The following is a 288,358-nucleotide window of genomic DNA, read 5'->3' as shown; positions in this document are numbered from 1 at the left end:
TGTTCTGAGGTATTACTTGAACAATCTTGAAAGTTATGAAATGCCGGCAGGAGAGGCATCTTTTTATTCCATAAAGCCACATAAAATAGATGATTCATGATTTTTAGAACTAATGTATCATCAGCAAGTAACATAAGCAATATATAAACTATAAGAAAGAGATAATAACACCAATGACAAAAGAACAAAAAGCTACTGTGTTTAGCATGGAAGCATTATCTTGCTATTACTGAATCCTGGTTGCAACCCTTGGAGGTCGACAGGAGCATCTCAGAGCAGCTGCTGCAGAGAGAGTTTATAATGTGGGTTTACGTTCCGTCCGCCACTTACTCATTGCGTAGTTTCACAAATCACTTAACCTCACTGCACCTTGGTTCCCTTAACCTAAAACAATGAGGATTATGTTAATACTAGCACTTACCTTATAAAATTGTTGTAAAGATTAAGTGAAGTGCTATGGATAAAACGCTGGGAAAGCTGAGCTGGACTTGCCCGATTTCAAAGTTCTGAACCGCCTCCTTCTGCACTTCCATTCACTCACGTCACAAGTTCATGCTGAGCACTTCGGGAAGGAGCAGGCGCTGTGCACAGCGCTGCAGGTGCGGTGGTGATCAAGATAGCCAACTATGCCTGCTCTCTTAACATTTACAATGCAGAAAACTGCTTGGCTTTAGGATCATTAAAATAAAAATGAAAACTAACCAGGAGCAGGTATTTAGCCTAGTGATGAGGAAGCAGTTTCCTTTGGGAGCAGTGGGGCTTGGGTCCCCGGCTCCAGGGGCAGGGGCTGCCTCCCACTTCCCAGGAAGGCACACCCTGTGAGGCATCAGTGACCACACAAGTCATTGGGTTTCTAGAACCTGGCTGGGAGACCTGGACTAAGTTCCTTGCTCCTTGCTCCTGGATCCAACCTCAACCCAAGTCTGGCTATCCTGGACATTTGGAGAGCAAATCAGTGGATAGGAGCTCTGTTTCTCTCTGCTTCTCAAATAAATGTTTGGAAAAAATTGTTTTTAATGGTGTTAAATGCCAAAAGCCAAAATCAATATGGGTTTATTGAAGTCATATCATGATGTACTGGAAGTAAGCATGAAGTTACCATAGCAATTTTAGAAAACAAAATGGATAATGGTATTAAAAGTCAGAAAAATATTCACATAACTTGTTCCAGTAATGTTAAAGATCCAAAAAACAACATTACATTGTACTGCCACTTATTATAGAAAAAGGGAAACAAATCCAAAATTGTATCAACAGGAAAATTTTAAATAAGTTGTGAATTAACTACTTGAAGTAATATTTTGCAACAACAAAGAAATTCAAACAGTAATTATGGCATCAGAACAATGTTCTATCAAAGATGTTCATGACCTAATTCCTGAAATACATGACAATGTTAGATTACATGGCCTGGGAAAATTAAGGGTGCTAACAAGTAGAATTTCAGATAGGAACGTCTTGGCCTAGCAGTTAAGATACCACATCAGGGCACGTGGGCTGGCCTTGGCTCTGGCTGCTCACTGCAGCTCCCTGCTTACAGAGATTCTGGGAGGCCGCAGCTCTGACCCAAGTGATGGGGCTCCTAACACCTTTGTGGGAGATCCGAGTTAAGCTCCTTGCTCCCAGTCTCAGTCCTTTCTTTCTGCCTTTGTCTCACATATAGAGAATTTTAAAACTAAAATTAAAAAAAAAAAAAAAACTAGGGAGATTTGCCTAGAATATATTAGCAGATCCAACATGGTCACAAGAGTTAAGTGGAAGAAGGTGGTAGAGGAGTCAGCCTGGTAGAGGAGTGAGAAAGCCAGGGCTGACTGTGGCCTTCATGGACCGTGAAGGAAGGACTGTAACCAAGGAGAGCAGCCAGTCTGGAGGTCTCAGAACAGCCCCGGAATGGATTCTCCCTGAAAGCTGCGGAACAGAAGGTAGCCTGGTCAACCTCTTGACGTTCGCTCAGCAAGATCCATCTGGGACTTCTGAAAGAACTTGAGTGTGTGAGAAGAAACTTATATCAAGTCTAAAAATCTTCAGTCACTTGTTAAGGCAGCTGCAGGTACCTAATCAGTAATCTTGGTAGGAAGAGGCCGGAGGTTTGCTCCAGGCTCCTAGGCTGTCTTCCAGCCGAGGCATGGTGGGCACGCTCACCCTCCCTGCGGGCAGATGTACATGGGGAAGCCATGAGGTGGGAAGAGGGGTTCAAGAGCCGGAGTTCTAGTCTCTTCTCTCTCTCTCTCCTTAAGATTTGTTTATTTCACTGAAAGTCAGACTTACATAGAGAAAGGAAGAGACCAAGAGAAGCCCTCCTTCTAAGTGCGATCAAAAGTGGAGCAGCTAAGAGCCAAACATGCACCCAGATGTGATGCCAGTGTTGCAAGCACTAGCCTACCCTGCTATGCCACAATGTTGCTCCATGAGTTCCAGTTTTGCTTTCTGTTAAACCCTCCATTTTTCTTCTTCAAGTGATAGTAGTTTCACAGATAATGTAGTTTTTCAAATTCTGTTAGACTTCAGACAACCAGACTAGCACCAACTTGAAAGTTCTTCCTCCAAGAGGAAGTGTGGGATTTCTAGCTCTAGTGAGAGGCAGGCTTTCTCCCCTCTGCTCTTTCCCAAGACTGCCTTTAGTTAGGTTTGTCTCTTTCCCACCACTCCTTCCTGAAAGCTAATAGCACCTCTCAGATCCTGACCTTTCCCTACTGATGTGACAAACGTGACACTCTGAAGGAACAACAAACCTCAGCTGAAAGCACAGCTCTGGTTCCAAGACCAACAATTGCCAACCTCCCAGCCCTGCATGACGGAGTCCTCAGTGCTCTCCGGCTTATGCTAAGCTATTCAATGTCATTGCTAAGATCTGTTGTCTCCCATATTCCTTAGTCTTCGCCAAATTCTGTGAGAGCTAAGATGCAGGTAATAATAAGAGCCAAGTCAAATTGGTTTGAAACATAAGTAGAAGAATGAAACTACTCAATAAAAGGTCAACAAATCTAATCCAACAGTGTCTTAAGAGATTATACACCACAACTAACTGGAATTTAACCCAGGAATGCAAGGATGGTTCAAAATACAAAAATGGGGGCTGGCGTTGTGGTTTGATGGAATAAGCCACCAGCTGCAACACCAGCATGGGTGCTGATTCAAATACTAGCTGCTTCATTTCCAATCCAGCTCCCTATTAATGCACCCGGGAAGGCAGCAGAAAATAAAAATTGACTTTATTTATTTGAAAGCTAGAGCGATAGAGTGAGTGTGCAAGAAATGGAGAACATGCATCCCCTTGTTCATTCCCCAAATGGGCACAAGAGCTGAGTCTGAGCCAGGAGCCTGAAACTCCATCCAGAGCTCTTGCGAGGTGGCAGCTGTCCTAGTCTCATGGCCATTTTCTGTTGCTTCCTAGGCATAAGAGAGCTACATCAGAAGTAGAGTAGCAAGACTCCACCAGTACTTCCACAAGGGACACCCCTGACTTCAGCCTGACCCAGCCCTGGCTATTGCAGGCAATTGGGAAGTGAATTAGTGGATGGAAGATCTCTGTATACATCACAAGTAAAAAGAAATAAATAAACAAAACATTTAAGAATTATAAAAATCATAAGCCACAATGAAAACAATGATACACTTGACTATGTTAAAATTTAAGGCTCCTGTACAACTACAGTTAACATTTTTAAACAAAAAAAATAAAAACAAAACAAAAGTTTAAAACAGAAATGGTAAGTTTATTATAGATAGCTGACAAAGTACCAGTACATACAATTTATTGGAGGGAAAAATTTACAAATGAGTAAGAAAGAGACAAATAACACAACAAAAAAAGCAGACAAAAGACATGAATAAAAATTTACCTATCATATGACCCAGCAATACCATTTCTAGGAATATGCCCAAAAGACTTATTACACAACAAAGCAACATACACCCCAATGTTCACTGCAGCACAATCAACACTCACAAGAACATGGAAGCAACCTAAATACCGATTAACAGAGGACTGGATAAAGAAACTGTGGTTCATCTACACTATGGAATACTACTCGGCTATTTAAAAAAATGAAATACAATACTTTGTGGCCAAATGGGCCAAGCTAGAGACCATTATGCCAAGGGAAATGAGCCAATCCCAAAAGGTCAGATATCATATGTTTGCTCTAATATAAGATAATATGATGTCAAATCTAGGGATATTATATGTGAATCTTACTCTATGTCACTTCATACTTGCCTGTACCTTCTATAATAAGATCTTGTGATATAATTCATTAATCAACCATCCATAAGAGGCTGATTGTTTATAATCACCTAAGATGGTCAATATTCCTTTTATCACTGTTTACCCATAAATAATGAAGATCTAATCCTCATTGTAACTACATTAGGGTTCTGGGATACAAGAATGAACTCACAACGAAATGACAGTCTCCTACATGGTTGGGAGACACTCCAGCGGCAGTATGGTGGACTTGGGAAAATTCACGGAAGAGACACATTGTGAATCTGGAGGGGAGAACAGAGGGGAGGAGAGGGGACTTGGGGCAGGGAAAAGGGAAAGTCCAGAATCAACTAAATTGTATCCAAAAATTTTTTTTAATTTTGAAAAAAAAGAGTTCATAAGTAAGAAAATACTTATGAACAATAAGTGTAAGAAAATATGCTTGGTGGATCCAGCCTTGAGGTCCTATATAGGCATCAGTTTATATTCCACCTGCTCCACTTCCCTTCCAGCTCTTTCTTGTGGCCTGGGAAAGCAGAGAGGACAGCCCAAAGCCTTGGGATCCTGCACCCAAGTGGGAGATTCGGAGGAGGCTTCTGGCTCTTGGCTTTTAATTGGCTTAGCTCTGGACCTTATGGCCACTTGGGGAGTGAACCAGCAGATGCGAGATCTTTCTGTCTCCTTCTCTCTGTAAATCTGTCTTTCCAGTAAAAATAAATAAATCTTTAAAAAGAAGGAGAAGAGAAGGAAGAGAAAAGATGCTTGGCTCCTGGTAACCAGAAATACTTGTATTCATGGCATGGCAGCAATCTTAGTTTGACAACAGCAGGTGTTGGCGAGGGTGTGGAGCCTTTACAATATAGTTATACTCTTGGCCCAACTTCATTAGGAAAGCTTGACAAGAGTCATGGAACTGAGGGTGGGTATGGCCCACCACAGACAGCAGGGGTTTGTGTGTGTCTGTCTGTCTGTCTGTGTGTGTGTGTGTGTGCTTTTTAAAATTTTTTATTTTTTATAATGATTACATGACTGATCAGGGTGGGAAGAATCGAGGTTTAGGGAAAACTGGGTGAACTCATTGCTTCCAAATTTGCTATTTCTTCTTGTTGTTTTTGGAGGAAGGGGAAAGACATAGGGGGAAGCCACACACGACTTTCCCAGTGTCCCAGTATCCAGGGTTGTGGAACCGCCACCTCATATCAACCCAGGGCCTCCATGTGCACATATTCCGAGGGTTCTGCCCAAGTAGTTTGGGTAGTTCTGAAATGCTGTCGGTTTCACTGATCCAAGGGTGATGCCACCCTCCCAATGTCCATTGGTTGACTAGTAAGCCTCAAGTCTCCATTCACCAAGATTTTCTGCTGTGATCATTTCACTGGGGTAGTTGTCCAGTTTGTCCTGTTCTCCTTCTTCTGCTACGGTACCAAATGAGCTGCCATATTCTCCTTTGACAGCTGGGCCTGTGTCCACTGCTCCACCTTTTTCACTAAATGGGACATGTTCTTGTAGGTGAGCCCAAGGACCCAGGCCAGGCGTCCCAAGCCTCACCAGATCCCCCACCACTGGGTCTCACCTGGCACCACTTCACAGGCTGTCCTCAAGATCCGAACTAGTCGACCTGAGTCCATGCGGATTCCCCACCCCTGAGGCTCGTGAACCCTGCACTCCCCCACACAAGTGGGCCCAAGGACCCGAGCCAGATAACCCGAGCCCCAGGGAAACCCCTACCCATGGGACTCACAAACCCGACACCCACCCAGAAGGTAGGCCCCAGGACCTGGGCCAGGCAACCCAAGCCACACTGGATCCCCAACCCCTGGGACTCATGAACTCAGTCCCCAACCATGTAGGTGGGCCCCAGGTCCCAAGCCAAGCTACCCAAGCCCTATCAGATCCCCTGAGACTCATGAACCTGGCCCCTGCTTGGCCCTAGGCTTGCATGATTCGCCTCACTTCAGCATCCACAATCTTACTGTTACTGTGTAGGCTGGCCTAGTCTGGTCTGCCCCCTATGACAGCTCCTGCTGGTGGGTGCTACAGTCCATCCCAGCCCAGCCTGATTGCTGGTCCGGCCCTGTGAACTGGCTGATGTTGCAGCCTTATCTGGCTCATCCTGCCCCCTATCTTGGTTCTTAGCTCTGCAAATGGGTGTTATGAACTGGCCCAGGCTCAGACAGCAGTTCTTAGTTCGGACACAAATGGAGAAGAATGCTGGTGAAAAGTGGCGTTCTGTGCTTCTACTTTAAAACTGAACGGTAGTGAGAGCAGAAAAGGGACCTCTTTTTCCTACTGTTTATAAAGGGAGGGATGAACTCTGATTGGCTTTGTTTGAGTCATGTGGCTTCGCTAGATGTAGCGCTGGAGGCATTGGGCAAATATATGTCTGCCCCTTGGACCAGAGAGAGAGAGAGAGCATGGAGTGGTCTTTGACAGATCTGAGCACATGGAATCAGGGAGGCGCCATGCCCGAGGGAAAGGCATGATCAGGGCAAACTAGAACCAAGGACATCCTTTGTAGGAGTAAGTTGAATATAGCACACGGCGCCTCCCCTATTACTGATATTGTTCAAGCATTTCTCTGGAAGATTTTTTTTTCTTAGATTGTTGTGGAGGAAGAACTTTTTTCACTCTCTTATGCTCAATGAATGGAGGCCTGTGAATTCAGCTAACATAAGACTAAGGACCGGGAGAAAGTCATCCAGTTTTTATTAATGCTTTCAAGTACTGGCAGTCACAGAAAAGAAGTGACCCTCAAAGCAGCAGTTAAACTCAGGGGATTATGTACTCCTTATTTCTTTTAAGAAATAATTTTTAATTAAAAAAAATTTTTTTTGAGAAACAGAGAGAGCTCTCATCCACTGGTTGTCTCTTCAAATACAACAACTGGATGGGGTCAGGGCCAAAGCTAGGATTGGGAACTTAATCCAGATCTCCTCTTCTGGATAGCAGAAGCCCAGTGACTTGAGCACCACCTTCAGGATCTGCATCAGCCAGAAGCCAGAAACAAGAATCAGTTGCAGAGATCAAATCCAGGTGCTCTAATGTAGGGCACAGGTAACTTAATTTTTTTTTAAAGATGTACTTATTATTTTCATTTCATTTCATTTCATTTACTTATTATTTTCAAAGAGAAGGAAAGATCTCCATCCATTAATTTACTCCCCAAGTGGCCACAACAGCTGGAGATGAGTCGATCCGAAGCCAGGAGCTAGGAGCTTCTTCTGGGTCTCCCACGTAGATGCAGGGTCCCAAAGCTGTCAGCTGCCATCTATTGCTTTCCCAAGCCACAGGTAGGGAGTTGGATGGGAAGTATAGCAGCTGGGACACAAATCAGCATTCATATAGGATCCTGGCATAAGCAAGGATTTAGCTACTGGCCATCATGCCAGTCTCGGGGCACAGGAATCTTAACTGTAAGGCTAAAATGCCTTCCCCTCCAAAGCCTTTTAATACAAGAAAGGGTGTTTGGGTTCCCACAGAAGAGAAATCAGATCGAAGTAACTGTGACAAACGGAGGAGTAAGTGGAAGCCAGCATTATTTGTGTAAGATCTGCTTATGCAAATTCATCTTGGCGTTGATCTCCTATCTCCAGGGATCAGCTGAGCTTTTCCTTTCCTGATGCAGGTGGAACGCATTTTTTGAAAGGGTAGTGTATGCCCCACTTTCAAGTTCAGGAGAGCAGGGCAGTCCACACCTGTTATCCGTGGAGTCTCAGTTGCATTTAGCCAAAATCGTGAAGTGCTGTCACCTGGCTTCCTGTCCTGTGACCAGGAAGAATGAGCAGCTGGACAACAGGGGAGGAGCACGAAGGAAACTTTATGAAGTAGAAGGAGAAAGCTGAAGTTAAAGGGAAAGCTCCCGGCAGCACCAAGAGGAATATTCCATATTCCAGAAGGAATACCCCATGAGAGGACGTTGTCCGGGGTGCTACAGCCTCTGGGCTATGAGGAAGTTTGTCCAGGGCTTTTGCAAACATGTTAGTCAGCTACCGATGACCTTCTCAGGGCCCGGGAGTTGGTGTCTGCAACTGGACCGGTCCTGCTGGAGCAGCGTCCTGTTTGCTTTGCAATTTCTCTATCTTGTTTTGAGTGGTGAGGCATTTTATTCTAGGTGTGTCTCTCTACATGTCAGGCTTGAATCACTTGGGCCGTTTGTCCCTAACGATCTCATCTCCAAGCCCTCTTTTTTTTTTTTTTTAATCAATCATGAAAGGCATTTGTGTCTGTTTTGTTGATTTTATACTCAATCCCAGTCATTGCTTCATCAGCAGCCCTCTCCTGGAATTGAATTTCTTCTACCCAAATTTATGAGATTTTTGTTCAAGAGGCTAAACTTTGAATAACCTTGTCTCCAAACTCCAGAGAACAGAAGCTGCTGCTAAAGATGAGAATGAGACTCTGAGAAGAAGGGGACATCTCCATGGTGACTGTCCCTGAACTGTGCCACCTAGCAAAGAAAGAGCTGTTTGCTCCCTAGAACCTTGGGAAATGAGTGCCGCGAGGATGGAGAGTTGATGCTGTTCACTGAGGTATTTCCAACTCCAGGAACAAAGAATCAAGTGGAAAGATATGTGTAAAAACACAATAAAAGAAGCGGCGTTGAACTTAACCATGGACAGATGGGATTCCAGACAGGATCAGAAATTGCTAAGGGACAGTAAGTTCAAGACAGGTGTGTGAACAATGTTAAAACATCTGGAGGTGGGTCTGGTGTATCCTAGTGGCTGAATTTCATATGTCGGCCACTCCATTTACCATCCAGCTACTTGCTTGTGGCCAGGAAAAGCAATGGTTGATGACCCAAAGCCTTGGGGCCCTGCACCCGTGTGAGAGACCTGGAAGAAGCTCCTGGCTCCTGGCTTTGGATCATCTCAGCTCTGGCCATTGCGGCCATTTGGGGAGTGAACCAGCAGATGGGAGATCTTTCTGTATCTCCTCTCTCTGTAAATCTGTCTTTCCAATAAAAATAAATATTTTAAAAAATCTGGGACCCAGTGTGGTGGCCTAACAGCTAAAGTCTTCACCTTGAATGCGCAGGGATTCCAGATGAGCGCCGGTTGTAATCCCAACAGATCCGCTTTCCATCCAGCTCACTGCTTGTGGCCTGGGAAAGCATTCCAGGACGGCCCAAAGCCTTGGGATCCTGCATCCACGTGGGAAACCTGGAGGAAGTTCCTGGCTCCTGGCTTCAGATTGGCACAGCACCAGCCGTTGCAAGTCACTTGGCGAGTGAGTCATCAGATAGAGGATCTTCCTCTCTGTATCCCCTCCTCTCTGTATATATCTGACTTTGCAATAAAAATAAATAAATCTTTAAAACAATATCTGGAGGTATTAGTTGTGGCTGCTCACAATTATCCCACTAAGCAAACATGAACTGAGAGAAAAACCCCATTTAAAATCTGGGGCAGACATGTGGTCCAGCGGTCAGGATACTGGTCAAGACATCTGTGTCCCCAGTGGAAGTACTTGGGCTCAGTGTCCCGCTTTGGCTCCTGACTCCAGCTTCCTATTTTTGCAGACCCTGGGAGGCAGTGGTAAAGGATGTTGTATATAACTGGGTCCCTGCCACTTACATAAATGATTTAGCTTGAATTCTTGGCTCCAAATTTCAGCTTTGGTCAGCCCTTGCCCTTGTAAACGTTTGGGATGTGAGCCAGAAGATAGGGAGTTCTCTCCCTTTCTCTTTTTGCTTTGCAAGGAGCAAATTTAGGAAAACACTTTCTAAAACAATTAAAAATCTCTGGGTGGTATGAATTTGTAGAGTACTTCAGGAAGTCAGTAAGGATGATTACAGCACCTGTTCTAAAATATTCCTGTGTTACCCTTCCTGAGGTCTAACAAATAGATCTTGGGCCCGGCGGCGTGGTCTAGCGGCTAAAGTCTTCGCCTTGAACGCCCCGGGATCCCAAATGGACGCCGGTTCTAATCCCGGCAGCTCCACTTCCCATCCAGCTCCCTGCTTGTGGCCTGGGAAAGCAGTCGAGGATGGCTCAATGCTTTGGGACACTGCACCCGCGTGGGAGACCTGGAAGAGGTTCCTGGTTCCCAGCATCGGATTGGTGCGCACCGGCCGTTGCGGCTCACTTGGGGAGTGAATCATTGGATGGAAGATCTTCCTCTCTGTCTCTCCTCCTCTCTGTATATCCGGCTTTCCAATAATAATAAATCTTTAAAAAACAAACAAACAAATAGTTCTTATGCTTCCCCTTTCAGATACATGGTAGCATGACAATTGTTCACTCCATTTCCATTGGCATTAAGTGTGATCATGTGACTTTTTAAAATATATTCATTTATTTTGATTGGAAAAGCAGATTTACAGAGAGAAGGGGAGACAGAGAGAAAGATCTTTCATCTGCTGGTTTACTCCCCAAATGGCTGCAATGGTCAGAGTGGAGCTGAACCAAAGCCAGGAGCTTCTTCCAGATTTCCCATATGGGTATACAGGGTCCCAAGGCTTTGGGCCATCCTCTGCTATTTTTCCAGGCCACAGGCAAGGAGCTGGTTGGGAAGCGGAACATGCAGGACGTGAACCAGTGCCCACATGGGATGTCAGAGTTTTCAGGCAGAGGATGAGCTAGTTGAGCTATCACAGCTGCCTCATTACTTTGTGTCTCAAAAAGTAAAAGGATAGGGCCCGGTGGCGGTGGCCTAGCAGCTAAAGTCCTCGCCTTGAACGCCCCAGGATCCCATATGGACGCCGGTTCTAATCCCGGCAGCTCCACTTCCCATCCAGCTCCCTGCTTGTGGCCTGGGAAAGTAGTCAAGGATGGCCCAATGCACTGGGACCCTGCACCCATCTGGGAGACCTGGAGGAAGTTGCGGCTCACTTAGGGAGTGAATCATCGGACAGAAGATCTTCCTGTCTGTCTCTCCTCCTCTCTGTATATCTGACTTTGTAATAAAAAAATAAATAAATCTTTAAAAAAAAAAGTAAAAGGATACAACAGAAATTTTACTCAATGAGCAGATCTCCACAGGGACATCACGTGGTACATGTAACAGTGGAGAAACCTTTGCATTACATACCACCTTGCATTTTCTTTATTTTATTTTTAATACTCTTTACATAGATGAGAGCTACACACCCATGTGACCCTCTGGTTAAGGTGGGAAGCATTAGGTACCACGGAAAGGGAGTGGGACAAATACTTCTGTTTGTTCCTCTGTGACCACAGGAAGGTCTATCTTTGCTGTCAAACTCCAATAGCAAGCATCCAGGAATGGGGGACAGTCCTTTGACGACATTCAAGAGATCCCCAAGGTGGGAAAGAGTATTCCGAGGGTGTTACTTGAGTGGTTTCGATGGTTCTAAGATGTTATGAGTTTCTATGCTCCAAGGTTGAGAAAATCTTTCCAAGAACTACTGGTTGACCATGTCCACCTTAGTGCATCCACAGATCCGGGAATATACTGCAAACCTTGGCCAGGAGAATTGCCCAACTAGTTCTGCTTTCCATCCTCTGAAAAGGAAGTTGTCATACAAACCAATGGGTACTGAGGCTCAGCCCAGCCAGCCCACGAAAGACCCGGTCCTCACACAAACCACCAAGTGCTATGGCCTAGTCAGGGTTATCCCAGTTATCCCCATCAAGCCAGCGCCCAGTCCCAGTTTTTGTGTGACAGCTCAGTGGCATTCCTATAGTTTAATGGTCATCACACTGGCCTGACACCATGCATTTTTACACTCCACTGTTTGACTTAATCCTCACAAAAGCCCTTAGGAGATAGGCATTATTTCAATGTTTCATATAAGGAAATCAAAGTTTATTCACAGCCCACACACCTTTGTAGCTATGTCCTCTAAAACCCTGACCGCGTTCCCGTGGCTACTGAGCACCCAAAACATGATGACGAGTCCAGACTTAGATGTACTGTAAGCATAAATGACGTGCAAGATGGAAAAATCATGCAGGCCAAGTGCTGCACAGTGGTTAGACCTCTGGTTGGGATATCTGCTTCTCATATTGGAGCGCCTGGGATTGTGTCTCAGTTCCACTTCCCATTCAACTTCCTGCTGGCACACACCCTGGGTGACAGCAAAGTGTTGGCACAAATACTTGGTCCCTGACAGGTATTGTGAGGCCCAGTTAGAGTTCCAGGCTCTTGACTTCAGCCTTGTCTGTCCATGATGCTGTGGGCTGTTGTCAGGAAGCAAACCAGTGGGTGAAAGATCTCTCTCTCTCTCTGTCTCTCTGTCTCTCTCTCTCTCTCCTTCTTCCTCTCTCTTTCATATCAAAGAAAATGAAAAAAGATTGTGAAATGTCTCACTTATTTATATTAATTACATGATGTGATCATAGTTTAGCTACAATGGGTTGTATAAAATATACCATTGCCTTCAGTGTTCTTTGGGACTTGATTCCAAGTCCCTCCATAACACCAAAACTCCATGGCATTTGCGTGGAACCTGTGCGTATCCTTTTCATACTTCAAACCAACTCTAAATTCCTTCCAATACATAATAAAACAGAAATGCAGTATAAATCACCCTTCTACTATACTGTTTAGGAAAGAGTAACAAGAAAAGAATCTGTACCTCTTACAATAGAGTTGGAAGATTTTCTCTAAATATTGCTTTAAAAAAGGTTTTCATTTATTTGAAACATTTCTTTGAAAAGTAAAGACAGAGAAAGATCTTCCATCAACTCAATTACTTCTCCAAATGTTTGTAACAGTTGGGGGTGTGTCAGGCCAAAGCTATGAGCTGGGAACTCAGTCTTGGTGTCCCACAAAGGCATCCCAGGCCCAGACAGGTAAGGCTCACCTGCTGTTTGCAGGGTTTGCCTTAGCAGAAGCTGGGATCAACACAGGGTTAGGAACTGAAATCCAGGCATTCTTAGAAGTGATTTGGGGCCCAGCGCCATGGTCTAGCGGCTAAAGTCCTTGCCTTGAACACGTCAGTATTCCAGATGAGCGCCGGTTCTAATCCCCACAGCCCTGCTTCCCATCGGCTCCCTGCCTGTGGCCTGGGAAAGCAGTCAATGTTGGCCCAAAGCCTTGGGACCCTGCACCTGCGTGGGAGACCCGGAGGAAGTTCCTGGTTCTGGCTTCAGATCGGCGCTGCACCAGCCGTTGCATTCACTTAGGGAGTGAATCATTGGACAGAAGATCTTCCTCTCTGTCTCTCTTCCTCTCTGTGTATCTGATTTTGCAATAAAAACGAATAAATCTTTTTTTAAAAAAAGTGATTTGGGCAGCCCAAGTGGTGTTCTAATTGCTACGCCTGCTGTCCGTCCCCTTCCTTGGATGTTTTCCAGCAGCTGTTGGTTGAATCCTCAGGTGTGGAACCCATGGACACAGAGAACCATCTATTTTCTTTCATTTTGAACTTTTTTTTTCACTAAAAAGTGTAAGTGTACACAGGTAGCTTGCATTTGTAATGTATGCTCTGTTTCTGTAGGAAAGCCCGGCTTTACAAGGTATGAACTTACTCAGTGAAGACTAACTCTTCTAGTTCAATGTCCGTTCTGGCCTGAATTCCTTCCCCCATGGAGCTAGCGCGTGTGGCGAAGGGGGTTTGAGTGTTTGCTCATCTGAACTTTACTATTCATGGATTCATACAATACATATTTCTTGGACAGTTCTTGTATGCAGCCTCTGTCAGAGGGTGTGTGATTTGGCGCGATCCAGAACTCACAGCCGTGCTGAGGACAAAAACCTTCTGCTTAGAAAGTTGGCAAATGGCCAAGTTGGAAGGCAAATGAGATGTGAGGAGGAATGCTGTGCATGAACGTGAAATATTAGCTGGCTTGAGATGGTTTTAAAAAAAGAGGAAAAAAAGAAAAATCCCGTTTGCAGATTCTGCTGCTCAGCTCTGGAATGCGACCTGTTGCATGATCTTCGCTGAATGATCACAATCCTGTAAACTCAGCAAGTCTCTGGGTTCAGCCTTTCCCAGTCCTCTGCTTGTTAATAGTCACCCGAGAAGCAATTACTTACCACGAGAGAAAAACACACTGAAGAGTTTTGCTTCTAGTGGTTCCCCTTCAATGTGCAGAAATACAGTTTTACACCTCATCACGAGGTGTCGGTGTGTGACGGACCACATCGACAACAGTTGTTGGTCCTGTGAGGCTGTGCTGTGTGTTGTTGCTGACGCTTAGTTTGTGTGAGTACACTCTTCAGCATTCGCATGGTGACAAAATCCCCTAATGACTCAGTGGTGGGAATGTATCCTTAGCACCTCATGACTGTGACTGTGGCACCATGGATGCCAAATCTCACAAGTGAAAATAATCGTGTGATGCTAAAATTTCATTCCTTAATGATTGCTTACTAGAGAGAAATGAATCTAAACTATAGGCTGGCGAACTATGATCATTCTTTCAGTGCTCGTGTCAAACCCTTGGATTTTCACATCCTTACTCAATTAAGTCTTGTGTATAACAAGCTACTGCCTTTTTCTGCTTTATAAAATTTTTTCATTTATGAGTTTAATAATTTGGGAAGGGGAGAATGTGAGAGCACGCTCATCCTCTGGCTCACTCCCCACATGTCTGCAACGGCTGAAGTTGGGTTGGCCAAAGCTGGGCGCTCAGAGCTCAGTCCAGATCTTCCATGAGTGTTTGTCTCCCAGGATGTGCCCTAGCAGGAAGCTGAAGTTGGGTGTGGAGCTGGGATTGAACAGTGGCACTCCAACATGGATGCAGGCATCCAGTCGCCAGACTAAATGAATGATTCTTTGTATGCTTGTAAATAAATCCTCTCTGGGTCATCAACTTCATATCACTCATCTGAAGTCATTGTCAATATTGGGCACAACTTGTCTCACTCCAGAGTTTCAGGAGGTGGGATCTGAGAACTCACTTGTTACCAGGGCTTTGCTGCATACGTTAAAATTAGAGATGGGTTGCAGCTAAGCCTAGGACATAGACTTGGTCGCTTATATCATCCCTGACAAAAACAACAGGCAGGAGGGGAAAAGCCTGGGAAGTATTTGGAAAGGCCTCCAACAGTCAAGGGGAGTGCAGAGGATTATTTATGACACTTTGGTGCCAAGAAATCTGGAACTTCAGAAGCAATGGGCTAATGCATCTTACATTAGTGATTTGGCATGCAGAAAATTCCTCCACCCATAGCACCAGAGACACAAGAAATCTTGGCAGCCCTTAAATATAATGAAGTTGAGACATTTAGGCTATTCAGGCTCCTGATTTCCTACTTTGTTACTTAAAAGTAAGCAAAATCAGAAGCAGTGCTCTGTCACAACAGGTTAAGCCACTACATGCAATACCACCATCCCATATTGGAATGCTGGTTCAAGTCCTGGATGTTCTGCTTTCCATTCAGCTTCCCCTAGTACTGGGGACTCAGCCACCTGTGTGGGAGACCCGGATGGAGCTCCTGAGTCCTGGCTTCAGCCTGCAGCACACCTGGCTGTTGCAGCCATTTAGGGAGTAAACCAGTGGATGGAAGAGCCCTCTCAATCTCTCTCTCTCTCTCTCTCTCTGAGTGTGTGCATGTATGTGTTTCCCTAGCATTCTACATCTCAAATAAATAAGCAAATAAATCCGTTTTTTAAATTCTTTTTTAAAGACTTTATTATTATTAGAAAGCTGGATATACACAGAGGAGGAGAGACAGAGAGGAAGATCTTCCGTCCGATGATTCACTCCCCAAGTGAGCCGCAACGGGCCGGTGCGCGCCGATCCGATGCCGGGAACCAGGAACCTCTTCCGGGTCTCCCACGCGGGTGCAGGGTCCCAATGCATTGGGCCGTCCTCGACTGCCTTCCCAGGCCACAAGCAGGGAGCTGGATGGGAAGTGGAGCTGCCGGGATTAGAACCGGCGCCCATATGGGATCCCGGGGCTTTCAAGGCGAGGACTTTAGCCACTAGGCCACACCGCCGGGCCCAAATAAATCCTTTTTAAAGGCGAACAAACTGTTGTCCCTTGGCATCCATGCAGAATTGTCTTCAGTCCTCCACAGATAGCAAAATTCACTCAAAAATGCTCAGATCCTGTATCCAAGATAGTGTGTTATTCCCGTATGACCTATACACCTCTCTCCTCATACTTTCAATCACCTGTAGGCTACTCCTAAGACAATGTAAAACCTATGCAAGTAATTGTTTAGAGGAAAAAATAACAAGAGGTACAGCTCAATACAGATAGAAGTTTTAAAATCGGATTAACCATGCTTAAACTCGAAGAACTGATTGGGTTCTTTTCCTTCTTTTTCCTTTTTCCAGATTGATGAGTGGACTTGTGAAAAAAGTGCAGTGAATTCCTGTACACCTTGCCCACTTGTTCCCGGTGACACCGTCTTACATAACCAAAGCACGGTAGCAAGCCCAGGAACTTGAAATGTGTGCAGTATCCTTAAGTGTGCTACAGATGACGTGGCCAGCCAATATGATGCTTTAAGTGTTGTGTCCTGTTCCCAAATGTCATAAGCTGAAACCAACCTCCAATGCATTAAGAGGTGGTGCCTTCAGGAGTTGATCAGGTCATGAGAGGCACCCCCACAGGTGGGACTAGGGCCCTTCATCTCATGGAAGAAGTAAGGGGCCAGGCCCTCACCTGACACTGGATCTGTTGGTTCTAGATCTTGAACTCTCATCCCATGGCAGAAAGCAGAAGGGCAGGGGAGTATGAAAGAGGGGACCGAAGGCCTCCCTGTTTTCAAGAACTCACTTCCACTCTAATGCCATGAGGAAAAGCTCTTAAATGTCACACAGAGCATCCCTGTGTGACACAAGGGTTTAGACTTTCAATACATAAACTTGGGGACATAATCGGATCGTAGCACACACAGTGATTATGCTGGCTCTTGATTTTTCACTTTACATATCATCCCAACTTCCCACCTCAGAAAGTGACACTTTCATTTCATTCACTGTCTTCTCCCCTAACCTCATCTCGCACATCCTTCTAAGGGGATCGTCATTTTGGTTTAATCAGCATCCTTATGACGACACTAGTCATTACTGTATAGGGAATTTGATGACGATACTTTCCCTCCACTGTTTAACCTCGCATTCTTTCTTGGAGTTAAGACTTCTCAAGTCTTACCATTTGCTTAACTGTCTACACATCTGGTTTATAACTAACGTATTTCCACATGCTTGTGTGGCTTACATCTCCTTCAAATGCACCTGATTGTACATGGCTTTGATCCTTGTGGGATCATCTGTTCCTGAATATTTTCTGGGCTTGTAACAGAGTGTCTTCCTGGCTTGCCTCCATCCTGTTCTTTTTAGTTTATTATTTTTTTTTATGATACCAGCAAATGTAGTGTAGTCAGATATACAAAGAGGAGGAAAGACAGAGAGGAAGATGTTACATCCACTGATTCGCTCTCCAAGTGTATCACAACCATCTGTGTTGCTATAACAAAATACCTAGGACTGGGTGTACTACACAGAAACGAGGTTTACGTAGCCCAGAGTTTTGGAAACTGAAAGTGCATGATCAGGACATTGCAATTGTTCGGGTTCTGGCTGCATCACGACATGGTGTTGGCATCATGTGAGAAGGTATGGAGAACAGAGCGTGCAGGGGGTTCTAGGCTCACTTCAAACAGTCCATTCTTGTAGGAATGAGGACAGTCTCAGTGAGGTCTGACCACCCGCAGGAGCTAGCCACAATGGATCCACAAGTGAGAGTGAAACCTCATGATCTAATTACTCAGTACCAGGCTCAGTCTCCTATGGTCCCCACTGCCTCAACATCACCATAACAGAGACCAAGTTTCCAGCCCATAAACCACATCGAAACCATAAAAGGCATGTCGTACTTCATTTATGAAGAAACCACTAGACTTTTCCCCAAAGTGATAGGAGTAAATGCAATTATAATTTTTGCTATTTTTTTCCTATAAGTATATAAAATGAATCCTTTAATGGTTGCCATCCACCGGCCAGTGACAACCGTGTTCTGTGAGCTTCTGTCCCTCTGCCAGAACAAGAGGACATCCATCCCATAGCGTTTTCCTCGCACAAGGAAGAAGTGCTTCTTCCTTTTTTGTTTTTTTTTTTTTTTTAAGTTTTATTTCTTTTTATTGGAAAGGCAGATATACAGAGAGGAATATTTTTCACCCACTGATTCACTCCCCAAGCAGCTACAATGGCCAGAGCTGAGCTGATCTGAAGCCTGGAGCAAGGAACTTTCTCCAGGTCTCCCATGCAGGTGTAGGGCCCAAAGGCTTTGGGCCATCCTTGACTGCTTTGCCAGGCCACGGGCGGGGAGCTGGATGGGAAATAGAGCAGCCAGGACATGGACCGGCGTCCATATGAGATCCCATTGCATGAAAGATGAGGATGTTAGCCACTAGGCTACCATGCTGGGCCCCCCAGAAGATATGCTCCTAATCACACAGTCCCCTGTTCAGGTGGCTGGCGAATCACCCAGTCATTGTCACACAGCTCTACTCAAGGAACCCCTTCTTTCTATGTATTTGGTTTGAATTGCCTTTGGAGCACATTTCAAACCCAAGGCACACATTCACAGGAAAAATCTTTTCAATACAAACGGGAATGTAGATTCTCAGCTCTGGTATCATGAAACTTCACTTCATTGTGAGCCAGAAAAGCTCTTACTATCCCACTTTAAGTCTTAAAAGAAAGCTAAAATCTCAAACTTTAGTCTGCATAACACATTCTCTCACCCTCCAAAGCCCAGGGCAATAGACTCAGCCCTGGGAACCCTGCTGCAGGATGCCTAGCTCTGTCTCAGGGAGGCTCTTGGCAAGCTCTGAGAGCCGCCTATGCGGGCTTGTGCAGGGCATCAATGCGTCTTTGTGGTAGAGACAGTCACATTTCTGGAGGACAGACCACAGTGAGATAAGATGCTGGGGAGGGTATCTCCACAAAGTCTCTCCCAAGGTTGCTGCTCCTTCATGACTGACTGTGTTGTAGGCAAAAAACCACTTTGTGGAGGTGGATCGGTTTAGCTTAGGCTGAGAAGCAGCTCAAAATACCAATGACTTAACCAAGGCCGAAGCTGATTTCTCCTCCACAAAGGCATCCGGGGCTGATGGCGCCACGCGGGCACTCCCAGGCCCGGTGCGACAGATGAGAAAACACGAGAAACTGGCTGCCTTACAGCGCCAGGGGAGGAAACCAGCTCACTAACTCCCAGAAAGGATGTCTGATTCCAAGCTGCAGGCTAAATGCTAGCAAGACTGACAACGAACATGTGTCTTTCCCCATAAGGGAATATCCTGGTGGTACCTGTCATTCCAACCTCCTTGACCTGAACTTGATCACATGGCCCCACTGGACTGCAGGGAAAGCTAAGAAATAGAACCTCTAAGTGCCAGCTCTATTATTAAATTAGAAGGGCCAATGACATCTTAGGAAGTAGCTATCAATCTTTGCCACCACAACATTAATCTCTAAACGTGCACTGCTCAGAATGAGCACCACCAACCGCACGTGGCTAGTGTATAGTCAAAATGCGACTGGGCCACTGACCTAATGGCTTCTTCTTCTTTTTTTTTTTTTTTTCTTTCGATTTATTCATTTTATTACAGCCAGATATACACAGAGGAGGAGAGACAGAGAGGAAGATCTTCCGTCCGATGATTCACTCCCCAAGTGAGCTGCAATGGGCCGATGCGTGCCGATCTGAAGCCAGGAACCTGGAACCTCCTCCGGGTCTCCCACGCGGGTGCAGTGTCCCAATGGATTGGGCCGTCCTCAACTGCCTTCCCAGGCCACAAGCAGGGAGCTGGATGGGAAGTGGAGCTGCCGGGATTAGAACCGGCGCCCATATGGGATCCCGGGGCTTTCAAGGTGAGGACTTTAGCCGCTAGGCCACGCCGCCGGGCCCCCTAATGGCTTCTTAATGCCTGCAAGGGTTCAAACATCATGCGGTTCTCCATAATTATGTCCAACTAGCTTTTGTCAATAAAATAACAAACTGAAATTTAGGAAAAAAGAAAAGAAAAAAAGAGGTGTGGTTGGCCCAAATTGAGATGTGCTGTCAGTATATAACGTGACAGGAGGAGCCAGCGCTGTGCCATAGCAGGTAAAGCCACTGCCCGCAGCACTGGCATCCCACATGGGCACCGGTTCAAGCCCCTGATGCTTCACTTCTGATGCAGCTCCCTGCGCATGTGCCTGTGAAAGTAGCAGAGGGTGGCCCAAGTCCTCAGGTCCCTGCACAGGAGACCAGGGAAGAGGTCCTGGCTCCTGGCTTCGGCCTGGCCCAGTGCTGGCCAGGAGATTAAAGATCTCTCTTTCTCACTTTCTCTGTCTCTCCCTCTCTTTCTAGAATAACTTGCTTGTCAAGAATGTGAACAAATCTTAAAAAATAAAAGTGAAATGGAAATAGGATTAAAATGTTTAAGAGCTTCACTTTTATACTAATTGTATGCTGAAATACTACTATTTTGGCACTATGAGTCTGTTAATATTAGATATTAGTAACATTTATTAAAATACATTTCATCTATTTGTTTTTACTTTTTTCAGTGTAGCCAGTACAAAACTTAAAATGCCACAGAAGCCTTACATTACTGCACAGGTCGGTGCTGCTGTAGTGTAACCAGGGGCAGGTGCTCCTGGACGGTGCCAGCCCTGTAAGTAGGGCAGGCCTGAGATACTCAGCAAGAAGCAGAGACTGAAACACAGCCATTCCAGAAAGCTCGAGGGTGAAGAGGGGAGAAGCAGAGGGTGAAGAGGGGAGAAGCAGAGGAGGGAAAAGAGGCAGAAGCTAGGGGTGACAGATGACGCCATAGAAGGTTCTAGACCTGAGGTTGATCCCCTGAGCCGAACAGAGGAATAATTTGAGGAGACTGAGGATGCCAGATTTTAAGCTTGTGTAGAGTCGAGACAGAGTATTAAAGGATGTGTATTTAAGCTTAGGTAGAGTTGAAAGTACGTACTAGAAGAATGGGTGTTGGGCACAGCCTCCGAGGTTGCCACATCCCGTACCCCAGCGCCTGCGCTCAGTCCCAAAGCTTTCCAGGTTCCACCTTCCCATCCACTCGCACCCTGCGAGGCATCAGGTGATGAGCCACACGGGGGCGCCAGACCGCGCTCCCAGCTCCTGGCTTCAGCCTGGCTCAGGCCCAGCTATGGTAGTTGAGTTGAGTGGACTAGCAGATGCAAGATGTCTCTGTGTTGAGCCCGATGTGATGGCTCGGTGGCTAAATTCTCGCCTTGCATGTGCCAGGATCCCATGGGCATTGATTCATGTCCCAGCTGCTCCACTTCCTATCCAGCTCCGTGCTTGTGGCCTGGGAAAGCAGTCGAGGACGGGCCAAAGCCTTAGGATCCTGCACCCACGTGGGAGTCTCTGAAGAAGCTCCTGGCTTTGCATTAGCTCATCTCCACTTAATGTGAACACTTGGGGAGTGAACCAGCAGACAGAAGATCTTCCATTCTGTGTCTCCTCCTCTCTGTGTATCTGACTTTCCAGTAAAAATAAATAAGTCTTGGGGGAAAAAAATGAAATAAAATAAAGAAAAAAAAGTTCTCTTGGCTGCACTTCAAATAAATAAAAAATATATATTTTTAAAGAAAAAAATGTGGAAAAGCTGGCAATTACCTAGTGAATTTTAAAATTTATTCCTTATTCACTTGTCTGAAAGGCAGAAAGAGGTTTCACCTGCTGTGTTACTGCACCAATACCACAGTTCCTGAGGTTGACCCAGGCCAGAGCCAGGAGCCCAGCCCTTAATCTGACTCCTTCACATGAGCGCAGAACCCAAGGCCTGAGCCATCACCTGTTACCTGCTGGGACCTGCGTTAGCAGGAAGCTGGAGTAGGAAGTGGAGCGGGACTGAGATGTGGGTATCCTGAACAGCATCTTAGTGCGCCACCAAATGCTCATACTGCGGTGAAGTGTTTGAAAGCTACGAAGGGAAAGAGAACTCCTTTCTGTTGTTTCTTTCCCATAAGCCTTTAACAGCCAGGATTGGGTTGTGGCGGAAGCCAGGATCACAATTCAGGCCTCCCGTATCAGCGTCAGGAACCCCGTTACTTGAGCTGTCATCTCTGCCTCCCTAGGTCTATGGTGTGAGCAGTGAAGCAACTACAAAACCAGGGTCCTCAGACGTGGGTACAGGAACATCTCGCCACTGGGACCCCCACCTGGTGGGTTTAGTTACATCTGCTCTAGGGATGAATTGATCTTTGTTGGTTTCTACACAGAAACCGAAAAGAAAAGAGAGCAAATTGCTCCCCCTTCATATTGATCATTAATCTACAGCTGGAATAACCCAAAAGTCTCTTTATTTATAATGCTTCCAATATCCATAAACAGTCATCACACAGCCAAGTGGAATTCAGTACATGATTAAGTACTCCGTGTAATGAGAGGAAAGCGATGCTTCATGGCCGTTTTTAAGGTAATAGTGATAATAGCTACTATTATTAATGTCACCTTAAAGACATCTCCATTTATCTAACTTTGAAGCCTATCCTTCGTGCTCCATCACTTCATAAGTGCTGTTGAAAGGCATGCATCTCACAGATCCGCATTTGGAGAGCAAACTCTCACGTTTAGACCCACTAGAAATGTGGATTATACAACTCAACTATGTGTGATGTGGCCATGTATAAATAGCTTTTTTTGTTTTCCTCTTCCTCATACAACTAAATCAATAGGTGTTACAAGCTCTCTGCTAATGGATTTGGTTGGTGTTTAAAGTCACACCATGGACACACGAAGCTGGGAGAAGACCTGGGCTGCTTGGCTGTGTGAAATGATGCAGGTTCAAGTTTGGAGGCTGGGGAGCTTACATGGTTACTGGCAGTAGGCAAGAGAGTGAGCCAGCAGGGGTGCGGAAGCCTCCCAGTTGGGACATGGCCGAGAAGTAACTCGAAGCCCTCTGGAGCTGTTCAGACAGGGGTAAAGGTTATCAGAACAACCCCTTACCTCTCTCCTGGCTCAAGTAGGAATATGCTGGGCCGTGACTCAAAGGGGTTAATTTTCCTGCCACACAGAGTGACAGCCTGCCAGGGAATGAATGCCACTACTAAGGAATATGGACTTTTCCCCCTAAAGTCCAGCCTTTTCATTTTACAGTTGTTAGTCATAATACACTGAGGCTAGCTAAGTGGTAGTACTCATTCTCTTTTCTGAGTTTTGAACTTGCTGTGGCCTATAGAAAAAGCCTGTTGAGGAATTATCAAGTCCAAGTTCTAGAATAGAGAGACAGCTTTGAGGTCTCAGGGCAGCTGTGTCAGTTCACATGGGAGGAATCTGACCCTTGACAAGCAATCGAATGCCCAGAGCTCCATGGTGGCAGAGCCAGGCTGTTCCCTTTCCTCTCCAGCTCCTTCTTCAGGACAAACACATCCATGGGGACTTCAAAACATTCATGGAAAGTGGGATGAAAAGATAGGTTGATTTTGGTGCAAAACATTTTGAAATTCATGGCTACAAGAGCATCTTCAACTTCATACAAAAGCACATATTATGGGAAAAAAATGCATGGACTTCAAAATATTTTTGCACCAACCTAAATTTATTTTCTTTTAAGAAAAGATTTATGTATTTATTTGAAAGGCAAAGGGGAGGGAAAGAGAGAGAAATGAGCAGTATCTTTGATCCTCTGGTTCACTCTCCAAATGGCCATTACAGCCAGGGCTGGGCCAGGTGGAAACCAGAAGCCAGGAGCCAGGAGCTTCTTTGGGGTCTCCAACAAATGTACATGAGCCCAAGGTTTCCTGCACTGCTTTCCCAGGCCATGACCAACGAGCTGAATCAAAAGCGGAGCAGAACAGCCAGCTGCTATAAACCTTTATTTTTTCCTCCCAAGCTAATGTGTTTTTGAGTTTAACCTAAATCAGAGTGGCACAGGAACAGTGGAAGGATCAACAATACATTCGTCATATATATAACAGCTGAGTACAAACTTAACATCAAAGTTTCTACGCAGTTACATCTTAACAGTCATAAATTGATAAAGTTTTGGGGGGAGAAAATTAAGCCACAATTTAAACTTTGCAGTATATTGTGATTAAGCACGGTTTTACAGAGCTTTGCCTTTTAACAGTTGAAGAATAGAAAAGTTTTAGGCAGGTGAGCAGGGAAATCCCCAACAACCTAGTGAGTGAGGAAGAATTTAACTTTACATCCTACCTAGTAAAGTTCGGGAGAAGCAAATAGGGAGCCTGAGCAGTAAGTACAGGCTGAGCGATTATAGGCTAGTTGGCCTTTTCCCCGGCTCGTCCAGACTTTCTGTATCAGTGTCTCTCTGTCTATCTGAAAAGCCAAATTATTGCTGATCTTTTCATTGTTCCTGTGCCACTCTGATTTAGGCTAAACTCAAAAACATCTTAGCTTGGGAGAAAAAAAAAAAAAGGTTTATAGCAGCCGGTTGTGTAGATACTAAGATTGAGATGTCAAGGAAGTAGTTACAGGATGTGGTTAAGAACTTGCATTTTCTAACATATTGGTCACTCAGTACCATGTTAATTAACTTCATGATGTTAATTTCGATGTTTCTTCCTGTTGTTGAAGTTGTGTAGTAACATCTCATTGGAGGGGATGATATTCTGCCAGCTCTACTTTCAGACCAAGGATGGTCTCCCAATGAAACTGTTGAATTTATCTGGACAATAAGATGTTGGACTCTCCGCATGGTCCATTCCCGCAATGAAGGAATCATGACTGGCTATGAACTGTACTACTGTAACAATATGGAGGAATTCAATATGGGGGAGGGCTGGGGGAGGTGTTGGGGGAACCCCAGAGCTTATGAAACTATGTCATAAAATAATATATAATAAAATTTTTAAAAAAGAACAGCCAGGGTACAAACAGGTACCCATATGGGCTGCAGGCATCACAGGCTGAGGCTTAACCTGCCATACCACAGTGTCAGCCTCTAAGTTTATCTTTTAATTCCACTTTCATGAACTTCTTGGAAATCTTAGTATCATTTTTTTTAATCTTTAGCTAAGACCACAAATGCTATATTATGGCTATCGTGATGAAGATAGCTTGTGTTTGTTAAATACATATGTGCTTTTAAATGTTAAACCATAGCATAGCCCCAATCTTCAAGTCTTGCAAAGACGTAAGCCAACCTTCTTCCCTAGTCCCTCAGTGGCTGCCATTAAGTGTGCATGCACTGTGCTGCCAAGCAGGCAATAAGGGAGAAGTGGCCCTGCCGTGCGTTCAGAGCATCCAGAGCCCACTTCTGTTCATCCCCTGGCCATTCTTACACACCTTTCATTGTGTCTTCAACTAGGGTAGACTGTCCTGCATGAACAAAATCTATGACCAAGCATTCATTCTAAGCATTTAAAATACTCACGCGTACCTGGGCTCCTGGGTTCAATTCCCAGCTTCAGATCCTGACTCCAGCTTCCTGTTACTATAGACCCCGGGAGGCAGTGGAAATGGCTTACGTCTTTGGATTCCTGCCACCTCTTTAGGAGACCTGGAATTGCATTCCTGGCTTGGTCTTGACCCAGTAACCAACTTGCGGAGTGAAGTGGTGAATGTGAACTCTCTGTCCTTCTCTTTCTGTCTTCAAAATAATCAAATCTACTTGATACCACTGAGACCTTGACTTGATTTCTACTCGACATATTTAGTTTCTCTCTATTGTGTCAGATATAAGTTCTCTCCAGCAAGTGAAGCTCCTTTGCTGTTTGGTGTGTAATGAGGCAGGAGGGCCATGTCATGCAGAGGAAACTCAACCACATGCACCTTTTTATAGTGGTAGCAGAGATGCCAGAAAAAATATAGGATGCTGGGCTCGGCACGGTGGCCTAGTGGCTGAAGTCCTTGCCTTGAACAAGCGCTGGGATCCCATATGAGCTCTGGTTCTAATCCCAGCAGCTCCACTTCCCATCCAGCTCCCTGCTTGTTGCCTGGAAAAGCAATCAAGGATGGCCCAAAGCCTTGGGACTCTGCACCCATGTGGGAGACCTGGAAGAGGTTCCTGGCTCCTGGCTTCGGACTGGCTCAGCTCTGGCCATTGCAGCTGCCTGGGTAGTGAGCCATCGTAGGGAAGATCTTCCTCTCTGTCTCTCCTCTGTGTATATCTGACTTAGTAATGAAAATAAAATAAACCTTAAAAAAATACAGGATGTGCACTGGATTTGAATTCATCAACAATGGGGGATAATTTCTGCATAGAAAATCATTCATTGTTTATGAAAGTTCAGCTCCCCCCAGGTGCCTGTATTTCTGTGTGCCCTCTATGGCAACACAGCAAGTCCTGCTTACCTGCTGGCACCTGAGTTACTTGCCAAGTTTGAGGTCAGGTGACTCAGATGACTCTCCTTTGTACAGTACTCTTCTAGGGTGAGTGGTGATCAGAGGCTGTTTTCTAGAAAGGCTGTTAAATGAGTAACCTTTTGGGGGAATCGGCAAGCCCAAGAGGAGTTTGTGCCATAGCAGGTGGGATTCAATGCATTTCCACATTGAAAGGCTGCACACAGGTGGGGCCTTTCTCTTTCACCTCCAAAATTATTCCCAGGTCTGGACTTCAGGCCTGGGCCCCTGGGGACAGTGTAGGATGGTAGTCAGTGCATGCATTCCAGTGTGGGATTGATCTGCCCCCTACTTCCCGTGTCTCCAAATGCAGCAACTTAATCTCCCGCTTCCTTGGGATCCAAGTCTACAAAAGACAGAGTTAATGTAGGGGCTGTTGTGAAGGATACACAGATTAGTACAGGCAAACTCCGCAGAACAGGGAGCAGTTCATCAAACCAGTAGGGCGCACCTTCTGCACCAAGCACATTTCCTCTTCTCTCAGGAACTCAACCATCCCACCTGTAAAGCATCTATAATTAAACTACCTGACCTGTGGGATTTGTAAAGGAAAATGTCAGTAAGTTTCAAGCAAGTGTGGAGTCTTAGTGAATGGGGTGGGTACTCACTCCAGGAACAAAATATAAATTGTCTTCAGCAATAGATACTTTAAAAAAAATCTGATAATTTTTCTGTAAGTCACAGAGAAGAATGCATAGGAGAGGAAAATCCCTATCTATTTCTTAAACATTTATTGATTAATTTCAAAGGCATCAGTCCCAGAGAAACAGAAAGAGAAAGAGAGAGATCTGTCATTTCTCACTTCCTTAATGCTTGCAGCAGCCAGAGCAGGGCAAAGCTGAAGCCAGGAGCCAGGAACTTCATCGATGTCTCTACACGGGTGGCAGGAACCCAAGTTCTTGGGCCATCTTTTGCTGTGTCCCCAGGCACACCAACAGGGAACTGGGTGGAAAGTGGAGCAGATGGAACTCAAAGTCAATACCCTGCTGTGGGATGCTGGTGTCAGCTTCACCAGCTGCCTTCCATCCCAACGTAGTCTCCAGCAAGCCCATTTTGAATGCAAATACCCTTGTGGGTAGCATCTAAATAAACCACTCAGAAGCATGGAGATCCCCACAAACTGTTGGAAGTAGCCTACTGTGTGCTATGACCTTGGAATTTATCCTACTTTGCCTTAAAACCAGATTGTCTGGCTGACCTTCCCTTCTCCCGTCCGTGATAGTACTGCCAAGTGATTGGTGACAATCAACAGGGACATCACTAGCATGAAAGACTGCTGGGTCTTCGTAGTGTTCCAACAGGAGTGGAGGGACCAGGGAGTGAAGCTGCTCAAGGAAAGTGTGTCAGCAGTAATGAAATGTAGATAATGGTGAGAACTGGGAAGCAGCCTTGAAGAGCTGATTTAGGAAAGGGGATATGCGTTCAGAATTGGAAGGAATGTCTGCTTTCAACAGCAGGATTCTCCCTTTTCTGGCCCTTAGAACATAGCTGGCGGTCGATTGACATGGAGTCTGAGACAGGATCGTTTTTAAAGCTCCTGGGGTTAAGAATAACTACACAGCATGTTGATTCTAAGTCTCACGCTCCCATTACATCTCAGTGAAGACAAACTGGAAACTCTGTATTATTTTATCCTATGGTTTGTTATGTGTTTATATTGACTTCACGGCCAGCTCTAATAGAGTACTTTAAAAAGGTTTTTGGAAAATGGGATGAAAAGACACTCTTCTTTTGGTGCAAAAAAAATGTGAAACCCTTGCACAGTTTTTGCACAGTGCACCTTTCCATCTTCTTTTTGGAGATCTCTTGTAGGCATAGGTTTCAAAAATTCTTTCCACCAAAATAAGCTTAGGTTTTAGTTTCATTTTCCGTGGCTTTTTGACATGTCCTTGTCCATTGTGTTCTTTCTTTCATGCGCCTTCATTCCTGACTACCTCCTTTTGCTACTATCAAGTTCTGAATCAAGTACTCTCTAGACCCAATTCCTCTCAAGATAACATGAATGACTTTCTTGTGCTGAGTCAACAGGATAGCTTCAGGACTAGAAAATGGAAACATTTAGCTAAGAGAGGTAATTTATCCTTGCATGGATGCCACTTAAAGTGCATGGCTGGAGGGACGTGTAAGCTTAGGAGCAGACCTGCATTCATGAGCATGCCGGAGCCCAGGAGGAAAGGATCTCCACAGTCAGTGTGAGAAGGCCTGACTGAAGCCCAGTGTCTCACTGAGCAGGAGGCCGGGGTGGATGATCGTGTGTCTTCCAAATCACAGTTAGCATACACCATCATAATGCCCGAGGGACAGGTCAGTTTGCACATATTTGAAAATCATCAATCCTATCCCAATGTAACAGATTTCTAAAACATTTTGTTTTTATTCAGTTGAAAGACACAAAAAGAGAGAAAAAGCAACACACAGAGAAAAAGACCCCTATCTGCTGGTTTTCTTTCTCGAAATAGCTGCAGTGCCGGGTTGGGCCAGGCCTGAAGCCGGAAATGCAGTCCAACTTTCCCACTTGGGAGGCAGAAATCCAACGACTTGAGCTGCTGTCTGCTGCCTCTCAGGGTCTTCGTTTGTAGGACTCTGGAATCAGGAGCCAGAGTTGGAGATTGAAACCAAGCATCAGTGTGGGAGCTGGACACTGCAGTCACTGAATTCCTGCTCCTGCAGTGTTGCATTAGATGAGCAGATGCTTGTATTAATATGTCGTGTAGGTTGACTTCGCTCTGGAGGTTATACTTATTACACAGTCCCCAAAGGCACGTACCCCGTACTTACTCAAGCTGTGCGAGTTTACTAAAAAAGAACTCTATTACTACCATCATCAAAGGACAAGTGACACAATAATTGGTCTTAAATCAAAAAGCAAAACAATCAAATAGAAAATCATTTAATCTGAAGGGGGAAAAAAATCAGAAATTGTCTACAAGTACACTGGAACAAACCAACTCCTCAGAGTTGCATTTTGGTGATCAACTGCAACCGCTGAGAAAAAAATGCTACTCAGCTTAAGGAGTTGTAGGTTGTCTGCAAATCCACGGCATTCAAGATGGAAGAATTCTTGGGTGAGTTCTAAGTGTCAAAATGCATACAGGTCAGGCGTTAAGACACAGCTTGGGACACCCACACCCCACATCAGAGGGTCTGCTTCCAAATCGGCTTCCTTGCACTAACACGTGCCCTGGGAGACAGCCGATGATGGCTCAAGTACTTGGGTCCCTACGGGAGACCCGGATTGAATTAGAGGTTCCTGATTGTGGCCCTGCTATTCAGTCAATTGATGAGTAAACCAGCAGATACAAGATCTTTCGATCTCTCTCTCTCTGTGTCTTTCAAATCAGTGAAAAATAAACGCCAATTTTGAAAGTAAAACTTAAATGTATGCAGGTTTTTCTTTTGTATGTCCAACACATTCAAAGTGGAAATTATGCAAAGTCTTATTTTTTGTATAGGATGAATGCTTCCTGCCCAGTCTCAGCGGAGGTTCAACTGGTCCCATACCATGGAACTCTCCAGACAGAACTGGGTTTGATTGTGTTCAGTTGCTTATCTCTTCAAGCATTTCCTCCATTCCTTTCTAAGGTAGCAGAGTTGCTTCCATCTGCCAATGTCAGTAGAAGGCTGGACCTAAGCATATCATCTGCTTCAAAGCTCTCAGTCATTTCTCATGTTCACATGAGTGCTCTCTTCCAGCCTGACCTGCCGAACTCCGGAGGCTTCCCTCGAGAATTGGAAATGTGCTGCCATGTTTAAAACTCAAGTGGATTTTGTGAAATAAACATTAAGCCCATCATCTCTGTCAGATACTTTCCGGGTAAGCCGAGAGAGGCCCACATCGATTTGTCAAGGGTTTCACTATAAAGTCTGAAATCGGTGGCAGCACCTGCCGTGATCTGTCCCCACAAAATGTCCCCCACAAAACTCACATTGGAATTTAGTCCCCATGGAGAGGTTTTGAAAAGGGGACCAGCTGGGACCTTTAAGAAGTGGCTGGACAGAGCCCTGGTGATGATGGATGAATGCATTTGTGAGCTAATGGAGTAGTGGGCTGCTGGCTTGTCAGGGAAGCACTCTGTCATAGAAATGAACTCTTGCTTGCTTGCTCTGTCTTGTCACATGATGCCTGCTACCATGGCATGACCCAGCAGGAAGGGCCTCACTTGGTACCACGCGGCTCTGCCGCTAGGCTCCTGTGCTTCCAGAACCATGAGCTATGCCAATCTCTTTTATTCCTAAGCTAGCTGATCTGTGATATTCAGGTATAACAACAGAAGTCACACTAAGACAGCAACCCAAAAAATAGAGGATGGCTTCACACACTGCTCGAAGCGCTGGCTTCTCCCAGTGCAAGTGTTCCCCTTACCGAACTGGCCCAGCCTGAGCCCAGTCCACATGCATTCCTCCAGGATATTAACAATGCCAGGGCATCCAGAAGTGATCCTTCCTGCCTCATGCTACTCATAAAACAGCATATCAACTAATCATATTAATCAAGGAAAGCAGAATGCCACTTCATTGATGGGGATGTTAACAGTGCAGATCCTGTTTGCTGATGGGCATGCTCATTCTCTGAAAGCGCATGTGTGAGGTGACCACTCAAAGGCAACGCCTTTTCTGGCAGAGCCGCCTCAGGGTGGGAGGTGGGGAAGCCCGCAAAGTCCCCGAGCTCTGACTGCCCATTTGCAGCTCAAAGTGGGTCTTTCAAAGTCTTTCCAAAAGTCTGGCCCAGTCTCTTCCTCCCTTCAAGGTTGCCATGTAAACCAAGTAGTTACAGTCAGAGCTTTTTTGAGGAAAGAAATAGAGGAACTAGAGGAAAAAGAGATTAGAAAGCACTGTACTTAACAAGAGTAAGATTTTTTTCATGAGAACTAAATTACATAGATAAGTAGATTGCTAGCTAGCTAAAGAGCAAGAGAATAGGAGTATTGTATCTTACGTGGGGAAAATATAATATGTTCTTAATGGCATTTGCCTCCAAGAAAGTTCGCTTCCATTGAGATCCTGTCACCTTGTTTAAAAAAATAGATTAATAAATATTGATTGGGCACCTACTGTGTACCAATCTCATGGAGATTACAAGGGCGGGAGAGCTGTGGGAGAGCTGAGACAGTAAACAAATAGCACCGTTCTTCGTGTCCGTCCTCCTTGCTTGTGTCCCGGAGCCTCCCGTGGCACATGCACTCCTCCTGTGGGTACTATTCCAGGGCACTCATCCAGGTCCACTGCCCTCGGATGCCTGACAGGTCGTCTCTAAGAAATCTTTGCACAGACCGCAGCTCTTAGGCACTGCCTGGCTGGGTTCCCTCCACTTTGAACACACCCATTGTTTACATCACCCACTCACATGATTTCTTTGTCTCCAGTGAAGTATCTAAAGACAGTAAGACAATATATCACAAAATGTATAGTTAAAAAGCCTGGTGAAGAAAAATTCAGACTGTTGTAGGCAGAAGGACTCCTGGAAGTCATCCTGATCCATTCCTTTCTTTTTAGATGAGGAAGCCAAGAACTAAGAAAGCCATGACCTGCCCAACGGAGAAGCCATGCCAAAACAGATCTGACAGCTCTCCGGACTCCACCCAGTGCTGCTATTCTTTCAGGCAGGGCAGGGAAAGAAATTGGGCTTTGGATGTCGCTAACAATGCACCATCGTTCTTTGAAGACAAGGTGTATGACAGTTACGGGGATTGGGAAGAACAGATTAAAAACTGCCGTGATGAATGTTCCCCAGGGTGGATATGTTGAAAACCTGAGCTCCAAATTCATTTGTGAATGGTATTTGGAGGGGAGGCTTCTGATGAAGTCATGATGCAGTTGGTAATTTGTAAGAAAAAGAGTGAGCAGAGCTGCACTTTGCACTGTGTGGCCGGGCAGTGACTCCCCCTCCATGTCGTCATGTGGCAGGAAGGTCCTCCCTGGACGCCAGTTCTGTTCTCTCAGACTTCCAGACTCCTGAACCATGAACTAACGAACCCCTGCTCTTTCTGCATAGCTAAGCCCGTGGTACTTGGTTAAACAACAGAAAGTTACTGAGACAGTGATCCAACGAACTCCCTTACTCGTGGTCATGTAGGTTTTTAAAAATATAATTTTTAATTTAAATTTTTAGTGTTTAACAGTTCAATGTAATTTCTAAATAAAATTCTTTTCTAAGTATACTCTTTTTTATTTATTTTAAATTTTAGGTGATGTTAACATGATTGATTAGAGAAAAGTGGTGTGATTATTGTTGCCAAATTTTCTGTTTCTCCTTGTTTCAGGGCATGTGGGAGGGATAATAGAAGAAGCCTTATCCAGCCTCCCAACCATTCCAGTACCCAGAGATAGAGAACGCCCAGCCAACATCAAGCCAGGGTCCCAATGTGGCACATACTCTGAGAGTTCTGCCAGGTGGTTTCGAAAGTTTTGAAATGTCGATCTCACCAATGCAAGGATGAGGAAACCCTTACAATGTCCATTGACTGACGCAGTTGACCTCAGAGTCTCCATTCGCCCAGATACTTGCCGTCTTCGTTTGGCTGGGGTAGTTGTCCAATTTGTTCTATCCTCCTTCCTCTGGGATGATACAGATGTCCCCTGCAGGGTTCAATGGGCTGCCATATCCTCTATGTGGATCTGGGCCAGCTGTACACTGTTCCTTCTTTTCCACTGAGGAGGATCAGTGTTCAAAGGTGGGCCAAGGACCCTAACCAGGAGACCGGGGCCCCACTGGATCCGCCACCCCTGAGTCTCACAGACCCAACACCCACCACATAGGTGGGTCAAGGATCTGCCAGATTCCCCTCCCCCAAGGCTCACAGGCATGGCACCCACCACACAGGATTGTCAAGGACCCAGGCCAAGAGACCCAGGCCCCATTGTGCCCCCTTCCCCCGAGGCTCAAGGGCAGGGCACCCACTGCACAGGCAGGTCAAGGACCTGGATAAGAAGACCTGGGCCCTGCCAGACCTCCAATCCTTGGGGCTCAAGGACCCAGCACCCACCTCCCCTTGACTGTCATGGCTTGCCTTGCCTTGGCATCTACCAGTGGATGCTGTGGCCTGGCCCAGTCCAACCTGCCCCCAGTTCCACCTCGTGCCAGTGGATTTGCAGCCCAGCCAGGCCCAGCCAGCCCCCAGTCTCAGCCCTAATGTGAACTAGCTGGTGTTGCAGCCCAACCTGTCCTTACCTGTATCCCATCCTAGTTCTCAGATCTGTCAGTGGATGTTATGAACTGGCTCAGCCTGGCTCACTTCTGGGCCTGACCCACATGTCTGCTGGTGGGTGTTGTAACCTGGCCTGGTCTGGGCTGCTCCTTGCCTTGGTTCTTGCCCTCATCTGCAGGGACTGCATCCTGACAAACGAGTTTCTTAAGCTCCTCTGTTAGGTCTCCTCCCAATGGCAGATGTTGCATACACCAGTGTGTCTTTGGCCCAGGTAAACTTTGTCCACCTCTTGTCCTGGCAGGATCAGTGGCCTTGTCCAACCAGCCGACACCTATTCTGTTTCTCACTGTTGGTTGCTACAGCCCAGCCATACCTGGTCCACAACCAAACACAGCTTTCGCATGGTTCAGCAGGAGCTGAGACCTAGCCCAGCCTTTTCTACACCAACCCTGGCTCTCATGTGTACCAGTGGGTGCTGGAGTTTAGCCCAATCTGGCAGTCCCCAGACCCAGTCCACACCCAGGCTGAGGGAGATAGCCATGTCCAGCCATGACCATTACCTCCATTCTCACTCTCGTGCTCACCAGTGAGAACCCCAACCCAGCTAGTGCATCCCCTTGGTACCCCAACCAGGCCTGTTCCCAGTCACAGCTCTTGTGCAAGCCAGTGGAGATTATTGTTCCACAGGAGTGAGAACCCATACGGCCCCACAAGTTCTGCCTCCAGTCCTGATACACTCACGTGCTGTTCAGTGTCATGGCCCAGCCACACGTTATCCCTTCACTGTTCCAACTCTCACTGGCACTTTGATCCAGCCCTTAACAGAAGGCCCCGCATCTCAGCCTCAGTATATGACTATGAGTGTTAGCTGGTGTCGGTCAATGCTAACTGCATCAGTTCAGGCCTCCTTGGTGAACCGGTACTTCAAAACCGGTACTTAAAAGTCCTCCTGTTCCCTGCTCCAACCCAAGATGGCACCAGGTGTACATAAGCAGCTGGCAGGGTGAAATTCCCAGGTCGGGAAGCTAGGCTGCACTCCCTTCCCACCAGCTGACACTACAGGCGCTGGTGGGGTGAAGGTCGGGAATCTAGGCTGCACTCCCTTCCCACCAGCTGAAACTACAGGCGCTGGTGGGGTGAAGGCTCCATTCGTGCTTAAATAATGCCTGAATAAAGTTCTAAGAACACAATGACATTCCTCTCTCTCCCCCCTTCCTCCATCCCTGCTGTTCTTTTTCCTTTGCATTTTAACTTTTGAGATAAAATACTTCCGATTATAGTAAAAGGCTTAACACTTCACTGAATAAGAAGTTTGACAAGTCAAATGCAAAAAGATCATCGTGTAGTGGGAATACAGACAATGGCTGTAAACAATAGAGTGGAAAAATGATCATCCCACACATATATAATATATTATAAAGTAATCACAGATTGTACAGCATTCTTAACCGTTTGTTTGACAAAGATATAAATCAAAGTCTTACAAAACCGTATTTACAGAGAAACCAATACACACGGACATTTCTTCTCATTTATTTTGTTTGTTTTAGGTGTTAGCTCCCACAACAGGGAGAATGTGCAGTATTTGCCTTTCTGGATCTTGCTTATTTCACTCAATATAAATATCCTCCAGTTGAGTCCATTTTGCTGCATATGGTGGTATAGTTTCTTTCTTTTTTTTTTTACCTGAATAATATTCCATTGTGTAAGCATATTCCATTTCCTTTGTTCATTCATCTGATGAGGGGCTCCTTGGTTGACTACAGGCTTTGGCTACCTGGAGCTGCACTGCTGTAAGCACGGAGGGGCAGGCACCTCTGGAATTCATGCAAGTAAGACTCTTGCTAGATCATATGTCAAAGCTATTTCTAGGTTTTCTTTTGTTTTTTAAGATTACAGAGAGAGTAGAGACAGAGAGATCTTCCATCCTCTGGTTCACTCTCCAGCTGGCTACAATGGCTGTCGCTGAGGCAGTTTAAAGCCAGGAGCCAGGAGCTTCTTCTGGATCTTCATGTGGGTACAGGGTCCCAAGGCTTTAGGACATCCTCCACTGCCTTTCCAGGCTCTAAGCAGGGAGCTGGGTCGGAGGTGGAACAGCTGGGACTCAGGGCTGTTGCCTATATGGGATGTCAGTGTTGCAGAATGAGACTTAGTTTGCTATGCCACCATACCAGCTCTATTGCTAGTGTTTAAGAAGTCTCTGTTCTCCACAGTGGCTTTGCTAATTTACATTTTCACCCACACTGTTGAAGTGTGTCCCTTCCTCCACATTGTCACCATCACCTGTGACCATGCCTTGGATGTCAGTCATTCTGGTGAGGGGGAGGTGATGCCCCCTGGTGGTTTTGCTTTGCATTTCCGTGATGACTAGTGAGGCTGAGTTTTTTTGTTTTTTGTTTTTTGTTTTTCATAAATTTGTTGATCATTCATGTTTCTTCTTCGAAAATTGTTGAAATCCTTTGCCTGCTTCTCTGTTAGATGGGGTATTTTTTCTGTTGTTGAGTTTTTTAAATTGCTGATATATTCAGGATATTAATCCTTTGTCAGGTGGTTTGCACAGGGTTTTTTCCTTCCTGTTGACGTCTCTTCACTCTATTGATGGTTACTTCTGCTGTGCAAAAGCTTGTGAGTTGGACGTAGATCACTTGCTTGGTTTTACTCGGTGCTTTGCATAACCAAGAAGTCATCCCTTACACCGATGTCTTAGACGGTTTCCCCTACATTTTCTTCTAACGTGTTCATAGCCTCAGGTCTTACACCGGAGTCTCAGATCCATCTTGAGTTGATTTTTGCATACGGTGAGAGGTATGGATCTAATTTTATTCTTCTATGGAATTATATGCATCCAGTTTTGCCAAAACCACCTGTTAAAAAGATTGCCTTCATTCTACTATCTGGTCTGAGGACTTCGTAAAAACAGTTGATTGTAAGTATAGGGATTAATTTCTGGGCTCTCTATCCTGTTTCATTGATCTATACATCACATCAGTTTTTATGCCAGCACCAGGCTGGGTTTTTTTCTTCTTCTTCTTTTTTTTATATTTAAAAGTTTTTTTTTTTTTATTGGGAAGTCAGATTTTTACAGAAAGAGAGACAGAGTGGGATATCGTCTACTGGCTGGTTCACTCCCCAAGTGGCCACAACAGCCGGGGCTGAACCGATCCAAAGCCAGGATCCAAGAGCTTGTTCTGGGTCTCCCACTGGGTCTCCCACAAGAAGAGAGCTGGAAGGGAAGTGGTTCAGCTGGGACATGAGTGTGTGCTCATACGGGATCCTGGCACATGCAAGGCAAGGATTTAGCCATCAGGCTACCGCACCAGGCCCCAGGCTGTTTTTAATCACTATAGTTTCGCAGTATGCTTTGGGGTCGGGTATTGTCATGCCTCCAGCTTGACTTCTCTTGTTCAGGACTGCTCAGGCTATTCTGGGTCTTATGTGATTTCGTATAAATTTTAGGATTACTTTTTCTAATTCCGTAAGAAATATCATTAATATTTTGGCAGGGTTGCACTGAATCATAGATTGGTTTGGGTAGTATAGATATTTTAATGATATGGATTCTTTGGATCCGTGGGCAAGGAATTTTTTCCATTTTTTGTGTCCTTGATGATTTCTTTCGTGTTTAGTACTTTTCATTGTCTTTCACTTCCTGGGTTAAATTTATTCCTAAATATTTGATTCTTTCTTGGTGGCTATTATAAATGAGAATTCTTTCTTGATTTATCTTTCTGTGATTTATCATTAGCATACAAAAAGCTATTTTTATGTACTCTTCAATGTCTTATTAACTGTAATAAATTCTTCAAGAACAGTAAAACAGTGAGTGCTGTGTTTTACGGCCGGCGGTTTACATACTGCAGGATAATTCTGAACACAACATTTGTAAGAAGTCGATTCAAACCGTGCTGGTCATCAGACACTCTGGCTTTTTTCTTGTTTTACTTGTCTATTGGCCCATTTACACTCCAGTGGGACTTGATCTCTAAATCTCTCCAGAATGTTTCCTCCAAGTAAATAGCCCCAAACTGTGCTGATTTAAGAACAAATGTCAGGGCTATTGTTGTGGCCCTGTGGGTTAAGCCTCTGCTACTTGCAATGTCACCATTAGGTATTAGAGTCCTGGCTGCTTTGCCTCTGAGCCAGCTCCTAGCTAATGTACCTGGGAAGGGCGCAAGTGCTTGCGTTCCTCAACTCAGCCTGGCTCTCGCCGTCATTTGAGGAGTGAACCAGGGAATGGGAGCTGTCTGGCTCTTTCTTCAACTCTGCCTTTCAAGTTTCAAACTGCAGAGCTTTTTAAAGTCTTCCTTGTGAAATGTTTCTTCTTTGTTAAGTCACTGATTATTTCTGTATCCGAGTTATTCCTCCCTCGTCCCCCCTTTTTAATACGCTTGTCATCAAAGCTGATTTTTAATTGAATGAGGAAAGCATCATTCTAAGAAGCATATCTAGGAAATACACAAAATCCATCTCCCTTATGTTAACAAATCCCCCTTCCAGAGAACTCCGTTAGCCGAGGCCCATCGTTCTGTAGCTTGAGGCGAGTATTCAGGCCTCAGTCATTTATCAGTCAAATGCATCAAGCCCCCCAAATTGGTGACATCTTACTGTCACGTTCCGCCAGATGGACATCCTAATACCATAAAACCCGGACTGTAGAGACTTGAATCTCCCCTCTCAAAAAAATCAGCCGACTCAGTTTATACCTCGTCCGGCACGCGGTGCAGCAGCTTCCTTCTGTCCGGAGCGCTCTGCCCCGCGTGTCAGCCCTCCCGCACTGGCCAGCCCCAGCCAAGAGGAGGAGACGGCGGCCCGAGGCGAGCCGAGGGCTGTGTGCGTGGGGGGAGGCGTAGGGGCCAGCTCTTGACTTCTTGTATGTGTATTTTATAACCTGCAACTATTCTGAATTTATCAGTTCTAAAAACTTTTTAGTTTTTCCATATATAATATCATGTCCTTCGCAAACATGGATAATTTGCTTTCTTCTCCCATTTTGATGCCCTTTATTTCTTTCTCTTCCATGATTGTTCCTGCGAAAGCTTGAACGACAGTGATGAAAGCGGTCACCCTTGTCCTGCTCCAGAGCTGAAGGGAAGTGGTGATTTACACTGGAGTGGAAACAAAAAGGAAAAGTCAGAGGCTGGACGCGCGCTGGAGGCAGTCAGGGCGGCCCGGAAGAGGAGCGCCGGAGGAAGGGAAGGCTCGCTCTGGCTGAGCGATCTGGCTCGCAGGATGGGATCTGCAGGGGCACAGCTGCTGCCAGCTGGATCAAAACTTCAGTTTGGCACACGTTGTAACTGCAAATAAAATCCACGCAGGCCCTAACGAATACAGCTTATCCAAAAGAGGATGTGTCAGCTTATCCAAAAGAGGCATTGCCTGCACAAGCCTGGTTAAGCTCCAACCCCACCAAGCTAATACTGTTTTCCTTTGACAGCAGGATGGTAGGGTGGAATTTCCTCCTCATGCCAATGGGTTGAAGTTCGTGAGAGCCAAGATGGCAGCCCACGTGACCTGAGAGAGGGCAAGCCTCATTATAATCTCATTCCCATGCTCAAATCACTCCTACTGGTGCCATGTAAGAGTTATAATTATTATGACAGCCAACAGAAGAGACATGAAAGGAAACAAAAGATGGGTCCCTGTTCTGAGAATTGCAACCTTTTCCCAGAAAACTCACGGAGATTGCTCAAACCTGTGGTATATTCCTCTCCCTTGTGCCAAGTGCCAGGAGGTTCTTCTGGGTCTCCCTCCTGAGTGTTCAGACCCAAGCACTTGGGCCACCCTTCACAGCTTTTCCAGGAAGCTGGATTGGAAGTAGAGCAGCCAGGACTCAAATCTGAGCCCATATGGGATGCTGGCATTGCAGGCAGAGAATTACTGTACTATGCCACTGTGCTAGTCCTAGTAACAGATATGTTAAAAATAAAAGGGCATATGGCTAATCATTCCTGGGAGATAAGAGGTGTAAAGTTGGGTTATCCTGGGCAAATCAAGCTTGTAACCCGGCGGTGACCCAGGACTCCAAGAAAGGAGGCATAGCATGTGTTCTTGGAACCAAGTTAAGCTGCAGTCACAATGTGCGTTCATCCAAAATTCACGTTGCCAAGAACTAACCTCTTTAGTCATAATAAACTAGGAAAGATTTCCATGCTTGGAAAGCAGAGTAAGAGAGAGAATCTACTGGTTCTCTTCCCAAATGGCTGCAACAGCATGAGCTGGGCCAGGTGAACCAAGAGCCCACATTTTACATGGCCTCCACATGGTGGCAGGCGCATGAGTCATCATGGGCTGCCTTCCCAGAGTTAGCAGCAGGAAGCTGGATTGCAAGCACAGTAGCTGAGACTTGAACCAGCACTCTGGTTTAAAATAAGTGTTCCCATGCAGCAGCTTAACCTGCTGTGCCAGTGTCCACTCCATGGTGTTGAGAGGCGGGGCCCTCTGGGCATGATGAGGTCGTAAGGGCATCCCCTTCAGGATGGGTTAGTGCTCTTATGAAAGGAGCCGATGGAGCTTGGGAGGCCTTGCTGGCCCTGCATCATGTGAGGACACAGCAGGAGGCACAATGTGTGAACTGCAAAGCAAGGCTTCCTGAGACAACACACCTGCTGCACCTCCACCATGGGCTCTGTGGGCAACTCACTCCCATTATTTGTAAATTACCCATTCTATGCTATTTCGATATAGCAATCTGAACAGAAAAGAAGGTAAACTTTCCCTCATTCAATGGTCAGGGAGGAGTCTGAGAATTATCAAAAAAGGGACAAACAGGAGAAAGATCTGAAGTATTTGCTAATGAGTAGCTCTCTGAAAGGCCATATCTAAAGGCTCACCTACCAAATTAACAAAAAGCAGGAGGAGGCTTTGGTGTCACTGCAAAAGTGTGGAAGGTTCCACTGGGTTATGGATGCTGGTGGGTAGTTGCACGCACACTTGCTAGTGCTCCCAGTCAATCTTCCCAAGCAAGAAACTCCCTAAGAGGCAAACCAGAGACAACTGGATTTTCAGGCGGGTTCACTTAAGTTTTGGTAATGTTTCTCACCCACAGCTGCTGAAGGTTCAGATCGTTTCAGTTTAAAATTTCAAGTGACTAGGACCTGCGAGGGACACCGATTGTGTGGCTGTGCGCAATGCTGGCCTCCCATTTTGGAGACTGGGTCCAAGCCTCAGCTGCTCTGTTTCTGATCCAGCTTGCTGCACCTGGGCAGCCAAAGATGGTCCTTGTCACCCTTGTGAGACCCAGACAGCACCTTGCTAGACTGCTTCAATAATCATTTGGGGAATGGATTAGCAATTGGAAGATTCTCGCTCTCTCTCTGCCTCTCTCTTCTTGCACTCTGCCTATTAAATAAGTAAATAAATAAATATCTTAAAACTTTTTTTTTAGAAAAGATTTATTTACTTTTATTGGAAAGTCAGATTTACAGAGAAAAGGAGAGACAGAGAGAAAGATCGTTCGTGCCCTGGTTCACTCCCCAAGTGGCCACAATAGATGGAGCTGAGCTGATCTGAAGCCAGGATCCAGGAGCTTCTCCCAGGTCTCCCATGCAGGTGCAGGGTCCCAAGGTTTTGGGCTGTCCTCGATTGCTTTCCCAGGCAATAAGCAGGGAGCTGGATGGGAAGTGAGCAGCTCGGATAAAAACTGGTGCCCATGTAGGATATTGGCACATGCAAGGAGAAGACATTAGCTACTAGACTTCCGTGCCAGGCCCAATATCTTAAAACTTAAACTGTTTTCCCACCGTGGTGGCTACTACTCCCTTTATTGCTAGTTTTGTGAGTTGGACAAATGGCTGCTCTCTAACCAGGAGCAAAAATCGCGGTCCACAGAGGTTTGCTCTGTGATCTGTAGGCAACTTGTCTACAGTAAGCCATCTGATGAATTTCTTTGGAACTTATACACTAGCAGACAAGCCTAGAATTCAACTGGATATCATTTTAATGCTCCATAAGAGTTATGAGATCCTAAGGAAGAATTCAGACATGGAAAAATAATGTAGGAACCAAGCAAATTCAGAATTCTTTAAAAAGTCAAGGTAAATATATTTACATATTGTAAGAGTCAAAGAAATGTGAAATCCAATCAAGTGATGTGGGAGATGAAGACTCCTCGAAGCAGTCAAAAGGGTCCTGGCTACTTGCCCCATCTTCTACTGCAGTTCAGAAGTATCTCACATGGCAACCACAGATGGAATTCTTAGTCACTGAAGAATTCAGTTAGCCCCAATCTTGGACGGTTATGCAACCTCAAGCCATAATTAGATGGGAAAATTGTAACCTGAGTGAGAAATGCCTTATAAGCCCAGGAAGACTTCAGGGAATCTACTTCAAATTTTATTTGCATTTTGGGGTTAAGGAATTTGTGCATACTTGGTGTTTTATAAACTTTACATCTTTTAAAGACAACTGTCAGGATTTAGAGAGTAACTGTTCTAATTTGAAATATGCAAATGGGGCAGATGTTAGGCAGTGAAGAATACCGCTTGGGACGCTCGCATCTCATGTCATCACGCCTGCGTTTTTGTCTTGGCTTTGTCTCTTATTCCTGCTCCGTCCTGAAGAGCTCGATGGGGGCAGCCGTTGGTGGTCACAGCACTTGGGTCCCTGCACCTGTGCAGGTGAGCTAGATGAAGTTCCTGGCTCTTTCATTTGGCCTGGCCAAACTCTACCTGTTGTGGAGTTTTAAGCATGAAGCAATGGGGGGAAGATCTTTCTCTTTCTGGCTCTCAAATAAATACTATAAAATAAAATAATATGCAAATATGTTGAATCAATATGCAAAATTTCTGATTTGGGCATGTAAAAGTTTATATCTAACACGGAATTATTTAAGAGAGTTATATATTATAAATTTACTTTAATATATCATGTTTGTGAAATCATTTAATGTTCCATAAAGTTTTCTTGATTAAGTCATACAATTATTTGCTAAAGTCAAGCATATTTCAAATTCATAGGTGAAATACAGTACAAAAGACCTTCAAATACTTAATTTCATTAATTAGGCCAATTTTAATGAGAAGTTTTTGTGAAATGATTGTCATCTGTGAGACACAGAAAAACAGAATCATTGTGCTGAAAACTTACAAGGAAGCATTAGATTGTGAATTCATACTTCAGCATGCTGAATGTTAACATTTACATTGAAAGTAAATTACCCCTCCTGCAAAGAGTAAACCACTCACAAAGACAACCCATAGTGCATTCATGCATCAAGCGTTGTAACAATTAAAAGCAATACCCACTATGCAAGAATTCTGCAAAGTCGAACATGTTCTCCAGTCAATACATGGGTGTGGAGATACGGGCCGGTTTTCCAGTCCACGTCTGACTGCTGAGGTAGTCAGGTGAGCCCATCACCTTGGCAACAAGCAGCAGGACAAGGCCTGTGGTGTCTGCGTGTGACGCGCAGGGTGTCCGTGACCACGGTGGAGGACTTACCTCGGCCGCCAAGGTGAAGGGCAGAGCGCTGAGCAGATGGTGGCGAGGACAGCCATCTCTGGCTGGCTCCAGCTGGATCTGCCTAGGCCTACAGAGTAAGCCTCAGGGATTCAAGTGCCTGGGAAGAGAAGCAATTGAATTGCTGACAAATATCCCAACACAAATGATGTCCCCTTGCCGCGAAACATGAGCATGCGTGGAAGAGGAAGCCTTCAGCCTTGGCTTACCAGTTTCCCCTGTACAGAACCAAGACCACAGCACGACCGGAACCTAAACATCAGGCACCTTTCAGAAGTGAGAAGCCTGTTCATCTACAACCGGAGCCCCTAATCAGAGCTTCTACATAGCCGCTTATCTTCCCTAATCTACAAAACTTGCCCCAGACCCCAGAGAAGGAGATATATTTAATCATTACCTCCTCTCTTCTTGTCAGTGGATTTTGCAATAAAGCCTTTCTTTCCTCAAAAGCTAGCACCATAGGCTATGATACAAGTACTTGGGAGCCTGCCACCCATGTGGGACACCCCAATTAAACTTCAGGCTCCTGACTTTGGCCTGGCTTGGCCCTGGCTGTTGTAAACATTTCAGGAGTGAAGCAACAGATGGGAAATCAATCTATCTCTGTTTCTCTACCTTTCAAACAAAATGAAAAATAAGCACATTTTTAAGCTGATGTCATAGCATTGGCTTCTGGCTGCTTCGGGCAGCATGAGGGCCACCCCATCTCAGGGGTGGACAGTAACACATTTCTTAACTGCTTAGACAGGTCTTACTCTGGTTTGGGGTTTAACTTGAATGGTGACCGTCGCCCAGAGACTCATATGTTAAAATCTTGCTCCCCAAGGTGGACCTATTGGGAAGTGGAGGAACCTTGAGTGGGTAGGACCTGGTGGGAGATTCTTGGGTTATTAGGGGCATGCCCTTGGAACACGGGTCTTGGGAGAAACTGCTTCCTGGTGGGCCTGGTATGTGATCCTCCTTTCCCTTAAAGATGGTCAGAGGTCAGCCCAATGGGCTACCTAGTCTTGCACCTAAACTTCCAAAATGGTGAGGTCAGTAAGCCTTATTCCTTTAGAAAACGGATTCTTTTGATTATTTTGTTAAAGGTACGGAAAGCTGGCTGAGACAGATCTGAACTGCAGTTCTGTGTTATTAGCAGGAAATCATCTCCTTAACTTAAAATGTTACTATGATGCCTAAAACTTAGGGATTAAATTTCAGGCTCCTAAAACAATGTTTCCTCACCATTTGATAAGAGTAAATTATAAAGTTAGACTTGATTTCACTTACTGACCACATGAATTTACCTCCAAGTTTCACTTCCCTATGGGTTTATTCCAAATAAATATAATATAGGGAGAGTTGGTTTTTTTTAATTATTTATTATTTTACTTCATTAATTACATTATATTATGTGACACAGTTACACAGGTACTTGGGTTCTCCCCACCCCTCCCCAAACCCTCCCACGAGAGTTGGTTTTTTAAAAATCTTCCATCCACTGGTTCACTTCCTAAGTGGCTATCATGGTCAGAGCTGAGCTGATCCAAAGCCAGGAACCAGGAGTTTCTTCCAGGTCTCCCAGACAGGTGCAGGGTCCCAAGGCTTTGGGCTTTTCTTGACTGTTTTTCCAGGCCACAATCAGGGAGCTGGATGGGAAGTGGAGTAGACAGGATATGAACCAGCATCCATATGGAATCCTGGTGCATGCAAGGCGAGGATTTAGCTATTAGGCTATGGTGCTGGGCCCCTAGGGAGAGTTTTAATGACAATTTATTTAACTGTGAAAATGAAACTGTTGTTAGTATCTAACACATACCAAAGTGAAGATCATGTATAGATCTTGGAATAGTGCCTGGTGTATGGCTATTCTTACTAGCGTTGATTCCGGAATACATAATTGAACTGGAAAAACCGTAAATGAGAGGGTCCCAACAATTAGGTCTGATGTTGGAATTTATACTTGCAAAAATTTAACTAATCTGAAGGATAGAGAAAAAGAGAGAGCTTGCATACATCCATTGGTTCACCCTGGAAGTGCCTGCCATGGCCAGGCTGAAGCTAGGACCTAGGAATGCAGTCCAGGTTTCCCATGTAGGCAGCAGGCTTACAATCACTTGGCCCATCACCTGCTTCCTGCCTCATGGACATTGGCAGGAAACTGGGGGCCTGACCCAGAGCCTGGTACTCTGACGCAGGATGTAGATGTCTCAACCAGAGCCTCAACCACTAAGCCCTAAGGTGGTACTGTCACAGTCCTGGTCTTTCCTGCTTGCAGCCCTGCTACCTGCTATCTCCACTGCACGCTCTGCACAGAGTGGGGTCCCTGGACTTGAAGTAACCTGGGAAACAGTCACCTGAAGAATCCCGGAGGCTTAAACCACAGAACAGGGAGTTCTGAAAGTAGTTGTTATGAGGTTCCATAGTGTAATGGTTAGCACTCTGGACTCTGAAAGTAGTTGTTACCTGCCACTCATTCCTTCCAGTCAAACACAAGGATGCAGGGATGATGAACCCTCAATCTCGTGGAAGCAGAAATCAACCCACGAGAAAAATGCATTAGCGCTATGGTGGAGCTCTCGGAGGGCAGGAGGGGGCACAAAAGAGGAGGCGCTTTCTTCCTGGGGGTAAATGACACAGGTAAGGTGGTTCTCGGGCTGCCTTATTGGAAGCGGGTGCTTGAGCAGAGGATTAAGGGGAGGAGGAGAGGGGAGGAAGCACTTGCAGCAGAAGAGGCCAGAATCTAACACTGTGACTAGCAGTGTGGGTCACACATCAGAATCACCCTTAAAGGCATCTGAAAGCACGCTCCTGTTGAACCTCACCCATCTGAAAATCTCTAAGGGCGGGGCCGTGCCACTGATGCATAAAAAAATTTCCCTGGTGCTGAGCTGTGGCCTAGCCAATAAAACTGTGGCCTACAATGCCATCATAGCGAATGGGCATTGGTTTGAGTCCTGGCTGCTCCAGTTCTGATCCAGCTCTGCACTACTGGCGTGGGAAAGTAGTGGATGCAGCCCAAGTACCTGAGCCACTGCCACTCACATGAGAGACCCACAGGGGAGACTTCTGGTTCCTGGCTTCAGCCTGACCCAGCCCTGGTCATTGGGGCCATCAGCAGATGGAAGATTCTCTCTCTCTTTCTCTCTCTCTGTGTAACTCTTGACTTTGAGATAAATAAATGCTTCTTGTGTGATTTTTCACTTGCAGTCAAGAATGAGAATCACTGGGCCTGGCGGCATGGCCTAGCGGCTTAAGTCCTCGCCTTGAACGCCCCGGGATCCCATATGGGCGCCAGTTCTAATCCCGGCAGCTCCACTTCCCATCCAGCTCCCTGCTTGTGGCCTGGGAAAGCAGTCGAGGACGGCCCAAAGCATTGGGACCCTGCACCCACGTGGGAGACCTGGAAGAGGTTCCAGGTTCCCGGCTTCGGATTGGCGCGCACCGGCCCGGGCGGCTCACTTGGGGAGTGAATCATCGGACGGAAGATCTTCCTCTCTGTCTCTCCTCCTCTCTGTATATCTGACTTTGTAATAAAATGAATAAATCTTTAAAAAAAAAAAAAAAGGATGAGAATCACTGATTTAAAACTGGGATTTTTAAGAAGACTGGGGAGCACCCAGAAGAAGACCGGTCTGGCAGGGAGGATGGGCAGGAGTTGATCCTCAACGTGAAGGACCCCACTGTGCAGCAGCAGCTTTGCTTCCGAGTCTCACAACTGAGCACCACCGCCTCCAAGGGGCGGCCTTCAGAGCAACAGGATCAGCAAGTGCAGGAGGCAGTTCCGCTTTCTCCATGGAGTGAGCGAGTAACCCACATGCCCAGGCTTCATTTTCAGGAGTCTCTGCTCTTTCAATCATCCCAGCCCAAGCCTGGTTTTGCAATAATAGCAATGTTCCAGATCCTGTTTATTTTACAAATTCAGTGTCTCATCCGCTGCTAGCCTTGGATAAGGCTAGCAACTCCCAGTTTAATTTCAGTAGTTCGTATCTGAAACAAAGTATCTAAGCCTTGGGTCTCCCCCTTCTGTTACCACGCCCCAAGTCTATATCCAGTGTGTAACTGGAAGAAGTCGGGCTCTTTAAGCTTTCTGCAGACCTTTTGTCTAATGAATATTTTAGCACCTTGGGTAGCCCTTCAAAATTGGCAGAGCTCCCTCTGAAGATTCATTCAAGTCCATGTGCTAATTCAGAATGAAAATGCTGCCAGATTTTATGTTTGCGAAAGTAACTTGGATGGTACAGCACCAACAAATGGATTTTGTGAGGCTTAAATGAATAAATACAGCTGTTTCCTTTTTGTAACGCAAAGGGTACAAAACTAAAATTACAGGGTAGTCTGTGGACATATGATTTAAATTGTTACACTAACTCTTATAAGACTAAACAAATTAATTGTATTTTACTGTATTAAATAAAGCACACTGGTATAAAAAAATCAAAGGTTTTGGAACAGGATGGTCTTAATAGCTTCCTAAAGTAGTTAATGAGGTGCTTGAAGCTATTCAACAAATTTATTTTAAATCCTTTACAGGGTGAAAAGAAAAACCCACAAATCTCCGCAATTCACAAAATCTTAAGACATTCTCTGTAGTTGTTTTTTTTTCTAACTGCTCATTTCATACAAAAATGTGTCTTCAAAAATATAACCTGAAAAATTTCTCACAATTTAAATACCAGAGAGAAGATAAGTTTGTGTAATTACAGACAGTCCCAGGGCTGCTGTTATGGCATAGCAGGTGAAATTACTTCCTAGGAGCATGCATTGCCAGCACCCCAGATACATACCAGTTCATGTCCTGGCAGCTCCACCTCCCCATCCAGCTCCCTGCTCACAGCCTGGGGAAAGCAGCAAAAGATGGCGGCAAAGTTTGAGGCTTACACCCACAGGGAAGACCAGAGGCAGCTCTTAAGAGCTGGCCCAGCTATTGCAGCCATCGAGGAAATGAAGCAGTGAGTGGAGGACCTCTCGGGCTTTCCCCTTCTCCTGTAATTCTGATTTTCAAAATAAATAAATCTTTAGAAAGAAAGAAAAGAAACAGTCTCTGCAAAGGAATGTTGGTGTCTCAAGTGGTATCTTAATATGTCACTTGTCTGGCCCCTGGAAAAAGAACTTTTGAAATTAACACGTGTGACCTTGTATAACAAGTGAACTAAGCTGGATTGGACAACACCAATTCAAAAATAATTCTGCTCATTCCCTATTGACTTATATTCTTCAGCTTGGATTTGCCACGTCCTTTTTCCCTTTCTGGTCTTCTCCATCCTTCCTTCTCTGCCTCATCTTTCTTTTATCTGTTCTTGTCTAAATGCTTTGGTTCACTTCCCATTATTACAGCAAAATTTCTGAGGTTTGGGTACAAAACACGAAAACAAAAACTTAGTGGGACCTGCATGATGGTTTGGTATGTTAATCCTCCCCGTACAGCACCAGCATCCCTTATGGCTGTTGGTTCTAGTCCTGGCTATTCCACTTCCCACCCAGCTCCCTACTTGTGGCCTAGGAAAGCAGCGCAGGAGGACTCGAGTCCTTGGGTCCATGTACCCATATGGGAGACACAAAACAAGCTGATCTGAAGCTTCGCTGATCTGGGATCTAGTTGATCTGAGGCCATTTGAGGAGTGAACAAGAGGATGGAAGATCTTTGTCTTTCTTCCTTTCTCTTTGTAAATCTGCTTTTACAATAGAAAGAAATATATCTTTTTTAAAAAATTACAAAATCTGAAATCATGTTTCAGATGTGCCTCAAGCCCGAGGACTTCAAATTCAGTGCCCGCTGTCGCCCAGCGTCATCTTTTCTCTGTGATAGGCATGTTCCTGCCATCTATAGAGTCAGGTGCAAAGTAGAACCTGCTTGGTACTCCCACACTGGTGTTTCTGCCTCACACAATAGTAAGAAAGAGGGGTGTGAAACCTACCAGATCAGAAAGAGAGAGCCACAGTGAGTTCCCCCAGGAAAAGTGACCCGGAAGGTGTAACCTTGTGACACAATGCCACCCGTGAAGTGTGCGTGCTTGCCTCATCTGTATCAGCTACATGTCAGTGCAGCTGCTGATCTGGGCACGTTTTCCAAAACAAAACAAGCTACCAAAACACAGTGTAAGGTGAACCTTGGTATTCTTTAGTCACGGAAGCAAACTGGATTCATTGGAGCTTTGGGTATTTTTGTGTGGAGTACAGTGCCATATTTCATCACATGTATACAATGTACAAAGACTAAGTAGCTGGGATTGCCATTTCCTGAAACATTCCAAAATGTTCTTCGATTGTTGCATCGTAATGGTCCACGCCTCTGGGGGTACAATGCAATGCCTGGATACATGTATGAGTATACAATGTGCACTGATCAAATCAGGGCTGGTTAATTGTTAAACTTCCTAAGTTGTTAAAGAATAAGTTGACAGGCTGATAAATGCAGAACACCGAATAGTTAAGGATGAAAGAATGTTTTCTGTTAAGCCAAATGCAAGGAATTACATTAATGTTGGTCATCCCACATCACTTAGCGCTTATCTTAAAATGTACCTCCCACCCTATTTTTAACTGTAATTGATTGATAATGTCCAGTGTGTGAGTCTATTTGTCATCAGTTTAATAATAGTGATGAATGTCAGCCTCCAAAATTGTGAGCTAAACACACATCTTTTCTTAAAAAAAGAAGTCATAATTTTATAGTGACATAACTTGGCCACAATGGCCAGGGTTATGGTGAGCAGAGGTCAGAAGCCAAGAGCTTCTTCCGGTTCTCCCACATGAGTGCAGGGGCCTAAGGCTTGAGGCCAACGTCTTCTGTTCTCCCAGGCAATGAGCAGGCAGCTGGATCCAAAATGGAGCAGCCAGGACTCAAACTGACATTACCAGCAACAGTGCAACCTGCTCAGCCACAATGCTGGCTCCTTAAGTTCGTTATTTATCCATTCTTTTTTTTTTTTTTTTTTTTTTTAAATTCATTAATTACATTGTATTATGTGACACAGTTTCATAGGTACTGGGATTCTCCCCATATTTATCCATTCTTTCACTGAGGTATAACCTATATTCAGAAATTTGAGTGTTTCATTCTGGGAGTTACACACACACACACACACACACACACCCCACACACACACCCCACCACTAGCTAAAACACCCAGCAACTTCCTTGTGCCATCTGCAGTCTCTTTCAAACAAAAGGTAACCACTAATCTGGCTTCTAACATCAAAGATTCGTTCTCAAGGCTTCAGTGTTCAACACAAAACAAAAACCAAGCAGTAGGCAATGTCAGGCGGAAGGCTGGCAAAGAGGGCAGGAGTATTTTAATCGGCTTCACTGACAACAGCAACACTAAAAAAAAAAAAGTCTCTAACTTATCTTCTTTAGTCTCTATGTTCTTCAGGAACATTCTTCCGTAAATGATTGAATTCACCACATTCAAAAACGAATTTTCTAGGCTTTTTTTTTTTTTAATAATTTATTTGTTGGAACTTCTAACATGCTCGAGGGAGCAGGAAAGCAGTGAGAGGACTCTGCTTTTGCTGCTGCTTTCAGTCTTGAGCTCTGTATTTCACAGGTGCTGTACTTTCCTTGTTTTCCCTTACAATCACAGCACAGAAACGGGGTATGCAAGGTCTCTGACTATCCGTACTGAAGTATCATTGCTTCTTTTTTTTTTTTTTAAAGATTTTATTATTATTGGAAAGCCGGATATACAGAGAGGAGGAGAGACAGGAAGATCTTCCGTCCGATGATTCACTCCCCAAGTGAGCCGCAACGGGCCGGTGCGCGCCGATCCGATGCCGGGAACCTGGAACCTCTTCCGGGTCTCCCACGCGGGTGCAGGGTCCCAATGCATTGGGCCGCCCTCGACTGCTTTCCCAGGCCACAGGCAGGGAGCTGGATGGGAAGTGGAGCTGCTGGGATTAGAACGGGCGCCCATATGGGATCCCGGGGCGTTCAAGGCGAGGACTTTAGCCACTAGGCGGGAATGGTGTGCGTTTGAACCTCAAGGTTTCAGAAAGAAAGCAGGTCGTGAAATGCATTTTGCTTAAAGTTAGGGGATAGTCAGCGCGGGAGTCTGCAAGTTGCTGAAATGGAGCCCTCCAGTGGGAGTGTCTGGAGTGGACCTGGGTGGACCCACGCTGCGGTCAGCTTCCCTCATCGAACCCCACTTCCCGGAGCAGGTGCCCTCTGCTGGTGCCCGTGGGCATTGGCCCACGCTGCAGGGCTGCAGGTGGAGACGGCAGTGGCGGTCCAGCTCCCTATCCGATGACCCTGTCCCACTGATTGTTAAGATCTAAGTACAGAAACGCTTGTGGAAACATTGAACACGAACTTCGCGCAGGTGCATGGTGAGTAGTAAGCATCTCACAACAGTAAAAGCAGTCCAAAACGTGAAAGCCAAGCTGACCACTGAGACTTACCCACAGTATTGATCCCGCTGCCTTACCACACACTTGCCATTTAAACTACTCCCTACAGCTGTTTCCTGAAGTGACTACACGGGAATATCAATATCACAAAGTGATTGATTCATATCAATGAACACGGAGTAATGAAAGAGGATATATTGTCATGCAGATGGTATAATTCAATGAGGATAATACTTGTCACCACCTGTATATTGAATACCATGACATTCATAACCTTTTACACTATCTCTCAATATTAACTTCCTTTTTTTTAAAAAAAAGTGTGGTGCTTGTTTTTCTTGGTCTAGCTAATTTCACTTAGCATAATGACTTCCAGCCTATTCATTTTGTAGCAAATGTGAGAATTCTGTTCTTTTGTAAGGCTGAGTACTATGTATGTGTGTGTATTTATATTTTCTTTCCATTGTCAGTTGATAGGCATCCAGGTTGATTCTATACCTTTGCTATTTTGCATTGAGCATCTATGAACATGGAGATAGGTTTCTCTTTCATGGGCTGACTTAACTTCCTGGACTCTATTCTCAATATATCCGAGTGGGATACCTGGCCCTTAGGATAGATCTGTTTTCAGACATTCGAGGAAATCTCCACACAGTTTTTCATAATGGCTGGAGCCGTTTGCATTTCCACCAATGCAAATTAGTGTGTTGGTTGTCCTTTTCCCAACAACTTATTGGGGTTTGCTAATATTTGATTTTTAGATAACACCCAATCTAACTGGAATGAAAAGAGAGATTTTTATTTGCATTGACTTGGTAACTAGTGAGCCCGAAGATTTTTTTCAGGTGTTTGTTGGTCATTTGTAGTTTTTCCTTTGGAAAGTGTCTGTCTCCTTTATTAAAATAAACACTTATCATTCTTAATCAATCATGATTGACTAAGTCATATAATTTAATAAATATTCAAATTTTAAAGCCCATTTATTAAAATGAATATTTATTTACCTATTTGCTTATTAACACTTTTTGTTTATTTATTTGAAAGTCAGAGTTAGAGAGAAGGGAGAGATACACAGAGAATCTTCCATCTGCTGGTTCACTCCCAAAAGGCTACGCTACCCGGAACTGGAAGCCAGGGACCTGGAACTGCATCTGAGTCTCTCCTGGAGGTCCAGGTATTCCTGCCACCCTCTGCTGCTTTTCCCAGACACATTATTAATGAGCTGGATGGGAAGTGGAGCCACTGGGACTTGAACAAGTACTCAAATGGATGGCCAATATTGTGGGGGCAGTTTCACCCACTGCACCACAAAGCCAGCATGCCTGCTTCTTAAATAAATTGTTTGTTTTGTCATTGTTGAGTTTCTTGAACTCCTTATGCATTCTGGATGCTAATCCTTTATCAGAGCATAATTTGCAAGTATTTTCTTCCATTCTGTCTGTTGTCTCTTCACTTTGGTAGTTATTTATTTGCTGTAGCCCCTTGGGTCTGTTATTTTTATTGCCTGTACTTTTGAGGTGTTACCCAAAAAGTATTTGCCGAGGGCCTTAAGGTGTTTCCCCTAGTAATTTGATTGTTTCCAAGTTTAAGTTTAGATCCTTGATCCATTTTGAGCTGATTTTTGAATAGGGTATAAAGTAGGGCGTCTTGTTTCAAATTTCTATATGTGAAAGGAAGAGTATAATTTTGAAAAATACATTTTAATTTCTGTGTAGCCTTAAATTGTTCTCCAATAACGGTATTATCGGTAAGAATTCAATAAATATTAGCTATAATTACTATATTTATAATTATTATTCATACCACCAGGCTACTTAGATGAACTAGACAGTTATTATAGGCCAGTCTGATTTTTTAATAGGGTGTTGTCAAAGGAAGAAAATATAAATGATGATTATCATGCAATAAAATCTCAGTAAGATAATTTTCTAAGCTTCCCAGAAGATCTATTTTGAAGTGTAAAAATGTCTTTATTTATTGACTAAAAATATGTTTGGATTATCATTACTATCACTTAGGAGCTTTAAAAAAAAGGCAGTAGCACAGCAGAGGAGAAATTGCCAATTCTTGGTAGAATTTTACTTTTATAAATGATCCCTCAATGAACAATTTCCCAAGAACAAATGTGAGTGTATATCTTCAGATAAGAAGTGATCACATGTCAGAATGTTGTCAGAGTCTCCATCAGATAGATATGGCGCCTCTAAAGAGATAGGTTTTATTTTAGTCTGATGCGTTTAGTTATATTTTTGTCTCTATTTAGAGATGTATAAAAATGATAAGAGAAAAATTTGTGAAGCTATATTGTAGAATCTTCCCTAGCACTAAGTGAAATGAACAAAATGGAAGCCATGGGGCCAGCGCTGTGGTGCAGCAAATTAAGTCACAGCCTGCAGCGCTAGCAGAGTCATGGGTTCAAATCCCCACTGGTCTACTGTTGGTCCAACACCCTGCTGATGCACCTGGGAAAATGGTGGAAGCTGGAGCTGGAAGAAACTCCCGGCTCCTGGCTTCAGCCTGGCCCAGCCCTGCCATTCCAGTCATTCGGAGAATGAATTAGTAGATAAAAAATGTCTGCCCTTCTCTCTCTACAACTCTGTCTTTTGAGTAAACAAATAGATTTTAAAAATCAAACAAAACAGAAGACACAGAGAGAAAGCTGTTTGAAGAACCTCTGCCCATAGGAGATCATCAAAACCCACAAGCTTCACTTATCATTTCCTTCCCCCGGCTGGAAGGGAGTGTGGCCCAGCTGAAGCACGGGACAGACGGAGGTGAAGGGGAGGTAATAAAATGCCTACGGTTTCTCTTGTCACAAAGACTTCACCGCTCCATTCTGAATTGCAGAGTAGCAAACATACGACACCAATAAAGGGGGAAGAATTTCAGTCCAGGATTTAAATTCAAGTACAGCAAAAGGGGTACTGCCTGGTCCACATAAAGGCACCACAGGGCCAGCGGAGGCTGCTCCAGTCTGCTCATTTCCCCCTTTCCATAGAAAACAGGAACTGTCTGCATCTCTGTTCCTCCCTATTCCTTTGTAAAAAACAAAAGAACACTTCACATTGTTATTGGGCGTAAGACCATTCAGAAAAAAAATATTTTTAATATATATATTAATATATTATATATTTATATATAATATTATATATTATATATTATATTATATATATTTTATATATATATATATCTAAGACACATTTGTAGTTAAGTGGGGTCACGCAAATGTCAAAATCTGGCCAAAGCTAAGGAAATGAGTACAACAGAGACATCTTTTTTTTTTTTTTTTTTTTTTCTTATTTAACTTCATTAATTACATTGTATTATGTGACACAGTTACATAGATACTTGGGTTCTCCCACCCCTCCCCAAACCCTCCCACCATGGTGGATTCCTCCACCTTGTTGCATAACCACAGCTCAAGTTCAGTTGAGATTCCCCCATTGCAAGCATACACCAAACATAGAGTCCAGCATCTTATTGTCCAGTCAAGTTCAACGTCTTCTTAGGTATACCCTCTCTGGTCTGAAGACAGAGCTAGCAGAGTATTATCCCAGTCAATTGAAAGCTCCATCATACCATCAGCAAAAATTTACATCATTATGGAATTAATTGACATAGTAATGAGTAACCAACATGTTGAAAGTAAATGCGAGTTCCCAGCCACCTTCTGTGACCACCTCACCTATACTTCAATTTAGTTTATACACAACATATAACATTCAAAACATAACATGTTATACATAACATCATATCATCTTAAATTAAGGCAAACATGTGGTATTTAACCTTTTGTGATTGGCTCATTTCCCTTAGCATTATGGTTTCCAGTTTGGCCCATTTGGCCACAAAGAACTGCATTTTGTTTTTTTTAATAGCTGAGTAGTATTCCATGGAGTAGATGAACCATAGCTTTCTTATCCAATCCTCTGTTGATGGGCATTTTGGTTGCTTCCATGTTTTTGCAATTACTGATTGTGCTGCTATGAGCATAGGAGTGCATGTTGGTTTCTCATAAAACAATTGTTCTGGATATATTCCTAGGAGTGCTATTGCTGGATCATACGGTATACAACAGAGACATCTTAGCAGATCTTCAGCTCAGGCAACCAGTGTGGGATATCAGGGGTGTTAGGCGGTTCAGGGTGCCTGCAGGTAAGCAAGGTTGCTGCAGGGGATTGGGGGCAGCATGCTTTGCTGGCCACAGTTTCAATCAGACCTCCAAGTGAGAGAAGAGAAGAATAAACTTCCGCATGATTGAAGTCACCATTACGATGACTTTGGAACTGGGCAGTCACATTTTAACTTGCCCTCCAGCCGTGGGAGAGAAGAGAGGACAGCAAACGTGCGAGACTCAACTCCAACCTGCATCTCTAAGACGAAGACTAGTTAGTCTAAGAGATTTACCCAGACTGTGTCTGTGAAGCCAGATTCTGGATAGAGATCCAGAATGGAAAGAATGAAGATGTATTGCTTAATGACAAGGAAGTCTGAGAACTATATCCCTGGGGTCGAATTGTCATATGAACATCACAGAGAAGTTTGCGAAAACTAAGCTGGCTACATCACAAGTTCACCACGGGGTATGCAGCTGTCAGTGACCAAAGCCCTGCGCTGTGGCACGTCTGCGTCTCTCACCCCTCAAGCCTCCTTGCGTTCCTGTGGTCTTCCACGCCTCTTCCCTACGTCTCAGGCAACTCCTTGTCTACTTGTTGTCCTCTGTGTTAATATCCTTTTGTATAATTTTATATAAATGGAATTATGCAATATGTACTCTTTTTTTGATCTGGTTCTTTAACTCGACATTAATATTTTGAAATTTGCTCATTATTTTTTTAAAGATGTATCTATTTTACCTGAAAATCAGAATTACAGGAAAAGGGGGAGAAAGAGAGACAGAAACATCCTTCATCCACTGGTTCACTCTCCAAATGGCCATTATGGCCAGAGACGAGCGGGTGCAAAGCTGAGGGCCAGGAGCCTCTTCTGGGTCTCCCGTGTGGGTACAGGGAACTCGATTACTTGGGCCACCCTCCACAGCTTTCCCAGACACATTAGAAGGTTGCTGAATCAGAAATGGTTCAGCCAAAACATGAATTAACACCCAAATGGGATACCAGCGCTGTGAGATTAACATGCTGAGTCACCGTGTTGCCCCAAGATTTGTTCAGAACATAGTGTGTATCAACAGTTCATCTTTTTAGCTGTTAGTTAATATTTCATGATATGGATATGCTGCAGTTTTGTTGATCCAGTGATAAACATTTGAGCTGTTTTTGGTTAGCAGTTGTTACAAATGGAGCTGCTATGGATATTAGTGTCAAATCTGGTATGATTATATGCTCTTTGATAAACACATATGATATGATACATTATTATCATAGGTATACAAGATACATTTCCAAGTTTAAGTACAAAATACAGTATACGGGGCCCGGCGGCGTGGCCTAGTGGCTAAAGTCCTCGCCTTGAACGTCCCGGGATCCCATGTGGGCGCCGGTTCTAATCCCGGCAGCTCCACTTCCCATCCAGCTCCCTGCTTGTGGCCTGGGAAAGCAGTCGAGGATGGCCCAAAGCTTTGGGACCCTACACCCGCGTGGGAGACCCGGAAGAGGTTTCTGGTTCCCGGCATCGGATCGGCGCATACTGGCCCGTTGCGGCTCACTTGGGGAATGAATCATTGGACGGAAGATCTTCCTCTCTGTCTCTCCTCCTCTCTGTATATCTGACTTTGTAATAAAATAAATAAATATTTTTAAAAAATACAGTATACGTATCTTGATTTTTTATGTATGATTTTAGATGATTCACAATATTATATACATTTAGTTACCAAATTGAGTTTGACTGAATTCTATACCATTGTCTATTAAAAATCGATATTCAGTTACAATGAAGACAGAAGCAATTTATGCCATCATAAACTTCTCAGTTGCAAGAGTAAGTATTAAATTTTGTTTAAGCATCCAAATATTAGCTTAAATTTACTAATTATACTTTAAATTCTTTAAACTTTTTTTTTTTTGTGAGAGACAAAGCGAATGAGAGCGAGCTCCCATTCACAGGTTCATATCCCATGCAGGGGGACGGAGCTGGAGTCCACGTGGGTCTTCGGGAATACAATGCAGGCCTCCCACACGGGTGACAGAAATCCAGTTCCTTACCCATCACCTGTTACCCTCCAGGGTCTGTGTGGCAGAAATCTAGAGTCAGGAGCCACAGCCAGGTATCATAACAAGGCTTAACCACTAGGCAGAATGCCTGCACTCTAGTTTTAACACTTGTTCAGGGTTGGAGGTCCCTTTGATCCTTGTATTGCACATTCAGAACTGGTCAACACGCATTCTTTTTCATTTGTGATGTGTGCTTGTGTGTATGCACACATATGTGAGAAATAATATCAATCAGGAATTAATTTTTCATTAATACAACTTCTAGAAGGAATTTGGTAATTTTGTACCTGAGATGTATTGATTGCCCTCACTTGAATGCATTACTTCAATTATTGAAAATGGTTGGCAGTTAATAAAAGTAATTTTTTAAATTTTTATTTTTAATGATGATTACATAGTTGAGAAAAATGCATGCCCATGTGGAATGGTTGAGGATTAGGGGAAAGTGGAGACTGTCGTTTCCAATTTTCTTTTTCTTCTTCTTCCTGTATCTGAGGAAAGGGATGAGAGAAAGGGAGAAGCCACGCCCAGCCTCCAAACTGAATCAGTACCCGGGGATGGGGAACAGCCACCTGATGTCATCCCAGGGTTCCAGATGTGGAGCATGCTCCAAGAGTACTAGTTCTGAGATGCTGTTGATTTCATTGCTCCAAGGTTGAGGAAATCTTTCCAAGGTCCATTGGCTGACATAGTCCACCTTTGAGTATCCATTTGTCCAGATATGTGCAGTCAAATCTTCGCTGAGTTGTCCAATTTGTTCTGCTCCCCATTCTCTACTATGGTGCTAGATGTTGTCTGCAGGCCCCAGTGGACTGCCATACCCCCATGTGCAACTGGGCATGCCGTCCACTGCACCATCTTCAGCAACTGAGAAGGCCCCGTTCTGACACGTGTACTCCACAGTCAGTCCGCAGATCTGTGATTTTCTGCATGGCTGGAATTTTGAGCCCAGGGGTCTAGTGGGGGGGTCCCCAAAGAAACCTCAGCAGAGGTAACATCAGAACTAACTCCTATGTATGTCAGTCATTGCAGGGTCTGGCTTAGTCCATCATATCAGCCTACACACACATCAGTGGTTGCCTGGTCACTTCTGTCTCCAGTCTTGTCTTGTATACAAACCAATGGATTATGCGGCCCAGTCCAACCCTGCCTGTCACACACTTGGCCCTCACAAAACCAGCAGGAACTGCAGCCAAGTCAGAGTGACCTCCAGTAACTCCCACCAAACCTAACTAGCCCCATTCCTGCACATGCCGATGTGTGCAGCAGACTGGTCCGGTCTGTCTCCCATTCTATTTAGCTCTTATACACATCAATAAGTGTTGGAGCCTAGCTGAACCTGACCAACTCCACTATCCAGCCCACATTCATACCAGTAGGTACCACTGTCTGTCCAGCCAGGCACGACCCAGCCCTGATTCCTATACTCACCAGTGGGAGCCAATCAGATTGGTGCCCACAGTTCCCATAATAGGCTCACTCCCAGTCCTGGATCTAGCACTTTCAAGTTGGTGCTGTGGTCTAGCCGGACAGAACTTACCCCAGTACCTGTTAGCACATGCTGCAGCAAAGCCCTACCAGCACACACTTACTAATGCATGCACCAGTAGATAGGGGCACTTATTCCATCCCAGCTCACATGCAGGCCAATAGCCATGCCCAGCCAGGTCTGCCCCCAGTTCCAGCTCATGCTGGTAGGCACTGAACAACCCCAAGTCCCAGCCCTAATGTGAACTGGCTGGTGTTGTAGCACAACCTGGCCTGCCCTGAACTCCATCTTGGTTCTCCCATCTGTCAGTGGGTGTTATGAACAGGCCCAGCCTAGCTTGCCCTCAGAACTTACCCACATATATGCTAGTGCATACTGTAACATGGCCTGGTCTGGGCTGCTCCCAGGCTTAGTTCTTGTGCTCTCCAGCAGGGACTGCATCCTGACAGAGATGTTCCCTAAGCTCTTCACTGCACACTGGTGGGTTCTTGTCCTACCTGACTTGGCCAACCTCCTGTCCTGGAAGGTACAGTGGGCTTGCCTAGCCAGCCCATACCCATCCCAGCTCTTACTGTTGGGTACTATAGTCCAGCCACACCTGGCAACCCCCCACAGACCCAACTCCCATGTGGTTCAGGCCATCCTACACCCACCCTGATTCTCACAAACCTAGCCCAGTCCGGTACACCCTAGAACCATCCACACCTATGCCATGTCCAGCCTAGTTAGCTGCTCCATTCCAGCTCTCATGCTCACTAATGGGAATGGCAGCCCAGCAGGGGCAGCTCCTTAACTCCCATACCAGGCCTGCTCCCAACCATAGAACTTGCACATGGTGGTGGTTGCTGTAGCTCAGCATAGCATCACCCATTACCCGGCTTGGCCCTTGCCATTGGATACTGCAGCCTGGCCTGGCCTGGCCCACCTGCAGTCCCAGCTCTCACTGGTAGATGCTGCAGTCTAGCCCTGCCCAGCCTGCCCCCATCCCTGGCTTTCATGCACACCAATAGGTGTGAAAGCCTAGCCTGGCTGGCATGGCCTGCACCCTATCCTGGCTCCTGTGCATCCCAGTGTGTACAGCTTGGTCTGGCCCCACCCAGTCTGCCCTACCCTCCCTCCTGCCCCCACCCCAGTGCCATCCCACACACCTACCAGCAAGTGAAGCAGCCCTGCCCAGCCTGACCAACACCCAGCTGATTCACATGCTCACCAATGGGAGATACGGCCCACCAGGGGAGTTCCCCAAGATCCCCCAACAGGCCCACTCCCAGACCCAGATCTCTCATGTGCCAGCACGTGTTAGCCCCTTACCCAGTACAGTTTGCTCCCCACCTCCCAACTACTGCCACCAGTCCTGGCCTTTGTGTATACTGGTGGATGTTGCAGCCCAGCCTGCCCCACACCCAGTTCTTGGGTGCGGCTACAGGTGCTGTAGCCTACAACAGCCCAGTCTGTTCCCAGCCCCAGCAACCAACGAGTGTTGGTGAATTCCATGGTCATACTTAGCTCGGCCCATCGCTACCCCTAGCTCTTGAGCAAACCAGCTGCTATGGGAGTCCCACAGGGGTGAGCCCACAAATCCCCCCACAGGATCTGGACCCAGATCCAGTCTTCTTGCATACCAACTAGTGTCATGGCCCAGCCTGATGTGGTCCAGGCCCTGTCCTGACACTCACTGCCAGCCAGGTCCCCCAGCCATGGCTTTCATGTGTGCCAGTAGGTGGTGGTTAATACCAACAAGCCCAGCTCAGGACTCCCACGTGGGCAGGTGTACTGGTCTGGCCCTCAAAGGTGCTTTGATTTCCCTTCTGCAAACTACCCAGTCCCAGTCCCCTCATTTACCTGCAAGTGCAGTAGCCTGACTGATAGGAGTAACCCAGAAGTCACTCCTCACCTGTCACACTCTCCCTCCGCACTCCGCACTCCTCCCTCTCACATATCCCCAGACCCCCTTCCCTGAGCAATCCACAGCCTCCCATGCCATAAGCATGCAGATCTCCAAGCCCAGCTCTCCTGCAGTGTGTCATCCAGCCCTGGGCCCTGCCTGCCTGCACAGGTCCCATGCATCTACCCCAGCATATCTTTTAAAAAAAGAATGGGCAACTATACTGGCATACTGGGCTGGTTCACACAAATTAGGCATTAACCAGGCCCAGGATGCCTGCCAGTGTATTCTCCCAGCAGTGTAACACTGGCCGAGGTGTAAGGCAAGCTGGGCACTTGACCACAGCTAGGCAGTCCCACTGCCATGTTTTTCTTTTGCAGTGATACATACAGACTTTATCTGCATGAATTTTAAAACATAAAGCAATTGAGGAGATATTATTCTCTAAATTATGCTTCCTGTATTTAAAATGGGACTACTCAGATATTAATTATACATGAATTGCATTTTAAACATTTATTTATTTTACTTGAAAGAGTTACAGAGAGATAAAGAGAGTTTATTTATTTATTTTAAGTTACGGAGTTACAGAAATCTTCCATTTGCTGATTCATTCCACAAATGGCCACGATGGTTGCAGCTGAGCCAATCCAAAGCCAGGAGCCTGGGGCCTCTTCCAGGTCTCCCACATTGACTGCAGGGTTCCAAGGCTTTGGACCATCTTTCACTGCTTTCTCAGGCCACAAGCAGGGATCTGGAAGGGAAATGGATCATCTGGGACATGAACTAGCACCCATATGGGATGTCAGTGCTTGTAGGTGGAGGACTAGCCAATTGAGCTATTTGCAATTTTGTACAAAGTAGTTCAAACCTAAACAATTTGCTTGAATTTTTCTCCTTATTCTCTCTCTCTCTCTCTCTCTCTCTCTCTCTCTCTCTCTTAGGAAGCAGATCAGCTTTACCAAGAGAAGGAGAGACAGAGCAAAGATCCACTGCGGGAGCTGGATCAGAAGTAGAGCAGCTAGCACATGAACCAGCACCACACAGACTGCTGGTGTTTGAAGGTGGAAGACGACTCTGCTGAGCTGCAGACCAGCCCTATCCCCTTATTCTTGATAGTTGAGTCATGAGAAGAGAATGGGGTGTATGGTAGGGTGGCAGTGGACTCTACTCTGATGGTGCTTAAGGTGCAAAGCCACTGTAACTGCTTATTGATGAGGAACTGCAATGAAAACACGACAGGGCCTCTTTCTTGAAATGTTTAGGAATGCCATTAAAGCATGCTTCCAGGCAAGCTGCAGTTGGGTGAGGGCCAGATGTGAGATACTAGCAACAGAAGGGGGAGGAGCACGGGCCCAGCTGCAACAGGAGCTCGTGGGAGGGGCTCCTGCCCACGCGGGAAAGCCTGGGTTTGCCGTCGAGTGACCGAAACCCACATAAAGATAACATCTAGCACCAGGCCCGCTGTGGCTGCAGACACACAAGGCCGGGCGGGACAGTCAGGCCTGCAAGGTCACACCCCGAGGTTGATGGTCAGGAAGCTCTTGCCATTCCCTCCCAAAGTTCCTCGGTCATTGCATTTTCTCCGTTTTGGTGAAGCCTGGCTTTAGTTGAAAACAAAGTTCTGCGAACCTTAAGAAATTTGCAAGTTCTGGGCCCGACATGGTAGCCTAGCAGCTAAAGTCCTCGCCCTTGCACGTGCCAGAATTCCATATGGACACTAGTTCTAATCCTGATGGTCCTGCTTCCCATCCAGCTCTCTGCCTGTGGCCTGGGAAAGCAGTCGAGGACGGCCCAAAGCTTTGGGACCCTGCACCCGCGTGGGAGACCTGGAAGAAGTTCCTGGCTCCTGGCTTCGAGTCAGCTGAGCTCTGGCCATTGTAGCCACTTAGGGAGTGAATCAGCAGATAGAAGATTTTTCTGTCTCTTCTGCTCTCTGTATATTTGATTTTACAATAAAAATAAATAAATAATTTTTTAAATTGCAAGTTCTATTCATTCTTTTTTTTTTTTATTTATCTTGCCAAGATGAGATTTCTTCACAACGTGGCAACTCTAAATTCACCTAATTAACCAAAACCCCAGCATCATTGGTGTGTGGATGATGTGTGTACAAAGGCGCACACATCACGTGGATCCGCAGAGGTTAATCCACTGGAGTGTGTTCAGCTGGTGAGCGAAGGCAGAGGCAGCAGACCAAGTGCCCACGAAGTACACCATTACACACTGCTGTTTTAAAAATTTACTTATTTTGAAAGTTACAGCAAAATAACACCCCCCCACACACACACACATACACATACACAATGACAGAGAAAGAGACAGAGAAATAGTGAGAGATAGCTCAGCTACCCATTCACTCCCCCACGAGCCTGAAACAGCCAGGGCTGAGCCAGGGCTGGGCCAGGCTGAGAACAGGAGCCAAGATTCCATCCCAGTTTCCCATGTTTTGTGGCAGGAACTCAGGAAGTCTAGCCCTCGTCTACTGCTTCCCAGGCGCATGGGCAGGGAGCCGGATCAGAAATGGAGCAGCCGGGACACAAGCCAGCATTCTGATGTGGGCTGTGAGCCGCCCCAGCAGAGGCTTAAAAAGCTGCCACAATGTCTACTTCTGGGTACCTTCTTTCCTAAGTTCCCTGTGTTCCTGGCAACCAGTGCTTGGGCCTGGGATTCGGGAATCACTGCAGACAGTCCATCTCCACACTCGCTGCTCCCAGCCATGGCACCCAGACCTCCCCTGCCCGCACTCCCGTCGAAGGTCCCTGCCCTAATAATCAAAGGAATCTTAGCAACTTCCAGTGTCTTCCACTCAGTCTAGGCCTCGTTCTGTAGCATGTTGATCTGTAATCCAACTTCACAAATAACAAATATCCACCCTACTTTCTGTACGAAATTATTGATACAAGTGCAGTTGGTATTAATTGGACTGATTTTTTTTTTAAATTTTGTGTTGGGGTCAGTGTCACAGGATGGGGATTTAGGCTTCTGTCATTCTCTCGGGCACAGGGTCAGGCTTTGGCTGCTCCACTTCCTACCCAGCTTCCTGCTAATATGCCTGGGACAACATTGGAAGACAGCCCAAATGCTCGGAACTCTGCCATCCATTGGGACACGAGCCAGTTCCCATATTAGGGGATTTAGCCACTGAGACATTGTACCAGGTCCACACATTTTATTTCTTTTTTTTTTTAATGCAATATTTTTGTAAATTTATTTATTATTTTTAATCCATTAATTACATTGTATTATGTGACACAGTTTCATAGGTACTTGGATTCTCCCCACCCCTCCCCAGACCCTCCCCCCATGGTGGATTCCTCCACCTTGTTGCATAACCACAGTTCAAGTTCAGTTGAGGTTCCCCCATTGCAAGCATATACCAAACATAGAGTCCAGCATCTTATTGTCCAGTCAAGTTCAACGGCTTCTTAGGTATACCCTCTCTGGTCTGAAGACAGAGCCAGCAGAGTATCATCCCGATCAATTAAAAGCTACATTTTATTTCTTAAAATTTATCTTTACTGGGCCTGGAGCGATAGCCTAGTGGCTAAATCCTCGCCTTGCACATGCCAGGATCTCAGATGGGCTCTGGTTCCTATCCTGGCTACTCCACTTCCTTCCAGCTCCCTGCTTGTGGCCTGGGAAAGCAGTCAAGGTTGGCCCAAAGCTTTGGGGCCCTGTACCCGCTTGGGAGACCCGGAAGAGGCTCCCGACTTCAGGTTGGTTCAGCTCCAGTTGTTGTGGCCATTTGGGGAATGAACCAGCAGATGGAAGATCATTTTCTGTCTCTCCTTCTCTGTATATCTGCTTTTCCAATATAAATAAATACATCTTTTTAAAAAATTATTTTTACTTCATTTGAAAAGTAGACATAGATAGAGAGAGAGATCTTCTGTCTGCTCGCTCATTTGTCAGATCCCCATAATAGTCAGGGTTGGATCAGGTTGAAGTCAAGAGGCCAGCGCCCAGTCCAGGTCTCCTGCCTGAGACCCAACTACTTGACCTACAATCTGCTTCCTTGCAGGGTGTACAATAGCAGGAAGTATGAAGTGGAGCTGGGGCCGATACACAAACCTTGACACTCCAATATGTGTGCAGGCAGAAGCCTAATGCTGCGTGTGACGGTATCAGGCCTGCAGTACGTTTGAGCTGGAAGAGTACTGTTCCACCGAAGAAGATGGCAAATTTCTTCAACGAATAAACTGCAAGGAACAAAATGAGCAAAGCACGTTTTGATGGAAAGAAATAGAGAAATCTACCAATAAGCTGCAAACGGGGAGCTTGGGGTACTTACTTGAATCAACTAACTGAAAAAAAAAAAATGTTTTGGAGACAACAGTGCAAGTTTGAACACGGAATATTATTTTGTGACAGCTTTGCGTCATTGTCAGTTTTTGCAGTAAATCAATGGCATCATGGTAATTTATAAAGGGATGCTTGTGCTCATATCGCTGGAGAGAACGATACGCCAGGCATTTGTTTGAAAAGCAATTCAGCGGCACGTGAAGGGGGTGAGGGGGAGGGTTGGCAAGGAAATGGGAAAGACGTTGGCCGCGGGTTGATAGTTGCCGAAGTTAAGTGATACCTACGAGGTGGCGGGACTCGGCCAATTGTTTTCTCTGCCGTACAACCCTAGCCTGCATACAAACCTGCCCGGGATAAGCCACGTTTCCCAGAGCAAGGGAAGACCCCCCTTTACTCCAAGTACCAGCAACAAATTCAGGGCTCCTGGGACACCTGTGCTCCTGAGCAGCCGACTGCAGACTCAGGGGTTCTCACTACCCTGTCAGGGGTCAAAATTGCACCAAACAGTGCCACGATTTCAAATAAGGGCTCTGCTTATAATTACAGCTTTCCCACCAGGGACACAAATCAGGGTCTGGCAGGTGAAGCTTCTGGGAGGGCCCCAGGCTGCCTGTGCTGCGGCCTCACCAGCCTCCGGTTCACCGATGTGCTTAGCAACCAGGAAGCTTCTCCCTGGCTGCTCCATCCAGAGTTTGCCTTTGGCTTTCCTTGCCTAGACATGATTGGGTGAGCTGCTGCTCACATGACTTAATTCCATCTCCAGCTCCCCTCCCCTCCCTGGAGGTCGGAGGTCAGGATGCTGTCCCCTAGCCCCAACCCTTAAATTACCTGCCTGGCTTTTCCGGCAGGACCACTCCTGCGGGATGTGTTAGTGTATATTCAGGTCTGGTCTGAGAGAGGCATTCCGCCAGCGCTGGATCTGCTGTAGGCATTTCCAGAGGCCGCCGTCTTCTCATCTGGCACCTGAGCTGGCAGTTTCAAAGGGCCAAGAATTTGTTACCAGCCGTGTGCATCGTGGGGCCCTTCTCCACGGAACCAAGCCCGCACACCAAGCCACGGGGTCAGGAAAGCAGGTGGGGGAGGCAGAGCGCACCTGGCTGCTGCATGGCGCTGACCCCGGAGTCAGCGATGAGGCTTCCCCTCTGCCTCCCAAATCTCCCAAGAATCTCCCTGGGGGCCCGCCCTAACCAGAGACAGGTGAGAAACGAACCTGTGGAAAACGCTGCTCAGTGTGGCCCAGTGGCTACACACAAGGCCACCACACCACACCTGAAGAACGCCATCAGGCCCTGCCTTCGCCAAGGACACTGAGATGCTGGCAACCCCATTCGCCACGGAGAGTATGTATCCCGTGCCAACCCCAGATCCTTCTGTCCTGAGGCGGAGAGGGAGGACCTCCCCAGCCCTCACCACCAGATCTGAGTTCTGTCTTCCAAGCTCTCCTGACTTGTGCTTCTTCAGTTTCTGGTATTTCTGCTTAAAGTATTTTTAATCAGACTCTAGCCCTGAACTATACATGCCTATACTTTCCTATAGCCAGTAATCTGCAACTGTTTTTAATTGTACAAATTTTATTTTTGATGATTTTTATATATTTGATTAGGGTGCGAAGGGTCAAGGGCTGGAGAAAAATGGGCGAGACCATTGCTTTGACAGTCTCTTTTTTCCTTCCTGTATCTGGGTGAAGGGCGAGTTAAGGGGAGAAGCCACACCCAGCCTCCCACCTATCCCAGGTCCCTGACTTGGGGATGATCCGAGGGTCCTGCTCAAGTGGTTTTGACAGTTCACCACTTCGGTATTGCTGCCTATCCCGCCACTCCACTCACGATGGAATCTCTCCATGGCTGACAAAGTCCACCTCAGAGTCTCTGTTTGCCCAGATACTCACTGCCAACACTTGGCTGGGAGAGTTAATCCATTTGTTCTGTCTTCTGTCATGGTACCTGAAGGCTCTTCCTGAGTCTATAATTCTCAATGTATCTGCACTTTTAAAAAAATAGTTATTTATTTTTATTGAAAAGTTAGATATACAGAGAGGAAGAGAAACAGAGACGAAAATCTTGAGTCCATTGATTCATTCCCCCAAATGGCTGCAATAGCCAGAACTGAGCCGATCCGAAGCCAGGAGCTTCTTCCCAGTCTCCCATGTGGAAGCAGGGTCCCAACGCTTTGGGTCATCCTCGACTGCTTTCCCAGGCCACAGACAGGGAGTTGGGTGGGAAATGGGGCCGCCGGGATACAATCCAGAGCCCATATGGGATCTATATGGGATCATCTCTATGCCTTCCTAGCGATGTTTGATGCCCTTTTGTCCACATGGACGCACATGTGTGAGCACATCCATGGAACATACATGATACACAGGCGGGTTTCTGAACACACCATGGGTCCTGTCTTTTAAGCCAATGATGCAGATTTCCATGGCCTCTGCGACACAGTGAGGCACAAAGGCTGGAGACCCTGGCCTGATCCAGCCTCCCCTGCACCCCCAGCCCCAAGGCCGCGTCCGTATCTCCCTGGGCAGCTGGCCAGTGTCTCTTCCAGTCGTCCAGGGGTCACCCAGTTTGCTGCCTATTTCCAAGTTAGCCCAGCGGCAAAGAAAGTAGGGCAATATCTTTGGTTGTCCTAACTCTTTCCAAATAAGAAATAAACCATGCCACAGAAGAGTTTCAAAATTGAGGTCTGCTTTGATATTGATACATTTTACTAAGAAAAACAAAGAACTGAAAGTGACAGACATGTGGAACATGGGGTGAACAGGAAAAGCACTACAACAAAAACCACACGGACAAGCACTGGGTAGGCACAGCAAAGACCTGCAAGGACCTCGCGCTGTTTTCACGTGCGGATTCCTCCGAGTGATTTCATCGCCTCCATTTGCCTCGCAAATCAGGCAGTCTCAGCTCACAGGCCCAGATCTCAGGGCTGGTCCTGGGTTTTCCTATTTCCCTCTCCTCAGCGGAACCTGCTGGACTTCGAGCCAGCTAACATCTCTGGATCGTCCAGTGTGCTGGTGTTGTAACACTCCACGGGGAGAATCGCAGCTTTCTCGTCGCCTGCCACACTCAGCTCCGGGTCCACTTTAGCAAGTCAGAACTCAATCGACAGGCCTGGCAGGTGCTTGCCAGCTGAGCCAGCTGATGGAAAAGCGCAGTTACTCTGCCTTTCCAATGGGTGAAAGTGAATAGCAAATATTTTATTTTCTTTTAAGCCATTATTTTAAGGTTAAAGCAACTGGAGCCTAGATAAGATCTGGCATTATCCACTCAGCAAGGATCTGGAAGTGAATGAGGGAAGGAAGAGAAGGAGCGATTGAGGGTGGTACAGAGTAAGGAAAGTGGGGAGGGAGAGGAAATGCCAGTATTGTGAAATAATTGGTATTACATATATGTCTACATACACATATATGCATATGATATATTATATATAACAAAGTTCTAGATTGCTCCCTAAATGTGGGGTTCGTGGAAGAGTAACAATTCCACATAGCGTTTTCATCAACTTTTTCACAAACAATTCTGACAGTCGCAACGTTAACCACGCTAATATTTCCTAGTCTGATTTGCCTGCTTCGAGCGCTCTTTCAGTTCGAAGAATAATAGCGCCACCTAGTGACCTTTATAATTATTGTCTCCATAATTGCTACCAGAGACTTAAAGATTGGGTTCTCTGCTCCTCCCTCTTCGCTTCATCTACAGACCAGGTATAGTAAAACTGCCTGCCTCAAAGGGCAGTGGGGCAACATGCTTAGCACAGAGTGAGTGCTCAGTACATTTTGCACACACACATGACCTCACTGAGAGGGCCAAGGGATTGATTACCTGCCTAGGAGATTATGGGGTTGGCTGATGTTTATTGAGCACAGAAGAGGAATGTGATGGCGGCCTCTGTGCCTTTCAGCACTGCATTCTACCAGATATGCATCCAGAAGCAACAGCCCTGTGTATCAATTATCAGGTAAACACAGGGAATCCAAGAAGCAACTCAACTGTCTGTTTTTAATCTGCCTTCTCCCCCAGCCCACGCTAGTGCCATTTTCTGAGTCTGGCCTTACTCAAAGCACTGGAAGAATGCAATTGGCGAAGAGGCACAGCTGGAAGGGAGGAAAGGCGGACCGAGAGACATCTGCCACGAATGGATGATAGGCTAAAGAAAACGTGGTCTACATACACTATGCAGTACTACTCAGCCATGAGAAAGAATGAAGCCTTCTCTGAAGCTGAATGGATAGACTTGGAAGCCATTACGTTTAGTGAAATAAGCCAGTTCCAAAAGTCAAATGTGTTTTCCCCAGTCTGTGATAATTAATACACAGAATACCAAAAAAAGCTGTAACCCATGGGAGTGAGATTGACATTCTGGGATCTGCTTATTGTGTACAACCTTAGTTTATACTCTCAGGGAATATAGTTTTTTTTTTTTAATTATTGTTTTCTATCCCCAGGTATTGATCATCTTTACTTCATGGAGTGTTAGGCCTGTGACTGTGAAGTGAAATGGTGGCATGCTATTGTAAACATCAGAGAAAGACATAGGAAAGAGCAGGGTGGGTGGGACGGCAAGCACCACCAAATGCTCCGTCTGCATGGAAATGCATGCATCTTCCCACTTCATGCAAATAGATATTTAAAAAATAATTCAAAAACTTGGATTTCAAGCGAGAGAGACACTGGACAACTTCCTCAGCCGTTATCTAAATCCAAGCTGCCCTCTCTGGCGATGCCCTCCTCGCATCTCTTCTTTTTTTTAAATTTTAAAAACTTTTACAATAAGTAAATAATACTCCAAAGAGTGATGGAATTTTCTCTGACCTCAACAGGATGAGGCCAGCAGCCAGTAACTCCACCAGGGTCTCCCCCTGGGGCTGGCAGGACCCCAACGCCTGGGCTGTCACTTACTGCCTCCCAGGAACATCAGCAGGACAGGACACTGGACCCCTGGATCCCAAGTGGAAGGACTCAAACAGGTACTGCATTCCGCATCCTAACGGACGGCTCAAGGCCCCTGCACCACAACTCTGCACCAACAGAGTTTTCAAATGCAGCTCCCATTTCTTTCCTGCCTAAAGCCCTGTGATTTTTGGACAGTCCCTTGCCAGCCGCACGCTTGATCTCTCGGGGACAGCTCTGCCTCCTGGTCATGCAGATCCCAGCTTAACAGCACCTCTCTGCTTTCTTCCCTGCTGCAGATTACAGAGCTGCGGCCCCCCCAAGGGCAGTGTCCGTCTCTACTACCCTCCAGGCACGGACAGGATGCTACCTGGCACATTCCAGGTGACTGGTAAATGGTGGCTTTGATGATCAGGATTCTCTCATTGTACTTCTCTCCATCCTTAAACAGTGGAGCTTTGGGACACTGCAGAGTGACTTTAAGCTTCTAAGTGGATTCTTGTACTTGGGAGGCCTTGAGCAGAAAATTTTGCATTTCCAAACTTCAGCTCTATCAAGAAAAAACTAGAAATATCCTAAGGGACATGATGATTAGGGAACAAAAATGAAAACTACCTGAGCTGCCGAACACAGTACTAAATCACTGGGGTTAGAGATGATTAGAAGCCCACATCCAACCATGTGGGTTCAATGCCCACTCTGACTCCTGGTTCCAGCTTCCCGCTGCTGTGGGCCCAGGGTGATCACAGTGAGAGGCCAGGAGCCAGGTGACTGTCACCACCAGGGGAGACGTGCCGAGTACCAGGCTTTTGGCTTCAACCCTGCTCCAGCCTGAAAACATAGCAGGGAAGCGCAAAGTGAGCTAAAAGATGGGAGATGCAGCTCCCAAGCCAAGTGCCAGCACCCCATATGAGTAGTTTGTGTCCCAGCTGCTCTACCTCTGACCCAACTCTCTGCCAATGACGTGGGGAAGCAGTGGAGGATAGCCCAAGCTCTTAGGTCACTGCACCCACCTCCCTTCTGCTCAGCTCAGCTCTGGCAGCTGCAGCCATTGGGGGAGTGGATCAGTAGATGGAAGATCTCTGTCTCTCCTTCCCTTTCAGATAAAAAGAAATTAAAAAAAAAAAAAGTCCAAGTTGACAGCAAGTGAACACAAGTTTGCTTACTATACCAAGCTATAAAGAATAAATATTAAACATAAAAACACCAAAAACATTTTTTAGAATAGGTTTTGAATAGTATTTGGAATTTTTGTAAATAAGCTTTCTAAGATTTTTCCTTCTACTGCTCACCCTTGCAGCTACCGGATACACTCGTGGCAGCCTCGACTGCTGGCCCATCCTTTTCTACAGGCCACACTACCTACAACAGTCTTGTTTCTAAGACTTGTTCTTTTGTTTTTCAACCTGCAACACAATTTCCTGCCATTTTGTTTGCGTATGATGGTGATTATCAACCACTCAGAGCTCACGGGGGTTTGCAACCACCTGCCCGCTGAGGCTGCTGGGAGGAGCCTGTGGAAATGACACCCTCTGCATGCTCTGTACAGTCAACATTCAACAGCAATCCTTCAGAATTCTGTTCATATACAAAGTTCACATCGATAACATGTTTAATGCTGTCCCAGATGCATTCTATTGTTTAAGAATTTAAACATCAGAGTTCTATAAGTACAGACACCAAAGACATAGCCAGCCCGCAGCGAGTGATGCTAACATGTAACTGAAGGTTCTGAAGCCAACTGTGCTTTACATGAGAAACCGACTTCACCATGACATCACAACTCCACCATGACATCACAACTCCATGAAGCCGGGAGCCTGGGACAGCCACTTCCCCCAACTTGGTAGTTCACTTGCCGTTATATTTCATTTGAGTCAGCATCGTCTTTATTTCAAAATAGCATTTTTATTATGTAAAAAGGTAAAAATCCAGCAAAACCAGAAATACGGATATATTTCCTGGGCTTTCACATTTGTTGATTTTTATTCGCAATCTCTTTTTCAATACAATTTACAGCCTTGTCCGTCCCCATTTCCAGTCTGATTACACATGTGCTAATAAGTGGCAGAAAGGTCTGGAATAAATACATCAAAAAAGGGGGCAAAGCTGTGAAACTAAGTTGCATGCAACAGGTTCTATGAGGGTGGGGGAGTATCTGAGGGACAGAACAGAGTCGGAGAACATAAGAGAAGATCTGGGCTAAGTTGTCTCAGTCATCCTTGTCCTTCGCCCCGTGTTTCAGGATGCGTGTGAACTCGATGTAATTGAAATTCCCCTTCTTGTCGATGGGAGCTTCTCTGTAGAGCTCGTCCACCTCCTCGTCTGTAAAGCGGTCTCCCATGGTTGTCAGCAGCTCTCGCAGGTAGTCCTCCTGAATGGTGCCTGAAGGACAGAAACAGGGAAGTCACGCACACTTCCTGGCGCTCAGACGATCCAGTCTGAACTCAGATGAGCAAATAAAAATAGGAATAACACAGGATGGAGCTGCAGGACGTCCCTGTTGTATCCCAGCCATTCTTGCTCACACCTTGTCTCATTTTGCATTCACCATTTCACTGTTTTCTTTTGAATTACCTTTGGCGCTGGCACTGCGGCCTGGTGGGTAAAGCCATCACCGGCAATGGCAACCTCCCATTCACATGACAGCTCACATCCTAGCCCCACTTCCAGTCCGGGTGCCTAAAGTCAGCCCACTTAGACCCTTGCTACCCACGTGGGAGACCTGGAAGAAGCTCCTGGCTTGGCCTGTCTCAGCCCTGGCTGTTGTGGCCATCTGGGAAAAGAGGCAGGGATTAGAAGGTCTCTGTCTCCCTCTCTCTACATAACTCTGCCTTCCAAATACATAAAAAAAAAAAAAAAAAAAAAAAATTGGGCCCGGTGCGGTGGCCTAGCAGCTAAAGTCCTCGCCTTGAACGCACCAGGATCCCATATGGGCGCCGGTTCTAATCCCGGCAGCTCAACTTCCCATCCAGCTCCCTGCTTGTGGCCTGGGGAAGCAGTCGAGGACGGCCCAAGGCTTTGGGACCCTGCACCCGCGTGGGAGACCTGGAGGAGGTTCCTGGTTCCCGGGTTCGGATCGGCGCGCACCAGCCGTTGCGGCTCACTTGGGGAGTGAATCATCGGACGGAAGATCTTCCTCTCTGTCTCTCCTCCTCTCTGTATATCTGACTTTGTAATAAAAAATAAATAAATCTTTAAAAAAAAATTTCCTAAAAAGTTCTCTGTAACGAAGCCGGGTCAAACCCAGCAGCACTGACCTGTGGCTTCTTCATCGAAGCAGGCGAAGGCGTTGCGGATGACGTCCTCGGGGTCTGTGCCGTTCAGCTTCTCCCCAAACATGGTGAGGAACATGGTGAAGTTGATGGGGCCCGGCGCCTCGTTCATCATGGCATCCAGGTACTCATCCGTGGGGTTCTTCCCTAGAGGAGCGCAGAGTTTCACATTTAAGGACAAAGAACTGACCTCAAGAAACAATTATTTTGTGACTATCCTGTTCCCCAACATATTTTTAGAAGCTCCATCACCACTGGAAATAAATTTTTCAATTAACTTTTACTAAGAGCATTTTAAAAACTTTTGCCAACTCAAAATTTTGGTGATCACCAAAAATGCATGTCTAATTCCTCTTCACTATTTCTTTTCCCTTTCTTGTTTTTAAAGGATTTATTTATCTTTATTGGAAAGGCAGAAATAGAGAGAGAAGGAAAGACACAACAAGAGAGATCTTCTGCCCGCTGTTCATTCCCTAAAAGGCCACAACGGACGGAGCTAAACTGATCCGAAGCCAGGAAACCGGAGCCCCCTCCAGGTCTCCCACACAGGTGCAGGGTCCAAGGTCTTCGGCCATCTTCGACTGCTTTCCCAGGCCACAAGCAGGGAGCTGGATGGGAAGTGGGGCAGCTGGAACACAAACTGTTCCATATGGGATCCCAGCGTGTGCAAGGCGAGGATCTAGCTACTAGACTATCATACCAGGCCCCTATTTACTATTTTGTATTCAAAACAAAGCAAAACCAACACCTGGAGCTATGAACTAAACAAAGTCACATTCCTACATCCTTAACGTTAATATTACCATCTCTCAGAGGAATCTTTTCAGTTGCCCAAAAATTGATTAATCTTCAAAATGCTGTTTATGAATTGTCTCGGGCTCAGGGTTTATAGCATAGAGGATAAAACCACCCAATGAGGCATTGGAATCCAATACTTGCCAAGTCAAGTCCCAGCTGCTCCGCGTCCAATCAAGCCCCCTGCTAATGGCCTGGGAACACAGTGTATGCTGGCTTAAGTCCTTGGGCCGCTGCAACCACATGGGAGAGCTGAAGAAGTTCCTGCCTTCAGCCCAGCCCAGCTCCGGTCATTGCAGCCATTTAGGGAGTGAACCAGCAGACAGAAGATCTCTTTCTCTAATTCTGTGTTTCAATACAAATAGATAAACGCTTGTAAAGAGAGCATGTCTACCCAGTGAGGCAAGCATGTCGTGCAGGTCCTCTTTGTCGATGAAGCCGTCTCGATTCTGGTCGATCATGTTGAAGGCCTCTTTGAACTCCTGGATCTGTGACTGGTCAAACATGGCGAACACATTGGATGTCGCGCGCTGAGGGCGCTTCTTGGTGGTCTTGGTCTTGGCCTTTTTGCTCGACATGGTGGCTGTTTATTTCTGTAGTTAAAAAAACATATGAAACAAAAATGCATAAAACATAGAGCAAGAAGAACACAGTATTTAAGGTTAGTGAATAAATAACATCTTAACACAAAAATATTACTTCAATCGAGTAACGATCAGTGCACACCTGAACTTTACTTTCAATGTGACAGCAGCCAAACAATGTGTACAGTTTTGAAGCATTAAGAAATAAGAAATTATTAATGACCCCCAATATCTACAGATTGATGGGAAATAGTTTGAAATTATTTTTTAAAGACTAGCATTTACTACGTACTTATGTGTCAACAACTGCGATGAAGGCATGGGGCTCCCTCTATCGGAAAGACTCGCAGCCGACCTCTTACAAGTATTGTTCACCAATACAGTGGCCTCCAGCAGATTATGTAATAATGGGGGGGGATCAAAATAAATACAGGATCAAATTGTAACTGACATTTTATGGACACTTAGAAAACCACCCCAGCCCCTCCCTGGCTGTGCTCCGACTTCGCAGTCACGCGTGCGGCGTGCTGCGAGCCAGCCAGGCAGAGCGCCGAGCCCACACTGCCATGCCCGACCCGCTCCCCGCCACGCTTCCCCTTTCGGGGACTCTGTACTTGCCGGCACTCTGCTGCCAATCCACCTGACCTCTCCCAGCCTGTTTCTCACTGTTAAGTCACAACACCTACACGTCAAAGCAAAGTGGTAACCCAGCATCACAGGCAGGCCAGTGTAGTCAGTATGTGACAACCCACTCTCGCACATTGCATCTCTACCCCCAGACTTCCAGAACAGCAGTCTAATGCACAACTTGGTCCCACCTTCCCACGTGCCCGACACTCCTGGGATTCACCGTAATGTGGCTTTGGTGGCGGTCTCTACTGCAATCTCTATTGAAAGCCATCAATCACTTCAAGATCCAATCTGCAGCAATGTTCACCCTATTTCTTTGCTGCAGTTTTAAATAATTCAAATAAACAAACACAGACACGCTGTCAGCTTTTGACTTGGGAAGTCCCGAGTTAGGATCCAAACTGCACTTCTGCTAGTTTAACACACCCTCCAACTATGGACACCAGCACTCACTTTCTGAGCAGTGTCAGCCTTCCCAATGCCCTACCTACCGGGGCAGATGTCTGGATGGTCTCATGCGATACCCGGGGTTTCAGGTCACACCTGGGAGGCCAACGGGGGGCTCAGAGGACAGATGTGAGTCATGGGGCATCAGCTAGCTGTCCAGTGTGGCTGGAGACCATGGTCAGCCACATGGGCCATGAGCTCTAGCTACACGCTGCGAGGCTCACGCACACGCTCCCCTGTTTCGGCAATGCTCATCACACTGCCACGCATCACGCTGAGTCGGGTCAGCAGTGCCCACAGTGCCACTGCAGAGACCACTGGAAGCTCTGCCTCACGGGGCTCTTTCCCTAATGAATGTTTCTTCTATTTCTGTTTATTTGTTTATCTGACAGGCAGAGAAAGAGAGAGAACAGAGTTCTCTGCCACCTACAGGTTCACTCGCCAAATGCCTACAGTGGATGGGGCTAAAAGCGTGGGGTGAGGTGGGGGAGGACGCTTTCAAGTCCCTGCTCAACACGCCAGCTCCTGCCCTGACCTCCTCTACTTTTTTGAGTAAGTGTTAATTTTCTTCTCCTTCTTGTAACTTAGCCTGATACTGTACTTTAGTTGGACTGAAAATTAAATCGCAGAAAGAATGTGGTCCATGAGCAAGGCACATGACTATGGTTTCATTCTTCTGAAACTGTTGATTCTCACTCAGTGCTGGCATTTCATGTTAAGCCTCTGCCTGCAGGCCCCCAGCTGGAGTTCCAACTGCTCTATTTCCGATTCAGCTCTCCGCTAATGTGACAGTAAAAGCAGCCGAAGACAACCCAAGTGCTTGGTGCTTTGACCCATGTGAGAGCCCCGGATGGGGTTCCCGCCTCCTGCCTTAAGACCACTTGGGGGAATGAACCAGCAGATGGTTCCATCTCTAGTCACTCTGCCTTTCAAGTAAATACACAAATCTTTGTCAAGGTAGGCTTAGTCACATCAGTGTTCTATTACGGGAAAAGCCTGTGAGAAAGAAAAGGGCGGTCATTGACATGGCGAGGAGGAACATCACAGAGTGACGCCAGTGTGACCTGCCCATGGAGGAGACTGAGGAAGAAGGCCGACGGAAGAGCAAGTCACTAACTGGCCCTCAGCAAAACGCGAGACTGAGCAAACACAGCCCCGGGACTGCGGCCGTCATTTCTTTATTCTCACACTTCATTTAAAAACACCGCTATCGGGTCTGCGCCGTAGCATGGGCTGCCGCGGTGTGCATGCCTGGGCACGAAGCCCGGCTCCGCTCCAGTCACAGCTTCCTAGTGAGCACCCTGGCAGGCAGCAGGCTCAAGCAGCTGGCTCTCTGCCACCCAAAGGAGCTGCTGGCGCCTGGCTCCAAGCCTGGCCCAGCCTCAGCTGCTGTGGGCACCTAGGGAGTGAGCCTGTGGGCGGGAGGTCCTTCCCTCTCTTCAAATACATACATATATATTTGGGGGAAAAAAAACCCTATGTACGCACAACTAATATAAGAGACAAAGCTTTGAAACAATCAATCTGAAGGGAATTTGTGACAGTTCCAAAAGAAACTATTTTCTTCTCTTTCCTTACCTTCTGAGATAAGGTCTTGGTTTTCTTCTTCTCACTCCCCACTCACCTCTCAACCCACCACAATCTGGTTCCCTCTTCTCCATTGCAACTGCACTGGAACTGCTTTTGATTTGCCAAATACAGTCTAAACCTTTTTGGGCCACTTTATTGTATATGATACTATTTTATCTCTCTTTTCTTTGGAAACTTGGCAACTCTTGGCCCTGGTTCCCAGAAACCGTCAGACTGGTGCAGTGGCACTGCAAGTCAATCCTCTGCCCTGTGGCGCCAGCATTGTATTTGGCACCATTTCGTGTCTGGATGTTCCAGTTCCCATCCAGCTCTCTGCTTGTGGCCTGGGGAAGCATTGGAAAACAGCCCAGTTCCTGGGACCCTGCACCCATAGGGGAGACGCTTTTGAAGAAGTTCCTGGCTCCCAGCTTCGGATCATCAACTCGGCCCTGGTTGTTGCAGCCATTTGGGGAGAGAAAATAGATGGAAGACCTTATCTCTCCTCCTTTCTCTGTAAAACCTGCCTTTCACTTTTCAAGTTTTTTTTTTTTTTTTTTCAAAAGAAGAAATCAATTGTCCTAGGTGGAAAAAAGAGTGTATGGTCTGGACATCAAAGATCTGGTGTAGCACCTGCCCACCCTCACCCTGGGAACAACGCTGGGATGACGTACTGATGCTATCTCGGCTTCCTCATTCCCATGATGAAGGTTGGGGGGGAGCCTGCATTTTCTTTGTGGACTTTTATTTCTGCTAAACAGGCATGCTTCCCAGCATCCTGGCAGGGCGCAGCTTAAATAAAGCTTTATTCCTTTGCCCTGGAGCTTTGAACTCACAGATCCTTGTTTATCCCTCAAACACTGCATATTCAGCATACTGAAAACTTTCCCTTCCTGTTTTCTGTTTACCAACTCACCGTCATCTACTCACACACCTAGCCAGGGACCTAGGAAAGCCCTCCACAGATCCCTCGCTCACACATCAAGTGCTACTTTTTGAATGTATTTCAGATGCGCTCATGTGCCTCACCCTCTGCCACCACTCCAGACTGGACTCCATCACCTCCTGGTCCGGTGTTTGGTCTGCTCACAGTATCCCTGCCTCCTGACCCCTTCATATTCAGCTGCAGGGGTCCAACAACGACCTGAGTTCTCACATTCCTCTTTCCAAGGCCTCCCTGGGCTCCCCACATCCCAGAGAGCACAGTACCAGTGCTGCAACGTGGCACGCGGTCTTCTTTTCCTACCCTAGAATGACTTTTCTGGCTTCATCTCCAACCATTCTCCATTTTGATTTGTTTTTTTTCATTCTCCACTTTGAGCTTTTCCTCCAGCAACACCAAAATTCTGGTCCGTCTCCAGTGCACTCGGCGCTTTCACACTTTGTTTCTGTTCTTACTGTTTTTCTAGTCCCAGGTGTCCTGGGAGCACTTCTCTGCTTTACAAGCAAGGACAGAATAAGGGTCTTTGCTCACCATTTAATGTGTTTCCTGTGCTAGGCCACATCACATTGCATGGGATGAAATACATCCACTTACAGAACAATAACAGGATCAAAGACATTAATAATGATTTGCCCAAAATTACCCTGTGGTAGAGCTAGGATTCAAGTCTCATCTATTATATATTATGTCCCTCTATATCTAGCTATAAATTTTCTATTTTATTCAAAACAGTTTGGTTATTCTGAGTTTGCCGCAATTTTTTTTTTCAATGTTCAACATTACAGATATAATACAACAATGATCACTATCTGCTTTCTTCTAAATTCAAATTGAGCTTCCAAAGAAATTCAAGCTATTCCGGAAGAACCACATACAGAAGAAGCTGAGCTGTGACTGGCACCTCCTGGATCATACAACCAAGGGCAGCCCTAGGGCCCGGCGCGGTGGCCCAGCAGCTGAAGTCCTAGCCTTGAACATGCTGTGATCGCACACAGACGCAGGTTCTAATCCCAGCAGCCCCACTTCCCATCCAGCTCCCTGCTTGTGGCCTGGGAAAGCATTCCAGGATGGCCCAAAGCCTTGGGACCCTGCACCCACATGGGAAATCCAGAAGAGGCTCCTGGTTCCTGGCTTCGGATCAGCACAGCACTGGCCATTGCAGTCATCTGGGGAGTGAATCATCAGATTAAAGATCTTTCTGTCTCTCTTCCTTTCTGTATATCTGACTTTGCAATAAAAATAAACTAAATCTTAAAAAAAAAAAAAAAAAAAAAAAAGAGCAGCCCTAGATGGGTTTGGTCAGGTGACAGTATTCCCTAGCAGTTATGGTTTTAGTTTTTACCTTTGCCTGGAATTGTCAAATTTGTCAAATTATTTATCTTTAACCCATAAGTGTTAACACACACACACACACACACACACACACGCCACCACCTAACGTTATGCTTACAAGTAGACAGAAAAAGACTCATCCATATAAGGTAGGGATAGGCAACACCTGCCCAGACGGCCCTATGAGGCCTCTGGAGTAATTTTGTAAGATCCATTAATGATGGTATATATAAATGCATCCAAATGGCCCTTGGCAGAAAAAAGCTTCTCTGTCCCTGATATACAGCCTGGCAGGTGACATTAACAAAGAACACTCAACTGCTTCTTCCACCTCCAAATTTGCTCTATTATGATTATAAATGTCCAACGTGAAGTCAACAACAGGCTTCACTTAGAGCTCACAGATGCTACATCAAGGACAGGGATGCAGGGCTACTGTTCTTACAGTTTGCTGTGTATCCACATATTTGGTTGACAATCTGTTTCCAGTTACCTGTAGCACTGTGCAACTCAAAACACAGACATCACAACCACCTGTGAGCACAAGGTGTGAGGTTCATCCTGTCTGTACGGATGGACATCTAGGAAAGACGCTCACCAGCCATACTGTGTCAGCCACTGGGACTCGCTTGACATTCCTTTGAGACACCTTCTTTAAATATCTGAGCCAGTCGGCTATTGTCACCATATGGCAACTTAGGGGTACATATGGCTCTCACAGCAGCTAGCCTCCTGGTTTCAATCTTGACTGCATATTAGAATCAACTCGGGAGTTTAAATAACCGATGTCTGAGCCCCAAGCTACCCTAATTAAAGAATTCCTGAGAGCAGGGCCAGGCATCTGTACATTTTTAAATGCATCAAAGTTTACAAGACACTGAAGGTTGGACACCACTTAGATGTCAGTGGCTGTGCATGCGTCTAGTTCCTGGCTTTTTATTACTGGTCAGTACAGTTTAATGGCAACACTGATGCCTGCATTCCCCTTTTGTTTTGCTGTTGTTTCTGAAGATTTTAAAGTTGGAGACGGGTGCAGAGGAGAGACAGATACCTTCCAACCAATGGCTCACTCCTCAGATGGCTGTAACGGTAACAGCTGAGCCAGCCTGAAGCCAGAAGCTTCACCTGCGTCTCCCATGCAGGCGGCAGGAGCCCAAACACTTGGACCATCTTCCACTACCTTTCCCAGGCCATTAACAGAGATCTGGATCAGAAGTGGAGCAGCTAAGGACACAACTCAGTGCCCTAAGGGGTGCCAGCTTTGTGCACTGTGCCAGCACAAAGACCTGGATTTTAATTCCAGTTCTGCCAAGTGCAAATTGTATGTCGTTTAGTCATTTAAGCTTTCCCAGGCCCACTGTGTTCATCCATGAAAGGGTTAGGCTGGTCGGCAGCTACGAAACCACACACAACCTGCAGCTATGTTCACTCAGTCACCCCAGGAATGATCTTCAAAATCCCGTAAAAAGAGAATTAGTTTACGAACATTTAGTAAAACTGAAAATTTCACACAAAAATCTGTTTCAAACATCACAAATAACTGTATAAAGAAATCACTTGGCCGGCATCCCCACATTGCCCCTCATAATAAGTACTCAACGAACAATCCCCTACTGTAACCTCCCACATCTTCTGGAATGAAGTTTGTCACCTGCCTAGCTCCCGATGGCCCCAGAGGCAGCCAGGTTTGAAGATGGCCCCTAAGCAACTCTCATGCCATTGTGCAGTCCCCTTGGACACCAAAGGGAACTGCTCTGTGGAACTAACCACACAGTGAAATGAAGGGGTAGGACTCGGTCCCAACAGAGGCTGTAGCTTCTGTTCTTGCATGGATCACCCACTCTGCAGGAGCCAACAGCAGTTCAGGACACTTCCATGGTGACAGGGGACTGAGGCTGTCTTGGGTGCTGACCCCCATCTGGGCAGTGGCAGCCCCGGCTGACATCTGGGTGTCAGTTGAACCAGCCGGCTAAGCTGCCCCAGAATTCCTGATCCTCACAGCTGTTGATTGCTTTTGGTGCTAAGTTCTGAAGTATTTTGTGATACACCAATAGAAAATAAGTGAGACCATAGTTTGACAGACCTCTTTCATGTTAAACTAGGACAAAGCCTTTATTTCAGAATCATAGCCACAGAATTTTGCAAACCTCAAAGGGGCCATACTCAAATTTACATTGGATGGGGAATCTTCTCTTTTGGTTAGGAAAATCTAACTCCTTGTATCCACTTTTTGCCCAGGTTCTGTGGCATCCTCTTGTCACTGTCATCACGCACCCTTCTCCATTTTATTCTTATCGCCACTATCCCGTTCTTCTGGCTTTCTGCCTCTGCCGACTTATGACTTCCTGTTTTACATTCGGAGTTCTCTTCAGAGCTCTGTCCTTAAATTTACTTTTAAAAAACACTGGTTGAAAAACTGGCAGCACAAACGTGTCACTCACAAATGAGGTAAATGGAGAGGCCAGGGAGGTGGAGCTGATTTTGCCAGCAAGAGGATGGCAAGGAATTCAAGTGTTAGCCAAACTACAGCAGCAGAAGAGTTAGAATGCCCAGATGCACAGGGGGTCTTGTTTTCAGCAAAGCTGATTCCCGGAGGCCATTAGAGTAGGTGAACTCACAAACAGAGCAGACAGCCATTCCCGGACTAAAATCCAATGACATTTAAAAAATAATTACTGTCAGCATGTGGTGCAACCTAATTCTCTGCCAGCAGCACCAGCACCCCATATGGGCACTGGGGTTCATGTCCCGGCTGCTCTCTGTTGATGGCCTGGGAAATCAGCAGAGCATGGCTCAAGTCCTTGGCCCCATGCCCCTCTGTGGGAGACCCTGTGGAAGATGCTCCTGGCTCCCAGCTTTGGGTAGCCTCAGCTCCGGCAGTTGAGGCCACTTGGAGAACAAACCAGCAAATGAAAGACTTTTCTCTCTGTGTGTACAATCTGCCATTCAATCAAAAATAAAATCTTTTTTAAAAAAACAGCAAAATAGAATTTTTTTTTTTTTGAATAGCAGAAAGAGAAAGAAGAGAGGAAGGACAGAGCTCTTGCTCACTCCTCAGAATGTCCACACAGCCAGAACAGGCTGAACCAAAGCTGGGGATACTGAGCTGTCTCCACGTGATGGGACCCAATTATTTGCGCCATCACCACTGCCCCCTGGGGTCTGTCCTGGCCTGAAGCAGCAGTCAGGACCCACGTTCTGCACCCATCGCCGAGACCCAGAAGAAACTCTGGGCTCCTGGCGTCTGCCTGGCCCAGCCTGGGTTTTCGTGGCCATATGGGGAGTGAACCAGGGGATGGAAGATCTCTCCCTTTGTCTCTCTCACTTCTGTAACACTTTCAAATTAATAAATCTTTCTTTTATGATGTTGTTCTAACTGGGACAATCAAATGACTAGAAACATGAGTAACAGTGTGAGCATAGCAATCATAAAAATAACTCAGTATATAATCAAGTCAAATATTTTGCAATAAACTTCATGTACTTAATGATATATAATTGTTTCTAAACTGTATACACAGGGAAAAATCATCAGTCAGTTCCATAAATTATACCTATTGTTTTCAGAGTCAAACTCAGTTTTTTACAACTTTTCTTAATGCAAGGTGAGCTTTTCCTTTAGTACATGTATGTTAACACTACGTACATTATAATACTGTCACTGCTTTCTGTATTACAGGTTTTATGATTGTTCCAACTGACAGTAACCTTTCCACTCCTGACCTCCTCTATCATTTTGCTTTATTGCAATGAAATTTACATGCAGTTGAAATGTACAAATCGTAACAGCAAGTTTCTCTAAGTGTGTATATTCACAGAACCATCTCGGCAATCAAGTTAGAAATGTTATCATTCCAGAAAGCTCCCTGCAAAATCAATTTGCCTCTCCACAAGCAACCAGTGTTCAGATTTCTACAATCACAGATTAGCTTTCTTTGCTTTTGAATTTCTCAAAAACGGAATTCAACAATTTTTCTATGACTGACTTCATGCATTCTATGGTTCTGAGCTTATGATGGCTCACGTGTTTTTTTTTTTTTACTGAGTACTATTATACTGCCATGTAACCTGTAAGTGAAATTTTAGGGGCTTTGCCTTTGCCCTTGGATTGCAGGGCCTAATAGAGTGCCTTCCCCACGGCAGGTGCTCAATAAGTACTAAACACACTTGCAAATGCTTTCTTCTGGTCACAAACAGAAACACATACATCTAAGATTTACTATTATAAGGCAGCACCTGGGTCTGCACTCTAAAATAAGCTTTTTCTGTATGGTCTCCCAGTACGGCTCAACACAAACTTCACAGGTCTTTCCACCAAGAGGATGTCATCAAAACAGCTCTCTCTGCTCCACTCTGTGAGAAACACCACTAACAAGGCCAGTAACTGAGTGCTAAGGCTCACTGCCACTGGTCTAAGAATCTCACACATACAAACACATTTAATCCTGACAGTTTGTGATGGGAGTAACTCGCCACATAGGTAGAAAATGGGGGAGCTCAGCCAGGATCCATCTTCAGGAATCTAGCTCCAGAGCTTGGACCCTGAGCCCCTGATTTCCTGCACCGTGGCAGCTGATGGTCTACCACAGAAATGTGGCTAGCAGTCAGGGGCAAAAAGCAACGCCACCACCCAGCTAACACTTGTGGGCTCAGAAAACACGACTCCCAAGGGTGGCACGGGATCTGCCGCACCTGGAATCTACACAGCACCAGGTTATCTCCATCCTCCTCTCCCCAGCACATGGAGGGTCTCCCCTCAAGTTCCCTTACCTAAGGAAAGCTCCCCCAGAGGAAACACAACTGCCTTGGGTTCCCCTCCTATAATAACCGCACTAAACTGCGTAAATTAACTCTCAAGAAAGCAGACTGGAGACACCACACCCAAAATCCAGACAGAACTTTGTCCCAGGCTGTTGTCCACTCTTGGGGTTCATTCAACACCTATAAAATTCACTTGCTTTTTCTCTAACACTGGATCCATCCCACACCACCTCATCCCCCATGAAGGGGTATATAAGCTTCCACACCTCATCAGATTACAGGGTACTCACTCACTGGGGATGTTCCCCCCACAATAAACTCACATCCCTTTCCTAGAGACCTGTCAGCTGTCAGTTTGCTTCCTTCAGAAGGGGGAGATGGTAGGGGGCAAGCAAGAAACATTTAAGGCAAATAGGATCTTAAGAGCTGGCCCTTTTCATCTCAGGAGAGGCAAAGCCAGCCCCCCCCCCCCCCCCCCACCTTTTCTGACACTGGCTCCACTCCCCTGGGAGTTTGTCCTGGACCAACGCGGCATCCTGTGCAAACCCAGCCTCCTTAAAGCACAGGTGAACACCAGCCAGTCGTCAGAGAAGTGCCTGAGCAGGGTGCACCTGCAGCTGAGAGCGAATAGCAGTGGACCCACTGAGGTCCTCAAGCCACCCTGCGCGGGTTACCTCAGCCCTCTGCGCTCCCAACTCCTCCAACAGAAAACGAAGAGGTTTCATAAGACCATCTGTAAGACCACTCCAAATCCATCTGAAATAAAAGCTGCCAGATTAGACCTCTCAACAACCCCTTCTTCACAGTATTCCCTTGAAGAATCCAAAATGACTCCCTGAGGCCTCTTACATAACATTTAGTTCTCTAAAAGCTTTCAAGACACAAAGGCCTCCCTTGCCTACCTACTCTTTCTTCCAGCTTGTATCCCAGGGCTCAGTCCCATTCGGGCTGCTGTCCCCCGCCGCCTCCTGTTCACACAGCTCTAACCCTCTGAGCTTTTGTTCATGACCTCCCACCACAGTTCGAGACAGAAAGACTAAGTTCTCCTTCTTAGGGTAGAATCCAAGTTCCTCGATGAGGTCAGGATTCTTTTCCACGGACGCGTTTCCTGGTTCCTGGTATTTGTTTTTTTTTTTTTTTTTTTTCTTCAATCAAAGCAAACTAACTCAATCTTTCCAGGATGCAAGACCCAGCGAGCGAGCGTTACAGCTCCTAGGGCACCACCGCTTGCTAACCCTCGCCCTCCAATATCGGTCCTTGGACACTCCGCTTTAGGCAAAAACCACGCACCAGCAGGCTCCGAGCAGCCCTCCCCAAATTCTCTAGCACGGTGTGGGCCCCTGGGCAGGAGCTCCCAGGAATATGCTCTCTCAGGGGCCCGCAGATGAGCCGCTAGGGAACCACGGCGCTGCCAGCGGGGTACCAGGTAAATGAGGTCATCCAGGTGACGCAGGGCCGGCCCACGCGCTGCCCCGGCCCCGGGGCACCTCCTCCAGCAGGGCGTCTCCCCAGCCCAGCTTCAACCGCGCTGCAGCCTCAGGCCCCCCCACCCGACTTCCAGACCGAGGCCGCCGCCAGGACCCCAGAGCGGACCCTCCCACCTGCCTGCCCCTCTGACGATGCGCTCACCCATCCTCTGCCACCCTGACAGGTCCCGCGCCTCCCCGCAGCTCGCGGGCTGGGACCTGCCGCCTGCGCGCGCGGCCCGAAGGCGACGGGGGCGCGGACCAAGCCCGAGAGATGCCGTGCGCCGTGCCGAGCGGCACTCACCTGGCGCCAGACACTCGAAGCGGTGATGCCCAAGATGAGACGGCGACCGAGTGCGGGGCTGTGGCCGGTCCGTGGCGGCGCCGGCACTTCCTGCCTGGAGAGGCGGAGCGCAGGGCGCACCGGAAGGCGCGGCCAATCCACTCGCACTGGGGGTGCGGTTGGCGTTCTGGCCCGCGACCGGGCGGATTCCGGGGGTCGGAGCAGCGGGGCTGCGTGGGCCTCTCGCGCACAGCCTAGACCCTGGTGGCCGCCTCCTGCCCCGTTCCGATCGAGGAGGTCTGCGTGCCAGCTGCACGGCGTCGGGCCGCCGCACGCCCCATACCCCCCGAGTTCCGCGGAGGATGCGCAGCCCTTCCGCATTCCTGGGCCGGCGGGCGCGGGCCGGGCGGGGCCGCGCTGGAATTTGACCCGGGCGGGCCTTGTCGGGCCAGGCTTTAGGGGATGTGTTAGGTGAGGGGGGCGGGAGGGGTTCCCCCTGGAGCCTGAAGAGACCCACCCAGGATTGACGGATTTTAGCACATCTTTAAGTACTCTGGGCCTGGTTACATCTGAGTTTTGGGTACACAAGTACCGTTTTTAGAAGTGTCCCGCCAGCTTCGGAAACCATCTCCCTCTTTTTAAAAAGTCTTAATTTATCAGGGCTGTAACTCGCATTCGCCTTTCAGGCACAGTTTTACTCAGACTCCTAGATTTCCTCTAAGGTCCTATAGGGCTGACAGAGCGACCCGCATAGAGCCCTGCGCACGCTGATACTGCGCTAGGGCACGACCAAGTGGAATACACAGCTACATCCTGGGCATGTTGTGTATGTTAGTAGCTATAATCTTCAGGATGATTCCCCCTCACTTCAGAACAGCCAAGGTGAATTAGGACTTCCCAAGCAGTGTTGGATAGCTGGCCTAATGGCAGATCCTTGTGGACACGTACTCCCTGCGGGCGTGCTGGCTGCTGGGACCCCAGTGAATAATTCAGTCTTTTCCATTTGGTGGTGGTGGTGGGGGGGTGTTGAGATTCTACAAATCTTAAATCTGCAATTCGTAGAAAAGCAGTTTTGTCTCAGCATTCTAGAGCAGTTCTGAAATACTAACAGGTGTGAAGAACAGCCGGATAGATCTGCGGAAACATTCTTGACCCTTAAAACTGAGGAAGTAGGAAAGGTGCAGAGGCTAGTTTTTTATTTCCAATTGGCACGCGGGTGATGTGGATGCTGTTGCCCTCTTCAAACATCACACCTGGGTCTAAGTTATCTCCCCTTATCACAGAGCTCTTCCAAGTATGGTCTAACCCACCCGCATTAATCCTAATCTTGGCCCTCTTAGGATCATGGCTGGAGTCACTCTCGACTGTGAAATACTCAAACTTCAGAGAAAAATGTTTATTTTGGTGCAAAATATTTTGGAAATCCCTGTTTTTTTCATAATAAAAAATTTGACAAACTTTCTAAAGACTATGCACATAAGGGGTCTTCAAAAAGCTCCTGAAAGTTTGTATTATGAAAAAACAGGGGTTTCGAAAAAATTTTTTGTACCAAAATAAATTTTTAATTCCACTTTTGTTAACTTTTTGAAGTACCCCAGTACCTTGACTTTGATCTCTAGGCTTCTAGAAATACAAAAGGCAGTGACCACTTTGTGGCTGTTTAAAAAGTGCAGTTCTGGGCCCGGCGGCGTGGCCTAGCGGCTGGAGTCCTCGCCTTGAAAGCCCCGGGATCCCATATGGACGCCGGTTCTAATCCCGCTCCACTTCCCGTCCAGCTCCCTGCTTGTGGCCTGGGAAAGCAGTCGAGGACGGCCCAATGCATTGGGACCCTGCACCCACATAGGAGACCCGGAAGAGGTTCCAGGTTCCTGGCTTCGGATCGGCATGCACTGGCCCGTTGCGGCTCACTTGGGGAGTGAATCATCGGACGGAAGATCTTCCTCTCTGTCTCTCCTCCTCTGTGTATATCTGGCTGTAATAAAATGAATAAATCTTAAAAAAAAAAATGAAAAGATAGGTATTCTAAGTGAAAATACTACGGCATATCCATATCAAAGATAATTGTCACTAAAAGGAATGGTTGAAAAACTAATACACTCAAACCAAAAGCAGCTATGCTTTGGCATAACAGATATTTTAAAAAGTTATAAATTCATTACAAGTGTACAATGTATGTGGATAAATACTGGGAGAAAAGGCAGGACTCCTATCATTCGAGCAGGCACAGAGACATCTAAAAATAAAAAGCTGCAGGTGCCAGCTGAAAAAGCAAATGAACATGGGACAAACCGAACTTTCTTCAACATAAGCTAAGTTTCAATAATCCCTTTAAGAGCAGCAAAGATAAAAACCAGGTTTTAGAATTATACACATATGGGAGAACTAACAAGATACAAGTCTGGCACATTGGTATTATTTGCTCAGAAAATCAAAAATCAACTCTCTGAGCCTCTGTGTGATGCCAGGAAAACTGACAGGCATGTCTACGCAGAGCCATTAAAACATCTTGTCTTTGCAATTAAATTCTAGCTTGGGATAATTTACTACCCATCAACTACAAACCTTTCTCTCAACCTTAGCCTTTCATTTAATCACCTATTGCTGAACTCCTGTTTCCACATATCCTTCCAGAAGTATCCACCTATTTTTCCTAAGAATCCCATCCCCTGGACATGACTCATTTTGTTTCATTATTCCTCCAGTTATCTTTTCCCACTGTACACTCACAGGCTTTAGTCTCTGCTTCGACCCTGCCCTCTCTTCAGGACGCTTTTCATTAGCCAACAGAACAGAACAGGAAGAACTGCTATGTGCGCCACCATTTAGCTATTGGCCCCGCCTGCCCAAAGACACAGTAAAGTTACAGGTAGAACTTCCTCCACCAAGTCTGGTTCCAAACCTATGCTTTTAGTCACAAAGTCGGCTGGATGTATTGGTTTCTGGGGAGGCACAGCAACAGTTTCCCATGCTGGAGTGCCTGGTTTTGAGTCTTAACTCTGCTCCCAATTCCAGCTTCCTACTTACGTACATCCTGGGAGGTAGCAGGTGATGGTTCAAGCAGTGAGATCAAGTGCCTGCCACCCATCAGGGAGATGTGGCCTGAATTGGAGCTCTGGCTCTGGCCCAACCCAGGCCATGCAGGCTTCTGCAGGAGTGAACTGACTGACGGTGCTTCTGTCTCTCCTCTCAAATGCAATACTCATTAAGAAATTATACTTCACCTTATAAACCAATAGCATAATAATGAATAAACGAGTGTGTCACGGATAGTAAGGCAAACTCTGACAATCCTCCTCTTCTGCCTGATAGCACTGAGTTGCTGCTCTCTGGGATTAGGTTTCTTGATAAACCAAGATGCAGAGCCTGGAACCTAAGCAGAATGAGGCTTACACGAGGTTACACTGCGGCTTCTAACAGCTCTGCCAAAGCGCCAAGGACCTGCCACATCTAGCAGCCTCGGACATTCTCCGATTTGACTGTTGACAAACTCACTCTCAAAATTAACCTAATTTCACTAGGACTGTTTTTGAGGTTGTTTAACTTCCCACGCTGCTTTGTCTTCCCTCTGATCCTTGACCGTGTTTAGGTTTCAGGCCTCATGCTGTCTTTCCTCTCCCATTATCTTTGTCCTGCTCAGGATCTGCTTTCTCTTATAGTCGGATGATGCGGAATTCCTCGATACAAGGAACACCCTGAGTCCAAATCACTAAAATCCTGAGCTGGGCACACATACTGCCACTCTGGGCTGGTTTCATCAGAACTCTTCATCAGAACAGTTTGTTTCAACCAGGACTTTCACTGCAGAAACTGGCTTTTCAATCAAGCCCACTGTTTCAGCAGATGATTTCAGCTGTGTGTGTTAATCAGCCTAGCTACTAAGCAGAGGATTCTATTACTGAATTAAGATTTATTTCATTTAGGGTAGACTGTTCACTGTTGTTAATGAAGATGGTTCTCCGAGCAGTTACCCAAAAATAGGGGTAGAGCAGGAGATAATTTCAGGAGGATGTATTTTTTTTTCCTGGAGTGGAAACAATGTTTTTACTAATTCCTTTATGCTTTTTTCATAAAGCAGAAGTATTTCAGCATGGTGGCCATAGCTTGGAAAAAATACTTTGCTTCAACACTGTGTGAAATTAAGGCCAGGAAAAAGGCAAAGAATTAAGGCAGAGTCTAATCCTGAAGGGGGCAAGGACTAATCCTTTCATTCCTGCTCTATGCAGCTGGAGTTTCCAAATTCCAGGATGTGGCTGAGCCATCCGTCGGCCGTAAAGGCCTGCTTCCCCAAGGCATGTAGTATTTGTTGACTGAATGAGGTAATGGTTTTCTCTAAGGATAATTTAGTAACTTGAAGATATTAAAATTATTGCCAATTCCTCATCTTGGTAAATTAGTTATCGCTCTTTGAGACCAACTTTTTTTGTTTCATATCTTTTAGAACTCATGAGTCTTTGACAGTCCAATTTCTGAAGCCCGGAGGAAATATAACTATCTACCATTCCCAAATTAACTGCATTTCTGTAAACAGCAGAAGTTATTTTTAGGGCTGAAACAATGACCTCACTTTCCCTGGCATGTAGCCTCAGCTGTTTTGATTGTGGGTAGGTCAGGAATGTCCAAAATTCATAAATGACCTAAGGTGAATCTCTTTGTAAACAAGTATGATCTTTTAATAGGAAGTGTGGTATTAAAAAAAAGCTACTTAAATAAAAAAAAAAAACCTGCATTATATTTCCAACAGTTTGAATACAACACAAAATCTATCTTTTGGTACAAGCACTACACAGAAACTTTGGGGTTAAAACAGTTTTTAAGAGCAACTTAAGAGTAGATTATGAAGGCATTCCTGCTTTGGCAAACTCAGGAAGCTATTAATACTATCATGTATATGCAAATTCCACAGTAAATTCTTTCACAAACTGAAATGTAGGAAAGTGCTTAACACAGTTAAAACTGGATTTGCTTGGGACAGAGACGAGATAGGACTGTTAGGAAAACTGGAGGGCATATGGGAACATATTATTTCCTAGGATTTACCTCATCTACCATTCCTTGGAAAGATGCACCAAAACTAACAAAAGCCAATTATGACAAATAAATTTCAAACAAGTTGGTATTTTATCATAAAGTTTAATGATAGTTCAGAAAAAATTCAATTGATAACTTTCTCTGAAAAAATATATTGACTCTGTATAGGCTACAGTTATGGGGAAGAGGGCTGGTAAGTTAAATTACCCTATTATCTAATCTGAAAATGGAAAAAAAGTCCTATTTCCAGTCTGATTATAAAGATAACATGTGCCCAAAATGGCTGAGAATAAATACAGCAAGAAAGGCAAAGCTTTAAAGCTAAGGGCATGCAACAGGCTCTAAGCAAGAAGTCTCAGAAATACCCAAAGTGGCAACAAGGAACGCTTGGCTGCAGTATGGAGTTGTCTCAGTCGTCCTTGTCCTTCGCCCCGTGTTTCAGGATGCGCGTGAACTCGATGTAATTGAAATTCCCCTTCTTGTCGATGGGAGCTTCTCTGTAGAGCTCGTCCACTTCCTCGTCTGTAAAGCGGTCTCCCATGGTTGTCAGCAGCTCTCGCAGGTAGTCCTCCTGAATGGTGCCTAGTGAATAAAAAAGAGATCAGAATGCATACCACCTCGGAATTAATTACACCTATATTTCACTCAGCAAGTTCTATGTGTTAAAAAAAAAACTATCAATGGGCCTGGTGCAGTAGCCCAGTGGCTTAAGTCCTTGCCTTGCACACACTGGGATCCCATGTAGGTGCCAGTTTTTGCCCCAGCTGCTCCACTTCCCATCCAGCTCCCTGCTTGTGGCCTGGGAAAGCAGTGGAGGACGGCCCAAAGCCTTGGGAGCCTGCACCCGCGTGGGAGACCCGGAGGGGAGATCCTGGCTCCTGGCTTTGGATTTACTTGGCTCCTCTGTTGTGGCCTCTTGGGGAGTGAATCAACGGACGAAGATCTTCTTCTCTGTCTCTCCTCTTCTCTGTATGTCTGGCTTTCAGCAAAAATAAATCCTTAAAAAAAAAACCCTATCAGTACAAGTTTCTGCAACGGATGGTTAGACATGCTAAGACAGCCTCAGCAGAGGATACAAAATGCCCAGCTGGCGATTGGCCTTACTCTACTCCATCAGCCTAACCTAACCTCTACCTTCTTGTGACGGGGACTAAACCTACACCCAGAGATTTAGGAGCCCAAGTCTCAGGGTTCCTTAACATACGATCAATGGGCACAATTATTTTACAGGCAAACCTCAGTCACTGGCACGCTACAGTCAATACCACATCACCAATATTAATGAACTGCTCTCAAGGGGAAAACAAGCTGTGTGATTTCAGGCTTTTGTTTACTTCCAACTTTGGGCATCTTAAGCATCCCACCAGACATTTATGTTGACAACTCTAACATGTATGACAAGCAGACCCAGGCTCAGCTCTATCACGATGCTGTGCCAGGCAGCGGGAACGTGGTGGTGAGCCACAAGGTGCGCTTTCCCTTGGAACTTTGGGACCAGGTCCCTCGTAAAATCTGCCAGTGTAAGAGCCACCTAAAAGCATAAAAACAAAAAACCCTTGGGGAAGATACTGAGTCTGGCTCTAAAGACACCTGTGTCACATGGAGAAGGGTCTCTAAGTTAGAAATTCCAGCTTCCAGCTACTGCCTACCCAGATGGCAGCACAGAAAAGTTGAAGTAGTTGGATCACTGTCACCCACGTGGCAGACTTGGACTACGTTCGCAGACCTCAGCTTCGGCTCTAGCCTCAGCTGGCCTAGTCTGTGGCTGGACTTTGAGAAGTGAGCCGGCAGGTGGAAGTGCTATGTCTCTCAAGCAAAGCCAAACTAGGCACAGAAGCCCTAAAGCCAGCCCAGACTTACTGTCAGGTATTAATATTAAAAACGCCCCCAAGCTACTGGCAGCAACAAGCATGATGGAGAACCAGAGATAGTAAATGTTAATTCAACCAGAGAAATTTCAAATTCACACAATGAAAAATTAAATCTGATAATTTCTTGGTGAGATTAAACAAATGTGCGAGTGGGTTGGCACTGTGGCCCAACATGTTAAGCCATGACCTGCATTCCCTATCTGCACTGCCTTGGGTCTCAGCTGCTCCACTTCCAGTCTAGCTCCAGCTCCCTGCTGATGCAGCTGGGAGGGCAGTGGAGGATGCCCTAACTGCCTGGGCCCCAGAGGAAGCACCTAGCTCTTGGCTTCAGCTCGGCCCAGTCCCAGCCACTGTGACCATTTGGGAAGTGAAGCAGCAGATGGAAGATCTTTCTCACTTTCTCCACCACTCTTATAACTTTGCCTTTCAAATAAAAAATTACTTAATACCTAGTACACCGATAATCAATGAAGATACTTCCCACCCACCTACTGGGTTTCCTATATGGGGTCCTATTTGGGCCTTTCTTGCTGCTTCCCAGGGCCTACAGTAGCAGGAAACGAAGTCAGGAACTGGAGCCAGGAGAACCCAGACATTCAATGTGGGACCTAAGACTCTTACCTGATGTTTCTATTCCTAGGCCAAATGCTTGTTCCCTCAAAATAGAACTTAAAGATAAATTTAGGGAGCAGTGTTGTGGTGCAGCAGGCTAAGCCACTGTCTCTAAGGCCAGCATCTTATGAGTCCCAGTTCAGTGCTCGCTACCCCACTTGTGATGCAGCTCCCTGCTCATGTGATGGGGAGAGCGGCTGATGACTCACGTGCTTGGCCCTGCCACCCACCTGGGAGACATGCATGAAGTTCCAGGCTCCTGGTTTCTGCTGGCCCAGCCAGTCATTGAAGCAAATGACAAGTGAAGCAGGGGCTGGCATCCCACATGGCACCCGTTAGCGTCCTGCTGCTACATCTCCAATCGAGCTCCCTGCTTCGGCCTGAGGAAGTAGCAAAGGCTGGCCTGGAGCCCTGGGTCCCTGCATCCCTGGGAGATCTGGAGGAAGCCCTGGCTCCTGGCCTTGGACTGCACTGGTTCTGGCTACTGTCACCAAGGAGCAATCCAGTGGATGGAGGGTCTTTCTGTCTCTCCCTATCTCTGTAACTCTTTCAAGGAAAATAACTACATCTTCAAAATAACAACAAAAAAAAGTGACCCAGAGGGTGAGAGATCACTCTTCCTAATTCTGCCTTTTAAATAGATATGATTTTCCCCTTAAGCTTTACTTATTTTTACTGGAAAGGCAGATGTTACAGAAAGCTCTTCTGTCTGTCCACTGGTTCATTCCCCATAGAGCCCTGACGGCCAGAGCTGAGCTGACCCAAAGCCAGGAGCCAGGAGTTTCTCCCAGATCTGCCATGTGCCCAAGGACTTGGGCCATTCTCCACTGCTCTTCCAGGTCATAAGTAGAGAGCTGCATCAGAAGTGCAGCACCTGGGACACAAACCAGCACCCAAATGGGATGCTGGCACCACAGGCAGAGGACAAGCTCTCCATGCCACCACACTTGGCCCCAATATATAAAATTAAAAAAAAAATCATAAACAAGGTTTACTAATAGGTATGACCACTGAGATAAGTTTATGGATACAACATTTTGATTCGTTTTTCTTTTTCTTTTTTTAGTTTTATATTCCTCCATTAAAAAATGTTCACAGTAAAACATTCAAGCGATATGCAAGTATCTACAGGGAAAGTCAGTCAGTCTCCCCTGGCTTCTCCATCCCATCCCTTACAGAGCTAACTGCTAGAGCTGTGACTGTAAAAGCTGAGCGGGAAGCGGTGTGACACCAAGGCAGGGAGGAAGCGACAGCGGAAGTTTGCAAGTTCACGCACCGTGAGTCTAAGGAAGGTGAGATGACCCCAGACAGTGGTGGACTTCAGTCAGATGGGCTGTACTGCAGAGGGCCTTGAGAGCCACAGGGAGGGGACTGTCACCCCAGCAGACCCTGACAGCCACCAGTCTTTAAAACAGTCCATGAGATGGATGTCCACATTATGTGAGCGGGGAATCCCAGAAAACATTCCCTTTTGTATTATCCATGAACTACACCAGGCACTTCGTTGTGGGAGAACTGACTCTTGTCAGGCAGTATCCTAGGCACTTCACAGACTCCATCTCATTTCTTCCTTTATTCCATGAGGCAGGAAATGTTATTGCCAATCTTATGAATAACAAAGGCTTGGAGAAACAGCCTGCCCCAAATTACATGATATAAAGCTGAAGACAAAGTTTAAACCAGGTGGTCTCATTGCAGAGCTTAAGATCTGCTGGAATTATTTTAAAATAGAAATTAGATAGCAGACTTAAATCATTTCACAGCTAAGAGATTCCTGGTAAGCACATGAATGTGCTGGTACTTGACCCAGAAGGCTCTAATACACAATTTTCATTCAACACATATTGACTGACAGCCTAAGCTCCTGTGAAATTAACACTCTAGAGGAAGAGCAACACCAGTATCCCAAAAAGGCTCAAACACAATCTATTAACTTGGAAACCGCTAATATTTAAGAGCAGCGGCAAAAGTAAGTTATGAGCATAATCAAGGAGAGCCCTATCCAAAATAAATAAATAAATAAATAAAAGATGTAGTATAAACCCTGCAGTAATATCATATTTTAAGTTATTGTAACTAAAAGTTAAATCCCTTTGTAATGAAAGGCTACCCTGACTGACCTGTGGCTTCTTCATCGAAGCAGGCGAAGGCGTTGCGGATGACGTCCTCGGGGTCTGTGCCATTCAGCTTCTCCCCAAACATGGTGAGGAACATGGTGAAATTGATGGGGCCCGGCGCCTCGTTCATCATGGCATCCAGGTACTCATCCGTGGGGTTCTTCCCTGTAACAAGGCAGGAACAGGGCTAAGCACATGACAAAAACACACCAACTATTAAGTATGGAAAACATTTAGTAAAAGATTATCACACTTTGCTGTTTGTATTCAAGACAATGAATTAGGCTGGAGATTTGAATATTTCTTTCAGAAGCTCAGTGGTTTCTCTCTCTCTCTCTCTCTCACACACACATATATACACACAGCACCTGCAGGTGGTCCCAGTGGCAAACACCATTCCAGACTTTGACTCTTAGTATGCAAACTCATCAGGCCAGATTCACACAGCTGTAAGATTCACGACACAAACATGAAGAACATTATGGAAATCCGTCCTGATATGTTCCTATTAAAACTAAGCATTACCCAGCGAGGCAAGCATGTCGTGCAGGTCCTCTTTGTCGATGAAGCCGTCTCGATTCTGGTCGATCATGTTGAAGGCCTCTTTGAACTCCTGGATCTGTGACTGGTCAAACATGGCGAACACATTGGATGTCGCGCGCTGAGGGCGCTTCTTGGTGGTCTTGGTCTTGGCCCTTTTGCTCGACATGGTGGTGGTTAAATCCTAAGTAGAAAATACAAGAAAAAAGTTCAACATCTAATCAAAGTAACTACTTTGTAAACAATCAATCCTCCGGACAGGTTTAAATTGGAGAATGATGTCTCTTCCACAGAATAATGTCACTTGGTAAAAATCTTTCCACTGAACAAAACCACTATGCAAAGAAACAAAAGAGAAAAACAACTAGATTCCTGCTTTCAGTTCACTCATCTTCTATAAATAGCCCATCACTAACTTCACATTCCAAACTACAGCCCGCATCAACACAAAGCACACAGTAGATCAACAAGTTACATGTTCACAGTACTACTGCGCAGCCTGACACTGGATAACCAAGCGTACTGCTTCAGTAACAAAACACCAGAGTCAAGAATGGAAGCTGCCAGTTTTACACCTGAGCGTTACAGGCCTGCTGAGAAACACTAACTGGCGTGTTCTGTGGCTAACACAGAGGCAACAATGCCAGAAAGAGGATGGCCTGATGCAACAATTGCTACTCCCAAACAGCTTTCTTCGACTTTCAACTAACTTTCCTAATATGCTCTCTTCTGAGCTTCAGGTCACTCAAGGTACATATTTGCCGAAAGGCTAATGGCAAGGTATAGAAAATTGCAGTTTAACCTATAATTAAGTTTTACAGACACTGCACTCAATCCAAACACAAACCAGTTTCTTGCAAGAGAGCCACACTAAATCATTTGAAATAAGTAAGACCTCCAGACAGAAATCAAGGTACAAGTTTTAAAAGTGATCTAGTTTCTAAAACATTTTAGAAAGCTTCCAAGGTTATATAGAAATTACCTTTGTTTAAGTATCTAAGATCATCCCTGTAAAATTTAAGTTGAAAATAAAGTGAATGAAAGGCAATCTTTTCTCTCTCCATCTTTAGGCTATAAAAATCTGTTTGAAGCTTAAAATCCCCTAGTCAGATAATAAAATTCTACCGTACCATCCTTCAGAGCAGCAGTGGAGACGATGGTCTGTAAAAGCTCAGACCAGCAAGAGCACGCAGTTATAGCCTTCCAAGCTGGGCTAAAATGGGCTCCACTGATATCACTTCTTGACCAGGACAACAATTTTAAAGCTTACGTCCTAAAAACAACATCTAACTATGATGTGGCCAAACACCATGCCCTTGCTCTAAAAATAAATCTATGGACTGCAAAGAATGAACTACCTAGATCTTTGCACTCCAAAGGGAACCACAGAATGTTTCCTGTGAGTTTAAAAAGTTAACTTTTTACATTCTTTCCTTGAGTATACCACATCACTCAGGCTCAATTCAATTATGATAATAACATAAAAAGCACTGCCTTAAATTTTTGGAAAGTTATCTCTCTTCAGATTTTAGCAGGAAATTCCAAAGGGTAGCCACGAATTCCAGTTCATCTAATATAGCACGCTGGCAACACGCTGGAATGCTGCTGGAAAGATGCAGCTTCCACCACACAGCAGTTAGGCTGCGGCCTCCTCCTGAGACTTCCTAGTTTCCTGTAAGTATTTTTAGGGGGCTGCCTTCCATGACTTATTAAAGCCATTCCAGAACATGCATACTCATGCTAATGCTTGGGGGGGGCAGTAAATCCCATTCTCACCCAAACTATGTAGAGTTGCAGCTATTCCTCTCAAAGTGCTGTTGTGAAAAAACCCTCTAGGGCACTCAAGGGCTTGGGCTACATGCCTGAGACCCAATCAGGGGCACATATTTGCCAGTGCCTATCTCTTGAATATTTCAGACACCACAGGCCTTCGCAAGTGAAAGCATATCTTTAAAAACAGTCTGCTTTGAATGGCAACACTGCCTTCCCCTGATGATGGCAGAAATTTTTACAAAGACACTGATAATGAGAAGTCAACTGGATGACACACCGACTCTACATAGTCCCTGGTCACTAGAGGTCCTTTGAATACCGTTTAAAAATGTATAGTTTGGTCTGTAAAGCTTAACATTAAAAAAAAAAATTTCAACACACTAGAAGTTTTTCAAGGTTAAAGTTGTATTTTTTCCCAGAACCGACAATGGTCTCACATACTACTACCTTTCTTGAGCTCATTTGATACTCAATCTTATAACTTTACATACACAGGGATTAAATGTCATTACTGTTGAATGATAGTTAAAGTTAAGAAAAGTGAGGCATGTCTATTCTTCAAGACAAGTAAGGCTTAAAATATATGTGGGAGGTAACAATAAAGAAATGCAGTCATTGGTTAAACTTAAGAAATGAGTCCATAGCTTTCATTCCAAAGGTATGACTCGACAGCTAAAACAATGTGTGGCGATGACAAATAACTCATAAAGTGGCATATGATTTTCAAATAGCATGCAGAGATTTTCATGAGTTTAAGATTGAGAAAGGAGGAGACACTGAAATCCTATGAAGCATCATTTGGAAAGTAAGTACATGTTGTCTTTAGAACTAAGAGATCCGGCTTACTGTTGACAAATTAAGGTAGTTAATTTCATCCAGAATTGGCACTGTGGTATTGGGAAGTTGGTCTCCGGAGTCATCCCAGAGCCATTCCGCAGTGGACGCACAGCTTCACTGGCCCTGGAATAAGTGTGCCACAATGTGGGCGGAATGAACACAGGCAGGAGGATTCAGACCAGGATCACTCGGGGAAAGCCTGGTGTCTTCTTCACCACGACTGGTTTGCTATTTTGCTTTTCCCCCAACTGTTCATACAGCACAACTTCAAGACATGAACAGTTCTCACAGAAGTTTAACAAGGAGTAACATCAAACTGGAACTATTTCACTAATTGGGTAATCAGTTCACATTCTTTGTTTAGGATGTATGGGAAGGTGGTCAGGTAAGCACCTGAGATTTCTGAATTACAAGATCCTCAAAGTTGAGTCTTTAGTTTTGAAGGATCAGAGAAAAGCTCTGTGGTGTGAAGAGATACTTGGTGTGAAGAGATACTTGCGTTAAAACTGAGAGCAGAGAAACTTGCAAAACAGGCTTCCACAAAATATCTGAGGCCTTCCAAGGCAGTGAAGGAAAGGCAGTGAGGACTGGTAGGGCGGCCCAGTGCGCCCACGGGAACAAGCATAAACCAAGGGGGGCAGGGGAACACGGGGGCAGAGGATCTGTGATATTTTTTTTTCTTGATCTGATTCAATCACTAAGGGTTAAAACACAGGAGGGGGGTAAGGTAAGCCAAGGCAGATCCTTATCCTCCAAGACCATGGGCAGGCCAAGACTTCAGAGCCTCTAGGAACTCGCTGATTTTTAAAAAATCTATGAAGACCATAAAGATGCAAATAAGCCACAGGAACATACACTTTAGATTGCTTTAGTGAAAAATCCCAGAGTTTGACATTTGTAAAATGATAATAACTAGAAAACAGCTTTGAGGAAACAAATTAATACTATTCTAAGATATATTCTTTAATTAAAAACTCCCATTTTTCCAACATCAGCCTGTGACAGCACCTAGTATCTGGTCTGCTTTCCAAATGCAGAGCAATCTACCATTTCCATCAATTCATCCCCCCCTTTTTTTTCAAGCTAAGTAATTGTCCAGTACTAACAACAACGTTTCAAAAGCCATTTTCAGGTGGCTGCTTCCGGTCCAACTACACCAAGTTTTCATATCTTACTCAAACTTCCGGTTAGGGGTGGGAAGGCTTTTCTAACACGGCCACACCCTAAAGTTTTACCACTCAACAAAGGCAGCGAGCAGCCCCTACTGAAGACTGCCAAAACACCAAGTAAGAGCCGGAGGTTTTAAGAAACATTCGCCTTCCTCACGATTACCTATAAAACTTTCTAAGCACTTAAAAAGTATTCACATCTCATCTGAGCCACATATCCAGTTCTTCCAAGAACTGACCCGGGCTTTCCCACACAACACTGAGTTGCAAATCCACACCCGGTATCGCACACTCGCACACTAAGTACCAAACCTAGGTCCCTGTATGTATCACTTAGCGACTGCGGCTTGAGCCGGCTATTCCAACGAGGCGGTGGGCGCACTGCTGCACAAACTGCTGCCGCACAGGGGACACGAGGACACGCTTTTTGCCTCCCGGCCCCAAACACTCTAGAATCGGGCAAGTTCACGTTCAGAACTAAACATAGTCCCGGAGTCAACCCCGTGGCTCTCGGGTTTCGTGGGCTGGACAGCCGCCCGAGCTCGAGGCGCCGGCAGGAGCAGCCAGCCACACCGCCCGGGCGAGCCTCAGTGCGGGTACGTCCTCCCCAGCTGGCCCCTGCCTGGGCTCCGGCCGCTACACCTGCCCAGGAGTCCTTCTCGAACAGGACGCAGCCGCGCCCGCTACACCTGTCCAGGTGCCCTTCTCGAACAGGACGCTGCCGCCCCGCGGAGATGCGCCCCCGAGTGGGGCCACGCGCGCCCTCCAGCCGGCATCACTCACCCCGCACAGCCACGAGAACCAGAAAGCCTCGGTGAAGCCCTCGCCGCCGCTCCCGACACCTGTCCACCCACAGAGCGGCCAAACACCAACACTTCCGGCCTCCGCGGCACAGACCGGAAGGAAGCCCAGTCACCATTCGCCGGCCACAGAGTGGGGCTGGCTTCATGAAAGCGGGACAAAGAGGGGTGGCAGCCGGGAGGACGAGGGGGCGCAGGATCAGCCGAATGCGCGGGATGGAAGTCGTGAGCTGGCCACGTAGAACGTAGAGGATGCATTACGGGCTCATGGGGCCTCATAACTGAGTTTCTTGTGTTTTTATGGGAATTGGGCTTCTGGTGGAACTCTCCGTTCCCCCCTTTCCCGGTCCGCACATGGTTGCGTCTGTCTCGGCACATTCCAGGGCCCGGCGCGGGGCGGGGCGCGCGAACCCAAGGCCTTGTAGGGAAGTCGCCGAGCGGCCGGCGGGGCCCACGTGACCCGGGCGGGAGTGCGCCTGCGCGGGGCCGCCTCGCGGGATGTTCGAGAACCGGCTTGAGGGTGTATATCCTTACGCTGTGCGCTGTCATTTTAGGAACAATGGCACCTCTCCCACACAGGAGAAAACAGGGTGAAGTCCCAAGGGCTTGTCAGGCATCCACTCTTCCTAGGTCTCGAGTGAGTGACCCAAGACTTTTCCTCTTTTGCTGTTATTTTTTCCTTCCCGAGCCGCTTGGAAGAAGGTGACTTGGACCCGAGTAGGAAGGCAGACAGGCGACTCTCACCTCACCTCTCACAGGTGTGGGTGAAAGCAGGGATAAAATGTGCTCCGCTTGCCTACGAGAGCTTTCCGCCTTCCAGAAAGCCCTTCCCGGTTCTGCCTAGCCTGTGGCGCGTCGGGCGAGGACCGACAATGTCCGCCCTCAGCTGTGAACGGAGGGGCCTGGTTCGGTTCCTGTTGCCGGGCCTTTTGAAGCTCGGAGGAGGTGGGTACCCGTAGCCTTGGCCGTGGAACCCGGCTCTCACCTGAATCGTACTCCTGGAAAGGAAATGCCACTCTGAAAGTCGTGGACTGAGACACCCCGCAAATCTGTCTAGTCCAGTTTCGGTCTTAAAAGGACGCGGGTGCATTCGGGGTGTTCACATTCCAAAGTTCCAGGTAAAGCCAATGGAAGGAAAAAAAAGTGTCCCAGTCTTGTAGGTGACTGAAACAAAGGTGGTCCGTTCCTCAAACGCCCGTGATGGTATCTAGGGGTACTAGTTAAAAACACGAATAATCGAGTTCTTCATCTCCAGCCCGCAGAATGGGAATCTTCACGGGCGGGTCCTGAAGTCACAGATGTGATAGGGTCCAGAGTGATGGCCACTCGGGTAGACCGAGTGTGGCCGCCTGCAGTGCGTGGACACGTCCACAGGATGGTGCCGTGCCACCGGGGACAGGGCGAGCCCTCCTCTGCCAGGGAGCTAGCCTCCTCCTGGAAAACAAAAAAACAGGAACCTCCTAGGAAAGGTTTCCTCTTGGGCTTCCTCAGTGGCAGATAACTTCCTTGTTTTTCTAGAGCCTCCACTCTGTTACAAAACAGCAACTGCTTCCCCTGTATTCCTCCCTAGCTCGGTGGCAGGTGTGTGGTTTAATGCTTTTCGCGATGGAAACAGTGGTGGTGGCTACCTCAGGGGTGTCGCGGTGGAGGGGTGCAGGAGTGGAATAGACACAGTCACTGCGGGGAGAGTGTTGGAACAATGGTGCAATTAGGGAAGGCCTCGAGGAGGGAGCGATCTGGGCACTGTACAGGAAGAGCTGGCTGATGGGAGAGTAACGGATTGTGCACTTTTAAGATCATTTATTTATTTCGTTCCACAAGTTACCATGGCCACGCAAAGAGCAATAAGCCATTGTGGAAAAGAAAATCCTTTACCATGCCATCTGCTTCCACACTAGCTCCTGACAATTAGACCTGTCTGACTCTTCCTGGTATCTTGTCCTGTTGGACCCAAAGATCTTGGCTCTCTGGTGAGAATCTCCTTTCTACCCTCTTACCCAAAGTTTGAAAACTTGGTTCCAACTTCAGATGCTGGCCAGTCAGGAAGCTACCTGAGGCCCAATTTTCTGTTGTGGAACATGAGGCTAACATCTGTCTTGCCTACTGTATTGAATTTCCTAATTAATGAGAATCTTCTATGAAAGTTTTTGCTTACAAATACAGTAATGACTCCAACTTTTGACTAAGGCCTAGGCACAATAGCCTCATGGCTAAAAGCCTCACTTTGCACATGCCAGGATGCCATATGGGTGCTGATTTGTGTCCCAGCTGCTCTGCTTCCCATCCAGCTCCCTGCTTGTGGCCTGGGAAAGCAGTCGAGGACAGCTCAAAGCCTTGAGACCCTGCACCTGCGTGGGAGACTAGGAAGAAGCTCCTGGCTCCTGGCTTGGGATCAGCTCAGCTCCAGCCATTTGGGGAGTGAAGATCTTTCTGTCTATCTCTGTAAATCTACCTTTCCAATAAAAATAAATAAATATTTAAAAAAACCTTTTGACTAAAACTCGTAGTTAGAAATTAATGTCCCTAAACAATACTTGACTCCCTATGATACTTTTAATGTTTTTTCCCCTGAGATTAGACTGTAAAAGAAAGAAAAGAAACTGAGTTACAGTGTGCCTATCATGTACTACATATTTCACTTTAGAATTTCTAACCTAGCAAATTTCGTGCCTTTTAGTCAAGACTAACCTGGAGCTTATGATCCACAATGCAGTGGTTCCAGTGCTTACAGTAGCTTATTTCACTGAGCATAATGGTCTCTAGCCAGGACCATTTGGTTGCAAATGGTAGAATTTCGTTCTTTTCGGGTCCTGTGTGGTAGCTTAGCAGGTAAAGTCCTCACCTTGCAAGCACTGGGATCCAGCATATAGGTGCTGGTTCTAATCCTGGCAGCCCTGCTTCCCATCTAGCTCCCTGCTTGTGGCCTGAGAAGGCAGTCAAGGACAACCCACAGTCTTGGAACCCTGCACCCACACGGGAGACATGGAAGAGCTCCTGCCTCCTGGCTTCAGATCGGCTCAGCTCTGGCCATTGCAACCACTTGGGGAGTGAATCAGCAGAAAGAAAATCTTCCTTTCTGTCTTTCCTCCTCTCTGTAAATCTACCTTTCCAATCTAAATAAATAAATCTTAAATTTTTCTTCATTGTTTTTAATGACTGAGTAATATTCCATAGAGTAGATATACCACAGTTTCTTTATCCAGTCCTTTTTTGGTGGGCATCTGGGTTGTCTGCTATTGTAGATTGTTCTGCTCTAAATATAGAATTACAGATTCCTTTCTTATGTGCAGATTTCATTTCCTTTGGATATATTCCCAGAAGTGGGATAGCTGGATCATTACAGCAGATCAATGTTCAGTTCTCTTAGCACTCTCCATACTGACTTCCAAATAATGGTGGTACTAGCCTACACTCCCACCAACAGTGAAGAAGGGAACCTTTCTCCCTACATCTACACCAGCAGATATTGTTAGTAAATTTCTGAATGTATGCAAATATCACTGGAATTAGGTGGAACCTCAGTGTGGTTCTCATTTGTATTTACCTGACACTTACAGAGCCTGAACATTTTTTCATCTGTCTATTAGCCATTTGAATTTGTTCTTTTAAAAAGTGTGCATTTCCTATGCGCATTTCTTCTCGGGGTGGTTTTGCTATCATTGGGTTTCTGAAGCTCTTTGTAAATCCTTGATATTAGTCCCCTAATGGTTGTGTAGTGAGCAAAATCTCCCATTCCATTGGTTGCTTCTTCACTTCGCTGATGTTTTCTTTACTATACAAAAGCTTCTTAGTTTGGTGTAATCTCATTTGTTTATTTTTGCTTTGGCTGCCTGTGCTTTTGGTGACTTTTCTAAGAAATCTTTACCAATGCCTGTGTCTTATAAAGTGCTTCATATGTCTTCCTCTAATAGTTTGATGGTTTCTTGGTGTAGGTTTGTGTCCTTGATCTATTTAGAATTAATTTTTGTATAAGGTGAGAGGTGGGGGTTTTGATTCTTACTTGTACAGGCTGCTATCTAATTGTCCCAACAGCATTTGTTGAAGAGACCAACCCTTTTCCCCCTGGGTTATCTTCAGTTCTCTTGTCAAAGATTAGTTAGCTGTACTTGTTTGGACTTCCTTCAGAAGGGTCTCCTTCAGGAATTTGCTGGGTGATAATACAGAGGATGGGAGAAGGGTAAGCCTGGGAGAAGAAAGGATAGGATTTCTGACAGATGGTAGGTGCCACTCACTGGGGTTAGGAAAACAGGAGCAGAAGAGGTTTGGAAGATAGGGTGTCAGGGGGCAGGAAATGTCAACATTTGGGATGTTTTGATGTAATAGATTAGACGTCTGTACTGAATGAAGTCTTCACCAAACTATAGCATAAACAGACAAAAATAAAAACATATAAAACAGCTGTCAGATGTTGTGGAGGATATACTGATGTGATCTAATATATATTTAATAGGAAATCGAGGACAAGATATAGGTGAAAATGGAGGAAAAAGAAATAATGGCTGATCCATTTTCTGTTAAATCAAAAATCCTCATTCAGGTGGAAAGTGCATTGTGAATATATAAAATCTGTGTTAAGTCACATCGCAGCGTCAGAACCTGAACGATAAATGAAAACAGTAGAAGCTGCGCGAGAGAAAAAGCATTGGCTGCAGTGGAGCAACAGTTAGCCTGACAGTGTGCTATTCTCCACAAACACTGCCTGCCGCAAGTAGGACAGCCATGTCTTCAGAGTGCTAAGGGAAGCATCAGCCACTCCTTACACAAGGTGTTCGCAGGGAGGTAGGGAGGCGGGAAGGGCAGGCTGCTGGGTAGGAGCTTGGCAGTGCTCTCCAAAGAATTCTAGAAGCTAGCCATTGTAAAACTGCTCAGATCTGGAGCTTGATCTCCTTGCCTCTTTGAAGAGCTGAAATAGATTTACTAGGGGTCACATTGTTGTCAAATTGGGGCAGGTTTATGGCATGATGAGTAAAGCTATTTCCTGCCACACTGGAATCTCCTGTCTACTGATCCAGCTCTTTGCTAATGGCCTGGGAAGAAAGAGGGTTCAAGAGTTTCAAAGACCCGGAGGAAGTTCTTGGCTCCTGGTTTTGGCCTGGCCCAGTGCTGGCCATTTTGGACATCTGGGGAATGAACCAGTGGATAGAAGATCTCGCTCCTTATGTCTCTCCTTCTCTATCTCCCAAATAAATCATTTTAAAATAGATTCATTGTCTTATAACATGTCCTCAATAGATGTATTGACAACTAATCCTCAGCTAATAATGAGCATCAACATTCTAAGATAATATCATATTTAGCATCTGGAAAAATATAACTTCGGATTGGCTTCACTATTCCATGTGCATTTAACTTGCTTCCCAACTAGCTTATAAACATATTCTGTTTTACTTTCACAATAGCTAAGTCACTTTTTTTTCATGGTACAGATTTATAAAAGATTCATTTTATTAAAGATTGATTTAAAATAAATTAAGAAGAGGCTGTAACAGCCAGGCCTGGGACCCACAGAAGCCAGGAGTCTGGAATTCTGTCTGGTCTTCCACATGGATGGCAGGGGTCCACATACGCGGGGCACCTGCTGCTGACTTCCCAGGGAGCTTGAATAGAAGGGAAACAGCTGGGACTCAGCCTGTACTCTGTCTGATATGGGAAGCTGACAGTGCAGGAGCGGCTGAGCCCGTTTTGTCACAATGCCAGCCCTCAAAAAGTTATTATTTTTCTTCGCTGAGAATTTCTCTCAAACCAGACTTTGTGCCAAGTGTTTTATATACATTGCCCCTCATTAACTTCAGGGTAGCTGATGTCATTTCTGTTTTGCAGATGAGGAACCTGAAGCTTAGGGCAGTGACCTCCCCAAGGGCATACTGCGAGTAAAAGGAAAATTCCGGAATCTGACCCTAGGTTGCATGGCCTTGGAACCTGATCTTTTGGCCTCTGTGGTAAGCTGATTGGTGAAACATGCAGACTATTAACAAGAATGAGCCCATTAATAATTTGGAGTCGGTATATCTACCTGAAATGTCACTGACTTGCTTTTCACAGACCTGTCCTGCAAGGCTTTGCTCCTGTGCAATCAGCACCTTGGGAAAATGCCTACCTTAACAGCTCCCCATAAGTGTTACACCTTTTGATTCTGAATTCTTCTTTCCCTTAGAGTAATAATGGTAGATAAAAGTAATTCCTGTGGTGCCGTTTTCATTTCATGTAACTGGTCAACATTTTTTCTGGAGCGCTTCGTTTGAATTGCCCTCAGAGCGCTGATCCAAGGCTTTGGCAGTGGTCCCAGTAATCCTTAAAGACCAAGGAGCTACAAGTTAGGAGGTTTGCAGGGACCTTGTGAAGGTCAGCATTCTTCAGTGTCTTACTGTGGCCTTCACAATTCATTGCTTGTTTCAGTAAGAATGAGCCAGGATATTAACGTAGATTTACACTACTTTTGGAGAGTGTCTTATTCTGGGTTCCCAAAACCCTGCACAATGCCAAAAATGTCATGTGTGCTCAATAAAATCTGTTAAAATAGTAAACTCTTCATTAAGGATGCTGGGAGGAAAGGAAGAAATAAAACGGAGGAGTTCTCCAGAGTGACCAAGTGGTGAAAGCACTTGTGTGCAGCTCAGTCCGTTGAATATTGTCCATCTGTGTGGGCTGGCAAGTCCAGAATAGAATTCTGTTGGTGCTTAGGGAGTGGAGGTCAGCAGGTTATCCATAGAAAAGTTGACTCATGTTTGGATATGTAGACCCACTAGAAATGGTTGTCCAGGGAAGGGGAACAACAGGAATAAAATCTTTAGTAGTATTATGTTCATTCTTTCAGTAATTCTGTCTTACACACTTTCATTTAAATGCTTCATTCACATCTTTGACTAAGCCTAACTTTAAAACATTACGAAAGAACAAAGTTCAATAAAGAGAAAATTGGCCAAATAATGAAAACTATCAGTAGAAATAGATTAAAAACTACAGTACTTCACACAGAAATTCCCAAGTGTAACAACGGTGAAAGAAATAACTTTTTATAAAACACAGTGAACAAGTATACTTTAGAACAAAAAAAATTAATTCAGGTTAATCTCATCACATACTATAGTTAATTGCAGCTGACATAGTTAAGCATAAAAAAATGAAGCATAACAAATTGAATACAGTAGAATTATAAAAATATCTGTTGAGGAATACAATAAAAAAGAATGAAAGTATTTTATATGGCTTCAGTTAAGATATATCATTGGCATATAAAACATATGCTAAACTTTATGATGTGACATATGTGTGTATTTGTGAAACTGCCGCCAGAATCAAGATAATGAACTCACCCATCACCCCCAAAATTTCCTCATGGCCCTTGGTCTATTCTTCCCTCCCATAACCCTCCACCTTCAGCCCCTAGGCAACCACCGATCTGCTCTCTCTTACTATACTTCTTTGTGTGACTATTAATTTTTGACTGGTTAAAAGTGTCACTTATTATATAATTGATGGTTTTACTTTTATAAAAGCCAAAATGTATTGGGGGAAAAAGGCCAGAAAATAAGTGAAAATTTTTTATGATAAATATGACAAATAAAAACTTAATATCTGGAATATATAAAACATTGAATAGAAACACTATTTTACTTTGGCTTGTCTGATAACAGGAAGCAGACACACAGCTCAAATAATAGGAAATATATTTTAGGGTTACCCATGAACTGATCTAAACTAGAAAAGTGCTGAATCCAGAGGTAGCTTGAAGGACTGGCTCTTTGGTTTTTCTCTCATAGGCCAAATGTTTGTCCTCCAGTTGCATCTCTGCTTCTTTAAACACCTCTGTTTTGGTTGCTCTCTACCAACTGTCTTTCTCTCTAAACTTGACATGTAATTTCATAGTTTCAGTTTGCCAGAGTTAATCTGATTCTAGATTATACCTATGGCATCTTCTGTTGTAAATTGGAGACTAGGATATACACAGGATCTTGAAAAGAATCCATGGAAGATGAATATTTTGAAAAAATATGCTTGAATAGGTCTGTTGTTGCAGCCTGAGTTCTGCCCTCAGAACAGTGCTGGGGTTACGGTGGCACATGGTCTTCATCCAGGCTTTCTCAGACAGTGCATGCTCCCTTAGTGCTGACGAATGAATGAACAGATCACAACTGTCTATAGGTCTGGAAACGCCCCAACTCTCATGTAATGTATCCATGAGGGTTAAAAATGAACAGAATCAGGAATTGGAATTATTCCTCTAGTCATACCATCATGTAGAATTACTAACGGGGCCTTCATCTCAAAACACCAAATTCTAAAGTGTTGTCATGTTTCTGTAAAAATCAAATGTTATCATTTACTGACAAGCATTAGTGAGTAATGAAAGGTCAATAGTTCAGTCCAAGACAAAGATTTTGACAGACCATAGGAAGATAAAAAAACAAAAAAAAAACTGGCCAACTTTGGCTGCCTGGGCTGTTTTGTTTTTGTTCTTAGCCATAATGTAGAATGCAGGCAGCTTTTTATTACCAGGGTAGTGGGCAGGAAGGCGGGGTGAGGAAACAGAAGAGATCGATGTTGAAAGATAACCACAGTCAAGCTTTTCTGTTATTTAAGCTATACTAAATGTGGCTAAGGCTCAGCTGGTGACATGGGCATGTTTGATATTTCTGATATTGTCTGTTCACATTGAGTTTTGCCCTCCTTCACCTCCTGAAGGTATTTTCTAGGAAGAGGAATGCCAAGCCTTAGTTCTGGAATGGAGGCCAAGCTCATTCCCCTACCTCTGTACCAAAAAGAGCTTGAACAAGAGCTGTTCTCCCAACTCTTCCCTCCCTTGGGAAGTATCTTAGCAGTTTTTCCTAGTTGTCCTATGACTGGTTACATCTTAATGACTACAGCTTCCTCCCCTGCCCCTGCAAATTGGAGAAGTGGGGTTGGGTAGTCATAATGACGGTTTTGTGATGAAGGAAGGAACTGAGAAGTAGGGTGGGCTACTAGAAAGGAACAGAAGGTGACACCTTTTTCGTAACTTAGTGCAGGATTCCACAGAAAACCAAGGCCACCCTAAATTAGGTTTTGTGTTTGGGGGGGAATCTAAAGGCTAGTCTAGGGAGTGGGACAGTGAGCAAGTATCTGAGCAGGGGCCAGTAACCTCTCTAGCCACTGACCTGCCAGTGCTGCCCCATTGCAAGCTCACCCTTCCCCACAGCCAGGCCATCAGCAGTTATTCCTCATTCTTAGCGGAGGAGGAAGCTCACGTGGGTCCATCCCAGGCTGCAGAGCCTAATGCAAGACATTGACTACATTGGTTTAATTTTGCCATTTCTCAAATACAGGCAACATTAGCATTAGATCTAATTTTAGGTCTAGATCTAGTTCATGTTTTTAGATCTAGTTCATTTAGTAACTAGGTACAATGTAGCTTCTAATGGGAAACCTTGACTGCACCCTGTAGGCTTATGTCAGCCTCTTCCTAGCCCCTCCTTTCTCCCTGGCCCCTCAACTTCTGGTAATACTTTAAGATTTAATGATATGACAACATGCTGAAACATCGCTATGGATTATGTTCCGTACAGTGAAAAGGATCAAAGCCCTTTCTTCTTGGGAAGAAACATTTCAGATGTGAGCTGTCAAGCAGAGGCAGACTTTTGGGGTTATAGAGAATTTATTTGATCCACCTCACTTACCCGCCCTGTTACCACACTCCCCATACGTTTAGCCCCACCACTCTCCCCACCCCACTTCAGGTGGCTCCACGTAGAGTGCTACTGCTGAGTTTATGGGCAAGACAAGAATAGCTACTTTGGGGACTAACAGCACAGGGTATTAAAGCTGGAAATCACTTTAGATATAATCTATCCCCAAGATTTTATAGTTGAGAAAATGGAACTTCAAAGAAGTGGAATGATTTTCTAACGTCACTCAGTGGACAGCAGGATTGGGTATCAAGTGATCTCTTCTCACCACCCCCTTCCAAATGTTTATTTTAAATCTGGCAGCTCTGAGTTAACGTTCATAGCTTTCAAACTCTGCCTATTACTTCTAGTCTGAACAAAGAGCCTTTCCAGAACTACTATTAGAGATGATATGTGACATTTACTAAGTCTTTATGTGGCAGTCACTGGGTAAAATATTTACCCATAGTATCACATTTGCAATAATATGAATATTATTATCTCTATTGTATAGTGAAAAAACAAGGCTTAAGAGGGAGAAATAAGTTGCTTGGAGTTGCATGGCTATGAAGTGCTAGCAACAGACTAGATTCCAGGTCTGGGGTGAGACCATAGTGAAAGCTGGGTAAGCAAAGTCAGAACATGGAACTGTCCCTAAAAGCTTTAGTTCATGAGCAGGGCATAAGATTCAATGTTGAAGCAGCGACTTTCTAAATCTTCCTGAAGTGAGGAAAAACAATGACTTTTTTCAGGTTTTTTTCTTGTGTTTTTTTTTGGGGGGGGGAGGGGGGGGCTTTTCCTTTGGTTTAAAACCGTGACTGCATGTTGCTTGTTTTTTTTTTTTTTTTTTTTTACTTGTTTGGCCTCTAGAGTTATTTTGGTGTTTTTCTTTCTTTCTTTATATCGAAATGCACTGTCCATGTGTTACTAGCAACATGCCCAGAACCATATCATGGCATTAAAATTCCATGAAGTCCATTTTGAGAATCAAATTACTACACCTATTTTTAGCTCGCAACGCAAGTTACTCTTTTCTCATTACACTTTTAAATATGTATTGATAAAGTGATATTGAATATAACTTGTAGTTCAATAAAAGCCCTATGTTGGGATAATCAGAGCAGATCCATAGGCTGGCATTCGTGTAGTTACACTGCCTAGCAGCTCCTCCTGATTTGGGACTACCCTCCCTGTTTGCTGCTATATTTATCTGCCTCCTTGGCCATAAAAGGCTAGCTGTGTGGCTCTGACATTCTGCTGCCTGACCACATGCATTATTTTTGAACTGGCTCCCAGGGTCCTGTCTTTAGCCCTGCCTCTGAACTTTTTCTTGCATTCAGCTTCAGCAGGGTTCCATTCTCTCTCCCAGCTCCTCTGCTGCATTGGAACTTTCCACCTCTGTTGCACTTTGAAAACTGGTAAGTGGGACCCCAGGACTGAGGAGGCACTTGATAGTTTACGCGTGTAACAGCATGCGTGTGTGGTTTCTTTCTGAGTCAGCAGTTTTCTCAGAGATGTCAGAATAACGGAGAAGCAGGACAGGGAAGGCAGGGAGGGAAACCAGACCAGCATGGTGCCACTTGGGACTCTCTGCTCTCAGATCACTGTATTCTTTTGAAATTAAGTTGCTGTTCCTGGAACTGTAAGATCATATTTGTCTCACACTGAAATATTGTCTAAATGAAATCTGGATGGATAAGCAACAGAAAATACTGTGTTTTCAATCCTCCATGTACTAACACTAGTCCCTGACTACAAATCAGTCCAAACGTGGCAAATTAACTTAGAAGTCACTGCTTGAGTGACTTGTGTTGCAGGAATGCTGTATAGATAACCATTAAGCATGCATTAGCACACTCCCAGCTTAAAAGTGTTCAAGTAATTCTTCAGAAGTGACACAGCTCCTTTCCTAACAATTCTAAAGTTGACACCTTCTGCAGATAATTTTTTATCAGCTTTTGGCCTGAAATGACCATATAAAAAATATCATGTTGAATTATGACTGTAGAGTTTCTGTTTCTTTCTAAGGTCCCAAGGTGTTTTCAGAAAGGAAATTTAAGTCTTAAAGGAACAGGAGACAACAAGGCCATCTTTGCTTCCAGCACACTCTCCCTAGACTGTTGTGGATTGCTTGTTTGCTTGACGAAGAGGCGACCGAATTTTTTGTAGGAAAAATGGACTTAAAAGATAAATTTATTTTTATGCAGAGGTTTTTTTGAATCTATGCGTTGTTTTATTTATAATATGCATTTTCGATGAACTTTCTTATGTGAGTGGCATATTAAGTATTATTGAGATAAGAATATATGAGAAAAATAAAACTAAAGAGAGTAGAAAATAGAATTGAGGCAGGGGATTTAGATGTTATTTTGTAAAAAAAACAACATTTCAAGTGATTTGGATATAACTTGATCTTTTCTTTTCTTTTTTTTTTTTTTGGTCAGGAAATTTAACTGTTTAATATGACTTTAGTGAGGCAAGTCTTTTTTTTTTTTATTCATTAATTACATTGTATTATGTGACACAGTTTCATAGGTACTGGGATTCTCCCCACCCCTCCCCAACTTGATCTTATAGTATGTAGGATGGTCCTATGGATTTATCTGGAAATCGTTTAAATAACATTTACCAGATTACAATACAGTATACATCATTGCTGACATTTATCCAATATCTTTATAACTTCCTAGTATATAATTCTATGTTCATATAGTTAATAACTAATTAAACATGGTAATTATTCTGTATATTTATATTATTCTATATATAAGGATAGAAGCAAAGTTGCTGGCTAGTAGCTATTCTTTTCCTCTTAGGGTATGTCGATAGACTGATACCTCTCATAAGTCCTAAAATAAATATTTCTTGAATGAAGTTTTCTAGATTTTCCACTCTAAAGAATACATGCTGACTCCTGAAATAATCTGGATAAAAATAATTTTTCAACTTAACAAAAGATATTTTAGAATAAAGTTCAGAATAGATTTAGCTCTCATTTGGAATTTTCAAAATCTAAAGTTTGGAAACATAATTACTTCAAAGCTAACTTACAAAATTTAAAAATAACATTTCAGAACATGTACAAAACATTTGGAGAAGGAGACCTTCAGAAAACTTACTTTCTCCAAGATTGCTTATATGCCTGTTGGGCTTCCTGCCAGTGGACAATTTATTCAAGAAAGCTGGTGCAATTTCACATCTCCCCTCCTTATAATAAGCAAACTTACCTCTGACTTTCAGTAGAGCTGTTGGCTGCAGGTCACCATGCCAACCATCATACTGGAGACTGCGCTCTTACTTCTTCGTGTAGGAAGACTGTAAACCTTCATATTTCTAGTGGAACAAGTTTTTTTTCCTCTTATTTTGAGACTATGCCTTTTTGAAGTATTTGTGAGATTTCAGAAAACTTTTGTATAACATTTAGTCCAAGGATTTTCTTTTCCATTGCTAGTCATTCCCACTGTGGGTGACTCTGCTTGTCACCTACCTGCTGTTGATGTCTACATGTAGGTCTTCTGAAACATGCTGGACATTGCCCCTATATTCCGGAGTCTCATATTCAGCCTGCTACTTAGCACCTGCACATGAAGGCCTGTTTGGCTTCTCAAGCCATTCAGGACCTCTGCAGAGTCTGACCACTTCTCATCTTCCACTGCTGTCCAATCTACCCTGGACTGTGGCCGTGGCCTTGCATGAGTCTGATAGGGCCACCAGAACAAAGGGCCACAGACTGTATAGGTAAAATGAGAGCAGTGCACTTCCTTATAATCTCTTAAATTCTGAAGAATAGAAATTTGAGATCCAGGTGTCAATCAAGTTGATTTTTCTGAGGCCTGTGCTTGACTTGTAGATGGCCATCTCATTGCTATGTCTTCACAATCAGAACTGTGTCCTGCTTTCCTTACAGGGCACCAGTCAGATTGGACAGAGCCCATCCTAATAACTTTGTTTTCACTTAATTTGCCTTTTAAGGACACTTTCCACATACCTGACACTTGCAGTCTGAGGTTCTGGAGGTTTAGGCTTCAGCCGGTGAATTTTACAGTCCAGCATGTAATAGTCTTTAACTTGGGCTCCTGCTTCTCGCTTTTGCCCCTCAGTAATCTCCTCCTCAGACATCAATGGGAGTGATTCTTAGCTCGGAGCCTTCCAATGGCTTCTCCTCCCTTTCGGAATAAAAGCCTGAGTGTCATCTGCAAGATTCTAGTCTACACTGTCTCCACCCCCTCTCTGTGATCCTTGCCTCTCTGACATCATCTCCTCCCCTCTCATGGGCCCATTGACTAATCCTGGAACAGGGTAGCCATGTTCATTCTCCCAGTGCCTTTGCACTGATTTTCCAACTAGAACACTCTTTCACAAACTATTCTCAGGCTCAGATGTTTTTTTGTAGTGAAGCCAGTCCTGATAAGGCCATTTAAAATTAAAAACATCTCTCTTTCCTTCCTGCTTTATTTATTTTACAGTAACATTTAGCTCTGCCTCCCTCCCCCACCCCCTGACATAACCTTGGAATTTTCTTTTTTCATTTTTGTATTACTTTCCATTATATGATTCCATCGGACAGGGGTTCCAGCCCCCCGCAACCCACCCCCCCACTGTTTTCTCCTGTATTATTACAATAGTATAGTCCTTCAGTAACAGTCACAAGTCCAACATTCTGCTATTTAAGTGTATTATGAAATAATAGGTATAGACAATGGTAGAAAAATCTAGTATCATATTGTTAAGGTATGTTTAACTGTTTCATTAAGAGTTCTTCTTTTACTTGGGAGTAGAGATGCATACTGCAATGTATTTTTACTTCCTGGTACGCTAGTTTCCATTATGTAGTTCATCTATAAGAATATACGTATAAAAATGTTTACCTACATATCTGTTCATCTTGTCTTTTGCATGAAGGTTGAATTATATCAGAGAGAACATATGACATTTGTCCTTTGGGGATTGGCTTATTTCACTGAGCGTAATGGCCTCTAGTTGGGACTATTTTGTTGTAAATGGTAGAATTTCATTCTTTTTAATGGCTGAATAGCATTCCATGGAGTAGATATACCATGGTTTCTTTATCCATTCCTCTTTCGATAGGCATCTGGATTGTTTTCACGTCTTCAATGTAGTGGATTATGCTCCTATAAATATAGGGTTGCAGGACACTTTCTCATATGCAGATTTTACTTCTTCATAATATACCTCTTACTTTATTTATTTCTCTGTTGCCTATCTCTTGCAATAGAATATAAAGTTCTATATAGTTATTAGAGAAGGAATTTTGTTTGTTTTGTTCTCCATTGCATTTCTTGTGCTGGAATAGTTACAGGTTCGTGATAGGTGCTCACTAATTACTTGTTGAACAAGCAACTTATTAATCTATTTTATTATATGTTCTCTGAGAGAAAGAATGAAACACCATATTACAAAGGGCCTGAGGACAAAAGCTCAATAGTCAGGGTAAGGAAACTTTGTCAATGCCTCCTAGAAAAGAATAGTCACAATGACAAGAGGAGGCACACATTTGAACTGGGAGGCAGAGCTGGTTGAATAACTAGTTAAGCCAAACTTTGTAACTTTTCCATTTACTCTTTGGAAAAAATAGGAGTATGACTTTTTTACTCATTGGTTCAGGTGATGATTTCTGTAGAATTTGTTCCTTGATGATTCACTCAAAAACTCTTGTCTTTTTGTAGATTGCCTGTTTCCCTCCAGGGATACACAATGTCTTTGCCATTCTACCAGAGGTCTCACACACACTATGATCACAGCTACCGCCACAAGGACCTGCGTAGCACCACGAGCCAGTACCACCAGCAAGAGAAGAAGCGTTCTGCCATCTATACCCATGGCTCCACGGCCTACAGCAGCCGCTCCTCTGCGGCACACCGCCAGGAAGCAGCGGCCTTCAGTGAGGCCTCGGCCGCCTCCTCCCGGCAGCTGGCCTCTCAGGCCTACAGTCTTGGAACGGAACAGTACTCTCTTGCATCTGCAGTCAGTCGCAAGGCAGCCTCAGCCTCTGACTACAGCTACTCCCATGGGTATGTGACAAGTAGCTTTCCACCCTTGCAATAACCCTCCCAAGTCTCTTTCTCATTCCTTAAAAATGGCAGTCCTTTTAAAACTAGAGATGTAGAGAGACCGTGATGCGGAGTCCGAGAGCTTCGCCTTACCTGAGTCCCTTTCTTGTCTTTCTGAGATTCTCACAGAGGTTCTTGGACATCCTGAGTCACTGATGGCAATATTTCTAGAAGCAGAGTAGTTCTGCCACAGGGTACTGTAGCAACAGTTGAGCCAGATAATATCATTTCAGCACTCACAGCAGGTTTCCTGGCTTCCAGAACATTTCTGCTTAGACAGGAAGCCAGCACAGAATTTAAAATTCACAGGTCACAGGGAACTAAAGTACAGCAGAATTATATCCTATTTTTTTCAATATCTGAAAACCAGCACATCAGATTTTAAACTATAATTCACGTAGCAGCAGCTGCTTTTGCTGAATATTTTATAAAATCATGGCTCTGTCTCAGTCAATTCAAAATAATAGAACAAGCCTGTACTGCGACAAAGTTAGATTTCTCAACACAGGGCAGCTAAGGAACCAACCTACTAGACAATGAGAAAGTTATTTTAGCATTCTAGGAAGAGTGGAGTTTACATGCAAATCTGATCTGTGAAGTAAACCCAGGGTTCCATTTCTTTGGGAATAATACAGCTAGGATAAATGTAAGCTGTTGTATCTAGAAACTCCTGGGCTCTTCAGCCACAGTGGGCATTGGGGCTGCTTCTCGTGTCAGCAAGTGACTAACTCTTTCCAGGCAAGGCTGAGAAGTTTCCTTCTTACCAATGTCACTTTAGACTGACAGTCTTTGATACTAGAGAGAACAGTTTCTCAGTGAGTCTGTAATCTCCCAAACAGGGTTACCATGACCTTTCCCAACAGCAGTGTTTGTGAGAACTCTTTGCCCATCAATGTGGCAGTTGGCTTGTCTGCATCTGTTGTTTCACCCTGATACACGTTGGGCAGTTATTTACTTCCTCAGACCAAGGCAATTTGTATTTTTCTAAATGTTCAGAATGAAATCTTTTCTTTGGATTTAAGGACTATTTGTATGATACATGATTTTTTTTTACAAATCTATCTATGGTCCACGGAGAGAATTGCTGATCTTCAAAATGTAGGTATTTCTGGGTGATATGGTAAATAGCCACCTGCTACCTCTAATCTTCTTGCTATAGGTTGCATTGTTATAAATGCAGTATAATCTTAAGCCTTACGTAATTTAAGTTCACAAACCATCTGGAGGGATAATTACGGAATGGGTTTGAGAATCTAAAAAGTTGTTGAGAACGTAATGTGGTAGTTCGTGTGAGTAAAAGTGAAAAAGATTTTGGAGGCTAGAGACTTCTCCATCCCTGTTGGATCTGCCCAGCACCTGAGGTATGGCTGTCATTTCATCAGTGACCAAGATCTCCTAGGAGCTTCTACCAAGTTCAGTAACAGAGCTGGTATCTGCTGGGGTTTACCTGGAATGCATGTTGACAACGTTCTGAAATTCCACTTAAATGGAATGGGATCATTTTTCAATCTCCCTTTCATAGGTCAGATTCTGCCATGGGAGATTTCATAAGTCTCTTGGTGTTGGCTGTAAGTATGGAAATATTGTCACTGGGGGTTTTATTTCTTTTAGCACTTGGTTCAAATAAAATGCCTCCGTGAGAAAAACTGGAAGGAATGAATACTATGTGAATGTGACAGCATCATTTTGTTCCCCTGAAAAATGTTCCACTGACATGCTTAAGAACCTCATTTAGGAAAGCAGCTGTCGTGTAATAGAGGGGGATTACAGTTGAAATTTCCATTTTCCTGGACTCTGTGCTGTATCTACATAAGAGGGGTAGTTTCATTACCGTACATTTGTTAGCACAGCTCTTTATGTAGTTATTTTGTTTCCCCAATGCTTTAGAATCTGCAGAGTTTTATGAGCATATATATTTTACAAGATTTATTTTATTTTTATCAGAAAGTCAGATATACAGAGAGGAGGAGAGACAGAGAGGAAGATCTTCCATCCATTGATTCACTCCTCAAGTGACCGCAACATTTGGAGCTGAGCTGATCCAAAGCCAGGAGCCAGGAGCCTCTTCTGGGTCTCCCACATGGGTGCAGGGTCCCAATGCTTTGGGCTATCCTCTATTGCTTTCCCAGGCCACAAGCAGGGAGCTGGATGGGAAGCAGGGCCGCTGGGATTAGAAGCGGTGCCCATATGGGATCCCAGCACATGCAAGGCGAGGACTTTAGCCACTAAGCTACCGTGCCAGGCCCGTGAGCTTCTGTTTTTAAGTGGGCTTTATTTCTTCAGTTCTGTTCTTAAAATTTTATGTTTAAATTATTCTAATATTATATAAATCTTTCTTTTAACCACAAGTGTAATGATACTTATTCATAATCTCTGTATCAGGCATTCGTAATTGTACCTTGGGTATATTCAAACCTTTGAATTTTTTTATTCAGAAAGCATTTGTTGTATATAATTTTAGAAGACTTAACTACTTTCTCTGCAGTCTTCAATAATAAACTTTATATTGGGAATAGGACTCTAGTTATGTTTCTATGTTCAGCTTCACATCTTGTTGCTTCCTACCATGTATGAACTTATAAAGTTGCTGTGTAGTTAATTGCTTGCTATGGGCCCGGTGTGGTGGCCTAGCGGCTTAAGTCCTTGCCTTGAATGCCCCGGGATCCCATATGGGCACCGGTTCTAATCCCAGCAGCTCCACTTCCCATCCAGCTCCCTGCTTATGGCCTGGGAAAGCAGTTGAGGACGGCCCAATCCATTGGGACACTGTACCCGCGTGGGAGACCCGGAAGAGGTTCCAGGTTCCCGGCTTCGGATCGGCGTGCACTGGCCCGTTGCGGCTCACTTGGGGAGTGAATCATCAGACGGAAGATCTTCGTCTCTGTCTCTCCTCCTCTGTGTATATCTGGCTGTAATAAAATGAATAAATCTTAAAAAATAAATAAATAAATAAATAAAATAATTGCTTGCTATGTTTGAACAACTCTAACTTCTTGATAGGAATGGGTATACCTGGAAACAAAAGGAGAAAGAAAATGCCAATATTATCTTTTCCTTCGAAAAATGCAATGTAAAAGACAAAGAAAGCCAACCTAATCTCAGAGGTATTTTAGTCTTTCATTTTTTTAGCCTAATAACTAACAGGTGCAGATAATATGCTTTGAACATTTCAAAGGCTTAATAATTCCTTTAGATTGTATTTTAGCTTTTTCAGAATGAGATGTCTTTCTCCGCCTAAATGAGATATCTCTCTTGGGGCTGTGAGCAGTGCTGTTGATTAACACTCCTCAAGTTGGAAATAAACCTCTGTGAAGTGTCTGCAAGCACTAAACTTGGTCTATTTTTAGTCTCTGCTTTGTAGTTAGGTGTCCAGTGTTAAAGTGCAACAGTGATTTATACTCCTGTGTACTCAGGGCCTGGCTGACCTTAGCAAGGCTTAGGAACAATGGCCTGTTCGGTAATGACGTGATTATAGCACAAATTGGTTACCAATGGTATTCTGAACCGTGGGTTAGGAAAGCCTTCTGGAAGGCTTATCCTTAATATCCTTATTCTTTGTCACAGTAAAAAAAGAAAAAATCTAAAAACATACAAAACCTCTCAGAATGAGATAAATATTTAATACTAATTGTCAACAAATACTATCACAAATTAAAGGGAATAATGGCATTTGTTATCAGTTTTTTCTTTTCACCATTTCCTTTAATTTAATTTAATTTACAAGGTGGAGCATCAGAAAGAGAAAGAGAGATCTTACATCTGTTGATTTGCTCCCCAATTATTCACAACATCCAGGGGTAGGCCAAAGACCAGATCAAAGCCAGGAATCCAGAAGTCCATCAAAGTCCCCTTCATGGATGACAGAGACACAAGTACCTGGGCAGCTAATGCTGCCCCCAGGATGCATTGTCAGGAAGCTGGATTGGAAGTGGAGTAGCTGGAACTGGAACTGGCACTCTCCTATGGAATGCAGCGTCACAAGCAGTGCTTTAATGTGCATGCCACAGCACCTACCCCAGGCAAGGGTTTTTAATCTCAGTTCATGAATGATTTTGAATTTTAACCCCCTTTTTACTCAAGTCCCTGCCTGTCCCATGGGTACTTGATGCCAACTGAAGGTAGTAACTTTACTGCAACTGAATTTTCCTTTTTTTTTTTTTTTGAGATTTATTTATTCATTTTATTTGAAAAGCGTAATTGCACAGAGAGGAGAGGCAGAGATCTTCCACCTGTTTCTGGTGTGATCATCTTTTTTAAAAAAAGACTTATTTATTTTTATTAGAAAGGTGAATTTAAGAGAGAGGGAGAAGGAGAGAGAGAGGTCTTCCACCTACTAGTTTATTCTCCAAGTGGCTGCAATGGCTGGAATTGAGATGATCTGACACCAGGAGCCAGAGCCTCCAATGTGGGTGCAGGGACCCAAAGAAGGGCCATCCTCTGCTGCTTCAAGGCCATTAGCAGACAGCTGGATTAGAATAGAGCCCATGGAACTCAAACTGGCGCCCATATGGGATGCTGGCACCTTAGGTGAAGGCTTAGCCTACAAAACCATAGCACCCACTTTGGAATTGTGTTTCCTTTTATTTACCCTTCTTGTGGGAAGCTGTTGAGCATGAAAATAACCAGATTTTCTAATAGGGAATGATAGATGGAAGTGATAAATTCTAAGAAAGGAAGTCTGAGGGTGTTCATGAGTATATAATGTGGGCCTGTATACACTCTAATTTGCCATAAAGAAGTAAATGTAGAGGGGCTGTTGTAGCACAGAGGCTTAGTGACTGTTTATATTGCCAGTGTCCCATGTCAGAATGCCAGTCAGGAACTGGCTGCTCCACTTCTATCCAGCTACCTGCTAACTAGCCTGGGAATACAGCAGATGATGGGCCAAGTATATGGGCCACCACTATCTATGTGGGAGTTCCAAGTGGAGTTTCAGGCTCCTGGTTTCAGCCTAGAGCAACTGTGGCTGTTTCTGCCACTTAGGGAGTGAACCAGTGGATAGCAGCTTTGTTTCTCTCTCTGTTACTCTGCCTGTCAAATAAATCTTAAACAATTAAAGAAAAGAATCAAGCAGAAATTTATTAGGGACTGTAGGTGACACCTGGAATGGGGACTAAGGCGGACCTGAATATTTATTCCATCTCGCACCCTGATATGGGTTCAAAAGGAGCTATGCAAGAAACCTACTGTCGGGCCCGGCGGCGTGGCCTAGCGGCTAAAGTCCTCGCCTTGAAAGCCCTGGGATCCCATATGGGCACCGGTTCTAATCCCAGCAGCTCCACTTCCCATCCAGCTCCCTGCTTGTGGCCTGGGAAAGCAGTTGAGGACGGCCCAAAGCCTTGGGACCCTGCACCCGCGTGGGAGACCCGGAAGAGGTTCCAGGTTCCCGGCTTCGGATCGGCGCGCACTGGCCGTTGTGGCTCACTTGGGGAGTGAATCATCGGACGGAAGATCTTCTTCTCTGTCTCTGCTCCTCTGTGTATATCTGGCTGTAATAAAATGAATAAATCTTTAAAAAAAAGAAACCTACTGTCTTGTGTCTCAACCTCAGTTACTGGTGTCAAGTTCATGTTGACCAACATTTTGGTTTTTGTTTGTTTTAATATAATGGGATGTGTATGATTTGGTTGTCAGTCTTTACTTCCTTGAGATTAGGCTTGTGATTTCAAATAAGCTAGTTAGTCTCTCATTTTTTTAACCTGTAAATTGAGAAAAGTGATGGATGTTGAAAAGATACAATCATGTAAAATGTTTACTAATGACTGTCTTATGAGAAATAATCAAAACAATTACACAATATTTTCCTGGATGTTAAGTCCTGACCTAGGTGCTTGTGATAAATTACAAATCATATTATTTTGAATTAAATTGATTTGTGTATCGTGTTTGAAGAGTTATGAAAGTCATAAAAGACCATGGCAGGGGGCCAGCATTGTGGTATAGGAGTTGAAGCCTCCTGGATGTGGCCTGGCCTCAGCCTTGGCTGTTGTGAGCATTTGAGAAATGAACCAGCAAAGAGAAGACAGCTGGGGTAGGGCCTAAGCTAGGAGCCAGGAACTCCGTACTGGTCTTTCACCCGGATGGCAGGGGCCATCTTCTACTGCTTTTTCAGGCATGTTAGCAGGACAAGATGGAACAGCCAGGATTTTCACAGGCATCCATATAGGGTAACAGTATTGCAGGCAGTGGTTTACTAGACGCACCATAATGCAAACTCTCGCCTGTACTTTCTAAAACATTAATATGTTTTATGCTATGTTTGTTTTTAACTTTATAAATGACCACTAAATTATTTTCCAAAGTGGCTATACCATTTTATACTAACACATCAGTTGTGTAGATTCCAGCATCTTCACATACCTACCAACATTTATTATGTTCTGTTTGATTAATAATAGCCATTACAGTGGGCATGTAATGAGGTCTCTTGTAGTTTATGGTTTGCATTTGTTTACTGATGAATGATGTTACTCACCTTGGTGCTTATTCAAATTCTTGACCATTTTAAAAACTGGATTTCTTCCTTATTGAGTTACCATTGTTATTTGACTATTTTGGATATCAGTCCTTTTGGGGATATATTTACAAATATTTTCTGTTGTTATGTGTTTTGTGTTTTTATTCTCTTCATAGTGTCTTTCAAAGAAAAAAAATTAAAAATTTTGGGTGCGGTCCAGCACAGTAGCCTGATGGCTAAAGTCCTCACCTTACAAGTGTCAGAATCCCATTTGGGTGCCACTTCATGTCCCAGCAGCCCTGCTTCCCATCCAACTCCCTGTCTGTGGCCTGGAAGTGCAGTCAAGGACGGCCCAAAGCCTTAGGACCCTGAACCTAAGTTGGTAGACCCAGAAGAAGCTCCTGGCTCTTGGCTTCAGATCAGCTCAGCTCTGGCCCTTGTGCTGTCACTTAGGGAGTGAATCAATGGATTGAAGATCTTCCTCTCTGCCTCTCCTCCTCTCTGACTTTCCAATAAAAATAAATAAATCTTTATGAAAAAGTTTTTGGGTGAAGTTCAATTCTTCATTTTGAATCATGGTTTTAGTCTTGAATTTAAAAAGTGACTAAGTCAGAATCATAGAATATTTTTCTTGTAAGAGTATTACTGTTTTCACTATAAACATCTAAAGCTATAAAATTCCCTTCAAGTACTGTTTTATCTGTATCTAAGTAATCAATTGATTGTTTAGAAGTATACTGTTGTTTGAAGATTCCCTTCTATTACAGATTCTTTTATCATCAAGCATTATATTTTCTATTATTTAATTCCTTTTAAATCAGTTGAGGTTTTTAAGGATAGCATGTGAACTCTCCTTGAGGATGTTAAATAAAGAATATGAACTCTGTTATAATTGGGTAAGCGTTCTACCAAAACCAGTTGGGTCAAGTTTATTGTCATTGAAGCCTGTTATACCATTTGTTTTTTATATATAGTTGTTTCATCAATTGTATAAGTGAAATGTTGAAGTCTCCAACTATTATTTTTTACTTTTTAAAAAGACTTATTTGAAAGGCAGACTTACAGAAAGGGAAAGACAGAGAGAAATGTTTCATCCACTAGTTTATTCCTCAAATGGCTGTAAAGCTAGAAGCCAGAAGCCTCATCTGGGTCTCACACATTTGTGCTTTCGCAGGCAGAATATCTGGAACCTGGATTGGAAGTGGAGCAGCAGGGACTTGAACCGGTGCCCATATTGGACGCCAGCATTACAAACAGCTGTTTATCTTACTACGCCACAGTACTGGCCTTTACTTTTTCACTTTTCTATTTCTTCTTTGAATTTTGTTATTTTGTTCATGTATTTTGGGGGCGCTATTAGGTGTGTGTATATATATATATATATATATATATATATATTTTTTTTTTTTTTTGAGAAATGAACCCTGTTACCATTATCGTCTCTTTGTCACCAATATTTCTCAATTCAAAGTGCTTTTTGTTTGATGTTAAAAAAGTGACTCCAGCTCCTCAGGGTTACCATGGACATTCTTTTTTCAGCCTCTTACTATAACATAGTGTGTCTTTACATTTAGAGTGAGTTCATCCCTCTCAACTTGGTAAACAATATTGAACAGAAAAAAAATTTTTTTAAATAGAGTGGGCTCTTCATCCAGTCAGACATCCTCTGCCTATTCCTTGGAATCTTATTTTTAATAAGATTAATGATATGGTTGGGTTTGTGTCTGCCGCTTTGAGATTACTCAGTCATAAAAATTGGAAAGCTCTAGTGTAGTAGGAAGAAGGCCTACCATCAAGAAGAGATTTGGCATTGGATGCTAGTTCCAGTTCAGCCAACACAAGATTAAGAAACCATTATTTAGCTCTTTATTTTAAATTCAAATTTAAAATCCACATAGTGTATTGAATCTTCTAAAACATTATTCAGCTTTAAAAGAGTAAGATGTTGGATTTAAGTAACCATGGGTCATGCCAAAATAATGGATTATTGATTATTGTTCTTCGACTCATCATACTGATCATTGTATAGCTGGTTCCTTAAAACTCTCTGATCTACATTTGTTTACTGGTTTCAATAAAGGGCTCAGTGTTACTAAATCATCTGTTTGCATGGCATGATAAAGGTAATCCTTCACAAATTCTTTTTTGCCAAAAACCAAAAGTTTGAATATTTATGCACTTGTGTAGGTATCTTCCCCGCCCCCCACACCCCAAAAAGGCTTGAAAAAACTTTAGAGGGAATGACAAAGAGGGAAATCTTGCATTTTTTAAATAACACAAAATACTACATGCCAAAATTGTTTTTGTTGAGTCTTTTCTTCCAGACGAGGTGTGAAATGGAAGCTGGTGCTTTTATCATGATTCTTTAGCATCAAGTCCACCTGTTAAAAATGAACTTCTGAAAAAAAAAATGAGCTTCTGTGATTTACATATAAGAATGAAATAATCACATTTTGGCACATTCTTTTTAGTAAATGCTTCATGTTAATGGTTTGTCTTAAAGGGAGGAATGCCAGAAAAAGAAGCAACACAACCAATAAAATGACAAATCATAATGATTTGAATTAATATAGAAAATATGAGCTAATGAGAATATGACCATCAACACTAGAATGGGTATAAAGAGAAAAGTATAAAACAGAAAAGCAGAGAAATTGCAAAGTATGTTGTAAAAAGAGAGAGGAAGGAAAATCCTTAAGCCTTATATTTAATTTGATTTTATAAAGTAATGAAGAGGAAGGAAAATACTACTGTAAGCTTAGGCCTGTGGAAGCACGGCCTGTACTTGGTGAGCTGCTGCTGATACAGAACATAGTCATTTTGCTGCCTGGAGTAGCCAGCCAGGAACAAATTGCACTCCAGCTTCCAATTGGTAACCAATCCACAAGCTCGAATTCAAGTCGCCAACCTTTAGTTTTAGCTGATTATATAAGAAGAGCTAGATATTCCCTCTGGGGAAAGGATTAGGGTGGTGGTGAGGAACAAGCTTGGCCTTTCCATGTGACAACTCTAGAGAATTAAAGGCACTGGTCCACGCTGTACCCACAAATATGGAGTGACTATTCTCGCACTTCCTTGAAGCCATTTCAGTTCTGTGCTACTTGTTTTCTTACATTATTATAGATCCATTTTGTACTGTGCACATGTTTTCATCTCTCTTGCCATCTGTGTGCATGTGTGTGTGTGTGTGTTTAAGCTCCCACCTCTTAGCTCACTCCCCAGATACCTGGAGTTGGACCAGTCTGAAGCCAAGAGCCAAGAACTCAATCCAGATATCACTTGTGGGTGTTGCAACCCAGTTACTTAATTAGTTGCATCATCCCCACTGTCTCTCAGGGCCTGCGTTAGCAGGAAGCTGGAGGCAGGTGTGGAACCCAGGCACCATGGAAGGGAATACAAGAATTTGAATGGCTAGGTAAATACTCCCTGTATTCTGCTTCTGACTTGGACAGTCTCCTCTGCTTTTTTCCCAAAGATGAAGAAATAGTGTGCATATATTTGAAGTTTTTCTATTTCAACAGTGCAGCTTACTTTTACTCTGTTCTCATGTTTTCCACCTCTATGGTAAATTTCTCGGTTGATTTGACTACTAATGACCTTCGAGTGCCTGTTTGCATAAGTGCGCAGAAGCAGGTAGAATTGACCAAAGTGTACTCTGTCAAATTCTGTAATTCCTCAGTCGCTTGAGGCTGCATGTTCACGTAGCATGTTAACGGTATTGTTAGACCAGCCCAGTATTCCTCCAAATGCAGGCTCTGCTCATGGTACTTAATGATCTCAAAATATAAAGAGTGTATTTTTAATAATTTCTTCTCAACTGTAGTTGGATATGCAATGTATAAATTTTATGCAGATTACCTAAATTTTCATTTTTACTTTAGCAGCCAACATTTGGAATGGCTATAAAAGCATTGTTCTTTCCCCCTGACACTTTAAGGGTGGAAATCTGTGAAATTACTGTTACCGGATCATCTTTGCTGTCTGTATTGTTCAGCTCCCTGCCAAAATGCCTGGGGAAGCAGCTCAAGATGGCCTAAGTGCTTTTTAATATCTTGGTTGTCTAACGTTAGGCCTTTTATTTCAGTCTTACAGATTCTAGTCTGCTGGTAGAAGATTATTCATCTAAATTCAGCCCCGAGACGAAGAGAGCCAGGCACAGCCTTCTGTCAGAAGAGAAGGAGAACCTGCCGAGCGACTATATGGTGCCCATTTTCTCAGGACGGTGCGTGTGCCTCCTCTTCTGGCCTTGATTGTTAGAAAGGGCAGATGTTTTCAGATAGCAGTGATAATAATAGTAGTAATAATTTAGCATCTAAAATGTGTCAAACACCTACTATATGCACATTCTCTCTCTATAGTTGAGAAAGTTCTGAAGAAGCTTTTAACCTTGCTCTGAGAGATGTAAGAAAACTTTTAAAAGTTTATTGAAAATTCATACGCGAAAAAATGCACTTGGGTTTAATATTTTGTGCCGAAATAAACTTGCCCTTCCATTCCGTTTTTGCACAGACTTTTACATGTACCCACAGATGTATTCATTGTAAAAAAGGATTTCCTTTTCAGATATCTTTGCCATTACGTGGGATGATGATAGGACTGATAAAAGGAATGATTAGAATTTAGAACTGCAGATGTAACTAATTGAAAAGGGCAGTAGGTTTGAAGGCTAATGATTGAACACTATATACAATCACTAGAGAGAAATCACTTTATATGCTATATATACTTGCTAGAGATAAATCACTATAAAAAGAGAGATTCAGAACTGTAAGACATTATGTTTAGGTAGTAATGGTTGTCAATATGGTTTCAATCATTAATTAGGAAAAATCTAATCAGAATTTGAATATCTAGCTTATATTTGTTCCATGGAGAATAGACTACTATTTAAAGGTACATTTCAAGCTAAATAGTCACTAAATTGCAAATCTATGTAATACCAGTTTCCTAACATATTTACACAAACATTTTTGAGTGATAATAATAAAGAATCTTGACTACAAACTATCTGAGATGCCTGGGTCATAGTTCGACAGGCGCTGTCAGTACCTTCTTTTCCTTTGCATAAATTTTTCCCATTGCTAAGGAGATGCTCAAATTGAGGTCATTTGCTCGCGGCAAATGCCGTGGTAAATTAGATCCTCATTGAAGGTCAGGAAATAATTTGTGATTTTTGGTAACTTAATTCTGTTGCTTGAGTTTTTCTTTCCATTGCTAAAGGCATAATTGCCCTGAATGCAAATAGGAAAGGAAGGAGATAAGAATCTTATTGTTTGGCTTTTTATCTGATGTCTTTATTTACCTGATTTAAAGTGAATTTTCCAGGAAAACATAGAAGTATTGTTAAGTATGCTTGTGCAAACTTAACCTTTTTGCAGCTGTTTAATATACATTCATATTCATTTATAGGAGATAGCTAAGGTAGAGAGGTAAAATATTTGGTCTTTTGCTTTAATTCTCCACTCTGTTTAGAAAAATCACTTTAAAAACATACCAGTTTAGCATCAGCTTGCTCAACATCTATCTTTTCCTGTGTGGGCACAAAAGAAAGCTTCAAGGTCTAAATGTCTTGTACCTACTCTTTCCACACCAATCTTGTCTTTCCCTAACCAGTCTCAAGAAATGATACTTTACAAAATAGACTATAATAAAAAAGAAAAACATGCAAATTAAACTGGGAATAAAAATTTATCCTTGAGGTTTTATCAGATTTCCTTTGGTTTTAATCTCCTATATTCTACTACTATGTTGCAAATAATATTCCACAACGATGTTGGCACTGTTCAAAATCTGAGGAAAAGATGGGAAGGAAATGAATATTTTTTGCATACCTGTTATTTTTTTGAGACTCAATCTAGATGTTTTATCTAAACAGTCTTGCTGAATCTTCCTTGCCACCCTATCAAGTTTTTGTTAAGGAAACCAAAGTTCTGTGAGTTGAGAGAGTCAGCTGGCTGGTTGTGAAAAAGCTGGAAGTCCAATCTACAACTGACCAATGCAATACCATGTCCATGTCCTCTGAAATTATTTTATGTTTAAAAGAATCCCATTTCTTACACATGAAACCTGAAAATCTTACTTGGTGGCAACAACAGATTTGGAGTTGAGACTGTCAGAGATAGACAGAGTTTGAAATTATGTCTACTTGATGCAGTGCACGTTTGTCAACATGTTAGCATTCTATTCTGGCCCTTGTGTCAAGATTTTCGAAGTGATTGTTCCATTACAAATAGCATTAACAATGATAATAGCAAGACTTAAGAATGTATGTGCTTTTCGCATACATTCATTTCATCCCCACAAAATAATGCTTATATTTATGTAAAGGAAAATATCCTTGTTGTCCTTGGATCAAAGTATTTAAAAGTGTGTTTCAGTTCTCATGTGGAACAACGACTTTTTTTTTTTTTTTACAAGATTTAGTTTTTCTGTGACTTTATTCTGCCCTCATGTCTTACAGTATGCTGACATGTCTACTGTAAGAAAATGAGAGTTGGAAATTTTCTCGCATAGGATTTTTGTCTCAGCTTGGTCTAAAACGCCTTTTATTATACAAACTAAATCATGTCACAAGACTCCTTTCAAATCTTCTATATTCATTTCTGTGGAGAGTTTTAAATAGTCTTCTAATAGTTTGTGTTGTATTAATCCACTTCTTGTCTCATTTGTAAAAGATGAGAGGTATTTATGCCAGGACACTAATCTAAAAATATTCCATGTCTTCCTGTGCCCCACGAAATTATAGTGTATATATTAGCATCACTAACTTACATTGTGTGTAATGCATTATAAATATTTGGGGATACAGAGAAAAAGAGTTATAAATCCTTGAGTTTAGTCAGGTTTAATCAGAAGCAAAACCTTGTCTAGTGATGTTTTAGTATTTCATGAGAAATTTCAAACAGACAATTGGTGAATTCAATTCCTTAACAAACTGTGGAGAATCAGGTGCTAGGAACTTTTAAACAAAATGACAGTATTTGCTTAAATTTTGAAAAATCAGATGTACAATTCTAACTTCGATCTAAGGAGATTCATTTAAAGGGAATCTTCAGTATTGTTAATATACTCTCTCAATGAAGCTTCCAGTGTGATTGCTAAAAGACATTGAGGGAAATTAAATAAGCCAAATATTTTATCAACTAATAGCAAATCACTGCACAGATTATATCCTAAGTTATTATGCTCAGCATAGCACTCTTTAAAGAGTTACTGTTCACTTGTCAACTTTATCAGTTTTGAATAGAAGCAAGTCAGTTCTACAAATATCACCACTTCACTTGTAAGTTTGATCATTTCTTCCCATCAGAGCAATATGGAAGCATAAATGAAGAGTGCATATTGGATATACTCACTCCTAATATATATAAACATATAACCCCTACTGTGTTGGAAAGGAACCCATCAAGCATAAAGATTTTGTGCAAATTTAGAACATATTTGTACTTGAAAAGCTGGGCAATGCATTCTATCAGCTGTGCTGTAGAATCCAGAACAAGCACTTAGTTGCATCGGCATCACAGCATACAAACTGTATTTCATCTTATAATGTCATCTTTTTTGAAAAGGATGGCACAATTTCATCCTTTATTGTAAACTAAACCATATGTAAACTTACAAAGGCAACCAGAGTAACAACATTGGGCAAGTTGTCTGACTTCTCTGGGTCACATTTGCCCTCTATCTAAAATACGAACACCTTGTTTACCTCTTAAGGTTTTTGTGAGGATACGATGAATGTTTATGAAAAGTGACTGAGGCCTTACTAGAGATTGTTATGTCAATATTATCATTTTTTGTTAAGGGACTGGTCACTTCAGTGTGCGGAAAGACGTCTCCTGACTTACCAGGATTTTGTATGTCAGATTTTCTCTGGATACAGGATGATGTCTGAGGTCTGGTACTTTGAATTTAGTAAATGTAGGCATGTTATCCCTGCACGTGCAGGTCTCCACATGTTATGTTGTTGTGTTTTAGTCAGATGCATGTCAGTGGAATCACAGATACAGAAGAAGAAAGAATTAAAGAAGCTGCGGCTTACATAGCCCAGCGGAATCTTCTCGCTGCTGAGGAAGGAATCACGACCTCCAAACAGCTGGCAACTTCCAAGCAGTCCGCAATATCCAAACAGTCCACCTCCATCCTCCACGAGGAGGAAACATTGGAGAAAAAGTCAAGGAAAGTTGCAATACGAGAAAAAGCAGAACGCCTGTCGCTGAAAAAAACAGTAAGAAAAGACGATCAAATGTAACTTACGAAAGTGGAAATGCATGGAACAAGCTGTGTGTATGCAGAAATGGATGAATTTGTTACAAATGAAGAAGTAGGTGGTCTTATGGAGAAATGAAATGAAACTAAGCAAGAAGGAAAAAAGGCGGGGGGGGGAATGCATGGGTCATTTATGTCGTGGTAGTTAAGATGCCAACTCAGATGCCAGTGTACCACATCAGATTGCCTGCTGTGGCTTCTGACTCCACTTTTCTGTTAATTCAGCCTGTGGGAGGCATGCCACCAAGAGTTGGGTTTCTGGAAGTTCTAGACTCCTTGGCTCCATCCTACTCCAACCCTGGCTGTTAGGGATGGTGGATGGTTTCTCTCTACCCCCATTACCACCTCCTCTCTCTCTCCTTTCTGCCTCTCTTTTCAAATAAAACTAAGTAAATACACATTTTCAACACATTTACAAACTTTTATTTATTTGTTTTTAAGATTTATTTCTTTTCACTGGAAAGGCAGATTTACAGTGAGGAGAGATAGTGTACAATATAGTCCATCTGCTGATTCACTCCCCAAGTCGCCACGGATCCAAAGCCAGGGACAAGGAGCTTCCTCTCGGACTCTGATGTGGGTGCAGAATTCCAAGGCTTTGGGTCATCCTTGACTGCTTTCCCAGGCCACAAGCAGGGAACTGTATCAGAAGTGGAGCAGCTGGGACACACAGCTCCCATATGAAATGCAATGCATGGAGGCAGAAGATTAGCCAGTTGAGACAACATGTCAGCCCACAAATTAAAAAATTAGAAATACATAAGTCAAAGAAAAGCAAACGTATAGTTTTAAACTCCATGGAATTTTAAATTTTAAAGAAATTGAGATTCTAAAGAATTATAAGAAATCTACTTTGGAGAATAAAATATGTGGCTCAGGTTTAGAATGTTAAATGTTATAAAGAGGGAAAGAGGAATGCATTGTATCCAAAGGTGAAAGTTTCCAAATAGGAAATAAATACTTTGGCTTCTATTTGTTGTTTTAACACAGAAGTTACTTTGATGTTATAGATTTTGATAATATGTTCATTTATTCAGTTGGAAGAAACTGAGGCCTATCATGGAAAGTTGAATGAAGACCATCTTCTCCATGCTCCGGAGTTTATCATCAAACCTCGTTCCCACACAGTTTGGGAGAATGAGAATGTAAAATTACACTGCTCTGTAGCTGGCTGGCCAGAACCTCGTCTCACATGGTATGGTATCTTTATGAAAATTGCTAAGAAGCAATTACATAGTTAAATTTCTCTCTACTGTAATCATGTCCAGTTACCTATATACCAGAGTCATGGAAGGCATCAATAAGTCTGTTCTGGTTTTTTTAGAGTGCAGAAAGAATAATGGGGTTAGTTTTTACCTATAGGAGGAAAAAACTCTTATATAAAGATGATACATTATCATATTTTATAATCCTATAATTTAAATGGGTCTTTATTTTATGCACAGTGTTAAATATTAGTTAACGTATTTGCAAAGCCAAAAATACTCCTATAACTGCTATGGATCATAAAAAAAATCAAAATTTTCCTTCATTACTCAACTTTACAGTAAAGTTATGATTTTGTGATCAAAAGTAATGCTGTCTTTGAAAAATAACTAAAACCCACAGGGGTCCCATTTCTTTCTTTTTTGTGAGCTGAATCTTCAAAATACTTTTTGATAAGAGACAAGAGGAAATTGCGGGCAAGTATTTAGTCTAGTAAAGATACCCATATTCTCACCTCAGAGTACCTGGGTTCAGTCTGTGGCTCTGACTCTTGATTCCAACTTCAGACTAATGAAGACGGAGGAGGCATGATGATGGCATGAGGGATTCAGTATATACCCCACCTGACATCTGGGCTGCTTCCTGGATTCCTGGGTTTTTGTTTCTTCCAGTTTTGGCCTTTGTGGGCATTTGGGGAGTGAACTAGTGGAAGGGAACAGACACCTTCTGCCTCTCAAATACACTGAAAATAAATGAATGAGTAACATTGAGCAAATACTCCTTGATTGTTTTTTTTAAAGAAAGAATTGGAAGAGATTGTCCAAAATGGGGCCTGACCCATTGTTTATCCTATTGTGACTATTAATGCCCTTGTTATCCCCAAACTCGGTATTTTTCACCCTATGTCATGAGTATTTGCTGCAGAAAGCCAGGTGTGAGAATACAGGACAATGACATAGGCATTTTACATGCTGTCTTCTTATGCATGAGACGGTCAGAATGCACCCTCCATCACAGTACGTACCCTACACGGACGTCACTGTCATCGACAGACCATTCGCCTCCTTCCTTGTCTGTTACTTCTCATGAAGATCAGACCCTAACTAACACTGAAGGGGCTAACTGGTTTTTAAAAATGCTGCCATGATCGACTAGTACACGTTTGACAATTTTGGATTTACTTATATCTTTTTTATATGTGTAAAATCTTTTCAGAGTTTTTGAGTTTTGAGTTTGGGAATTATAGTGAAAATCAAAACAGACTATAAATTATCAAGCCCAATGGTTTTCCTTAAAGATGAGAATTATAGGGACTTATTTCAGTTAACATGAACTTTTCAAAATCAACTTACAAACTTTAAAATACATAAGGATGTTCCAAGTCATCCTATTTTTTTCTGAAACTTCTACTTTTTACCTAAAAAAACTACTTTTTCCTTCTCTGTGACTACAAAGTTGTACCATTTGTCCTATTAAAACAAACATTTCCTCATTAAAAACTGACTACTTTTCACCTCCAAAAGAATCTCAAAAATTCCTCCAGAAATCTATAAAGAAAAACAGATTTTCAACTTAAGGAAGTATTATTTGACCAATAAATGTAAGTGAATGAATGTATATCAATAATAAAATAAATAATTACAATTCTTAATTGAGGAGATACAATTATTATTTACTTCCCTGTTTTTCTTTTTCTACTTTATAAAAAAGATATATTTGGTTTTATTTAAAAGGCGATCTTTACAGAGAAAAGGAGAGACAGAGAGTGATCTTCCATCAAGTCGTTTATTCCCCAAATGGCTGTGATGACTGCAGCTGAGCCAATCCAAAGCCAGGAGACAGGAGCTTCTTTCCAGGTCTCCCACATACACACAGGAGCCCAGGTACTGGCCACTTTCCACTACTGCTTTCCCAGTTTGGAACTAGGGTGCTGGATCAGAAGTGGAACAGCCAGAACTCGAACCTATGGATCTGGTGCTGGAGGAGTAGCTTGTTATGCCTCTGCAGCAGCCTCTTTCTTCTACTTTTTAAAATTTAAAGATAATCTTTAAATGTCTGGTAATCTTTTAATGTTTGGTAATTTCTCACACATTTATTTATCCTGTTCAATATGCTGCAACTGGGATAAAAAAAAAAAACCCAGTCACTTATCATTGATGGTATTATTAAGCCAGAGTGATATTTCACATAGTTGGAATTTACTCTTGGATATTAAATTCCATATGTTGTACTTTATTTCCTGAAAAAGGATAAATCTAAAACAAAAAGATTAAAAACCCCTCCCCAAAAGTAGATGACCAAACTGTAGCCCCTTAGAATTCCTGTTAACTTCAAAACTAGAAATAAATATTGTTTTCAGTTGCAATTAGCCTGCACCTCTCTCCCAAGTGGTCCTGAAACTCTGGTTTCATTTGCATGTGACTTTCCTGTCCCTAGGGGTTAACTTCAAGCAGAAGTGAAGGCACGGAGACAAATTTAGTCCCAGGAAGAATGGGAAAGCTCTTCTTTTACTGCAAGAGCCTCCTCTAATTCCTACAGCTTAACGGTGCACATAAAAGGTGACCTAGTCTAGCCCCATGCAAAGTGTCAGCTGTGGTGGCTCCATTCCTTGTCATAAATTCTCCCAGGAGAGACGAGCTAGAAGATTGGGCATTGCCTTGCAAGCTGAATAGAAAATAGACATTCAAGCAAAGGAACCTTAAGACAACTAAGCAATTAGCTGTCCTGGGGAGAGGAAGATTTGCCTCTGGATAAAGTGAAACTATGGATAGCCAGTCAGCAGATGACTGACAATTGGGTGTGGCAATAAATAGATCTTGTTTGTTTGTTTTTGTGGGGCATTAATCTTTTAGGCTTTACCCATCCCTCTGCTTGCCCCCCCCCCCAAAAAAAATAATGTTAGTAGTAAAAACTAGACCTGTTGGTAAGGGACACTGAAACTTCAGCTCATTGCCTCAAGGTCAAGCCACCTCTGGGTGTAGACTTCTACATGGAATTAGTATGCCTTCCTGTGCTTGTTGCCTGAAAAGAAATAACTAACTGGAGCTCAACTTTACTTTTCAACGTCATACAAGTATCCAGTTTCTAGTGTTCTTCCCCTAATAGAGCAGGGAGCACACAACCCAGGCAAAAACTAAGGTGATGACTGAGCTGGCCTTGGTGCCTCTCTGGTGCTCAACTGCAGCTTTCCAGGTCTGACCAAGAGGTGAGTTAGAGGCGAAGTATGAGGGAATGCTTCATGCGCCTTCGCTGCCTCCACTCGTAGCAGTCTTAAGTGCTGAGCATGTCCTTCCAAGGCCTGGGTGCCAGGGGCCTGGCTTCCCAAAGAGGGTTTTGCTCCAAGTTTCCACTGGGTGCCTTTAGGTCATGGGAATCTCTGAGCTCTAACAAATAAAATGAACACGTAGCAGCTGCTCTTTAGCCATTCCCATGTTAACAACCAAATCTGTTTAAGTGGAACCTAGAGGTTACCAGAGAATGCTGGATGCAGGAACATGTGTCACTCGTCCAGGCCAGAGGCAGAGAAAACTGCGTAGCCCGTCCTGGTCCCAAAGCACTCTGAAAGCCAAAAGAAGCCTGTCTATGCAGCATTTGGATGAGCAAACACTTAGTAGCAGAGGCTACTGCTGGAATACCATGGTGACATTGGTGAACTGCTCATCCTGCTTGGGGCATTGTCAACATGGAAGGAAAAATATGTATGATGTGGAAAAATTCATTTTTCAACTTAATAGACCATGTTTATATGATAACTTGTAGAGTAGCCTGCCTAAAAGGGAATGTAAAAAAACATTTGTGTTTGTATTTGTTTTATTTGTGTCAAGAAATCCTAGCAGGGTATTTAAGAACTGAAGAACAGTTTATCCTGACAGAGGAACAGGTGCAAGGGCACAAGAAGTTCTCCTAAACAGAGGAGAAAATTGGACCAATTTTGCCCTTTTTAAAATTCTTTTTTTAAAGCTTTATTTGTTTCTACTGGAAAGGCTGATTTACAGAGAGGAGGGACAGAGAAAAATATCTTTCATCTGATGACTCACTCCCCAAATGGCCACAACAGCTGTAGCTGAACTGATCCCAAGCCAGAAGCCAGGAGCTTCTTCCGGATCTCCCATGAGTGTGCAGCGTCCCAAGGCTTTGTGGGCCCTCCTGACTGCTTTCTTAGGCCACAGGCAGGGAGCTGGATGGGAAGTGGAACAGCTGAAACACAAACTGGCACCCATATGTAATCCTGGTGCATGCAAGGCACAGATTTAGCTACTGAACCATTTCACCTGGCCCTTATTTTACACTTTTTAAAGTAAGTATATTCAACTGAATTCTCAGTCTGAAGGCCAAATTAGATTTGTCAAAGAAAATCATAACTGTAGCCTACCGGGAAACATTTTCCTGTGCTAGTATTGGTGAGTGGCAGTTGTTCATTCTTTCAACTGGCATGGTTGTTTCCAGATCTGTATGTTGGATCCTGGCATAGATCTTCAAAGAGAGCATTTGAACTATACAGGCTTGAAATTCTTTACTTCGGCCCAAAAGTTACTGTCAAATAAATTAGTCGTAAGTGTTACAGTCATTCAAAATCTGAGAACAAGATAATGACAAATATAACTTAAGGAGAATCTGAAGATTTGGAAAACTCTTCTGATTTTGCAAGTTATAAAATTTGTGAATTCCATTATTATAGAGTGTATGCAAGATATTATCTACCATATATTTAAATGAGCTTTCACTATAACCTCTTTTCAAGTCAAAGTTAGAACATCCAAACTGAAATTTCTGTGAGAAATTCAGCGTGTGATTTATACACAGAAATGAAGTTACTGGGGTAGCAGAATGTTCTAGAAATATAGAATACTGCAGGTTCATGAACTAAGTTCATGGGTTTGATGTTGAATCTTCAAAAGTTTGTGTAAATGCATATTAAGAAAAAACTGCTGGGGTTTCAAAAAAATGTTTTACAACAAGGTAAGATCATCTTTTAATTCCATTTTTCCATTAACCTTTTTGTCATACATGAAAATGGTGAGAATGATGGACCTTTGCATATACACAAGGATTCAACCTTTCGCAAATAATCCCAGGGTATACATTACTCTCTGAAATTAGCCGATGACTGGCTAGTTTGGAATTTCACTTTCCAGAAATAAAAAGCTGTGAAGTGTCTACAGAGCAGAACCTAAATCCTTATTTTTTTCTTTGATTTGAAACTACTGAGAGCAGCCAATCTTAAGTGACCCCCAAACCTGACTGCCTGACTGGGTGAAATTCCTTGGAGAATAGAACTGAATCACTTGCTAACTTAATCCTTTCCACTGCTTCTCACAGGAGCTCCTGACACTGACATCTGAAGCTCCCCAGCCAAAGTGTTGTGCATTGTAAACCAATGTCCTTTGCCAGGTGGTCATATTCGGGAAGTCGTGCATGGTTAGCTGGGGGAAAGGCATCAAGGTGCTAAGTTGGTAGTATTGGAAGGCAAGCAGCATGAGGCAATTGTGGGAGCTGTAGATAACGTTTTAACTCAAACTTTTAAGGGATATGAACAACATTTTTTATCCCAAGCCAAATGGAATTGTACTAAGTGATTTGGTTAAATAGCACAAGCCACATCCTGTAGTGTCATATGGGCCCTTCTTATGCTGAAACAACTGTCGAAAACCCTCCAGCACATGAAATTCCAAGCCAGAGGCAGCTTGTAAGTGTGAAATGACCTAAACCAATTACTAAAAAGAACTTGCAATGAACAAATGCTTTCCTATCAGTCAGCAAAATGGAGACTGTTCAAACTTAGTAGGGGCCAGTAGATTTTTTTTTTCACAGGCTGTGTGGGATCAAATATCCCTGTGTGCATAGAGCCCTGGCCTGGGACAGCTGCTTGAGGCCACTTGTGGGTTGTCAATAGGCAGGATCATATCAGCTAGCAGTGCCTTCAGGAGGAGAGGGAGGTAATGCCAACAACATAGCTGTGACTCTTGAGTTAATCTCTCTTCATTCTTACATCTGAGGGAATCAAGAAACAAAGCAGCTCAACACACTTTTATGGGTGAACTAATTAAGATAATCTATATTGTGAAGTATGTTTGCTTGAATTCTCTTCCTTCAGTAATATATATATATAAACATATATTTATATACTATATACTAATATAGTGTAATACATAATAGCACACTAAATATTATACATCATTAGTATAGAAACAGAAAATGAATGTAATTAACATTATAATTAATATGTTGTATTATATTACTGACAGAATAGAGTAATACATATTACTGAAGTACATACTACACATTACTGAAGTTATGTAATTATATATATGAATATGAACCTACAGTTTATCTATTGTGACACAATAAAATTCTGTTCAAATGTAGCCAACACCAAGAGCTTCAGATTTGTTCATAACTCATCCTTCTTCAGAAATGGAAGAAGTCAATATGGATCCAGTACCATTCCCATCTTGAAGGAGCTGGGAATTAGTAAAAGAGTGTCCAGAAAATCCTCTAAGTCCCCTCAACTGGATCACCTATGTGTCTACAGGTGTAGTGGCCAGTCCCACCCAGCCCCGACTCTTGGGCTTTCACATTCATTGTTGAGTGCAGTGGCTAAGTGGAAGACCCTCACGAACCCTCACCAGTGGACAAGTACGGCATCCGATCCCATTAACGCCTCTCAGCAGACTCACTTGCCGGCAGGTGCAGTGGCCTGGTTTGCAGAAGGCCTTAGCAGTCATTCTGTATATCTCTAATAAGCGGCTCCTTTGGCATGTCCCTAGTCTGCAGTACAGGGGTACACATCCCTTCCGGCAGCCTGCCATCTCTGCGGCTGCCATGGTAGTGTGATGCAGTGAGCCCTGCCTCCTGACCCACAGCCCTACACAGATGGTGAGCTTCTCCATAGAGAGTTTACAGCTGAGGGCAAAGGCGCTTCCTCTGGAGGTTTTACATTGCTAGTTCATTTTATAACTTAAGCTTATCTAATTTGAATTTACTAAATAAGTGCTTCTACATACCCTCAATGCCTGTATAGAGAAGTTGTTCCTCCAAGGATAAGAGTTATGTTCATATGTGTTTAATTATGAAGTTATTCACCTCCTACTATTTTCATCATGTTTTCATTGCCTTCTAGGTATAAAAACCAAGTGCCAATAAATGTCCATAACAACCCTGAGAAGTATATTATTGAAAGTCGATACGGAATGCACACTCTGGAGATTAACAAGTAAGAGAATGTGAATGTACTTGTGATTTGCTTAGTCCCTCCCACCAGGATGGTGCTTCATCCCTCCAGGGAATGACCACTTTCTTGCTTGTTCCGAAGGCAGCATGATCATTATAAGTGGCATTATTTTAAGGTAACAAACCAACTTTTTTTGATACTTTTGAAATAAAAGCCAATCCAATATAAATGCAACAAAACCCAACAAGTCAAAACACCCAGTATAACCACTTAAGATGCCCACATTCCATATATGAGAGTGCCTGGGTTGGTCGAGCTTCACTTCAGGTTCCAGCATCCTGTTAATTTACACCCTGGAAGGCAACAGGTCACAATGGCTGAAGTATTTTGGTCTTTGCTGTCTTTGTGGGAGGCCTAGATTGAGTTCCAGGCTCCTGGCTCTGTCCTGGCCCTAATTTTATTTTTGATGATGTTTACATAGTTTCTTAGGGTGGGAAAGGTTGAGGATTAAGAGAAAGTAGGTGAGACCATTGTTTCCACATTTTTCTTTCCTTCTTCCTGTGTCTGGGAGAAAAGGGGAAGCCACACCCAGCCTCCCAACCACCTCAGTACCTGGGGATAGGGAATGGCCACCTGCTGTCATCCCAGGGTCCCCAGTGTAGAACATCCTCCAAGAGTTCTGCTCCAGTGGTTTCGATGATTCTGAAATGCTGTTATCTCACTGATCCAAAGATGAGGAAATATTTCCAAGGTCCATTGGGTGAGTCTTCATTAGCCCAGAAGTTTGCTGTCAACACTTGTCTGGGGTAGTTGATCATTTTGTTCTATCCTCCTTCCTCTGCTATAGTACCAGATGTCCTCTGCAGGCCCCAGTGAACTGCCATTTCCTCCATGTGCATTTGGGTATCTGTCCACTGCTCCATCTAAGCCACTGAGGAGGTCAAGTTCAGACACATGTTCTCCACAGTCAGACCACAGGTCCTGCCATTCTCCCCATGGCTGAGTTCTGAGTCCAGCAGTTTCAGTTGAGGGGAGGATCCCCAAAGAGACCTCATCTGATGTGATCCCAGATCTGACTCATGTGTGCTTGTCAGTGTGGGTTCCGACTCAGTCTGTCACCCCAAGCAGCCTACACACATACTGGTAGTTGCAATTGCTAGGTCAGATCTATCTCTAGTTCTGTCTTTTACGCAAACCAATGGATGGTATGGCCCAGCCCAACCGTGCCCACCACACACTCAGCTTTCACATACACCAGCGGGAGCTGCTGCCCAGTCAGAGCAATCCCCAATAACCCATGCTGGGCCAGCCCTCAGCCCTGATTTCTGGAGTCTGCCAGCAAGTACAGTAGACTGACCTGACTCTTGCATGTGCCAGCCAGTACAGGGTTAAGTCCATGACTTGCACCAACCTGTGCACACTGGTGATTGTAGTTGACTGGTCAGTTCCATCTACAGCCTCATGTCCTGTACAAACCTATGGATGCTGCAGCCCAGCTCAACCCACTATGTCACATACCTGGCCTTATGCATATCAGTGAGAGAACTACAGATAGTTTGGGGACCCCCCCCCAATAGCTCCACCAAACCTACCCCAAGCCCTGGTTCCTACAAGTACCAGTTCGTACGGCAGGGCAGTCCAGTCCATGGCACATCTCAGTCGGGCTCTCATATACACTTATAGGTATAGCAGCTTAGCTCAGGTCACCCTACCACATGATCCAGTCTACACATATGCCCATTGGTGTTGCTGCCATGACCAGGTTAGTCCGCATGCCGCCCTTGTTTTCATGCCTACCAGTGGGGGCTGCAGCCCAGCAGAGGAGTGCTCACAGTTTCTCTACTAAGCCCACTCCCAGTTCCAGATCTTGCACTTTCCAGGGGTTATTGCAGTCCAGTCTGACACGACTTGCACTCTGTCCCAGCACTTGGCAGCAGATGCTGCGACAAAGCCTGGCCAGTTGGCATTTATCCTGGCTCTTACATGTGCCATCAGATGCAGTGGCCTGGCTTGGCCTGGCTTAGCCTGGCCCAGCCCAAATTCAGCTCACATACTGCCGGAGTCCAGCTCCAGCTGAGTTCAGAGCTCGAGAAGGGTGCGTGAAATAGGCGTAGAAAGAAGAAAAGAGACGGACCACTACAATTCCAAAATCATTGTGGATCCAGCGAGAAAGCTGTCCGCTTTATTTATACAGAAGCAGTACAAGGTTTTCTTTTAGGGGCATTTTGACATAGCCTCAGGGGGGCACAATTTACAACTTCTTGAGAGATGATTGAGGAAGGATTCCACATTCCTTGCTTATCTTGGCTTGCCAGTCTTTATCTGCTCTCCTCAGGTCTGGGCTCTAACCTAGGCACCGCCTGTGACAACCAGATCCCTACCTTGAATTACATATGGGTTAGTAAGTCTGGGGTCTTGGTCTATGGGGATTAGGGGCCATTGGCACTAAAGGCCATTAGGTCTGCAAGCTCACACAGTTTGTTAACTAAACAAGTAAAGCAAGAGTTATAACGGCGGAAAGAATTGCAATTAGCAATGAGCCAAGTTTACGCCATTTAAGTTTCAACTCTACAATGGACAAGTGAGTGTTTCCAAAGACAGTTCTACAAATTGTTTCACCTTAAGACAGGGCATTATCCGTTCCAACGTTGCAGTCAAGAATTTCTCAGTAGACAACACATCTTATTCAGTAATACACTCTTACTACAATTGTTATTCTACAACTTATTCATCACTTAATGGGAGAAATATATCAAAAGAGAAAAAACATGAAGATCTAAGACAAAAAGTTTCAAACATTAAGTTCCTCTACAACTACAGTTTCTACAACCCCATAAGTGATCAAACAATAATCAAAAGTATATCTTTATAATAGTGAAACCACCCTATATTTCCTCTAGTTAAAAAATTATGAAGGCAGCTAAAGCAACTACATTTTCTATGTTCTAAAGAGTTGCAAGGACAGGCTAACCTTAAAGGTCATAGTAACTATATTTTTTGCCTTAGCAGGATAGCCTTTAGGGTCACAGTAACTATAACAGGATAGCTTTTAGGGTCCCAGTAACAGTATAGCTTTTAGGGTCCCAGTAGCTAGATATTTTTTTAAAGATTTATTTATTTTATTACAAAGTCAGATATACAGAGAGGAGGAGAGACAAGAGAGGAAGATCTTCCGTCTGATGATTCACTCCCCAAGTGAGCCGCAACGGGCCAGTGCGCGCCAATCCGAAGCCGGGAACCAGGAACCTCCTGCCGGTCTCCCACGCGGGTGCAGGGTCCCAAAGCTTTGGGCTGTTTTCAACTGCCTTCCCAGGCCACAAGCAGGGAGCTGGATGGAAAGTGGAGCTGCTGGGATTAGAACCGGCGCCCATATGGGATCCCGGGGCGTTCAAGGCGAGGACTTGAGCTGCTAGGCCACGCCGCCGGGCCCGAGTAGCTATATTTTTTGTCATGGCAGTTTTAGCCCATACTCCCATCACTTCCGTTAGTTTGTAAAATTCTTATCAAGCCATTTCCCAGAAAGCATGCTGAATGTCTGGGCCAGATTTTATGGCAATGGGTAGCACACAATAAGGTGTCTGGAAACAGCATGGGCTTAATTGTACTCCTGTGTGCAGTTAAAGGCCCACTCACCAAGACATTATCAGTAACATTAACTCTTTTTTTTTTTAAAGATTTATTATTATTGTAAAGCCGCATATATAGAGAGGAGGAGAGACAGAGAGGAAGATCTTCCATCCGATGTTTCACTCCCCAAGTGAACCGCAACGTTCCGGTGCGTGCCGATCCAAAGCTGGGAACCAGGAACCTCTTCTGGGTCTCCCACGCGGGTCAGGGTCCCAAAGCTTTGGGCCGTCCTCAACTGCCTTCCCAGGCCACAAGCAGGCAGCTGGAAGGAAAGCGGAGCAGCGGGGACACAAACCAGTGCCCACGTGGGATCCTGGTATGTACAAGACCAGGATTTTAGCCACTAGGTTACCAGGCCAGGCCCCAGTAGGTCATTTTGTTGGGGGCATCTGGCTACATGATTGCTTTCAAAGCTCAATAGATACACTAAAGGCAACAGTGTTAGCCTTCTTGGGGTTCTATTGATGTTTGTAAATTTTCAGCAAGCGCAAAGTTTGTAACAAATGAAACAAAACTGTAAAGAACCTTGACAAATTCAGAGAATTGGTGTGAAAACACACCAAGTAAATCACTCTGGAATCTTTGCCTGTTCGTCCTTCTGTGACATCAGTCTCTCCTTAATTCTATTTTTAAATCACATTGCAAGTTTCTGTAATTTGCAATAACTTAGAGGAACATCCACATGGCTCTTGTTATAGTGTGCTATCAACTGAAACTGCAAGTGCAGCCTGAATGGCAATAGAATCGAAGCATAAGTAACTTATTTGTGCTGTGAAACTAGGACACTTAACCATATACCTAAGGCCAGGGAGGCTGTGGGAAGGGCTGTTTTGTTCGTGTTGTTGCTCCTGGACTTAGACCTGTCCCTGAGGGCAGGGAGGCCAGGCTCTCCAGTGTGTGTGTGCAGGTGGCTACCTGCTGCAAAGGAACCTGAGGAGGCATTTTCTCCTCTCAGTCATCTTAGACACACTTATCATAATGTTGTTCACGCTGCACTTCATGTGCTTAGATGTATTGATGTTTTTCTTTTTCAACATGTAAAAAAGGTTAGGGTCGCAGGAGCCTATGATGCTGTGCTGCTGGCATCAACTTGCCGCAGATCTGTTTGGCTGTGTTTGCAGGCCAGGTGGTTGGAGCAGGGACAGTAGCTTCCTTCAGAGACACTAAGAACCTTGTGTTAGCCATGGGTCTTCAGGGTGCCAGGTGAGCAAAGAGCTCCCCGACAGAACAGCCAGCCAGGAGTACAAGGACTTTGCCCGCAATGGCCACCTATCTCCATCTGCTCTTTCAGGTGTGATTTTGAAGACACAGCTCAGTACCGGGCCTCGGCGATGAATGTTAAAGGAGAACTTTCAGCATATGCATCTATTGTGGTAAAGAGTACGTTCGTTGGATTTGTTCCATTCAAAATGCTGCTTTAAAATTTCTTCCCATGGCTAAAATAATCGACCCACCACAAAGCAGTTCACCTGCATTTCTGTTTTCTTTTCTAGGATATAAGGGAGAGTTTGACGGGATGCGCTTGCATGCTACCACTATGCCTCTCAGCTGTAAGTTAAAAAATATAACTGGTCCTCTAAAAGTTCATGGAAAATGCATATTATGAAAAAACTAGGCACAAATTTCAAGATATTTTAGTCTTTTAAACATCTTTTAATCCTATTTTCCATGAACTTTCTGAAGTATTGTCATCTATTGATGTAATGTCATCTTTATATGGTGTAATTAGCTATTCTATGACACTGAAATTAATGCTTCTTAGAATGTTATATGGATATATTTGGTAGCTATAGTTAGTTTTATTTTTTAGATTATTTTGTTACTAAAGGAGAGACTGGACCTTTTATCTCCAAAACTCCCTTTACCTGACATAGAGCAGGTATTTCATAGTGAATGACTAAACACATAACTTATAAAGTATTATTTTTAAATGAAGTCTAAATGTATTCAAGTATCAGTCCAAATCAGACTTCTTTTTCATGGGAAGTAGTAATGTAAAAATTTTTTAGTTGTTGAAAAAATTACAATCCTACAATGGCTAGACTGCGAAAGATAGTTAAATCCTGATTTATTTTCCAAACATTGAAAAATAAGTTGCAGTTTAGAAAATGTTTGGTGAAGATACTTTCTCACGGGCAAGTTTTTCACCTCACTGGCTTGTTGGTGTCTGTAAGCGACCTAACTCCATTGACCCGACGGAATGGCTCCTCGCTGTAAGATTCCAAGTTGGAGTCAAAGGCATCAGTTCCAGACAGGAGTAATTTTCAGGTGGAAGCAAAGGAGGAAGGCTTCTCAAATGTCCCATCACTTGACTCACACTGAGCTAGAACAGTCTGAAATTCTGAGACTGTAATGTCCCAGGACCGATCTGCATCCAGTTCATTCCTTGGCCATTTTGCATCCGTGTGTCTCCATCTTCCTCCTTCTATGTAAAGCAACTGTAATATATGACATCTAAATCAATTGGTCCACTTCCTGCCTTTGTCATTCCGGCTTACAAGCCAAGGTTTGACAAGGCAGTGCAGTGTCTGGGGTGAGAGCACACAGCTTTTGAAAACAGCTTGTTGGTGTGAACCTGGCTCCGTTTGCAAGTGTGGCCAAGAACGAGGCTGCAGGTATGCATTTGCTGTTCTGTAAAATGGAGATCACACCCTGACCCACTGAGATTGTTGAGGAGCTTACCTGAGTTCATAGCTCTCCAAAACCTGCAAGAGTATTTAGGAAAAGTTGAACTTAATAAATGTTAAGATTGTATTTTCCACTTAATACTGATGGGTCTTAGGGAAAGACACTTAAGAGGGAAAAAACATAAATTTTGGAGTTGGTGAGAAATGGGTTTGAATTTTAAATTCATATGCTGTCTGTAAAGTCTTGCCATTAGCTGTGTATTACCTTTGTAAACTGCCATGTTCTGATCTAAAAGAGAAAACTGTCTGTGCTGTGGAGTCATTGCCTCCCAGAGGCCGACATATCAGCTGTGAAGTGCCTGGAATCCAACGGTGCACTCTAGATCAATACACAGGCAGTCAATATACGCTGTCACCACATACTGTTGGTATATATGCGTATCATGTAATATAACATATATACAACATGTCATCTCAATAAATGGTCATTATTTTCTGAAACCCTTTGAGAAAAAAAGTTGATGATATAAGAATTCAATCTATAAATATTTCTGTAAATTTAATCTATAAATATCTCTGTGAATAATCTCTTAAAAGTGGTAATAGTTTAAACTTTTTCCTTGCCTCCAAATCACATTTTCTCTTCAGATTGTTGGGTTTTTAACTTAAGTTAAAAAAAGTTAATTGGTAAGTTTTCTTCAGATTGTTAGATTACTGAAAATTCTGTGTTTATAAGACATTTACATGGCTATTTTTTCCCGAGAATATAAACTTAAACTAAGTTAAAATTTACAATGTAAATTAAATAAAAATCTAAAATCTGAAAGATTCATATATTGTAGTTGTTTTCTTAAGTCCAGGTTAAATATGGTATCAATTTATATTTACGACATTACTTGTGACCATTTAAATTCTATTTAATAGAGTAATTAAAATAAATACTTAATTTTCAAGAGTCATGAAGCAAACATTCTCATACAAATTTCAAGTAAAACTTGATTTTTTAACCCAAAATATAATTGATTTTTAATCAATCTGTTGCAGCTACTTTCTGCTGTGTTTGTTAAAATGTACATGTCCCTTTGATGAGAAAATAAATGCTGCTACTTGTTTTGTTTGTATACTCAGTTGCTGTAACCCCTTATGGCTATGCATCCAAGTTTGATATCCACTTTGATGATAAGTTTGATGTGTCCTTTGGGAGAGAGGGAGAGACAATGAGCCTGGGCTGCCGTGTAGTTATCACGCCTGAAATCAAACAATTCCAGCCAGAGATCCAATGGTACAGAAATGGTGAGTCTCTGTGATGAATTCCCACTTCGAGTCTTTTTCTCAGAAGGTTGTAGATCAGACGTGTTCATCAGAGCTGACAATCTTTAATTAGAGGGGAACACCCACTATCTTTTTAAAGAATTTTTACATATTTATCAAAGTAGCGACACTGGGTCCTTTTGACAGGGAAGGAGGGGGCAGGTAGGGGGAGCTAGTTAAGTCTGCAGCCCATGTTAAAGTGCTTCTGCTTCCAACCCAACTTTCAGTCTGTATATTTGTTTGAAAAGCTGAGTTACAAAGAGAGGGATGAGGTGGGCAGAGTGAGCAGGGTGGGGAGAGAGAGAGAGGCAGGGAGGGAGAAAGAGAGAGAAAGAAAAAGAGAGAGAATATCTTTCATCTGCTCATCACCTCCCAAGTGGCATGGCCAGGACAAATAGAGCTGGGCAGGCAGAACCAGGAGCTTCTTCTGGGATGCAGGTGCCCAAGAACTTGGGCCATTTTCTGTTGCTTTCCCATGGATCGGAAGTAGAGCAGCTGGGCCTGAAACTAGTACCCATATGGGATGCTGGGCATTGCATGTGGAAGCTTGATGTGCTATATCACAATGCCAGCTTCCCGAATTCCTGCTAATGCACACACAGCTTGGGAGGCAGCAGTTGATGGCCCAGACATTTGAGTCTGCTACCCATGTGAGAGATAAAGATGGAGTTACTAGTTCCTGACTTCAGAATTGTCCAGTTCTAGCTGTTACAGGCATCTGGGTAGTGAACCACCAGTTAGAAGTTTTATTCTCTCTCTCTTTTAAAAACAGCAACATAAGATAAGATATTTTATTTTTTAAAAGCATTTATTTTTATTAGAAAGGCAGATTTACACAGAGAAAGAGACAAAGAGAAAGATCTTCCATCCATCGGTTCCTTTCCCAAATGGCAGCAATGACCAGAGCTAAGCTAATCTGAAGCCAGGAGCCAGGAGCTTCTTCTGGGTCTCCCACTGAGGTGCAGGGTCCCAAGGCTTTGGATTATCCTCCACTGCTTTCCTAGGACACAAGCTGGAGCTGGAAGAGAAGAAGTAGAGCAGCCAGAAAACAAACTTGTGTCCACATGAATTACCAGAATACGGAGGTGGAAGATTAGCCAGTTGAACCGTTGTGCTGCCCTGAAAAGAATATTTTCAACAAGACCCATCAGACTGACCGTGGGATCGCCAACAGTGATGCAAAAGGAGCACTGCTCTCTATTTTTGCCTGATCAGCAGCTCCAATGAAGATGAACTGATGCTTGTGGGTGTTTGGAATGGCCCATTCTACTCACTGAGCCACACGCTTAGGAGCAAGATAGAAAAGTATCCACATACTAATGAGACATTACACAGATCTCAAGATAATGTTTTCTTATCACCAAGTAGTTATTTTAGAACATTTATTTATTTTGTAAGAATATTATTGGGTAAAGTACCATTTCTCATTGGCTTATCATTTATATCAAAGAAGTTGTGTGAAACTTATAAATGTATATGTGCATATGTGTATACATATACATACATACAAAAAACAAAAAGAAACAAAAGAAGAAAAAATAATACAAATATACATACTTATGTATTTATGAAGCAATAAAATCCTCATAGTACTATGAACAGGAAATTCAGACCTTGGAAGTTTTGTTTGAGTTTGTTAAAGGCTCTTTATGATTTTGAAATTACTCACAGTAAGTACATTCTGCATGAACTACACTGATATTCTTTCAGGGCATAAATAGATGATAGACTCCATCGTATTATAGCTAACACTGGTAAAAGAAAATCCAACTACTGTCAGTTCTTCTGACTCCGGCTTCAAATCACATATATTATACCTGACTCTGCTGCTAAAGGATTGTGTTAATTTTTTGTAAGAAAGAAATAAGGATTTTATTGCCCTTTTTTGCCTTCCCATTTGAGATGGACTGTTTAGTCTAGGTGATATTCCAGATTAAATAGGAAAAAAAGCTATCAGAACAAGATCAGCTGAAGTATTTAAGAAATATTGTCATTTCTAAAGCAATGTTTAAATCTTAGATTCAAGCATACTGTTTCCCTACCAGATTATTTCATCCAATAGATCCTGACATTAAAACTGGAGAGGAAAGGGGTTGCTCCGACTCACACAACCAAATTCTGGCCAAATGAGACCTCCTGATTCCATGGTGTCCATTCTAATGAGCCCTGAGGCTTCTTCTGCTTTAAAATGTATTTATTTATTTGCTTATTAATTCATTAATTTACTTGAAAGAATGACATCGAGAGGGAGAGACAGATAGAATGGAATATCTTCTGTCTTCTTGTTCACTCACAAGCTGGGGAGCAGGAGCCAGGAACTGCAGCTGGGTCTCTGACCTAAGGAGCAGTTGTTGGCATCCTCCCAGTGCAGTAGCAGGGAGCCGGAGCACAGAGTGTCCAGTATGGGGTACAAGCGTAACTGCTGGGCTATACCTCTCCCTCCACCCCAGTTCTTCTCATTATCCTATGTCTCTTGCATCCCGAAATGTGAGGTTTAGTAGAAAAAAGCCACAAGGGAAACTTTGCACTTTCTCTGACTTCTCTGTATCTCTTTAGCCTAGATAATGAAAAACAACTGAATTTGAGACATTGAACTTTCATCCAGGTACATGTTCATCTGTGAGTCCCATGCCAGAGGGCCTAGATGATAGAGGAAATGTTGTTGACAGCCACAAATAGACTGTCATCTCCTTTTTAATTTGTCTTAAAGTCTTTACCACTTTACTTCTTAGAGAGGATTGGATTATAAAACACTTAAAATTTGGAACCAACACTGTGGCACAGTGGGTTAGGTAGTGGCCTGCAGTGCAAGAATAGAGCCAGTTGATTTTTGTATGTAAATACCAAGAGCGATTTACCTGGCGCTAAACCCGCGCTTGAGTGCAACCTCCCTCCCCTCCTTGCCCCTTGCCTGCTCTGTTTCCTGCTGTCCTGGACCCAGTCTCCACTGTGTGACCCAGCCCTGGTTCTGGCTGCAGTCAGCAGGTCCAAGGGAAGGGCTTTGTGTGTTTAGGTCTAATTCCTTTGTTTCTTTCCTACTCTATTGCCAGCACTTGTTGATTTCTAATATGTACTCAGTCGTCTCAGTCCACGTTTGATTCCATTCCATGGAAATAAGAAGTATGTTGTACATACTGTCTTCCAAGTTAAGGCTTCCCTCTTTTCTATTAAACTATAAATAAAAACTTATTCTATCCTTTAAAAAAAAAAGTTCTGATTTAAGTTTTGGCTGCTCCACTTCTGAACTATCTCCTTGCTTATGAGCCTGAAAAACTGGCAGAGGACGGCTCCAGTCCTTGCGTCTCTACACCCACATGGGAGACTTCAAAGAAACTGCTGGCTCCTGGCTTTGGACTGGCTCAGCTCTGTCTGTTGTGGCCATTTTGGGAGTGAATCAGCTGGTGCAAGACTTCTTTCTCTCTTTGTAACTGTGCTGTTCAAATAAACAAGAATCTTTTAAAAAATTGGATACATTTTGAGAAAATATAGAAAAATATACAAAGATAGCTACCTATGATGCTTTTTAGCATTTCCTATAAGGGATCCTATGATAGCCCAAACATTATTCATTACAAACAAACAATAATGAGGCTCAGTGAGTTTCAGTGACTGGATAAATCACTAATGAGAGTCTTGACTACCAGGGCTGACTTGTTCGTTGGACCTGCACACCTGGCAGTTCCACAGGCCCATCTTAGTAGGATCTGGATTTGGTTACATGCTCTGTTGTGTTCTTGGCATTCATGATCAGTTTCTCTTTGAACTTGTACTTTACATGTGAAGTTCAAGGGGACTGTGGTGCATGGACATCATTAGTGGAGTTAGGCCAAGTGACAGGCAGCATGAGCAGGCACAGGCATCCCAGCACAACAGGTGCTCCCCAAGCAGCAGGCCTGATCTTTACACGTGATGGGAACACCTGTTATCAACGAAGATAGATTTAAAACTGTTTTCTTCATGTAACTGGAGATAAAATGATAGATGCATAAACAGCATTCCAAATTACATACCAATCATACACAATCACATCTAATATTAGGTTAGAGGAACTCTAAAAAAATGCAAAACATTTCCACTTACATGGAAGCTTAACTGAAGCTCATTTGTATGGATTCTTTTTTAATTTTAATGTTTTTTTTCTTTATTTTTTGGTTTGAGAAGCAGGAAGAGAGAGAGAAAAAAAAGCTCCCATCTGCTTGGTTCAGAATTAAATCTTTTTGAAATTTTTTTCTTTAAGAATTATTAGTTCTGGGTTACTAAAATTTATTTTTTTAAATAGTTTACCAGAAAGTTAGTCCAATGTTGTTACTGCTTGTGGCATACACTTAATAGCTCTAGTAACGGGTATGTTAGCCAAGAGTTGTCGCCAAATAGAAAATTACCCAAATTCATCAGTGGAGCTGCATCTGTAAAATAAAGGTTACTTTCAATATTGATTTAGCATGAAGTTGCTGAAAGTATGAATGATGACAATCTAATAAATGTATTTAAAATTAAGAAAAAATGAGCCAGAAATATGATATTATCCAGGATATTAAATTGGGTCAAGTATTCTTTAATATGAAAGTATAACTCTAAATTGCTACCTTTACAGTTATGTTACCCCATTATGTTTTATAAGCAATAAAATGTTTTTAAAGGGAAATCCTGATAGTTTAGCACCTTTACTTCTCCAGGCTTTGAACAAGAAACTTTACAACTGAATTTTGTACTGAACCTTGCAAGCTTTGTACTTGGCTCTGGTTCTCTCCCTTCTGGTCTAATGTTTTTTTCTAATTTAACCATGGCAGAATGACTTAAAACTCTAGGAACCTCCTCCAACAATCAAATAGCTCTCATTATAGAAAAGGAAGACAAAAGGGGGAAAAGAATGAAGGGGAATGGAAATAGAAGAAAGCAATGAAGGGGGAAAAATCAGTGAATGTGTATACTTTTATATTTTTAGGAGCACCTGTTTCTCCATCAAAATGGGTACAGACACACTGGAGTGGAGAGCGGGCAACACTGACATTTTCTCACCTCAACAAAGAAGATGAAGGCCTCTATACAATTCGTGCACGAATGGGCGAATATTATGAAGAATATAGTGCTTATGTCTTTGTTCGAGGTAAGACCTGGTAAAAAGCAGAATACCCGATAATGTTTACAACACCAAGACCAAATCAATCTATTCAAACATGTCTTTATAATGATGTGTCATTTGAAAACTCTTCTAGACTCCCCAGGATATGTGTATTAATTTCTAATAAACTTAGATCTAGCATACAATGTGGCCCATGCAGACTTCAGCCCCAGTGTAACAGGTGTCCGGCCCGTGTAACTGTCCCTCACATCAGCACTTTCCTCCTCTTCAGCGAGCCAACAGCAAGTACTCTGCGGGTGTCAGAGTGGAGTTACTGAACCCCAAAAGAACCGATGAAAGTTGCCATAAAAGATAGTGCATTGGTTGATGTCTTACTCCTGAGTATGTTTTTCAGGGAGAAAATTTATAATTTCATTTCAAGTCCCTTCCTTATAACTTCAGCTTTATTGGTCTGTGAAACAAGGTGCTACAACTTAATTCTCAAGACAAGCTACAAATGTTTATTTTAGGAATCTTTCTTCCCCCCCAACCCCATTCAGTGATGTCCTGAATATATTGAATATGTACAAGTGGATATCATTTCCTCACAGGAGCCTGGCACCTTGGAAGAATTCACACCCTCAGGATGGTCTTCACTGCTCTTTTATGTGATGTCAGTTAGTTGTAGTCCAAAGAGGAGACATAGGAGAGGACCAAAATAAGAGAGTTTACCAAACTCACAGCTCCTATAGACAGAAGGCACAGCAGGGTCACCCAGGGGGAGGAAGCAGGGAGGGTCAGGAGGCAGAAGAGAGGCACGAGGGCAGAGCCCAGACCCTGGCCTTTTTGGAAGTGTCTGCAGGGAAAATCAACAGTTGAAAATTGGCTAATCTGAACAATGTGGTGAGTGCTAAATTATAGGCGTGGGCTCTGGTTTCCTGGTTCCCGCCCAGGGATGATTAATGCCGAGCAATGTTGCTTCTGTTCCGGTCAAACAGAGGAGGAATCTGGCTCTGCATCCTTCTGTGAAGAGCTAAGTTAGCTCAGGAGGCACAGTCTCCACCAAACCAGGAAGATTTTTTTTTAAGATATCAAAATATGATACCTTATTCATAATATTTGAAAAATTAAAAAATAAACAATACATTTTGAGTCATCAATTCCTATTTAGTAGAATCAGTAATCACAGATATTTTGGTCAAGATAGAATTTTAGAGGCCAATAGGTCCTTAACAGGGATTTACAGCCTCTTGAATTGTTCATAATTAGAATATTTCAATATAATTGGTTTCTTTTGTAATCTTATGTATATATGTCAAAAAAAATCCAAGGAAAATTGAATTAAAGGCTAAATCTTTTTGGTGCAAAAAACTTTTAAACCCATGCATATGAGAGCTCTTCCGAAAAATCATGAAAAACTCGTTTGATGGAAAAAGCATACATGAACTTTCAGTTTTTTCATACCCAAATAAGCCTACCTTTTAATCCCATTTTCAATGAACATTTTGAACTTTGTTTGTACTTCAATTAATGGATTTAAAAGTGGTATTCTCAGAAAGACCTGTGACTAGTTTGCCCAGTGGTCTACCGCACACAAACGTCAGGGCTCGGCTCTAATCACACCTCCTAAGTGTGAAATGCAGAAATGAAGGCTCCAAAAGGCGGAGCAGTTCTGCCCTTTAGAGGCAGATATTAAGCTAGGCTATCAGCAAGTCTTTTCAAGATTTATTTATTTATTTGTTATAAAGATAAAATGTCAGCGAGAGAGACAGAGATCTTCCATCCACTGGTTCACTTCCCAATGGCTACCATAACCAGGGGTAGGCTAGGCCAAAACCAGAAGCCAAAAACTCCATCTGGGTTTCCCATGTGGATGGCAGGGGCCCCGGAACCAAGTACTCCGGCATTCTTCCACTACTTTCCCAGGGGGCATTAGCAGGGAGCTGGATCAGAAGTAGAATACTCAGGACTTGAACTGTTATTCTTAGGGAATGTTGGCATCACAGACATAGGATTAGCCTGCTGTGCCAAAATGCCAGCCTCTAGACAAGTCTTTGAATCGAAGACTTTAATTACAGTATGGACTAGGCTGTTAAAATGAAAAAAAAAAAAAAAAAGAATTCTTCTTTGGTCAGTTCTGCCTACTGTTGTCATCCAGCATCCCAAGTCCCATTCTTGCACTGACGTTCCTAACTGATACAGGTCATTTCAGTCACTTCTGGCAGGTGCACGTAGCTCACCCAGACAGGAAACTGAGGTTGGTAGCCTCTTGGTGGCCTGGGATGTTCCTTGTCCTTCTCAGGGGTTCTTGCACCAAATGAAAAAGAAAATGGGAAGAAGGGACACTGGAAACACGTTACAGTGTATACTATACCAATGTTGAATGCTTGCAATGGCCAGCACCTGTGACATCTGCGAAAAGTGTGAGGCCCTCTCCTCCACAGGAGCATGATAGGAAAAGTCAGGTATTGCAGAGGGCAGAGAGGAGCCACCTTTGGCTTACATTGTCATGAATATTGACACACAAGCACATCAGCAAGTTGACTTGTCTGGTTAAACTGCCTGGATAGGTGTGGCTGGCTGAGCACTAAGCCAAGTCCTCGTCTCTGCACTCTCATCTGAACCAGAGTGCATTCCAAGTTCTTCCAGAACAGCTTTGTTATACCCTTTATATGTGGATGATGTGGATGTCTGAAATTTAGACTTAACCCAGTTTTAAAATCCGTAAATTAAGGAAATGAAAAGGTACTAAAATGTATCAGCTATCAGAGAATGGATAATAAAACTGGAAGATGAATTTCAGCAATGTGTTCTGAATTTTCCCCCTTTTAGGAAAATATTTCACTTGCAACTTTAGCTTAAATGATGTATTTTAGTTTTTTCAAAGATATCTTATTAAAGTATGACATTGTTATGTAATATAAAGAGAGGAGACAGAAGGGTTGCATTTAGGCAGGCAGATTAAAGATACGAGTATGCAGGATGAACCAAAGCTTCTAGCTACAAGTTCTGAGTGTGAGCTCAAAAGATCCCTTAACTATGGAATTACATATGATTCAATGTAAAGACAAGTTGGTTGACAACAGCTAATTGCCTGATACTTTGGTGATATTCTGCTTTCAGAATGTGTGTGTGTGTATATGTGTGACAATGTGTGTATGTGTGTCAATGTGTGTGTGTATGTGTAATTTATAAATTGACTTAGGGGTTAATGTTGTAGTGTAGTGACTCAGACTGCTGCCTGAAGCACCCGCATCCCATGTGGGCACTGGTTCAAGACTCACTGCTCCACATCCAATGCAACACCCTGCCAGTTTTCCATGGAAAGCAGTGGAAAGTGGCCCAAGTGCTTGGTTGTGACCCTGTACTCACAGGAGATGTAGAAGATTTTGGCTTCAGGCTGGCCCACCTCTACTCATTGTGACCATTTTTGGTGTGAACCAGTGGATAGAAGATCTCTCCTTTTGTTTCTCTGCCTCTTCTGTACTAGCTCTGCCATTTAAATAAATAGGTGATTTTTTTTAAAGATTTATTTTATTTTCATTACAAAGTCAGATATACTGAGAGGAGGAGAGATAGAGAGGAAGTGGAGCTGCCGGGATTAGAACCAGCAGCCATATGGGATCAAGGCGAGGACCTTAGCCACTAGGCCTCGCCACCAAGCCCCATAAATAGGTGATTTTTAAAAAAGATTTATTTTTATTACAAAGGCAGATATACAGAGAGGAGGAGAGACAGAGAAGAAGATCTTCCGTCTGATGATTCACTCCCCAAGCGGCCACAGTGGCTGGAGCTGAGCCAGTCTGAAGCCAGAAGCCAGGAGCTTCTTCCTTCTTGTAGAAATTGATACTACTGCATGACCCATGTGGCACTGAAGAAGTGACAATAAAAACAAGAACATCATTACCATGAGATGTACCAAAAACAGTGTTGAAAGGGACATTTACAACCTCAGGCGTTCACAAGTAATCAGTCTCTGGATGGATGATCAATTAATGCATCACAAAAACTTATTGAAAAAGATACAAATAACTAGGAAGTGCAAAAAGGTAAAAATTCACAGCAAAAAGAATTAGATTTGACAACACAAAACTGCAAATTGAAACAAGAAGGAGCCATTCCCTAAGAAGATGAGCAAAATAACCCCTAGCCATATTAGCACTGAGCATCACCAGGGGACAACCACTTACAATTAGAGATGAAAGAGAAATGGTTCCAGCTTTTTGCTCTTTATGTGGGTCATGACATTGTTGGCATGGTCAGTAGTAGGGATTGTAATTTTTTGTTGTCTAGGTATGCTTAGAAGTTTCATTGGGAGTCTACCTTCATTCCTTAGTAGAGTTATCTTCTGTTTATTTTCCTTGATTCCTGGTAGTCTGGTCTCCATTACATCCTTTGTTTATGGGGTTACGTGTGTGTGTGTTCTCCTTTTTGTTATCATCATTGTTGTTGTTATTTTATTGTGTATTTTTAATGGAAGTTTTCTTATATTAGAGTGAACATGCAGTATCTATCCTTTTGGGGTTGACTCATTTCTGTTAGCATAATGGTCTCCAGTTGGGCCCATTTGGATCCTTGCTTCGATGCTAGCACTGCTCTTCCTTCACCGTCAGCAGTACCACTCTCCCTATCTAGTGATCTCCAGGTCTGGAAGGAGAGAAATTTCTCTGCACCAAAAAGCTCATTTTCCATGGTGTGGTGTGCAGGGACCTCACATTTAGTTTCAATCAGATGGTTTAGTCATATTTTCCTATATATCCTTCTGTAGGACATGTTTGGCTGCAGATACTTTCCTGCCAGTTCATGGGCTAAGAAGCAAAATGTTCAAAACCCAAGTGACTTGAGCCCCAACTGCCTTGGTAACTCACACACAACACTGAAATATAAACCATAGGGAAAGGAAGTGTTTGTTCAGTCACCATGGATTTCCCCTGGTGGCTGCTACATGCCTCAGCCTCTGCTGCTACCAACTCTGATTATGACAGGGCTGGGCAAATGCCAGCAGGAACTACCCTGTGTGGGTGCCCGCCCCCAAGGACTTTGCTTCTAGTCTTAAAGAGGTCCTCTTGAAAGGTGACTTAGCATTTTCCTTCCCTTCGCACACCTAACACCAGTGTTGTGCCGGAGGAGATTTCATTTCATCAGCAGTCAGAGTTTCTCGTGTTATCTTACTCTTTACTGAACTCAGATAAGTTAGGCTCAAACCAGGGTACTGTACCAAATTTCTCCTAAGTATTTTCCACTGGGAAACAAGTATTTCATGACAATGAATGCTTTTCTTTCTCTTTCAAAATGGTAGTGTCCATCCTAGGGATGGGCAAAGCTCCAAGGTTCTTGTTTTATTGTAGATGCAATGCATCCAAGAGGACCGAAATAGTTATTCGTCCCCTGGTGGAGGCTTTCATAGTTTCTTTGTAGTATTGCACAATCGCTTCAGAACAATCTTGCTGGCACAACTTGTCTGATAGCAATCTCAAGTATCTCCATATTTTCTTTTGCAATATTTTGGACTTCAACAACATGAGGTCATGAGTTTCTTTCAGATACTGCTCATTTTCTTTTAAAAAAAAATGTATTGCTTTTTCAGAGAGGAAAGAGAAAGAGATCTTCTGTCTGCTGGTTCACTTTCCAAATGGCCGCAGCAACTGGAGCTGAGCCAATCCAAAGCCAGGAGCTTCTTCCAGGTCTCTCACATGGGACATTGGGCCATCTTCTGCAGCTTTCTCAGACCAGAATTAGGGACCTGGATTCAAAGAGGAACAGCTGGGATTAGAACAAGTGCCCATATGGGATGCCGGCACTGTAAGGCAAAGAATTAGACTGTTGAGCCACTATAATACCACTCCCTCCTCAATTCTTTCTATTTCCTAACATAATGTTGTTGCTACTGGGAGTGAAAAGCACACATTGTTATGCTGGTAAATAAATTACAAGCTCTGCAACTTGCTGTTGGGGCCAGGACATAGCCACCATGGTGCCATGGGTGCACTGATCCAGCTTCCCAAGCTGACAACGTATTTACAAGGGCTAATGGGTCCTTCTGTGTGTCCACAGATGCTGATGCAGAGATTGAAGGAGCACCAGCCGCGCCCTTGGACGTGCTGTGCTTGGAAGCCAACAAAGATTACATCATCATCTCCTGGAAGCAGCCAGCTGTAGACGGTGGAAGTCCAATCCTGGGATATTTCATTGATAAGTTAGTGCTTAGTCTAACTTCAAGTTACTTGCTTGATCTTAGAGATGCATGCTTGATTTCTAGCACTTCTCGGTAAAGTATTTTCTTCTCTGACCTTCCCCTCCTTCTCTCGCTTGTCTCTTTCTGCAAGTGTTTATTCACAGACACACTTAGAACTTTCCATCTGTCTGTGTTTTCATTTCTGCCTGCGTAGCCAATTGCCTAAACTCAATGATGAATTCCTTGACTCTGACTCCCAACACAAGTTATTAGAATGTTATTTGTTCGTAGACTGAACAGAACCAGTTTCAACATGAAATAGTGTTCTATGTGTTTGATAATTCAGTGATGTTGATTTTAGGGATGTTAACACAACTGTGTTTACATTTCAAGATATGGATTCAATTTTTTCAAGTTATACAAGAAATAACAAAATGAATTCTTATAGTTTACATTCTCCAAAACTTAGAGGCTCTAATATTTACTGGAACTGGGTTTATGTGTCATTTATATAATGAGTTTAGACAGTGTGAGTACAGACAACAAATTTAGATTTTTGACTTCCATATATTGACTTAGTTTCTGTTCAGATAGTTACTCTAATTCTCTTTTCATGTTTAGGTGATAAAATCTGATTGTAGAAACCATCCAGAACAGCTAAACTGTGTCACTCTAGTATAATTGGTTTGCATCAAGCAATCTTAAACCTATTTACCGTGTTTGGTAAATACATGCCCATTGGTCTTAATAGCATCAGTGAAATATCTATTATAAATCATACAGTTTACCAATGTACATGAAATTATGTATGTTGTACATTTCCCATCATTTAGTAATGATGAATTATGAAAGTTTAAAAGGTTCTTTTTGGTACTTTCAGGTTCTATTTTATTCTTTGGCAAATTCTTAAGGCATTTACAAATTTACATGAGTGAAAAACTAGAGATAATCGGTACCTTTTGTCTTCCTCTAGCCTGAGTCGTAATAAACATAACTACATTATGGTGAATACGTACTAATCAAGTACTATGTTCATGGTACTGTTGTAAACACTTTGCATATGCTAACTGCTAAGCCATTACCAGCCTTAAGGTTGGTGCTAGTATCACATACAGAAATGTGGCCCAATACCACACACCAGTGAGAGAGCACGCACTCATCTAGGTCACACACAGGACATAGCAGGACTGGAACCCCTGTATCCACGTGGTGGTAGTTTTGTGCAGTTTGTGCTCCAGCATGCTGAAGAAGTTTCTGGCATGGTGGCCCTTCTCCTTTCTCTCTGCCCACAGGAGGTTAGGAAGGGTGCTGTGGGTACCTGGATTGCTGTGGGTACCTGGATTGTCCAGGGAGGAGAGGGTCTGCAAGTCCTGGCTGAGTTCCTGTAGGGAGCTGTGCTGGAGAACCACCCTTTCCTCTCAGCCTTCTGCCACTCTGCAACCATAGTGGCACCCGGATTTACACAAAGGAAAGATTTAGAGGCAAAGGAATGGAAGCAGGCCTTGATGCTGTGTAGATAGAACTTGACATAGTGTTCAAGAATACGTTCACTGTCTTTTCAAAGGTGATAGAAAAGGAAGACAGACCCTCCACCCCAACAAACCGTGTATCCCACTGGCAGCTCCCATCCACCCGCCGTGAGAACCAGTTAGGAATTACAGGTATTAGACATAGAGCTAGGTTAGGGGACTGATATAAACTGAAGGTGGAGTGCTCTGCTTGCACAAAATGGTGAGATGTACTTCATCCTGATGCTGTGTAACGCAGCCGCACGGAGTCCCTCACACTCTGCCAGTCAGGCCAGTAACTCCACAGTGTCTCTGGAGGGGATATCTCGACCCCCCAGTTGTGCTGCTGTGGAGGTACTCAGTCACAAAGCAGCATTTCTAGCTGCACACCCTCCCCAGGCCAGCCCTGGGAAAACCCCCCTCCCCTCCCCTGCCTCTCAGCAGTCACCTGTTCTAGAAACAAGCCTGTGACAATAACCTCACCACCCTTCTGCCACATGGAGTGTGGTGACTGCCCGTGAGAAAGCATGGTGAGCTATTTCCCAAATAGTTATATATATAGATATAGATATATATATACCTTTTTTTTAAAGATTTATTTATTTTGTTACAAAGTTAGATATACAGAGAGGAGGAGAGACAGTGAGGAAGATCTTCATCCAATGATTCACTCCCCAAGTGACTGCAACGGCCGATCCAAAGCCGGGAACCAGGAGCTCTTCCCGGTCTCCCACACGGGTGCAGGGTCCCAAAGCTTTGGGCCGTCCTCAACTGCCTTCCCAGGCCACAAGCAGGGAGCTGGATGGGAAGTGGAGCTGCCAGGATTAGAACCGGCGCCCATATGGGATCCCGGGGCTTTCAAGGCGAGGACTTTAGCCGCTAGGCCACGCTGCCGGGCCCTGTATATATATCTTTTAAGGTGACAATTTCCTCGATAATCCTTCCATTTAAAAAAAAATCCTGAAGAAGTCAGCTAATATCATGAATGGTGGAATTGAAGGCCTGAGTTTGGGGGAGCCTTCCCAAAATGCCTGTTCAGTGCAAAGTCTGTGGATTCCCTCTGGCCTCCTCCACTGATTTCTTTGAATAAGACTGAGAAGAATATGAGGCTGGTTTGTACTTGTTAGGGAAGACACACTGTATTCCAGTGAAACTGAGTGTGTGCAGTGCACATCTGACTGTTTTAACCAATAAGATCTGAAGGGGCTGTGTGGCTCTTCATCCATAGAGCTATGAATTAACCAAACTTCTTCCAATATTATTGTTCATCTTCTTCTGCCCCTCAGGTGTGAAGTGGGTACAGAGAGCTGGTCTCAATGCAATGACACACCTGTGAAGTTTGCTCGTTTTCCTGTCACTGGACTGATAGAAGGTCGTTCCTATATCTTCCGGGTTCGAGCTGTGAATAAAACTGGAATAAGCCTGCCCTCTCGAGTGTCTGAGCCGGTGGCTGCTCTAGATCCGGCTGAGAAGGCCAGACTGAAAAGTAAGCTCTTTGCGTTTTTCCTGGGCTTCATAGTAAGACTATTCAGCTCCCTTCCACTAGAGGGAGACGTGAACAAGGAAACTTTTCAGATGCGCCTGTCCCTAGCAGGAGAGGGGACCCCAAAACAAAACAAGTATTTGGTTTTTTTACACGGCCATTCTCTGAAGAACTTCATTGTATTTTATGTTTCAAAAAACTACTGTGTTAAACTGAGTTCCAGGAATTATGTGTGGAATGAAATACACAACCAAAAAAAATTTTTAATGCATGTTGCTGGTATCTTCCAAGTGTGGTTTTATTTTTGGCTCAAGGCAGATTCCTGAATCTTAAAGTCTGCCTTTAGAGCATTAATATCTCAGCACAATGGAAGGAAAACAGATTTAAACACTGTATGGGTACTTCAGAAGTTCATGGGAGACGGAATAAAAAAAAAAGCTTTAAAATCATGCATAGGGTTTTTTTTTTTAAATAAAGATTTGTTGATTTTTATTGAAAAAGTGGACACACAGAGAGGAGGAGAGACAGAGAGGAAGATCTTCCGTCCGATGGTTCACTCCCCAAGCAGCCGCAACAGCTGGAGCTGAGCCAGTCTGAAGCCAGGAGCCAGGAGCTCTTCCCAGTCTCCCACACGGGTGCAGGGTCCCAAAGCATTGGGCCGTCCTTGACTCCTTTCCCAGGCCACAAATAGGGAACTGGATGGGAAGCGGGGCTGCCGGGATTAGAACCGGTGCCCATATGGCATCCCAGCGTTCAAGGGGAGGACTTTAACCACTACACTGTCGTGCCAGGCCAGAATACATGCATAGTTTTCTTAATAACACTAAATTTCCAGAAACTTTTAAAAGACTTCTCATGTGTGTGATTGATGTTTGAGTTTTCATGTTAGTGAAAAATAATCTTTCCGTGTATTTAGTCTCGACATCTTAGTTTCAGAAGTGCAATGCACGAATTACGCCCTGCATTTCTTCCCGGGAGCCCATGTGGCGTCCCTAATGACAGGGTCCGTAAAGTGGCAGTGCAAGAACACTGGACAGGAACATTTCCATCTGTGAGCAGGCTCAGCCGTGGCAGGAGGTACTGTGCATCTTGGGCTGCCCTGCACCTCCCCACCATGTACCCACCAGATAGCCTCGTTGCCCACGCCCTCCCAGCCCAGAGAATCAGCCCTCCCTCCAGACACGGCCCTGTGTGCCCTGGGAGGCCAAGTCAGGTGGCTGTGGCCCTCTGGCCTTCCGCATATTCCCAGCACCTTCGGTTACCACTGCACTGCTCATGCAGCATGAACGTCTCAGGAGCGTGACGCCACCTTCTCCCTGCTGACTGGGCCTCTGGGCTCTGCTTGCAGTCATTGTTCTCCAACCTTCCGACTTTCCTCCTTCTGTCCTAAAAATTCCATCTTACACTGTTATGGACTCCTTTGTTTCACTTAAATTCAAATCAAAATACAATTTGAATTGAAGGTGCTGTTTTCTCTATCATCTTCCTGTGTTTGCACAAACTTGTGAAAAATAGTCCTTGATGAAAGCAGGCATTGAACCATTCTCCCCCTCCGATGTTGATGGGATCACAGAAATGCATTTTCTGTTTTGTATGGATCATTGTACCCATTTTCCTTACGTGAGATCTGAGCTGGTTTCCTTGGTAGATAACACTTTTTAAAGCAAAATGGGGGAAAAGCTTTCCTCAAGGTTGACTGCCTGATTGGTGCCCCTTCTTCCATCTTCATTGTGGCAGATAAATAACTGCTGGGGTTGCAATTGTTCTAGAAATGTACCTCCCAACAAGGGACAAGAAGGATGACATGGTTCAGGAAATCCCTGCTGAACAGTTCCACGCACACAGGTGATTTGATTCCCTGGTGGAACTGCAGTTCAGGAAGAGGTGATGCTGTCAGGCCAAGCAGATCCCAGTTCTAGCGACGGCTAGTTTTTTGAAGGCATGGTCTCCCCTCCACACCACCATTCACATGTTTGTCTCTGCTCAGGTCGCCCGTCGGCACCCTGGACTGGACAGATAATTGTCACTGAGGAGGAACCTACAGGTAAATACTGGTTTCATCAAATATTACTACTGAAAGTTTGTTGCACAGTTTTGTTTCTTTGCAGCAGGGGTATAGTGTATATTGTTGAAGATGTTTTGATAAGAATATTTTAAAATATCTGGAGATGATAAAGTAACCTTTGTTATCCACAAGAATCCCATTTCCTTGTTAAAGCTTTATGGAAGTGTATTCTCAGTCAATAGATTGCACACATACAAAAATACACAATTCCACCAGTGTTACACAGCCCAGGAAGCATCACCATGACCAAAGCAATGAACATATCTATCATCTCTTCAATTTCCTCATGGCTCTAGTAGATGCCCCTCACCCCATCAGCAGCCAATGGTCGCTGATCTGCTTTGTGTTATACTGCGGTTTGCCTATTCCAGCATTTTAAATAAACAGACTCTTGCACATTTTGTCTAAGTTTCTTCCATCAGCGTAAGTATCTGTTGGCATGTGTTTCAGTTCATCCCAGCGTATTAGTACGTTCCCTGTTGAAAGCCTGTGTGAATGTTCTTTGTGTGTGGATACATGCTTTCAGTTCTCTAGGATAAGCCTAGGAAGTGAATGGGGGATTTTGCAGAAGGTGTATGTTCAGTTTTCAGAGGAATTCCGAACTGTTTTCCAAAATGGTTGTGACACTCTGCTTTCCCGCAAGCATCAGGGAGTTCTGGTTGTTCCATACTGTCATGAGTACTTGATATGATCAGTGTTTTTTATTTTTTTTTTACTTTAATCATTCTAATTTGTAATGGCTTTTCTTTGTGATTTCACTTGTTTTCTCTTATATTTGTAATCATTTTTGATGTGCTTATTTACCATGTCTGTATGATTTGACATATTTTTCAAATCCAAGTATTTTTCTAGAAATGCTACAGGATTAGCTCTTATACTTCAATCTGTAACCCATCCCAACTGAATGTCCTCTATACTTTGTGTGAAACAAGCATCTCCTTTACAATTATCTGCATATGAGTATTGGCTAATTGTATCTTTTCTGCATTATTTCCATGCCACCTTCACTGCTGTATCTTTTATACACTTCTCTCTTTCTATTTCTCTCATACGTGAACTTGGTAGTTTTAAAATTGGCTGTTGCAAGCTTTCTGTTCTTGGGTGTATTGTCTTTCCGAAACGGTTTGGCCAGCCTAAGTCTTTACATTTCCATATAAATTTTAAATTCATTATTATGAGTTTCTGTAAAATATCATGTAGGGATTTCAGTTAAAATTCTGCTGCATGTGAGTGGATGTTTTCACATCAAGTCTTCGAATTCATAAATATAGCATACATCTCCGTTAACATTTTTTTTCTTCAGTTCAGTAGTACTGATGTGCAATTCCTGCACATTGTTATCGGATTTTTGTTAAGCATTTCATACGTAAATGGTAGTGCTTCTCTTTCATTTTATGCTAATATATAAAAATACAACTGTCTTTTGTCTCCTGTATATTAAAAAATTGCTAAGCTAATTGACTAATTCTCACAATCATTAGACTTCCATATTTTTTGTGGATTCTTTGGGATTTTTTAATATCATCTGTGAGTAAAGATAAAATAACCTCTTGTTTTCTAGCCTGGTTACCTTTCCTTTTCTTTTATGTATTTTTTACTTAAAGTCAGAGTTATAGAAAAAGAGAGGGAAAGACAAAGAGATCTTCATCAGCTGGTTCACTCCCCAAATGGCCACACAGCCAGAGCTGGGCTGGTCCGGAGCTGGGAGCCAGGAACTTCTTCAGGGTCTCCCCAAAGGGTGCAGAGGCCCAAGGCCTTGGGTCATTCTCCACTGCTTTCCCACACCATTGGCGAGGAGTTGGATCAGAAGTGGCGCTAAGACTGGCACCCATATGGGATACTAGCACCACAGATGGAGAATTAGTTTGCTGTGCCACCTTGCTGACTCCTAACCTGGTTATTTGTAACTTTTTTCTTCCTATTGTTCCAGCAGTATCTGTATTGCAATATTGAATAAAAGTGAGGATCCTTTATCAGGCTGAGAAGCATCTCTGCTAATCCTAGATTGTTGAGTACTTATATTATAAATAGATAATTCATAACCATATCCTTTTTAAACTAAGATTGTAAATTATATTGATTGATTGTACATTATTAAGTAAGTGTTTAGAATGAACTTCAGTAGATCATGCTATATTGTTGAATTTTTAATGCTGAAATTTTGTTAAGAAGTTTTGTATCTATTCATAAAAGATATTAATGTACAGTTTTTTCTAGTGAAGTCTTTGGTTTTGATATCAGTGTAATCCTGGTATCATGAAATGAGATGTAAAGTATTCTATTTTCTGAAAAAATTTATATGAAATTTTCTTATTTATTTCTTCAATAGGCTTTGATAGTTTTCATGTTTCAAGGAACTATTTATAAAATTATTCATATTTCATGATTATCCTTATAGTATCTGCAGAATATATAGAAATGTTACCTCTGATTTCTTCTTTTTGACCTGACTGATCTGACTTAGGTTTTATCCACTTTGTGGATGTCAGTAAAACAGCTTTTTTATTGAAAAAAGATTCATGTATTTATTTAAAGCGCAGAGTGACAGGAGAAAGAGAGATCGTCCACCTTCTGTTTTATTTCCTAAGTATTCAAAGCGGTCAGGGCTAAGCCAGGCTGAAGGCAAGAGTCAGGAACTCCCACGGCTCTCGCCGGAGGGGATGGAAATTCAAATCCGTGAGCTTTCATGTGTGCCTCTCTGGCACATTAGCACACAGCTGGAACTGGCACTCTGGCATGGCCTGCTGGCAAGGCACGGTTTACCCCTCTGAGCCACAACACTTGATCTTCACCTTCATTGTTGAAATGTATTTCCTCCAAGCACATAAGCAGACAGTTTTCCCCAGTGCTTTAAGAGCTGGGTTTCTCTTCGACCGAGCGCGCAGCTTTGGGAGGGACACACATGGAGCAGAGAGGGAGGAAGGGGACACCCCCTAGCCAGCCAGAGCAGCCCAATCAACCCTGGCGATCAATAGAGTGACATGTTGCAGCCAGATCCTGGCAGTCCGGGGACAAACACCCCATAGCAGGGACTCCCTGAACTCAGAGAGGAGCCCTGGTGGACAAGAGTCAAGATCCCAGCAGAACTGGGTGGGCAGTAATAATTACAGGAAGGCTGCTCTTAGCAGACAGGGAGCGAGAACCCTGGCAAGCACAGAAGCAGGGGTCGCGGCTCGGGGCTGGAAAGGTGGGAGGGAAACGCTGGCAGCGCCAGTGCCAACACGGAAAGCAGACGACCATGCCCTTCAGCTAGGAGGTTTATGAATGGAATCTTTCCGAAAGTCCATGGAACATTCCTATTATGAAAAAGCGATGCTGGGATTTCAAACATTTTTTTTTTTGCACTAAAAATAAATTTACTTTCTTTTTCTTCTTCGAGTAAAAATAAATTTGTTGTATTCATTCTTTGGGCAAAACAGCACCTGAAGGTAGCCGACATCTCCTGCCTCCATGGACCTCTTACACAAAGATGCCCAGTTATCTAATCATAGTGTGGGAAAGTTGGCAGTTAGCACATGGGACAAGATTCTTAAGCCTTAGGAAGATTTTGTTATGAAGAATTTTTTTTGAGGGGAAGCATTTTAGATCAAGGAGAAGGATTAGACCCAAGAGTGGGCACTGTTGCATCCCCCATCTCCCTGGGGAAATCCAATTGCAAAGAAAGACACCTCTGTTTGTACTGAGGTAGTTGAGGGGAGGTGGTCTGTTGCAGTACAAGACCAAGGCAGAGAGAGGAGAGCTTGGCAGCAGCTGGCAGTCCTGAAGCCAAGGAACGCATGCTTGTTGGGCAGCCCAGGGACAGAGAGAACATGTAGACACAGGCCATGCATTCCAGTACTTCCCCAGTTTTAAGCAGAAACTTTTTTTTCCCTCCAAAACCAGAATGGAGTTTTGTTTGTTTTAGAATGCAACTTTAGATCCAGTGATTGGTTTGGCTCCTGGGCACAGAGGGGACACATCTGGCAAAGACTCCGTCAGCAGTAGTGTGGAGCATATAGGTGACTATCCAAGAGGTGGATTTGCCTACCATTAGCCATTGCAGATCGCAGCAATTTTGAAGCTATATGCTAAATTAGGGTTGAGAATTCATTATTCAGCTTTCTCGAATAAAGGCGACATCACTGTTTTTTCTACTCTGCCACCTTCTGATCCGTCATCCACGATGGAAGACCAGGCAGGAAAAGAAATGGGAGGAAATCCCAATCCCAGTGAGTCGGGCTGTGGCTGAATTTGGATCCATCCCTACTGACCTCCACCCTCTCTCATCTTCTAGAAAAGATTTCTCTGTTAGGATGAGAGTGACGTCATGGCAAAGGGAAGAAAATACTCAGCACATCCTCCCCGCTGCTTTGATCTGCAGGGTTGCTGCTTTGATCAGCAAGGAGCATGGATGCTCAGGAAGAAAACAGAAGGTCAGAGTCCAGATGTACAATCCATCCTAGACAGGAGAGCTTCCTTGACTCTCACCCACATTTGCTGGGAGCCTCACTCCCAGAACTGCAGAACTAGGGAGAAGACAGGAAGTGTATAGGGAGAGTTTGGCAAGGTTGCTACAGATGAAGTGGAGACTGAAGGATCCTTTGGGATACCCGAGATGACCCTGAGCACATCACTTGGGGGACTGAATGAGAAGTCACAGCAGACACCCGTACTTGAGGAGTGCAGAGCAGGATCCGTGGGAGCTTCAGTGAATCAGTGACCCTCAATCTGATCTTTGGTTTACTGCAGAATCTGCTCTGTAAAGGAGACATCATCACCCCTTGATGCCACCCCGTTTGCCTCTTGCTGGGACCACTCTCCGGGATCACCGCTCCCTCTGCAGTGTCATTCATAGCTAAGAAGAACCCCTCCGTGTTTTCTGTCACAGCAGTTTTCTTCTCTCTCTCTTTTTTTTTCATGATAGTTTCATAGGCTCAGGGATTTCCCCTTCTGCCCTCCCCATTCCCACTCCTCCCACTGTTTTCTCCTGTATTATTGTAATTGTAGAAGTCCTTCATCAACAGTCTCAAGTACAGCACTCTGCACAGCTCTTTGCTATACTGCTCCGAGGCGTCCGGCTCAGTGAGTGGAATGGGTCATTCAGAGCGTCTAAGCATCAGTTCATTTTCCTAGACATAGAGTGCCGGGGTGCTTTTGTATACCACTGTTGGCAGTTCCACTGTCAGTCAGGTGGGTCTTATTGAGAATCCTTCTTCTCAAATGCCTTTGCTCCTTGACATTGGCCTGGGTGTCATCAGTGTTTGGCAACAAGTGGATCTCCATCATTATTCAAAATAAGATCAGCTTTGACAGTATACCTACAGAGAGGGTTCCCAGATCAACACCTCCACCTGGCCTTTGAGTTGATGCTAACATTAAACTTAACTTTAATCCCACCGTTTCCACAATATTTTTGAAGTACCGGATGTTTTCCTACTAAGATGGAGCCACATGGAGAAAGAGATAGAGCCAGAATAGTCCCACCTTATGTCACTGCAGCTGGCAGACCTCGACACGGGACTCAAACCCCATCATCTTGTGATCCTCTCTGGATAGTGGTCTGCTCTTGGTGTCCTTTGGTGCGTGAGCACACTCTAGCCTGTGCTGGTCATCCTCTGTTTTCACCAGCTCACCTGTAAACTCGTCAGACAGAATCCAGGTTCCTTAACTCTGTGCCTTACATGCTCAATGGCATTTAAATAATTGAATGAATGAATGGATGGATGCATGCATGAAATTTGAGGAAGAATTTTGGACAAGGAACTTACTCATATGAGAAGCCGTAATCTCTGTCTCTCATGGGGAAAGAAGCATCCTACCGCTTTCTGAGTGTCCTGGCTACCTAGAGTTGGTGTCTCTCATGATTCCTTGCTATTTTTCAGAGGGTGTTATTCCTGGGCCGCCCACAGAGCTCTCCGTCACAGAGGCTACCCGGAGCTATGTGGTGCTAAGCTGGAAGCCCCCTGGGCAGCGTGGCCACGAGGGCATTATGTACTTTGTGGAAAAGGTAAGACTCCAGAATCAACACTATCTCATGACATTTTCATAAGATTCCCTTAAAGAAGTAGAGATTAAAGAAGTAGAGATTACATTGCTGAGGACAGTGGTGTGAGGGAGGTGAATGGGGGATGTCAGTTGTGAAATCTCTTTATTGAAAAATAAATATCACATGGAAGTTTGCCTGAAAGTTCAGGGGTTAGTGCAGATTCCCCCAAATCTCACCCATAAACTGCTGAGAGGTCCAAAGGACCAGAATCACAACCCTGATAGAACAGAATTTTTTCTGAAGCTGTAGATTGCCTCCATAACAATGTTTTCTAGACTTTCTGTGTCTCTGTTGCTATGTTGACGGCTTTTCACGTATCCACAGTAGGTAATGAACACCAGTGAGGGTAGATGGGAAAGAGGACTGGAGATGTCGGAATACTTCAGGTGGCTGAAGAGTTGAAAACAGCAAGCTCTTACATGTCAGGGCACTCGGTTAACTCTGAGTATGGGTAGCAGTGTGATCAGAGATGACAAAGTGCCATAAAGCGTTGGCTACTTCTTTCCCTCAAATATCTTACAATTATGTTGGTGATTAAAACCTTGGAGAGTGCTACATAGAAGGAAGACCTAAGATGGGTGGAAAGAATGAAAACAATATAACCAACCACATCCAGAGTAGAAGGACATTCTGATGAGTTTGCATGCCTAACTTACGGACATGAGTCCAAGACTTGGCTGTGGCGTTATTAAGGGGAGCTTGCATAGAAACACAGGAGCATTTGCAAGGCAAGGCCCAGAGCCAAAGGAAACAAGAAAACCATGGTGCCTGGAAAAGGATAGTTTGAAAAATTTTGCCTAAAATTTGTTGAAAATTTTATTAGAATTTAATTGAAAAAATGAAACAAAATAAGTATCCTGTGTAAGAACATTGGCACTTTTACTGTAATTCATCATTTTTCAGAACAAAAGATCAATGATCAAATGTTTGCACTTTGAATTTCTATAAAATTGTGTGATTGCATTGAAAGGTATTATTTACTTTCACTGTAAATCATAGAAGAAAATTTTATGTAAAAATATGGAGTTCGGTTAACTCTCTGACAGCCTCTCTCTTTTCTCTCTTTATTCCTTATGGACTTTTAATTATTTCAAATCCATGGCTCTTGAGAAAATTATACCAGAACTAAAAATTTGATTTCCCTTATTAATGGCTTTTCTTCGGTATGCATGCTTAGCTCACATCTTTGAGCCTCTTGCTTCCAGAACTCCTGGTTATCCTAAAGCAAATTAACAGTAAATATACTATCTCTTCCACATGAGCCATATACATCTCTCTGGAAAGTCTGGTTTTATAGAAAATAAAATTACATTTTTGTTTTATCTGTGTATTAACTATAACTTGAACAGTACTCAAAGCTTTTTCTCGTAATAGATGGAAAGAATAGTGTTAGATAAATGTTCTTTTTCTGGTACAATAATAAACCCCCCAGTGAATCACTCTGAAATCCTCCACAAGAAGAGAGTTCCGAACAGCTCTTGTGGCAGTAATTACTATCTTTCCTATTACAATGACATGTAAAGACTTGTTGGGGAGGCATTTTTCTACCCAGAAGTCAGCTTTGGCTTCATTATAACCTTTCCTTTAGTCACGAAAACTCTGATTTCATCACAAAGCCTTTAACATCTCTAGACCCAAATACATACAAACCTGTGATTAAAATTTAAATGCTCTGCCACCTGCAAACCTATTGGAATGGAATTTGAGGGGACGTTTATCAGCACAGCATTGAATAAAGAAGCTGTACTTAGCACAGTCCACATTTATGAACACACAGAGTGCTGGAGTATTGGGACTGCAGAGTACAGCAGGAGACCCAGGGCACAATTTACATAGCTATCCAAATGTCACACTCTTCCAAGCTCAGTTGGAGATTATTTCTTATGAACTATTCCTGATATGTTGGCCTTCCTAGAGGGAAATGGCTCATTCACTCGTGTCCCATGGCATGTTTCCTTCCCTAAAACGCCCATGCACTGGGTGTTGCCTCTCGTGTGCCCTTGTACTCATACTTCTGCACAAAACGGTGTACCTGAGATTTGCAGACGCATAAAGCACAAAACTGCCTGTCACAGCTGCACACTTTCAATTGGTTGTGCTCTATCCATGAGCCTGAAAGTCATTGAAATTGAGGGGTTCATTATCCAGGAAATTTGCCTCCAGCACTCCCAGATTTCCTGTTCCTTTTGGCTACAAACCTTTCCCTGTTTTGTACTTTTTCTCATGTCACAGAGGAGTACTTTGTCATTTGTTAGCTGCATTTCTACTAGCAAGAATAAAAATAGCCACTGTCTGCCGCTGGCCAAGCACTGCTGAAAACATTCTATACATGCAAGCTCACTTTATTCTTGCAGCAATCCCATGAGACTTATTTTCTACATGCCTGCTTTGTAGATTATAAAATTGAGGCATTGATGGAGTATATAATTTTTCCAATGGTATGCAGCTGATCTGAGCAGAAATAGGATTTGAGCGAAGGCTGACTGGCTCTTACCCTAGGCTGCCTTTCCATCTTCACAAGTCCAAATCATCAGTGGGAAACTTTAATAATCACACAATATCTACTCCATAGCACAGTTGAGAAAATAAAAAAGTCATAATGGCTTAGCACAGTAAAAGGCAGCTCTTATTTTTTGTTATTAACAGTTTAAGCAACTGGTCATTGCTTATTTCCTAGGAGACAATATGTCAAAACAAATCAAAGCCATGAACAAATGGATTGAATACCTGGGAGAGTTTTATCTCTCATTGGGCAGCACCCTTTCTATCCTCCCCCCAGACAAATGACACCTAAGCATAAAGACACTGTATGTCCGTTTAGAGGTTCCCTTGTCAAATATGCCCATCTGACAGATTATGAACTGAAATCATGAGTATTCATGGGACTTTGAAGGGGACGTGGCTCATTGTGAATCAGATTCAATAACTTTGGAACCTTCCACTATGCCATGTTGCTTTCCATGTCAAGTTGGTGATGCTGAGTGGTATGCTACTGGATTTATGTTTCCAACAGTGTGTCGTCACTGTCAGCCATTCAGTCTGTCACACAATTTGGATTTCTGGCAAAGTCTTTTGAAGCTGTTAAAACGTTCTGTAGCAAAATCAGGCGAGAATATCTGAATTTCTGCCCCTACTGGCCCTGGGCAGTGTTTGAACTTCAAAGAGGAAGGAAAAAGGATTACCTTTCCATTATCCTGAAGGACTAAATACTTCTGACAATTTTCTTACTAGATCCTCTTCTAAACCTAACTATTTACCACATCCTTCATTCAAGGGTTTTTCTTGTAACTCTAGCTCATTTTGATTTTAGAAACAGGATCTCCTTAAATTAGTTTTCCTATTATTTATTCTAAAATTTGAGCAGGAAGGAAAGAACATATTCTTCAAAAGAAATTCTGAATGTATTAGGGAGAGAAGAAGGCTCCAATCTAATGTTTCACTCAACCCTCCCCCCTTATTTACTTGATTTATTTTATTTACTTGAAAAGCAGAAAAACAGAGGAAGAAACTGAGAGAAAGAGATCTTAATCTGCTGATTCACTCCCCAACTGGCCACAAAGGCTAAAGCTGAGCCAGATTGAAGCCAGGAGCCAGGAGCCTCTTCAAAGTCTCCCACGTGGATACAGGCCTGAACACTTGGGCCACATTAGCAGGGAGCTGATTCAGAAGTGGAGCCCCAGCCTCTGCAACCATTTGAGTAGTAAACTAGAGGATGGAAAACCCCTGCCTTGCAACCCCCTCCCCCACTATGCTGCCTCTTCCTCTCTCTGTGTAACTCTTTCAAATGAATAAACAAAGCTATTTTTTAAAGGGGGGGATTTAGAGAACCCTGTGAACATCAGGTATCTCCTCCTCCATGTCCTCCAATCTGTTCTGCAGTCCAGTGGCACAAAGACTGCAGTTCGTTGGCAGAGAAGGAACAATTGGAGATGCCTGGCCTCTAACTCCTGTTTCTCAGTGGGCATCTCTGTTCTTGCTGTAGTGTGAAGCGGGAACGGAAAACTGGCAGCGGGTGAACACGGAGCTGCCCGTGAAGTCTCCCCGCTTTGCTCTGTTTGACTTGGCCGAAGGGAAATCTTACTGCTTCCGTGTGCGCTGTTCTAATTCAGCAGGAGTTGGTGAGCCCTCAGAGGCCACAGAAGTGACCGTGGTTGGGGACAAACTTGGTAAGTATAGAATCAGGCTAACTGTGAATTACTTACCCCAAGAGCTTTTTTCCCTTTTTTTTTTAAACAGTTTCAAACACTTTTTTAAAAAAGTATTTTGACTTTATTTTTAATGTTGCTTACATAGTTGAGAAGGATGTATACTCATGTTGAGCTCTGACTAGGGGTGGAAAGGGTCGAAGTATGGAGCAAGTCAAGTGGGACAAATATTTCCAATTTTTTCTTTTCTCCACTTATCTGCAGGGGGAGGAGGCTGCTCCTCACTGCCAAACTACATCAGCACAGGACCCTGATGTGGGGAAGAATGTTCAGAGGCTGCTGCTTGAGTGGTTTTGATAGCTCTGAGACATTGTTGGTTTCAGTGCTCCAGGGTTGAAAAGTCTTTCCAAGGTCTATTGGCTGAGAGTCCACCCCAGTGTATCCACACACCCGGATACGTGCTGCAAAGCTTGGACAGAAGAGGCATCCAACCCATTCTGCTTTTCGTCCTCTCATGAGGGGCTTGATGTCCTCTGCTGGCCTATGTAATCAGGGCCTACTGTCTACTGTATGGACATGAACAACTGAGGAGGTTCAGGCCCAATATGTGCACTCCAAGGTCGGACCAAAAATCTTGTGAATTTCTCTGTAGCTGGAGTTTGAGTCCGGCAGTATAGTTAGGGAGTCCCCCAAGAAACCTTGCCGGAGATGAACCTTAGACCTTATTCTTGTGTGTGCCAGCTAGTGCAGGGTCTGGTTCACTCTGTCACCCACATCAAACTATGTATATGCCAGTGAAGGCAGCTGCTGGGTTAGTTCCGCCCCCAGTCCTATCTCTGCTGCAAATCAGTGGGTGCTGTGGCCTATCCCAGTGCAGCCCACCTCAAGCTCGGCCTTCACGCACATCAGCAGGTGCCGCAGCCTAGTTGGGGTGCTCCACTAACTCCTAACAGGCCCACTCTCAGCCCCAGTTCCTATGTGTGCCAGCATGTGCAGCAGTCTAATCCAGCCCATCTCACATCCTGTCCATCCATCTCTCATACATACCCACGGGTGCTGTGGCTTAGTTCAGCCTGACCTACCCCCTGACCCAGCACACACAAATGCCAACAGGTGCCATCATCTTGTCTAGCCTGGCCCACCCCCAGCTCTGGCTTTCATGTTCACCAACTGGAGCTGCAGCTCAGTAGAGCAGTGTCCACAGTTTTCCTCCTAGGTCCATTCCAAGCCCCAAATTTGAACTTGTGAGAGGGTACTGTGGTTCAGCCTGAAATGTCTTACACCTGGTTCCAGTACTTGCCAGCAGATGCTATGGCAAAGCCCAACTAGCCAACACTTGTTCTGGCTTTTGCATGTGCCAGTGGATGCAGTGGCCTAGCTTAGCCCGGCCCTCCCAAAATCCAGCTCCAATACAGGCCAACAGATGTTGCCACCCTGCCCAGACTGTTCTGCCCCCAGTCCCACACTCACAAGTGGGAGCAGTGGCCTAGCAAGGGAACCTTTGAAGTTCTTCTACCAGGCTTGCATCCAGCCCTGAGTCTTGTGGGTGCCAGTGGGTGCTGCAACCCAGTCTGGCATGACCTGCCTCACCTTGACACTTGTTGGTGGATGCTGCTGCCTGGCTATGCCAGGCCCGCCCTCAGTCAGCTTATGCTAGTGGGTGCTGCAGCCTTGCCCAGGCTGGCCAGTCTGCAATCCTAACCTTCATGTGATCTGGCAGGTGTCATGGCCCAACCCCGACTGTCCTGTACCCTGACCTGACTCACACCTGCCAACACATGTTGCAGAATGGCCCAGCCCAGCCCACCCCCAGACCCATCCCACATGTATGCTGGTGAATACTGGAGCCCAACCTGACCTGGGCTGCCCCCAGCCTTTGCTCTTGTGCATATACCAGCAGGAGCTACAGACTAACAGGGAAGTTCCCCTATCAGACCAGTTTCCAGCTCTGGATCTTGCCATGGTAGTGAATGCTCAGCCCAGCCTGGCATGACTCACTTCCAGACCCAGCTCTCATGTGGACTGGTGGGTGCCACAACCTAATCTAGCCCGTCCTGCACCCACTCTGGCTCATGTAAGCACCAGTAGGTTCGGGGGTCTAGTCCATTCCAGCCTGTTCCTGGACTCAGCCCATACACATGCCAAAGTGTACTGCAGCCATGTTCAGCCCTGTCCATTCCCAGTCCCAAGTCTTGAGCTCACCATTGGGAACTGCAGCCTAGCAGGGGAGTTCCCTTGTTCCTCTACCAGGCCCACTTCTAGCCCAGATCTTGCAGTGGTGTTCTGATCCAGCATGGCACTTGCCAGTGGATGCTGCAGCCTGGCCTGGCCTGGCCTGGACCTCACACCCCCATCCCTCCAAACTTCCAACCTTCACTGGTGTGTGCTGCGGCCTAGCCCTGCCCATCCTGTCCCCATCGTGTGGCCCACACCTTGTCCTGGTTCCTATATGCTTGGATGCTAAAGCTTGCCCTAACCTAGCCTGACCCATCTCGAAGCCATTGCATACTCTTGCTGATGAGTAGTACAGCCCTGCCTGGCCCTGCCACCCTAGTCCTGGCTCTGGTGCTCACCAGAGGGAGTTCCTCGAATTTCCCCACCAGATCTCTCCCAGACCTGGATCTTATGCATGCTGGTGGATGCTAGGCCTATGCTGAAATAGTCTACCCCTAGTCCCTGCCTTTGCATAAGCTAGCAGGTATTATAGCCCAGTCCACTCCCAGACCTGATTCTTGGGTGCACCTGTGGGTGCTACAGACTGGGCCTGCTTTGCCTGCTCCCATTTCCAGTTTCTGTGAGCATCAGTGAGTTCTGTGGTCATGTCTAGCTCAGTCCATCACCATCCCCAGCTCTCATGCAAACCTGTGGGTACTGTAGTCCCACAGCGTGTAAGCCCACATATGCCCTTAAGGAATCTGCCTCCAGAACTGGTTCTCTCAAGTGCCAGTTGGTGTCATGGCCCAGCCTTGTGTGGTCCAGTCCCTGCCACAATATTCACTGGTGGATATAGTGGTTTAGTCCTGCCAGGCAGGCCTGTGCCCTGGCTTGTGTGTGTTGGTGGGCGGCAGGTGATGCTGTTTAGTCCAGCCCAGGTCTCCCATGTGGGCAGGTGCATTTTCCTCATCCAGACATGGCCTCCGGTTCCCCTTTCTCAACTGTTCTCAACTCCTTCATTTACCTGTGAGTGCAGTAGCCCAGCCTGTGGAAGCCACCAGAAGTCATTGTATACCTATAAAGTAACCCTTGGTGGCCCCCACTCCCATACATCCTCCAACCGCCTTCCCTGGGCAGTCCACAGCACCTGCCCCATCCCCTCATGGCACAGGGTCCCAGGGTCATCTTCCACTGGGGCCTGCCAGCCCCCTCCAACATATCTTTAAAAAGAAAGAAAGAAAAAAGACCAAGCAACCATGCTGGCAAACTGGTATGGTTAACAGATTTGGCACTAACTAGGCTCAGATTGCCTGCTAGCTATTGGATGCTTTTCTCCCAGCCTAGGTACAAGGCAACATGGTCAGTTTGCTTATAGCTGAGGAGAGAAGTTTTCAAGGCAAAAATCTAATTAGCACACACATACATACAAGCAAACACATAAATGCAAACAAGCATCTTTGAAAAGCTCAAGGAAATGTGTATTTGAAAAAACTATGCATGAATTTCAACTTTGTGTACACTAAAATGAAGGTATCTTTTAATCCCAATTCCAACAAACTTTTAAAAATTAGTCTTGTACGTACAAATATATAATCACAGGTAAAAATAGTGGCTTCCCTCTTTCATTACATGTTTTATTGATAGCTATGCATGGTCTGTACATTACATAAAAAACATTAGTAGTTTTACTTATGAAAATAAATTTTCCCAAAAGTTTAGAGTTGCAACAGTAGTGCTAATTTGTTTCCTTCAAGAGTTCAGGGATATTTAGTTTATCATTGTGTTCTCAACCTAACATTTTTTAAAAAATGGTCTATTTTAACGGATAGTATGTTTGACCTGATGCTTTGTGTAAAACTTCTCTGACTGTATATTTGTAGATATGTGACAAAATTGTTTTTTTCTCTTCTCTCAGATATCCCTCAGCCCCCTAGCAAAATCATCCCAAGCAGAAACACAGATACCTCTGTGGTGGTGACTTGGGAAGAGTCCAAAGATGCCAAAGAGTTGGTTGGGTATTACATCGAGGCAAGTGTGGTTGGCTCAGGAGAGTGGGCACCCTGCAACAACAACCCTGTGAAGGGCTCACGGTAAGGCACCCCAGCATTCAAGAAGCACCATGGACACACTTGACAGCAAATACACCCGAAGGAGGGAGGTTTTCTTTTCTTTTTAAATTTTTTTTTTAAACTTTCTATCTTTATTTTGATGATTTTTACATAGTTAATCATGGCAAAAAGAGTCAAGGGCTACAGGAAGATGGTGAGACCCACCTTATTTCCACATTCTTTTTTCCCTTCCTGTATCTGGGGGAAGGAGGGAGATAAGGGAGAAGCCACACCCAGCCTCTCAAATACCTCTGTACTGTGAGATGGAGGACAGTCACCACAGTCACCTGAAACCACCGCAGGGACGCTGCTGTGCGCTATGCCCCAAGGGTCCTGCTCAAGAGGTTTTGATAGTTCAGCAGTTCTGAATTACTGCCGATCTCACCACTCCAAGCATGATGAAATCTCTCTGGAATCTGCTGGCTGACATAATCCATCTTAGAGTCTCCGTTTGCCCAGATATTCACCGCCAACTCTTGACTGGAGTAGTTGGTCAATTTGTTCCATCCTCTGTCCTTGGTTATGGTACCAGCTGTCCTCTGCAGACTCCAATGTATTGCTATATCCTCCATGTGCACCTGGATATGCTGTTCAATGCTCCATCTAAGCCGCTGAGGGCAGCCAGCTCTGACACAGACACTCCATGGTCAGACCATGGAACCTGCCGTTCTTCCATGATTGGGGTTCTGAGTCCAGCAGTTCGTTGGGGGAATATCCAAAGAAACTTCTTCTGAAGTGATCCCAGACCTGATTCTTGTGTGTGCTTGCCAATACAGGGTACGGCACAGTCTGTTGCCCCAATCAGCTTATGCACATGCTGATGGTTGCAATTGCTGGGTCAGTCCTGTGTCCAGCCCTGTCTTCTACACTAATCAATGGGTGTTGCAGCCCATCTCAATCCTGCCCATCCATACTCAGCCCTCGCGCAAACTAGTAGGAGCTGCAGCCTAGTTGGAGCAACCTTCAGTAACCTCTACCAGGCTTGCCCCCTGCCCTGGTAACTGTGCTTGCCAGTATGCACAGCAGACTGGTCCAGTCTGTCCCACATCCCATTCAGCTCTCATACATGTCAGTGGGCATTGAAACCTAGTTCAACCCAACCAGCCTCACTATCCAGCCCATACACGTGCTGGCAGGTACCAGTCTCTGTCTAGCCATGCTTACCCTAGTCCTGGTTTCATGCTCTCCAGTAGGAGTGGCAATCCAAGAGGGAGGTACCCACTATTTCCCTACTGGGACACTCCCATTCCCAGATCTTGCATTCTCCAGGTGGTTCTGTAGTCTAACTTGATAGAATTTGCCCCCCATGTTAGCATCTGCCAGCTGATGCTGCGGCAGCAAAGCCCAACCAACCCAATCCCATTCTGGCTTGTTAATGCACCAGTAGGAACAGTCAACCTAGCCTGACTTTCCCCGATACAGCTCACATGAGGCCAACAGATGTTGGCCAGCCTGTTCTGCCAACACTCCAACTCTCACGCCCACCAGTAGGAATAGTAGTCCAGCAGGGGAGCCCCATGCAGCCTCCGTACAGGGTCTGCCCCTCCTCCCCTGGGTCTCACATGTGCTGGTTGGGTGCTGTGGCCCAGTCTGGCATGACCCGCCTCACCTCAACATTTGCCAGTGGGTGCTGTAGTCTGGCCGAGTCTGGCCCACTACCAATTCCAGCTCATGCTGGTGGGGGCTACAGCCTAGCCAAGCTCAGCCAGCCCCCTGTCCTGGTGCTCACATGAACTGGCTTGTGTTGCAGCCAAACCTGGCCTGATCAACACTTCATTCTGGTGCTCAGATTTGCCCAGCCTGGTTCGCCCCCGACCTGTGGCAAATGTGTGCCAGTGGGTACCATTACCTGGCCTAGGCTGGACTGCTCCTTATCGTGGTTCTTACACTCACCTGCAGGGATTGTGTCCCAACAGAGTTCCCCAAGCCCGTCCATCCTAACCTCTCCCAATGTCAGATCTCGTGCCCATCAATGGGTCCTGGGCCAGCCCTACTTAGTGCACCTCCTGTACTAGAAGAAACAGTGGCCTTTCCTAACTGGCCCTCACCCATTCCTGTTTGGGTGTTACAGCTCAACCAGGCTTGGTCCACACCCAGACACTGCTCACATATGGCTCAGCAGGGGTAGAGACCTAGCCCAGCCTGTCCTACAGCTACCCTGGTTCTCATGAACACCAGTGGGTGCTGAAATCTAGCCCAGTCTGGCACACCCCAGTTCCAGTCCTGTTAGACAAGCCCCCATTCTAGCTTTCACTTGGACTGGTGTGGACTGGTGGTCAGCAATGTTCCATTCGTGTGCACAGGGACACCACAGCCATGTCCAGACCAGATATCAGCCCCGATACCAACCCTTGCATTCACCAGTGGGAACCACAACCCAGCCAGGTGTCCACTTTGCTCCATAACCAAGCCTGTTCCCAGCCACTGATCTCGCACGTGCCAGTGGTTGCTTTGACCCAGCTTGGCATAGTCCCTTACTTATTTTTGCCTTTGCCTTTGGATGCTGTAGCCTGGCCTGACTGACCTGCCCCCAGTTCAGGGTCACTGGTGGGTGCTGCAACTAGCCCTGCTCAGTCTGTTCCCATCCCTAGCTCATGCAAATTAGTAGGTGTGACAGCGCAGCCTAGCATGACCTGTTCTCCAGCCTGGTTTTTGTACTTGCCAATGAGCTAAGGTTTGCTCAGCCCTGCCCAGTCCATCCCCTTACAAAACCAACCCACACATTTGCCAACAGTTGGAGCTGCCTTGCACAGCTTTCCCAACCTTCATGCCTGACCCACATGCTTGCTCTCCTGCTGGAGCTATGACCTACTAGGGGAGTTTCCCAAGTTCCCCCACTTGTCCCACTTCCAGACCCAGATATCATATATGTTAGCAGGTGCTATGCCCTTGCCTGACTTAGCCTGCCCCTCTGTCTTGGCCTTTGTATAAGCTGGTGAATGCTGTGGCCCAGCCCACCTCCCACCCTGTTTTAGGATGCACATGCCAGTGCTGCAGCCTGGACCTGCACAGACTATTCTCAATCCCTGTACCTGTGATTGTTAGCAGGTTCTATGGTCACACCTAGCTCAGCCCATCATAACCCCAACTTTTGAGCTAACCAGTGGACTTGTATTTCCACAGGATTTGGCCCACATATCCCACACAGAATCTACCCTCAGACCTGGTTCTCTCTTATGCTGGCTAGTGTCATAGCCCTGCCTTATGTGACCCATCCCCTGTTCCAACATTCAATCAGGTACTGGGATCTAGTCCTGCTAGACAGACCCCCACTCTAGCTTTCACATGGACTGGTTTATGGTAGTTAGCAATGTTCCAGCTAACAAGTCCAACTCTGGATTCCCGTGTGGGCTGGTGAATGAGTCTGACACATACAAATCTCCCAGTCTCTCCCCTTACAAACCACCAGATCTCAGTCCCCTCACTTAACTGCAAATACAGTGGCCCTGTTGTTGGATGTCCCTAGGATTTACTCCTTGCCTATATATACAGTGGCCTTATCAATGGATATCCCTAGGCAAGAATTCCACACTCCCAAGACCCCAGAGCTCACCACTGGGTGGCCAGCGGGTGAAGCCTTGTGCCGTCGATGCCCTGGCCACCCACAAGCTCAGGTGGGTGCCCACTACTTGGCAGCGGTACAGAGCAAGGATCCCCAGCAGGAAACCTGGCCCAGTGTGGATTCTCCCAACCACAGCCACGTGGCTGGGAGATATAGACACCTGCACCTCTGAGCAGACTTATCTGGACTCTGCCCACCAACATGGCGGCAGTGGGCAGAGCCACGATTCTGAGCAAGCCCAAAGCCATCTGAGATCTGCCCACAGCATCATCATTGTGGACAGAGGAAATACTCAGACCTTGGACTTGGGCAATCCCAGGATTCGCCCACTGCTTGGCAGTGGTGGACAGGGAGCAAGGATCCCCAACAGGAAGCCTGGCCCGGCATGGATTCTGCCAGCCACAGCCACATGGCTGGGAGATTCAGTCACCCTCGCCTCTGAGCAGACTTACCTGGACTCTGCCCTTTTTTTTTTAAACATTGTACATGAAATATCCAAATGGATGTAAAACTGGGCATGCATAATACAAACCCACTGGGCAAAGAAATATTTCCTTGTTTTGTTAAACACTCAGAAACACATAATACTAGCTATTTGAAGAATTCACTTTATCCCCTTCCTTATTCTTTCCCTGTTTTATGTTTGTTCTGCTTTTACCCTTTTTGTGTTCATTAATATGCAATGTGATCCTGGGTTCCAAGGATCTAACGGTGTCTGCTTAGCTTGCAATTCCCAGGCACTATAAAAGAATAGAGAAGTCTTGACATTTCTGGACATTAAACCCAGTGCTAAGCAGACATAAATAGCAACTGAACCAGGAGGTGTGGAACACTTTGGTGCCTGTTTGAGTCTGGTTCTAATGTGGGAAGGGCTGGGGATTTTTTTAAAATTTTTTGTCTTGCTTCCATCTATTTACCAAGCAGATCTGCCATCTGACATTGAGTCCTAACGTGCAGTCAGACAGAGCCTGCTTTGACTGAGACGCAATCTCAGGAGAATTCCCCCAAACTGCCAGACGAGCTTTTGGCTGGAGCTGCTCTAAGTCCCAGGACCCACATAAGAGAAATTGGTTATTTTGGAGAGCGTGAAAGAGGAAGATAGGATACCAATGAATGGGAGAAGGATGTATGTTTTGTGAGAGGTTTATTAGTTTGTGTTTGTATTTAATTTTTACAGTTTTTCAATGTTCTTCTTGGGTCATTTAGAAAAACATTCATGAGTGTGGGCAGGACCTGTTTCCCTACAAATAGGAGCTGATAAAAGAGACGCTGTGTTTATTTTTGTATCTACCATATGTAGCTCAGGATATGGAACACCTAAGGGATTGGACTAGATTATAGCTGTCTTTATTAAATATTTGAACTTGTTAATGATAATACATTCATTGGCAGGTTTGTTATTTTCTCTGGGTACAGTTCTTTTGGTGGATTTAAATGATGCAATTATTCCTGAAACAGCTCTTTATAGCCATAATAACTATTAAAAGATGAGATTGCTTTTTCTGTAAAACAACCTGTAGATTCACATCTCATTATAGGATCCATCTGTTTAAGTAGTAATTCTGGAAACTCATTCTCAAATTAGAGTATTATTCCTTGAGTAATTTTAACTTCTCCAAAGTGTAGAAAGACAATGGTTAGGTCTCTGTGACAGGGAGCAGTTACTGCCTTACAACCTTAATGCATACCTGAAATAGCCATTGGTAATAGCATTAGGGGTGAGCATTTGACAAAGCAAGTAACATGCCAGTTGGGAGACCTGCATCCCATACTGGAGTACATGGGCTCCACTTCCAGTTCCAGCTTCCTGCTAATGTGCACCGTGGGAGTTGGCTGATGATGGCTCAAGTAGTTGGGCACCTGCCACCCTTGTGGATAGAAGTCCAGGCTACTAGTATTGGTCTGGCCCAACCCCAGCTGTTGCAAGCACTGGGGGGAATGAATCAACGAATGAATGGTCTCTACCTCTGGATCTCTGTTTCTCTGCTTTTCAAATAAATAAAACCGATTTTTTAAAAGTTTAACATAGTAATAGCGGCACCTTATTATTTATTAAGTACCAGGTCCTTTATATAACTTATGGCTAATACATGAACATTACTATGTAGGTATTATTGTCTGTATTTTGCTGCGAACATCAGAGAGAAACCAATTTTGACAGAATTCAGAAAATTGCCTCCATTGCCTTCTTGTCTACGAGCACAAGTCACTTGAATCTATGTCTGTTTCTTCTTTTTGGAAAATAGATTATTTTCTTTCCTTTTTAATTTATTTGAAATATTTGCAGAGAGGAATAAAGACATACACAGAAAGATTTTCTATTCATTGGTTTACTCTCTAAATAGCTGCAACAACCAGAACAGAGACAAGATGAAGGCAGGAGCCCAGAGCTTCTTCCACGTGTCCAACATGGGTTCAGGGGCCCAAACACGTGGGCTTTCCTCAGCCACTTTCAGCAGAAGTGGGGCAGCTAGGTCTTGAACCAGCCATTTAGGATGCCAGCATCTTTTTTTTTTTAATATTCATTTATTCATTAATTACATTGCATTACATGACACAATTTCATAGGTACTGGGATTCCCCCCCCTTTACCCCAAACCCTTCCCCCATCATGAATTCCTTCACCTTGATGCATAACCACAGCTCAAGTTCCGTTGAGATTCCCTAATTAAAAGTTTACACCATACAGAGTCCAGCATCCCACTTGTCCAGTTCAAGTTCAACGGCCTCTTAGGGAGGCCCTCTCAGGTTTGTAGGCAGAGCCAGCAGAGCGTCACCTCGATCAATTAGAAGCTCCAACATATCATCAGCAACAGTCCAGGTATGATGAGGCTGGTGCAGAGTCCACTGATTGACATAGTCCATCTTAGGGTTTCCCCTTGTCCAGTTTTCTGCTGGAAGCATAAAGCTGAGGTGGTTGATTCATCTACACCATTTTCCATCTTTTCTTGGTTAGGCAGAGGTTTAAAGGCAATGCCGCGGTGCTGGCCCCCAGATCATTTTCACAGTACCAGATCATTTAGTTGGGCTAATAGTCATCTTCCCTGATTTATCTTCCTAGGGAAAAAAAGTTTAAAACCTTCTTTCCCTTTAGATTTACTTGTCATGGATTGGTGACTGGTCAGAGTTATATTTTCCGCGTCAGAGCTGTTAATGCTGCTGGACTTAGCGGCTATTCCCAGGATTCAGAAGCTATTGAGGTCAAAGCTGCCATCGGTGAGTTCCTTATGCATGACTTGGTTGAGGGAAAACAGTTTCCTGAGTTTTAAAGGAAGATATCTTTCTCTGCAGAAATCATTTAAAGTCATAATACTGCTGTATGGCTACCCCTGAGTGGGTAATTTTCTTTGACTAGGTGATACCTGACATTCTATAGCTGTCACTTTACAGATCTTCATCACTCATCCATATTCTGGGCACCTGGAACCTTTTCATCTTCACACATCCAAGTTTCCTCAGATACTTCACGTTGTGTGAAACTCCGTTCTAACTTCATCACAGCACTGGGAAGGGCCATCCTGATTTCACGAAGTGGGACAGCACCCGTAACACAGACCATCTTGTACTAACAGCCATTCATTCCATCTGCGACCAGCCTGGCTTGTTTTCACTAACAGCATATTAATCTGCTTCTTGTAAATGCTTCTGAAATTCATTGCAAAGCACATTCCATGGCTTAATCACAGGTTTACATATGTGTGTCAGTTGTACCTACCAAGCTTGGAAAAGTAAGAAAGAACTCGGGTGGTTCAGAGTGACAAAAATAAAATCTGTGAAATGACAACATATTAAAACAACATCACTTAATATTACTTGCATTCACTTAGCATTCCATATTACTTTTTTTTTATTCCATATTACTTTTTAACATTGCTTGTAATATGGACAAGAGTAGACGTGTTTCCTTGAGACTGTGAGGTACAGATTTTTACTGTTGTAGTACTAGACCTATTTCTGTTATAAACTCAGAATTTTTAATATTGTATCTTAGTTTATAATCTTTTAAAGACAATCTTGTTGAATAATAGAGCTTATATATGTCAAGAAATGTCTCAAGATTTGTTTTTCTTGTGTAAATTAAAGACCTATTTGGGTTCTGCAAATAGAAATGGTTCCTGTTCTGTCTGTGGTTTTTTGCTATTGTTGTTGCTCTCGTTTCTTCTTTTTCCAGAATATGGAGACGTCAAAATGTCCTCTGGTGTAAATTATGTGAATCGTATGCTTTCTTTATTTCATGCAAATTCAAGTGACTTCTGTAAAGCCAAGATTGTTTTGTTCTGCTTGTGGTCTTGATGTGTTTTCTACTTATTCTCTTACTTAAAAGCATTGTGCGCTTGTGTCCAGGCTTACTGCATTTCTGTTATTATTTGAAAATTGTAGGGAGAGGAGTGTCTCCAGATGTGTGGCCTGAGCTGAGTGATGCGCCCGGTGGACTAACAGACTCCAGGGGGCTTGTGCATGAGGCCTCCTCACCAGCCTTTCAGAAAGATGCTTTGCTCTCTAGCAAACTTAACAAACCTTCACCACCCAGTAGCTCCCACAACACGGGCCAAACAGAAGTGAGTAAAGTAAGTGAAACAGTTCAGGAAGAGCTGACCCCATCACCAGAGAAGGCAGCTCCTAAGGGGAAAAGTAAGTCTGAGCCCCTGAAAAAGAAGAAGGACCTAGGTGAGAGTCGCCCAAGTCAAACCATCACATCTGTCTCCATCCTGTCCTCATGTCTTGTTGTCCAGATGCCATCTTCCATCTGTGTTTGCTCTCACCAGTGTTTATTCTTGATCTTATGTGTTCTCAGCTCGCCATGTGAAATACTTTAACCTAATGACTTGGGGAAAGTAATTGGGTATGGCTTTGGGGCTCAGTAACAGTACAGTGCTTACAGTAATTTGGTTGTAGAGCCTTTTTGATGCTGTTTGTCAGCAAGAGACACCTCTAGGCTCATTTTACCAACAGAATTAGTAGGAAGGACCTAAAAGTCGAAGCCGGCATATAATCCTCTAAGACGTTCCTGTTTCAGTACATGTTGCAGAGACGTATTTCAAAAACAAGTAACATTGAGGCAGGGTCATAGTCATTAACTTCTGTTGTTCTTCCTCAGGTTTTCAAATGATGATCTACATTTAATTCAAATAACTGAAAAATCCCTGTCTGTTCTGATATAAAATCCACAATCCCAGGGACATTTCTTTTAGTAAGCTGAGAATGATTCAATTAGGATACCAGATCTCTGTAGTATATGTAATGTGTGTGTATGTGTATATATATATATAAATTTTCGGTAGGTAATTGGATAAATTGGTACATTCAGGAAATGGAATATTACTCATTGCTAGAAACAAATGAGCTATTAGCCATTTATATCATGCATCATATATATTTATCTGGCATAAGATGTTTTATCAAATAAAAGATGAAATGACAAATTTATGGTAATAAATTCCCTTAAAACATTTTTATTTGTGGGTCCAATGGTTAAATGCTCACCTTGCAGGCACCGGGATTCTATATGGGTACCAGTTCATGCCCCGGCTGCTCCACTTCCCTTCCAGCTCCCTGCTTGTGGCTTGGAAAAGCAGTTGAGGACGGCCCAAAGCCTTGGGACCCTGCACCCACGTAGGAGACCTGGAAGAGTCTCCAGGCTCCTGGCATTGGATTGGCTCAGCTCTGGCCATTGCGTCCATTTGGGGAGTGAATGAATAGATCAAAGATCTTCCTCTCTGTCTCTCCTTCTCTCTATAAATCTGCCTTTCCAATAAAAATAAATTTTCTAAAAAATGTTTTTATTTGTATTTTTTAAAGGCAGAGTTAGAGAAAAAGAAAGAGATCTTTCATCCACTGAATCTCTCCCCAAATGCCACAATGAAGCAAGGAGCCAGGAGCTTCCTGCAGGTCTCCTACCTGGGTGGCAAGACCCCAAGTGTAGATTGCAGTTTAATTTGCTGTGCCACAGCACCAACCCATAGTGATAAATTTCTAATTGCCTTTATTTCATGCCCTATCTCTACCTGACCTCAACCTCTGAAACCACTTCTAATTTTTGCTGTTTTAATCACCCCTCATCTCAGAATATTAGATGGTCATTTAAGTGTTCATGTTCAAACAGTATTCTGAAATTGAGCCCTTTTTGTTTAAATGTAAGGAATAAGGGAGGTTGGTGAGTGAGAAATGAAAGAATAAGGTAGTTTATCTCCTGTAATCCAAATAAAAACATAAAATTACTTTTACTGTTATTGCATGTTTAGGTGGATTTCTTTTCATCACCTCATTCTCCTCTTCATTGAAAACTATGTCAGTTATTCATTGAAAAGTAGATCAGCAAATCCGCAAAATGAAGGAAGATTTTTGAAGTATCTTCAAGTATTTTTTCTAACTAGGCAGTAACAAACAGTGGCAATCGTATAGTATTCTGCCCTGCATAAATAGTATTCCAATGTCAGGTTAAAAATAATGCAGCAAAAGTATCATATACTAAGAGAAAGTCACAAGGCCATTGCACCTGGTTTTTACAAGAGTTTTTGGAAATTGTTACTGAGTTCAGCTCCAGAATAAGCTTTCTCCTGCTAAAGGTAGAACCTGTGGAGCAGTAAAGTCTTCCCAAGGGTGAGTGAACCTGAAAAGTGAAATGCCAACCATTTGAAATGTATGGAAAATTCTAAGTAAATGATTTCAAGCAGAAGCTGATATACACATTCCACTCTCCTCAGGGAGCAAATAAAAACAAAACCACGCAGGAAACAGAAACATGTCCCCTGGAAAAATATTTCTTATTGTGGAGAAAAGAATCATTCTTTACAGCATATCATACGATCTGGCTGGGCTGATTCTTTTTATTTTTGGCATAATTGCAGTGTTATTTTTACCTCGTGTTCATTTTTTTCCCTCATATACCAAGTCAGAGGCTAAATAACTCAGCAGACTCATGTTGTAGTTTTATACCTCAGGATTTAGTGCTCTCATACATAGTACCATTTAAGCAAATTTGATACATATGGAGTCATAAATGTATTTCTGTGTTACTCATGAGCCATTCTTATTGCAACAGCGGCACCCTCTCCACCCCATGACATCACATGTCTTGAAAGTTTTCGTGATTCAATGGTTCTTGGATGGAAGCCACCAGATAAGGCTGGAGGAACAGAAATTACTGGTTATTATGTGAATTATCGTGAGGTAATTGGTGGGGTACCCGGAAAATGGAGAGAAGCCAACATCAAGGCTGTCAGCGATGAGGCATACAAGGTAAGCCTGTGGCTTCTGTCCTCCGTCTGGAACTGTGATCTCACACGCACACACCCAGCACCTGCTACAAGGATTCCTGCCATTTCTCCAGTGCTCTATGTCTGCTGTATCATGAGTTTGTACAAAACAAACCTAGGTGAATACAGTAGTTTAATCAACCAGGTAGCATTTATATATTCTGATTCATACGTATAAAACTTTCTTAAAATATATACCATAAAATGTATCATTATGAAAATGAATGTCTCTTTCAAAATTTACGAAGCATCTACATCCAGAATGCTGCTAGTTTCGAGTTCTGGGATCCAAAGGATTTGAGATATGTAATTCCCAGCATCTAAATTGCAGAGGACAAAGGGATAAGAACTTGATGACTATACTGTTTTCTAACAAACAGTAGGGAGGAGGTGCTGTTGGCCCGGGAGACGTGCTTCACGTCTGTGTTGCTCCGTAGGGTGGCCTGTGTCAGGCACATGACACTGTTGCCTTCACTCATGGCCCTGCCCCTTGCTGTCATTAACTAAGCCCCAGTGACCCTCTCCCCGCACTCAAAGACCCTCATGTGTGGGGGGTTCAGGATGGGGTGAGGCCAGGGGAGTCCAGCTTTCCCAGCTCAATGCCACATGCTTTTGACTTAATATTTATAAATGATGGATTATCACAAGCATACTGATTGTGCATTTTTAAGGTTCTTTCACAACTATGTATGTAGCAATAATTCAATAATTCATTTTTATTTCTGGAATGGTATTTTGTCATCTAACTATCACAGTATACTCTTCCATCCCATTACTTAGTGCTATTTGGATGTTTTCACATAGGGTAGCCAGGAATATTTTTATACTCATGTGCTTGTTCATATATGAATTTCATTTCTGTAGATTATTCACAGAGTATAATTCCTGGGCAAGAGTTTACCTTCCATTTTAGTAGATAATTCCATGTTGCTTCCTGGGGAGCGTGAGAATAACTACTGCTTCACACAATCTTGTCAACATTTGGGATATTCACACATCTTCAGTTTTGGCGATCTCAGTATCAAATGATTTTAAATGTATTTTCCTTTGTAAATGATTGATTTGGGTATTTTTCATGACATGCCTTCTAAGATTTTTACCCATTTTTTCTAATGGCCTTCTTACTTATTAATATGAATACTGTATGACTCTGTAAATTGTGTCTATCTTCTACCACGTGGTGGCATGTTTTTCCTCTTTATTGAGATCGCATTATTTTAGTGTTGTCAAGTTAGTAATAGTCATGTGTACTAGCATTTCCTTCATCATTGATAATTTTGTGCTTTTTTGAAGAAATGCTTTCTTCATTCCAGGTCATGGAGATATTGTTCTAGATTATGTTCGAACCAGCTTTATGGCTTGCTCACTTAGATTTCAGTCATTAATTTATCTTTAGATTTTTGTATAAAGCTGTGAAGCAAGTCCTACCCCACATCCAGTGGAGACGTAGTTTTCCCAGCATCGCCTGTTGGTCCTTTCCCTGCTGTCCTGCTAGGCCATCTGTGTTATAAACCAATTTCCTTATATGCACTGGACTGTGCGTCTCTTCTGTTCTGCTGGTCTGTCTACTCTGGCCGCAAACCACCATGATTCCATTATGATGGCCTTACAGTAAGTGTGATAACTGATCAACAAAGTTCTCCCAGCTACTGCGTCTTCCAGAGATGCTACTGGCTGTTTGCACCCTGATGAAAATTATAGAATTACACTGCCAAGTTTTATCAAGAATGAAAACACACAAGGAAAAAAATAGACAAAAAAAAAAAAAAAAGAAGGAAACTAATGTCCCTTGGAGTTCTCGTTGCAGTTACTTTGAGTCTATGAATAAAGAATGGTTGCTATTAAAAAAAATTGAGTGAGGAATAATTGATGTTTTTTAAAAACCTGAATCTTCTAATCAATGAATATATTTCTCTTAATTGAAGTTTTTCTTTCAAGTTTTCTGACTCAATGCAGAGATCTATCATTTGTCTATTTATAGGCACTATATATTTTTAGTGTTATCAGTAGCATGTTTTATACAGGTTTTATTGCTGGTATAGAGAAATATTACTACATTTTATATACCGATTTTAAATACTGTTGTTATATGTAGTTTTTTTGCTAAGTTTTCTTAACAGCTTTAATAAGTTATCTGTAAGTTCTTTTAGATTCCCTTAGTCACATCTATAGTCATTATGTAAATCATGATAGTTCAGTTCTCCATTTATAGCTTCTGTATCTTTTACTCTATTTCCTTACCTTTCTTTGTGCCTACAATCTTTTTTTTACACATAGTCAATAGAAGTGATGATATTGTTCATTCTAGCTTTCATCATTTCACCATGAACCATTAAGTGTGATAGGTGTTTTGTAGAAACTTAACCATCAGTTAGAAAAGTTTCCTTCTACTTCCAGGTTGCCTGGCATTAATTAAAATTTTCAGTTTTTTTCCCCTGAGTTTTGAAATGATCACATGATTTTCCTTTGGAATTTAATGTGCTATATTGTAGTAACTATTTAATATCAAAACAGCTTACATTCCCAGGAGAAATTCATACCTTGCTACATATTTGTGAACTTTGTTGCCAGTTATCATTTAGAATTTTGGCTTTTATGTTTATGAATGAGATTATAATGAGTCTAGAATTAATTTGTACAGATTTCTGACAAGGAGAGTACAGGTGGAAAAAACAATGAGATAACCTCACTTTATGAGATCTAATTTACCCACCACAAAATTTACATTTAAAATGTTACTTTATGAATTTTGAATTAATGCTCTATGTGCATATAAAGTGTCTCTTAATGCTAACAGTGTGTTTTGAAGTAATATCATATGTACTATTGTATACATTTTTCTGTGTTTATGCTTCAGACTTAGGGGAAAGATTTTTCCATCTACGGTTGGACTTTCCAGAAAGATCTTTCCAGAAAATTCTTTGTCAACTAAAATATTGCTATCCCATTCTCTGTCTTCTCTTCTCTGGAAACTCTAGTTAAACGTTTATTTGATGTACTCATTGTCTCTTCCATGTCTGTTAATCTCTGTTTCCCATCATTGTGTTGTTCTACATTGTGAGCTGTGCGATGTCTGACTTTCTACCATTTGTAAGGTCTAGTTTTCTTTTCTTTCTTCTTTTCTTGCTGGTGAACACATCTAATATTTTTTTCCTTGCTGTATTTTCCATTTCTTGTAGGTCACATTTTATACATTTTATAGTTTGCTGTCTCTTGCAAACTTATCACCATTTGCAAACTTATTGTACCATTTTTATTTTGTAAATACTTTGCATGTATTACTTCATTACATATATTTAACCACAACTCAAATCTTTTTGAGGGATATGGGAAATACTAGCTCACTCAGAAAAGAGTAGGAACATTGTAAGAATATGGAAATTTTAATTCCCATGTTAGAATTAATTTAATTCCAAGTTGTACACGAATTAATTTCCACTGCTATACAACGAATTACTACAAATGTTTTGACTTAAAGAAACATTTGTTCTATCACATATCCGTTTATATCAGTTTATCTCAGGATTACATGGGCTGTGGTCTGGGTGGCAGCTGGGCTATAATTCTCATCTGAGTTTGAGTTCCTCTGCCTGACTCACTCAGGTTGTGGCAGAGTTCAGTTCCCTGCAGCTCAGGGGCTGCTGCCCTTCTTCAAATGTGAATTTTGCTGGGCAGTTCACAACATGGCATCTACTTCTTCCACATCATCAGAACAATGTTTCTTTTCAGAAAAGGCCCCGCTCCATTTTGACAATTCTTACCAGGAATGTTACTAATTAGCTAGAATAATTTCATTTTTGATGTACTGAAATTAACTGATTAGGGAACCTTAATTATAATACCATTTCACTTTGTCATATCATGTAGAACAATTACAAGACTGATTTTCCAATACATTTACCATATTACACTGTAAGCAGTTCAGTTTCACTGAAGGAAAAGATTATAAAAGAGATTATAAATTTTATAAATGATTATAAAAGAGACTATAAAATGATTCATTGAAATTCCCCTCGGGCAATAGCCAACATAGGAGGTCAGCAAGTAAAATGTTAAACAACTAGAATAAAACAAGGTCACCCTAGGTATGTGCAACACGGGAGATAGAAAGAATATTGAACAACCAGGAAAAATAGAGCTGAAACATTCATGATCTGTGATGTTGTCAATGTTGTAGATCAGTGACTTGAAAGAAAACATGGTGTACCAATTCCAAGTGGCAGCCATGAACATTGCTGGCTTGGGAGCACCCTCCGCAGTGAGCGAATGCTTCAAATGTGAAGAGTGGACCATTGCTGTTCCAGGTAAGCCATGAAAGCCCTTCCAACCTTGAAGCCCTAGAGTTAGTCCCAAAGCACTCACAACTTGGAACTGCACTGCAGTGCTACACAGACACTCTTAAAAGAATTAGAATCCTCTTGGCCCCTTGTGTTCACCTGAAATACTTTTACAGTAATAATAACAGATTAAAATAGTATAAGTCCCTTATGCTTGTATTCCAACTAAATCCTACAGCCCCCATCGCTCACCCTCTGCTTGGAGTGAGATTGAGAGAAACACACAATTTGAGTGTCAGGAGACCACACTGGTCTTTGCTTTCACTTTTTCAAGGCCAATAAAGGGCATCTAAAACTCTTTCCTGTATCCCTTCATTCTCATGCATTCTCTCTCTAGACCTAAGTCCAGCTTCTCTGCTCTTGCCTGTCTCTACTAACTGTCCATTCTTTTCTGTCTCTCTCCCCATATTCCCCAAACTCCACATCCCAGAAAGATTCTGGAACCTGGATGGCAAATAATCTCCTTCAGAGATTGTCAATATTAATTACTCTTATAGAGGTATGAAACTGATTTTTAAAATGGGATTCAAACAAATTTACCAAGCTACTAGGATTCAAGCTAGCAACATTAATCTGTGATACTGACTTCAGAGACTGAAACAATATAAGTGTCACAGGATGAGTAAATTCTTCTACTTGGGTTTATTATCAAAATTTTGAATTTATGATTTATTTTATTTGTTTTAAAAAACACAGAAGAGACAGAAGATCTTTGATCTGCTGGTTCACTCCCCAGATGGCTGCAATGGCCAGCATGGGCTGAGCTGGGACAGAGCTCATAGTCCAGATCGTCTTCCAGGTCTCTCTTGTGAGTGTAGAGGTCCAAGTGCTTGGGTCAACCTCTGCTGCTTTCCCAAGCCGTTAGCAGGGTACTGGATCAGAAGCAGAGCAGCCAGGACTAAAACCAGCACCAGTATGGGATGCTGGCACTGTAGGCACAAAGCTCCTAAACTTTTAAAATATATATCTTTAATTATTTATTTGAAAATCAGAGCGAGAGAGACAGAGAATGAATATCTTCCATCCATTGGATCACTCCCCCAGATGATTGCAAACAGCCAGGGCTGAGCCAGATGGAACCAGGAAGTTTATCCAGTTCTCCCACAGGGTAGCAGGGATCCAAGCATTTGGATCTTTCACTGTTTTCCTAGGCACATGAACAGTGAGCTGGATCACAAGTGGAACAGCCGGGACTTGAACCAGCACTGATATGGGATGCTGGCCTTGAAGGCAGCAGCTTTATCTGATCCTGCACAAGCCATCCCCCTACCAACATTTGCAACAAGTGGCATAGCACCATCATTGGCCATATTAGAGCCCAGTGCCACCCCATTCCTGTACTTGAAACCTTTGAAACCTTCATGTTATCCTCATCTAGTGACCATTTGCATCACTTTTCTCCCAAGTGTGACTAGAAAAGTTATAAAAGGAATTTAAAAGAAGTTCAAGTGCTCATTTCAGGACAGAGGCAAACACGGTCTGCTTTTGTACCTTCCTGAAGCCAGTTATTATTTCTTACATTCTGCCACCCACATAAAAGTAGATCTGTTTACAAATTCTTGGAATTCCTGAGGCAAGTTAAGTGCAAATGGCCATAGACTAAGACATTCTGGACAGGCCTGAAGAAAATATTTCAATAAAAAGTGATGTAGACGAAGAAGGTTACAGGGTAGGAGAACCCAAGGGACAGACCTCCACCCACCCTACCACCTGGATCCTCTGACTCCTCTTTGATTTAATGAGCAGTGTTGCACAAGACATAACCAAAGGAAGTTCCTGTAGGAGAGAGCAGTGAGGATAGCTTGTCATCCATTCATTTTATAGTTACGGAAATGGAGATCAAGTTCAAGGGAGTTCACAAGATAACAAGTGGCAGAATCAGGTTTGGAAATCAAGTCTTCCTGTTCCAGACTGCAGGTACTAGGAAACAACAGAAACGAATCCCTCCTCTGTGAAGTAGGGTCAGGGTTCGAAAGATTCTGCAAGGTCATGGTCATAAAAGCCCTTTGCAATGAGGTATCTCATGTCAGTGAAAAACATCCTGTTAGAAAACTAGGATGGCACACATATTTGTAACTGTTAAACCCAGGTAAAGAGCCAGACAAATATTGAAGTACAAATTGCAAAATGCCAGTGATGGCATGCTATCATCTGTGTTTGTAATTGGCTCTCAGGCCACTGAGAGTCATGTGGAGCAATTTTGATTGGTTAACCAGAAATCAATTGTTATTTTAAAAATAACAAGGCAAAAAAGGGGGGAGGGAATAAAACAATGGTTGTATCATCTGCAGAGCAGTTGGAGATTATGTGAAGATATGGGCAATCATTGCATCCTCCCAAGAGTGCAAGGAGCGTTACCTATCTTCATATGCCATCACAGGGAACTGCTTTCTTCAGGCTATATGAGATTAAAGGAAATTTTTAGTTTATCACTGAAAAATAATCTGAAATAATCTGCTACTAAAACTTTGTGGCTTGAGGGCAACCCTAACTTAACGGGCTGAGGTAGGTAGAGTGGTTAGGGAAAGATCACAAAAGGAATCACAAAATTCCTATTTTCATGTACATATCAGCATCAGTTCCAATTAAAGACTTTAAGTATGGTTGTACATTGACTCTTTTTCTCGTCTCTTCTCTGCATCCCGGTTTCTCTCAGGACCACCGCATAGCCTCAAGTACAGCGAAGTGAGGAAAACCTCCCTGGTTCTACAGTGGAAGCCTCCAGTCTACTCGGGGCGGACTCCAGTCACTGGCTACTTTGTGGACCTGAAGGAGACCAATGCCAAGGAAGACCAGTGGCGAGGACTCAATAAGGCAGCGATTATAAACAAATACCTCAAGGTAAGGTGTTTCCAGAGGCTGTGCTCTTGATCGGAATGTCGGAGTTAGCAGGATGAAACCGGAGACCGAGACCTCTGATCCTCGTCTGGCTTGTATTAACATGCTCCTGTAGCGTGGGGGAAAGCTTCTGATACTTGGAACAGTTGCTTGCATTGAGCCGGAATTCCCCTGCTGAGTTTTAAGAAGCGTTCACCAGCTTTCTCATGATCTTAACTTAGCCACCTCACAGTTCTATTGCTTGAAGTCTTAAAACAATACTGCTTGGGCCAGTGCCTTTGTACCATGTGGCACTATAATACCCACATCCCATTTGGGATGTGGCTGCTTCACTTCTGATCCAGCAGCCTGCTAATGCGCCTGGGAAAGCAGCAAAGAATGGCTCAAGTGCTTGGGCCCTGCAGTCACGTAGGACAACTGATGAAACTCCTGGTCACTTATGTCAGCTTGGCCCAGCCCTGGCTGTTGCAACCATTTAAAAGCTGAGCTAGTGGACAGAAGATCTCTCTGTCTCACTGTCTCTTCCTCACTGTAGCTCTGTCTTTCAGATAAATAAATAAATCTTTTTTTTTAAATGCTGTTTATTATGCCTGCCTCTGGCTCTGTTGGAAGGTGGCTTGCATTGAAGGTGCTGGTTGTACAGAGTCGACACCAGGAAACCTGTGTCTGATTGCTGGGCTTTGAGTCAGGCCCTGCCTCACTTGAGCCGCTCCTTCCTGCTTGTGCTCACATAAGTGCTTGTTATCAATGCTTGACCTTCTCCTCACCCTTATCCATAGTATTGCCTTCCAGATGCCTCTAGAATGTGCTAACAGAGCCAGTTACTACTCTATTTACCAAACCCTGCTGGGCTATGGCCACTGAATCTTATTTGTATTAAACAGAAGCATTAAAAAAAAGGTTTTTTTTTTTAACATTTTTTGTTAACAGTAGCACCTGGAGAACTTAAAGCCACAGTAGGGCCTCAGAGACTGGGGGGAATATGATTCTGTTGGTTAGTGCCTTGAATGAAGTATGAATTCACTAGTCATTCAGAAAAATGCACACTGCATTCACACAAACCTTTCTTTCAGCAAAAAAGGCTATTTCTATAGGGCAAGCCTTAGAGGATATTCAGATTATACCCCGCCAATCAGATCTTTCCCACTGGTCTGCTATCCTAATTGAAATACCTACTGCTTGTCAGCCATTCTGTGGGGTTAAGGCTTTATAGTAGCTGCAATGTAAGTATCTCCTCTAGGAGATGAACTCAGCCTAGTACGTGCCAGTCTCCCCTCCACCTACCTTACAAAGCTCTGAGGAAATAACGAAGGGACTCTTTGTGTGGAAGGTAAAAGTTCAGGGAAGAGCTGGAGCCCAGGATACCATCTAGGTGTTCAGATGAGTCAGGAAGCCTCTAGACTAAAACAAACAAAAACAAAAAAATCCCTGCCTTAGGATGGTGTAACATCAAGGTCAAAACTCATGGCCAAACATTTCTAGATCCTCAACCCGCCCAGCACAGGATGCCAAGCGCCTGAGATTGGACCTGACTCGGGTGAAACAAGACAAAGATGAGAAGCTATGCAAAAGAGACAAACAGTCCAGAAAAAAAATGAGCAGTAAGAAAAACAAACAGTTTAACCTATTGAAGAATGGCGAATGTCATTTCATTCATCTGCGTGTCATAGAGTACTGTGAAAGAAAACTGATAAAGGCAGACTTGGAGGAGACTGAGGTTAACTGTGTGTGTCACAAACCTGGAGGTGAACTTCTGCAAGGAAATGACCTTTTGGTTTATGAACAGTTTTCATATATTTTTATTTGAAAGGCAGACTTAGAGAGAGAGAGAGGGAGAGATAGAGGGGTCTTTCATTCATTAGTTCACTCATTCCCCAGATGCCTGAGACAGCCGGAACTGGGCCAGCCTGAAACCAAGAGTTTCATCCAGGTCTCCCAGGAGGATTCAGGGACCGGAGCCCTTGGACCATCCTCTGCTGCTTTCCCAGGCAGTCGCAGGGAGCTGGATAGGATATGGAGCAGTTGGGACTGGAATTGGTGCCCATATGGGATGCCAGCACCACAGGCAGAAGCTTAACATGCTACACAACCATCCTGGCCCCTGTTTACGAGCAGTTTTTAAAGTAGAAGTAGAATTTTTGGTTTTCTGAATGTAAAATTAACACCTACTCTTGCTGAAAAATTCAAACAAGGCATAAAGTAAAAATGCCTCCTAGTTTCGATAGCCAGTTTGACATATGTTCATTCTTTTGGGTGTTTTCTGTTTAAAAAGAAGTCAATCCTACTATAGGCCAGAAATTTATGAATTAAAAAGTGCAGTCTAATGAACTCAGTGAAAACAGGAGAGCTCCATGAATAGGAGAACTTAACTTTTTTGCAAATGCAACATAGTGGGATAGTTTCTGTGGAAGCCCCAACATTCATTCCAACTTTTTTTGTGTGAAGATGATAATATTTGGGCATCTTTTTTTTTTAAGATTTATTTATTTATTTTATTTTATTTTTTTTTTTTGGAAAGGCAGATATACCGAGAAGAGGACAAACAGAGAGGAAGATCTTCTATCCAATGGTTCACTCCCCAAATGACTGCAATGGCTGGAGTTGAGCCAATCCAAAGCCAGGAGCCAAGAGCTTCTTTCGGGTTTCCCATGTGGGTGCAGAGTCCCAAAGCCTTGGGCCGTCCTCGACTGCTTTCCCAGGCCACAAGCAGGGAGCTGGATGGGAAGCAGGGCTGCCGGGATTAGAACCAATGCCCATATGGGATCCCTGTGCGTTCAAGGCAAGGACTTTAACCACTAGCTGTCGCACTGGGCCCCATTCCAACTTCTGATGTCAGGGGTTCCTAGAAAGAGTTAAAGATGCATCACTTTCACTAATCAGTCAAAGGGACTGATTTACATTGTGTTTATGACAACAGAACGCTACTATTTATGTACTGATCGTCTTCATTGGAGCAAATGGATTTCTGAAATGAATTTGAATTTAAGCTCAGGCTAAATTCAAAATTCCTCATTTGATTTCTTTGTTGGTAATTACAATCTGGTGAAATAGGAATATTTGGAGTGATAAGGGTCAAGGATGTAGAAAGCAAAGACATTATGGAGAGGAGAAAAAACTCAAGAAAAAGAAATACATGTGTCTAAATAATATGCATTACATAATTAGGGTGCTTTGGAGCTGTTGGTCCACACCCCTGAGGTGACAGAACAGTGGCAGTGTGACCCTGTCAGCCCAGTGACCCAACGCCTGTTGCAGCAATGACCCACAAGCACACACTACGTAGGTGGCAGCTTCAGAGACAGGTACCCGATAATTGGCCTAGTTTTGTCATAACAAGACATTTTTCTGTTCACTTCTAGGAACCAGAGTTTCTTGACATTATTTGTAATCATAGAATTTATTTTCATACAGATTTTTAATCTATTTATTTAGCCAGTTAGCTATTTTATGATACATTTCTATAGGTTTTGGGATTTTCCCTTCCTATTCTCCAAATATCCTCCCCTCACTGATTTCCTCTATATTATTACAATACTATAGTCCTACAAAAACAGTCAGAAGTTCAACATTCTGCTATTTAAGGGTATCCTGACATCGAAGGATTGGACAATGACAGAGTCCAGCATCCTATTATCAAGGTATATTTAGGGCCTGAAGCAATAGCCTAGTGCCAGGATCCCATATGGGCGCTGGTTCTAATCCCGGCAACCCTGCTTCCCACCCAGCTACCTGCTTGTGACCTGGGAAAACAGTCGAGGATGGCTCAAAGCCTTGGGACCCTGCACCCGCATGGGAGACTCAGAAGATGCTCCGGGCTCCTGGCTTCGGGTCAGCTGAGCTCTGGCCGTTGCAGCAGCCTGGGGAGTGAATCATTGGACAGAGACAGAAAATCTGCCTCTCTGTCTCTTCTCCTCTCTGTATATCTAACTTTCCAATACAAATAAACTAAATCTTTAAAAAAAACAATATATATATACACATATATATATATATATATATGTATATATGTATTTAACAGTTTCATTAGGAATCCATCTTTGGTTTGGAAGTAGAGATGCATACTGAATTGTATCCTCACATCTCAATATGATAATCTGTTATACAGTTCCTCTAGATGATTATGTATCTATTTATGTTTACCAGTATTATCTGTTGGTCTTGTATCTTGCATAAAGGTTGCCTTACAGCAGAGAAAACACGTGATATTTGTCCTTTGGGGATTGGCTTATTTCACTGAGCCTATGGTCTGTAGTTGGGATCATTTTGTGTAATTTTAGAACTTGACTATGTCAAAATCTATGCATTTAAGCTGAGTCTATGTTCAAAATTATTTCTAGATTAAAATTCATTTTAAAAATCCATTAGCTGCAGCGAAAGCTATTGCTATATAAATGGTGTTGTTCTGTTTAACAAACACAATAAAACAGATTAAAATCTTAGCAATTTGATATGTAATCCATTTGAATACATGGTTACACACACTTCACTTGACTGAACAAATGTATTCCCCCATTGTTTGGTTTAAATCATGTTTTGTGCATTGATCTTCAACACAAAAACTATGTGGAAAAATCATCACCTCTGGGTGTAATAAATCCTCCCTTTAAGTGTATCATGCCCTGGGGGCTGGCATTGCGGTACAGCAGGTGAAGCCAGTCACCTCCTGCAACACCGGCTTCTCACATGAGCAAGCAGATGGAGTCTTGGCTGCTGCATTTCCAATCCAGCTCCCTGCTCAGACACCAGGGAAAACAGTGCAAAGTAGCCCAAGTACTTGGGTCCGTGCCATTCATGTGGGGAGACCCAGATGGAGTTCCTGACTCTTGCCTTCAGCTTGGCCCAGCCCCGGCTGTTGTGGTCATTTAAAAAACAAAACAGTGGATAGAAGATTTCTTTCTCTTTCTGTCTTTTCTGCTTTATCTCTATAACTCTTTTCCAATAAAATAAAATTTTAAATAGAACTTTTAAATTCACATGTTTTAAAGTAGAAAGATAATTTTATGAAATATTAACAGTATATATAATAATGATAAGACCATGCAGAACCCAAAGAAAGTTACAGAAAACTTATAAAGTGAGACTGTCATGAAAATGGATTATAAATCTTTTTTTTTACAACTAACTCTGAAGCATGGCACACGTGTGATATATTCTCAACAGGCATCTTTTTGACTACTAACAACTTGAAGATTTAAAATTTTAATGCATTTTGATGATTAACAAGTTCAATTTACAATTATGTTCATTTCTTATCTGTTTAGTAAGAAGTAGCTATATTAAATTTATAGGTACAATTTCTGGTTTTGTTCTAGCACTTTCTCTTATGACAAAAATGGCATTTGAAATTATTCACGGATTTTCTCAAAAATATCAGGGAAAAGTTAGAACATATGCTATTGTAAGCATATTTCAATTTTTTGAGCAAAGAAAAAGGTAGCTAACTCATCTAAGCAAGGCACATGTATATTTCTCTCTGTTTCTGATGTGGGTGCCCATTAAACCACCTTAACAAAGGAATACCTCAGAGTTGGAAGAGATCTTAGAAAAAGTCCATCCTATCTACTTACAGATTCTGGTCCAGACATAAAGGTGGTAGTCCGGAACCAAGGCACTCACCTAGAATCGGGACTCTACCACAAGTCCTGTGCTATTGGTGCCGTAGGGTTCAAATATTACTACAGAGGAAGAGCACACATTTTTCAGTCATTTAAATAACATTGTTTCTAAAATGTCCATTGTTCCTATGACTGCTGCCTGCAGGTTCAAGGCCTCAAGGAGGGTGTGAGCTACGTGTTCCGTGTCCGAGCCATCAACCAGGCTGGAGTCGGGAAGCCATCTGACCTTGCTGGCCCTGTTGTGGCAGAAACCCGTCCAGGTGAGCTTTCACCTTTGCATCAAGATTAATCTCATCCATGCCAAATACCAAATTACTTGCTAATTTTCAAAATCATGAATATGCGCTATCTGATTAATTGGCAAGCAGGATGTTAGCATTGACCATCATTTATTCCCTCACAGGCTCCTCAGAACAGAAGTGAGTCAAGTTTGTGGTGATCCTGAGGTTTTTCTTGTTCACATGTTAAAAAAGCGAAATTCTTAATCAAGTTGTTCTTCCTAGACCAACTGTTCTAAGCAAACACTCCTATGACATTTTATATTATAACCTTGTCATAATTCTCACACAATTTCCAATCATCTGGATGGCAGGAACAGCGCAGGTAGCAGGCACAATCCTCAGAGAAATGTAGGATCTGTGTAATTGTAGCTCTTAAATTAAATCAGGACTCAGCAAGCCTTTTCCGTGTTGGACAAAATAGCAGATATTTTTGACTCTGCAGCCCCATGAACCTTGTCATAGCTACTCAACTCTGCCATGGTACGAAGTAGCCAAAGATAATACAAAATTAAGATGCACAGCTGTGCTCCCATAAACAGTTATGCATGTAATATGTACTATATACATTATAACATTTGAATTCTAATTTTCCATGTCCTGAAATATTAATAAACTCTTGATTTTCCTCAATTGTTTGAAAATATAAAAGCGTTTCTTAGCTTGTGACCCATGCAAGCAGAGGCAACAGTCCAGATTTAGCCCACAACCCGTGGCTTGCTGACCTGTGGGTTAAACTAACAGCCGTTCCAACTGAATGCTCTATGGAGCTGAGGCACCACCCACTTTCCATGGTTGGGTTGGAGAGGACAGTCTTCCCTTTTAGTATGAGAACAAAGTTTACAGTGTTCCTGGGCCACGGAGTTCCAGAGCATTATGTAATTATACTTACTTATTTTATCGTTCAAATCTGTATCATTTTTAAAGTTAGCATGTATTTAATCTTATTTAAGTTAAAGAAAGCACCAAAAGCAAAAAAGGATAAAAATGTTAACTAGGTTTTTTTTTTAAATGTATTTGATAGAGAAGTCTTAGCTATTTGATTACTTACAGATACCCATAGTAGGCAGGACTAGGCCCAGGCTAAGACCAGGAGCTGGGAACCCATCCCAGGTCTCCCACATGGGCGACAGGAGCCCAGTTACCGAAGTCATTGCTGCTGCCTCCTGAGTGTACATTAGCAGGAAGCTGGAATCAAAGACAGAGCTGTATATCAATCCCAGGTACCTGCCCCACCTGGGAGACAGAGCCATCTCAGCTGCTAGGCCCAGTTATCGCAAAGTGTACATGATGTGCCCTTTGAGGAAATGTCTCTATCTTTTGCCCTAGTTCTTTTTTGTTTTGTTTTGTTTTGTTTACGATGCCATATCCAATGTTTATTAGTCTACCATTCTGGCTCTTTCTTTGCTTCTTCTTTTTTTTTTTTATTCATTGATTACATTGTATTATGTGATACAGTTTCATTGTCTTCATAACCTATTTTCAGCTACTCTGTAGATGTGGGCCTAATAAACATGACCTTCTTACACAAAAGAGTGATAGGTGTCCAAGGGAGAGCTTTTCTTCATATAAATTCTTTTTAGGAAAATTCCATGAGAAAGCAGAAAAGTTCTAGAAACATCTACACCCAGGAAAAGTAACAAAGAAGCTAGCACATATCTACATATTCCTGTAGGTTCCAGATCCTTCAGTTGACAGCACTGTGGAAATTGATGGATGTGCGCAAGCCCCAAGTGCAGTGTCTAGTCTCAACATTTAGATTGCCTTATAAGTAAATTCTTACTCTAGTTATGAATAAACCAAAAGCACCCTGAAAGACATAGATTCCAAATCTCACGGACTGAAAAAGTGTAAATCAATTACTCAGGCCTAGCATCGGAGTGGCAGATGGCAAATGCATGACATTAACAACTCAACGCTGAGAGAAAAGGATGCACTGGCGACCTCGTGGGTGAGAGTTTGTTTCCGTGATCTGGAATAAGCCATTAAAAATCACTTTTGTGGCTATTCCACTTCCATTATGGAACTGCAAATAATAGCTGCAGACATTGACACACTAAGCAGTGTCCTATGAACCCATTCAGGAACCACTGGCTAACGGCCCAGGAAAGAATCTGGGGACACACATAGTCAGATGTTGCCCCTCATAGAAGATCTGAAACTCCGGTGACTTCGGGCCTGTTTAATGCACAACAGGCACATCCATTCTTTCAACACGTGTTTCTTGAATTCCTACTGCATAGCAGGTGCTGTGCACACCCTAAGAGCACAGTCATGATGCCATCTCTGCATGCTAAGCTTAGTAATTAGTGGAGAATACAAAACTTATGACCTGATATGATTAGAGCTTGGACATATGGTCCTAAAACATTTCCAATAGTGAGTAAGCTGTAAAACAGTTGTCAAAGGTAAACCCCCATAAAAAAAATTTTATATAGCCTAAAAGTAGCTGTAGTTATTAATTCCATTAAGTATAAATATACTCATTTGTTCACAAATTTATTTTATATTGGAATGGGGTGGAGTATACCAATTTCAAGATTTCGGTTGTGAAACTTGGATAATGTTTCAGAAGAACAGTTTGGGAGATGCATTGTTAAAATTTCAGTTAGAAAATGAAGTCTATCATGTAATAGCAAAGCACAAATTAACAACTAACAGGATACCTCAGGTGTAATTTGAACTGTAGTTAAAAGTTAACCATATCTGTCATGGTTAGTAGAATCACTAGTCTCCCTTTAAAGTAAAAACCACATATATTTTCAAGTAGACAGGGCCCAGCCACGGCTGCCAAGGGCAACTGTGCCGTCAACAACGCTGCGAGGAATGGACTAAATCTACCATGCCTTACTGAGAACTCCATTAGTTAAATAAGCCACAAGAAGAAAAGTATTCAGTGTAGTTTTCTTGGTACATAAAACAACATTCTCTTCTTGATAGTTAATGTTTTAAAACAGTATTTGTGGTTGATTATATCAAGCCTGAGGTAGAGGTGGAGGCCAGGTGAACCAGATCAGATGGAAAACAAGACAGACAGCTGCCAAGGCAGGGAGGTGATGTGGGAGGCAGCAGTGTTAGTGGTCCAGGCTGCAGATATCCCTCCCTGAGAACAGAGCGGCAGGCAAGAGAACACAGACTCCAGCCCAAGCAGGAACAGGGTTGCAGGAAGCCAGGCTTGGCCACGAGGGTTAAGGCAGGTTAGGAGAATGCACTACTGAAAGTAGTATAAAGCTTGGGTTGAGTTGACAATCTGGCACACAAATGCTGCTAATGCCAGTATGTAAAAATCGGTTGACCCAGAACCTGGTAGACTGTGAGGAAAGATATGTACTTTCTCATTGCATGGTGAAGTCTGGACGATTCTGACTTAGGAAGCCAAGCTGCTTCTCAAAGATGAACTCAATGGATTGATTGAGAAAGCTTACTAACTGGTCTCTTACCTAGTGGGATAGTAGTTCTCAACCTTGGCTGTACCTGAGAATCACACTAGGAACTCTTTAGAAATCCTGATATCTGGACTGTATTCCAGACCAGTTAAATCATCCCTAGAATGAAGTCTGCACATAGGTTTATTGTTGTTTATGTAGTTCTTTGAATAATTCTAGTATGAAATTAGGCATGAAAACTAAGTAGTAGCCTATGGACTCCTTCCAAATAGGAGCCGTGTGCTTTCTGTTTATGCTGATAGCCCCCACCATATTCCCTGACATATCATAGTTAATCTACTAAATGGAAAAACAGCAAATGACTGTTTTTTGTTTTGCCTGGTAAGTGTGACTCTGTTTTGTTGCCTCAGTGTGGTCACTTAAGCCAGGGTGACTTGTATAGCATGCCCTTGTTATGAAGGATAAGCTGGGAGATTTCCATGGGAAGCTACATCGTGAGTGCCGGGGTGCTGGATCAGCCAGCAGTCATCAGGAACACAGGCAGCTCACATCACACACACACTCCATGGAGAACAACTACTTTAAGTTTACTAAAGTGATATGCTAGCACGGATGCAGGGGACTTTTTTTATGATAATGAATTCTCATACCAGATTATGAAAAGCATAAGAAGGTAAACACTTTCTTGCAATTTTATTTCCACTTTTACATTTTATCTTTTTTGGATCTTGTTTTGAAAAGATGGGGGAGAAAGGCAGGATGGAATGAGTAAATTTCCAAATAGCTCATTTTAGAGCTGGGCTACACCTTGACCCATTCATGTGCAGAGGGTTGCTGACACCTAGACAGACCACGGAAATGCTGTCTGTGTATCCAAGCATCTCTCTTCTGTATTAAGGATTTGTCAAAATAGTCTCCTTTAATTTCTATTCCCAACTCTTCTGAGATCTTAACTGAGTTCTGATGTTCTTGGGCAAATATAAAAGCTGTGTTTGAGAAAGCCTAAACCATGACAAATGGTTTAGGCATACTGTTGAAGGCACACCATTGTTTCATTTTTCCAGCCCAGCATTATGGGAAAGTGGGATGGCTATTCATCTGGATGAGAAGATCCATAGGAATTCCTTTACTTAAACGGCAAGACATCAAACTTGCTTTAACATGAGCAAACTGACAGTACATCAGTTCCTGGAAAATGGTCTTTCCAGTTAAGAATTATTTGATTTGATTTTTTAAAGATTTACTTATGGGCCTGGTATGGTAGCCTAGTGGCTAAATCCTCACCTTTTGTTGGCCAGGATCTCATATGGGTGCTGGTTCATGTCTCAACTGCTCCAATTCCGTTCTAGCTTACTGCTTGTGGCCTGGGAAAGGATGTGGAGGATGTGGAGGTTGGCCCAAAGTCTTGGGGCCTTGCACCTACGTGGAAGACCCAGACGAGGCTCCTGGCTCCTGGCTTCAGATGGGCTCAGCTCCAACCATTATGACCATTTTGGGAGTGAACCAGTAGAAGGAAGATCTTCCTGCCTTTCCTTTTCTCTATAAATCTGTTTCCAATAAAAATAAATAAATCTTTTTTTTTAAAGATTTACTTGTTTATTTGGAAGGCAGAATAACTGAGAGGAATAAAAAGATCTTCAATCTGCCAGTTCATTTCTGGTCAAAGCCAATAATAGCCTAGAACTCCATCCGGGCCTCTCACATGAATGGCAGGGACAAGTACTTGAGCTTTCTTCCTGGGCCCCTGAGCAGGAAGCTGGATTGGAAGAAAAGGAGCTGGGACACAAAATGCTACTTCAGGATGGGATGTGAGTGTCCCCCTTAGGGGCTTAACCTATTGCAACACAATGCCTGCCCCGAGCTGTGAAGCAATTAAATTTCTCTTAAGTTTTCTCTTTGATAGAGTAACAACTTCATTTCCACACAGCATTGTTCAGTAGTTTATGCCAGGATGTTTAGAAATGCTCTTACTGGTGACCAGCATTGTGAAGTAACAGGTGAAGCCTTTGCCTGAGATGCCCATGTCCCTTATGGTGCCCATTTGAGTCTCAGCTGCTTCATTTCCAATACAGCTCCCTGCCAATGCACCTGGGAAAACAGTGGAATACAGCACAACTCCTTGGGCCCATGCACCCACCTAGGAGACCTGAAAGAAACTCCTGCCTCTTGCCTCTTGCCTCCTGCCTCCTAGCTTCTGGCTTGGGTCTGACCCAGCCATGGCAGTCGTGGTCCTTTGGAGAGTGAACCAACAGATGAAAGATCTTTCTGTGTCTGTTCTCTCTCTGACTCTTCCTTTCAAGTAGATTTTTGAAAATTTTAAGAAATAAAAATAAAAGAAGAAATACTTTTACTGCTTTATAGATTAATATATTGCTCTTGACTTTTCTAGAGTATTTATTTAAAAATAATTCATTTTAATATTATAAATATTGTAAATTTTTAGTAGAATTTTTTTTGCCTCTTATATATCCTTTACCCCTTATCTGTTAATTTAATTATTTAAGAAAGAGAGAAAGAGGGATAGGCAGAAACAGAGACAGATATCCCATCAGCTGGCCTACTCTCCAAATGTCCACATTAGCTGGGAGCTGGCCAGGCCAACGCCAGTAGCCAGGAGTTCTGTTTGAGTTATGCCTGAGTGGCAGGAACCCAACTGTTTGGGCCGTCGCCTGCTACTGTCCAGGGTGTACATTAGGAGGAAGCTACAACCAGTACCAGAGCCATGAAATGCAAGGGTTTGGGCCTGTATCGGAACCACTAGGCCAAACATCTTCTTTGCTCCTTTGTTTTACAATTACATTAACTGCTCCTAGATTTTAATATGTGAAAAAATCGGTTCTCCAGATAAACACACCTACTTCCTCTTATTCTAAATAGAATTCTACTTTGCAGCATGTCTTTGCTTTTCAGATACAGGAAAACACCAAGCTAATTTTTAACTGTTTTGAGTGCTTTTAAATTTTCTAAAAGATAGTTTTTATCTCAAGCTCCTGCTTTCTCGCATGTATATTTATTTAGACTATTTCATTTAATTAACTTAAATCATTTTAATTAAGTTATTTAATTAAATTTAATATTTTTAAAGTAATATTTATTTGAAGTGTTTTTCAGCAACACATTTCTACTCTTTTCATAAACCCAGAATGTAGGCCAATATCAATTTAATTTCCCATTGCAGGTTTTATTGTAAAAAGCAGTTATTATACAAAATCATTCTTTAAAATTTTATTCAAAGAATTATGTTACTAATTAAAACCAAATGTTGGATTTTGAAAAGTGATATGGAATGTGTGATGGCATCAAACTTGTCTTATATTTGCATAATAATTTTGTTTAAAAATGCATTATTTCTTTGCAATGGTAAGTTATTTTTATAAGCATTATTTTCCAGTGAGGATTGTTATAGAACTCAACAAATATTCATAAATACTAGCATATAAAATAATTCAATTTTTCAAAAAAGCCAGAGAATTACTTGAGTTGTTCATTTGTTTGCTCGAAAGGCAGAGTTACAGAAGGAGAGAGAGAGAGAATCTTCCATCTGTTGGTTCACTGCATTGATAGGGGTGAGCCTGACTAACAGTAGGAACTCAGTCTGGGTCTTCCTACAGGAGTGGCTGGAATCCCAGCACTTGGGCCGCCTTCTGGGCGGTGGATCTGAAGCTGGATTGGAAGTGTAGAGTACTATAACTCAAGCCAGACACTCCTGGATGTGATGTAGACATCCCAGGGATGTGTGTTAACTTCCCATAGCATCACTGTAGTTCCAAGTATTACATTTAGAGAGATCCTTTGGGCTGTTAGTAGCATCACTGATTGGAACCTACATGGTGATGCAGTGGGTTATGCTGCCTCCTGGGTGCCAGCATCCTATGTGAGTGCCACTTCAAGGCCCAGCTGCAGAGAGAAGCAGAAGGATGCACCCTAAGTGCTTGGTCTCCCCATGTGGGAGACCCATGGGTCATCCTGGGCTCCTGTCTCCAGCTGTTTCAGCCGTTGGAAGGGTGAACTCGCTAATGGACGATCTCTGCCTCTTGCTGTCTGTCTCTCTGTGCCTGTCTTTCAGATGGATAAGTAAATAAATGAATGTTTTCTAAAAAATGACGTTCTTGATTTTTCAGGAAAGCTCAGCTCCAAATTCTGATGTAAATGACTAGGAAGCCCACTGCTTCCCTTTGTTGGTACTTTTATCTCATCTTACCTACATAACAAAATATTGATCTATTCTTGCTGTTCAGTTGGACGACTTTTAATAATATAAACCCCACCAAATTTTAAAATTGCATTGTTCTTTTAAAGCTGTTACGTGTAAATATATCTAGAAAATACTAGAGACACAATTCCTACCTTTGTAGAATCCAGTCCTATACACATCACCCTAACCACCCAGTATCAAATGCTCATTTAATGAATGTTTGTTTGTTTAAACCAAAGGCCAACATGAGCCTAATTGTTTTTATGCACTTTTTTTTTCCTGCTCACCTGTATAAACAAATCAGCCAATAGCACCCATCATAGCTCAAATTATGCATGAGTTGAAGAAAAGCGTCTCTTTCTACCCATGCAGATACTGTTAATGCTGTTTTGACTTGATGGGACTCATCAAGCAACAAGCTTCACAAATAGGCACAGCTCTCTGAAATCCTAGTTGACTTCACAGCTTTTATCCCGATCTTACTTGATCTTTCTCCTAGCAATTTCTTCATTTTAAATTAAAATTTTTATTTCATTTCAAGATTTATTTATTTATTTGAAAGAGATACTAAGACAGCAAAGAAAGATCTTCTATCCACTGGTTCACTCCCCAAATGGCCACAGCAGCCAGATCTGGACGAGGCTAAAGCCAGAGCCAGGAGTTTCTTCCAGGCCTCCCACGTGGATGCAAGGGCCCAACGTTTGGGTCATCTTTCACTGATTTTTCCAGGCACATTAGCAGGAAACTGGGTCAGAACTAGAGTAGTCATGAATCGAGCTGGAACCCATATGGGATGCAGGTGTCACAGATGACACTTTATCTGCTATACCACAAATTACAGCTCTGGGCCCTAAATTAGAAATGTTAATATGACCTTAAAAAGTTACATCTTTTTTCTGAAAGTAGAGATTATCACAATTCTTAGCTTAGAATTCAGCTAAAGATAACGATATAAGACTGATGGGTTGAGATAGAGACACATGCCTCTCTTGGAGCTTAAAGCTAACATGTTTTCTTTTAAAAGGCAAAGCAATATCTTCTGTTCCAATTCATATTTTCAAAACAAAATCTTCAAGTGCTTTATAAAAATGAACTTTCATAGGTCAGTGCAATGGATTAGGAGGCTAATCTTCCACCTTCAAGCACCAGCATCCCATATGGGCACCGGTTCATATCCTGGTTGCTCCACTTCCAGTCCAGCTTCCTGCTGTGGCCTGGGAAAACAGTGGAGGATTGCAAAGTACTTGGGACCCTGGACCTGCGTGCAAAACCTGGAAGAAGCTCCTGGCTCCCAGCTCCCCAACAGCCAGGGCTGGGTCAGGCCAAAGCCAGGATGGCAAGGGCCCAGGCAGCTGGGCCACCTTCCCCTGTCTTCCCAAGAGCACTAGCTAGATCGGCAGTGAAACAACCAGGACTCCAATTTGCACCCATATGGGATGCCTGCATAATGCCAGTCCTAACGCCTTCCTGTCTTTTAGTTACACGGGCTTGAGACCGAATTTGGCCATTCAGAAACCTAAACAAACTTATTTGATTATTTGCCCTACCTACATGTACATTTACTTTCAAGTTTGATTTTTAGGCTGCCTGATAAAATTTCTTTAAAATAGATTACGCCTTTCAGTAGCTGAATTGTCAGCAGGCCTGAGTGCAGTATCCTGTCTTATTTGCCCTTCTCTGACTGTAGGTTGCGGCGACACGGTGATGTCATTATGGAGTGAAGAGCTCTTTACTAAATAATGTCTGTGTGCCTGCGTTTTTGTTTTACTGCTTCTTGTCCTGCTGTTATTTTCCTGATTCTCAGTGAGCCTCTGGTAGGAACTTCTAACCTCCCGGTCTTTGTTAGTCTGACTTATGGAAGTAAACCAGCCTTGTAGGCTTTTTGGAACTGTCTGCAGGGAAGTATAAATAGACTCCAAGTGGAAATCTCCAGAGCATGTTCAGGACACTCATGAGTGGACTTTGTCACATCAGCACTGACGCCTAGAGACATGTTTTTCTTAGTTTTGGCTTCCGGGCAAAGTTCCAAATGGGTGAGGTGTTACAGTACAGAGGTTATTTACAAAAGTAAAAGCAAAGCAAAGCTAATGCAATTGTCCATGGAGTTTCATTTTGTAACTCCTTTGAAAAAAAGTCAAATAGATTACGTTATAGGAAAAAATCAATATCCAAAGCCTATGCAATGGTTTTCTGCTGTAAACTGAAGTCATAAGTCTAATATAATAAACAGCAAAGGGATGGATAATTCACTTCCTTTTAGAAAATTATTATAGGCCCCTGATGCGGTAGCCTAGTAGCTAAGTCCTTTCCTTGCACACACCGGGATCCCATCAGGGTGCTAGTTCATATCCCTCCAGCTCCAATTCCCATCCAGCTCCCTGCTTGTGGCCTGGGAAAGCAGTCAAGGATGGCCAAGAACCTTGGACCCTGCACCTATGTGGGAGACCTGGAGGAAGCTCCTGGCTCCTGGCTTCGGATGGGCTCAGCTATGACTGTTGCAGATGTTTGGGGAGTGAAACAGTGGATGGAAGATCTTTCTCTCTATCTCTTCCTTCTCTGTAAATATGCCTTTCCAATAAAAAGAAATAAATATTTAAAAAATCAAAATGATTATATATTGAGCAATGAATAATTAATATGCATAATCAATCCTGCTTCCAAAATAGATTATGCAATAAGCAAGAAATGTTTAATGAGCATTGTCACTTCTCCTTTCTTCTTAACAAAACAGACATACAGAAATTTTCCATTTTTATTCTCCTGGTAACAGCCTTGCAGACTCTGTTGTAGGACTGTCTAAACCTCAACAGTTTTAAGGGTTAGTCTCCAATTTCAATAAGAATACTGTTCAATGTTTATTTTACAACAGTGTTCTGTAGGAATTGGCCATGTGTTATCAGGAATAGAAATGAAACGTGATCTTCAACTTCCGATGGAGTAAAGTTAGCCTTAAAAATTTTATTTATTTGAAAGGTAGAGTGACAGAGAAAGGGAGAAATAGAGGTCACCCATCTACTGGTTCAGTCCCCAAACACCCACAGCAGCTGGGTTATACCGAGAGCCTAGAGCCAGGAGCTGGGAACTCAGTGATTGTCTCTCGGGTGTGAGCGTTACTGAAGCAGAAGACAAGAATTAGGGCCTGATGAGGACCACCCAGCTTGCTTTTTCCCAAGGCTGCCTTGACTTCTTCACTAAGCTGTCAGATCAGCCAATTTTCTTCAGCCATTAAACAGTGTTGTCCACGGTGTTTCCTTAAGGAATGTGGCACTTGTAAGCCCATTTAACAGTATAAAGGTTGACTGTGGAGGCTTCACACACACCGTCAGCGGTTGTAGCTCTTACCTTGCCCCTTTCAAAGCCCTTTTATGTCATACTAAAGGGTCTCAGAATGACGTGGAGTTTTATTTGCTTGATTTCCAACACGAGCTTCAGTGTCTTCTCTTTGATGTCCTAGGAACCAAAGAGGTTGTTGTAAATGTGGATGATGATGGAGTCATTTCACTGAACTTTGAATGTGATCAGATGACTCCAAACTCGAAGTTCGTCTGGTCCAAAGATTACGTACCCACCGAGGACTCACCACGGCTGGAAGCTGAAAGCAAAGGCAACAAGTAAGGACTGTGTCCGTAGTAATGATGGATTTCCTTTCCACTATAAAAACATGATGGGAAGCTGTTTTGTGGATGAGTCACTTTCAATACAGGATGAAATTACAAAGGTTTTATAGCTGATATGGTAAAAATCATAACCAATATAAACTAAAAATGAAAATTCTTAGAAATTACTTTTCAAAAATTCCAGAGGTAAAAATACATGTGATCAAAGAAAGGACAGTCAAACAGTTTGTACACTTAACATTTAAATGCTTAGTTGATACAGATACTGGCTGGCAAGATAACCTGTCAAAGTTAGAAAACACAAACTAAGTCATTAACCCGTTCGTATGTTCATTCCATACATTCTATAACAAACAGCATACTGGATACAGGAGGTACAACAAGAACCCCAGTAGATCTTGTCCCTGCATGCACAGTGACTGAATAGTGGGGAAAATACCAATGCAGCATAATAAATTCAGAAAGAGGACATGCCTGGAATAATCTAGGAAAAGTACCCAGAGTTACCTGTGCAGATTCTGACCTATGGGGGAAAAAAATCAGGCTCCCCATCAAGGGCAGACCAGTTAAATATCATTAAATAGATGTATGTTTATATGACATATGTGACATAGGTGGGGAAGAGAGGATTTTTACCAACCTGGGGAGATTATGCCCTGAGAGGAAATCAGGAAGATCATCCCAGAGGAAATGACACTTAACCTGACATTCCAAGAATGAACAAGCTTTTAACTTGTCCTCAGAAAAGGGAGGCAAGTGCTGCAAATCAAGGCAGTAGCTGGTGTAGATGCCTAGAGATGGTAAAACACAGGTCCATGGACCCTACACGGCTTCAAATCTAAGGAAAATGTTTTATTCTAAAGGACGAAAATAACCTTCAAAGACCTCGGGGAAGATGACTTGGGCATTTACTCTTGTGATGTGACGGACACTGATGGAATAGCATCAAGCTACTTAATAGACGAGGAAGGTAAGTTTGGTGTTTTGTTCCCAAGCCTAATGTTGCATTAGTTTCTCTAATTCTCAAGTGACTTTTGTTTTGGTAGTTTAAGGCTTTAACTGTTTTTGTTTCTCCTTACAGAGCTGAAACGTTTGCTTGCTCTCAGCCACGATCACAAGTTCCCAAGTAAGTGTTTATAATATTTTCAGAGATTTGAGGAGCCTTATCAGAGGGGAACTTCTAGAAATGTTCAGATGGCAACTCTGATGGGAGTAAGAGAAGAGGCAGTAGCCACAGATACAGATTCTAGAAGTGAAGCTTCTTTCTTTGCCATAGTTCTCAGACACAGATACAAACGTAGAAATATATTACCAGAATTCATAATATAGAGAAGTGCCAGGCTTACATGAGTATGACATCTGCATAATTAAGTTCTTTACTTTTTGCCTTCATATTCTGAAGCTATATAAACATTTTCTGGATATATTCATTTCCATGTCTTTTGACAAGCTAATTTCTTCTTAAGTAATGTTGGCACTTAAAAGAAGAGTCATATTTCTGATTAAGGACAGCCAGAGATAGTACCTACTGTATTGCCTTCTTGGAAAATAAGGTGATGACTCAGTCAGAAAAACAAACCTTCTCAACTATCTACAAACCCTTAAATGATGCACATTCCACCTGCAAGATTAATTGCACAGTTGACACCTAAGAGAATAGAAGGAGCCTAACACGATTCTCGGAAGGTTCCATTGGCCTGATAGAGTTCCTGTCACTAGTGAGGCATCCAGAAGCTACAGTCTAGAATTTGAGAACACAAAAACCGAGAAAATTCTTTCATATATAGCGTTTTATTCTTATAAAGCAAGAATTTTAAAGAATTTCTTAATTCATAAACTATTTCACTAATACCAGAATTTCAAGAGCCCAGAAAGCTATATAACTCTATCTCTGATTGTAGGGAAATCGTTGTATATCTGCACTTTTTTAAGGAAGAGGAAGCATACCCTTTCCTAAATTCTGAAGGGAGGCTGATTAAAAATCATGCCTGCCAAATCCTTCTGAAGGAGTGACTCATTGGTGGTGAGGCCAAGTGTTGGATAACATTGGCCTCAGCTGTAATGTTACCAAAATTCACTTTGTTCAGAGCATGGTATGCCTATGTGGTATAAGCACAGGGCATGGACTTGCGAATTCTCGGGGAGAAATATCCCATGGCATTAAGTAAGATGTATATTTACCCTAAAGTTGGCAAAGTAATGCCATTAGCAATGTTCTAAAAGTTAATTCTGAAAAATTGTATAGAAAACAGAAGCTGGATTTATATTTTCTTCGTTCTGTATGAGGCACCTTCAAAAGGTTCTTGAATAATACTACACATAGATTTCAAAATGTTTTTGCACCAAAATAAGCTTATATTTTAATTTTATTTTCTCATGAATTCTTCAAGTACCTTAATTTTGACTCACTCTGTGAAACTGAACAACTCACTTCTATCTGCCTGTGCATTGGTGTCTTTTCCAGGAAAGGTAATGGCAATAATTCATAGCACCTACCATGCGTTAAAAGATAATAAATAGGTTTTGATTCCTGAACTCTTCAGGAAAATTCTAACATTAATTAGGCTAGAGCAGTGATCCCAGAAGGACCCACAACTGTCTCAAAGCTCCATGGAGTCTGCTCTCCAACATGGGGATGATAGAGAGAAACAGCAGTTTCTACAAACCACTGTCTTGTTAGATAAGCACAGAGAAGTGTTTAGGCAACAGTTGGTTCAAATAACATCCATATTTTGCTTAGAGTGAGATGAGTGAAGACAGCCTATCAGTGTTGAACTCAGAACTTCCTTGGAGTTCAACGATCTCAGGGACATGGAGACAGGATCAATTAAAGCGGTTATAATTGCCTAATGCCAGTATTATTTACAGTTTTCATAAATCTAAGGACTCTAATTACTGGTCCTGGGGCTGGGGGTACCAATCAGGTGTTCTTGTGTAAGAGACCCACAGTAGTAGTATGGCAGGCTCTTGAGAAAAACCCAAAAATATGTTGAAAACCTTGACAGGCAGATGTGGATCTCCCCAGCTAGTGCTGCCCTTTGAGGCAACATCTTAGAGATGACACTTCCAGTGCTTTTCAAAGATCTGATGATAAGGTCAAAGAGGCATAACTAATCCTCAGTGTATACCCACGTCCTCTTAGTAAACGTTGCCAAGCGCAGTGATTCTCTTGAGACTATAAGCTTTTCAGTAGTCTCATTTCTTACTAAACGCAGGAGCCTGGTGCTCCCTTATCCTTTGGCATGGTAAATTCTCTCAGGATAAGCTGTTTTCAAAATTATTTTAAAAGCCCCTAGCACATCCGTAAACCTCCAAATAATGTATTTCCCTGGAGCAAATTAACTGCCAAAAGAAAAGCATTCAATGAAATCTACAGCAGCGAAAAAGGGTGGGGGAGTAGAAAGCTAAAAGTAGGAAGTCACTGGACTGTGTTCCAGCATTGATGCAAAGCTGCCGGGTGAAGAGGCAGCTTATTGGCCGACAAAGGGTATACTTCAGTGTTGTCAACCTCCTACATCATCTTTCCGCATTTGTAGACATTGGTCATTGCTCACCTTGTATACTATTCAGGTGCAAATATATACAAGACACAGAAACAAACATAGGTGTTTTTGTATTTATCCTTAGTTGTGAACCTATTGTATTTTACAGTTGGATGTTGCGGGATGTTGTTATAGCTACTGGAGGAAGAAAAAAGTGCCAAATTATTAATAGCCTACATTAGTTATAGGCAAGCTCTTTCTAGGGTAATTAAATGAACTCTCAATAATGGCCTTAAAGTGGTCAGTCCCATGATTATTTGAATTAAAAGGTGAAGAACGTGAGGCTCAGAGAGGTTAAGAAAGTAGATCAGGGGCCGGTGCAGTAGCCTAGCAGCTAACATTCTCTCCTTGCATGTGCTAGGATCCCATATGGGCGCTGCTTCTAATCCCAGTTGCTCCACTTCCCATCCAGCTCCCTGCTTGTGGCCTGGGAAAGCAGTTGAGGATGGCTCAAAGCCCTGGGACCCTGCACCCATGTGGGAGACTCGGAAGAGGCTCCAGTCTCCTTCCTGGCTTTGGATTGGCACAGCTCTGGCCATTGCAGCCGCTTGGGGAGTGAAACAGTAGACAGAAGGTCTTCCCCTTCTCTCTCTCTTCCTCTCTGTATTTCTGACTTTCCAATAAAAATAAATGAAGCTTAAAAAAAAAAAAAGACAGTAGATCAGGACACACAGGGATGCATCTCGGGTGACCTGACACTGGCTGGAGCCTGGTGCTCTGCCACATCCTGGGCTGTCTGCATGTGCCTGCTCTGTTCTCTGCCTCGGAGGTGATTCAGAGTGGCCAGCATTCTCCAGATGAAGTTTTTGCAGCTTAGGGAGGATGGCAAACATTAAGGGGACTGGAAGTTTCCAGGAGAGCCCAGCCCTTCCTTTCCATCACCACTGCAGACTTCTTAGGTAACAATATCACTTGTACATTGGGTGCTGCAGAATGGGATCTCCAAGCTTTTCTAGAAGAGACTCCTCAAGACTCGTTTGCAGTAAGCATGAATATCCTGTAGGTAGAAAGCTTCGCCTTGCTCTTGGCACCTGAAGTGTGCCCTTTCTTTTCTTGACTGAGAGAAACACCACACTAACCCAGAAACCCGTCAGTGTTCTACAAAGAGGAATGCGCAATGCCCAGGCTTCTCTGCAGGGAAACCGGGGAGGAAGGGAACTAACCTTGAATCCTGGTCATTATTCAGAACATCTGAATGAATCCTGCCACCATACGAACTGTTTTTGGTGGCCCTCCAAGACCTATGGTAGCCATATTAGCATGTGGGGAGCATAAGGCTTAAGGGACAGAGTGACTGCCCAAGATCACAGTGGGCTACAAAGCACAGCCCCCATGACTGATGCCTGAGGCCCCTCTCAGTTCTGAACTGGAACGGATCCATCATTTCTCCTAAAGGAAATGAAGGACTGCTAAAATAGGAGAAACACCTGTTTTCCCCCCCTCAAAGTATGCCCTGTAGTCATCTCTGTCACAATCATGGTTGAAGGAACCTTTCTTTTTTTTTTTTTTTAAGATTTAATCATTTTTATTGGAAAGTCAGATAAATATAGAGAGGAGGAGAGACAGAGAGGAAGATCCTCCTTCCAATGATTCACTCCCCAAGTGACCACAACGGCTGGTGCTGTACCGATCCGAAGCAAGAAGCTCTTCCAGGTCTCCCACGTGGGTGCAGGGTCCCAAGGCTTTGGGCCGTTTTCAACCACCTTCCAAGGTCACAAGTAGGGAGCTGGATGGGAAGTGGAGCTGCCAGGATTAGAACAGGTGCCCATATGGGATCCCGGCACGCCCAAGGCGAGGACTTTAGCCGTGAGGCCACCGCACAAGGCCCAAAGCAACCTTTCTAAAACATTTTCAAGTAACAAGAAAATTACAAGCCGGTTTTGAGAGATACCAACCAACTTTTAAAATTTTTCCTAGACCTGAATGCCTGAAGTGATACAGGCATGGATCAGAGAAACAATGTGCTTCCTTTGCTGTATCTTAATATACCTCTTTGATGGTGACTCCCTTACTTGCCTCTGAAAATTTCTGCTTGGTTTTGAAACTAAATAGAACTGGAATAGTGTTCGACTGAATAGTGTTTCAGTGTCTAACTAGTTGTCCCTTGGGATCGTGAAGAAATTTCAGGACCTTCCCAGCAATTACTAAATCCCTGGATGCTTAGGTTCCTCAATTTGTATATAGTCTAAGCATATCCTCTTATATTCTTGAAATAATCTCCAAGTACTTTTAATACTTAATGCAATGCACATCTATAAATGCTTGCAACATGGTGTTTATTCAAGAAAAAATAATTTGTACTTGTTCATACAGATGAAAATACTTTTACAATATTTTCACCCCATGATGTGTTGATCTGGAGAAGTGAAAACTATAGATATGAAGGATTAATTGTTTAGTCAAAATTCTGATTTAAATTCATTAAAACTCTGTAAAGAAGAGGTGAATTGTTTGGGGTGAAAAATAAAAATTAAGTCCTTGCTAAATATTTGAAGTAATTAGAGTTGGAAAATGATTTACTTTTGTTTAATTCCAACGATACAACGTGACCTGCCTCATATAACAAAGCTTGCCACTTGTAGACCCTGGGGTAGAATCTCATGGTTCTAGCTAGAACTCTTTTTCATCAAACCTGATTTTTGCCTCTGAAGAAACCTAACCAAAGCTACCATGGAAAGTCATGTTAGTTTAAGTGTCCATAGCAGTAAATTCATCTTCCTCATTTCTACAACTGAGGCAACTGTGATTCGTTGAAAATCAGCCTACCTGAATGCCAGTCTCAGGATGAGAGCCCAGGTCTGTCCCTCAGTCCCACACCTTTCCTGCGGTGCTGTCACCCCCAGAGGGCTTTGCAAAAAGCAGGCGCTACATCCCCATCTCCACTGGCTGTGCCAATAGAGTTGGTCACCAGTGTAACTGCTTACTCTGTTTCTTTTTGTTTGTCCTAGCTGTTCCGGCAAAATCAGAATTGGCAGTTGAAATCATGGAGAAAGGGCAAGTGCGGTTTTGGATGCAGGCTGAGAGACTCTCTGGCAACGCAAAAGTCACCTACATATTTAATGACAAGGAGATCTTTGAAGGGCCGGTAGGTTTTAGGCTTTACGTTTTTAAATATATGATTGTGGAAAAAGATTATCAGAAGCACTCAGCGGTGAGGTGGGAACGTTCATCTCGTTTCACGTGTTAAAAACAAGTGAAGTGGGGCAAGTACTCAGTGCAGCAATTAGGATGCCTGAATCCCATTGCAGAGTGTCTGGATTTGAATCCCAGATCCTTTGCTTCCAGTTCCACCTTCCAGCTAGTGTGCACCCTTGGAGGCAGCAAGTGGTGGCTCAGGGAGTTGGGTCGCTGCCACCTCCATGGGAGACCAGACTGAGTTCCTGGCTTTCCCCTTGCCTGGCTCTAACTAGTGCAGGCATTTAGGGAGTAAACCAGTGGGTAGAAGATCTCTCTCCTCATTCTTTCCTTCCCTCCCCCATTTGGTCTATCCTTCTCTTCCTCCCTTTCAAATAAATAAAAAATAAATTAAAATATTTAGAGTGAAGGGAAAATACAAATTTTCTGTATCCTATTGTTAAAACTGGGACACCTATGATAATGAAAGGGAATTCTGTTAATTTTCTCAGGACAACAGTCATGAATCAAGTAGGTAAAATAAGATGTGTGAGGTTACTTCAAACGTTTATGGAAAATGGGCCCAGCACAGTTGCCTAGTGGCTAAAGTCCTCGCCTTGCACATGCCTGAATCCCATATGAGCACCAATTCATGTCCCGGCAGCCCCGCTTCCCATCCAGCTCCCTGCTTCTGGCCTGGGAAAGCAGTCGAGAACAGACCAAAGCTTTGAGACCCTGCACCCAAGCTCTTGGCTCCGGGCTTTAGATCAGCTCAGCTCCGGCCATTGCAGCCACTTGGGGAGTGAATCAGCGGGTGGAAGATCTTCCTCTCTGTCTCTGCTCCTCTCTGTATATCTGACTTTTTAATTTAAAAATAAATAAATAGTTAAAAATGTTTATGGAAAATGGAATTGGAGGTAAGTTTAGGACAAGCCTTTGATGCAGTGATGAAGATGGCCTCTTGGGATGCCTGGGTTCAAGTTCAGACTTCACTCCTGACTCCAGCTCGCTGCTAACACCCTAAGAGGGAGCTGCTATGACTCTCATAGCTGTCACGTCCACCTATGTGGAAGAACTGAATTTAGTTCCTAGTTCCTGTCTTCAGCCTGGTCCAACTTCAGCTATTGTGCATATTTGAGGAATAAACCAACAGATTAAAGGCTTCTCCTCTCTCTCTCTCTCTCTCTCTCTCTGCTTTTCAAAGAATAAGTAAAATTTTTAAAATATAAATTTATTTTGATGCGAGAAGTTCTGAAATCCATGCAAATAAAAGATTTCCAAAAAGTTCACAGAAAATGTGTATTATGAAAACTCCATGTGTGTTTCATAATATTTTTAAATAAATATCTTATTGTCAATGACTTTGTCACAGATTCTGTTCTCTAAGATCTTTCAATGTGATCTTGAGGGCAATCTGCTAAGGGAATAGAGTAAGAGTCCTTTTTTGGAAAAAAAAAATTTTTTTTTAATTTTTATTGAAAAAAATTGACAGAAAAGAAACTCAGAGAGAAAGCTCTTCCATCTGCTCATTCACTCCCAAGATGGCCACAATGGCCAGGGCTAAGCTGATCTGAAGCCAGGAGCCAGGAGCTTCTTCCAGGTCACCCAAGTGTTGCACGGTCCCGAGACTTTGGGCTGTCCTCTACTGCCTTCCACCAGCAGAGAGCTGCTGGGAAGTGGAGCAGCTGAGACACAAACTGTGACCCATATGGGACGCTGGTGCTTGCAGGCAGAGAGGATCAGCCAATTGAAGCATAAGATTTCATAATTTTTTGCGTCCAAATTAACCCATCTTTTAATTCTATCTTCCTGTGAATATTTTGAATTCTCCTTCTGATGGCCACTGATGAAAATAGAATTGTTCTCCCAGGAGGGCAAATGAACCACTACCCTGTCCCTGGACTCACGGCATACCCCTGCATCTTGGTAAACACTGTGAACTGCTATCTGTCCTCTAAAACACCAGAGCTTTGTACATTTTAAAATAAATTGCTAGAAAGTTGCATGTTGTTGATATCTGAAATCCCAATAGAAACTTGATATAGTATGTGGAAAAAGTGTCCTCTTGTTCCAGTGGCTAAGGAAAATGCAATATGAATATATTTCAACAGTTTCCTGGATAAAAATGTAGTAAATCCTACTGTAAAAAACAAAGATTCAGAATAAAGATTCAGCTAAAACATATTCTTACAACTTTTTATGTACATGTTAGCATATACTTCTGGACTTTTCTCTATCCTATGTGTATATACCTGTGTCCTATTTACCTAGATGATTATACATATATAAATATTTCCTTTGTTTTTGTCAAAAATCCCATTTTTAGATGGAGTTATGCTGTCTTAGCTGCTTGTCCTTTACACAGACATCTGTAAGGCCACAATCAGGCCAACATGCAGGATAACTGGAGGGTTTGGGTCTGTGGGCTCTCTCTCTTTCTCACTTGTGCTACATGGACATACATGAAAAGCTGTTTTTAAAACATCTGAGGATTTATTAGTAATGGGGATATGAATAACATAAACAGTAGAACTGTAGAATTATGTTCCTTATTAGTATATTCAAGGGGACTTCATGGGAAAACAGAATTTTAAAATAACCTTATTTTGATGTACAACATTTTTAAATACTTGCACTTTTTAAAAAGAATACATATTTGCATTGAACTACTGCCCTGGCCCAACCCTACCGATGGTAGATGTTTGGGAAAGTGAACTACCAAATGAAATATCTTTTACTGGCACTCTCACGCTCTCTCTTACTTTCAAATGGAATGAAAATAAATCAGTAACATTTTTTTTTAGGGATTTATTTGTTTGAAAGACAGAGTTAAAGAGTGAGAAGGAGAGAGAGATCTTTCATCTGCTGGTTCATTCCCCAAATGGCTGCAGTGGCTGGAATTGGGCTGATCCAAAACCAAAAGCAAGCTTCTTCTTGGTCTCCCTTATGGGTGCACGGCCCCAAACACCTGGCCCATCCTCTTCCACCTTCCCAGGCTGTTAGCCAGGAGCTGGATCGAAAGTGAACCAGCCAGGACTAGAACCAGTGGCCACTTGGGATGCCAGTACCAGAGAGGAAGGCCAACCCCAATAAAACGTTTTGTTTTGTTTTGTTTTGTTTTTAATGTGACCCACAAGGTAAAATGAGAATCTAAAAATGTTTGATGCTTTGTGACATGGGATAATGAAACTTTCCTTAGATTTGAGAAATCAAATTTCAGATATATTAATCATTAATTATATACTGGATCATATGCAATTGTTCTATATAGCATTTTCCTTTTCCCAAGTACAAGATATTAAAGTTGTCAAGAAATTTGATTAAAATTACAACTCTTTGAGGTTAATTTTATTTCATCAGGCTTATTGTCATAAATGTAAAATATCACTCCCTCTGTATTTTCCTTTTCACTTTGAAGAAATACAAAATGCATATTGACCGAAACACTGGCATAATTGAAATGTTCATGGAAAAACTACTGGACGAGGATGAGGGAACCTATACTTTTGAGATTCAAGATGGAAAAGCCACTGGCCACTCTACTCTTGTTCTCATTGGAGATGGTGAGTATTCAACAGAATGTTAGCTCCTATCTGAACTCTAGTGTTCAAGATACAGTTTTTCAATGAATGCCTTTCATAGTATTTCATTGCATAGACATGAAAGGTAACTTAGAATAACAAAAGATTTATCCCTGGCCACAGGCAAGACTGCACATCGTTTATGTATTAAATGAGTATTACTAAAATTCCCCAGTGAGGAAGATTGCAATATAACCAACACTGTGTATATCTCAGAAATGAGCCATAATAGTGTTTTATGTTTGTGCTTACTTTAAATTGCTTAAATTGAGAAGAAAAATATGTAGAAGTAGTAAATGCCAAACCTATTCATCATATGTTATAACTGGATCCTAGCAAGTAGCAGCCATGAAAACTACCAAGCTTTAAAATGTGGCATTTAACTAGCAGGGAAGAGTTGGCCCTTTCAGTTCAAGCCTCCAGTACTAGTTCACAGTCTCCCACCTTGCAGACCTCGGACGAGTCACTTAGCCTTTCCAAGCCTGTGCCTTTATCCATCAGATGAAAATCAGCAGGGCCCAATGTGTGTGTGTTGTTGTAATGAATATAGATCACTTAGCACAGTGGCTGATATTTGCATCTGTGATGCTCAACTCAGTGTCTTACTTCTTTGCTTTTCAATTTCCAGTTTATAAAAAGCTCCAGAAAGAAGCTGAATTCCAGCGGCAGGAATGGATTAGGAAACAAGGTAAGAATAAGCAGTAGGCAACTGATCAACTTCAGTTATTAGTACAAAATATTCTAAGAGAAGTCCCATAGCAAATAAAATGAATGTTGTCAATGTTAATATCTAATCAATAAAAATAATTGACAATATTTTTATTCAAAATGTGGATGTTAAAGTATTTAAAAAGCAAATCTACATTTACAAAAATTTTGACTTTGGGCCTGGCACGAGAGTCTACTGGCTAAAGTCCTCGCCTTGCACTTGCCAGATTCCATACGGGTGCTGGTTCTAATCCCGGCAGCCCCACTTCCCCCCCAGCTCCCTGCTTGTGGCCTGGGAAAGCAGTCAAAGATGGCCTAGGGCCTTGGGACCCTGCAACCCACATGGGAGACCAGGAAGAGGCTCCAGGCTCCCAGCTTTGGATCGGCGCAGCTCCAGTTGTTGCAGACACTTGGGGAGTGAATCATTGGACAAAAGATCTTCCTCTCTATATACCTGACTTTCCAATAAAAATAAAATATATCTTTAAAAATTTTTAACTTTAAACATAAACCACCTTCAGATTTAAAAGTGAGTTTTGATTTTGCATTGATAAATAGACTGGTTACTTGGTATTGTTCAAATTTTATAGGTCCACATTTTGCTGAGTATTTGAGCTGGGAAGTGACTAGTGAATGCAATGTACTGCTGAAATGCAAGGTAAGAAATGGCTAATTCACATGAAATAAGAATAAAGTAGAATGTAATGACAAAGAAGATGGATTTTTCTTCATCTCCTTCATTTTAACCAAATGGTCACATTGTTAATGTTGAAGGTTACTATACCCACTGGCTGGTGGGAAACATATAAAACAACACAGAAATGCTGGTAGTCATGATTGTTCATATTTAGTACCCCTGATTTAGTAAAACAAGGACCCAGACTGTTATTTTAACTATAGGCAAATGTTCCTTTTCTAAAATGGTTAGCACCAGGAGTGTTCTAAAGTTTGCATTTATTTGCATTTTGGAATTTTGCATATACATGAGATAGCTTGGTTGGGGAACCCATGTCTAAGCATAAAATTCACTTATGTTTTATATGTACCTTATGCACATAAACTAAAGGTAATTTATACAATATTTTTAATAACTTTGAACATGAAGCAAAATTTCATGGTATAGAATTTTTCTCTTAAGGCATCATGCCAGCACTGAAAACGTTTCCAATTGTGGATTTCAGATTAGGGATGCTCAACCAACGTTAACCTCTAAGACTCTGACATTACTCTTGTTTTCAGCTGAGTGTGCCCCCTGAGCGGTAGATCTGCTCCAGAATCCTGGCTGCAACCGTGTTGTTCTAAGGAACTTTCTACCTAAATTGCAGGACTGGCAAGGCAGTCCCATTGAGCACTCGCAGGGGGTGCTGCAATTCTGAACTGCTCTGCTCCCTGGCAGAGAGAAGTTTGGGAATGAGTCAACAGCTCACAGAAATGGTCTTATACAGCTCTTGAGAATTGTCAGGAGAAAAGAAAATGTCTGTGCTAACATTTTAAACTACCTTTTACATTAGCATATGGTGTTCAATGAATCATTGAAAATGTCTTCAACAAAGATCTGTTGGATGAACTTGGAGTGTTGAGGCCATATGATTGACAGTGACTCAAGGTGGAAGCATAGACTTGGCTTTGGACATGTAATTATCCTTAAAAACCCAGGAGTCCCAGTCTCTGTGAAGGCTAATGCATTACAAGAAACTGTGCTTTATCAGAAATATCTAAGAAAAATCAGTTCCAGATTTTAGCCTGTTAGGAAATGATAGAGCTTCAAAATCTTCCTCAGAGAGCAGCTGCAACCCTCACTCTATCAGTTTGGCTGCTCACTGCCATGTTGCCCATATTCCCTTTCGACTGCACACTGCCCATCCCCTTAAACTGTCCCTTTCCCAGAAGCGTACAGGTCCCTGCTCCTCCAGCACCATCTGTTGTCTTCTGGAAGGTGAACTCTGTCATCCCGTTTCCATGGATTTTCTCAGAGAACCAGCCCCTTTCCCGGATTGCAGACGACCAAGGACAGCCCCAAATGGGATATGGATACTCACTCAGAATGTATCCATGCTGCTCCAGCTTCTTGGACAAAATTCTATCTCAAAGTTCCATCTCAGTTATCTCTATGAGGCCTGCCCCTTCTCATTCCAGGTAGAAAGAGCCATCCTTTATCTTCCCATGGCCATTTGTTGCCTTATTATTACAGCAATTTTATGTACATTTGGCACTTTACATACTGCAGTGTTGTTCACAGAGTATGTATAACTAAGCATTCAGACTCACAGGCTATCAGGGAACCCCTGGCACTAGTGTCCTCAAAAGGATTCATGAGGAGCAGGTGTCCTGTGCAGCAAGTTAAGCCACTGCATGGGATGCCTGCATGCCTTAAGGGAGTGCCTGGGCTTGAATCCTGCCTCTGCTTCTCAGCCAGCTGCCTGCTGCTGTACCTTAGGAAGCAGCAGGTGATGGCTCAAGGACTTGGGTCCTTGTTTACCCATGGGAGAAACTGGGAGGGAGCTACAAGCTCCTGACTTTGGCCTGGCACAGAACATTTGGTAAATCAAGCAGATGTGGGATCTCACTGTCTCCCTCTGTCCCTGTCACTCTGCCTTTCAAATCAACCACTTAATATGCAAAAGTTAAAAAAAAAAAAAAAGAAACCCACTTGGCATTTCTGTCCTATAAGTGCTCACGTGGACAGCTATTCCCTTTTCTACCCCTAGTGGCAGCTCAGCTACAAGGAGGTAAGGGCTACACTGGGCATGTGGTATCGTGGCTTAAAACAAGCCCATGTCTTGGAGGATCACTACACTTAATTAACAACTCCTTAGGGACAGCTTCCTGGATCTCCACAGGGACCATGTTCAAATTATGAGTTAGTGTACTCCACGAAGCCCAAAGCCTTTCCAGGTCGTCCAGGCCACATGCTGCTTTCCCATGAGATCCTTTTTGGTCATAAACAATGTCTCCTACTAACCAGTTACTTTCTAGAATAAAGACCCAGTTAATGGGACCATAAGGAGCATGCGTATGTAATGGCTTCACTCAAGTCTTATGTTTTATTAACTGACACTTTTTTTTAACATTTTAAAAATTTGACATTCCTTATTTATAATAACAATAAACATTTTTTTCATCTACTTGTGTTATAGTTGAATTTATTCTTTGAGAGATTTTATGTACATTTTACGAATCATTTAGTGGGGAATTTGGGATCTTTTCCTTGCTTTTGTCGATGAGAAATAAATGAAAATATTCTCCTTTGTAAAAGCAAGTTAAACCTTGCAGATAATACTCAAGGTCCCTGTAACCTTATTAGGCCGTTTAGTTCACTTGAAATTTGCATAATAATTGTGAATTCCTATGTAAATAAAATTTAACATTGCTAAGCAATTTCTTAAGCCATGCCGCTTTTCCGTGCTTCATTTGTGTTTTATGAAATGTTTAGGTAGGGACAAAGCGTTTGCTCATCCTCTTCCCTTAATGAAGCCATTTGCTTCTATGAGACCAACTGAATTTTAATCCGGTGGAATTTTATGTTTTTTCAGTTTTAAGATTTTTAAATTTAAACGCATAGGTTTGTACGTAGATTTACATTCTTTCTTTACTCATCTACCAGGTGATTTTTAGAGTTAAGTTTTATTGCTAGAAATAGAAATGCTATTGATTTTGGTTTATTCACTGATATCTATAATAAACTCTTTTCTTGATTAAAATAGCTTTCAATTGATTCTTTTCGAAAGTTCAGTGCTTTTTCTTGGATACCTGCTGCATTTGGAGCTATCTAGTTTCCTAAGAGTGATATTTCTTTATTTCAAGAAGGACAATTGTGACTTTTCTTCTAGGTCGCCAACATTAAGAAGGAGACCATGATTGTGTGGTACAAGGATGAGAGAGAGATCTCAGTGGATGAGAAGCATGACTTCAAGGATGGCATATGCACTCTGCTTATAACAGAGGTAAACAGACACTGTTACATTTGCAATGTTACTTCCTAGCTCCAGACCCCATGTTCTCCTCCAAAGAGAGACGAGAGTCTATATTCCTTTGTGCTCGGATTAGTAATAGCTTATTTCCAACCACTATAGGAACACGAAAGCTTTCCTCATTTTGTGATATTCATGCATTAGCTATCGAGTCAATTTCAGCCAGATGCCCTAACTTGCTTTTCTGAGCCCCCCTTTTCTTTCATATATGAACAGTTTTGTGGATCCTTTATCTGTAATTAAAGCTTGTGATAAATTGTTCCCTGAAAGTTTAGGTAGTCAGACATAATATTTGTGTATATATGTATACACACACACACACACATAGTCATAGCATAGATTTTTGTCTACTTTTTGCTTTTTGTCTTAAAGAGCACAGCTTTCAAATATATTTGCCATACTTTCTTAATAAATAACAGTAGATTAAAACATAAATACCTCAAGCTTCAAATCAATTATAGCCTTAGAGAGTAAAATTATTACACACCAGCCTATCAAATTAAAATGAGTACATGTGTTTGCGATCTGGCCATCTCTAGCATGACTAGATACTTGTTCAGTGAATGCTTTGACATCAGTTTCATAGATCAAGAGCCATAAAAATGTAAATCCTCTCTAAGCTCCCATGTGGTGTGTCTCTTCCCCTCTCAGTTTTCCAGGAAAGATGCTGGGATTTATGAAGTTATCCTGAAAGATGACCGAGGGAAAGACAAGAGCAGATTGAAGCTTGTGGATGAAGGTCAGTCCGCCAAACACAGGGACCCCTTTTCTGTATTCTGGATACACATTCTCAGAGCTGTGATGGAGGCAGGTCTAATGACAATTACAGTCATGCTGATTTATTTTTTTTTTTGTCCGCAGATTTGGGGTTAATTGAAATTCCAACAGAGTGAACTGCTATTTGATTCAAAAACACACTTCATTCACTCTTATTTTCCTAGAAATCTAGAAGTGTACTTTTCATCCTCAGAGAATTTATAGGCCAAAGCCCAGGAGGAGGCCATTACATGATATCATTTAAATTATCATTTTAAGTCTATAAAAATGTCCCAGAATCAAAAACTTCATGAGAAACATGTTGAAAAATAATCCACTCACATAGGCGGCAGAAGGAGCGAAGTCTCATGGTTGCTAGCAGGGCAGGAAGGCCATTTCTACTTTCCAGACATTGCAGGGGGCAAATGCACCGTTACAATGAGAGCCTCCATATGATACCCACACTTATAATTTTGTTCCCGAACAAGGTGTTTAAAAATACTGCTATCAAGCAGCAGGTGTGTGACTTTGATTTCCCCTTTTCACCGCTGGTGGAGGGAGAGATGACTGTGTTTATTGACCTATTAGCTGAGGAAGAGCTGGGACCTGGAGAGTTCATTCATATGCCTTGATGAGGCAGACAAGAAAACCTCCCTTAGTGTAAACTAAGGTTTCCTAGGACTTCAGAACAAAGAGAAATTCAAGGCCAAGAACCTTCCTGGAAATCTCACTTTGGCACTTTCTCCAAAATGTAAATAGAGTGATAGTCACAAAGGATTCAAGGAGGGAAATATCAAAATAAGCAGGAATCTTTTCAAACCTGATAGATGTTGACTCGTTTCCTCAAAGATCACCTATTGTCAGCTAGTCAACAAGATTACCTTGTGTCTAATGACTTTTCAGTACTCACAGTTTGAGATTTAACCTTACATGGAATCGTTACGCTCAAGTTTTGGCTCTGAATCTCTGTCCACAGCCTTCCAAGAACTGATGTCTGAAGTATGCAAAACAATAGGTAAGCTGACATTTCCTCACAACACTGCTTCTTTATTCTCCTACCAGATTGGGCTCCCAGTTGTATGAACTACACTGTTCTTTTTTTTTTTTTTTTTTTTTTTTTTTTTCTTGCAGCTCTGTCTGCCTCAGATCTAAAAATCCAGAGCACTGCAGAGGGCATCCGGCTGTATTCTTTTGTTACTTACTACCTGGATGACTTGAAAGTTAACTGGTCTCACAAGTAAGTAAGTGGGAACTACTTCCTGTGCTATGTAGAATATGTCTTCTGCTGAGGATGGGAGAAGTAGAATAAAAGGTCTTCTGTTGCTCTCAGGTAAGGAGACTCGTCCATTCTCACGCAGGATGCTGGCAGCAAGGACAGAAACACCCAGGTCATTTGAGGCACACTCTGTCCCTCAGCACGTGCACGGTGAGGCCAGAAATGGCTCCAGTGTATTTCTGTGATCTAAGAAGTATCATAATTCACAGATATCTCTACAGTGTGACCTCCATCTCCAGATCATTGTTTAGGCTATCCTAGCTTCCTTCACTCCCTCCCCAAAATCCCTCCCCCTCACTGATTTCCCGTATATTATTATAATTATATAGTCCTTCATAAGCAGTCATAAGTCCATCATTCTGTTTTTTAAGTGTATCCTGACATTGTGAGTAGGGACAATGGCATAGAGTCCAGCATCCTATTACCAAGATATATTTAATAGTTTTATTGGGCGTCCGTCTTTGATTTGGGCTATCTTAGCTTTGTGAAGCTTCTGGAGGGCCATTCTACATGTAGTGAATGCGTACTGTGGTCCAAGACAACACTGAAGCAGGGTGTAGAAACAGGCACTAAATTTCTATCTGAATGAATGGTCTTTCATCAGAGAAGTACTCAAATGGTTGTTGTATATTTCTGTCAGCATAGCTGAGCATGTTTCTTGTCCACTCTCAGAAGATCGTGGAGATCTCAAGATGATGTTGGAGCTGCTATATTTGAACAAAATTGAGCCTGAAGATCTGTTCTTTTCCCACACTACCTTTGTGGAGTTCTAAAGATTCCATTCAAGGCCATGTCTAGGATTCTAGAGTTAAAGCAGTTTCTGTGTCAAACCAGTCCTGCCCTCAGACCGTCCTTAATCTCTGACTTCCTTGAAAAATCCTGAGCTGAGAGGGAACCGAGACCTGGTATGAATAATCTTTTAGAACACAACCATTTTCAGCCCAGTGTAAGGAGGAAGCAGACAACCTTCCAAATGCTCCATCGTTCCTAAGAGCTCAGCTGAGAAGTAGATCATGTAGCATCCCAGGAAGATAGAGAGAAAATGTTCCTTTATGTGATACATTCAGTAGGCAAGGGCAAAAACTGAGCACTTCCCCAAGATAAATGAATTAGATCTGTGAATTCATTTCATAGTCACTTTACGTAACAGATACCCCTTCCTTTAGTGATTAGGAAGCTCAGGTTCAGGGAGGAGACTTGGCCAAGATCACGCCACAAAGAAGTGGGTCAGGGGCTGCATTGATCCATTTTCTGCTGCTAGAATGCAGTGCTAGGCTGGATGAGTTATAAAGAAAATTGGCTTCCTTTGACTAAGAATTCTGGTATAGTGTTTGAGGAGGGTTCAAAACTTGTAGATGGCCTTTTCGGTGGCTGAGTTTCAGGGCATTGCAGGGCGCGACATGGTGAGAGAGAGGGAGTCAGTGTGCATTGTGTGTGTCCTGTGATTCTCTCTTATTTCTTCTGAAGTCACCAATATTCAATCATGAGGACTGCTCCTGATGAGGTTATCTGATCCTCCCCACCTCCCAGAGGCTCTACCTCCAAATACCAGTCAGCTTCAGTCTCTGCCTCCTTGCTACCTCACTGTGGGCTTGAACTCCATCCTGAAGGGACAAGCCCTATTCAAACCACCTTCAGAGCTGAACCCAGGCAGCCTCACTGCTGAGCCCAGCTGCTCCTGACAATACCCGCTCCGAGCTCAGGTTGCATTCAGAGTCTAGATCCAGCAGCTCATCAGAGCTGGATCCCCAAAGCAGCCACTGGCAGTTTCTTCCAAACGGTTTTTTCTGTTATACAGAACACTGTTATTTTTATAATTTTTTTCAATGCCTAGTGAGTTCTAAAAATGAGAAGTCATAAAATTCCAGGAAAGAACACTTTGAATTTCATTCCTTTGTTCTGTTTCATTTGGAACACATTTTAGGAAAGTAATTATAAATTAAAATGGGTCACATTTGAGGAAATCTTTGTGGCATGTAGGACATCTTGGTGAGATCTAATATGCAGTATGAAGAATGAGAAAAGTAAAATTAGCTGAATCATCAATCAACTAAGCTATATATCATCCCAGAAAGCATTAGTTGTTGAAAAAATGAAGACATTGAAATTATGTTTTGAGAAAGCTGCTATTAGTCTAGCAAGTCTTAAAATTCTTACATAATTTGGTCTAGCCTGCTCTACAACTCTTGTGTGTTTGTGTACTTATGAAAGATTCTAGAATCACAGATTGTCTTTCCTGTGTGTACATAGGGAAATGGTATATAGGACAAAAAGCTTGAAGTAGATTTCAGCTTTGTCTTCCTTTGTTTTCTTTGGCAAGTCATTTAATTTTCTGGGTCTCAGTTTTCTCTTATATAAAATTGGAGCAGTAATACCTACTTCATTTGAAGTGCTTTACAAATGTGATATAGTTACAAATATAATGCACATCAGAGATTAAAGAATTCAGATTATTATAGAAAGCAGGAAGCTTTTTGTCTAATTCTCTATTACTTATGCTAAACTCTGTGACATAGAAGGAATACTTTGTCCTACTTTAATGGCATTTGAATCTTTTACATCTTTTCAGATAAATACTCTTTAAAGAAGGTAGTGACATAAAATATTAAATGTTTATTTGAAAGGTAACACATTGGAAATTTGTATTTTACAAGTTCATCTTATTTATTGTGACCACAAAGGTAACATGCTTTTAGAAATCACATTTATAATAATATATACTACAGATTAGGAAAGATTCATAATATGATATCAACCATAGCTTTTCAAGCCATAATTATGGACTTTGGGGGTAACACTTACAGTCTTTTTTCTATGAATAATTTGTTACTGTAATGATTTTGTATATTGCTTTTTTCTCACCATATCACATTTTTATAAACTTCATAAATAGGATATATGTATTTGTCTGTTACTTCACCAATAAGAATTAACCTTGTTTCATTCTCTTATAGAGAATACAATGTGTGGGTTTATTTATGCCATACTGTAGAATACTGAGAAAGTCACTTCCAGGCATGGAGAACATGCCTCTTTCATTTTGGCAGAAACTCTGCCTTTTGTTCACTTTTGACTCTGCTACCAAGATGATATTTACATGTTTTAAATAACTTTGTAACAACATATGCCAATAAATGTCAGCCTGTGTTTTTTAACTAGCATATAGAATCTAATTTATACCCATAGATCATCTACATGAAATATGCAGTAAAGTCATATGTAGCTTGGCCTGTTAGCTATAGGGCTTCCATTATTCCTACAAACAAATCCAAAAAGCACAAATGATCAGTTCCTCTGAGGAGTGTAAGTTTGCAGTCTACCCTGCCCAACTGATATTGGGTGCTAAATAAAGGTCCAGACTATCAGCTCCAGGGCCTTGAACTCCAAGTTTTGTGTGTTGGGACTTAGAATTTCTCTGAAGCAAAACGACAGAAGTCACTCTCATGGTTTTGGAAATCCTCTCGGTTATGAAGATAAGAACAGTCAGTAAGAGACAAAGTAAAGCTCAACTGTGGATGAAAGCAAGCAAATGATGTTTTGTTTGGTTTTAACAGTGGGACTGGTATAAAATACACAGACAGAGTTAAGACTGGGGTCACCGGGGAGCAAATCTGGCTACAGATCAATGAGCCCACTCCTAATGATAAAGGGAAATATGTAATGGAACTCTTCGATGGCAAAACTGGACACCAGAAGACAGTGGATCTTTCTGGACAAGGTAAATGCATACTGTGCAGAAATTAATTCATCATGGAGGAGTGGACCTTTGAAAAAGAATGACTTTGGTGATGTCAAAAGAACAAAATCCAAACAAATTAAGTTTGAAGATAGAATTGGTTTTATTGATGATTCGTGAATCAAACAGTATCGCATTTATGAGGTAGAAGGGTATTCTGCTGGAGTGGCAGAATTATGGGTTTTTGTAATGTAGTTTGAGAAGAAAAGGGAAATAGGGTAGTGCAAGACACAAATAACAGCTATCTGGTTACTCTGCTTTCAGGTTGATGGGCCCCTTTTGATTGGTTGATGGGAATCTCCCATATTTGGGAAAACTGGCACATTTCAAAATCCATTTGATTACATAGCACCCAGCATAAATGATTCTATTCTGGTTTGCTCTAGTCTGCTGGGCCTGGGGCAGGAGCTCAGTCTAAAGCCATGACCTCCCATGAACTTTACCTAGCAATAATTTTAATAAGGCACTTTTAGTTCATTTGTGATGATATGAGCAAAAAGTCAGTGGGTAGAAAATCAGTGAAAAGTGATGTGGAGGGCTCGGCAGCGTGGCCTAGTGGCTAAGGTCCTCGCCTTGATCCCATATGGCTGCTGGTTCTAATCCCGGCAGCTCCACTTCCTCTCTGTCTCTCCTCCTCTCAGTATATCTGACTTTGTAATAAAAATAAAATAAATCTTTAAAAAAAAAAAAAAGAAAAGTGATGTGGAGACAGTAAACTTAGGCGGAAAGCACTACTGACTCAGGAAGATGTTTACAAAGAGGGCAAGTTGATTCACAATCACAATCTACAAGAACCAAGACAAAGAAACATTTTATGGCTGTTGAAATCCGCACGTTCAGAGTCCAACATGCCAACTGTGTTTGGGAGAACTTCAAATGTGGGTAATGTGACTGGAGAAGTGTGCCTGACATACACAAGTGCTGAGGGATGGAAGGGCTAAGGCCAAGGGCAGAGGTCAAAGCATTGACTTTGGAATGGAACAAGGAGAACTCTTTTTTTTTTTCAAAACTAGTGAGTGTGATTTAACAAAAGCAAATCTTGATGAAAATATAAGGAAGTTAGAGAGACTGAGTTCCTAGGGCATCAGATTTCCTGGTCACTGCTGACCTACTTCCTGGTGCAAGTAGAGCAGAGCAGGACAACATAATGAGGGATGCACACTAATGCTCTCCAAGACAGCAGTGGTGGCAATGCTGTTTGGTATACTGGCATCCAATCTCACATGCCTAGGTCTGAGTCCTGGCTCTGCTTCTAATCCCAGCCTGCTGCTCCTATACATCCTGAAGGCAACAGTGCTGGTCCAGGCACGGGGATTCCTGCTACCCACACAGATGACCTAGGCTGAGTTCCAGAATCCAGGCTTCAGCCCAGTCTAGCCCTAGATTTTGTGGGATCTGGAGAGTATGTTGATAGAAGAATGATCTCCCTCTATCTCTCTGCCTTTCTCTCCCTGCCTCTCATGCCTTTCAAATATCAAAGATTTTTTTTAAACGTTTTACAAAGAGCAAAGATCAAAAATAATATACAATGTAGTTAAATTTAAAAATTAACAGGTTAAAAAAATGAACAATTATGAGTAAAAAATTAAAATACATTTCTGCCTTCTCTGGAACTATACTCTTTATCCTAGTCTTTCCCATAGAAATAAAATAGTCTATATTAAAATAACTAAAGGAGGCTGTGGACTGACTTTTTCTACCACTTCTTCCCATATTAAAATACAATCTACATAGTCAGTAATTATTAGGGGTTTTTCTTTCCATCTTCTGAGAGAGGAGAACAGATTTCCAATATTGAGTTCTTTTAGGGACTGAGTCCCCTCATCCTCACGCTCACTCCTCCCACCCTATGTGACTGCAGAGGTACACTAAAGCATTGGCAGTAAGAGCATCTACAGAAACCTGCGCTTGCTGAGCCACGTTTGGATTCTGTTACAAATGCACAGAGAAGGGGATTTTTTTCCCCATAGTGCATCTGGCCATCTATAGCACAATAGGAATGGAAGCAATAAGTTGGTAGGTAAATTTGAAACTTCGCAAAAATAGACTAGTTTAAAGATTTATTTATGCATTTATTTGAATGGCAGAAAGAGAGACTCATCTGCTGATTCACTTCCCAAGTGGTTGCGGTAGCCGGGAGCAAGAAACTCCATCATGGTCTGCCATTTGGTGGTAGAAGCCCGAGTGCTCGGGCATCCTCCCCTGCCTTCCCAGGTGCATCGGTGGAAAGCTGGATGGGAAGTGGAGTAAGCCAAGACTCCAGCAACACTGCAGTCTGATGTTTCAAACTCAGGCTTACCCTCGTACACCATAATTCTGGCCCCTAAATTTTTACTTTTAGTTTCTGATCCTCCAAAGCTTATTTAACCACTCCTTTAAGGAAAAGGCCGTGGGTTTTCTCAGCATTGCCACTGCCTTCAAACAGGCGAGCTCAGCTGTGCCTCTGTCTTCAGTGTGGTATGCACACAAGGACACACAAGGACAAGCCCTGTCTGCTATAAGCTCAGCCTGCTATAGCCCAACTGGCCTCCTCTTCAACTTACAGATGAGGACACATCAAAGCCAATGACTTTCAGCCCGGCTTTACATTGACTCGTTTCTTTCTTCTGTAAAAACGAGCTGGATGGACAAGTATTATCTAAGGATTCTGTAGACTTGAAATGTGATGTTTTCTAGATGACCGAGGAGCTTTAAGGTGGAGGAGAGGGATTTCAAACTGAAGCCAGTGTTGTACCTGAAATCTTCAAAGTGGCTTACTCTTCATGCCCTGGGGGGGTGAAGAAATTATTTTAGAACGATATACTTCTCATTTCCTTTGCTCCCTCTCCTTTCATCTCATTTCTGTCATAGCCCAGGAAGCGTTGCTTCTGGGCAGGCTTGGCACACACTGTGATTTCTGGACTCACTGTGCTCTTCTACACAGTCTGACCAGATACTGTGACACAAACATTTAACTGTCCAGAGAGGAGGCTGTGGTCTCGGAGACAATCTGATAGGAGAAAGCTGTTCCAATACTTAGGATGCTTCTTAGACAATAAGCATTCCTTTTTCTTTGAAACAGACTTTCATTCCCATTTTTTCTTAGTTCTTGCTGAGCTGAAAGCTTTTAACATCTCCTGTTTCATATTTTCAGCCTAGAAAGTATTTGCTGGTCTTGTTAAGTACACTAGTCTGTATCGTGCATACACAGGCACATTCTTTTTCAAAGTCAGTTAATTGTGTCTGGATGGGTCACAAGGACTTAGCATTGTGAACTCCAATCAGTCCTGAGGAAGAAAACTCTAACATTTCTTTTTTCTCTTAAAGCATATGATGAAGCCTTTGCTGAATTCCAACGGTTAAAGTAAGTCCCTTTTCCTACCAAATGCCACCTCCCTTCCTGAATTTCTCTGGACCTCTGCATGCCCCGGGCCCAGCCAAGTTCTGGAAAAAGTGTTTTGTTTCACCAAGTGCTTAGTCAATGCAGGGCTTCCCGCTGTTACCCTAGCAGCAAAATGCCTCTGAAACAAAGACTTGCCGTCAAGGTTAAGCCATTCTGAAGTAATACTAAAACAAAATTCTTCTTTGTTTGTGTGTTTGTCTCTCTCAACCACAGACAGGCTGCCATTGCTGAGAAAAGTAAGTAAGCCGGTTTCATGTTTACTACTGGTATAGATTCAATTATAAGTTTCTTTTGCTACTGTGATTACAGATAGAGGAGAGAAACTGGGTTTTTTCCCCCCACTTTTTACTAAATCTTGATATTCTACATGTTTTCATTTTAGCCTTTCAAGTAAAAATGTCTATAAATAGAAGGTCTCAGATTACATTAAAAAGAATGTCATGTATTTCTCAACTTGAACCGCTAACCAGATATGTAGAGAAATCTTTTGGCTGAAACTCACATAACAAATAGGTTACTGGTCACTTGCAGGCACAGTCTGTCAGGAAAAAAAAAAAGAAGAAGAAGAAGAAACCTTGTAAATTTGATCTGCGGCAAAGACCTGAAACTTCCAAGAAGTACTGAGCATTTTCTGGAGATCCTATAAAAGAGCTGACTCCAGCCTTCCTTGTTTTTCCAAACTAGACACAGCCCTTGTGAACAGACTCCAAGCTGTCTAGGACGTGTACGCCTGCCTAGCCCAGACACTTATGTCAACTGTTTCACATGCAGGTTTTTAGAGAAATCTGCCAGTCTCACAGAATCCCAAGAGTCGTTGTCTAATCCCTCATATGGAAGCACTTTCTTTCTCCGGGAGCTGGTTTTTGAAACTGTTGTGGGTTTAAACTGTGGAGTTGATCCCAAGCTGGAATATGAGAGAACTCAGGAAAGGAGTGAGAAATATCATCCTTCACCTGCCAGTGTCCCCAACTCCTTCCTGGTAGAACTTCAAAACTTTTTCTTGCACTGTTGCCTTCTCCAGCCCATTCCCCTCTCACTCCTTTCATTGCTTAGGACTTGCATTAGTGAGGCTTGCAGGTAGTAGTAAAAGGGCAGATGCTACACTGGGGCTGGGAAGCTGGCTCAAGAAGGTGTCAGAGCGAGAGGGTACATTTCTTAACTGGTGTTGAGTTTGCCCCTCCCACTGTGGACACACCAGGCAAAACCCTTGTCCACATGCAGTCTTGCTCAATTCTTGAGCTTCTTTGTGGGCAAGGAGCATGATCCTCCAGTTCATGAACTCTTTAACTTCCTGGAGATCAGGCACTCACACCACAGTACGAGGGCTGGCCTGGCTGAAGACACCAGCTCTGAATAGCACCGCCAAGGACTACTATGAAACAAGAAAGGGAAGCTCTTCTGGAAAGGCCCCCAAATCCACTAGATCTCCCTCAGGGAAAGCTCTCCGTTCCATCAGAGGGAAAACCACACAGTGGTCAAACAACGCAAGGGCCCGTGTTGACAAAAGCTGTGCAAATTACAGAGCAATCCTTAATATGAGCAAAGGGACTTCCAGTTGGTATTTTAGGTACAGCTGTGTGCTCCTGTCTGTACACAGTATATAGCTAGAGAAGGAGTAATTCCAAAATCACTGGGCCATTTTTGTTGTTTTGCATGCGGCAAACAGAGAATGGAACTGTCAGGAGAGCAAAGCCATCATGGAAAAATCTGTTCCCTGGGGTGGCTTTGTGAGTATGCTCACTGGCCACCATGATTACGGTGATTAACGAGAAATGCCTTTCCTTGCAGATCGTGCCCGGGTGGTGGGCGGTCTCCCTGATGTGGTCACCATCCAGGAGGGCAAGGTGAGTAGGGAGTACTCCTGAACCATTGCCCCAAACATCCTTTCCAGATGCCACTTTCAGGTACTTAACCTGCCACTTCATCTTATTTTGTGGTTGTCAATCCTTAATCAGAATGGCCATATACAAATTTAAAACTGCAATGAATCTTTCAGTCTTAATATTTGATAAACCAAGCATCAGGATGACAGTTTGTCTTGAGTGGAAATATACAGGCCACTTAGTACCTTCCCAGAGTCACCCACAAGTGTTCAGCCCTAACTCTAGAACAGATACAATGGGCAATGGATGGTCTCTGAAGACACCTTGTCTTTGAAGGAAATAGCTGCTGTGTGCATTTCTATAGACTGTTGCTACTGAAGAGAAATTTCTTCCCATTTGCTTTTAAACTGGTGTTTTCTTTCTCCCTAATAGCCTCTCCCAGAGGGAATAAACATACTTGCTATACTGAATTCACTTTCTTCATCCTCATGTTTCATTAAAACAAACTTAATACATCAATCCAACAGGTGGGGTTATTTGGGGTAGAACAAAACCTTTCCCCACCTCAGAAGACAAACAGGGAAGACAAACAGTAGGCAGACAGAATGCAGGTAGCAAAGCAGGGCCAGGAAGAACGTTAGCGCAAGTGAGGCTTCATTCAGCTGCATTCTCTGGGTGGAAAATGTCATCACCGTTGATTGTAAGCTCAGCTACTGAAAGACTGTTTTTGTTCTCGAACTCTCTTTTCTGTTTCCCACCTGTAATGAGGTTAAAAATATCTAGTTCAGTGGGTCATAGTGAGAATTAAGAGAGTGTACATGAAAGCATTTTTAATCTAAACTTAAATCTAAAGGGTTAGAGTTCATCATGATACATAAAGTCTTTGGGAGTTTTTGTTTGATTTTGTTCAAAGCTTTAACTGCCAGTAATCACAGTTGCTAATGTTATATACCTGGTCTGCTTGGATGAGTTAGTGACTATTCTTCATGATTGCTTCTGAAATGACAATTTATAAATAAAATAGGGCAGCAGCTGCCAAGGATTAGGAAAAGGGCTGGGCATTTGGAGGGAGAAGTTGGTGTTGCTGTGACTGGGTAACACCAGGTGACCTTATTGAGGTAGAAATATTCTGTTGATTGTGGGGATGGACACACAACCTGGCCAGGGGACAAAATTTAATAGAAGGAAGCACACACAGACCCCAATGAGTCCAAGTCAAACGAGGGACAGCCAAATTAAGCCAGTGTATTGTGCTGCTTTCAGTGTATTTGTTCTAACATCATTTGGTAGTTTTATGAAATATTCCGGTGCAGGAGACAATGCAGAAGCATATCAGATGGTTCTAATAATTCTAACAGCGTGCCTGTGAATCTGTTATTGACTCGGTTAGTTGGTTGAGTTGTTTTTTTTTTCAATTGAAAAAGCTAAAGTAAAACTGTAGCCTTGACATTGATCTTTTGTAAGAGGAGAATTCCTACACAGATGGGCACATTACTTAGGAGTGCATTTTGGTGGACCACTTCTGCACCCACAACAGATTGGATGGGCTTTGGGGCGAGAAGTCAAGTGGTGAAGGATGGCATTTGAAAATGAAGTCCGTTATCTGAAGCTACTGTTCCAAAGCCACTCTGGGCTTTGTGATGCCAGGGAAAGGTGAAAGTGAGCAGGTGGTAGTAATGGCAAAGAGATTGCGCTTCTAAGGCAGACTCTAAATTCCATGTGAGAGCAAAAGGCATCTAAATGTTTATGAAAGTGGAGATGAGGAATGGACAGAACTTTTTTGGTGTGTCTTTGATGATAAGCATTCCAGAACCTGGGAACCTCTGGCCCTACCCAGGGATTACTTCCCAGGAGCTCTGTAGAGCTCTAAACCCAGACCTGGAAAATTTGCATTTATTCTCCATCTGGTTATGTCAAACCACCAGCCAGAAGGCTTCTTGGAGTTGGAACATTATGTCTGACCTATGTATTTTTCCCCCATAAAACCTGCCTTGCAGGCCCTCAATCTCACTTGTACCGTGTGGGGCGACCCGACACCAGAGGTGTCCTGGCTGAAGAATGAGAGGCTGCTGGCCTCCGACGACCACTGCAACCTGAGGTTCGAGTCTGGGAAGATTGCCTACTTCACCATCAACGGTGTGAGCACCTCCGATTCGGGCAAGTACGGGCTCGTCGTGAAGAACAAGTACGGCACGGAGACCAGCGACTTCACGGTCAGTGTGTTCATCCCGGAGGAGGAGGCCAGGAAGGCCCTGTCAGATACCCATAAGGGTAACCACAAGTCTAAGTGACCCAGTCCTGGGCAGAGGGGTGCCGAGGCGAGTTGAGACCAGCCAAGCCAACTTGGACTGCTTGTGTGCAAGTGGTTTGGGCTGAGGATATAAGGAAGTTTTGGTACTTTGTCCTCCCTATTGTGTGCTGGCTTAGAGGAAGGATTGTCAAATCTTTCATTCGTCTAATTTTTTTTAAATGCCAACTAACAACACTTTAAGGATTTTCTTAACAACTGGATTATGTATTAAGAAAATAGCACTAGTAGCACAAATGTTAGGAAATGGTTTTAAGGAGGAGATCAGAAGGAAGTTAGAGGGATGTTGAATGATGGTCAGAGAGTAGAAGAAGGTCTTATGGAGCAGAGTCTGGAGTGAATGAAGCTTCGGTGGTAAATTCTGATGGTTGCAATCAAAGAGATCCATTGTTGAGGCCATGGGTGTGTTCCTTATGTTGTTGCCATGGTATTGTGCATTTCTGTTGGCAGCCTGTGACTTGGAGCCTCCTCTATCTGAATAAACACTCCTCATATCATTCCCGTGCCCCTTAAGTGTCTTTCTAATCCTGACTGGGCTGGCCTCTGCTGCCTCTTCCGCAACATCCCCATCATATACCATAACAGCACTGATCCGTTCACAAGGGCAGAGCCCTCCATAGGTCCCACCTCCCATCACTGGTGCGCTGGGGAGTGAGTTTCCCATACTTGACCTACAGGAGACATTTGAGCCATAGCAGGAAAAGATGGGATTTCCTACACATCCTCTCTCTCTGCAAAATTTGATGCTGAAAATGGCCTGTCGCCTAATCATTGCTAGTCTCTTATCTAGCAAATGTTTTATGCCACCAAGACACTAAGAGCCAGCAGGGCCTAGATGCTGTATCCTCGATCTTGGGTGGAGCAAGATAATGGCGTTTCCAAGCATCTAGTGTCTCCTGGGGGAGGTGGATGGCCAGGAACCACCCACAGTTCTCCCTGTCTCAGCAAGAAGCTCACCTCTGGACATGTGAGCCCAGAGGGAAAGGAGTCCAGGTAGGTACCTTCAGGGAAGCCAAAGAGAAGAGAAGGGGATACAGCAGTAGCAGGTCACTCCTGCCCAGGAACTGCACAGGTGAGGCCCCTATGATCCTCCAAAGTCTTGTAACTTCCTAAGAGTTGGCAGCAGAGCGCCCAGTGTGGGAGAAATAGGGGTGCCAACAGAGCATGTGCCCCTTCCTGCACTTGTCCTACTGGAACCCAGATGGGGAGAAAGCGAAGACTGAGAGCCAGAGGAACATAAGGTCTGACAACGATAAGTTGTGAATTCTGAAAGTGGATGAAAACATGAAGTCAAAGTATGTTCCTTTGAAGACACCTTCCACTCAGCAATCCAGCAGAGGGACTTGATGGGACATGGTGGCAGTGAGCAAGAAAATGCTGTCTGTATTCAGGGATCCGTATAGTATGAGAACCATTTCAGTCATTATAATTACTAAACTAAGTTGGCTACATCCTGATTTGAAAACCAGTTAACAAGCTGTTGTTTCTACAGAAGACAATAATAACCAAACTGTCCATCCATCCGTTCAATGTTGCTGTAAAAGGACTTTCTCACACATAAGAATTTATAAACCTGTGGCCTGCTAAGTGTGAGCTATTGGAACATATTGGGACAGAAAAAGGCTGTTCAAAATTTTGTTTTATCAAATAAATACATAACATAGTCAAGTGATAAATTTTTAGACCTACATCTTCCTAGGTCCTTGAAGTTCAACTTTATAATTTTTTTTTATTCAAAACTCTAGCATTTGGAAAAACTTAAGGCTGCTTTTTAGAGTATAACCAAAATTTCTTTCATTTATTAAACTACATTTATCAATTCATATATTTCCTTTCCATTCTAAGTATTGTCATCTGACTAAAAACTTCTCAGTAGCTTAAATAGCCTCACCTACTAAACAATTTGAGTTCCCCTATTATATATAACCTTAATAGGACAAAGATGAAAACACAATCAATTAAATATTTAAGCTAGAGTCGAAAACCTCAGATTAAATTAACCCATTTGAAATATTCCAGAACCTAATAATAAGATATGCAGACCCCATATTAAACAAAAAAAACTAGCTTGGTCTAGCTGTAGGTCTCAGGGCTAGGAATGGATTCTTAACACCGACACCAGAATAAGAGCCATGGTCTCGGTGGTTGAAGGTATACAAGATTTCTGTATAAACCTGGGATTCGTAGAAGGGGCCTTGGTCAAAAGGATAATGGGAATAATAAAAACATCACCCACTAACCAAAGAGACTAGGGAAGCCTCCCATCTGCCTGCAGGTATTTCTGAGTAGAAAAAAAGGAATAGATTGCTGACGTCAGTTACTACACGCACATGGGGCCCACATGTGCTGCACCACATGGTGCCAGAATCCCAAGCCAAGAATTCCCATAAAAACAATCAGTGTCTGGGATCCTAGAAAAGCAAATGTAAAATTACACAACAAAGGACTTTTGTATCAAACCACAAAGAATTACTGTTATAGAAACTGTTCTCCCACTATAAACAAGTAGAAAACCAGGCCCCCTAAAATATGTTTTATGTATATGGGAAATTTTGTGCTCTGCTACATTTTAAAATGTTATACATGTACATATTTGCACTGTTTACCTGTATATATATTCTATATTCTGTACATATATGTACATATTTTATATTATATCCCCATATGTAACAGTGCTGGTTTGAAGCATTGTCTAGTAGCTGTGTGGGGCTGTGACCCAGAAAGAAGGGAAAACGTGATGAGGCTCTGCAGCTGCTCCGGCTTCTTCCTGGAATGGAGTGTTGAAAGTGCAGTTCAGCCTTAAGGAACCTGTCTTGTTGTATTAAGGAGATAGATACTGACGTTCAAAGAAGCTGAGCTGTCTAGTATGTGTGAGAAAGAACTTTACAAGAGTGTTGTATAGGGACAGGGTCACAGACAGCTGCTCCTGGCCTTTGGCTGAGCAGCACACTGTCAGTGCCTGGGGAAGGAGCCCCTGGGAAGCCAGGGGTCAAATAGTTCCAGGCCTTGGCACAGGCTGGAGATGGTTCTCATTCCCACTAACTGGAAGGAAAAGATTGCAATACATGAAGCACAGATAGAAGCTTCAGAAGTCTCTTACATTTGCAGCAAGGCGAAATGAATCCTAGATTGAACGTTGTTCTAGACACACTCTAATAACTTAAAAGTAAGCTTCAAAGGAATCAATGGTCTATAATAACTCAATAGTGTGTCAGAACCAAATGCAACACTTTCATACATTATTGAACAGTATAAAATTCACAACAGCTCGTATCCAATCAAAATTTAGTAAGTACTCAAAGAAGCGAGAATGTATGACAAATAATTCGAGGGGGAAATATAGTAATAAAAACAAGCCCAGAAGTGACAAAGATGGGAGAATTATTAGACAGGACAGCCATCATTAACTATATTCCATGTGTTGGAGAATTCAACTGAAAGACTGACCATAGAAAGGAGAGACTATTTGCTGAAAGTCATTAACAAAAAAATATATATCTTAAAATTAAGCAGGGGAAAAACATGAATCATATACAGAGCAATAAAACTGAGAATAACGCAAAACTTCTCATGATAAAGCATAGGAGGCAAGGAACGTTGGAGCAAGACCTTTAAAATACAACAAACGCAGGAAAAGAAAAGGAAGGGAAGGAAACACCAAACAGTCAACCTAACCTTCTCTAACTACTACCTACTGAATAGACTGAACAGAAATTAAAGTAAAATAAAGATTTGTATGACAAACTAGGGCTTAGCTAGTAACTGATGTCAGGTGTAAATTCAGATCAACAAGGAATGAGAAGGGGAAGCACTGGGTAGAGGTGGAAGGCATGCTTCCCTCAGTTTTAATCTCTCCCTCTTGCTCTTAAAGTGCCTCTGCCAGAGGCATTCTGGCCCAGCCTCTCGCCTGAGCCTGTACTCCTTCAGTGTCACATTGGCCAACACCAAGGTTCTCTGGCCTCAGGGCCTGTCCCACTGAAATCACTTCCTAGAAGGTGGATGTTTAGCCTAGAAGACAATGTGCCAGGTAAGAAGCTCACCTCTCACAAGGAAGTGCCCCAGTTTGATTCCCAGCTCCAGCTCTTGCACGGTGTTTCCTACAAATACAGACCCTGGGAGGCAATAGTGATGGCAGGACTCGACTCCCTATCACTCAGAGAGCCTACCAACGGTTCAGCTTAGGTTCAGCCCAGCTGTTGTAGGCTTTTGGGAAACAAGCCAGTAGATAGGGGTTCTCTTTTCCTCTCTGTTTTTCAGATACATACATATATATTTTTAAAGAAAAGAGAGCACTGCATGAGAATGCATGCTGGCCCACCAATGACTGAATCACTGCTCCTGTCCAGCCTCAGGAAATTCAGCTCTATCCTGGGCTGGACCACAGAGCAGGCTCGCACAGTATCCAAGAGAGTGGTGACTCAAAGATGCGTAGCTCAGAAAGATTTACAGATAAAATGGGCACGACTTGGATGTGGCTCACAGAGGATTGAGGATTGGAATTACTCAAGAGAACTCACATATGGACTTAAATAGCTGGAGACAGAAGGAGAGAGGATGGGAAGGTCACATTACTCCGAAATCAATGAGCTTATTTAACATTCAGGATAAGTGATGGCTCTCAGAAGACACCAGCTACAAAGAGCCCTGACTGCAAGAGAAGGCAGTGCGACCTAATAAATATGACCAGGACAGATCACTGGGGCTGAATTAAAAGAACAAATAAAAAAGAAAGTGTACATTGAAGCATTGGGTTCTGATTTCTTTTTTTTTTTAAGATTTATTATTATTACAAAGTCAGATATACACAGAGGAGGAGAGACAGAGAGGAAGATCTTCCATCCGATGATTCACTCCCTAAGTGAGCCGCAACGGGCTGGTGCGCGCCGATCCGATGCCAGGAACCAGGAACCTCTTCCAGGTCTCCCACGTGGGTGCAGGGTCCCAAAGCTTTGGGCCGTCCTCAACTGCTTTCCCAGGCCACAAGCAGGGAGCTAGATGGGAAGTGGAGCTGCCAGGATTAGAACCGGCGCCCAAATGGGATCCCGGGGCTTTCAAGGCGAGGACTTTAGCCGCTAAACCACGCCACTGGGCCCGGGTTCTGATTTCTTATACCATATTTCATGAAACCCAAAACCGGGCCCCTCCCATGTTTGAAGGGCAGTCTGAAAATCTGTGTTACAGCAGCGAATGTTTTGTACTCTGAAGAGTCCATTCTCCAAGGTGGACAATCAGGTATTTTCTTTACTGCTTGGAGAGTTACCCTTACATTTCCAGGTACCATTTAACATTTCCAGGAGCATGCGTAGCACAAACTAACACTGCTTGGTTCTTTGGCACGCTCTGTATGTGTTAGTTATTTCCAAGTATCCACTACTGTCCATTGAAGATTGATTTATGGACCAAGAGCATGACAGACACAACCTCCGAAGTAGGCACGACCTTCTTCCCTGCTCCAGCTTTGCATATCTACCGAGGAACAGTCAACACCAGCCCCTAGCAGACTTTATTATTTCACCTGCTGCCTAGGGACTTTTCACTTTTAGCTCCTGAAGTTTCTTGCATTCCCCTTGGGTCTCCTTGAAAACCTTATTCATCTCCTTGGCCTGCTTCTTGGGCTGTCTCAGGCAAATACCTGCCAATCCTTCTCCTACAGTAAAAAAAAAAAAAAAAAAAAAAAAAAAAGCATACTTTAATTGTAGTCCAATGTCAAGAAAATATAGTAATACTTGGCATAAAGCTCATTCAACATACAGCCTTACTATCCAATTCCGAACACAAATATTTACTTTCTGAAAAAAATGCGAGAGCAACAGACAGCTAGTTCTATTTAGAACTCTTTGGAAACCAAGCAGCCCTGCTTTGAATAAATCATAAAGACAGTATTCCCCACCCCTGGTCTTGAGTTTCTGTGGTTTCTCTTCTACAGCGTCTTCGCTCTCTATTTTTAGCAGGGTGAAGGGCATTACCTGTGGAGACAAGACTTTAGCCCCAGGAGTTGCTGGTGCTCAGGCCGTCACAGAAACACCACCCACCCTGCCAGCCAAGACCTGGTGTTCAGCCAGAAGTAAAGGTCACATGGCTGGGTCTAACTGAAGATTTTCCTTTCAGAGACCAGAGGTGTGTTCCAGATTCACCAAGTGTTTTCTTACTCACTGCTATTTTCGTTGCCCCAGGACTGACCTGAGCTACCTGAGGGCTCCTCCCCCATGTGTGCCCGGAGCTGCCCCTGGAGAGCTTCTCCCTGAAGCCCTGCAGGCAGGTGCAACACATGCCAGGGTTCTTGGAAAAACTCATGGAAAACGTGTGTTATGAAAACCACACACAGATATGAGCATTTGTGCACTAAAACAAACGTATCATTTAATTCCATTTTGCATGTCCCCTAGAATACGAATGTTGTGTCTCTTCCTGCCATACTGTTTGGTGTGTGTGTGTGTGTGTGTGTGTGTGTGTGTGTGTGTGTGTTGAAGATTTATTCATTTAAAAGGCAGAGTGATAGGAGATACAGGCACAGACTTACAGAGAGAGAGAGAGAGAGAAAGAGAGATTTTATAACTGATGATTCAATCACCAAATGGCTGCATCAGGTCAGAACTGGGCAACAACTTGGACCGTCATCTCTGCTTTCCCAGGCACATTAGCAGAGCAGCCGGGATGGAGTGACGCCATATGGGAGACTTTCCATCTGCTGGTTCACTTCCGTCTGCTGATTGACTCTTGGCTCCTGACTTTGCCCTGGCCCAGGAGCTTCTTCCAGTTCTCCCACATGGATGGTGGGGATGCTTAGGCCCTATTGTCCTTCCCAAACAGGGAACTGGATCAGAAATGGAGCTGCTTGGACTTGAACTAGTGCCCATTTGGGATGGCACCACTGTGGGAGATGGCTTTACCTGTTAGGCTACAACACTGGCCCCTTTGAGAAAACACTTCTTGTTTTTAATGACATGCTACAGAGGTAATTGCCTCTCCATTAGTCTTGAAAAGACAGCAAGGAGTCCTCTCCATTTTCTTCATTTCCTTGTCTTTATTTCAATGCCACTGAAGCAGCTCCCCAAGGGAATGGTTCCAATTGTTTGATTTTGCCCCAGCCATGAGTTACTTCTCCTCTGTCTCCCCTTCTCTTTCTGTGACTCTGATTTCCAAATGAATTAACTAGTTAATTAGTCATTTTTTTAAAGTTTGTAGAGAATGGAATTAAAGATAAGTAGATTTTGGGCCCGGTGGCGTGGCCTAGCAGCTAAAGTCCTCGCCTTGAACGCACCGGGATCCCATATGGGCGCCGGTTCTAATCCCGGGAGCTCCACTTCCCATCCAGCTCCCTGCTTGTGGCCTGGGAAAGCAGTCGAGGACGGCCCAATGCATTGGGACCCTGCACCCGCGTGGGAGACCTGGAAGAGGTTCCTGGTTCCCGGCATTGGATCAGTGCGCATCGGCCTGTTGCGGCTCACTTGGGGAGTGAATCATCGGACGGAAGATCTTCCTCTCTGTCCCTCCTCTCTGTGTATATCTGACTTTGTAATAAAATAAATAAATCTTTTAAAAAAAAAGATAAGTAGATTTTTCATGCCAAAAAGTTTTCACATGCATGCAGGTTTTAGTTTTATTTTCGCTTTGAGCTTTTTGAAGACCCTTCACACAAGGCAATCATTTCTATTCATTCGTTCTACAAATATTGTCGTAGCTCTGAGTCTGGCTTAGCTCCCCATTTCTCACAGGCTCACAGCATGACCTGAGTCATAAAAAGGAAGCCTCCAGAGAATCAAGATAGAGAAATACTAGTCAATGTGAAGCAGAGGGCTCATTCCAGGAAATAGGAGAGGACAGAACAACAGCAGAAGGGTACCTGGAGACTGACAGACACAGGAAAGCAGTGGGTACAACGGTGTGGAGTTGCAGTGACTGTGGCAATCCAAATCACACTGGCAGCTGGAACTACACCAGCAACCAGGTGGGAAGGTACTTTCACTGGAAGATCAGGAGGTAAAACCAAAGAACTGCCATGCCTGCTGGTCTGTTTGATTTGACCAGGAGCAGAGACAGAGCAGCAGACCCCAGACGGGCAGTTCAGCAACAGGGTGGATTTCACAACCCAGTCCACCCCCCTAGATCCATATCAGGCTCCATTTTGTTTAAGGAGGCAAGAGCTATGGACAGTACTGCACATGCACTGAGCTGGGAGTGAACTTATTTCTGGCTCAGCAAACTTCAACAACATGGCATCCTACAGGTTCCACCCAAAATAGGTCCAGATAGCCCTCAGACCTAACGGCCAGCAGATCAAGAACTGTAGCAGTGGCCCATCAGGCACCATTTGTACAGTAGTGAAAAACTTTAAGCCTACAGGGTCAACAGTGAGCTGCGCGTGTGCTGAGCTTGGCGAGAACTCAATGAGCTCAGTACATTGCACCGGTCCCGCAGGAAAATAATACCGACTATAGCATTGTATGGGTTAAAATAGGTCTGTGTGTCCTTCAGACCTAACAGCCAACAGGTTTTGGCAAGATTAGTACTGCCAACAACCTAGCTATGTAGGACACCTGGTATCTCCCTAATCCTGGGACCTACTCCTACCGAAAGTGGGAGAAAGGTTATACAGACAATGGTGCAGCCCCAGCACAGTATCACAGGAGGTGGAGAGTAGTGAGCAAGGAGTTGGGGCTATGGAGACCATGGTGGAAATCTAATATAAGAACCCAGACGTGGAACTCGCTGGAGCGAGTGGCATGAGTGACTACAAAGAGCTGTGTACCAACTGCAATAAGTAAAATCGCATTGTAGACCTGTGGGTGACAGAGCTTACAAACCTGCCCCAAGGAGAAGACTCTGCTAACCAGAAGTACAACGACCAAGAGCAAAAGAATAGACAGAGGCACAATGAATATTACTGAAGACTCCCCTTCAAAGGAATAAAACACTTTGCCAACCTCAAAGTTTATTGAGGAAGACATCGAGAACATGGAGGATACAGAATTCAAAACACTTGTTATAAAGCTTCTTATAAACAATGAAAGGCATGTAAAACAGGAGTTCAAGGAATTTAAAGAGTATGTCACACAGGAAATGAATCAAATTAAAGCTGATATATCAGAAATTAAAAATGCAGTGGAGCAAATTAAAAGTACAGTATAAAGTCTCCAAAATAGAATGAAGGAGGCAAAAGAAACAATCTCAAAATTAGAAGACATTTCTTCTTACCAGGGGGAAACAAACAAAAAGCTGGAAGCAGAGCTGGATCAGGCAAAAAAAAGTATTCAAGAATTGAAAGACACTATTAAGAGGTCAAATATAAGAGTTATGGGAGTCGCAGAAGGTGCAAAAAGAGAAGCTGGGTTTACAAATGTATTTAATAAGGGAAATTTTCCCTAATCTAGAGAAAGATTTGGGAAACAACATCCAGGAGGGGCACAGAACTACCAACAGGCTTGACCAAAAGCAATCTCCACCACAATACATGATAATCAAGCTATCTTTAAACAAACATAAGGAAAAGATCCTTAAATGCGCACGTGAAAAAAAATTGACATAAAAGGAATGCTAATTAAACTCGTAGGAGACCTCTCACAGGAAACTCTACAGGACAGAAGGAACAACATATTCCCGGTTGTAAAAGAACAAAATTGTCGGCCCAGGATAACATATCCAGCAAAGTTTTCTTTTGTCTTTGAAAATGAAATAAAGTTCTTCCACAGTAAAGAAAAGTTAAAAGAGTATGCCTCTTCCAAACCTGCCGTACAAAGGATACTTAAAGATGTTCTCTTGACAGAGAGGAGGAATAGCACTCATGTAAACCAAAGGCAAATGCGAAGAACATCCCAGTAAAATAACAACAGATGACTTAATCAACCCATTGCTAAAATGACAGGACCAAATGACCACCCGTTCATATTAACCCTGAATACAAATGGCTTAAACTCAATCAAACGTCATAGATTAGTAGAGTGGATTAAAACACAAAACTCATCTAGTTGTTGCCTACAAAAGATACATCTCACCAACAAAGATCAGCAGAAACTACATCTCATGGATTTTGATTTTTTTTTTTTTAGTTTCATCTCTTCAAAACACTTTCTCATTAAGTTCTTCACTGACTCATAGATCATACAATGGAATCATTTTCTTCAAAAAAGTTTTTGATTTTCTTTTTCATTTCTTCAGCAACACATTAGTCATTCAGTAGCATGTTATTTAACTTCATGGTGTTGTTAATTTTTTTCTGCCTGTTGTTGCTTTTATTTTGTGGCTTTTCATTTAAGGGAATGTCCAGTAACTGTGTAATGGAGGCTGTCATATCCAGATGTGAGGATACAATGTAGTATGCATCTCTACTTCCAGATCAAAGATGGACTCCCAATGAAACTGTTTACTATGTCTTGACAATAGGAAGCTGGACTCTCTACTACTGTCCATGCCCGCAATGATGGACATATGAAGAACTATACTATAGTAATAATATAAGGGAACTCAGTGAGGGTGGAGGGAATTGAGGAGGAGATAAGGGAAATTTCAGGGCCTACAGAACTGCATCATAAAATGATAAGAATAAAAAGAAGTTAAAAAAAAGAAGAAGAAAAGAAACCTTCAGTCCCAGAAGTCCCTGTCTTCTCGCCAGGCCTGTGTCCCACATGAGTGGAAAATCACTGACAGCCTTGACCCTGTGCAGGCACTACCGGAAGTGGACTGGGGTGAGGAACTGGGTTTTTCTGTCTCACTCCGCTGCGGCAGGACAGCTGTCTTGGAGGACCGGTGGCTGAGAAGTGAGAGCAGGAAGTGGGGAAGGGCCAGAGAGTGTGCATTTCTGTGCATAAATCCTTAGCTAGACTGTGCATTTGTAACTGGATGTTCCTTAATTTTCTGTGTCTGGAGGCCCTTCAGAGTTTATTTGGTTTCTCCTCCAGGCACATTATGGTCATTAATGTTTCAAAATGTTGAGTACTTCTAAAGCTGAATTCAAGAAGTTTGTACCCTTCGGCTTGAGGCACCCAAAGAGGGAAAGCTGTAAGTAGCAAGGTAGCAATAGCTATCATAGTGACAGCTATAGAAAGGTAGATCTGTATTTTAAAATTTAGAAAAAAAAACACCTTAGCTTATAAAATGGAGACTTTTTTATGTCCCTCATTCTTCGATAAGGATCTAAGTTATGAAGTAGGAGCAAACTGATCTTCTGTGTGTCCCAGGAACAGGTCCAATCTGCTCATTACCACTCTCCTTTAATAATGCAAAATTACAGTAATGGGTTGATTTAGCACCACAGGGCTGAGGAGACTGAGTGAGTGTTCAGAGTTCTGTTGATGACTGCTTTAAAACAACTAAGTGAAGAGACTACAGAAAGCTAGAAATCACACACACACACACACACACACACTTACAATGTTCATTATAGTGACACGCTGTGATATGATTATTGCTATAGAGAGATATTCCTGTGTATATTATATGGAAATGTCACAGAGATACAGTTTGTATATTATTGCAGGGTTTTTTTTAAAGATTTATTTTATTTTTATTACAAAGTCAGATATACAGAGAGGAGGAGAGACAGAGAGGAATATCTTCCATCAGAGGACTCACTCCCCAAGTGGCTGCAATAGCTGGAGCTGCACCAATCTGAAGCCAGGAGTCTGGAGCCTCTTCCAGGTCTCCGATGCAGGTGCAGGGTCCCAAGGCTTTGGGCTGTCCTCAACTGCTTTCCCAGGCCACAAGCAGGGAGCTGGGTGGGAAGCAAGGATGCCAAGATTAGAACCAGTGCTGATATGGGATCCCAGCACGTGCAAGGCGAGGACTTTGGCTGCTAGGCTACTGTGCTGGGCCCTGGTTTGTGCATTATTGTTATAGCAGTACTACATGTATTATAGTTGTTTATTATAGAATTTTATGATAAAAAGCATAGGACTTGGAGTCTTAAATGTGTATAAAGACTTTGGAATAGTAAGACATTTGGAGGCGTTGTTCATTTTTAAAAGACTCATTTATTTGTGTGTTTGTTCATTTGTTTATTTGGAAGTCAGAGAAACAGAGAGAAAGAGAGATCTTCCATCCACTGGTTCATTCCCCAAATGCTACAACAAGTAGCAGCAGCCTGGAGTTGCATCCAGGTCTCCCATGTGAGTGCAAGGACCCAAGGACTCAGGTCATCTTCTGCTTTGGCAGCACATTAGCAGGGAGTTGGATAAGAGGTGGAGCAGCCAGGCCTCTAAGCAGCACCGGTATGGGTTACCAGTGTGACAGGCAGAGCCTCACCCCTTTAGCACCATGACCCCGCCTCGCCCCGTGCTCATTTCCGAACCGCCACAGTTACAGAAATGAGTGTTTCTTATCAACACAGGATGTTTGCTACAAAGACAACATTCAAAACAAGAGCCAAACTCTGGAAACGCCCTCTGAAATGAAATGACAAAAAAATCATAATGTGTTTATTTCTGCAGCTTTTAAAATACTGTGTGTGGAGATCAGGCAAGTACCACAAACAATTCCAACAATGCAATGACAAACCTGTGCTTTGGCCATCTTGTGTGAGTCCTTGAGGACTCCATGCCTTTTAGCATGAGGCACTTCTTGCTGAAAATACCCATTTGCCTGTGTAAAGGTACATGTTAACCACAGGCCTTTGCCCATGCTGGGAGCAGACTTTCCAAGCCCACAGAAGTTCTGCCAAGCATATGGTGTCCTTAAATTCATCAGTCATTAAACAGAGAGCTTGGAAACTGCTTGATACTTGACTTCAGGAGTAAAATATAGACCGGTGTTTTTATTGGTTCCATTCATTTATTCCCTCAGCAAGTATCACTGAGCAAAGATGTCAGGAAACACACGTCAGTAGAGGAGGAGTTGGTCTCACGATGCTGACTACTGCTGAAGGAAGTGACAACTAGGATGCAAACAACCACGAAACACACAATGTCGTCACAAGGAAGACGCACACAATATGCTCACCTGACTCTGCACTGTGGTTGCGCGTGAGTGGAACCAACCAATCACAGATCAAAAAATTCTAACAGCATCTGTACTGAGCATGTACTGGCTACTTTCCTCATCATTCCTCCCCTTACAACACAGCAATTTACAGATCATTTATGTTTATTAGCTATGTATGTCATCTGGAGATGATTTAAGGTATAGAGGAAGACATTCATAGGTCATATGTAAAAATGTAAAGACTGTGGCATTTTACATGAAAGATTTGAGCACTTGCAGATTTTAGTCTCCACAGAGGTCCTGCAATCCATGCCCCGTGGATATCGGTGGGTGACCATACTTGGTCTTTGGAGAGGCAAAGACAGAGAAGGTGGGATGTGGGGTCAGAGGAGACTGAGACTGTACAAGCATGCTGTCTGGGCTCTGCTGGCCAGCCAGGGCCCAGGGGCAGGGTTAGCCCTCCTAATACTGGGAAGGAGGTCTGTTAGAAATCCTAGAGGAGACAGGTGCGCCCAGCATGAGCCTCAGGAAACACCCCCAGAGGAAGCAGCTGAGCAACAACATTCCCTCTGTCCTTGCTATGGTGGAACTGTAGCTCTCAAGAGTCAGACTCCGAGGCCACAACCCCCAGGACCGGCATGTGACTGTATTCGGAGATAAGGTCTTAAAACAGCCATAAAGGTAAATAGGGGGAAATACGAATATTGCCATGGGCTCTGATCTGCTGATCCACTCAGGAAAGCAATGAAGGCTGACCAAAGTACTCGAGTGCCTGCCACTCACGGGGAAAACCCAGATGGAATTCCTGGTTTGGACTGGCCCGGCCCTTACTGTGGTGGATGTTCGGGATTGATATCTCTCTCTCTATCTATCTCTCTCTCTCTCTGTCTCTTTCTCTGCCCTTCAAATAAATAATTAAAAAAAAAAAAGAAATATCTAGTTCACGGTGACTATAATCACTCTGGTACAATAAAGGTACCAGAACATCTTACTCCTATCTTAGCACCCTTTCATCAATATTTTCTCATCCCTGCCTTGCTCTTACTGTTCCCAGACTTTAATAACCACCATTTTACACTTAATTCCTTAATGATATCGACTTTTTAGATCATGTGATACTGTTTTTCTGCCCTTGGCTTATTTCAGTTAACATAATGACCTCCAGTTCCATCCATCCTGTTGCAAATGACAAGATTCTGTGCCTTTTGCTGGCTGAGTAGATCCCACTGTGTTTGTCCTGGATTTTTTCTTCATTCATCAGTGAACGAACTCAGACCGTTTCCATTTCCCTGCTGTCAGGAATACTCATGGCTAACTATCGCTTCTCGGCCTTTTGGCTGAGTGTAAATACGGATATCTGCAAGGAGCATGGGCGTGCAGACGTCTCTGACACAGTGGGTCCATACTCAGTGGTGGGCTTGCTGGATCATAGACACTTCTACTTTCCATTTTTTGACAACTCTTTCTACTGTGGACATTATATTCCCACCCACAGTGTACCAGGATTCCCATTTTTCCTCATCCTCACTGATGCTTTAACCTCAGGGGACTGAGTTGGTATCTCGTAGTTTTTATTTGCATTTCTCTGCTAACTGGCGAGGTTCAACAATTTTTTCATGTACCTGTTGGCCGTGTGTATGTCATCCTGTGACAAATGTGTTCGTATTGCCTGCCAGTTAAAGAATTGTCTTACTAGGTTTCTTGCCATTAAATTGTTTCAAGTCCTTCTGTATTTTAATTATTAACTCCTTGTCAGATGTACAGCCTGGGTACGTTTTCTCCGATTAGGTAGGTTGCCTTTACTCTGTGGCCTGTTTCCTGAGGTGTGCAGAATTTGGTTCATTGAAATCTCATTTGTCTGTTTTTGCTTTGTTTCTTATGCTGTTGGGATTTAACTAATTCTTTACCCATTCCAATATCCTGAGTGTTTTCATCTGATCGTTTCAAAGTTTTGGATCCTGCACTTAAGTCATTATCCATTTTATAGTTTTTTATTTTATACGGTGAGAGATACAGGTTTAGTTTCATTACTTGCATGTGGAAATCCAGTTTCCCTAGTGCCAATTATGGAAAATATTACCTTCTTTCCAGTGTGTGTCCTTTGTACCTTGGTCAAAGAGGAGTTGGTTGTAGATACGTGGGCTTACGTCTAGGATCTTGGCTATTGCAGGCATCTGGGGAGTGAACTAGCAGACAGAAGATCTCTCTTCCACTTCTCTCTGGAAGATGAGCTCATAGGTTACAATTAAGAAACAAACCTGGGAAATGATGTAATACAAGGAAAAATTACAAAAGAGAGTATTCCTAAGAACAACAGTTAATAGAATGATATAAAAGAATCTTTAAAATAATTGCTTAAATATTGAAAGAAGTAAGGGGAAATATAATATTTATAAAGTAGAAACAGAACATTATGGAAAAAATGAATTTTAAAAAACATAGGGGCTGGCACAACGGTTCAAATGGCTAATCCTTCACCTGCATGTGCCAGCATCCCACAAGGGTGCTGGTTCGTGCCTTCACTGCTCTACTTCTGGTACAGCTTCCTGCATTTGACCTGGGAAAGCAGTGGTGGATGCCCCAAAGCCATGATCTTGGGACCCTTCACCCACATGGGAGAACCAAAAGGAACTCCTGGCTCCTGGTTTTGGACTCCAGCCATTGCAGCCACTTGAAGAATGAACCAGCAGATGGAAGAGCTTTCTCTGTCTCCCCTTCTCTTATAAATCTGCCATCCCCATAAAAAATTTTAATATATTTTTATTTTGAATATTTAATTATGTGGTACAATTTCGTATAGACTGGGATTCCCCCCCACAAACTCCCACCCCCGACAGATTTTCCCCATTTTACTACAATGGTAGTCCTTCATAAGGAATCATAATTCTATCAATCTCCTATTTAAGTGTACATTGTGGTTACAGATAATGTCAGACAGCCCAGCATCCCATTGTTTACACATGTCCAACAATTTCATTGGGAATCCATCTTTTATCTGGAAGCAGGGATGCATGTTCCATTATACCCCCACATCTGTGTATGATAGACCCCAGAACTCTGTCACTATACATTTGCATAATTGAGAAGCCATGAAAGAAGGTCAACAATTGGTATGAGTTAGAACAGCCACAACAACAGCAACATCAACAACAAATTACAGCACCATGAAAAAAATGCGCCATTGAGTAACCAACATATGGGTGACAAAAAGGAAACACAAAAGTTTCTATGGAAAAATGATGCTACCGTGTAATCCATGGCTCAAGTTCATCCCCATAAAAATGTAATAAAAATAAATAAACAACATAGAAATATCACACATAAAATATTAATCAAAATTGTGAAAGACTTAGAAGACAGCTTAAGTAGCTAGCTAGAGAGAGAATAAACTGTAAAATAGATTAGAGGGACTATCTAAGAAACCAGACTAGAGACACAAGAAAGAAAACAATGAAGGGTCATCATTTAAGAGACTGAAGATTGGAACATCAGTATAGACCTAGCTGGAATTCCAAAGAAGACAGGAAGAACACAGAACAGAATTACTGAAAAAATGATAGCAATTTTCCCCATAATTGGAAATACATGCTGAAGCTCCCTGTCTCCTGAGTGGAGTAAGATTAAATGTTAGCCTAGACCCATCAGAATAGAGACCACCACAGGGAGAAGTACCAGCAAGTCAGTGGGATCCAGGCTGCGTCTGTGGGGGCTGCAGCAGGTGCTGACAATGGGGCTGGGGCTGGTTTGCCCTTCGCTCTGCCCATTCCTCACCAACCTTGGCTTCAGTGACCCAAGAGAGTGCTAGTTTGCCCAGGGAACCAGAGTCCTGCCCCGACAACCATGGCGGTGGCTAGCCTGGGGTAGATGGGGCGACTCTCATTACAGTCTTAGGAATGACCTCAAATGCAGATTTAAAGGGCTGGCTTTGCAGTGATGCCAACACATCACTTGTAATTCTATTCCCATTTCTCTCCACTTTGATCCTGCTTCAGTTTTGGACAAATTCCTGGCCGTATTCTTCAGCATGAATGGACAAGTTTTATTAAGCAGTGCCATTCTTTTATTCAAGAATATCTGAGTACCCGCTGAGTGTAGGGGTTAGCCAAGTTCAGAGTTATAGCATTAAGATAGCTGAATTCAGGGTTGAAGAGGTAAGAGCTGTAAAGACATGTGACAGGACGATGACAGGTGGGTTTGAAGTGGCTCAGGTGAAATGGACAATCGGTTAAAGGCACAAGTGCAAAGACCCTGAGCAGGCAGTAGTCTTGAGTTGATGTGTCTTCTGGCTTGGGCCTGGCCTAGACCCCAGTTCATCTATCTGGAAGATATCTCCCTGGCTCCCTCTCTCATTCTCACTTTTCCTTTGAAATAAATAAATAAATAAATCTTGAGGTTAAAAAAAAAATCTTACTCTGGTTGTGTAGTAGAAAATGGATGGAAAGGGATAAAGCAGACAGGAAAAATGAAGCTGTTCTTCCAGCACTTCATGTAAGAATTGAAAACAGCTGAGACTAAGGTTAGTAGCAGAGAACGAGAGAGGCAAACTGATCCAGATGTAATTTTTGAGCATTAGGTTTAGTTGACCCATTGGATATAGTGAATGGAACAAAGAGAAGAATCCTAGATATCTTAAAGACCTTTGAGCTGCCCACTGGAAGGATGGTGGTATCGACTTGAAATAGAAAAACGTGAGGAAGTCCCTAGTGTGGTAGCCTTGCATGTGCCAGGATCCCACATGGGAACCAGTTCAAGTCCTGGCTGCTCCACTTCCCATCCAGCTCCCTGCTTGTGGCATAGGAAAGCAGTCAAGAGCGGCCCAAAACCCCGGGACCCTGCACCCGCATGGAAGACCCAGAAGAAGCTCCTGGCTTTGGATCAGCTCAGCTCCAGCCACTGAGGCCACTTAGGGAGTGAACCAACGGACGGAAGATCTTTCTCTCTGTCTCTCCTCTCTATAAATCTGACTTTCCAATAAGATAAATACATCTTTAAAAAGAAAGAAAAGAAAAACCTGAGGACAAACAGCCTGTGACACCAGCCATGCCTATAGATTGGCGTGATGGGGAAGAACACAGAGCTCCTGTACGAGCCAGTATCCAGAGTTCCTGAAAGGTAGGAGGAGGAGCCAGCCAAGGCACCAGGGAAGAAGCCTCTGGGGAAGGCACCAGAAGGACCAGGGCGTGTCTTCCCTGCCAAGTGGGCCACTGTGTCAGGTGAGAGTGAACTTGGCACAGAGGAGCCTTCAGATGCCTTGAAAGAAAACTCTGGACCCCTGGAGCACAGATCACCATCCCAGGAAGAGGTGCTAAAGGGGTGGTACAGAGGGAGGCGGTGACTGAGGGGACTCCGAGCAGGAACCCCACTGCATCGGAACAGCAGGTGGAGGACCGAGGACAGCGAGACCACAGCCAGGGCGGCAAGGCTGACGGAGCGCTGAGCAGGTGAGAAAGGGTGGCATTCGCAGGCAGGTGGGCACTCGCTGTCCTTGGCCGCGGAAGTGGTGACAGCAAATGGAAAATGTGCATCCAGATGTAGAGAATTAAGGGTGAAATGATGAGGAAGCTGCTATATAACTGTCGCCTCTTTCTTTCTTTCTTTCTTTTTTTTTATTAATTACATTGCATTATGTGACATAGTCCCATAGACACTGGGATTCCCCCCACCCCTCCCCAAGCCCTCCCCCCATGGTGGATTCCTCCACCTTGTTGCATTACCACAGTTCAAGATCAGTTGAGATTCTTTCATTGCAAGCTCATACCAAGCATAGAGTCCAGCATCTCATTGCCCAGACAAATTCAATGGCTTGTTGGGGAGACCATCTCTGGTGTGAAGGCAGAGCCGACAGGGCACCATCCCTATCAATTAAAAGCCCCGACATAACATCAGCAACAATTTATAATGTTATGGAATTAATTGACATAGTATTGATCAACCCACATGTTAAAAAAAAATGCAAGTTCTTTGCCACTTTCTTAAAGAATGACGAGGTTAGGTCACCAATTCAAAATGAGGGAGTCAGCGGCAGGGGCAGGAAGGGGGGAGACCAGGTTATTAACCAGGGAGCAAAGACAAGTCTGACACGATTATCTTTCCCATTGGAAATGTGTGTGTCTCTGATCTAGGACAAGGCTCGTCTGCACAGTGAATGCCATTTCCCACACAGCGTTCAGGTGCACGAGTGTGGTCACCAGGAAGGGCCAGGGCTTTGCTGAGAGTGGGGACCTGAAGGGCAGCTCACATGGCCGCAGGTGCAGCTCTGTATCTCGCGGGCCACACTTGAACAACGCTGGGCACGGCCTGGCAGTGCCAGGAGGCAGGAACGTTTGCAATGGCCGCCCTCCCGTGAGCTGGCTGAAGGAGAACACGCCACGGACAGAGACTGGAATGCTTACACTTGACATTTCAGAGGATTGTTTGCCCTTTGCTTTGCTTTATGAGTTCTGAATAACTACTAATCTACGTGGTGAGATTCCAGAAATAGTAAGAAAGCGGTGGTGTCCTCAGTGTAGCCCAAATATGTCTCCCAACTTCCTCTCACTTGGCAGAGCTCAGTCAGCAGCAAGCTGACATCAGGTTACTGCCTATGACAGTGAAAGGTGAGCTGGTGACACCAGTCGGCACACTGCGTTGGTTCCTCTTTGCAGCGAATCTGAGGAGAGCCCCCGTTGCCAAAAGTCCTAAGTGACCCAGCCTTGGGGGCACACCGCAGGCCGGCCATGTGCAGCTCCCCATGTGGCACCAGGGGTGTCCTCCCAGCCACCACCACCACTCCTGACACAGAACAGCTCAGCCTGGAGGCTTGGGCTTTAACAACGCTCATACTGCCACTGCGTCTCTCAAAGGCAGAGCCAAACTAAGTTTAGCACAAAACAATAAAAATCACAAGTAGGTATCAAAAACCTTCAGTTTGTATGCTTTGACATAGAAATTCTTCACTGAACATTTTGTCACAAGGAGACAGACATGGAGGGCTGGCACTGGGGCACAGTGGGTTAAGCTGGGCTTTGGGGTATGTTTCCTGCCCTTCCGAGAGCCAGTGGAGTCCCAGCTACTCCATTCCCCATGCAGTTTCCTGCTAAGGCCTGGTAAGGCAGCAGATGAAAGCCCAAGTGCTTGGGTCCCTGCACCCACATGGGAGGACAAGATGGAGTTCCTGGTTCCTGGCTTCTACCTGGCTCAGGGCTAAACCAGCCAATGGAAGAGATTTCATTAAAACACACACACACAAAGTAGGTTGGCATTATGGCATAATGTGTTAGGCTGCTACCAGCAGTGCTGGGACCCCTGTGGGTACCAGTTTGAGTCCTGGCTGTTCTACTTCTGTTCCAGCTCCCTGCTAATGACCTGGGAAAGCAGCAGAGGACAGCTCAAGTGTTTTGGGACCCTTCCACCCAGGTGGGAAACCCAAAAGAAGCTCATGGGAAACCCATTAAAAACTCCTGCCTCCCGGCTTTGACCTGGCCCAATCAGGCCATTGTAGCTATCTGTGAAGTTAACCAGAAAATGGAAGATCCCTCTCCCTCTCTCTCTCTTTGTATAACTTTTTCATATAAACAAATAAATCTTTTTTTTTAAAGTAGAGATTTTTTACAAAGATGTTTCAATAAAGTATCAGTTTCATGTAAAATATCAAAACAAAAATAAATTTAATGTTACAAATTAGGATTAGTCTAAAAACTATAATAGTCCACATGAGGAATGCTTTTCAGGAATCAAACTATTGATTGATACATTGCCTAAATACTTTAAAAATGTTAAAATTATATAAATAAATGAATGGGCCATATACCATAACATTAACAATTGTTATAACTGGAGGATGGGATTATGGGTGAGTGATTTTTAGTTGTTTTTTTTTTTCCTTTAGGCTTAACTATGTTTTTGAATAAAAGTGAAACTGAATGTGAGTGTATTTAGTCATCAAGGAAAATATATATAATTCAATTTTATTTCCCAGTTGCACAAAATGTAGTCATCAACATTTTACTAAAAGGCATAATTAACTTTTGCCAATAAAACTTTTCATTCACCATGTTTATTCTGACAGCCTTTATCACAAAGAAGCAGTTGATTCAAACTGAATGACTTGATTATAATAAGAAACGATTTTTGCCAGAAAATAGTGACATGCATGGACAAACAAAATGATTCAGTGTTCTTTTTCTGGTGCACGATTTCTCTGCAAAATAAATTATTCCACATTAGAAAATGCAGTTCATGCAGTAGCTTGAGCTTGATGGCACAGCACATTCTAAAGCTGGGCAAAAATAGCTCAGCATCTTCCTGGAGTTAGAGTGGGAACAGGGAGGAGGTGACAGGTGGTGGCCCAGGGCCTGCCATCCATCTTGCTGCATGCAAGAAATCAGCAGAACACCTGGAATGTTTCTCCGTGGGTCACAAAGCCTAAACATATAGACCAAGAAAAGGAAGGAGGGCAAGAGGAGTGAGCATGGGTTATGAAGATGGGAAAGCAGAGGAGAAAGAAAATACGGACAGTAGAAAGAAAATACTGTTCTCAACTGAAGGAGGGATGGCAGCCACACTTACCATAAAGAGATACAAGAACATGAAGACATCCATCCATTTATTCATTTGCTCAGCAAGCACAGTTCAGGCCTCTACAATGGCTCAGACTTTTGGTAACTACAGAACAAAGCTATTAATTAAAAAATGGACTTTGCTCACAATAAGCTCGAGTGACTCAATGGAGCAGAAGAAACCTGTCCCCTGGACACTCCGTGGCCAGTCTCTGAGGGATGTGCGGGGGTCACCTGCCACCCCAGAGGATGCAGTCCCAGCTGGAGCTCAGCCCGAGCACAGCACGCATCTAATCTTGATTTTTGCAGCCAAACAACCTGAAGTTCACTTCGCCCATTCCATCCAGAAGCTTGCTGTGCTCATCTCTTCCTCTATTACCTTCCGTGGGTCATTTCCAGCCCTTGCCTGCCTAACTGGCATTGCTCCAGGTCCACCAGGCCATGCCCACAGGCTGGACAAGCTCTCCTGCTAGTGTTGATGCCATCTTCATAATCTGTGAGCAAAGTGAGAAGGGGAGGCCACGGGGGGAAAAAAAACACCGTGTCCTGATGTGCACCCACAAGTAAACAGAATTCAAAGAAATGTTGAAAAGGTATGTATTTGTTAGGAGCGGTTTTGGCTATGAGAATTAAAAATCCCAAATAACATTGACTTAAACCAGGTAGATGCATACTTCCTGCTTAAGTAACAATTTTCAAGGAAGTGTCTGGTCTAGGCTTGGTACGAGGGCCTACAAAATTTGTAAAATCTTCAAGGACCCTGCTCCTTCCAGCTCACTGCTCCACAGGAGACCTAGCCTTGGTCTTCAGGTACAAGGCAGCAGCAAGATCTCCTGTGATCACGTCTTCATGCCAGACAGCCAGGGCCACAAAGAGACAAAGCATTGGGGTTGTCTTTAAGGAAGATTCCTAGAAGTTTCATAGACAGTTCCATCTCACTGGTGAGAACTTTATCACCTGGTCACCTGAAGCCACAACAAGCCTAGGAAATGAAATCTTTTCCATGTGGCCATGAACTCAGCTAAAAAGTGGAGATTTATGTCAAAAGAGAGAATGGATAGTATAGGAAAACTAGGTTGCCAACACAAATGGAATGAAACTCATGAGCAGAGAAAAAACAAAAAATTCGGATCCTTAGAGAAGATTTCATGGCAAAGAGGCAGATCTTAACAATTGGATTGTTTGGGTTGATGGAAAAGACAAGGACAGACGAGGAGGAGTGGGGCTGGTGCTCAACTGGCTAATCCTCCACCTCCAAGCAGTATCATCCCTTATGGCACTGATTCGTGTCCCAGCTGCTTTACTTCCCATCCAGCTTGCTACTTGTGGCCCTGGAAGGCAGTCAAGGATAGCCCAAAGTCTCCCTGCATCCACATGGAGACCAGGAAGAAGCTTCTAGTTCCTGGTTCCTGGCTCTGGATTAGCTGAGCTCCAGCCATTGCAGCCATCTGGGGAGCGAACCAGTGGATGGAAGATCTTTCTCTCCATCCTTCCTTCTCTCTGTAAGTCTTCCTTTCCAATGAAAATAAATAAATTAAAAAGAAGAAGAGGGGGCGTGAACATATTGAACAGATGCATGCAAGTAGGTAAGTAGGTGGACAAAGGAGGCAATGGAGACCAGAGTATCAGGAATCACAGGACATCAACAGAATACATCCCTACTATGGAATAACAGTAGGTTCCCAACGAAACTTCTTAACATATCCAGACAACAGAGTGTTAGACTTTCTACCAGTGCCCATGCCAACAGTATCATGACCCATGTAAAGAGCAGGAAGTTGGAGTCATTTCTTTTTCATCTCTAATTTTAATTGGTTTTTCTCTCATGCTGTTCTTTGCTAGTTTGGCTAAGTACTCATTTTGTTTATCTTTAAAAAAATGGCCCTTTTGTGTTGCAACTTTAGTTTTTTACCTTCAACTCCATTTATTTTTGCTGTAATTACTATCATTTCATGCTTCCTGCTCATTTTTCTTTTTTAATAAGTCCTTGAGAGACATTTTTGGATCATCTATTTGAGACATCTCAAATATCTGTAAGCATCTGATATAAATGTTCCTTTCAATACTGTCTTGGCTACATCTCTTGAGTTTTGGTATTTTTATTTTTATTGTCATTTCTTCACAAAAGGTTTTTTTTTCTTTCTTTTATTGATTTGTTCAGTGCCTCATGGGTCATACAATAGCACCATTTCTTCAAGAAAGTTTTTAATTTTATTTTTCATCATTTGGTCATTCTGTTATTTAAATTCATGTTGTAAATTTGCTATTTTTCTTCCTGCTGTAGGCTTTGCTTTCTGGCTTATTATTTAAGGAGATGCATAGTAAAAGTGTAACAGAGACTTTTGTATCTGGATGTGAAGACACAATGCAGTGCATCTCCCAGTGAAACTGTGAAATACATCCTGACAATAGGATGCTAGAATCTCTGCCATTGTCCACACCTACAATGTCAGAATACACTTAGAGAAACGACAGACATATGAATGTTCATGAAGAATTACATACTGTAATAACAAAGGGGAAATCCGTGAGGGGAAGGGATTCTGGGAAGGGGAGAGGAAATTCCAGAGCCTATAGAACTGTATCATAAAATGAAATGAAATGAAATAAAATAAAATCAGATTAAATTAAATAAGTTGATGGGTGCAGTTCATGCTTAATCAGTCTTTCATTGTTTACTTTCTATATTTTTAAAGAATTTTAAACATAGAGCTTTTTTCTATCACATTTAGATGTATAGAGAATAACAAAATGAACCTTCAGGGCTTGTAGATAGTTGGCAATATTTTTAAAATTTTCCACAAACATTTATGAAGCAGAATTCTTTCTAACAGTAATGAAAAAGCTATAAAAACAACAACAAAAGCTATAAAAAGTTTAGGGTGTGGTGGGTATGTCAAGAAGGTAATTCATGAAAGAAAGTGAATGACCCATTGGTGAAGCCGGGCGGAAATGCAACAGCAGGTGCAGCTGAGATGTCTGTGTGGTAATCCCCGCTCTGCTCCAGTCATGGCACTGAGAACCGGGGGTGCAAGCCCATCACACGGCTGTTCATAGCCCTGTGTAGGTGGGCAGGCTCCTGGACTGAACGGCTGCCAAGTCAGCGGGTAGCCTGGCTTCAGCCAAGGGCTGTGGATTTTATTCAGACAATAAGGAGTCAGTTACGGCAAGTGGTTGGCCAGGAAAACAGCATTTTAATAAACCTGGGCCCGTCTTTAAATTCCCTTCTCCATAGACTTTTGGAAACACATGCCCTGTGTTTTGGTGTCTGCATTGTACCACATCCTTCACCTGTGTTCCACGTTGACCCTCACAGCAGCCCCTAGTGGAGGGTGCCACCTTGACTTTTAGGGGAGGAGGTGGAGATGAAAAGGGTTACTCAGCCGGCCTTTCCAGGCAGACATTTAAAACTTTAAACTACAAAGTAATGCGAGGGGCCAGCATTGTGGAGCAGTAGGTAAAGGTAGGGTCTGTGATGCCAGCATCCCATATGGGTGCCAGTTCATGTCTCGACTGTTCTACTTCTCTACCTGGCCCCTGCTTGTGCCCTGGGAAAGCAGCAGCAGATGACCCAAAGCCTTGGGACCCTGCACCATGTAGGAGACCATGTGGAGAAATTCTTGGCCCAGTTTGGTGGCTTAGTGGTTAAGTCCTCACCTTGTGCATGCCGGGATCCTATCTGGGCGCTGGTCGTGTCCCAGCGGCTCTGCTTCCCATCCAGCTCCCTGCTTATGGCCTGGGGAACCAGTTGAGGATGGCCCAAAGCTTTGGGACCCTGCATCTGTGTGGGAGACCTGGAAGAAGCTCCTGGCTCCGGGCTACGGATCAGTGCAGCTCTGGATGTTGAGGCCACTTGGGGAGTGTACTAGCAGACAGATCTTCCTCTTGTCTCCCCTTCTCTCAGTAAAAATCTGACTTTCCAATGAAAATAAATAAATAAATAAATAAATAAATAAATAAATAAATAAGATGAGCCAGGCCAAGCTCAGTAACCAGAAGTTTCTTCTGAGTCTTTCATGTGGGTGGCAGGGGTCCAAGCACTTGGGCCATCTTCTGTCACTTTTTGTAGTCCATGAGCCAGGAGCTCGATCGAGCAGCCAGGATATTCACCAGTGTCTATACAGGATGCCAATGTTGTAGGCAGCAGCTACACCTACTACACCACAATGCCTACCAAAAGAGTCGATTTTTAATTCATATGTTTACAGAATTCATTTTTTTTATTAAAGAAAGCTGTTTTATTTCCTTTTTTTTTTTTTTCATTTAAAAGGAAGGAAAGCAAGCTCTCATTTGCTAGTCCACTCCCTATAAACTTACGACACCCATGTTTAGGTTAGGCCAAAATCAGACGTCAGGAGCTCCCACCAGGTCTCCAACATGGGTGCTAGGAACCCCACTAGTTAGTTGGATCATCACCCACTGCCTCCGTGAGGACACATCAGCAGGACTGTGGAATCGGGAGTGGAAGTGGACTCGATCCCAGGCATTCTGACATGGGGGTGCAGGTGCCCCCAGTGGCATCACATCTGCTATGCCAGTCACCCACCCAGGTTTAACCACTGTGTGACTGGTGTTTTTGTTCAGCTTCTGCGGATATAAAGCCTGCTGCCTATAGCAATGGCAGCTTCTGCTGCCCATCACCCGCACTTGGCCTCACCACGTGATCTGTCTCACTCATTCATAGCACAGACGGTCCTGTTAGCTTTCACACCTGGACTTGCAGTCCGTGTGCCACAGCACGGAGCAGCACAGGTGCGGCGCAGCTCCATCCTTCCCTGCTCCCTCCGCCTCCTCCCCGTCGAAGCTGCCGGCCTGCCTGGGCCTTCCCCTATGGCACTCAGGCAGGCAGCCTGGGTCTTGGCTCCCATCCAGCAGGACATGGTTCTTGCTCTGACAAGCTTGTGCAAACACACTACCCATCTGTGGGTGGCCCAACTGCGCGGTTCACCCACTTCAACAAGCAGGAGCTAGACCAGACTTGTTGATAACACACCAACCTTTCAAATCTGTAGTTGTGCAACATACTTTTTAAGGAGATCTTTCTAAGCGACCAGACTGGGGACATGAGAAAATTTACAGGAAAATAGGAAGGCAGTGACTGCTGAGCAAGGAAGACAGATGCCCTGGCCTCGATGGAAATATTTCAAAACTTTCCCAGAGCACAGTGGAGGGACATAACCTCCTTTACTTCCTAAATAGGAATCCTGTACTTGGCCAAGAAAATCAAGAATACAGTGTATCTAGGATGAAGTGAGAATGTGGCCCTCCCCCCTCTCTGTGACAAAGGTAGCCTAAAGTCAGGGTAAACGTTATATTCTAAGCGTTCGTATGACAATGGAAATTGATTCTAGTCATAATGCTGAACCTGTTCAAAGCAAGTCTTACTATACACCCAATCAGAGTCCTTTACCTTCTGCTAAAAGGGTATCAGATTAAAGGTCACTTGGTGGAAAAAAAGTCTTCGATGCGTGTCACTTTTACTTCCTTAGAATGCTATTATCACTGGTCCTAGGAAAGCCAGCAAGCCAGCTCGGCACATTCTGTGGTAGGATCCGGAAGCTAGCACAGACCATCCACCAGGCCACCTGTAAAGTGGGCATAAGGACACTGGACTGTCTCCTGTGGGAAGACTTGGCAAGGCTTTAGGGAGTTCATTTGTACTTGTAAGTGTCTGGAGGAGCACTTGGTGCATGGAGCCTGCGGGAAGGACTTAGCCTGTCCCACCCCTGCCCTTGACTTGGCACCTGACTTTCCCAAGACGCATCTTTCAAAGGGCAGAAGAAGAGTATGTTATTGAAGCTCTGCATCCCAGAAAACATCTAAGGTATGTGTAGTCGGGGATTCATCTTCATGGCATTTTCTTACTTGAGTTGCTTAAAAATTGTACGGAAACTATTTCATTTGGAGAGAAAATGCATCATTAAGTACTTTCTAGTTGTAGAAGTTGCTTTCTAGATGTTCTTTGTGCACATAACAGCTCAGCAAGGCAACACACACTCAAGTCATGGTTCCCAGTGAACCAGTGAGCAAAGGTTACTTACAGAGGTAAAATCAAGCGTGCAAGTAAGGTCACGTGACCAGGCAGTGTGGTCAGAATGGAGCCCAAGTGTCTCCACCTCTCTGCCTGCGCTGTTCTCTTGCCCAACTGCAAGAGCTCCAGGTCTCTGAACGGCAGGAGGCTACCTTTGTTGCAGGAATTCATGACGCACTGCTATTGGGTTCAGACAGCAATGTCCCTTGACTAGAATGGCTGGTGAAAACAGCAGTTGTTTCAACTACTCCATCAGGTTGCTTTGGAAAACCTTGCATTTCCAAAGCCTTGGGACCCTCCTCCCATGTGGGAAACCTGGAGGAGGCTCCTGGCTCCTGGCTTCTGTTCATGCCATTTTAGCTATTCGAGAAGTGAACCAGTGGATGAAAGATCTCTCTTTATTTGTCTCTCTTTCTCTCTCCTCTCCTTGTAAAAATCTGCCTCTCAAAAAAAACAAATAGTTAAAGCCATGGGATTCCTCACACATTTCTCCATTCGCTCTGCCTTAAGGAAACTTTGTGCACAGTTGAGTTCACTCTACCTTTCTGGGTTTGTTGGGAAGGCAGGTGGAAAATGTTATAATGTGGTTCTCAAGGAATGATAGTGAAACCAAGACCTTTCCCTAATGCCTTTCACATGGACCTTTGCTGGCCCCCAACCCCTGCCTTAGCTTGCAGGTCCTCTGTCTTCACTCTGGTGATTACAAGTCAACTCCTTCCTCAAGATTAACTAGCTAAACTGAAGGCAGGGTGCAAGGGTGGCCTGGCCCTGCAGAGTCCAGATTGCAAGCTCGGAATGCAATGATCATCTCTGTGCTGATATCCTACTACAATAGTCCATTTTGACATGTTTTGCCAGAACTTCAAACCCTAATCAAGGAAAGTAATACCCAGTCTAATTATCATAGTCTCTTCAAACACACCAGCCTCCTTACTGACTGAGCCATGAGTGCTGTAGGCCAACCAGAGACCCCCAGCTGAGCGAATCAGGCACTGCTCAACCCTCAGTGCCTCTACTCCCTCAGGGAACCCAGGAACCAGGTGAGAGCTGCCTGGCCCCTTGATCCACACTTTGCAAAATAACCCAGTACCCCAGCGTCAGCGACTGGCATGCTGTGCCTTGGGCAAACAGACTCAGTGCTGGAGGTTCTCTGGCAACTTTTCCAAGCAGTTGTAGGGGCTGTTCTGTAACAACAGCTCCTAGTTGACATAGCTGGATGGAATGAAGAGGAGGTTATTCCCCCCACTCATTCCCCCATGGCATTCAAGAATTGTGTACCTGGAGGCCACTCACCTGACCCCAGGTGACCCTTGGTTTTGATGCTCACACCTGGTTTCCCTGTCACCTATCCCAACAGCCAGCCCCCCGCAGGTGTCACTGCCTTACGCTCCATTCCCTCGGAGTCTTCCAAACTGAATGTGACTGTAGAACTTGAATCCCTTGTGAAAAACACATTTTAACAAAGGCCCTTCAGATTCAATTCTGGCACCATGTTTTAGAGGAGGACTGTGTTTCAGAATTCTAGCCGTGTTGCCCCTGAGGAGCCAGCTGACTGCTGGCACACGGAACCTGACCAAGAGGCCGACTCTCTTCGCCAGTTGTTGAGAAAGAGCATCTTTCCCTAGGACTTGGGCCAGAGGAGAACTTTTGGGGGATGGGCGAGGTGGGGGGTTGGAGGAATGCTGCCCATCTTAAATGACTGAAATTCAATGAGGCAAGAACTGAGGAGCAAAGGGCTGAAAGAAATTAAGTGAAAGGTTGTAGAAGGGCTTTGTAAGGACAGACAGAAAGAGCAGACTCCGAGAAAAGTGAGGAAACACAGTTCAAGGAAGGAAAACTTTTGGACGATGCCTGTCAGGTGAAACTAAGAGCGAGAAGGAAATAAAAACCGAGACACTTCAGAAAGATTCTCTGATGCTGCGATGAGCATAATTTGAGTTGAACTGCCTTTCTGAGAGCCTCTGATTTACACGATGCAGGACTAGGAGCCATCTAGCTGGTATTTACCTTCCACAACCCTGTGCTTTCTGTCTCGTCTTCAATTCAGATTTGGTGAGTCCTTTCACGCCCACTCTTGTTATGTCAGTTTGTTTCTCCATTGTCTTGCACTGTGAAACATTAACAACAAACAAGAAACTGCTCTAACAAGCAAAAGCCCAACAAGGCTACCACCTCGTAAGACATTCACAATTACACTCACAGTTGAAGGGCGTGAGACACTAGCTTTAAAAACTCTCTCTCGTGCCTTTTTCATGATTTCTTCTCTCCATACTGATTAGTACAGATATTAAGAATTTGCTATTTTAGTTGGTGTCCTAGCAATAGCAGTGACGTTATTTCTCTTGAATTAAACAAACTTAAAGGCTATAAGTTGTCGATTGGACACCTGCACTGAGCTCATCAGATTATATCAATACAGAGTGTCATTACATCAATTGAACTTCAGCTGCTTGTAGAAGACCCTGTAGCCAATTAATTGATGATGCTATAAACAGTCAACTACTTAAGCAAAAAAAAAAACAATTGATGGGTTGATTAAACTATAGCTAATTAAGTTACTCTCTATGGCTTGCCTCTTTTTTCTTCTGTAAATGCTGTCAGAGCACCTTGTTGGTTGGAGTTCTCAACTTGCTCTCTTTCTGGCAGCTGTGCAATTTGTGGATCATTCATGTTTTGTCTTCCTGATTAGATCCGACAAGGCTTAATTGGCTTAATGAATTTTTACTTTTAAAACTGCTTGATAGGGCCCTGCATGAATGTTCAGTGGCTAAATCATCTCCTTGTAAGCACCTGGATCCCATATGGGCACTAGTTCGTGTCCCAGCTGCTCCACTTCCTATCTAACTCCCCGCTTGTGACCTGGGAATGTAACAGAGTACAGCCCAAAGCCTTGGGACCCTGCACCTGTGTGGGGGACCCGGAAGAAGCTCCTGGTTCCTGGCTCCTGACTCTTGGCTTCAGATCAGCTCAGCTCTGGCCATTGCAGCCATTTGGATAATGAACCAGCAGATGGAAAATATCCTTCTCCTCTGTCTCTCCTCTATGTGAATCTGCCTGTCCAATAAATAAATAAATCTTTAAAAGAAAACCTGCTTGATAACAATTTAACATGTCACATTGAAAAGCAGTTTAAAGGAAGAACTAAATCTTACCAAAGAGTTCTATAAGATGAACATGTATGATCCCTTTCTCACAAGGGCTAATTAGCTTTATGCACAAGGGTCTTTAAAAAGTCCATGAAAAATGCACGTTAGGAAAAAAAATCATGAACTTCTAAATTTGTTTTACCAAAGTAAACTTATCTTTGAGTTCCATCTTTCCATGAACATTTTGATGCGCTCTCTTACTGTGGAGGCTGATGGGAGACTCTGGAACCTGCCAGCCTGGGGACAGAGGCACTTGCTAGCTCTGCGGTCTTAGGCAAATTACTTCATCTCTTGGGCGTTGATTCTGCATCTGTAACTGGGGAGCTAGAGGGGCCGAGGAAGGTTGTCAAAATTGTTGTGAGGACTAAGTTAATGTACATGTGAACAAGTCACTAAGACTGTTTGCTATCAGTGTTATCTAGGGCGTTGTAGCCACACTCAGAGAAGTTCCAGAGGTTCAAAATGATGCCAATTTGAATACTTAGGGAACAGATCTTTTAGGTAAAAATAATAATAAATAAATAAATAACTGCTTTTGTTCTATGTACAAAAAGTTCATTGGCAAGTGTTTTTTAAGCCATTTTCTATTACTATAGCAAAAGTACTGAGCCTGGCACTTTGACAAAGACAGGATTTATCTATTTCACAGTTCCAGAGATTTAAGAGTTTGTCATAGCAGGTGCAGCACTCCAGCGAGGGTCCTCTGTGTGTGTCACAGGATGGCTGATGACATGGTGATGGGCAGAATCCAGAGGAAGAGATCGCGTGGTGAAACCCAGTCAAGAAGCCAAAGAGATTCAGGGGTTCGTCGTGAAGAGTGGCTCGAGCATCAGCAGGAAGAGTGATACACCCACTATTTCAGACCCGCGGCTTTAAATGGGTGTTTCCCTTAGGTGTGAACTCGCTTCAGTTTGTTTCATTTTCACTTGCGTTTCAGTTTCAGTTTGGGGCTCTTTGGTTCCACGCTCAATTTTGTAGCCTGACGGCCTTAACCACCAATCCCTCGTGGCCCTGTATCTCTGACCCCCACCTACCGCTGGGTCTACCAATCCCCGCAACCTTGTCTTCCAGTATCCACCCCCTATGTTATAAAAGCACGTTCCCTTTCTCCCTCTTTCTGCTCCTTCTTCTCCACGCAGCCATTTTTCCCTGTGAAAAAGACCTCCTGGGTGACTTGCTGCGTCTGGTGCTTGGGTTTGCAGCATGTTTTCCTAACACTCAGGCTTGGTCTGTTGGTAACAATCCACACACTTGGGAACCAGCTCAATGGAAGCCAGCCTTCATGTCTCCTGAGTATGATGCTTCCATGGCTTGATAACCTCCTGCTAGCCCGTCCACCACCTCAACATCACCATGCTGGGGCCCAAGCCTCCAGCACAGGACCCTCTGTGGGGCGCACTCAAGTCGCAGGCGAACCATAGCATCAATTCACCTGAATAAATCTGACTCAGGAAATTCAGATCAACGTGGACTACGACAGACATAATTAGCTTGTAGCTAGAATTAATGTATTTAGTACCAACTCCTAAAAAGAAGTGATTAAAAAATTTATGTGTGTGTGTGTATGTGTATTAGAGAGTGCCCATCTGCTGGTTTAATCACCATGTGCAAGCAGCAGTTGGGGCTGGACCAGGCTGAAGCCAGGAGCCAGGAACTCAATCCAGGTTTCCCACGTTGGTGGCAGGAGCCCAATCCCTTCAGCTCATCACTGCGGCCTCCCAGGGTCTGGCAGGAAGAAGCCAGGAGCAGAGCTGCATAGCAAACTCAGGTACTCCAAACCGACATGCAGTCCTAAGTGATAGGCTCAATGCCTGCGCCAAGAGTGGTTTTTAAGAAGCAACACGTTTGCCCTCCCTTAGCACTTCTGCTCAAAGTTTGAGTTCTGTGTGGCGAGCATGTTTCACTTGGTGATTGCTCTGCACCTAAACCCCTTTCGTGCACTCAGGGACACCTGAAGCATTTACTTACTCTGTGAAATTGGCGGGAAAAGCTAAGAAAAGCCCATGCCCTCGCCTAGGTGCGCCATATACGTTGGTGAAAATGTAAGCAGGAAGAACGTTTTCACAAGCAGGAAAGAATACATAGTGAGTCAGCGCTTTAGACTCTGTTCCCAACAAGCTCCACTGAGATGGGCCGGCCGTCTTTGGACAAAGCGCACAACTTGCTCAACTAGTTGCTATTTTCTGCATCAGTGCATATCAAAAGGAAATGAGGCTGCTGACTTAATTGGAGTGATGTAAGGATTAATCAGTGAATTAAAATTAACTGGGGTATATATGTATAACATTGTATATACTAAGCAGGTGCAATAGGTTTAACTCACATATACTTATCACTTGTAAGTGATATTAGATTGGTTGAACTCCTAGACAGCTCTATATTTCTTATTATAGCAATTTATTCTTCATATAAATATAATATATAAATATTTATATAGTGAATTGTCATTTCCAAATATATAATGCATAAATATAGATATTTCTACAAATAGAAATATAAAAGATGTGCTTTTCATAAGTCTGAATTCCAGTTTCTGGGCCTTAAGGAAATCTTTCTTCCTCAATCTTCAGTTTTACACAGCTGGGAATTATTTAACAGCTACAATCTTTCTATTTTAAAAAAATGTATTTTATTTGGAGCTTGCATGGTGGCATATCAGGCTCATCTGCCACCTACAGCGCTGGCATCCCAAATGGGTGCTTGGCTGCTCCAGTTCTGACCCAGCTCCCTGCTTATGGCCTGAAAAAGTAGCAGAGAAGGTTCCAAGTCCTTGGGCCCTGCACTCACGTGGGAGACCCAAAAGAGGTGTAGGTCTCCTGGCTCCTGGCTTTGGATCAGCTCAGCTCTGGCCTTTGCAGCCATTTGGGGGGTGAACTAGCAGGTGATAGATATGTCTGTTTCTCTCTCTTTCTCTCTCTTCTCTCAGTAACTCTGCCTTTCAAATAAAAGTAAATATTTTTTTTTAACTGGAAAATCAGATATACAGACAGGAAGATCTTCCATCCATTGATTCACTACACAAGCAAATGCAATGACTGGGGCTGTGCCTATCTGAAACCAGGAGCCCAAAGCCTCTTCCGAGTCTCCTACACAGGTGCAGGGTCCCAAGGTTTTGGGCCGTCCTTGAGTGCTTTCCCAGACCACAGGCAAGGTGCTAGATATGAAGTGGGGCCACCAGGATTAGAACCAGTGCCCACAGGGATCCCAGTGTGTGCAAGGCAAGGACTTTAGCCACTAGGCTACCACACCAGGCCCAAATAAAAGTAAATAAAATATTTTTTAAAGTTTTTATTTTAAAGGTGCAGCTAGAGAGTGAGTGAGAAAGAGAGAGATGCCATCCACTGGTTCATTTCCCAGTGGCTACAAAGGCTGGGACTGGGCCAAACTGAATCCAGGACCCAGGAGCTTCTTCCGGGTCTTCCACAAAGGTGCACAGGCCCAAGCATTCAGACCATCTTCCAGGGCTTTCTCACTTTGATTAGTAGAGAGCTGGATTGGCAGTAGAGCAGCCAGGACTCAAATCAGCACCCATATGGTACGCTGGCACTACAAGCAGAGGTGTCACTCACTATGCCACAAAGCTGATTCCAAGTTACAACTTTTTTGATGTCAATAAAATTGTACAAATAATTCTAACTTTATTCTCAGTTTCACCCTTGCTTGCTTTGCCAGGCTTCCATAAATTCAAACCAATACATATTTTTAAGCAAATGTACTACCTACCCCCTAGGAATTGCAGATTAAAATTTCCTTGACTCCTTTAACTACTATTTCAGTCTCTTCCAAATATTTTAACTCAGTTCTCCTGATATGTGTGATCCAAAGTTGAATAGCCCATCTATACGTTTCACAGCCTGGGTGCTACTCCATTCAGAATACATAATGCATGCACGTGGACACCTCCCACTCCAGGCATTCCCTACTACTTTCATTCACCTCAGAGATTTTTTTTTTAAAAGACTCATTTTATTTTTATGGGAAAGTCAGATATACAGAGAGGAGGAGAGACAGAGAAGATCTTCCATCCGATGATTCACTCCCCAAGCAGCCGCAATAGCTGGAGCTGCGCCGATCCACAGCCAGGAGCCTGTTCCAGGTCTCCCACGCAGGTGCAGGGTCCCAAGGCTTTGGGCCATCCTCGACTGCTTTCCCAGGCCACAAGCAGGGAGCTGGATGGGAAGCAGGGCTGCCAGGATTAGAACCATTGTCCACATGGGATCCCAGCACATGCAAGGCAAGGACATTAGCCGCTAGGCTACCATGCCGGACCCCTCTGAGATGTTTGTCAACAGTTCACCATAGCCACAAAATGTAACAGCCCAAGTGTCCCACATATGCATGCTTCTCCAAAGTCAATGCAGCATGTGATACTAAAGTTAAAAGAAGTATCACTGCTGTTGACTGCTCAGCCCAGTCATTTACGGTTTTTCCCAAAGAGATGAGACAGGTGAATACTTAATTTCAAGCACACACTTTTGGAGGACATGGTATCTGGAACAGTCTTGATAACTTCAGTACTGCATTTGTGGGACAGGTACAGTCATACTTCAAACAGATTGTTGGGGAAGGAGTGGAGTAGCCATGTGAGCTGAGCCTGGGAAGACAGATTGACTTGGAGCAAGTCTGTAGGAATGCACTGGAAGGGACATTTGGTAGGCCTGGGCCTGCCGATGTAGGTGGTATGCGAGATGGGCCAAAAGGGGCCAGCATCCTGCCTCAGTATTCTTGTTGTCTTGCTTTGGGAAAATATGCTGCCTATGAAGGCACCTTGAAAATATGGCTGCATTTGGATGACCTCAACAATTCACAGGGTGATGAAAATAAGATGACTAGCATCTGTATTTCTTTCCTTTTAAAGCTTGGGTGCTGCAGGTAGCATAGCAACCCCAAAAAGAGATGGGCAGGTGGCATAATTTATATAATAATTATGCTTCTGCATCACAGTGGCCTTCTGAGAATGGCCTACTACAGATGCTGGGTGCTTTGTTAACTCACTTACCTTATAACAAACCTCAGATGCACTTGCTTGCAAGCAAAAGAAGTCATCAATGACAGCTGAGAATATTTCCTCTAACAGCGTGAAGTTCAAAGGCACGCAAGGCTAGCCCAGGGATAGAAGAGCTGCCCAACTATTGGCACAGATCTAGGCTCTGGCTATTTCTGCTCCACCAGCCTTAGCATGCCGATGTCATTTTGTTTTGCCCCTCATGGTCCCCTTACCAATGTTAAAGCTGTAGCCCTGTGTGTGTGTGTCAGCGGCATGAGAGAAGAACATATAAAAGAGAAACAGCAATGTTATAGGTTTCCATTTATGTCTAGCTGGTAAGAACTGTTTTACTGGCCATTTTAGCTGCCAGAGAAACTGGAACATCTCATGCTACTTTTCTAAGTCTAAAGTACTAACAGACAAGGGGAAGAGAGTGAGAAATGGAGACCAGGTATATCTGCCAACAAGGGGATATTCTTCCTCATATTAAATTTTTTAAAAAAAATGTGAAAGGAGCTACATTAAAGCGGAAAGTTGAGATCAAGTAAGAGGCAGATCCTAAGAACTGAACCATTCTGAGAACTGCCTGTGCCAGAAGATAACTTTCGTATTTCTGATAATGTTTCAAAAATACAAGTGATGTTTTACAGCAATGAACAGTGCCTCAAATCCCTACCAGGAAAAAGGGTGCAGGCTTTCCAGATGATGTGCTGCTGCTATTCCCCAAAACATACATTACGAAAATGTCTACCCTAAATGACAGGGTTGCAAATAATTAGGGCACATATTTTTGGTCCTGGAGGGCGTTATAAATGAGTTGGGGAGCTGGCATTGAGGCACAGCAAGCGGCTGATTGTGGTGCTGGCATTCCACACTGCAGTGCCAGTTGAAACCTTGGCTGCTCTGCTTCAGATCCAGCTCCCTGCTGATGCGCTTGGCAAGCTTGGGCTCTTGCTCTTATGCAGGGCGAGTGGATAGGATTCTGGCTCCTGGCTTTGGCCTGAGCCTGACCCAGGTCTGGCTGCTGCAGTCATTTTAAAAGCGAACAGTAAATGGAAAATATCTATTTTTGCTTGCTCTGCCTTTCAAAATAAATAAATAAGTAAAAATTTTTAAAATGTGTTGGATTAACCAGCAGAAAAGATAAATAGCAGGATGTGTGAGCATAGATTTTGCACCATATGAATGGATACAAATATATACTAGAAGCTTTAAGACTGGAGAATAAGCGTTGGAGAATATATTCATCCTTACATGTTTGGGAACCTGCTAATCCAAGAACTCATTTTATAGATGAGATATCAGGTCACGAGAGATGAAGCAAATTACCCAGAATGACCATGCGGAGACCAGAATCCGGAGACGATGCACTGTAATCCGTTGCCCCTGCTTCGAGACCCATTGCTGATGAAACTGGTCTAGTAAGGCTTCCTGAAAGGAGAGGGTCCTTTACATTGGCGCTTCAAGGGAGGGCGTAACGTAGGCCACTGGAAGCAGAAAAGTAGGGCACTTCAAGGAGAAAGAATGGCACAACAAGCAGGGCAGAACTAGGAACAAGAATGTTAGCTTTTAATTCATTCATTTTTATTTGACAGGCAGATAAACAGAGAGGTGGTAAAGGCAGGCAGCAACCTCCCCTTCTCTGATTCACTCCCCAAATGCTCACACAGCCAGGCCTGGGGCAGGCTGGAGCCAGGAAGCAGCAACTCAATCCAGGCCTTGCACCTGTGTGTCAGCAACTAAACTATATGAGACCCCATCTACTGCCCCCTGGGTACTCACAAAGGACTCAAACCACACTGACAGAAGCACACCAAGAGGTGGCTTGCCCCGCTGCACTCCAGGCAGCCCCTGGCTTCTCTCTGAATGCTACCCCAGGCATTCCAAGCCCTGGAGTACCAGTGAGATTTTACATTTGGAAACAGTCAACTCCAACCAACTACCAACCAACTACACGTCCTTCAGGTTCCCATTCTTTTGCCAACATTGTTATGAGATTTCGCTGCGTCCTGTCCAAAAGCGAGTTAAGACTCCCAAGCCAGGACTGTAGCTTTTGAGGTGCTTCTATCTCTCAAACAAAAACAAACAACATAGTTTCTTCTCCCAGGCTAAAAATGGAAGTGGGATGGCGATCCCAGCCGGCAGGAAAAGCTTGCCGGCCTGTGCTCTCTGCTCTATATGGCAAGCTAAATTTAGACTCCAATCTGAAAGCAGAGGGACAGGCTGTTTCCGTTGTAAATTCCACTTTCCCAGTTTGTACGTCCTTTAGAATTCTGTCAGATCATTTCAAAGGTTCCCAGCACAAGCTGCATCTGCTTTCAGACTGTAGATACCCAGGGCTTTGTTTTCTGGCTCAGGTTCAAAGGAAAATTCCAGAAAGCTCTGCACAAATTGGGGAGATGTGAGATCTGGAAGGGATGGTGTTATTTGATGGCATTTGCATCCATTACAGGAAAGGCTTTTTCCATGGGTCCTGCACCCCACCCCCCCACTCCCTCTCCCACTCACAAAATGCTGTTGGTCCTGCACTTGAAGCAAGGGGCTAGCATAGCCGTTTCTTAGCTGCACAAGGTGGCCTAGGCTTCTTGGTTATCATTGTTTTCCCGGCCACTCCTTTGTTTGTACTTTTCCTTTATCTTGTCCCCAGGAATTGCGAGAAGGGTGCGTGCTGGGTTTTCAAGGGGAATGTGGGGTCAGAGTAAGGATGTGCTGGCAGAGGGGAAAGGAGAATTTGGAACAGAGGGCGCTCCAACCAGAACCTATTTGAAAATGCACCTGCTGATCAGTTTGTTTTTGTTTTTATTTATTTATTTATTTATTTATTTATTTTGCTTTCTCTTAATGTGCTTTTTTGGAACAAATGCTGCATTTTCCACCCAGAAGTTAGTGCTCACAAACTGGAACCATCTCCAGTTCCACAAGTTGTCTTTTTGCTTCTAAAACCAGCAGCGCCAGGGGAGGTCTGCAAATCAGCTAATTAATAACCACACAGTATTCTAACATGAGTGCATGTCTATTTCAAAAAATTCTGGGGATTTTAAAGGATGGAAGATTCTCTTCTCTAGAGCTTGAAACGCTTGTTCCAACTGAGTGGGACATCTTCTACAAAGCCGTAGTTTCCCTTTTGCGTAGACTGACATTGGAGGAAGTGTGTCTAACAGTAGGTCAGGTGGAGAAAGAGGAAGGGGAGAGAGAAAAGAGCAAAAACCCTGGGTTGCAAGAAAATTGATTTCACTAGGAGAGTTTTTGCGAGGGAAAGGAGGTGAGAGGAAGGCGCTGGGTGTTTGCTGAAATCGCAGCCCCTCCACCAATCCTCACCAACAAGTGTCCTGCAAAGCAAACTCCCAAAAGCCGAGACGGAGCAAGCTTTTGAAAGTTTTTTCCTCAGAGTTTGATGAGACCAGATGTACCCCGGAAGCACACTGTTTAGAGGCCAGACATTATGTTCAAATGAGTGACTTATTCTAAGACGAAACTAAGGCGGCGGCTGCTGAACTAGCCTTCTGGAGGTCTGAGAAGGTTAATATTCACAGACCGGCCTCCCGGCAACTACCGTACAGCCGGTCTGTCACTGAGTACTTCCCAACACGTCGTGGGCTCAGTCCTCACTAGGTAAGCACCTTTGGAAATCTCTCTTGTACTCTCCATTTTCCCATTGTATTATCATCCTTCCTTATTTCTTTTGTGATGAAGTCTTCGTGTTGCAATAGCTTCATGTCTGCTTCACATAAATATTGCTGATCCTTCCCCTACAGAATTTACAGAAATACAAAAAGTTTCTCTAGACTGCCCGTTCCAGGAAGCAGTGGACACTCCGACGGATAATGCGTTTTGGAGAGATTCCATCTCCCTGAGCACTGACAGACCTCAGGAGGTCTTCTTTACGTAGGTTCTGCTCCCAAGCAAGGTGGCAGCTGCACCTGCCCAGTCACGGACTGAGCTGTCCCCAACAGCATCAACACCCCTCACCAACAGGATGCAGAAGGACAATGACATCTCACAGAGGCAATGTCTGCTGCAGCTGAACTTGAGATATACTGGCCTCCCAGGTCTCTGGTTTTATGACACAACTACACATTATCAGCATAGATAAGAAAGTCCAAGGAATGACTGGAAGAATTTTTATTTTCAGGATGACGAAAGAAAGCAAACAGACCCAAATGGAATGAGTTGAATGCACTCGGGTGCTTTCTGAGTGACTCATTAGAAAAAAATGTCTTGCTTTAATTACTTATTTCCTTTTGTACTTCTGGTCTGTTTCATGTAACTTTTTCGTCCTCACTATTTAGAAGAACTTATTACAGAACAAATTGTACAATGCCCTGTTGAAAAAGACCATCCCTCGCAAGTCTGTTAGGGAAGTCCTAAGACATACTATTTACACTCAAAAAAAGGAATACTTACAAAGCTTAATAAGTTCATACTAACAATGTTTTTTTTTTTAAAGATAGATTTATTTATTTATTTAGAGAGTTACAGAGAGAGAAAGATCTTCATCCTCTGCTTCACTCCCCACACGGAGCCGAGTCAAGCTGAGGCCAGGAGCTTCTTCCTGGTCTCCCACCTGGGTGCAGAGGCTCAAGAACTTCTGCTATTTTCACTGCTTTCCCACAGGCACATTCAGCAGGGAGCTGGATCAGAAGCAGAGCAGCCGAGACATGAACTGGTGGTATATGGGATGCGAGTGTCACAGGCGGCAATTTCACCCACTACACAACACCGGCCCCTCACATTACTTTTTCAGTCCTTTTCCCCACGAACTTTTTAAAAAGCCCCTTGGAAAGTCCAGTTAAGTAACCCACTCCATCTGCACTTCCTCCTATATAAATTAAGGTAACACCCTCCTCTCAGCCTGTTGTGAAGCCTAATGCATAATAGATATAAAAGGCATGTGGTAAAGTGACACGCAATAGTTCACTCCCCAAGTGGCCACAATAGCCAGAGCTGACCTGATCCAAAGCCAGGAGCCAAGAGCTTGTTCTAGGTCTCCCACGCGGGTGCAGGGGCCCAAGGCTTTGGGCCATCCTACTGCTTCCCCAGGCCACAAGCAGGGAGCTGGAAAGGAAAGCAAGTGGAGCAGCTGAGACAAGCACAGTTGCCCATCAAAGGATTAGCCTGATATACCACTGGCACTGGTATCTTTGGTCTCCTTGTTTTTGCCGATTTCCTTGTTTTCCTCAAAAAGTTTTTTTGGGTTTTGTTTTGTTTTCTTTTAAGTCACATGTGCTTCTATCCTCAAATAAGATAGCTAGATTCACCCAGGCTGATTGATTTCATTCTCTGATTACATTCCAATTTAATGATTCATTCTACATTCAGTGGACATTTGGTTTCTTGTTTATAGCAATCATCAAAGCAATGTTGCTGTATTATTGCAGGTGTCTTTGAATGAACTTGTGCAAGAATTTCTCAAGGGCAAGTCGTCATCTGCTGCCTTGCAGGCTGCACATTAGCAGGAAGCTGGATCAGAAGCAAAGGCAGGCCTTGAAACGGCCACTCCAATATGGGATGTGGGGAGACCAACTGGTGGCCTAGCATCACCATACCCACACTGGCTGCAGATGTGTGTAAATATTTTTTTTCCAAGGAAAATATTACTAGTCTCCTGTGGATTTTATCTGGGTGAATACTTTTTTTTTAAAGGTTTATATTATTTTTATTGGAAAGTCAGATATACAGTGAGGAGGAGAGGCAGAAGATCTTCCATTTGCTGATTCACTCCCCAAGTGGCTGCAACGTTGCAGCTGTGCGGGACCAAAGCAAGGGGCAAGGACTTCTTCCGGGTCTCCCACGCAGGTGCAGGGTCCCAAGGCCTTGGGCCATCCTCAACTGATTTCCCAGACCTCAAGCAGGGAGCTGGATGGGAAGCGGGCTGCCAGGATTAGAACTGGAGCCCTTATGGGATCCTGGCTTGTGCAAGGCATGGACGTGAGCCACTAAGGCTACCATGCCGAGCCAGACACTAACTTTTATGAGAACTTTTCCTGCATGTTCTAAGGTCATTACAAGTTTTTCACTTTCAATTTTTTAATGTGGGAAATTCTATTAGTTGAGTTTTTTCTTGTCTTAAACTTACTTCTTAGATAAGCCAATTAGGTTATGATGTATTACCTTGTCAGATTTAAAATTGCTGAAACTTTATTCAGGGTTTTTGTTTCCATATTTAAAAGTGAGGTTGGTCTGAAATTTTTGTTTACAACATCTGTTCAAATTCTAGTGGAAAGTTATGTTAACCTCGTGGAATGACTTAAGCAACACTCCTTCCCTTTCTATACTTCAGAAGGGCTTTTGTGGGAATGAAATTGTTACTAAAAATTAGGTGGAATATAGTGGCCAAACTGTTTTAGCCTAGATTTCTCTTTATAGAAAATGTTAAACACCAGGTTCAAATTCTTGAATCTTAGGCTTTCCTGACTTTCTAGTTCAATTTTATTTTACACTTCATCTAACTATCATAAAAACATTCATAAAATTCTTATAATTTCTGCATCACGTGATTATAGCATTTTCATTATTTCTTAGAGTGTGTTGGCTGTATCCTTTCTTTTTCCCTTGGTCAGTTTTCACCAGAGGTTTGTAAAATTTTTGAGTCTCTCACAAATGCAGTATATAATGTAGTTGGTTCTTTCTATTGTATGTTTCTTATTTATTTTATCTTTATTGTGTCCTTTCTTCTTTCTGACTTTATTGATCTTTTAAAACTTTTTCTCTCAGGCCTGGCGCAGTGGCCTAGTGGCTGGAGTCCTCGCCTTGAGCGCGCCGGGATCTCATATGGGTGCTGGTTCTAATCCCGGCAGCCCCGCTTCCCATCCAGCTCCTTGCTTGTGGCCTGGAGGGGTATTTGGGGACAGCCTGAGGCCCCCTGCGTGGGAGACCTGGAGAGGGTTCCTTGCTCCTGGCTTCAGATGGGTTCAGCACCGGCTGTTGCAGTCACTTGGGAAGGGGGAGTGAATCATTGGACGGAAGATCTTCCTCTCTGTGTCTTTTCCTCTCTCTATGTCTGACTTTGTAATAAAAATGAGTGGATCTTTAAAAACAAACAAAAACTTTTTCACTCTTTATATTTCAAATTGCTCTCTTTTTAAAGATTTACTTATTTTTATTTGAAAGGCAGATTTATATAGAGACAGAGAGAAAGTTTTTCAACCCCTGGTTCACTCTCCAAATGGCCACAACAACCAGAGCTAAGCCAATCTAAAGTCAGGAGCTTCTTCCGGGTCTCCCATGTGGAGACAGGGGCCCAAGGAGTTGGGCCACCTTCTGTTGCTTTTCCAGCCCATACGCAGGGAGCTGGATGGGAAATCTGGGACACAAATTGGTGCCCATATGGGATGCTGGTGGTTGCAGGTGGAGGATTCGCTGGTTAAGCCAACATACAAGCCCCAAACTGTTTTTCTCTTGTCATAAAAAACTTTTAGGTCTACAAATACCTTTCGACTACTTGTTTAGTTTATCTTTCAATCTTTGCTACATATTACCAAGTATTTAGTAAATCACATTTACATATTATCTTATTTTCACAATCATGAGTTCCTTGACCCATGAGTTTTTCAGTTAATGTTTTTAAAAGTTAATTCTTGTCTTAATGATCTTATGCTCAGAGATTGTCTGTTGGATGCAAAATTTTCTCAGTGTGTTGAGATTTGCTGTATGTATCATGTATGTTCCACTTTGGGTTTTGGGTGGACTTGAGAAGAACAGATTTTTTTTTTTATCATTCTATTATTTGTGTCTTAGGGGATTCCACCTTCATTGGATATTCTAAACTCCCTGCTCTTATATTTGTTGCATAGAGCTCACGGTGAAGGCAGGCATATGACATAGCAGTTAAGACACCTCTTGGGACACTCACGTACCATACTCCTGTGCCAGGCTTCTAGCTCTGGCTCTGCCCCCGATTCCAGCTTTGGGCTCCTGCGCACCCTGGGAGACAGCAGGGGTAGCCCAAGGAGCTGGTTTCTTGCCATTCATGTAAGAGTCTCAGATAGAGTTCTCAGGTCTTAACTTGAGCCTGGCACAGTCCTGGGGGTTGCAGGCATTTAGAGAGTGGTCCAGAAAAAGGTGGGGGGAGGGGAGGAAGGAAGAGAAGGGAAACCTACATCCATTTCTCTCTCTTTGTCTCTCTCTCTCTCAAAAACTCCTAAGGCTACACAAACCAGCATTCACATTTGCTAGACTCAGCAAACACGCTCCAGGAAAATGCTGACTTCGGCCTCTGTCTCTCCCCGGGTTCTGGCCTTCACCTGGTACTGCTTGCAATGTCTCAACTTCATGCCAACGTAGAGGTGTCTTTTAATATTTTACCTGGTATTTTCTGCTGCTCTTTTTGGCATGGGAGTGGTGTGGACACTGAGCCAAACATCACTATCCATGAAAATCCTATTAAGCACCTAGTATATGCACAGTGAATGCTGTAATTGTGGTCTGTACCAGATGGACTAGAAGCATGAGGGAAAGAAACCTGGGGTAGGGCGGCAGAGGGCACATGGCAGGCACAGCAGTGGGGTCTGGCATTTTGTGCATGATTAAAGGATGCTACGAGGAGGTCCACATTCCAGATCAGCGTGCTAGCCCTGCTTCCACTCCCAGCTTCCTGTGGAAGAGAACTCTGGTAGGCAGCAGCTGATGACTCAGGTAACTGGGTCCCTGCTGCTCCTCTGGGAAACGTGGATTGAATTTCCACATCTCAGCTTGGGCCCAGCCTTGGCTGCTCCAGGCATTTGAGGAGTAAAGCAACAGCTGGGAGCACCATCATTCTCTTCCTCTGCCGCTCAAGCCAAATAGATACAAACTTTCAAAACTGACAGGCTTGGGAGTCAAGGGTTAGGAGAAGTTCCAGCACCACTACTGGCCACTTGCCAGACCTGAGGCAAGTACGGAATGTCCTTGTGCCTCAGTTTCTCCATCCCTATGTCAGTGTCCATAAGAGCAGAATCCATAGAAGCGCAAAGCTCACAGGGAAGGTTCGGGGACTTCTCTTCGTTGTGTGCCCACAGGCTGAGGTGCTGAACCTGCGAACAGCAAGGTGTTTCACCGCCATTTAATCACCTCTCCCGAGCAGCCCGGAATCACCCCCTCCCAGTCCCAGGCTGTGCTGTGGCACTCCATCCTTATCCTGGGGAAATCCTTCTTCTCTTTCTGGAGTTCCACAAAGAAAAGCCTTCTTCATGGCCTCCATCTTCGTGACTTAAGTGTTCCTCCGTAAGTTTCAGAGTTTCAGAAATAAAAGGAAGGAAATATCCTCAGACAACTTCTGCTTTCCGCTCTGCCAACAAGACAGAAGCAGAACGTCTGGGTACATTTTTTAAAGGAATTAAAAAAAAAAAAAAGGAGGAAATGCAAAGAAATACAGAAGTTGACAGATTTTTTTTTTAAGTTTATAAACTCCTTTTACTTACAGAGATTAAGATGGGGAGGAGAGCGCACGCACAGACTCCCATATGCCGGCTCATTGCCCAGATGCCTGTAATGCCCCCTGCTGCAGCCAAGAGCCAGGAACTTGACCCAGGTCTGCAGTGTGGGTGGCAGGTGACCAGTTATTTCAGCCATGATTGCTGTCTCCAGGGTCTTCACTGGTGGGAAGCGGACTTCAAGAGCAGGAGCTAATTTTCCTATTACAGGCATCATGGTATAGGACAAGGCTGTCCTAACTGACCGATGGCTTCACTAGACCCAACGCCCACCCAGAAGTTAGCACCTGAAAAATGACTGTTGCAGAAAGAGGGCTGAGGCACACAGGCCAGAAGCAGCAGCAGAGAAGGAAGCCGGACTTCTTCCTGGAGGCAGTGCACCGCAAAGCCCCTTCCCTGGGGTCAGATCTGCAACTGGGGTACAAGGAACTTAGAGTCCTGCCGACTGGACCAGCAGGGAAAGCAGCTGGCAGATGCATACCATGGGCCACAAAAGAGACAGCAGAATTTGACTGCAAGCACAGGGAGCTATGGGAGGCCAAGTGAGGCGGGCCCAAAAGTGCCAGCATGGTGGTTGTGCAAAAAGCTTAGCGTAGAAATGACAGGACTTAATGGGAATACAATGGAGTTAGAGGAAATGAGACTCCTTCATAGGCTTCTGGCTAGGATGGCTGAGCAGGTATCGGTGCCATCATCCAATGTTTGGAGAGGAGCAGGTGGTTAGCAGCACACATGAGGGGTTTGCATTTGATGGAGATGTCCACAGCCGCGGTGCACAGCCAATTGCACCTCAAGGGGTTCTGCCCAAGAGACAGCCTGCCAGGAAAGGGAGCTCAGCAGGGGGCTTGGCTGGGAAAGGAAGCTGCAAAGCAAGCTCACAATGGGAGGGGGGACACGGGCAGAAAAGGAGAAGCCACCCTGTTGGCTGAACCTGAGTGGTGTGTCAAAAGCAGGACAGTAAGTGGGGCAACAGGCCGGAGAGCTGGAGGGGAGTGAGTCAGCCCACAGGTGAAGGAAAGATTCTTCCTCCAACAGGCCAGGGGACCAGCTGGGCTGGTGTCAGAACAGGAAGCGAAGGATTACCCTGCAACAGAGGATGAGTCTGCTAAGGCAGAGGTGTGAGAGGGAGGCAGCAGAGAATGAGGAAAGTACTAGAAACGTGACCCCATCATCCCTGGCAGGTTGCCTGGAGCAAGAGAAGAATGTCAGGGCTTCCTGAATGACCAAGGTCCCTCCCTGGCTGGAGATCATAACCGGAGCTGGAAACAGGGAGGAAAACAAGAGAAACAAAAGAAAACAGGCACAAACAAACAAACAAACAAACAAAAACCAGTAACAGCGTGTGCCAGGGTCCAGTGGGTTACACTGGGCACTTTGTAGGTAATCAGTAGCATCCTTAAATAAGCTACAATGCCAAAGACATTATGACTTCCAACTGAGCAGTGGTTCTTTTTAATTCTGCGTCCCCACAGGGCAATGAAATGCTCTCCGTGTGGGGGGCATGGGGGGGAGAGGCGTTCCAGTCCTTCGCAACTTTTCTACTTCATTTGTGAAGTCAGGTAGAAGACAGTGAAGGCAGGCAATTTCCTTCCTGGGCTTTGGCCAGAGAAGTCAGCTGTCTCCAAAGGGCCTTGACTGCAGTCTGGGGGAAGCTTGGTGCAATTCCAGAGAAGGGCCCACAGAACCTGGCTGTGCAAGTGGTCACCTGAGCTGACAGCAGGTTGCCCATGGTCCAGTGTAGCCCAGGCACCCCAACTTGCACAGCTGGGAAGAAAGTGTGCTGGGGCTGGGCCCACATTAATCAGCTTTATCCTAAGCCTTATTTCGGGTGCACACTAAAAAATGGACTAGTATGTAAGGTTACACACTCTTACTTCTGAAACGTTTGATCACACAAGTAAACTGAGCTGGGGGAGAGCAGTTGGATGCCTCTTACATAAGAAATAATGAAGAAATGGAAATGATCAGGGTTTGCTGTAAAAATCTTTTTAAGTCCCACACTGGACCCCGCCCCCCCCGGGGAAATACACACTACATTATGTTAATAAAA

The 288,358-nt window shown here is 43.5% G+C and overlaps 3 protein-coding genes across 6 annotated transcripts; 1 reads left to right on the top strand and 2 right to left on the bottom strand.

The window, feature by feature from the left end:
• Window positions 1-71,959: 71,959 nt before the first annotated feature.
• LOC101533474 (myosin regulatory light polypeptide 9) lies at window positions 71,960-86,515 on the bottom strand. Of its 2 annotated transcripts, none has more exons than XM_012925374.2 (4): window positions 86,175-86,515; window positions 74,536-74,734; window positions 73,332-73,493; window positions 71,960-72,456 (listed from the first exon to the last, which is right to left on the bottom strand). In XM_012925374.2, exons 2-4 carry the CDS (start codon window positions 74,717-74,719, stop codon window positions 72,284-72,286), a joined length of 519 nt encoding a protein of 172 aa, XP_012780828.1. In that variant the 5' UTR covers window positions 74,720-74,734; window positions 86,175-86,515; the 3' UTR covers window positions 71,960-72,283. The 2 variants fall into 2 exon arrangements, with proteins under 2 accessions (XP_012780828.1, XP_058532926.1); XM_058676943.1 differs by lacking the exon at window positions 86,175-86,515 and adding an exon at window positions 85,695-85,821.
• A 4,752-nt stretch (window positions 86,516-91,267) lies between these two features.
• On the bottom strand, window positions 91,268-101,036 carry LOC101533077 (myosin regulatory light polypeptide 9). Of its 2 annotated transcripts, none has more exons than XM_012931502.2 (4): window positions 100,884-101,036; window positions 96,307-96,505; window positions 95,785-95,946; window positions 91,268-91,763 (listed from the first exon to the last, which is right to left on the bottom strand). In XM_012931502.2, exons 2-4 carry the CDS (start codon window positions 96,488-96,490, stop codon window positions 91,591-91,593), a joined length of 519 nt encoding a protein of 172 aa, XP_012786956.1. In that variant the 5' UTR covers window positions 96,491-96,505; window positions 100,884-101,036; the 3' UTR covers window positions 91,268-91,590. The 2 variants fall into 2 exon arrangements, with proteins under 2 accessions (XP_012786956.1, XP_004579677.2); XM_004579620.3 differs by lacking the exon at window positions 100,884-101,036 and adding an exon at window positions 97,452-97,476.
• A 10,767-nt stretch (window positions 101,037-111,803) lies between these two features.
• Window positions 111,804-241,784, top strand: MYOM1 (myomesin 1). 2 transcript variants are annotated; one of them, XM_004579617.3, is made up of 38 exons: window positions 111,804-111,959; window positions 116,229-116,573; window positions 127,154-127,291; window positions 131,047-131,296; window positions 132,375-132,532; window positions 139,664-139,756; window positions 144,633-144,721; window positions 144,835-144,891; window positions 147,097-147,261; window positions 152,225-152,386; window positions 158,396-158,537; window positions 161,311-161,510; window positions 163,495-163,551; window positions 169,434-169,558; window positions 173,580-173,763; window positions 177,812-177,986; window positions 184,661-184,782; window positions 185,947-186,234; window positions 188,609-188,805; window positions 193,000-193,126; window positions 195,816-196,000; window positions 201,758-201,872; window positions 212,926-213,082; window positions 213,952-214,058; window positions 214,170-214,214; window positions 219,579-219,715; window positions 223,163-223,307; window positions 223,954-224,013; window positions 224,624-224,691; window positions 227,864-227,977; window positions 228,656-228,743; window positions 229,737-229,775; window positions 229,892-229,997; window positions 233,591-233,754; window positions 237,079-237,115; window positions 237,368-237,390; window positions 238,943-238,998; window positions 240,975-241,784. In XM_004579617.3, the coding sequence occupies exons 2-38, from the start codon at window positions 116,257-116,259 to the stop codon at window positions 241,266-241,268; spliced, it is 4,986 nt and encodes a 1,661-aa protein (XP_004579674.2). In that variant the 5' UTR covers window positions 111,804-111,959; window positions 116,229-116,256; the 3' UTR covers window positions 241,269-241,784. The 2 variants fall into 2 exon arrangements, with proteins under 2 accessions (XP_004579674.2, XP_004579675.2); XM_004579618.3 differs by lacking the exon at window positions 185,947-186,234 and having other exon boundaries at window positions 111,808-111,959.
• Window positions 241,785-288,358: the final 46,574 nt, after the last annotated feature.

Source organism: Ochotona princeps, chromosome 18, assembly GCF_030435755.1.
Source record: "Ochotona princeps isolate mOchPri1 chromosome 18, mOchPri1.hap1, whole genome shotgun sequence".
Taxonomy (NCBI): Eukaryota; Metazoa; Chordata; class Mammalia; order Lagomorpha; family Ochotonidae; genus Ochotona; species Ochotona princeps.
Note: the sequence above shows the minus strand (reverse complement) of the source record. Positions and strands in the feature narration are given on the sequence as shown.

Coding starts and splice junctions, on each gene's coding strand:
- MYOM1 (XM_004579617.3), top strand. CDS start 116,257: ATGTCTTTGCCATTCTACCAGAGGTCTCACACACACTATGATCACAGC. Junction 201,873..212,925: donor TGTGGCAGAAACCCGTCCAG/GTGAGCTTTCAC, acceptor TTGATGTCCTAG/GAACCAAAGAGGTTGTTGTA. Junction 228,744..229,736: donor ATTGAAGCTTGTGGATGAAG/GTCAGTCCGCCA, acceptor CTCTGTCCACAG/CCTTCCAAGAACTGATGTCT.
- LOC101533077 (XM_004579620.3), bottom strand. Junction 95,947..96,306: donor CGACATGCTTGCCTCGCTGG/GTAATGCTTAGT, acceptor GCCTTGTTACAG/GGAAGAACCCCACGGATGAG. Junction 91,764..95,784: donor CTTCGATGAAGAAGCCACAG/GTCAGTCAGGGT, acceptor TTTATTCACTAG/GCACCATTCAGGAGGACTAC.
- LOC101533474 (XM_012925374.2), bottom strand. CDS start 74,719: ATGTCGAGCAAAAAGGCCAAGACCAAGACCACCAAGAAGCGCCCTCAG. Junction 73,494..74,535: donor CGACATGCTTGCCTCACTGG/GTAGACATGCTC, acceptor GCGCTCCTCTAG/GGAAGAACCCCACGGATGAG. Junction 72,457..73,331: donor CTTCGATGAAGAAGCCACAG/GTCAGTGCTGCT, acceptor TCTGTCCTTCAG/GCACCATTCAGGAGGACTAC.